General features: G+C 35.7%; 2 protein-coding genes across 2 annotated transcripts; one reads left to right on the top strand and one right to left on the bottom strand.

The window, feature by feature from the left end:
* Positions 1-37,342: 37,342 nt before the first annotated feature.
* Positions 37,343-37,781, bottom strand: LOC101698192 (cytochrome c, somatic). Its single transcript, XM_004863971.3, has one exon. The coding sequence runs from the start codon at positions 37,779-37,781 to the stop codon at positions 37,464-37,466; it is 318 nt and encodes a 105-aa protein (XP_004864028.1). The 3' UTR covers positions 37,343-37,463.
* A 38,822-nt stretch (positions 37,782-76,603) lies between these two features.
* Positions 76,604-241,703, top strand: Mei4 (meiotic double-stranded break formation protein 4). Its single transcript, XM_087207752.1, has 4 exons — positions 76,604-76,844; positions 110,325-110,842; positions 162,900-163,031; positions 241,377-241,703. Exons 1-4 carry the CDS (start codon positions 76,613-76,615, stop codon positions 241,662-241,664), a joined length of 1,170 nt encoding a protein of 389 aa, XP_087063878.1. The 5' UTR covers positions 76,604-76,612; the 3' UTR covers positions 241,665-241,703.
* The last annotated feature ends 46,655 nt before the right edge of the window (positions 241,704-288,358 follow it).

Raw genomic sequence — 288,358 nt, 5'->3', positions numbered from 1 at the left:
AGCACAGTTTATTTTTCTAAAGATTATTTGCTAAATAAATGAGATTAACTTTATTAAAAATGTAATAGTACTTAATGCTGTAAAAATAGCATAAAATATGATTATATTGACTGCTTTTATACCCTTTAAGACAGAAATTTGCCATAAGCTTCAGTTTTATTTAAATTAAGGACAATTTACTTATTGTGACTTCTTTCCTAATAATTGTTCTCTTTTTTCTGAATGTGCATCTAAATTCCCATTGATGCCTTTCTGTATTGTGTAAATAGCACAAGTGTCAATAAGGAATGTTCTAAAAAATTGTGTTGCATATATATAATTCAGGATATATCTAATAAGCATTTAAACTTAAATGAAATGTACTTTGAATTAAAAATTTAAGAATTAGAAAATATACTTCCAAAATTTTCATTTTTAGAATGATTTAAAAGTGAATATAAAGGACTAGATAATAGAGAAAACTAACTTTTATCCTTTTATATATTCATAAGAGACTTATTAAACAATTCATCTTCTTAAGCACCACTAAAATTTACCAGAGCTGTGACCCTGTATTTTGATAGATCAAATTGAAACTTAGAAAACAATTTTCAGAATATAACAAATCCATTTGGAAAGTTTAAATGGCAGCTCTGACTTTGACACAAATGAACATTTAAAATGAAATTGATAGAAATTTGGTTGTTGTCCCGAGTAACTTTTTTTCAATTTTTCAATGTCATTTTAGATTCAGCAAAAATAGTTCCAAAATAGATCAAAAGTTATATTCGCTGAAAATGTCTACTACTTTAAAAGAGAAATAGTGTTCTTCATGGAACGTATTAAAGTTGAGGGGAAAAAGGAGGATGCTAGTAGAATATATTAATATGTGCAATTTTTAACTCCTGCTTAATCTATGTATTAAAATTAATGGTTAATAAAGAAGTTTTTGTGCTCTAAGAAAAATAAAAATAAAAATAAAATAAAATATATTGCAGGATAGAGAATCAATCCTAAAGTGAATCTATACAAAAGTAGATAACCTATTTTTTTGAAAGTAGTTCAAATGTACTTTAGTGGAGAAAAGACAATCTTTTCAACAAATGGTGCGTGAACAATTGGGTACTCCAAGGCAAAAATAAACATTTAATTAGATCTATACTTTATACCATATACTAACATACACACACACACACACACACACACACACACACACACAGAATCAAGATGGATCACAGAATTAAATGTAAGACCTAAAACTATGACATTACCAGAAAAAACATAGAAAGTTTTTCTGAACTTGTGTTAGGCAAATAATTCTTATATGTGATATTAAAGGAATAATTCATAAAAGAACAAATTGATAAATTAGAGTTCATCAAAATCAAAAATTTTCTCGTCCTCAAAAGACACTGAGAAGAGAATGAACAAACAAGGAATAAATGTTCCCAAAGCTTATATCTGATAAAGACTTGTATTCAGAACATTTAAAGAACTCTTAAAACTCAATAAATAAAGCAAACAGCACAATCTTTAAAAATGAGTAAAAGATCATAATAGATATTTCACTACAGAAATAAACATATGAAAAGATGCATGTGAATGAAAAAATACTAGACAGCTCTCTGAATGCCAAAGCTAAAAAAACAAACAAACAAGATTAATCATACCAGGTGATGACAAAGATATGGAAAGATTAGAATGCTCATACTCTCCAGGGGGAAATGTAAAATGGCACAAACTCTTTAGAAAACAATTGGATGGTCTCTTAAATAGTTAAATATATACTCAACATGGATTCACCCATTCTACTTGAAGAGAAAAAGAAATACAAGGGGTGATCAAATATACAATGAAGGCTTAAATTAAAAATTATTTCACTAAAAGAAAGACACATACTATTTTAATTGCTTTCAAAATACTTCCTCTTGATTAGAACTCACAAATCTTGATGACCACACCCATCTTGCCACTTTCTGAAGCAGTTCTGGATATCCTCTTGGTAAATGTCTCTAAGTGGTATGATTTTAAAAATGCAGTGAATGCTGATACCAAGAACAGTCCAGTGAAAAGGCAGGTGTGTAGAAACATTACAGTGTGCGCTCAACTTACCTTAATCACTGGATCTGCCACAGAGCAACATGTGGCTCTTTCCCAAAGTCAAAATGACCATAAAAGTTAAATGTTTTGAATGGGTTTAGAACAAGGAGGCAACAATGGCATCGCAACTAAGGACATGAAAGAGGACTACTGGAACTGATTCAGAAAGTAGGAAGAAGGATGGGGTAATTGTGTTCAAAGCAAGGGCATTTGGAGGGAGATTACTGGTTACATATCTTTTATTGTAATAATTTTTTAATTTAATCATTCATCATATGTTTTGATCATAAACTGTACATATTTATAGAAATATTTATAAAGGAACATAATAGTAGCTTTATTTGTAATAGATCAAATTCAGAAATAATCAGAGGAAGTGTTTTGGACTGAGGGATATGTTTATTGTCAGAACTATGATCATGAATTCATAAAAATATGCATACTTTAAAATCTGTCAGATTTTATATTTATGTATATGCAGTCCATTGTATGTCAATGGTGCCTCAATAATGCTAATTTTTTTAAAAAACAATTTACTTACTTTTGAACTTTATACAGTTCATGAGCTGCATAACTGTTTCGTTTGTGGTCCCATAAGATAATGGAGCTGAAAATTTCCTATTGCCTAGTCACAATGTAGCCATTTTAACACTGTAGAGCAACTCATTGTTCACATATTTGTATTGTTACTAGTGTAAATAAAGTTACTGTGAGACCATTGCAAACAAAGTCTTTGTAAATACAGGGGGGTGGAGGGGACGAAGGGAGGGCAGGGGAATGGGGAAAAAATAAGAATGAAGATACATCATGTAAAGGTACAAGTTCCCAATGATGAATGTAACTGTATTGTATACCTAAAATGTACCAATAAACTTAATGAAAAAAGTATAGTACATAAAATAATGTACAGTACAGAATATTTGATAATTATAATAAGCAAGTTATTTATGTATTTTTTATACTTTTTACCATTATTTTAGAGTATATTCATTCTACTTATTAAAAAACTTTCTATAAAAGGTATGCCATATTATGTCAGCAAGCTCATAAATCTGTTTTTGCATCATTTTCTCTTGTGATTTTCTCTCATGCTGTTTAGTTAATGACCCTTGGAGCAATACACTAGTGCGTGTGTGTGTGCGCGCGTGCGCACAAGCACTCAAGTGTTTGTGTATGTGTTTATGTAGCCTATGTGTACAACAGGCTTTATTATCTTGGTTTGCATTAAATATATGCTATGATAATTGTACAACAAAATTTCCTAATGATGTTATTTCTCAAAATATACCCCAAGATAAAATAATACATGATTGTACAAATAAAATTATATTGAAAGATTTTTTTCTTACAGTTACACTTAATTTTTTTCATTCCATATTATCTTTTTAATATTCTCCCTCTAGATTAATTGGCTATAGCTTATGTGTATAATGTATTGCAATATATTGACCAATTTTGCTGGTGTATATAATACATTCAAGCACCTTTTAGTCTTTGTGTGCCCATGATATTGTCACATATGGATGGATTGTGAAGTGATTAGCACAATCAAGCTAATTACTATATTCATTTGCACATATAATTATCATTTTCCAACACAAATTAACAAATACTATAAAAGTGGTTACCAAGGGCCAGGGGTGAGGGAAAAGGGGAGATGTTGGGTACAAACCTTCAGTTATGAGGTCAATAAATACTTGGATACAATGTATGACATGGCAACTATAGATAATAATAAAGAATTGTGTTATAGAATTTAGCAAATAAGGGCTGGGGATTTAGCTCAGTGTCATCGCGCCTGCCTCACAAGCACAAGGTCCTGAGTTTGATCCCCAGTACCAAAAAAAAATAATAATAAAATAAGGAGGAATTCAGCAAATAAAATATCTCTCAGGTCTTTTTACTACATACATATACATGCACACCCACACATGCACATGCAAATGATTACATACACACCACTCTTAAATGAGTGTTCTTTTACTTACAGATAAATCCTTACTGTTTGATAAAAGGTGCTACATCTATGGAGAACTTTTTCCTAAGTGAAATGAGGAAACAAAAAACAGAAAAGTTGGAACAACACTGATGCAATCACCTTTTAATCTTGTGCACGATGCATTTATTCTTACCTAATTAGACCAGCTACTGTCCCTCTGTTGAGGACCCTACTCTGACTATATAACATCAGGGTCAAAAGAGAAAGAAAAGTCATAGGTTTTTGTTGCAAAACAAAACCCCTGGCTTATTGTTATCAATGCTGAGAAGCAGCAACCTCTTCAAATAGCTCCCCTGAAACAGCCTTAATCTTAGTGGCTGGCAGGAGCTATGAGAGATTTAATGTGCTATTAGTGGAACACGTGGTACCATTCTGAATTACACTTGGTAGAACATTATTAGAACTAAAGTGCCATATTAATGTCTTATGAGGCTGTAAACTTGTTGAAAATGCACCTGAATTCTCTCGGAGGTAAGAAAATGAAGATGTAAGTGAGCCTTGGGCAAGTGTTTAGCTTTGCAGTTTATTTTCTGCTTAACAATAATGGGAGAAGGAGAAGCAAATTCCTATTACTCGTGATTCATGCAGCAATACACTTTCACCTCAGGTGGACAACTTTGGAGTGATGAATCTGTTTGCATCTTTATACCTAGGAGAGAGATTCTTAAGATCTGGACTATGAATAGTAGACAGTGTGAGGCACCAGACCATTTAGAGAAATCCATTAGGTGCAATTTGTTCCAATTAATATGAAAGCCTAGCATTCTCCAAAGCACTTCCTAAGATAAGCAGTAAGTGGATCGATATTTTACAGATTCTGTTGATTAGGTTAACCAGACTATAAGGCATTAGGATGCTCAGTCACTAATTGTTGTGCTGAACAAAGTCTTTCATTTTCCAGTAAAATATGCCTCTTTGGCTTGACTTTTCAAATTCCCACTCTTTTTTTTTGTAGAATATGATCTCTGAACAAAAGTTATTAGTAGATTTTGGTGAAAAAGCTCTATACAAAAACTGGTACTATTGTGATTTAGATCTAGAATGTCCCTCAAAACTCTCATGCACTCATAGGCAAGGTCTGGGGAAGGTTATTGGATCATGAAGGCTCTATACTCATCAGGGGATTTATCCCTGACTGCCACGAGGTGAGCAGATTTCCTCTGCCAGGCCTTCCCACCATGCCTTTTCTGCCTGGAGCTGGCTGACCGGGACTGTAACTCCAGGCCAAAATAAACCTCTCTTCCTTTATGTTGAGGATGTCAGGTATTGTGTTCTGGCAATGAAGAAAGTGACTTGGATGGATGCATCTTGAGACTATAATATTAAGTAAAATAAATCAGACTCATATGATTTAAATATTACATAGTTTCTCCTATATGAAAAATCCAAACTATGAGTAAAGCGCAAAATAAAGATAAATAATTGAAAGTAGGGAGATCTTTTTCAAATGGAAAGAGGACAAAGAAATGGCACAGAAGGAACAGGGAATGAAAAAAAAAAAAAAGAATTGAAGGGGAAAAGTGGCAATGGAGCTTTTCCAACTGGGAAGGAGACCAAGAGTTGTAAGAGACAGGGAGGGATGGGAGTGTAAGGCATATTATGTACATGTACCAACTTCCCATGATAAATGTAACCATTACGGACTGCAAGTACATAACAATAATAAATATAAGAAAAATAATTTTACCATTTGCTAATTCCCTTTACTACCCCGAAGAATAATGAATCAAAATCATTTGCTTCTTAAAAGTTTCTACTGAATGGTTTCGCCGCCTGCTGCGCAAGCACAAGTACCCGAGTTCGATCCCCGGTACCAAAAAAAAAAAGTTTCTACTGAAAATCTAAACACAAGTGTTTGTGTTTTTGTAGTTTTGTATATTGATAACTTTCTAAAATCAAAATACCAAATAACTCAACAAGAACAAATGATTTTGAATATGAGTGAACTTTATAGAATTGTAATAGATTCAAAGAATCAAGCTCTGACAAGTTATAGTCACATATGTAACTATGGAAGAAAAAGAGCTAAATATATCTAGTACTGTATTATGCATATAATAAACACACACATTAACTACTTTGTTTATATATTTTAACACATATTTCTTAAAGATTTCATGTCATGAATCCTGAGAGAACTAGGCATTAATGACATTGAATTTCGGTGAGAGCGAAAAGAATCAGTCTGAAGAGATTTCTCGTCTGCTTACTTCAGACTCCATAGTAAATCTTTGATTTTGTCCATGAATGCTCATTCCCAAGGAAAGTCTCTGATAGTTGTCCATTTGGATAAACAGCAATTGCAGGCTTCCCCAAGGCAATCTTCAAGAGCTATGTTTTATTGTGTTTTGCCTAAGTGTTAGTTTTCTCAAGGGCTGGCACAGAAAGAAACTAAATATTCCTTTTATTCACTTTATTACTTCAGACACATTGTTTACCCATTTATATGCACCTATTAGAAACTATTAAGTATTAAACATAATTAATAGATATCACTTTTAAAATATAGGTAATAGATTTGATATCAGTTGAAATATATTAAGAGAATTGTTTCAGAAAAGAAATAGCCTTCCTAGATCAATCTCCATCAATACAAACTCCTTGTTGTTCAAAACATAAATTCAAATGCACGGCAGGAGACAAAGATAGTGATGCACCATCTTATTGTGTTGCCTTCTTTCCCACCACCTAGCTGTTTTCTCACTTTTTAAAGTACACCCTTGTCTTGTGGAAGCACTTTTTTGGTTACTGACATTGGAAGAGACTTTAGAAATTCATATTGGCATCTTTAATTCACAGAAAAAAACCCTGATCTTATAGAGTTTAAAATGAGAAGGCAAACATCATACTGCAAAGCCCTCCGAATGTATCTCTTCTGCCTCTCACTTCAATAATTTTGTCATACACAATTATCTTGAATTCTCAATAAAATCATTTTCAAAAATCACTTCATATAGTTTTTCATTGATAAAACTTTCATCTGACACTGAAGTTAGATTCTTTTTTAGTCTACATGTTTCACTGACAAATTTCATTGGACAATTTTTCTATTCAAACCATGAATCTAAATTCTGAGAATACTGAATTGAACAAAACATGAAAATCCCTATCTTATTGAAGCATACAGTCTCGATTACACAATAAAATTTCTCATAGTCTAGGTCATCTCTTGCACCTTGGTATTGTGTCTTTGCTCAGGAATGTTTTACACAAGGGTTTATGAAATTCCTAAAAATATTCTTTCAATGACCTGAGCAGCAGTGATTATTCCAGTTTCAAATTAAGAACTGCAATGCAACAAGAAGTGAATATAGCAAGAAAAGCATAGGATAAAAAGTGGTATGATTTTCAATAGTGATAAGCCTAACAGAAGGTAGAGTTCTGACTGATTTACATAAAAATTGATAGGTGTAACTGATATTTAGTCAGCACCCATTTAACAGCTGATCCTGATATTTTGTTTGCTATCAACTGCAAGTACCTAGAACCATGTGTTTTACATAATAATTGCTCAGTAAATATCAGCAAAATTAAAGGAAAGATAATATAAACCACATATTATGTTAAATTCCAGATAATAAAATATTGTCACATTTTGTTAGACGCTCCTAATCTTATGAAAGATCACAGTGTTTCTTAATGCCTTTTATTGGTAAAATATTGTGCTAGGTACTGTGTTGGAGATTTTTAAATATAAAATACATAAGGGAGGGATCTTATTTAAATTCTAGTAAAAATACAATATTGCTATTTTTGTGATAAATATTTTGAAAAATAAGGCTTCAAATCGTTAGCTTCTATTTGGCACTGGGGGAATCAGAAAAATTGTCATTGAAGCAGTGATATTTCAGCTGGATCCATGACTTCAGTTGGACTCTTACTGTCTCTCTGTTCTAATCCTCAGTAGGAAACGTGAAGCTTTTAAGAAACTACAGTCAAATGGAATTGGATTAATAAAAGGCCTTAAAAGGAGAAATTAATGCTTAGATAGTGTTAAAAGTCATTTTTGACCACGTATACAATGATCTTCTTTATCTTAGCAGAATCATTCAAAACAAAGTACAATTCCCCAAACATACATTATTTCCTTTTGAGTTTCCTTGTCTCTGATCACTGTTGTTTCCTCTGCAAAAAAAGACTTCCCCAAATCTCTCTTGTATTAGGTATTCTCAAGAGCATACTTACCTTGATTGCTTGCTAGGAAGATTCACAGAACTCATCAAATAGTCACACTCATGGTTATGATTTGTTATAGCAAAATGATACAGATAAATATCAGTAAAGGTCAAAGTACATGGGGGTGATAATGGAGGAAACAAAGTGTAAGCTTCCAAGAGTCCTTTCCCAGTAGAATACCGAACTCAATTCTTCCAATAAGTTGTGACAAATTCTGTGAATGAGGTCTGATAAGGAAGCTCCTCCAGATTTCAAGTAAGATGTTTACTTACATCTAAGACACTAGTGTTGCTACTCAGATTTCCACTGCTGTAACAAAATACCTGACAAAATCAATTTAAGGAAGTAAAGATTTTTTTCTGATGGTTTCAAAGGTCTCAGTCTGTTTAGCTGATCCCAATGCTGTGGACCTGAAGTAAGGCAGAATATCACAGTGGAAGAGCGTGGCAGTGGAAAGCTGCTCACCTTTTATACAGACCACACAATAAAAACTTTTAAAATTGTGCTATTTTTTCTCACAGCCTACAAAAATGTTTGAAAAGTAAGGCACTACCTTATATGGGTCACTTTTTCACAAGGAAATCCTAGGCATTGTCAGTTGAATTTGGAACAATCTTCAGGAAAAAAAGTCTTGGGTTTTGTAAAAAAACAAAAGTCAAAAAAGTTTTTGCAAACACTGAAAAATAAAGAATGCTATTATTTCTCTAGGCATTGGTTTGTTTTCATCTTGATCTGGGAAGAATTCAAATTATATTCATAAATCATACAGTTGAAATCTTGGGGTATCAAGCTAAGGGAAAAGTCTCACCAATCATGAGATTTGTTTACATAGTACTAATTCCATAGCTGTTCCCTCATGTAGTCTACAACTTCAAGATGACCGAAATTCAAGACTACTCATTTTACACAATTATTTCATTTTTGTTTTTAAGTCTGAGAGATATCTGTCAGAATTATTTAAATCTTATCCTCTCTAAAGGCAAAATAATACTATAAGAGAAACTCTCACTTTTAGAATACTAGAATTTTAAAGGTCAAGCAATCCACCCAAATTATATTATCCAATTTTATCATGGAAAAGGATGCCCCCAGAAATGAAGTGGCTTGCCCAAGGTCAGACAGTTGGCTAAGAGGGAAGCTAGACTTCAATTCTGTATGAACAATTTGTTATATCTGAAACTTTCTTCTCTTTATTATTATTTTTTTCTGGTACCAGGGATCAAATTCAGGACCTTGTACTTGCAAAGCAGGCATGGTGCCACTGAGCTAAATCCCCAGCCCCTATCTTCTGTTTATAAAATCAGTGTCAATTATAAATACGTAATCAAAGGAATTATTAAATATGCATATATAAAAAACCACATTTTAATATTGTGGAAATTTAATTATGAAAAACATCAAGCTACTCTTTATGCATGCTATCAAAATGACAGAGCAGGGTAACAGAATATTAAGAAGTGCAGCTCAAGCCCCATAGCTGTCTGCAGAAGACTTCCTTCCTGCTCCTCTGTTCTCCTCAGGCCTGCAAGTGATTGGACAAAGTCCACATACATTACGGAGGGGAAACTGCTCTACTTAAAATACATCAACTTCAATGTAAATCTTACCCAAAAACACTTCACAGGAATATCCAGAATAATGTTTCAACAAAATTCAGGGCATGGTAGCCCACTAAAATTAACACATTTGAAGTAACCATGATAACCATATTTTAGACATAGGGTAGGTTGAGAAAACTCTTATCTGGTTTGATATGAATAATATTAAACAATGGTCCACTGATCAAATATATCTTTTATACATAAGTGCCCAATTTTCAGGAACATATCCTTGAAATTAAACATTAATATTTTCATAAAATGTTTGAATAATTTATAATGAATATGAACAGAACATATTAAAATAATACTTGGAAACATTCTAAAAATGTTATTTGGCTGTATTATCACGACAAAACAATTTTTTGTTTTCTTCATATATATGTCAAATATATTAATATATATGTATTTTGGTCAGATATACACATATATATTTCAAATCCTTTGTTTTGTGTCATACTAAAGAATTTTAGTATATGTGCTGCCGAAGCAAGCACAAGAATTTTAAATGGAATTGGAGCTCTCTTTCTATAGCACTCCTGCCTTATTTAGTTCCATTTCCTCAAATTTTGATATTTTTAGCACATGAGCATGTATTCTTAAAAATCTCTTATAGAACATTTTAAACCTGATCTGAATATAAAAATATAATATAGACTTCTCTGGAAGTTAATTTTTAATTCATATTAATTTTACTTCTGTAAATGTAATGTAAAATAAATGTAAATCATTTATTTCATTACTGAATATTCCACTTTGTGAATATACCAAAATTGACATTTAAGTTCCTTTCTATTGTTAGTTTAATGCATCTATGAGACTCCTTTTATAGATGTTTTTGTAACTATATACAAAATTTTCTTATAATCTTACTACTTAAAGTATGAGTAGGAATACTGCTGAGGCAAAATACCTGATACCCAAAGTTAAAGGTGGAAAGGTTTATTTTAGCCCACAGTTCTTAGATAGTTGGCTGTCTCTGAGGCTGGGTGGCATGTCAGAGGGGCATCTCAGAAGAGAAACAGTTTATGGTGGGCAGAAGGTAGGAAGGCAGCAAGGCAGCAAAGCAGAGAATTAGTGAAGAAGCAGCAGCAAATACTGACAGCAGCCCTCTTTTTGTCCCTTATATTTTATCCAGGCTATATGCCCTTAGGGCATCCAGGGAGGGCCTTCCCATTATCCACACCCAGAAGTATGCCATACCAATCAGTGGGCTAATTTAGTAATCACACACCCTAGATCCCAGCATCACATGTTTGATCCCAGCCTCACACACTTTAGTCCAGCCACACTGAAAAGCCCCACCTTGGCTACAAGAGACTTTGAGGAGGAGGGGTTCTGGACACAATCCACAATAAATATGATCTGAGAATCCCCTGGAAATGTAGAATCTTGAGCCTCAATTTAAACATATTCAGTCAGAATCTGCACTTGTACAAGATCCACAGGTAATGTGTAATGTGTAATGTACATTCATTTCAAACTTTGCTTTAGGGTAAAAACCAAAGTGGGGTTTCTGAGTATTAGACCAAATAAAACTATGTATTACTATAAATTATATTACTCTGGTTTTTTTATGAAATAACTGTACCTATGTATGGTCTCTTCAACATTTCCATTACTAATTACTAAATTTTAATCTTGATAAATTTATGGGTAGTCATTTAATTAGCATTGTATGATTGTTAGTAAAGTTGAACACCTTATTTTATTGTTATTCTAATATCTTATGGATTTAATTACCTATATTTCTGTTAAGTTCCTTCTGTCTCTCTTACAAACGTAGGAGCTCTTATATGTTCTGATGGTGTTCCTTCATTTGTTATGATATAAATATCTTTCCAAAATTTGTGAGTTTTAAAAAAACATTGCTTACAGGGTGAAGAGGACCCCCCCCCCCCCGCCGGGGGCAGGCACACCCGCTGACAGCTGGGCCGAACAGAACCAGCTGGGCCAAGTGGGGCCGAGCAGTTGCAGGCTGACCGGGACTTGCTTGGTCTGGCTTGTTCCACCAGCTTTCTACTATCCACCAGGAGAGGGTGAGGAGGACCCCCTCCGGCAGGCCCACCAGCTGAGAGCTTGGCCGCATGTGGGCACCTCCAGTAATACACACACACACACACACACACACACACACACGCATGCACACACACCCGGCCTCTGGCCTTTTGGCTATTCAGATACTTGGTTACACAATGCAGAAGCACGGGGGACAAAAGCCATTGTCCTGAGCTCCAGAAGTGAACAACAGAGAGAGTGCCTGTCTCAGGCTCCCTGATGAAAACAAGCCCACTGGAAAAGTGAAGGGAATCTCTGCAATAAAGGCACACCAGACCACTGGTGACTGGTAAGTTGGAGGGATTATCAGGTCCCTTCGGAAACTGGACTTTCTTCAGGGGAAAAGCAGCTGAAACCTGCAGTAGAAACTTGCACAGTGCAACCCTGCAGAAGGACAGGGAGCTCAACTTGGGACTTGCAACCAGAAATGTGACTGAATCTCACAGGTCTGGGACTAACTTAATGAGACTCATTGATTTATAACTGCACACTGCTGCCCACGTTGTCTCTTGTGACAGCAGAGACACACCTTGAAGGAAGCCCTTTATTTTTTAAAGGTGATAGATTAATAACTACCACAAATTGTTATTCTTTAAGAGGTATTTGATGCTATGGTGTTGCTGATTCTATGACTTGGGCTAAGGTGTCGCGATTGATCTAAACAGTTTTCCTTCCTGGTATAATGAAAATGAGATAGCCTCAGAGTCATTAGAGACTCAAAACCTAAAGACCAGCTATATCTGGTAGACACCTCTGAGAAGCAATCATTCCATAAGGGTTTTAAATAGACCAACAAAGATACTTACAATAAACAACTTCATGATATCAACCCAGGAACTAAATCAGGGACAGTACCAAAAACAAAACTGAGAAGGCATTTAAGCAAGTCACAGACCCAGACTTCCACCCCACAAACAGCAATTTCTGGGGGAAATGAGGTGCAAAAGTCTGATAATCAACCAGGTGGACACCCTGAACTGATAGCATAGGAAGTAACAAAACAGATGTATGAGGTTCTAGAAAAATTCAAAGCAGAAATAATCTCCCAGATAACTACAGAGATGGTGAGAAGAGTGAAAGACATGATTAGAGGCTCTAGAACAGAAACTGATAAAAACAAAATAGATGAGCTCAGAAACATACTGGAAGCCAGGAATGCCCAGCATAAGAAAGAAATGGAAACCATGATACAGATTCAAACAGATATTCAGGGGATTAAAAACTCCATTGAAAGCATGCAGAGCAGATTAAGAGAATCTGAAGATAGAATATCAGATATAGAAGACAGGATTGCAGTTAGTGACCATGAAAACAGAGATTTCTTAAAAATAGTAAAGGACCATGAGAAATCAATTGAACAGCTGCTAGATGATGCAAAGAAGAGTAACATAAGACTCATAGGAGTCCATGATAAAAACAGGAGAAAGGACAATTGACATGAAAAACTGTTCACAGAAGTAATAGTAGAAAACTTCCCAGACAGAGGAGGAGAATTGGAAATACAGATAAGCAAGGCATATAGAACTCCATCTAGCCATGATCAAAAAAATCTACACCTAGACATTTAATAGTCAAGATCCCAGAAACCCAACAGAAGAACAAAATCCTACAGGCAGTTACGGAAAAGAAACAAATCACCTGTAAAGGAAAGCCCATCAGAATCATGGCAGACTTCTCAACACAAACCCTCAAATCAAGGAGAGCCTGGAGTGAAGTATTTCAAGCCCTAAAAGAAAATAACTTCCAACCTAGACTGTTGTATCCTGCAAAATTATCTTTCAAAATTGATGGGGAAATTAGATACTTCCATGACAAAGAACACTTGAGAAATTTCATGAACACCAAACCAGCACTCCAAACAATTCTAAGCAATAGAAAAAGGCAACGAAGGTCACAACTCCATAAGACTCAACAGAGGGAAGCCACCAGACAAGGTAAGAAACTAAAGGGAAAGAGGGGAAAAGAAATAAGAGCCAACAAGAGTAAAACATCAGGACAAGGATGAGTCAATATCTCTCAATTATAACTATCAATGTTAATGGCCTCAATTCACCAATCAAAAGAAGTAGACTGACAGAATGGATTAAGAAGCAAAACCCAGCAATATGCGGTATACAAGAAACACACCTAACTCAAAAAGAAATTCATAGACTGAAAGTAAAAGGATGGAAAATGGCTCTTCATGCTACAGGAACCCAGAAAAAAGCAGGGGTAGCAATCTTGTTTGCAGACAAAGTAGATTTCAAACCAAAACTAATTAAGAGCGACAAAGATGGTCATTATATCCTTGTGAAGGGAACAGTCCAAGAGGAAGAGATGACAATCCTAAATATATATGCACCAAATATGAATGCCCCCAACTATACAAAACAAATATTACTGGACATGAAAAACCAAATAAGTACCAATACAGTTGTAGTGTGGAACCTCAGTACCCCACTACCACAAATAGATCATCTAGATAAAAAATTAACAATGAAATTCTAGAACTGAACCAAGCTATTGAACAAATGGACTTAACAGATATTTAGAGTGTTCCACCCCACAAAATCAGAATACACATTCTTTTCAGCTGCACACAGGTCATTCTCCAAAATAGACTACATGCTAGCTCACAGGACATGTCTAAGTCAATGTTAAAGAACTGAAATTACCCCCTGTATATTATCAGACCACAGTGCAATAAAATTGGAGATCAATAACATAAGAAACTGTAAACCTTCCACAAACACTTGGAAATTGAATAACACCCTCCTGAACAACAAATGGGTCACAGAGGAAATTAAAGAAGATATTAGACAGTTTCTACAAGTAAATGATGATGCCAGTACAACATTTAGGAATCTACCAGACACAATGAAAGCAGTTCTATGTGGGAAATTCCTAGCAGTGAATGCCCATATTAGGAAAACAGAGAGAACTCAGATAAATAATCTAATGCAGAACCTCAAACTCCTAGAAAAAGAAGAGAATAACAAACCAAAAGCCTGCACAAGAGAGGAAATTATAAAGATCAGAGCAGAAATCAATGCAATGTAGACTAAGAGAATGATACAAAAAATTAATGGATCAAACAGTTGGTTTTTTGAAAGAATAAATAAAACCAAGAAACCTTTAGCCAACCTTATCAAAAAAAGGAAAGAAATGACTCAAATCCATGCAATTAAGAATGAAAAAGTGGAAGGCACAACAGAACCAGCACAAATCCAAAGGATCATCAATACCTACTTTGAGAACCTGTACTTTAATAAAATGGAAAACACAGAAGAAATGGTCAGATTCCTAGATACATATGAATTGCCGAAGTTAAATGAAGAAGCTATAGAAATTCTAAACACCCCAATTACAATGAGTGAAATTAAAAATGTAATAAAAGATTTACCAACAAAGAAAAGCCCAGGTCCTGATGGCTTCACTGCTGAATTCTGCAAGACATTTAAAGAAGAACTAATGCCATTACTCTTTAAACTCATCAAGGAACTTGAAAGGGAAGCAAGGCTTCCAAACTCATTTCTGGAAGCAAGTGTGACTTTGATTCCAAAACCAGGGAAAGATCCAACCCAAAAAGAGAACGACAGGCCAATCTCCCTAATGAACATAGATGCAAAAATCCTCAACAAGATACTGGCAAACAGAATACAGAGGGTCATCAAGAAGATCATACACCCTCACCAAATAGGATTTATCCCAGGGATGCAAGGATGGTTCAACATACATAAATCAATAAATGTAATACACTATATTAATAGAGTCAAGGACAAAAACAATATGATCATCTCAATAGACGCAGAAAAGGCATTCGACAAAATCCAACACCAATTCATGATAAAAACCCTACAGAAAATTGGAATAGAAGGTCTTTATCTCAACCTGATTAAGGCTATCTATGAAAAACCAGCAGCCAACATCATACTAAATGGTCAATAACTGAAAACTTTCATGCTAAAATCAGGAACAAGACAAGGATGCCTACTATCACCACTCCTGTTCAACATACTTCTGGAAACATTATCCACAGAAATTAGAATATAGAAAGAAATAAAAGGAATAAGTATAGGAAAGGAAGAAGTGAAACTCTCATTATTTGCTGATGATATGATACTTTACATAGAAGACCCAAAAAACTCTACCAAAAGACTTCTGGACTTAATTGACAGATTCAGTAGAGTAGCTGGATATAAGGTCAACACTCAAAAAACAATAGCCTTCTTATACAAAAATAGACTCATTGAGAGAGAAATTAGGGAAAAAATTCCTTTTACAATAACATTCCAAAAAATGAAATATCTAGAAATCAATCTAACAAAGGAATCAAAAGACCTCTATGCTGAAAACTACAGCACCCTGAAAAAGGAGATCAAGGTGGATATAAGAAAATGGAAAGACATCCCTTGTTCCTGGGTAGGAAGAACCAATATAGTGAAAATGGCCATACTTCCAAAACTACTATATAGATTTAATGCAATGCCGATTGAAATTCTAACAATATACTTCACAGAGCTAGAGAAAACAATCCAAAAATTCATTTGGAACCAGAAGAGACCTCAAATAGCAAAAGCAATTCTGGGCAACAGAGACATGGCTGGGGGTATCACAATCCCTAACTTGAAGCTATACTACAAAGCTACTGTGATAAAAACAGCATGGTACTGGCAAAGAAACAGACCCAAGCATCAGTGGAATAGACTCGAAGATGCAAAAACAACTTTAGACATACTTAGCCACCTCATCTTTGACAAAGGAGCCAACCACCCTCATTGGAGGAAAGATAGCCTATTTAATAAATGGTGTTGGAAAAACTGGATTTCAACCTGTCAGAGATTAAAACTAGACCCATACCTATCACCATGCACTAAACTAAAATTGAAGTGGATTAAAGATCTAAATATTAAGACAGAAACACTAAACTTGCTGGAAGACAAGTTAGGTAGAACTCTTGAAGATATTGGCCTAGGAAAAGACTTCATGAACAAAACCTCAGTAGCACGGGAACTAGCAGAAAGAATCAACAACTGGGATTTCATCTCATTGAAAAGCTTCTGCACTGCAAGAGAATCCACCAACAGAGCTAACAGACAACCTACAATCTGGGAAAAAGTTTTTAGCAGCTGTAACTCAGACAAAGGGCTACTATCTCGAATATATAAAGAACTTAAAAAAATCAGACCCCCCAAATTCAAAGACCCAATTCAAACATGGGTATCTGAAATGAACAGACATTTCTCAGACAAAGAAGTAAAAGCAGCAAATAAGCATATGAAAAAATATTCAACATGACTGGTCATTTGAGAGATGCAGATGAAAACAACACAGATTTCTCCTCACCCCAGGAAGAATGGCTGCTATCAGGAAATCAACCAATAACAAATGCTTGTGGGGGTGTGGAGAGAAAGGAACACTTCTCCATTGTTGGTGGGAGTGCACACTGGTGCAACCACTATGGAAATCAGTGTGGAGATACCTCAAAGAACTAGGGCTGGAGTTCCCATTTGACCCAGCTATTTCCCTGCTGGCTATTTTCCCAAAAGAAGTAAAAGAATCATTCCACAGAGATATATGTGTACCCATGTTTACTGCAGCACAGTTTGTAATAGCTAAAGCTTGGAAACAGCCCAGGTGCCCATCAACTGGAAACTGGATAAAGAAGATGTGTTTTTTTTATAAAATGGAGTACTACTCAGCAATAAAGAATGAGAAACTAGAGTCATTTATAGCTAAATGGATGCATATTGAGGCCATACTCTTAAGTGAAATAAATAAGACACACATGTGTAAATACTGAATAGTTTCTCTAGTGTGAGAAACTGAGAATGTAAATAAGGACAAAAAGGATTAATAACTAATAATTGATAATTTGAAATAGGAAAAGGTCCAAAGGTGTAGGGGTCGTGGGAGGGGAAGGGGAAAAGAAAGAATGGAAAGGAAAAATTATGAGAAAAGAAAAAAAATGGAAATGAAGTATGTAAATAGGGAAGGGTTTAGGGGTGAAGGGCTCACAGGTAATGGGGATAAAATAAGAACCAAGATACATCATGTACAGGTACAAGCACCCAAAGATAAATGTAAATGTATTGTATACCTAAAATGTACCAATAAAAGAATTTAAGAGGAAAAAAAACCTTTGTTTATACTTTATGTTTACTTATTTTACAGAAGTTTGTGATGTTAATTTTTTTAAACACCTCAATATTTTCCTGTACTTTTATATCTTCAGAAATCAATATCTTGATGTCTTCCAGAAATTTTAAATTACTGCACCTTATAATTATTTTTTAATATTGTACACCTAAACTAATAAATGGAGGACAGATAGAAAAAAATCTGTTATTTTGAAATGAAGAGAGAATAAGAGTTAGAAAAATATTAATTTGCTAAAATCATATTAATTACTGATTCAGGCAAAAGTGATTTAGGCATCACTGAACAAAAGTTTTATCAGAAAACAGAAGGTTACTGTAGTGTTCAAGTGTCTTGCCACAGATTACTTACTGCTCATAAAAGAAAAAAAGAGGGTCCTTATAGTGGATAAAGCAGGCAATCATCATCATTAACCTCATTTTTTTTGTTTTGCTAATTAAGACTTGCTCTTGCTTTAATATCCTTGAATATATACATAGTTTATCATGACAGTGCTCTGCTGTCCCTAAATAAATACCAATATTCTTTGGAGAATCTCTTCCTACTTGTTATTTAGGTTCACAGTATATATCATATTTCCCCTATTCACTTATCTGTTGATGGACATTTAGATTGATTTCACATCTTGGTGTGTATAGAGTTGCAATAAACATAACAGTGGAGATGTCTCTTCCACATACTCATTTCACTTTCTTTCTGAATGGTATTTCTTTTCTATGTAATACTTCTATTTCTAATTTTTTGCAGGACCTCCATACTGTTTTCTCCCCGCCCCCTTCCTGTGGCTTTATTTTCTGTTCCTGTTTTCTTTTCTTTTTCTAAGTTCAAATAGTCATCTGCAGTGGCCCTCAGCAGGACCAGGACACAGAGGGGGAAGAGGTGTGAACAGGGGAGGGAGCTGAGATGGAAAATGACAAGACATGTGAGAGTTGAGGGTGAGGGAAGGTGGAAGAAAAGAAGGTGGATTTTGCAGCCCAGTGTCAAGACCCAGAAAATAATAATCCAGTGTTCCTCCTCCTTCTTTCCAAGTGGGAGATTTTTTTCTTTCTTTCTCAGAAAATGGTTGACTGTGCGTGTCTTGCTGCTGCGAATTCTCTTGCTTGGCTGCACCACTGTTTTCCTTTGTATTCAAGTGGACAACAGTTGCTGGCGAAGAGCAAATGGAGTGCTCATCCACTAACTGGACCGTGTGCAACCAAGATTGAATGGTGCTTCTACAATCGTCGTGGTGTGGCTTACTTTTATGGCTTGGCAGGGCAAAGGGAGGAACAAGGGATCATGGTCGTTACCTTTTTTTTTTTTTTTTCCCTGAAAACTCCCACCAATTCTTCGATTTTCTGCAAAGGGAATGTCATACTGTTTTCCATAATGGCTATACTAATTTACATTTCCACCAAAGCCAATCAACAGTGCCAAGTAATAACTGAAGGAAATACTTGCAAACTATAAATCTGACAGAAGGTCAATATCCAAACAACTCACTAGCAAACCATCAAATAATCAGGTTAAAATGAGTAAAGGACCTGAATAGATATTTCTCAAAAGAAGACACACAAATGGCCAGCAAACATATTTAAAAATGCTCAGTGTTATTAATCATCAGGGAAATGCAAGTGAATATTGAAAGGAGATATCACCTCACTTCAGTTACAATGGTTATTAAAAAAAAGGGCAAAAGGGCCGGGGATTTAGCTCAGTGGTTCCGGCACCTGCCTCGCAAGCGCAAGGTCCCAAGTTCTATCCCCGGTACAAAAAAAAAGGAAAATTGGGGCCGGGGATTTAGCTCAGTGGTTTTGTTGTCTGCTGCGCAAGGGCAAGGACCCGAGTTCGATCCCCAGTACCAAAAAGCAAAACAAAACAAACAAAAAAAAGGGCAAAAGATCATGAGTGCTGGTGAAGATGCAGAGAAAGAAAATCTAACTCATTTTTTTACTCATGCTTCATTTTACTCTTCTTAAAATTTACTCCATTTATCTTTTTAAACTTAGTTGGCAGCAAAAATTCATTTATATTGTTTTAGGTCTCAAATAAGTCAACAAATTGATAAGACCAAGTTTTTATTCTAAATACTGCTTAATGTTCATATCACAAGGTCAAATATTAATTTCTTATAAAACTTTCTCATAAATCTTAGTTATTCATAAGTAATTTGTGTTGTTTATATATAATGGTTTTGTGTGCTTAACTCTATTGATTGGTTTATATTATTACAATTCGGTATGAAAATATGGTCTTCATAAAATGAATTATGTGAATATGGTTGGGATTCCTTAGTGACCACTGATTTTTTAAATGTTTCAGATGAACTAACTGCTATGTTTTAGATTTAAAATGCCCATGTATTTAGGGGTGGGGCATTTGGAAGTGATCAGGTAATGAGGCGCTATATTCATCAGTGGACTAATCTCTTGATGCTAGCAGGTGGGACCTGGTTGGAGGAAGGACACTGGGGTGTGACCTGAAGGGTGCACTCTTGTCCCCACCCACTCCCTATCTTCCAAGCTGCCATAGCTGACCACCTTTCCTCATCAATCCCTTCTGCCAGGCCTCTTCTGTGTTGGAACCAGCTGACCATGAGACAAGATAAATCTCTCCTCCTTTAAACTGTGGGTGTTGGATATTTTATCCTATCAACAGGAAAGTAACTAATACACTATGAAAAATGTGAATATTTTACTTCAGTTTTGTCCTAAAGAAAGCCAAGTTATGGATAGCTTTTCCTCTGGACAGGCATTTTATTAGGGGAAAATCCAGTGAAATAATTAATCCTTGTTAGATGAGATAAAAAAGACTTAGAATATCAGTTTAAGGATTATACTACTTCAATTAGACTGGATAAAAAGAACTGTTTTCAGACTGACAGCCATCCAGGTGGGGTTCTCAGACTAGGCTTTAAACCCTCATGCACTTTATCACAAAGGCTAATTTCTATCCAGAAGGATAGCATCTTTGTACTCAATGCTATGTTCCAGTTTAGGCTTGTCTTACAATGTACATAGTAAACCCTAGAAAAACTAATTTTAAAAAATTTAGTGTATAATTAATTTGGCCTCACTCTTGTTCTCTTTACATACCTATTTCATATCAATATTGGCTGAGAATGAGGATGAGAAAAAACAATAACTAGACATCAGTCCAGTTGTAGTTTGTTTTGAGCCAAGATTGTCCACAGTGTCTCTTTAGGCAGTGTTCAGTCTCTGATGGGTAAAAGTCCTCCTCTGCGTATTGTTTTCAGATACACTTTTCTTCATAATAACATAATGTGGTAGTTTAAAAATATTTCTGCACACTTTTCAACACTTTTGCCAGCATCAAGATGTAGAGTCTATGGTCTTTCCATCTGAAGAGGAGGCCTTGTCCATTGTGTCGGCAAAAAACCAGAACAATATAAGGAAGATGGTAGCAATGTTGTCTGAATGATTTCTGGGGCTTGACTAGAAAAGCCAATCATTTATCTCAGGACAGCTGCCTTGTGAGGTTTTAGCTCTCAGGTAACAAATCCAATTAGCCCAATACCATCATGTAGACAGCCCTGTGAACAAAGAAACCTTCAAGATGACTCCAGCCACATATGACTGTAACTGCATGAGACTCCACAGAACTGCCTGAATCCAGATTCTTGAGGAAAATCAATAATTGTTATGGCTTTATTTTGGCACGGTTTATTTTGCCTCAATCAATAACCAGAACAGAAAATATGGGGTTAAATGAAAAGAAGTGACAAATGCGTAGTTCTGGATCTACTAAGGAGGGAGGATGCCACTGCTTTGATGCTGTTGCATTGGCGTATATGATCTGGAGTTGCCCGCATTTTCTCCTCCTTACATGATACATATTCTCCCTCTTCTTTCATGTGTCAAACTTGGAGACTGAAAATTTGGATATGGTAGGATTAAATAATTAAAAATGTCCCTTTTCAAGATAATAAGCTGGTATGCTGCAGGGCTACTGTTCTGCTGTATAAACTGACTTGAGTTGTAGACCTTATATGAGCGCTTTCTCGCTTTCTCATGGTAACCCTCCGTATGGAATTCTAATCTCTTTCCAACCGCACTTTTCCTCTGACTCTAGCAAAAGAATTTCAGGGGTAGACTGGTGGAAGGAAGGTCATTACTCAACAAAGCAAAAAGCATGTTTAAATGTTAAGGTATAGCCCTCATTATACAAGTCCTATTTTGCTGGGCCAGAGCAACAAATCTGGAACAACATTAGAGACACCGCTAATCTGTCAGGAAGCTAGTGAATCACTTGCCACAGTAGAGGCCTCAGGCAGTGTCTGTGCTACCTACATCTCTGTGTCTTGATTTTAACTACAATCACAGAGTACTTTTGCTTGATTTCCTTCATACAAATGGAATTCTATAATATGTACTCTTTGGTTTCTTCAATGTAACATTATTTCTGGGAAATTTATTCCTGTTGTTATGCAGCTATGCACTAATTCTATTGTATGCATTCACCATAATATATTTATTCTTTGAAGGTTGATAAACATTTCAGTTGTTTCCAGTTTTGGATTGGGGGATTTTTATGTAAAATATAAATTGCATAAAGTGTACCATTTCAAACTTTTTTGGTACCAGGGATTGAACTCCGGACCTCGCACTTGTGAGGCAGGCAGCAGTATGACTGAACTAAATCCCCAGCCCCATTTTAACCATTTTTAAGTATGGCGTTCAATGGGATTAAGTACATTCACATTATAGCAGAATCATTGTCAATATCCATCTCCAGAATGTTTTCACTTTGTAGAACTCAAACTCCCACCTATTATACCACAACTTCTTTTTCCCGCCTTCTCCTAGGCCCTGGCAGCCATGAAACCATTTTGTCTCTAAATATTTGATTACTCTAGGTATCTCATAGAAATAGAATCATACTTGGCCTTCTGTTATTGCTCACTTCACTGGTTCATCCGTGTTGTATCCTGTGTCAGAATTTCTTTTCTTCTAAAGGTTGAATAACTCAATTGTATATGTACCCCACATTTTGCTTATCCATGCATCTGTTGATGTACACTTGGGTTCCTTCCACCTTTTCACTGTTATGGATAATGATGCAATGAACATGGGTGTGCGACAATCTGTTGGGGACTCTATTTTCAATGTCCTGTGTATGTACCCAGAAGATGCCATCTGGTAATTTTATGTTTAATTATTTGGATGAGCCATTGTAGTATTTTATACAGTGAGTGGGTGCCCCATTTTACTTTCCCACCAACAATACACAAGGGTGCTCATTTCTCCAAATCCTTACCAACATTTGTTATTGTTTGTTTGCTTTTTTATGATAGCCATCCTAGTGAGTACCTCATAGTTTGATTTGAACTTTCACAGTTTTTAATGATGTTGAACACCCTTTCGTGTGCTTACTGCCCTATTTGTATACATTCTTTGGAGAAATATTTGTTCATTCCCCTTGCTACTATTCACCAAGTTGTTTCATTTTTGTTCTTGTTACTGTTGGAAATAAAGACTTTTCAATTTCAACTGTTGTTTATCTAAAAGGGTGGGATTGTTCTCTGCTTATTTCTGTGTGCATAAGAGAATGGCTTTCAATCAAGAGCAATAGTCATGCATGTTTCTTCTCATTTCTGACCTCTGAACATATTTATTTTATTTTATATACAGAAATGTAGTTTTACTTATAATTTTTATATATTTCACATTATGGCTACATATTTGGAACAGAGGAACAACCTTAGACTATAAATTGAAAAAGATGTATTCAATGAGAATTCTTTGATTTTTTTCCGACATATAGTCTAAATATTTTGGAAAATATATTTGTAATCATATAATTATTTACTATAGTCATAAACCCAAAATAGATATAAAGAGCAAAATAAAGGATACATAATAGGAAGTAAGGAGATGATCTTTTGCAAATGGTAAAGGAACCAAGAAACGGAGGGAGAGGGGAAGGAACAGAAAGGAAGAGGGTGAGAGAGGAACTGAGGTATCCTGTATACATGTACTAGCTCTCCATGAAGAATGTGAGTATTGTGTACTGTAAACACGTAATAATAAAAAATAAAAATTGAAGAAAAAAATAAAATGAGGTCTGTAGAATAGGTCCTAAAAAAAAGAAAAAAAATCCAATACATGAATATGAATACAATGCTTTTTAGTAAACATCATCCTATTATTCCAAAGAGATCAGTATCAAAGGACAGCCTAACACTTCTAGTATGAATAATTGTGTTGTCCTATTTTAAAGATCAAAGGCTATAGGCCAGCATTTCGCAACCTTGACATTATTGACATTTTGGATTAGATATTTTTGTTAGAAAGGCTCATCCTATGCATTGTGGGTGTTTAGCAATATCGCTCATCTCAATCCACTAGTTTCTACTAACACTTTCACTCACAGTCATAACAATAAAAAAAATCCTTCTAGATATTACCAGTAAGCCCTAGGGATAAATTTTTCCAAGACTGAGAATAACTGCTTTAGGGATATGAATGCTACTTTAGGATATGATGAACTATAGTAATCCCTCAATAGAAAATGATTTCCCATGGACTATAGGGTACATACATTTAAACCACACAGACTGTGTTCAGATACTAGATACCACTATAACTTTACTCAATCATGTTGCCCTCAGGTTTTTTCTTTTCAATGAATAGGAGTAAAAAGAGGGATAGTAATCCTATGTGGATCTCTATACACATGTACTAAAAGTAGGCTCAAACTAAAGGAAAAACCCAATTAGAGAAAATACTTGGGCAAATCAAATAGGATTTTCTTATCTAAAGGATTAAAAAAAAGTTAGTAAGATGAGAAGACATGGCAGATGTATTAGTTTATTTTGCATTACTCTCATAAAATATTTGAGATGGGCTAACTTCATAGAGGAAAGAGGTTTATTTAAGTCCCAATTTTGGAGGTTCAAGAGTATAGTGCTAATATTCACTCAGCTCTTCTGAGAGCACTCTTAGTTCTGTAACATCATGGTGGGAGCTCATGTGTGAGAAAGAAAACATATCTCAACACAGAAAGCCTACAAGAGTTGCATGGGGCCAGACTCATCTTTTTATAACAATTTTCTTGAGAGAACTATTAAAGGGTTCCAGCAGAACTACTTTAATGTCATCTGAGGGCAGTGCCTTCAATGATTTAAGGATGTCCCAGGTGAGCCCCACCTACCCAAAGTCCACAACATCTCCCAACACCATCATCCTTGGAACCAAGCCTCCAACACATCAAACTTTGGAGGACACTCAAAACATAACATGGCCAAAGCATATCACCAGCAGACAAAGACGGTCATCCAAAGCAGGCAGCAATGCTTTGCCTTGGTGCTAGGGTAGGATATCTCCTACCCTGATGGTAGCAGAACTAAGGAACACTTCACATTTATATCTGATCATACTGTGAGAAAGCAAAGTCACACCAGAACTTTGGGAAACCTAACTATTCCCTTACAGATGCAACTTTATATACATATAGTGTCATCCTACAAATAGTTTTGCCTGAAAGCATGCATGAAATATTATCTAAATATTTTTACTTCTATCAATTCTGCAATGATTTTATAATAAGATCTAATCAAATATGAATGAAATTATTAGTGTTTATTACTAGGCTCCCCAAGCTAACAGAACCTGGTCCAATTAGATTTAAGCAGTGTGGAATTAGAGAAACAGAAATTTGTTCAGAAATCTCTGAGAGCCAGACTAATTGACCTTTGATCACCATATAGCCTATTCTATAGCTGTATTGCTGAGAGGTTTGCTTTAAGGATTAAACATAAGTATAGGGTCAAGGAAAGTTATTGATACATAGATGATCAATTTAAAAAATCATAATGTCATCATCATTAGTATTATAATTGTAGTGCTATGTCACAAAGTATCACAGTATAAATACTTAACATTGAGCTCACTCCTGATAATGGGGCCCCATAATTCTGACTTGGCTGGTAGAAATGATCTTAAAGATCAGAAATTAGGTCTCATGGTAAACTGTAGGTGAGAGTATTTAATGGGTAATTTCTGTTTAACAATCTTTGGGAATATTCAGGAAAGAAATATTTGACATATAAGAAAATTTAGATAGATGTAAGGATTAGAACAAAATAAGACAGAAATAGAAAAATTCTTTAGGCCTTTCCAAAAGGCTTTCAGAAACTCATCTGGTAGTGATTTTTTTAAAAAAATGTTTCTATGGCCACTAAATTTCTTAAAATAGATTTCTAAAAATCTTTTGAGTGGAACTAGTTCAAGAAACTAGGAGATGAGGATTAAGCTTTTCTTTACTCAGCATTTCAGGCCTACAGATTGGGAAACTCAAAGGATGAAGGGCTGTATAAACAGTCACACTTCATTCTTAAATAACTACTGCTATAGTTAAAAGTTATCTGAGCTTGCTTTGTGTAAAGCAGCCTAATGAAAGGGACATGATTGGTTCTAGAGTTAAAAGTACTGTGCATTTACTTTGTATAAACTGCATTAACCATAAGTGATTTACAACTTTTTCCCTAGAAGTTGCTTATAATGTTAAGGAAAACCATTCAGCTTAATCTTCATATATTACTCATAAACTTTAAGATAAGATTTATTATCTTTCCTCTCACTAATAAGTTACAAACTAAAATTAATAATTGTTATAAAATCAGGAGAAAATAATTATTCTTTCTTAGTTATGGTAATGAACTCTCTATATCATAAACTATTTTTATTATAGTATAGGAAAGATTGATATGATTTGCCAATTTATATTCCAAGAACATGGGAGGACAATTGTCTGCCTTATCACAATTAATTATGAATCTACTCATAATGGAACGAATCACTTGGTGCTACACAATGGCTCCCACCACAATGTGAGTCTACAGAGAAATAAAACCACATCATTTGCAAGATGAGTGCACAAGGTAGGGAAGCTGAAGAAGAGAGATGCGGAGAGCCTACGCTGTGTGACCACAGCCTATCACTACACAAAGGTGAGGTGTTCAGCCCTATTCATTTAACATCTCTGTACAGCAAAAGTGTACCCATCGCTAAGGCTAAAATGTATTGTCATCAAATAGATAATCTATTCATTTCATCCCCTTTGCTCTAATTTCATGTTCATCAAGCCACTGTTTGATTACAATCTCATATTCCGGACATCAAGGCAAAAGTGGGAATCCTGCCAGTGTGAGCATTTTAATTCTAGCAATAATCGTAAAACAGTAAATTGAGATTCTGTGTCACAACTATCATCTGAATAACATAGATCTGACCCTAAAATATGTATGGATTCTCAGAAGCTATGCCACACACCTGAGATCTAGTTTCTAATCTGTCATGGATTCACCAAGCCAAATGTCATTTTAAAATGTCCCTGGCTGATGTTAGGTGGTTTTCCTAGGTAACAACAACCTCCCTAACTTCTTCAAAAGTATCTTTTCAGTCTACATAGGAATAAAATATTACGTAAATGGGCATGTAATATTCTGAATTCATAGTAATTTGGCCCCAAGACTGCCATAAAGTCATTTATTCTTCTCTAACCAGGTCACTCTCCCAATCTTAAAGGAAAATATTTTCCATTCTCTTCCTTCTAACAAACAGTATGTTCCAACCCACCAATAGTGTTCCATGATGATCTCTTATATTGCTCAGCAAAACGATAAGGCCAAAGGTATGAGAAATCTTCATCTGTTCATTAATTAATCCCCAATTTTATCTGAATTTGCAAGTACTGCTGGAAAAGAGATCTTCTTTTTCAATCACAGGTGTACACTCTTTCTAAGAGGGTTCAGATATTAAAAGTTCTTAGATTCTATACCAATCTTCACTGTTACAGTTTTTTCTATTGATTATACTGCGTCCCTCAATTACCCTCTGATGCGTCTACTGGGCCTTTGTTATTAGCATCCAAATATGATGTGTCCTAACTCAATGACAATAAAATGATAGATAAAACTCAGTTCTGTCCCCAAATCCCCTATTAAGCTAATATTCTTAAGTCTTGTCTTTCCAATTCAGCTTCTCCAGTTGACCTCATATCCCATTTCTCTCCATTTCCTTTTCCTCAAGTTATGCCTCAATTCCTTCTATCACATTTCTATTAAAATTCCACCTTCTAAAGTCACCATTGACTTCAATGTCATCTCCCTTAGTAAAAACTTTCTGGTTTTCAGTGTGAGGAATGTTTCACCACTTAAAACAATGGACAAAGCTCTAAGAGCCTTTTTTCTTTGTTCTCCTCTTTATTGACTTCCAATTTCAGCCTCCTGTGGTGTTTCTTATCTACTAAGACTTAAAAGCAAACTAAAGGACATGAGTGTAAAAGTCTGAATAACTGAGATCAAAACCTAGCATCAGCAACTGAGTGTAGGTTACAGGTAGAGTCATTCCTGACTTGGGAAACATTAAAGGGGTAATCCTCTCAGGAGTAGGAGGAAAAATGTTCGTGTGTGTGTGTGTGTGTGTGTGTGTGTGTGTGTGTCTGTCTGTCTGTCTTTCTATCTGTCTGTCTACATCTGTATAGTGTATGGTACTGAGGATTAAACGTAAGACATTCTCACTGATGTACACATCAACCACTTTTAAAAAATTTTTTTGAGATAAGTTCTCTCTATATTGTTAAGTCACATAGGCTGGGCTTAAACTTCTGATCCTCCTGCCTCAAGCCTCCCAGATTTCTGGGATGACAGATGTGTGCCACTAAGGAAAGGAACACTAATTTACTATGAATTTTGGATATGGTCATTTTGAGATGCCTATTGAGAAGATTGGTAGGCATGTTGAAAAATACTGGAGTTCAGAATGCAAATGAAGAAAGGTAAGCCTAAGAATTTTGTTTGTAGATAATGTTTGAAACTCTTAAATATCACCCAATTAATGAGTGAATAGTAAAGAGATGCATAGAAGGTACATAGTAATATATATTATGATTATTTGGTATCTAGTCCTGAAAATTCCAAAATACAAGGTTTGATATATGTTGGTGAGAGCCTAAAAATGGATGAGACCATCTAGGGAAAATGTGGACTCTAAAGTTGAAGAGGGCCAGAATCAAATTCTGGACCTGGTACATTTTAAGGGCTGAGGAGAAATGGGGTTCCAGCAAAAGAATTTAAAGAATGCCCAGAGAAATATAGACACATCAAGATGATGGTAAATTGAAAGATAAGAGAAGACTTTGTTGTTATTGTTGTCAAGAAAGAGGGGAAAAGAAGGGGAAAAAGGACAGAAAGAAAGGAAGTATTATTTTGAATTGATTTCTGACTCCCCCCAAAATACGCTGAACTTCTGAGAGTGGGTCGTACCCAATGATATCCTTTTAGGTAACGTCCTTATAAGAAGAAAGCTTAGACAGATACAATGAAAAGACAGCTATATGAAAAAGGAGGCAGAAATTTGAATGATAAAGTGTAAACTAAAGAAATCCATAGATGTCCAGCAACCACCAAGAAGAAGCAAGATGTGACCTTTCTTCAGAAGAAACATGGATCCCCTGACAATGCATTCAAACTTATAGCCTCCAGACCAAGAGATAATAAATTTTGGTTCATGTGAGCATAAAGAAATTAATATAGGGATGGAGGAATCTTGATGTATATTTAAGAAATTCTTACAGTGACTTTCACAATAGATCCACATTAATATAAAATTTCTTTCTCTTTACAGAGAGGAATATAAGATATTATTGAATTTCTTGTAGACAATCAGACTCCTATATTCTCTAGTCATCAACTTGTTGAGACTCGAATCTCTTAATCATGAAATATCTCAGAGGAATGATAGCATGAGTTCCTTGTGTATTTTCTGGGTATTGAACACATTTTATTTTCCTTTAGTACATCATTCATATCATGTTTCATAGACTCTACAAAGACCCATCCTTCTGAAAGTATCCAAGAAGCATTAATGTATGAACTGATTTTACAAAGAATACAAGTATTTATGGTTTCCTTTAAAATTATCTTTCAATTTCCACAATTGGCAAAACTAAAATTAGGAAGATTCACAGAAATGTCTCTGACCAAAATACTCAGACTTATTTTTTATAAATTTACATCAACAATTGTTTTTACAAAGTAGTATGTATTCCAGATTATAAATTAAATGCATGCTCATAAGATGCAATTTGGAAATCTAAGTAAGGATAGGGAAGAAAGTGATGATCAGTAATAATTTCTACCACTAAAATAATCTACTATTAACATTGGAATGTGTATTGTATCTATACATATTTTAAGTCATGTGGTATACTCATTTAGAGCCTTTTTCACTTATAATATTGTGTTGTAAGAATCTCTATTCACCTGGCAAGCATGAGGCCCTGAGTTCGATTCCCAGTACCAAACACAAACAAACAAAAACAACAACAAAAAAAGAATCTCTCTATTTAACAAAATAATGCTAAATCAATTTTAACTGCACAATAAAATTCTATGGTTTAAGGCTTTCACAATTTATTTATTATGTATTGTAAAAATTTTAGGTTTATATTATTTAAAATGCTTTACTGAGCACACATGGACTTTTGAGTACCCCCATATTATTATAATTATTATTTTATATAAGTTCTTGCTATGTTGCACAGGCTGGCTTTTAACTCACAATCCTCCTGTCTCAGTCTTCCAGGTGCTAAGATTATGGGTATGTGCCACCACACCCAACTTGATTATTCTTTTAGATGTAAAATTATGATATCAATAATAATGATGAATTGAAAGATGAACATTTTGACATTGAAATTGAAAAACAAAAGTATGAATGAGTAAATAACATTTTGAGAGCCAAAACAAATGCATGTGTCCTAAAGAATTTTAAGAATCAATGTTGACCATCACCTTTCATTAAAGAATTTCTGCACAGCCAGGGATTTAGCTCAGTGGTTCTGGCACCTGCCTCAAAAGCACAAGGTCCCAAGTTCAACCCCTAGTACCAAAAAAAAAAAAAAAAAAGAATTTCTCCACAAAGAGCTCTCTAAGACCCCTCTATACCCAACCAGAATGGACTTCACATCCATGTGACAAATGAAAAACTACTGTGATTTTCCATTAATTTAGCTAATGTCATTACAAATAGAATGTATCTGGAGCATTACATTTAAATTATGATTGAAATTGACTCTTTTTTTATTACCATAGTAATTCACTCTGGTGAGATGGCTAAATTATTTGTCCAGGAAGAGCTATGGATATGTATACATAGCTAAACTATGGATTTTCATGTCCATCAAGATATGTTTTTAATCATACTTCCTCAGCATATTGCTTTGCAAACAATATCAGTTGTTCAATATAAAGAGGACAGATCACTTCACAGTTTAATTTCTTAAGTGTAAGACAAGTAAAATAATCCTGGGAGGGGAAATGAAAAAATGTGAAAGTAGAGACTTAAAATTATCATGACTAGCATTTCAAACAAATAACTGATTATAATAATTTTAATATTTAGGATTTCCAGGTCTTGCAAATATCATGTATTGTAATATGACATTCTACATTGTTTTATGATCTTTTTTCCACAATTCTTACACTAATATGGAGAGAAAGTGCCAATAAATGTTTTACCTTGATATTCATAAAATATTTATGTGGAAAAAATCACTGAAGCAGTACTGCAGGGATACTACATTCTGAGCTACTATTAATAGTTTGTGTGCAATACTGGAATATCTGACAATTATAGCATATCAAATCCATAATCACTGCTAGAGGGATTGTCAGAATTTTTCCCCTGACAATCTACTACAGTTGACCATAACAGGCTAAATGCATAAGATATCACAGAAGTTACTTCACAGTCCGCTATGCAAATATTTTTAAACAATTTTAGTAACTTGTTTCCAATGTTAAATGATAAAATATATATCTGATCTTTGGAGATTTTACAGAAGATGACAAGTTTAATATGAATTAGAATCCATAAGATAAGAAAATACCTTCTATAGAAATCTTTATTTCTGAAATTGATACACAAACATAAATTGAGTCTATACATTGTACAAAAGTACATCTTTCATTTTTCAAAGAAAAAAATTGAACAAAAAAGTTCTTTTTTAAGGTTTTAAAACTGCCATTTATTGGTTGAAAATAAATCCATTGATAAACTCTTGGTAACACGGAATCCATGTGCTTTTTAAAATGCACTTGATGTACATGACTCCTTGAAATGTTTCCCATTTTGTGTGTGTGCCTTATAACCCAGCATCACCTTCAAATGGGAGGGAGGTTGTCAAGTGGTGAGGGAGTTGATATTATATTGAAAAAGATAAAAAGAGAAAGTCTTACTTGAGTAGCTTTCCATTGATTCACATACTTTTGGAGAGATTAAAAGCACACTGCAGTGTTTATATATTCAAAGTTTATTACCACAAATTGCCTATGTGGTAAGACCCTGTTCATGTGGCCTGGATATTGGTCAAAATCACAGCAATGCTTAATCCAGCCCAGCAGAAATAAATTATTTTTTAATGGTAACATATTTTAAATCTTTTTTGGTGCTTTATAATAAAGCCTTCAGAAACAAATTTAACAAATAGCAATCTGAACTATTCTGATATAAAATATTCTGTCTTAAATTGTGACAAAAAAGAAAAAAGTGAAAGTATTGAGAAAAAACAAAATTGCCTGCTTTTCATTTTTTAAAAAATTTATCTTTTGTAAATTTCTTAATCTCTACTACTCACCTGTTCTTTCTCCGACATCCTCTCACCTGGATGCTTGTTTTTGAGAGTTCACTTTCTAAGATTAAGTTTTTAAAAAGAATCTTTTAAATGGAAGATTGTAATTTTCAGTCATTTGATTTCCTTTAATAACAATTGTACATGGCCCACAGTAAGTCCATCTTTACAGACTTGATCTCAGTTATCATATGAATAAGATTGTTTCTCATTGTCCCCAAATGAAGAAAGAAAGGAAAACCTGATTCCATTCAGTTCCTCTGCTAATCTTCTTATCTTCCCAGCCCATTATTGTTTTTGCCTTCAAGCAAGTAAACCAGGGTAACCCTTGATCATCTATCTGCCCTTCACCTCACTGAGCTAAATGTACTTTTTCCTTCAGGAAACTTCTGAAACTTTTTCCTTATCCATTTCTCCATGAAGCTTTTTCTGGGCCAACTTGACACATAATTTAACGTTACCCTTTTGGCTCTTACAAATTTCTTCTTTCTGTTATATATTTTATAAAACTTTAGTGTGGAAAAAAATCTGTATTTTTTTCATTAATCATTTAATTCATTCTCTCATTCTTTCAGTTTGTATAACACTTTTTTCATGCTTAAATTATTTTAAATTGTATTCAGTCTTATATAATGTCTCAGAGCACTGGCAAAATGTAGACAACTATTCTGCCAGAGTAAAACACCCATAGTCTCTAGTCTAAATGTGAATGAATTTCTTATTTCCAGCTGAAGCCTCCTGAGCTTAGGTTTTGCTGTTCATATTCTGTTATAGTTTGTGTCTCGGTTTGATGTTATGGTTAGATGTCCCCTAAAAGCCTCATGAAGTCTTAGATGGGGCTTTTTTAGAGGTGGCTGAATGGAGGATGTGTGATTGATTCATGGTGCAATGCTCGGTCCCAGGGCACTACGATTAAGGGTGTGAGTGCTACCTGCCCTAGGTAGTCTGGAAAAGATAAAAGGAGCAGAAAGACACTGTTAAGTTCCCTTGTTACTTTTGTTGCCTTCCACTGCAATGAACTGTTGGTGCTTTGCCATGTGCCACCCTGTCTTGGAATCAGCTGATAACAGACTGAAACCTCTACAAACTGTGAGCTAAATAAACCTTTCCCCCTTCAACTTTGGATGTTGGGTATTTTGTCTCAGCAACAAGAGAGAAAAGTAACTAACACACATTCCTGTCTGCATTCTGGTCTTTTGATTTCTGACCAGAATCATCTATCAGGCTTGCTTACAACATTTTCAGGCCTCTCCAGCGCAAATTTCCAAAACTTTCACTACATGACAAAACTGCACTACGTGGTCAGGTATAGTCACAACAGTAACCTCACTTCTGTGGTACCAATTTTCTATATTAGTCAGCTTAACTGTTGCTGCATCCAATACTGGACCTCCATAACTTAAAGGTGGACAGGTTTAATTTGGTTTATAGTTCAAGGGATTCAGTCCATGGTCAGCTCACTCCAAGGCAGAAATGTCATGGCCATAAGCTATGGTGGAACAAAGCTGGTTAGTTTGTGGTGGCCTAGAAGCAGAGTGGGGGAACAGTGCTAGAAAAGAATCAGGGCCAGGAATCAGATGTACTATCCAAGGCTCTGCTCCATGATGTATCCAGAAACACCCAGCAGTATGATTTACTAATCCCCTACATGCTTCCCAGGGGAATCAAGGTGACAATTAACCTTAATCCTCACAAAGTCCTTGTCATGGCCCTGCTTCTGTTTTTGTCTAGTGATCTTTCATAGTCCTGACCATTAATTTGAGCCTGAGAATTTGTCTTCAAATCTGCCTCTCAGTATTTCTGGGTCATAACATAATCAAGTATGTTCTTCGGGTAATTTACAGTCATTCAGAACTTTATGGTGGTCATAACCTGCCTAGAGACTGAAAATAAGAAAAAATAAGAAAATAAGAAAAAAACAGACTGCTTTTGAGTAATACCATTCACTTCTTTGAATAAAGAAGTGAATTTCAATGTAAGAATATAGGCTTTAAAAATATAGGAAGTACTTATACATCAGATCAATGCTAGGAATAAAAGCCATGGGGACTGTAATTTTACATGATTTGGCTTTAAACTTTACCGGAATTTTGTTTTAGATAAAACACATTCTGGAGAGTACTGAGACTGTGGAGTACTATGGGTTCGAGTTTGTCTTTTTTTCTTTCCTTTCATCTACTATGTTTAACAGAGTGCCATATACTAGAAGCATACATATTCAGTATTATGCTTATGTTACATATGTTATGCTCACATCAGTGGGAAAAAAATGAACACAAAGAATTAAGAGATGCTGGTTTTCAGATGTCAATTTAGGGTCACATCTAACTGAACATTAGGAGCTGTTTATACCTAAGAATGTTTTTGGCAAACAGATACATCCACTAAAATTCTGAAAAATTAAATATACTTGTGTTACAAAGAGGCAAGAGACATTTGCCAAAAGAAAAATAACTTGACTTACTTCAAACTTTACTGTGTTTTTCCACTTTGAAATTTCTCTTTTTATGCTTTGCTACAAAGTAGTTAACTCCTTTCCAAGTGTGTTGCATTCCTGGTAATAACTAACATTCAAGGCCTTTGCTTCATGGAACAAAGATGATTCTTCCTTACCTTTCTTGGAGCTGAGCCAGTGGTAATAATGTATTTTGTCTGCAAAGACAAAAACAAATTTCAAAAACATTTAGATAGAGTCATTATTCAAGTCATTTATTATTGAAAATTCAGGAATATTATATTTTCTTAGATTTTAAAAAATTTTCTTCTAGAAATAGCGTTCTGAGATTAATAGTTTCTGAGTTACATTTCCCTTGTATCCTTCACTTCTTTTTCTACTTATAATGGATAAATTTTGTGTAAGCCTTTTCAATGGTACTCAAAAAAGACAAACAAATAGCCAAATAGAATTGATTTAAATGTAATTCTATTCTTTTGCTTATATTCCTATTTTGAAGAGGTAATATTATGTGAAGAAAGTACATTTTCTATTAATTCTTTTGATAAGCTGGTATAAATGTGTGCTAGGAATGGAAACATATAATATTAAAAAGTAGCATATCTACATAGATATTAAACTTACTAAAATGTGTAAAGCGCTTGAATTTGTGCTCTCGTAGAGCTTTTGAAAAACTAAAAATATGAACATAGCAGCAAAGTTATGACTTTATGTTAATGAGAAGCCTAAATACTAACTTCTAGGTTTCTAAGGCTGTGATATTGTTAATCACACGAGAAAACATTATTCATTCCATTTTAATTGATTCTGCAAGTCTTAAAAAGCAATTTACCATGTCCTATTATTTGTTTTTGTTTCCATGTAAATAGATTCTATACATATATGTTTAACGTTTAGAAATTTATTCTCTAAAGTCTATTTTTAGAAGAAGGAATGAATTGAATATACTCATTGATTGATGCTAACCAGGATTCCCTTCCTTCCCTCTGCTGTTAATAAGAACTCTGGGGATCAGTGGTCTTCAAAGGCTAGCAGCACAAAAAGTACATTGAAAGACCTTAAATATAGTACCCCTGATCAACCTCTAAGATTTTTATATAAGAAGCCAAAGACGGGCCCAGGATTTTCTTTTTTGTCAGGTATTCATGGTTTTTCCAACAACACAGGACATTATTGTCATCATCTTTTTACAAATGAGACAATATGAAAACCAGGAAAGATAAGTTAGCACAGCTAATTGTTCACTAGCTAAGACAAGCATGCTGACTGAATTTGGCCTTCTCTGCAAAATTAGACATTGAATAAAAAGTTCAAAGTTCCTGACAAGATAGGAGTTAATATAGGTGTAGTTTTAAAACGTCCTCAAACAGCCTCTCAGATACCCTATCTTTATTCTTTGTTTTTCAGTCTACTCTAGTAACATGGGACCTCATTTTATACTTTAGTTCAATTTAGTAATTATGTATCTACAATGTGAAAGACACCACCTAAATACATAAACTTAATTTGCTTTGTCTTATTATCTTATAATGGAAACATTTTTCTTTGACTATATTTTCTTCTAGTTCACAGCTTAAACAAATGAGAGACTTGGAATTCAGCAAATTTGATATTAAAAATGAATTACAATTTAATCATATTTTATACTTAATGTCTGCATTTTTATTCTGATTCAGTAAATTAATTAACTACTCAGGGTATACAAATGTGTTGAGTTATGAATTTTTTTTTAAGTGTTAAATATTCTTTATTTAGTATTATATATACACCACACTAAAATGCCTTTCAGTAAGTAAAAGGCAGCAGTCTTTAGATACAGGGAATTCTAATTAAATTGGCATAGTCAAGATAAAAAATATAGATGTTCCTTCCTGGTCTTCAAGCACTGTCTTTAAGAAGCTAATAAACAAATTGAAGCAGTAGTCTTGCTTGGTTGTGAGACAGTGAAGGATTTCCCTCGTATTTAAACATACTCACACAACCAGTTATATGTATAAATCTAAATATAAAAAAAACCTCCAGTAGGTTTTGAGATAACATTCTCCATCTTTGTGAAAATTCGAACATTACTAATCAAGTCCAACCATATTTTTAGAAAGGGAAAACAGTGACAGTATTTACTGAACTGGATATTACTACCAAAACTTCCAAAAAAAAAGATACCCACTTAACTATAAGCCAATTTTACTTAAATCAGGACTGTCCAACAAAAATATTCTGTCAGCCACTCATGATCTGAATTCTGGTGTATGAGATCTATTAAATTATGGTACACATAAAAAAGCCATGAGACATTTCTGTTCTATAATAAATAAGGCAGTGACTATTACTCATTAGTAGCTTTTTTGAGGTAAGCTATTAAGTCTGCCCTTTCTCCCTTCTTCTTAATGCCGGTGAAGATCATTTTTGTTCCAGGGATGTACTTCTTGGGATTCTCCAAGTACTCCATCAATGTATCCTCTCCCCAGGTGATGCCTTTGTTCTTGTTGGCATCTGTGTAAGTGAATCCAGCAGCTTGACCTGTCTTCCGCCCAAACAGACCATGGAGATTTGGGCCAGTCTTGTGCTTGCCTCCCTTCTCCACAGTGTGGCACTGGGCACACTTCAGTACAAAACACTTCTTGCTTTTCTCAACATCACCCATTTTTAAATCTGCTTCGGCTTCCGCGTCCGAGGTTCAGCACTCTTTCGTCGTTACCACAGACAAAATCCCAGCTCAGAAGCCAGACGTCCCGCTCTCTACCGAGTTATGAATTTTTAACATTACAATTTTTCTGTTCAGTTATAATATGCTTATGGCAATAAGTTTTGAAGTATGGAACATTTTCACCTTATTTTTCTTGCCTGTTGTTCTGTTCTAAATTTAGAAACAATACCTCAAATCAAAATTTCTGAAATAAGTTTTGCTCATAGATGTAAGAAACATAAACCACAACTGAATGTATTTCTCAGAAAAAAGTTGAATGTAGAATTATAGACAGTTTAAAAATATATATCCCTGGTACATATTATACATTACTGATGTCTTTAATAGATAAGAACTGTAGTCATTCTGTTGGAAGTCTGGAGCATAGCCAAGAAATGAATAAATTATTTTTTAAATAATTATTAACATATTCGACATTTTCCATGTGCCAAATTATTTACTATTGCTTTTAAGGGAATACTCATTTATTTTTACAACAGCACTATTATAGTCATTATCTTATAGATATGAAAACTGAGATTTGGAGTGGTTAAATTTCCAAAGGGACATAAGCAATGAGGGGCAAAAGTGGAAGCATCTGATTCTAGAATCTGCAGTTTTAACCTCAGCGCCGAACAATTTAGTGTAAGGCTACAGGATCTTTTTGATTCTTAAACAACACAAAGGAAAGAATAGTAAACTAGATCGAAGATGTATGTGACTCTAGGTTAAAGTGAGACTGGATTTCAAGAAGGGCTTTCCCATTCCCACAAAGGATTTCTGTCTTATCACTCATGTTCTAAAGACATGTGGGTAAGAATCAGTACAATAAAAAACAAAACAACAGCAAAAAACCAAGTCTTTAATATCACAACTTTCTTCTATCAGTCTCTTCAATAACCACTGGTATTTCTTACTACATTCATAAAAATCTCTAGAGACTCCCTTAACTTTATATAAAGAATAACTACATTTTGTTTCTTCAAAATATTTTAAATGGAAATTAGATGCTTTAAAAGAAAGACTGCCTATCTGGAGTGACAGCTTCAAGTGTTAATATTTCCATACGTTTGATTAGAAAGATGATTTCCTGAACATTCTTACTTTTTAATTTTAAAATACATGCATAAATATTTCAATTAATATTTTCCAGTTTTTACTCCTCTCATCTGCAGGGATCCTGAAGTAAAGCTGTATGAAGGGAACACTGCTCAACTGATACACCGTGTCCCTCCAACCTGGTAAGGATCATCATGAATCTCAGAGGCTCCACTTAATAATAAAAAGAGACACAAAAGCTCTATGAAATGTTGGGGCAGAAACAATTTACAAATGAAGTTTTGCCTCATCCAAATAAGTTTTCATACTGTTGCTGCATCTGTTTCATTAACATGTCCTATAAAGCCAAGAAAAAAATGAAAGAAAGAGATTTGTTGGTAGATAGATTTGAAACCAAAAGCAAGAAAAGGATGAAGACAATATTCTTCTGATGAGCTCACCACCAAAGCAAACACTTACCTCCAGCTGGGATATGAAAATTTGTTTATCTGAAAGAAGCATTAGAGTAAAAAGCACTCCTCAAAAGAGTAATATTTTCAAAAGATAATCAAATAGTGAAATCATTGAGGACAAAGAGCTTTAGTTATCTCAAGATAGAATAACAGACATTCAGTTAACTCATAAAATGAATCATTATTTGTGAACAATAGCTACTGATTTTTTAGCCTAAGGAAAATAATTTAAGACAGGTATTAGAACAAGGAAGAATACTGTAATTTCTGATGAACATAAAAGTGCCCAATGATCCTTTCACAATAAATAATTAGAGATAACATTTCCAGCTGGAAATTGAGTAGTAGGTAAGAAAAATGAAAATTCAGATATCATTAATCTACCAGCACAGCTCAGCTATTTTGATAACATATCAGAAGAATGTAGATTAAAAAATATTTGTTTTCATTTCAAAAAGTCAGCAATTAAAAATTATCAATGAATATACTCTTGGATGTTCAACTAGGTCCACCAGACCCCATGAAGCTGTAATCTGGGCCTGAGCACTTCTCCAAAGCATTGTTCATACTCTTTGCCTAACTTTACTTGTCTTCCAGAGTTCAGTATTAATATCTCTTCTGAAAAAGCCACTTAATATTCCCTCCATATCTAAGTGAGGTATCCATCTGATGTTTCCTATGATACTCACTGATAAAACACAAGCTACACTCTATTCCTTATTCTCCTTTGTGTTCCCAAAGAAACTGAATTGTTTAGAGAACTCACAACTGTTCAATCAGCATTCCAGTAGGGCCATGAAGGAATTAATAATTAATACAAGGTATTCAGTTTTCTCCAAGGACGTATGGCATAACATTTTCATGTTGTAATTCTAGAACCAATTATAATAGTCATGTTTTTCAAATAACACACTAGAAGGTGAATAACAAATTGAATGCATCTAAATTCCACATACAATCAGCATTATATATGTATTGATTTTGTTTTAAACAAAAAAGGGCAATGTAGAGGTTTAGATGAGGATCAAGAGACATCACAACCTTTTCAAAATTTTGTATAGAAAGATACAGTGTAGATGCCCAAGATCTTCTTACACCATTGTGTCCTCAAAATATATATTTTAAAGAGCCATTTTAAAATTATCTAAAGTTCAACTTTTATTTTTCACAGAAGTTTGGGTAATCAATAGTATCATTTCATGTATACACACACACACACACACACACACACACACACACACCCCACACACATGCACACACCATGCAGCCAGAAGGAAGAGAAAGTAAAAAAAAAATAGTTGCAATATATTAAAAAATGTTGTGTACATATTTTTCTGCTTCATTTTCTGTTTGTTAGTTATTTATTTGGGTACAAACCTCAGCCAAACCACCTTAGTTAAGTTTCAAGCCTGGTATGTAAAGACAAACAAGTAATAATAAAATCTGACCTTTACTGATATCTCACTCTTTGTTAAAACTGAATTAAATAGCAGCAGTCAGAGACTGGCTTCATGGACATGTTAGGGTATAGAGGTTAAGTTCATACATTTCCTGGAAACATAGAATAGTGTGGAAATCTTGTTTCCATCATTAACAAACTGAATGTCCCTGGATGAATAGGTCTGAGTGTGTTTCCTCATTGTAAAATAAAGGTAAAAAAACAGTATTTGCCTCATAAAGATTTGTGAGAATTGAGGCAGTCCATGATTACCTTAGTGTGTTCAGTGTTTGCTAGTTGTTATAGTTTATATCTTGATATTCCCTCAAAGCCTCGTGTGCTCATAGATGGGGGTTTGGGGGGTGACTGGATCATAGGGGTGTGATACTCAGCAGTGGACTGACAAGTTTACAGCTAATGGTGATGTTCAGAGGTGAAGTCTAAATGAAGAAAGTGGGCCTCTGGGGATGTGGCCTGGGAGGATATATCTCCCTCCCTCCTTCCTTGATCCTTCTTTCCGCTTCCTATCTGCTATGCCATGAGCCAGTTCTCCTCCGCCATGTCCCTCTGCCATGCCTCCCTTCCTTGCAGTCAGCCACCTATGAACTAAAACCTCTATAAACTATGAGCCAAAATAAAGCTTTCTTCTTTTAAGTTATGGTTGTTAGTTAATTTTTTTCCACAGATCACAGTCAAGAAAGTAACTACAGGTAAGACACTAGTTTTTATGATCATGATTCTCAGTGGTAAAATTTTGCTCTATTACTAGGTTGTGAGATCATGGAAGACAGGGGCATTCTTATTTATGTTTATTGCCTAATAAAATAAATGCTTCGTAAGCTGCCCAATTTAACAAAAAGCCAGTTTTCTCCTGGGTTAGCCTAGATATTATTGATGACATTTCTGTTTTGTAATAAAACATTTCACTACTGTCTTCGCTACTTTATACCTTTTTTAAGCAAATAACTTTTACGTGAAAAAAGCACCATTTTCTAAGACATTCTATTCTGACTATATACTCAGGTCCCATTCAGGTCGTTAGCATTTAAATGTAATGGTTAACAAGAAGAGATGAAAGACCTTAGATACATCTTTGTGCATTTTCAGCTCTCTCAGTTCTTCCCCCACCTCCATTCCCCTGCCCTCCCTTCCAACTCTTCCACCCCTCCCTATTTACAAAGACATTGCTACCATTTTTTCCTTTTCTCTTATTTTTTCCTTTCTCTTTTTTCCTTCTTTTCTTCCCCCTACCCCTCCCATTTTCCCTTCCCCTTCCCCTCTGGACCTTAGTTTAGCCACATACCACATAGTAACTAGACCAGAACATTATTAGAAAAGTAGTTTCTAAAAAGCACAAAATTAAATATTTTAAAATACCAAGAATTCACTCAGGTATTCAGCAAACATGTATTGATTACCTACTATGTATTTTACAAAGGATGAGGGAGATAAAAACCTGTAAAACCTGAGTTATTTTTCAGTATATAATTCTGCAAAATCCATGACAACTCTATTTTTAAAAGTTCAAAGAAAACTATTACCCAGATTAACAGATATTTATGTAAAGTTAGAAGAGAAAGGATGAGTGTTTTTTGTTAAGTCAACTTTGCAGTTTTCTCATAGGATTTTAGTGATTGCACTGTATCTCAATGGTTCTGTAACATTTGTTTTAATTATCAGATTGTACAATATTGAGGGCGATAAGCATGCCTCCACCAGAGTCTGGCATGTAATAGGTGTTCAATCCAATTTGTTTAATGAATGAAGGAATGGAACTGAACTGAACTTCACAAACGCAGCAAAACAAAGCAAGTTTGCTATATATCCCCTGCTTGACTCGAAATTACAGTATCTTTGAGAGATGAACTGTGATAACTGGATTACAGAAGTCTCTCTCAAATAAGAACAACAAACACAGTAAGCCATTCATTTAATGTTCATTAATCTGGAGTTCAAGATAATTCTATCTTGGTTTATTTGAAATTCACCTCTGCAGGATTAATGAAGAATGCTGTATTAAACAAATTACGATAGACTTAAAATCATTGACTTTCTTTAATGGGCCTACAGTTGGAGCCATGATGCTTATTAACATTTTCAAGAAATTTACAAAAACTGATTAGATCCAAGTGGATGTCTTAATAATGGTTCATCTACTTAGTAAAATAAGGCTCAGAGCTGTGCATTCAAAAACACTTGTTCTTTAATCCTACAAACGCCTGTGGCTACATTAGTGCTATGTAGGGCAGATTCAGTCAAAGATCAGGCCTGTAGGGTGCTCTGGGTCAGGGGAATCCCACAGCCACCTGAGAGAAACGCGACTGCTAACGGCAATGAAAATAAATGTGGAAAGTAGGAAAGTGAGAAAAGAAAAGCCACTGTATAATAGTGATTTTTTTTTAAAACAGGAAATAAAGAGTTTAGGCCTGGACAGAGAGTGGTCTGCCTTGGGTTCTGTCTGGCCCTGCACAGGCCCGGAGGCCTCTCTGAGAGGTTGCCAGGACCTTACTGATTTCAGAAAGACTCACTTCCAGGGAAGCCGGTTGGAGAGGAGTTTCCCGCGCAGCCTTCACTGTGAAGAACCAGGCGCTGCTTCCGGCCAGTCGGATGCCTGCACCCTGGACGTCTGAGCGCATGCGCTCCCCCTCCCCCCGCCCGCCCACGCGGGGGCGCCCTCTCTTCTGCGCCGTCTGTTCTGCCCCCTCCTGTACCCTCGTTCTGCTCCCCCCGCCCACCACCTCCCGTGCCCTATTCACCCCAGGCTTGGACCCGAGCTCGCCCCTGCGCGTGTCCTCTCAACTCCGTTAAGGAGATTGCAGCTTCCCTGGACCCTCGGAAGAGGCGCTTGCGTGTGTGGCTTTCTAGGTAGGTGATGTGCACCTGGCTGAGCACCCGCGCAGCCCCTGAGGCGTGGCCCCTGAAAGAAGATCTTTGGCACTGTGAGATCCATCCAGATCAGATGGTCTTCCGGGGCCTCCCTGTCAGAGCTCCAGAGGAGCCATGGGTGCTGGCGAGCAGGAGGATCCTCACCCTGAGACCCACTGCCATGCTAGCCAAGGGCCCACAGGTCGACACACAGGATGGTGCCCCGCCTGGTGACTTCACCCAAGGAGGGGTGAGGAGGCACCCGGCACCATAAGGGCCTGAGGACCAGCGATATAAAAAGGGGGGCAAGGAAGGGGGATATAGGCCAGATGGCAGGTGGGTAATAGGGACAGCTAGGTGTGGAGGAAACCGTGTTTAGGGGGTCCACAGTGTCCAGAGGAGCAGGAAGAAAGCCTGAAAAGTAACGCAGACAGAAGTAGGCCAGGCTTTCAGCAGCATCATAGTCAGGAATTCCTGAGGCACATTTGGGACTTGACTTCCAACAGGAACCTTGGAAAATAAATGTGCAGTTCAGGGCTAACAAAATGTACGTAATAAAAGAAAAAACACCCATGATATAAAATCTGCATGAGCAGGATGTACTTTTCTACAGCAATATTGGTATCGCATTGATTACACACATTGATTCTTTGTCTAGCTTATTTTTCACTTAAAATTGAGGGATTTATAGTATATCATGTGACCACAGGAGACTGAGTGACTTGGCATAGATTTGTGCCTTGTGACTTCACCCAAACCACTATTCCACTTATTTTTATTAGGGAAGACTTACTGCTTCAGAAGGATTTTAGATCAAATGCAATTTAAAGCATATATAATTTTGCTGACTTTCAAGGCAGGACAGTGAACTGCAAGTGACCTAATTCAGATGCAAAATTTAGGAAAGAAGGTCAGATGCACAAATAGTTGATTCTGATTATGAGTTTTTAATTCTTTTTTTTCCATTAATAACTGTTGGAGTAGTGTTATTTGGAATCAAAAACAGTATTTTGGAGACTTTGCTAAAGCTTGAACAATGTTACCTTTTGCTATACTGTATTTCTGCATATATAAGGATATTAGAAGTTCAGTGTGTATTGTGATAAGATCAGAAGGAATATTTTAGCTTTTTAATAGGACATATGTGTATCATGTATACATAAAATTCTTTCATATGAAGATTCTTGAAACCAAAACTCAGAGCTGCAATTTGAGTTAGTTGAATTAGGCCAAATCACTGTGCAGTATTATTGAGGTAAACATACTTATGACTACATGATGAAGAATGGGTTGGAGGGAACTAAGAGGTCAGTTAGAAGTCTGAAGAGGCCTATAGACAAGAGGTGCTAATGGTTTGAAGGAAAAATGGCTACAGTTTTAAATACATTATAGGGAGATAATCAAGAGAATAGTGCCACCTAAATGGGAGCAAAGAATAGAGGAATCTCAGAGTGGGATGCTGCAGAGAGACTTAGAGTGGAGACTTTGCAAATATGTTTTTTGAAACCTTGGTAAAAACGGTTAGATCAGGTCAGGATATTGCAGAGTTCTTTTCTTTTTATTTTCTTACTTAAAGCTGGGAGCAAACTGAGCCTGATTATATATGGAAAGGTAGAAGTCCGTGCAGAGAAAGACATTTAAAGAGCAGAGAGGAGATGGTTGGTAAAAAAGATACAAGAGTTTGGTAGGCAAACTAGTACACTGTTTGGTAGTACAAACTTGGTATATTGTTTATGGTTTATAAGGACTGGATGTTATATTGAAGTACACATCACAGAATGACCACAGCTTTGTTCATGTGCCATAGGAGAATTTAGGACCTATATCATATACTTATCTGTCCATTGTTATATCCATCACCTAATATTTTTATAGTGCTCATCAATGTTAGCTATATGAATTTCTCCTCTGAACACAGTTATAATGGAATTATTTGAGTGTAATTACCACTGAAGGATGTATGTCAGATAAATAATTAAATGAGGAATTATCCAGCTCCAATTGTGATACTGATCTTGAAAGAAGAGTATAGAATGTTAAAGGCACCTAGGTAAGAAGGAGCTGACATGGCCTGAGGGTATCAAGGATGGCATTTTCAAAGATAAAATGTATTTACCTAGCTGATACCTAAGAATGATCTCTCTTGTTAGCAAGTTAACCACAATTCCCTGGTGATGCCATCTCCTACCTTTCTGTTCATTGTTGGGCTCAATCTCCCCTTTCTTGAGCATTTCAAATGTAGTTTGCCAGTGGGTTTGGGTAGTAAGGTGGAAAAACGTTCAGGAACTAAAACTTTGCTAGGATCTTTCTCAAGTCTGTTATTGCTGCATTACAGTTAAATGGGCATTTAATTTTATTCATGCTACATTACTTACCATTAGGTGAAAAAAAGGCTTTGGGGAATGGCAAATCGATGGTCAGCCATAGCCACCACAGACTTAGCCTCTTAACATCTTTTAGAGGAACCACAGCAAACATAAGGCCTGTCACTTCTTGTTAGGAATTTTGGTAACAGCTAATGAAAGCTTTTCTTTTTTCTTTCATTTAAAATTTTAATGTTCTCTAGGTCAAGCGACTGGGGAATAAGCATCCATTCATGTATCAGCAGGGAAGGAAGGTACTATTGCTGCTATGATTTTTGCATTTATACAGCACTAGAGTGTTGGCTAAGTGCTTTTACAATCAGTTTTATTGTTCAGTTTAAAAGATAGCCTAAATCACCTCTGTCAAAATTTGTTTTAAGTGATTCAGAGATCTTTCCTTAAAAATGGGTTTTCTGTGACATAGATGAACTTTCTAATCAATTAAGGTTAGATATAATATAATACAATGTTATTATCTGAAGAGAATAAGCTATTAATAGAAGATACTAGCCTCCTGACACTTTTGTTACCCGCTCTAACAATGAAAGAAAATATAAACAAACAACACAACAGTAGAAATACAACCTTCCTTAAGGTATGGTTTGTAAATAGGGCAACAGGAGGTGTTGTATGAGTGACAGTTTGTGCCTTTTATTATGCAATCCTTAATTAAATTTTTGGCAAATTTTTCTGTATAATGCCAGAGAGTATTTCCAGCTTTTCAGGCCATAGCATTTCTATTGCAACTACTCAACTGACATTCTAGTGCAAAAGCAGTTATAAGTGAATAGGCATGGCTCTTTCAATAGGGCCTGGTTTATAGAAGCTTGACACTCTGATTTGGCCTGTAGGTCATAGCTTACCCTCTAATTTCAGGACCTCTGAGATTCCATAATGAACAGGAGGTGTTACAGATTAAAATGATTGATAGTGGAAAGCTCAATGAGGCCAGTGATGGACTTATGTTGATTGTTTTATCTTCATGACTAGCACAGTTCCTGACAGGAAAGAGTGAAACACATCTCCTGGACAAAGGAATCAGTAGCAAGGGGATCTGATGAAAAATTGCCTAAGATACACTAGACACTTCTGTGTTCAGATTTCTAAGTTCTGTAACAAAACTACCATTTTGGGTAGAGCAGGCACTGCATTTGAGTACTCAGTTCAAAGAACAAATCCAAGGAAGATGTCTGAAGAAAGAAAAAAATAATAGTGAGAAGCATGGGCCTGTGAATCCCCACCAGTAAAAATGCAAACATCCTTTGGAAGGAAAATGATAGAGAGTATATCTCTATCCCTCCCCTAGTCTAGAGACTTCATTGTCTGCCTTCAGTTTTATGTAACTTTGTTCATAACCATTCTATACTATCTTCCTTTTTTCCCTGTGGATACTTTCTAGGTTCCTACCCACCATGCAGGTACCTATGACTCCCAGTCTTAAGGATTGTCACAACACCAATTGGGAGTTCTCTTCTCATTGTAGTCTCTGTCTCTGTCTGTCTCTGTCCTGTCTCTCCCTCTCTCCCTTCCTCATACCCCTTGCCCTCCTTCTCCCCCTTACCTCCTCTCCCAGTTCTAGTAACTGATCTCTCCTCTCCTACCTTTAGGCTTGGGAATAATGAATTAAAGGATGCTCATATCTTATTGCTGATATTACTAGCCCCTAGGTCATTGTGTTACCATGTAAGGTTGCCTACATTGTTCGAAACAGTGTTTTCTTTTTTTCAGTACTAGGGATTGGACCCAGGTCCTTAATACCGAGTGTACCCCCCTTCCTGGTTTTTAAGACAGTACTTCTCTAAGTTGCCCAAGACTGAGCTTGGGTGTGTACCGTTACACCTGGATCAAAGTCTCTTTAATAAACCACTCACATTTCTCAAATTGAGGTATTATTATCTTTTTTGTCTGGACCCCAATTGGAGTAGTAGTCTTTTTAATACTTTTTAAAGATATTTATTATATATTAACAGGGGCTTTTAGTTTTTTCAAAGTCAGTCACTATGGCTTCTACTTCCTAATGTCATAAGATCTCAAAGTGAAAGTAGTCCTGGAAGGTGATTCATTTAAACTCTCTAATCAGAGTCTGAGGGTATTCTACAACATCCCTATCACACCCTATAAAACAATACTTGATTATCTTCCATAATAGGCAGCTCATTAGTACTTAAGCTCACACATCTCCACAGTCCCGTTCATTGGACTTCATGGAACCAGTCTAATTTACATTTCATTCTTCTATTTCTTAGTAAGATTTTCAGGTTACTATCTCTGTCAGTTTAAAAGTGTTGTGTCTAGAACAGGATCTCTTTTTTCATGTGTTGTTTGGTGGTGCTGGATTGAGTGCAGGCATTAGATCTGGTGTGTCCCCCAAAAGTCTCATATGTTTAGAAGGTCATTGGATCATGGAGTGGTGTATTCATGAATCCACTGTTGACAGACAGCTGACTTGCTGTTAGGAAGTGGGGCTTGGTTAGGAACAAGGCAGTGGGGATACAACCTGTAAGAGTATATCTTCTACCCTGGCTCCTTACTTCACTCTGCTTCTTGACTGGAACAGTTTTTGTCTGCCCCAGGTCCTTTGCATCATACTGTTTGGGCCTGACAGCTATGGACTGAAACTTCTGATACAGTGAGCTGTAATAAACCTGTTCTTGTTTAAGTTGTGAGAGTCAGGTATGATGTCTCAGTTACCAGGAAAGTGGGTTTATTAGCCTAACTGTTCCTGACTATGTGGTTTAGAAGCCTTTGGAACTGGTTTTGAGGAGGAGTTTGGAAAGGTTTGGAGATCCAGGTAAAAGAAGCTCTAGAATGCTTTAAACTGAACTTGACAGAAGATTCTGGTAAGAGCTCAGAAGACCAGAATGCTGATAGAAATGCAGACAGTAATGATCAGGCTCAGGAGGTTTCAGCTGGAAACAAGGACTAGGTTGGCAGTTGAACAGGAGACTGTGTATGAGCTGGAAACAAGGACTCAATTGGAAGTTGAACAGGGAACCATGTGTGTTATGTTCTGGCAGAAAATGTGTGTGTTTTGCACATTTTCTGAAACATTGCAGGAGACTAAGATAATTTGGCAAAGAAGACTTAAAGGAAGCTCAATGTTGAGGCTGTGGCATTAATACTGCTGGCTGTTTTTAGCCAGATTTACAATGAGATTCAGGACAAAAACTAATTTTAAAAAGTTTTCCATCTTGCCAGTAATGAAGCACCTCAAAAGTAGGAGCAAAGAGAGTGTGGTTGCTAAAAAGATTAGCACTGAAAAGAAGCCAAGAACTTGTCCTCAGGACAATAGGAAAGATGCTTTAATGGCATCTCAGCAATCAGCAAGACTCTATTGTTCACTGGCTAAAAGATGCAAAAGTGAAAGACTGTTTTACAAAGAGAGGCCCAAGAGTATCCTCCTTGAGAAGGAGCACCAAGGAATTAGCTCCTCAGAATTTGTTCACGATGCCAAACCCCCCAGCCTCTCAGAGACCTCTGCAGACATGAATCACGGAGGTCCACCTACTGCTCCACCTAGTGGCATACTTTGGTGTTATTCATGTGGTACAGGTATTACGGACATCCAGAATACAGGAGTTGTGGGCTCAGTTAGGCTTCTACCCAGATTTCAGAAGGCCTGGGAGACCAGACACTGAGAGCACAATGTGGGTGAAGCTGTGAGAGTGAAGCCAAAAGTGCAGTGGAGAGCCAAGGAAGTAGGAGAAGCTAGGAACTTAGAACTCCTGATAAGGAAAGCCACAGGCAGTGGGCAAAACCATCCCAAGAAAGAGGCCAGGCCAGCTGCAACTGGCAGTGCTGTAGGGTTGGCGTTTCCCGAATCCCTTAAGAGTGCACCAGAACTTGCCCTGGGTACTGCACATGAAACTACAAGATTTAACATTTGCTCTGTTAGGTTTTGGTCTTGCTTTTATTCCATTCCTTTCTATCCCCCTATTTCTCTTTTATAGAATGGGAATGTTTACCCCATCCCATTGTATATCAGCAGTGTTTAACCACGTTGTTGTTGTTGTTGTTGTTGTTATTATTATTATTATTATTTTGTTTTTTGAGGCAAGGTCTTACTAAGTAGTTCAGGTTGGCCTTGAACGCACTATGTAGCCCAGGCTGGCCTTGAATTCACAGAGATCCTCCTGCCTCAGCTTCCTGAGTGCTGGGATTATAGTTGTGTACTGCATGGCTGGCTTTATTTTTATTTTTTTCAGGAGCTCACAGATAAGAGTTTGCCAAGGGTCTCAGAGAAGACTTTGGACTTAGACTTTTCAGCAATGTTGGAACTATTAAAACTTTAGAAACTCTTAGAGCTGGACTAAATACATTTTGCACAAAGACATTGTCATAATTATTTTGGGAGCCATGAGTGGAATGTTATGGTTTATATCTAGTGTATGTCCCCAGAAGCCTTTTGTGTTTCAGACTGATTGGATCATAGTGGTGGTGTATTCATCAGTGGGTTAGTCCAGTGATGACTTCTTATCAGAAGGTGGGGCCTGGTTAGAGGAGAGCCACTGGGAGTATGACCTGGAAGGGTATATTTTCCTCCCTGTCTCTTCCTTTCCCTCTCTGCTTCCTGGTTGCATGGTGTGAGCAGTTTTCCTTCCACCATGTAGTTTCTACATTTGAGGGTGCTAGTCATGGACTGAAACTTCTGAAACTGTGAGCCACAATAAATCTCTCCTGTGGATATTAGGTATTGTGCGTTAGTGATGAGGAAAATGACTAAGACAGGAAGCATGACAACATGCAAAGGTAAACATGAGATGGACCAACATCTCTTCATCCTTTATTTGTAAACATAAGGCAGAATGTGATACTACTTTTTCAGTCTCTGCCTCTGTTGACTTTAAGCATCATACTCATCTGAAAGGTTGTCCCTGATGTCCACTTAACTTTTTTTTTCCCTGCTAATACTAGGGTCATGTCTGTATTTAAAATATTCTATCAAAGGTATGAAATAACAGATATTTTTGGGCTTTCACACTGAGGTTCTTCCCCAGCTGCCCTTTTTTCATTTTTTATTTTGAGACAGGGTATCTCTGCATTACCAACTTGCCAAGGTTCGGCTCAAACTTTTGATCCTCCTTTCTCAGGCTCCATGAGTGCTGAGATTTTAGGTGTGTGCCAGCACATCTGGCTCAAACTGGGATACTTTACCTGGCAATTTCTACTATCCTATTTTTGTTTGGTTTGCCTCAAAAAACCGAGAGTATATTAATCATCCTTTCTTATTTTAGGCAACACTATTTAAAATATTTTGTTGAACTTTAAGTTTCAAATTTAAGTAGTATATGTCAGTAGAGTCCTGGATTTTTAGTGTCTCATTCTGTTCTTTTTTTATTGTCTTTTTCTGAATGTCCACACTGTTTTATGCCCAGTATTATACATTACCACCTTGGAAATATAACAAAATATTTTTAAATATAGTGATTTTTTTTTGGTTGGTGATCAAACTGACTTTGGAAATCATCTGAAGTAGGTTCCTAAGTACACCATTAAGTCAATTTTTGTAATGAAAGTCCAATTTAGCTTATAGCAGGCCTCCTTAATTTTTCCTTCTGATTTACTCAGTGAGTTTATTCCTCATTTTATTTTTGATTAGATTGCTTTCACCATGACAGAGCTCTGGAAAATAAATGCTTTTGGATTAAATGTGTACTACTTCAATATGAATGAATAAAAGAGTAAAAACCATTAGAAAGTAATTTTGATCATTGTAGAGAGAGATTTCACTTTCTTAACCTTAAATCTAATTGTTGGAAAATATATTTCAGAAGCTATTTATTGATTTCTTTTTCTTTATCTTCCTTCTTTTTTCATGACTGTCTCATACAAGATTAAAAAAAACCCTGTACATGTAATTATTTTAATGTTCGCCCACATAGACCTTACAATAGCTAATTATTTATGATCTGTTTCTTTTTATCACTTACAGCAATATTAGGAAAAGCTACTTTCTCTTCTGAACCTTTCTGTACATATCTAAAGTTTTATTGTCCATGCTTTAGTTTGTATTTTATTTATTTTCTTATTTTTCTATCCCCTACCCTTCAGATTAGAAACTTCTGAGAAAAGGAGAATTCTTATCTCTAGTACATGGTACAACCAATCAATGATGTTGAATATTTGCTGATAGATTATAAGTTTCTTATGATAACCTGCCTCTTTTAACAGTATACAAAAACATATGATTCTGAAGAGGTTTTTGCTTTCTAAAAATTTGTTTTACACATATGTGTCCTAAGTAATCTACTAATATAAAAATTTTTAGTGGTAAATAATAAACAGTTTCCTGACCTTTTCCAAAAGATAGCTATTGCATAAGATCACCGAGGAAGGAACTGATTCAAGCTACATGGCTGGGAGCCAGATTCTTAATTATCAATATGCTGACCTCATTTTCATCACTCATTAATAAAATTAAGAAGTAAAGAAACAACTTCAAAGAGTGATTCATGTGCTCTGCCTTATTTTGTACATTTTGAATTTTCCACTAATTTTAGTGCTGATTTCTGACTGGCGCTCATTACTTCATTGACCTGATACTGTAGTCATGCTTCAGCCTTTCCCCACTTGCCCTGTCACTTTTCAATCTGGCAGGAAGCCCTATCATTTAACAAACACCTCTCAGAGCTTCCCGTATTCTTCATGAAAATTTCCAGTATTTAGCCCTGGCTCTCCTTCCAGCCCTTTCTTACTGTCTGTTTTCATAATCCCCTCACTCCTTACTTCTTAGCATACTATTCTTCCTAAAACATCACTTTTATTATTTCACTCATATACTCTGATGGATGTGCTGGTGTCCACTGCAGGAAGTTGAAACATTTCTTATTGACTCTCAGGTCCTCAGCTTCCTTAGCCTATTCCACTTATTTCCTAAAACACCATAATCTTTAGTCAAGGAGATCATGTGTGCTCCCATAAATATCTATGCTGTTATCTGCTGCCTGCTCAGACCACCCCTTTTGAAGTGCTGTTTTGGCCCCTTTTCGCAGCTCTGAGTTCTCACCCTTCAGAACTTCAGGTCTGTCTCACAAGTTCTTCCCCATCCTGTGTGAACCAATCCACATATCTCTTTCCTTGGTCCTTTGTCAGATGTATAGTCAGGTGTGTGTGCAGATGCAGCCTAGGACTGTGTCATAGTCACATACTGCTTTCAAGTGTTTCAAACATGGCAGCGAACATTTACTATGCCCTTATTAGAGTTCATAGGTGTCATGTTTCAGCTTAACTAATTTCATCTCCTCAGCAACTTTGTAAATTAGGCACTATTTGGATTCCCATTTTACAGGTCAGCAAAGAGGCATAGAGAAGTTAGATAATCTCTGTTCAAGATCGTACATGTAGTAAGAGGGAGAGCTATAAATCGTGGATCCTGAAACTATTCCCCATGCAAATCTTCTTTTCAACACATAGTCAAAATATTTTTGGATGGGGATTTTAGAGGTTGATATATATACAGTATTATTCTGCCCTATCTCCATGAGGAGTCTTAAAGGAAAATAAACCTTCCATCTATAAGTGTTTTCAAAGTTAAGATGCCTGCATATCTGTGTGTATGCATGTGTTTGTGCATGTGTGTGGTGTGTGCATTTACTGCTGTGATGCTAGGTTGAGACTCAGAAAGGCAAGAGGCACAGGATGACCACAGTCAAGCACGACGTGACCTCAGTGTTAGCAAGGCTGGTTGTTATTCAGGTTTTATTTATTTTCTACTTCCAGGACTAGGAACTATCCTGTGCAAAGAACATATTCAAAGATAAATATTTAAAACTTAGTTTCATCACTTGCTGTCCCTGAACTTCAGTTCCTTATCTCTAAAGAGTGATACCGAATTCCATGTCACAGAATTACTAAAATGAAGAAATGAATATAAAGTAAATGAATAGTGTCCAGTGCACAGTGTCCATGAAATGTTTGTCAGGTTTCCCTTTGAGGCTCACCAGGCTCTTTGCTCAAGGCAGGCCTAACATCTTTTCTTGTGGTTGCTGATATCTTTCCTGTTGACCACAGGATTTATCCAGGCATGGATTTCCATATAAATAAATTTCTCTAGTTTTGCCTCTCTTCCCTTAAGGACTTCTTCTTCCTGAAGATTTCTGTGATTTCCAGAATCACAGCTTCTTGTGATTTCTTTTATGGAAACTGTTCCACTTCTGTTTTAGGCTGTCTTATGTTCACTATGGTTTGGATAAGATTTGAGTGTGTCCTCCAGGGTTCAGATGTTGAGAGGTGGATCCCTAGTGTGGTAGTCCTGAGAGGTGGGGGGATCGTTAAAAGCTGGGGCCTAGAGGGGAATCCTTCAGTGATTGAGGGAGCTGCTGTTGGTAGGGGTTAAGGTAGCTCTCAAGGAATCCCTGAGCTCTTGTGATAGGGAGTTATTATAAGAGTGAGTTCAACCCTGAACTGGTCTCTGGCTTCTTGTTCTGAAATGTGATCTCTTCCTCTCACAAATATTACTATGTTTTGCTATGGGGACCTCACCAGGGCCTATACCATGTTATTTGGACTCTCATCCCCTAAAACTGTGACCTAAAAAACTTCTTCTCTTTATAAAATTAGCCTGCCTTAGGAATTTCATCATAGTAACAGAAAGCAGATAAATGCACTGTTTCAATATTAGATACTTTATAAAGAAAGTTTTATTTATCCTACAGTGTAAAGGTTTGTCAGCATGACAGTGACATCTGCTCAGCTCTACTGAAAGGCTCATGGGGACTGGCATTACAACAGTGAGCACATGTAAAAAAAAAAGGGGGATTCAGGGGAAGTACCAGATTTGTTTGTAATAGCCCACTCTTGTGGAAAGTAGTTTGGTTCCACCTGACCCACTCTCATGAGATGACATAATTCATTCTTGAAGGTGAAATCCCCATGTCCTTATTACCTTCCAGTAGACCCCTTCTCTTACTGGGTCCACCAAGCTTCCACCTCCAAGCTTTATATCTTCATAGAACAAAGCATATTCAAATCATAGCAACTTTTTTTTTTTTTTTTTGCCGTACTGGGAATTGAACTCAGGACCTTGTGCTTGTGAGGCAGGCACAGTGCCACTGAGCTAAATCCTCAGCCCAAATCGTAGGAACTTCTAATCCTTTATCATCATTTCTGTACAGTACAGTTTAATCTTTCTCCAGGAGCAAAGTGCTGGAAATAACAGAAAATGTGTGCATCTGATGAGCTCAGTCACTCACTAGCAGGGGACTCACAGGACATAGTATTACTACTTTGTGATAAACATCCCATAGTGCTTTGTAAGTATAAAGAGGGAGCAGTTAATGGAGCCAGGTTGAGAAGAAGAAGGAATAAATCTAGGTAACTCACAGAGAGGCATTGAACTTAGCCATGAAAGGTGAGTGGAGAGACTTAAGGAAAGGAAATGAGGGGAGGATGTATCTCTCCATTAGGGGAGCAAGCAGGGGACGAAGTCTCATAAGCACAGAAGCGAGTGGTTTATTAGGAAAGCAGCAAGAGTTCTCCACAGTAGACTATCTCTGGACAAAGGAGAGAAGTGAGGCGAGAAGGGTAGTAGTTGTTTTGGTTCTGAATAGAATGAGTTGCATGACTATAGATCTAGCATAAATGCAATTTTGAAAGGAAAAGTTTTTTGTTGTTTCTCCATTTTGTCAGTTTAAACTCTTGCTGAGAGCTGAACACTCAGCAACATAGTATAATCTTGGGCAGAATTGAGAAAAAAGGTTAAAGATTTGTAACAGATTGTGCTATCCAGATTGGAGGTTTAGCATTGGGTGTAGTTGAAGAGGGATTTTTACCAATACAGATGCTTCAGTGAAAAGAGCCTTAATGTTATGTTTTAAGAAATGGGTAAGAGGAATTTTCCAGAGAGAAACCTTAATTACTTGTTTTAAATTACAGGGTGTGATTTGAGAGAATTCACTTTATATTATTTTGTTTTTCAAGGGTGGACTTGGAATTAATAGAACCTATAGAAAATCTAGAAGGACTTTATAAGAGTTGACTATTCAATAATCAAAATTTCAATATTGTTCATGCTTATGGAGACTGGGCTGTACACACTGATTCCTTCTGATGTCAGACTCTTGGGAGTCTATGGCAGATAGTCAACATAGTTTTGGTGTTAAATACATTTTATTATACTTGAACTATATTAAATCTGGGCCAAAATGCTAATTTATTGTATTCATTTGCCAGCTAATATAGGAAAGGATAGAAGGGAATGGGATTAATATGAGAAAATGGAAAAATAGGAACAAAATCTTTGTAAATAGGGAGGAATGGAGGGGTTGAAGGGAGGGCTGGGCAAGGGTGAAAAATAAGAACCAAGAGGAACTATGTAAAGGTGCAAATTTCCAATGATGAATGTCATTATATTGTATACCTAAAATGTACCAATGATTAGAATGAATAATTGATAATGCGAAATAGGAAGAAAAGGTCCAAAGAGGTAGGGGTAGTTGGAGGGGCAGGGGAGAGGAAAGAAGGGAAAGGAAAAATGATGAGAAATGGAAAAAATGGAAATAAAGTCTTTGTAAATAGGGAAGGGTGGAGGGCATGAAGGGAGGGCTAGGAATGGGGAAAAAATAAGAACCAAGATGCATTATGTAAAGGTACAATTCCCAATGAGAAATGTAATTGTGTTGTATACCTACAATGTACCAATAAAAGAATTTAATAAAAAAAAAAAAAGACTAAAGGCTTTGGAGTCAAATTATATCCATGAAACCATGTGATTTGGGGTACATTTCTCTCTGTATCTTTATGTGCATAGAGATAAAGCAGGTGTAGATAATAACATATGCATCACAAAGAGAAAATCAAATATGATCATGGATACAAATATATATATAATATTTTATCATAAAGATACTGTCTTTGAAAGTAGTTCTTTCCTTTTTTCTTTTTTAAAGTTTTTGTTTACTTTCGCAGTGCTGGGGATTGAACCTGAGTCTTCATATGTGCTAAGCAAAGGCTCTGCTACTGAGCTACAGCCCCAGCCCCAGCTACAAAGTTTTCCTTTTCTTTAATCTATTATAATGTAAGTTCCTGAAAGCATTGAGCACCCCACTGCACATATAAAACATCAAATGATATTATCTGTGTTTTTCTAAAGAGCAAGATTCCTTTTATTTTTCCTAAATGTTTTCTCTATGAAAAATAAATGTCAGTTTATCCAGGATGGTAAAAGAGATGGTAAATTAATCTAAAATTGTTAACCACTCTTCCACCAAGTATAAGCAGCTCCAGATTTCAAACTACAGGTGCAGCTTCTTTGAAAGAGAAAACATGTGTGAGTATGTTTGTGTGTATTCATACACAGGTGCACTTGGGTTCTTATACACACACACACACATAAGGTGCAGAATGTTAGTTATTCTTTCTTATGCTAAAAGACCCTTAATTTTTAGTTATTTTAATTACGAAAGTGCTGATTTTTCTTTCATAGCTTTTAAAGTGGTGCCATAAATGTTTAAAAGATGTGTTTTTGCATATTTCCCAACCACAAAGAATGGTATAATATGAAATGATTAGGCTAAGAGCTGACATTTTTAGATGTTTACTATTGCTGTTATTGTTAGGACCCTCGTGTTGTATTTATCTATGCTAGGGGAGCTTTGGACCCTAAGTAAACAGTAGAAACAGAAGAGGAGAAAGAAGAGTAGGAGGAGGAGGAGAAAGAGAAGGAGGAGGACAGGTGTGAGGAGAGAGAGAGAAAAAGATATACAGTTATATATGTATATTTAATGCTCCTAAATACATGTATCTATATCATAATAGTAACCTTTGTAAGCTCTTACTATGTACCAAGAACTGTGTTCATTCCTCTGTAAGGATTATTTTATTTAATCCTCCCAATAACACTATGAGGTAGCTTCTGCTATTTGCCTCATTTTTCTGGTAAGCAAACAGGCTGGTAGAGGCCAAGTTAATGAAGTCTGTTAAGTGGTGGTGCCTAGATTTTGGGGGTTTTTTTTTTGGGGGGGGAATAGTACTGAGGATCAAATCCAGGACCTCAAAGATGCTAGGCCAAGTACTCTAACACTGAACTATATTCCCACCCTTTTAAGATTTTTATTTTAAGACAAAATCTGGCTAAATTGTCCGGGCTGGCTTGGAATTTGCAATACTTATGCCTCAGCCTAAGTGACTGGAATTATAGGTATGGGCCACCATACCAAGTTGGAGCTTGGATGTTAACCAAGCTGTCAAACTTTATAGCTGGAACTCTTCAATGTTACATGACAATGCCTGGGTGCTTGTAATCACCAACTCAGAATTGGAAGAGACATTGGTCAATTTGTGCAGCCTTCACGTCATTGCTGAAATCTGTCCTCATCTCAGACAGATGACCATTCAGATTTTGCTTGAATAACTTTAGTAATTGAAATTTCATAACTTTAAAAGATGGTACATTCCATTTCTGGGTAGCTTCTATCACTGGATATCTTATTCATCTGTTTATTGGAAATTTGTCTCCCTGTAGTATACACATGTTGGTTATAATTCTGCTTTCTGGAAAAATTACGGAACAGCTTTTTTCCTCCTTCTTTTAGCTGGCAGCCTTTTAAGTCTAAGTCTTCTCTTATTGGCAGCTCCCAGTGCAGGTTGCAGACCCCTCTGTATTGCCATTCACTTTGTGACAGTTTAGTCTAATCGATTGTTTCTGACAAAATGTGATATACAGAACTGAGCATGGCATCAAGGCAGTGGAAGCATCATAAGAACTTTTGGAATGAGTTGTAACACCTGGGTTAAGATTTCAGCACTATTGCCTACCTTGTGATGCTGGGCAAGTGGCAACATAAACCCTCATCTCTAACATAGGGCCTAAAAACTACCCTACTGCATTCTGATAGGGTTAAATAAAATGGTGCTTGGGAAAGTGCCTTATGTATCCCAGCACCTGCTCAGTTCTTTCAACTTCCTACTTCTTGTCCTGCGTTTTCATGTTCTTCAGAATCAGCACAGCTTCCCAATACATCTTTGCTAAAAGTCTCCTTTTCCAACCACACTTTTTAAAATTGGAAACAATCCTTTGCCTTCCCTTTTCATTTTCCTTGTGTTTGTTTTCTCAATTTTTGTCACATCTGAAATGTGTACGTTTTTCTTATTTACTTTGTGACTCCTTCCACTAGATTAAAATAATATGTGCTCAATAATTCATCTGTTCTCATCACTGCTATTTTTCTCAGGACATAGCAGGTGATCAACAAATGTTTTTTAAATACGTCAATGAATTACCATCATATTCACGTTTTAATGCTGTCTGGTCTCCAAAAGTTACCATGAGTATCAGTGTTTTTTAACAGGAGAGAATGGACAACTGGCAAATTTATGAACTGTTCTTTTAATGTTTCAATTGCATATGTGTGTATTGTCTGTTAATTTCCTTGTGCTCCAGGGGGTATTTTCTGAAAAATAGTTATCTATGTCAGAATCCCTGGCATGAAATATTGTAATTCTAAAATGTTAATTAAGATGAAAAAATGAAGTTGTTTTAGTTACTTTTTGAGGCAGAAAACCCAACACCCATAACTTAGAGGAGTAGAGCTTTATTTGGATTGCAGTTTCAGAAGTTTTACTGGTTGGTCTGCTGGCTGCAACCCAGAAACAGAATGGTGGAAGGACCAGTCATGCTGGCCAGGAGGTAGAGAGAGAAAGGAAGAGCCAAGGAGGGAGGAGATAGACCCTTGGAGGTCACACCTCAGGGACCTGTCTAACAAGGCCCCACTTCTAATGGCACGCTCAGTTACTAAACTCATTACTGGATCATCCACACATGCATATAGTGCACCCATGTCACCTTCAAAAAGCCCCACCTCAGAAAGTATGAGGCTTTGAGGTATTGTGCTTGATCTAAGGCATAACATTCCATCCCTGATCCCCAAGAGACTCATGTTGATCCCTCTTTGCCAAACACATTTAGACCACCACTAAGAGTTGCCAGAGTCTTAAGAGTTCCAGCGTTGGTGAAAAGTCCAAGGCCAGAGTCTCCTCAGACATAAGGCAACTCTTAGCTGTGAGCCTCTGTGAAAATCTAAAAGAAATATAAACACTGACCACTCAGATAACACAGGATCAACGTTCCCATTCCAAAAAGAGAAATAAGAGGATAAAAAGGTATTGGACCAAAGCAATACCAAAACCGGTGGGGCAAACATTAAGTGCGTGTACTGTATGACTTCTCCCTCTAGAATTAAAACATTGGGTGTTCATTAATTCATCTGTTCTCACCATTGCTATTTTTCTCAGGACATAACAGGTAATCAACAAATACTTCTTCACTACATTAATGAATCACATGAATGAATACATTAATGAAATAAGGCAAACATTAAGGTGTTCAGCAACCAGGGAAAGTTGTGGTGAGATGTGAACTCTAAATGGCTTGGATGGCCCCACCCATACAGCCTTGCTGGTTACAGCTCTCATGGCTTCTTTCTTGGGGCATCTCCGCTCACTTCCTGTGGCTTTCCTGAGCAAACAATCCACATTCTTGGTATGTCCACCTTCCTGGTGTCTCCACTGCACTTTTGTCTTCACTCTCGTAGCTTCACCCACTGCCCTCTCAGGGGCATACTTCCTGGCTTCTTGGCCTCTTTCAGAAATCTGGATGGAAGTTTCACTGACCTGATAACTCTTACATTATGCATGCTTATAAAACCAGCACCACATAGGTGATGCCAGTGTCTGCTGTGAGCTTGAACAAAAACTAGACCCTCTTGGATCCTGGCTGTAAAGGACTCTGGATGCCTGGATGGTTAAGTACTATGAAACAAATCCTAGCAAATCAATTTGCTAGGTGGCTCATCTGGAGCTGGGTGGCATGAATCTCTCTTCTCAAAACGAAGTCTTTTACTTTTGCATCCTTGAGCCTGGGAAGTTTGGGTGTATGCAAATTGCTGAGATGCCACCAAGACATCTTTCCTGTTGTCCTGAGGCAAAGTATTTAGCTTCTTTTTAATGTTACCTTTTTAGCAAGCATACTCTCCTTGCTCCAACTTTGCAGGTGCTTCATTTCTTGGAAAATTGAAGACTTTTCAAATGGGGATTGTGCTACTGATTCTCAACATAAACCTCACTAATGGCTGCCAGTAGTGTGTATGCTACAGCTTGAATGTTGGGCTGTTTTGAAATTTTCTCTGCCAACTTAATTAGTCTGCCACCCTTAATCTCATTCTCCCTGAAAGTCTCAGAACATGAGCAAAATAGACAAATTGTCTGCCAGAGCGTAACACACGTATCCTCTAGCTCAGATGACATAAGAGTTCTTGTTTCCAACTGAAAACTCCTGAGTCTGGTATTCACCATCTGCAATTTCATCAGCTTCTGATCTTTTGAGCTCTGACCAGAATCTCCCATTGAACATAACTTACAACATTCTAGGGTTTCTCTAGTGAGCATCTCCAAACCTTATCAAATTCTTCTCTTGAATGAGTTGAAACGCTACTGAACTACATGGTTCAGTTGTCACAGAAGTGACCCTATCCTATTGTAATGCAGTAAAATCTGTTATTTCCCCCCTTGTCATTTATGTCGTATATTTTAGTTTAAGAAGTCTTTTATCCTGAGGGAATAAAATTTAATTTAGTGTGAGGCAAGATGGCAGCAACCAAGAGGAAATGGTATGGGGATTGCCAGTTCAGGCAAAGAAGCCAAAAAGAAAAATCTGTCCCATGTATTGTTAAATTTATTCCCAATTATTTTTTGTTGTAATTAAATTGAATTTTGTATAGAGATATAATACATTTTGGCATTGATCTTTTGTCCTAACTCACTCAAAAATTCTAGTAGTTTTAAGATTCCTTAGGTTTTCCATAAGCTACTATGTCTATATTAATAAAAGTAACTTGAATTAAAAGAATTTTACTTCTTTCTTTACAATCTATTTGACATTTTTCTTTCTGTATTCCACTATTATTCCAGGTACAATATTTTATAGAAATAAAAAGTGTGATTGCATTGTTTTGTTCCCAGCTTTCTAGTAAAGCATTAAGTGTTTCATAATTATGACTTTTGTAGATGTTCTTTGTCACAGTAAATACAGTCTCTTCTGATCCTTTTGTGTGTGTGTGTGTGTGTGTTTGTTTGTGTGTGTGGTTCCTTACCAAGAGTGCATTTTAATTAATGGGTTTACATTTTTCAAACTATTTTATGAAAGTATTAAGATGATTACATTATTGTTACTATGTTTAATCACATATATTTAATTAATATGTTTAATGATTTTTGCATGTTTAATTAATCTTGTGTTCTTGAAAAATCTCTCTTTGATGATGAAGATTATTATTTCTATATATGATTGGATTAAATTACTAGAATTTTGTAAATTATTATATTTTGTCTTGTAAAATTTATGTAAATTTTTGTATCTGGGTTTTATATACATATATATCAAATTATAAAAGTTTTAGTGTTTCTTCTTTCTCTATATTTATTAAAAGTGTTAGGGTATGTTCTGTCTTATTGTTTGAATGATTTTGTGTAAATTTGATACAATTTCTTCTTTTTCATTAGCAATTAGCAGTGAAATTATCTGGTGATGGAATCTTATGAGTGTAGCAATATTTTTAATAAAAATTAATTTCTTTAATAGAGGGATATTCAGAAATTTTGTTGGGTTTTTTTTTTTGGTCATCAGTATTGATCAGCATATGTTTGCAGTAAATTTAATTCATTTCATCATAGCTTGTCAAGTTTTTAAAAACACGTTGTTCCTAACATGTATTGTTCCATACACTGTTACCTTATTTCTTTTTAAATGGACGAGATCTATAGAGAAATCTCTTTTATTATTTTTGATATTGGTGTGAGTAGTGTTATTTCTCTTTTTCATTTAAAGCTCTTCCTAGTATTTATCAGTTTTACTAATCTTTTTTTAAAATGAGCTCTTTTAGTTTTCTTAATTGATTTCTATTGCTTTCTGATTTTATCCTTATAATATCCTTTCCTCTGGTCTTAAATTTGCTATTTTTCTAATTTAGCAATTTTTTAAGGTGAAAATTTAGTCTTTCAGTTTAAACTTTTTTTTCTTTTTATCAATTATGGTTTGAAACTATAAATTTTCCTTTACAAACTGTCTTAACTTTGCTCTATTTTTCTGTCATGTTTTTATTATTACTCAATTTGAAACATCTAATAATACTTATGATTTTTTTACCAGTTTTATTTAAGAATGTGCTATTTACTTTTTAGATGTTTCAGGAATTTTCTAGGCATTATGGATTTTTTTTCTAGTATTTAGAGAATATATTGGGTAAACTATTAATCTTTCGAAATTTATTGACAGTTATTTTTTCTCAGTATATGATTTGCTATTTTGAATGTCCTATTGTATTGGTTAGGGTTCTCTAGAGGAGTAGAATCAATAAAATATGTGTGTTTTGTGTATTTATATTTATATAAGGGCATTTATTAGACTGGGTTATAAGATGAGAAGCTCAATAGTCCCGCAATGGTCATCTGCTTACTGGGAAGCATGAGAGGCCAGTGTGGTCAGGACAGTGTGGTCAGTTCTGGAAGCCACAGAACAAAAAGAATCAGGGATGCAGCCCTAGTCCAGAGTTAAAGGCTTGCCAGCTTCCTAGAGAGCCACTAATATGAGTCTCATTGAAGGCCTGAAGAAGCTGGAGTTTGCTGTCTACATGTGATGTCAGCAGCAACAGGCATACTTTATGTGCTTAGGCAAAAGGGGGCTTGCATATACTAGCTGACTTCTTTCTTGTTTTGCAGTGTGTTTCTTCTGGGCTGCAAGTCTATTGGATGATGCTGCCCACAATCAGGGCAGGTCCTGCTCACCCTTTATTTGCTGGCCTATGTAACAGTCATTTCTAGAAACACCTCACTGACACACTCTGACGTGTGCTTTACCAATCTTCTAACATCTCTCAATCCAGTTAAACTGACGGTGATGATTGACCATTACATCCATGTAAACTCAGAAAAGAATATGTATGCATTCTGCATTATAGGGTGTTGTAGTTTATAAATGCCAATTATATCAAGAATTTGGTTGTGTTTTTAAAATCTTCTTTATTATCATAATCATTATCATTTTAATATTTGAGGTCTACTTCTATGAAAGAAGTTTGTTAAAATTTTCATGTATGATATGGATGTCTCTTTTCCCTAAGTACTTTCATTTTTTGCTTGATGTAATTTGAAATTCTGTTATTACTATTACGTGCATGTACATTTAGGAGTTTTAATTTTCCTGATGATTTGATTTTTTTTTTTTTTGGTACTGGGGAACGAACTCAGGACCTTGTGCTTGCAAGGCAGACGGCAGAACCACTGAGCTAAATCCCCGGCCTTTGATTTTTGATCATTATGAAATGTTCCTCTACATCATCTCTGGCAGTATTTCCTTGTCAGAAAGTTTGTTGTGCGTATGTGTGTGTGTGTGTTTGTGTGTGTGTGTGTTACATTTATACAGTCATTGCACATTTATGTTTACTGCTTGAATTTTCAATTCTTTTCTATTATCTGTGTCTCAAAATAGATAATCATCTTAGTTTACATGTTTGTAATTTAGCCCTTTAGGCACAAATCAAATAATTCAAGCAGAACACCTGCATAAATTTTTTTCTGTTAAGACAAATTGTCACATATATGTATAAATTAATATTTTTATTTTCTCTATTTTACTAAGTTTTGTAAGGAGGCAAAACTCAACTCTTGCAATGGCCTTGTAGTAGGTTAAAGGACTAGTAGAGTTAGACACAGAAATCATGATGAGTAAAATATTTAAATTTTCACAGCATGGACTACTGTACTTTGAGAAATTCCTACAATTTTAAAGAAATGATTGTAATTATTACCCTGGATTTGAACTGAAGCATTAATGCTAAGACTAGTTAGTTCCTATTCTTTCATTATTCTACTTATTAGATGAAACAGGATTGAAAAGATCTCTTTCACTGTCAAAAGTTAGCATAATAAAAAGATTCTAAAGATGATGAGAGCACTTCTTGAGTGTCATGAATTTGCTTAGCTTGTTAATCTCAGTTTGGGCAGATATAAATTTTAAGAAATAAAGCAACATTTGCTGGGTAAGTGAAAACTATAATATAGAAAGGTTGACATATTTGATTTAAAAGTAGAACACATTTGTTAGGCTGTAGGGTTGCTGATTCTTTTAAGCTTGAATAATCTATGTTACCAGAGAAAAGGCACTGGTCCCAATGGGAATAAAAGAACTAGATACCAATTCCTGCTCTGAATCCCCTTTTCTGGTGCCATGAGACCTTATGCTGTCTTTTGTTTTACTAGAGGTTACCAAATGTTTGTTGTGTTTTGCAACTTTATTCAGTATTCCTCGGTGGGTCAGGGCTTATGGTGGTATTTAGTGGGGCAAGTGGGTAGGTAACATTGATCCTGTCAATTGATGGGTTCTTGTTGGAGATAAGAAACTTGCAATGTGAAGGTACATTGAGGCTGTTACTGGTTTTGCAGGATCTACAGCCACAGATCCCGGCTGAGTTATGTCCCAGAGCAGGTAGGGCTAGACAGTTGGAGACGAGATTGTGAAGATCAACCCTGGTAATGCTTTACCTACAACAAGAACTATATCGTTGCTCTGTGTTTGTTGTGTGGAGCAAGTTGAGGATTTGAGTTTAAAAGTCTTAAAACTATGAAAGATTATAGAATTGAAGTGCTCAATATTTGTGAAACAATTCCTTTCTTTTAATAGGTTACTTAAAGCTGGTGAGAGTAGAACTTAAATCTATATTTTTAAAATGCAAATGCAAGTAGAAAATAAAGAAGTATTAGAAATACACAGAAAATGGAGCCCTAGAAGAATCCGTGAAGAACTGTCGATTGCGGTCTGCAATTTGTAGTCTCCTTGGTGAGACTTATATGAGTGAAAAAGAGAAGTAGAACAAATTTTCAGAGTTAAAAATGAGCTTTAAAGAAAATGTTCCAGTGGGGTTGCTTATGCTTACTTTAGTTTATTTCTTCTGTATGCACAGAAATAAAGACTAAGGGAATATCCTAGTTACTTACTCTTGGGACAAAATACCCGACATCCACAAGTTAAAGGAAGAGAAATATATTTTGGCTCACAGTATGTAGAGGTTTTTGTCCATAGTCATCTGGCCCCAGGTAGGGCAGCGTGGCAGAGGATAAAAGGTTCCTGGACTGTCAAGCAGGAGGCTCAAGGGAGGAGGAGGTAAACACACCCTTCCAGGCCACACCCCCAGTGACTCACCTCCTCCCACCAGGCTTCACCTCCCAGCATGACACCTAGCTATGAATTCATCACTGGACTAACCCACTGATGCGTATCGCTTCCCCCTGATCCAATCACCTCCCCAAAACTCCACCTATGAGCCCATTAGGCTTTGGTGTGACATATATACCGTAACAGGGGGTATTTCATTATAGTTAGAAAATTACACGGGCTTATTCTTACAAGATCGGTCTCAGCACTCTGGGAGGCTGAGGCAGAAGCATCTCATATTCTGGACCAGCCTGGGTAACACACCAACTCAGTGAGATCCTGTCCCCAAATAAAAAGTGTGGAGATATAGCTCAGTGTGAAGGTTTTAATTCCCAGTACTACAAAGAAAGAAAAACAAAGAAAGGAAAGAAAAAAAAAAAGAAATAAAAACCCCTTTCCTAATGTGTTATTTAGAAAATAGAACTTCTTTGGATAGGGCCATTTGTATTTTCCAAGGTACTCTGCCTCAGTATTTCCCCTCTTTAGTCTTGTTTTCTTTGAAGCTCATGTCCTGGCTCAGCTTGACCCAGCCAGTGGCCTCTCTCTCCCCTAAGAGTGGTGGAACCTCTCTTGGTTGTCCCTTCTGGCTCTTTCTTTGGTTTCAGGCTTCATACTGTAGTCTTCTTCATTTTATGGCATGTAAGTTTTTCCAGGTCTAGAGGGTAGCCTCTTAAAGAATCCAAAACTCTCAGACTCTTTATATATATATATATATATATATATTTTTTTTTTATGGTTTTATCTGAATGCCCTCCCAAAGCCTCATTGGGTTACAGGTGGGGCTTTGGAAAAGTTATTGGATTATGGGGGCACTGTACATATCAGTGGATTAGTCCATAGCTGAGTTTATAGCTAAATGTGCTGTTAGGAGGTAGGGCCTGGTCCAAAGAGGTGAGTTACTGAGAGTGTGGCCTGGAAGCGTGTGTCTCCTTCCTAGGCTCTTCCCTTCACTCCCTGCTTCCTGGCTGCTGTGAGGTGAACAGCTCTCCCTGCCAAACCTTCCTGCCTTGGAGCCAGCTGACTATGAACTGAAACTTCTACAAAGTATAAGCCAAAATAAACCTCTCCTTTCTTAAATTGTAGATGTCAGGTATTGGAGTATTGTGTTTCAGCAACAAGAAATGAGGCTAAGACACTTTGTGAACATATGTTTCTGTGATAAGGATTATGTCTATCACTGTGAAATAACAGTATAACTGGAAACACTGGTAGGTCTTCCAAAATTTTTGCAAAATACATATTACTAGCAGCAATCTATTCCCTTTTCCTTTTATAAATTTACTTAGTAGAAGATAATTGCTGATTGTACTGTCTACATGACTCTTCACCCAAATTAGTAAACTTCTTTTTAAATTTATAAAATATGTGTGATATATTTTTCTCACATGAAATTGTCCCTGAATTCAGAGATAATCCTTTCTATGATAAAACAAACAATGAGGAATCAAAAGCAGAGGTGGAGGCATGAAAAAATAGCGGTAAGTGACTTTTCAGACAAATGCTATTTTTGATTAATTAGCTCTTATAGGAAGAAAATGCTAGTAACCTGTTTAATGGGAATAGAACAGAAAGAAATAAAAAGCCAATATTCTTTTATCTTTACAAGCCTCCTGTCATGCACAGGCTTTCTTCCTGGAAAGCCTTTTAAAGTCCTCTTAATTATTAAAGTAGAGAGATTTGAAATCTTGAGTAACTCCCGATTCTTTTATGTAAAATTTCACGTGATGTTAATCTGCTGAGCACTTCACAGTACAGTATGTGCTGAAACTATAACAATAATTAAGAAATTTGTCAGCTGGATCTAATCCAAAAATTACATGTTAGACCTTGTCCGAACTTTTCTAAAACTAATTATCTCAAAAATCTTTTAATAACTTACTCTTCTGGCATTCCTAGTGTTTTGTTGCCTTCCAGACTGATATTTGATAGGTGCATATTTCTCCATCATGGTTTGTGGATATTTCCTGCTACACACCCTCTGTCTTATCAGTGATTTAAAGAATGCTCATCCAATGTTCTGCAGTTGTTTGCTTACTGGCAAGGGAAGCAAGGGCTTATATGAAATAAAAATATTTCTCCCTTCCAGCTTTCCTTTGACCTAAAACTGTGTAGAAACTAGATGTTAAAATGTCTTAGTCTTGAAGGAGAGAGTGCTTTAGGCTGAGCTTAACACCACAGCCCCAAGTGGTGGGTATAGGCTTTTGAGGTGTCATTCAAAATCAATCTTCATTTCTCCTTCTTTTTCTTCTTTATTTGTTGAAACTCACTTCTATGTGCTCATTTACCTTCCATACACCTGATAATGGAATGATAGCCGAAGTACATGAAATTTGTATAAATATATAAATGATAAAATTGCATGTATTTACAGAATATAAAGTGGCCTTTTGATATATGTATACATTGCGAGATGATTAAATCAAGACAGTTTATATATCCTTAGCTGCATATTAGGTTTTTTGTGATGGGAACTTTTAGGATCTATTGTCTTGGCAATTTTCAATTATTTAATATGTAAATATTAACTCTAAATATAGTGATGTGGCATACATCTCCAGAACTAACTCATCATAAGTGAAATGTAGTTCCTTTTAACTACCATATCCCTGATCCCTGTTCCCCTTGGCAACCTCCATTCTACTCTCTGCTTCTATATGGTAATCTTTATTTGCATTTTTTAAAGGGTTTTACTATAAAAGACACATCGCTGTTAACTGCTCTTCAAACACATTTACTCCATTATTATTGCCACTACCTGAAGCACATCTGGAAATCCCCTTTCATGTCTTTAGTTGCACTGTCATAGCGCTTCAATGTTCTGAACTAATTCAACACATTTACCTTTCATGGTCATTTTGATTTTGGAGAAAGGCTAGAAATTGTATGGTGCCCGATCCAGTGAATACGGTAGGTAAGATAGATAAGGATACACTGTAATTTATATGAGCCTGCCTTTCTTCTGTTGTATGGCAATCGGCAGCAGCATTCACTGTATTTTTTATCACACTTCATAAAGACATTGAAGGTTTTTTATACAGCTCTGATCATTTAGTAAAGATAAAATCATAGAACATATATTACTGGGACAAAGGGAAATAAATATTTTGAAGACTCTGATACATACTTAAGTAAACATTCTCCTAATGGTTATATAATTTAAAATCACCAGCATGCTATAGAAGTGATCTGGGGCTCTTTTTATCACAGAATTGTAATCAGTGATTTTAGAGGGGAACTAAATTTTGGTATCCTAAACTATAATTCAAAAATCAGATTTGGCAGTTCAGGATTAGCTAGTTGATCTCAGTTAAAGTGCAGTAGTGGAAATGCGGGGAGGAGAAGTAGGGCAGATAAAAATTGCAAAAATGATGTTTGTCGAGTAGAGTGCATTGTCTCGAGGAGATTCCAGGATTCAGAGGGAGTTTGACTCTATTTTCCATAGCCCGGTGAAGGACCTTGCTGTGGGAAGCACAGCTCGCGAATACGAAGAAAAAGAAAGCCCATTTGAACTAGGCTGTGCTTTAAAAAGTCTGTTAAAATTTTATGTTTTAAACTACTTAGAATTTAAAGACACTAAATACCTTCCTGGGGAACGTTAAGTGTTCATTTTAATTATTTACTATAATTATTTGAACATAAATTGAATTAACAAAGACTTTCTGGAAGTTACTACTAATCTTTTCTCAATTAAATAGAGAATATGTTTAGGAAGCGGAGTGTTTTCCAGTAGCAACAACCAATTCTCTAATTCTCCAGACACCAAGTGTCCAGCAGCAGTTCAGTTCAATTCCGACACTAACTACCTGAAATTAGCATCAGATTTGCCAGTTCACCGGGCCCAGTTCCAAAAAACTACTTTCAGTTCAGATACCTGTTGCAGGTATTGGAGTTTTAATGTTATCTACAGTCTGTTCATGTTGGCTACAAATTTAGAGGTTCTACAGCCTATCAATCAGGTTTGTTAATTTGTTAGAAAAATTCCTAGAACTCAGAAAAGTGTTGTGCTTATTATTGGTTTACTGTACATGGTGTAACTTAGGAAGAGCTAGGTGGAAGTGTTACTTAGAGCCACCAGTGGAGTGGAGCTCAGGGACCTGCTGTGACCCCTCGGGGTGCACCACCTCCCTATCAGTTTCCTGAGTTTTAATGGAGGTTTTCATCAGATGGGAATGATTCATTATTAACTTCGTTTCTAGTCCCTCTTACCTTACTAGAGTTGGCAGGGTGGGTGTGGGGGGCTCCTAACGTGTAATTGTGAATTATTTCTAGCAATCACTGGCCCTATGGAAGCAGTCTGGGGGCCAGACTGTTAACTGATTAGAACAAAAGAATCCCCTACCACTCGGGCTTCTAAGGAATTTTGGAACTTTGTGTCTGAAAATTGGAAACAAAGACTTACTATATATTTTTTTTGCACAGAAACTCACATTTTCTTCATTTAAATTATAGGGGAAAACATTTTTATCTTGCTAATGGCACTTTGAGGATAAAAATGTTATCTTAATTTGAAAAGGTAAATGTTTATAAACACACACACACACACATCCATAGCAGCAAACAGTTTTTTTTTTTTTGCACATTATTAAATTCTTTTATTGGTACATTGTAGGTATACAACACAATTACATTTCTCATTGAGAATTGTACCTTTACATGATGCATCTTGGTTCTTATTTTTTCCCCATTCCTAGCCCTCCCTTCACCCCCTCCACCCTTCCCTATTTACAAAGACTTTATTTCCATTTTTTCCATTTCTCAGCATTTTTCCTTTCCCTTCTTTCCTTTCCCCTGCCCCTCCAACTACCCCTACCTCTTTGGACCTTTTCTTCCTATTTTGCATTATCAATTATTCATTCTAATCATTGGTACATTTTAGGTATACAATATAATGACATTCATCATTGGAAATTTGCACCTTTACATAATCTCTCTTGGTTCTTATTTTTCACCCTTGCCCAGCCCTCCCTTCAACCCCTCCATTCCTATTTACAAAGATTTTGTTCCTATTTTTCCATTTTTTCATATTAATCCCATTCCCTTCTATCCTTTCCCCTAGCCCTCCCACTTCCTTCCCCTTTGCCCCTTTTCTTCCTATTTCACATTACCTATTATACATTTTAGTCCTTATTTACACTTTCAGTTTCTCACACCAGAGAAACTATTTGGTATTTATACATGTGTGTCCTATTTATTTCACTTGAGAGTATTGCCTCAATGTGCATCCACTTAGCTATAAATGTCTCTAATTTCTCATTTTTTATGGCTGAGTAGTACTCCATTTTATAAAAACCCCACATTTTCTTTATCCAGTCTCCAGTTGATGGGCATTTGGGCTGTTTCCAAGTTTTACCTATCACAAACTGTGCTGCTATGAACAGGGGCACACATATATCACTGTGGTATGATTCTTTTAATTCTTTGGGGAAGATCCCCAGCAGTGGAATAGTGGGGTCAAATGGGACTTCCAGTCCTAGTTTTTTGAGGTATCTCCATACTGATTTCCACAGTGGTACAGCAAACAGTTTTAAAAGCCTGATTCTTTGTGGTTGTAGGTTGTAGATCTGTGTGTTTTCAATATGATTTATAACCTACAAGCTTGTCCTAGGGATCTCTGTTGGCAATCATTTCTACTCATTTGTGATACAGTTCTAATTAATGTTCAAATAAATGACCCTGAGATAGTTTTTGTGATGACTAATATTCAGCATGGTTTTAAGACTATTAACAAATTGCATACAATGCCTTAAATATCAGAACATCTAATCTACTTGCTTAAATCACCTAATTAAATTTCTGTAAGATGACCAGGAGTTTACTGATTTTATTAGCCAGTGAACTTTATCCTCTTGTGTTAATGCACTTTTTTCTAGCTTTCCTGTTTAATCTTAAATTCCTACTATTCATAATTAAAAGTGAGATTCTTTTCTAACCGAAAGACCTTGAAAAGGCTACAGTTTTATTTAGGGTTCAATACTAGCGGACTTCTTGAAAGAGAGTCATCCATTTGTCTGTGGAGTGCATGTAAGTGCTTCTCTGAGAGTGACAAGTGTTGGAGTCCACTGCTCCCATCCCTGACATAGCAGATGGAGGATGCACCAGGCAGTGAAGCTGTTGCTGCAAAAGCTAAAGTGAGTGGAGCTATCAGTCTAATTTCTATATCCATCTTAACAGGATGCAGTCCTTGCTGAATTCAGCAGCTGGGAATGCTTAAAATAATGGCAGCTGTACTTTGATTTTGGAAATCTATGTTCTTTATAAATTATTTGATTACATTTGACACATATTCATTGTAGAAAATTAGAAAATAGAATTTAAAATGAGATAAAATCACCAATAATTTTACAGTTAGTGATAAACTCCATTTACATTATAAGGATGTAGTGACCTTCTTTGTCTCTCTTAATCAGTCTTGGCTTGCAATCCACTTTGTCTGCAAATAGTATAGCTATACCTGTTCTGGCTTCCTGTCACATGGAGTATTCTTTTCCATCCTTTGACTTTTAATCTATGAATTTCTTTTTGGATTTAATGTGTTTCCAGTATGCAGAAAATTGTTGGATCTTGTTTCTTGATCCATTCTGCCAGTTTGTTTCTTTTGATTGGTGAATTGAGCCCATTTACATTGATGGTTATAACTGATATGTATTGGCTTGTCCTTGTCATGTTATTTTCCTGCTGTTGTTTTCTTGTCTTTCTCCTCTGTTTAACTGCTTGCCCTGCATGATGGCTTCTTTCTATTGATGTTCTTGGAGTTGTGGTCTTCACAGTCTCTTCCTAAAATATCCTTCACAGAATTTTGTAGAACTGGTTTAGTGGTCATGAATTTCTTCAGTTGTTCTTTGTATGGAAGTATCTTATTTCTCCATGGAATTTGAAAGATAGTTTTGCAGGGTACATCAATCTGGGTTGGAAGTTGTTTTCTTTCAGAACCTGGAATACTTCACTCCAAGCTCTCCTTGACTTAAGGGTTTGTGTTGAGAAATCTGCTCTGACTCTGATGGGCTTTCCTTTGTAGGTGATTTGTTTCTTTTAACAGCTTTTAATATTCTGCTTTTGTGCTAAATTCCTGGGATCTTGATAATTATATGCCTTGTTGTGGATTTGTTTTGTCATGGCTCATTAGCGTTTGATATGCCTCACCTATTTGGGTGTCAAATTCTTTTTCCATGTTTGGGAAGTTTTCTACCAATACTTCTTTGAACAAGGTTTGTATGACCTTTGCACTATCTCCAACTCTGTCACTGGCCCCAATCAATCTAATATTGTTCATCTTTGCATCATCTTGCAATTATTGGATTGATTTTTCATGGTCCCTGGCCATTTTTAAGATATCTTTCTTTTCATGGTTGTTAACTGCATTCCTGTCTTCTGGTTCACAAATTCTGTCCTCTCCTTCATTTAATATACTGGTTTTACTTTCAGTGAAATTTTTAATCTCCTAGATGTCTGTTTCATGAATTCCATTTCTTTTGTATGTTGAGCATTGATGTTTTCTATCATTTTCTTAATCCCCTCTATTTTTATCTATATCTACTCTAGATTCATTGAGCATGTCTTTCATTTTGATCACCATTTCTTTTTTATCTGAGAGATCATTTTCTCTATAAGCTCAGGTATTTGTTTTCTTATTTCTGTTTCTATCATCCCACAGAAATCAGGTGGGTGACTTCTGATTTCTTCTATCTCATTGTCTCCTGGACTTGTCTTAGGTGGGCTAGAGGTCTGGAATTGCATTTTTCTTCTGTGTTTTGTCGCTTTCTCTTTATTAAATTTTATTTTATTTTCTGTGTTGATGCTTATAAATTCCTGATGGCAGATAGGTTTATCACTAGTACCAAGGCTTCTCTAGGAAATGACTATTCCTCAGAGATGTCTTCTGGGCATATGTGGTTCTTGGTCTTTGTGTCTGTCCCAAGATCCTATTTTCCCAATTTACTAAGAATCAGAAGTTGCTATTTATTTAGCTCAGCACCCAGTCCTTTGGTATTGGACTATGGTGATGGTTGTGATTCTAGACAATTAACAGTGTTGTCATACAAGGGAGAACAACTGATTACAACAGGTAGGACATCCTGGCTAAAGTAGTACAATTAGCAATATCAACAGCCTCAAGCACTGCCTAGAAACTGACAGATTGTGGTAACTATTAATTTGGCACCTCTAACTATAGGAGCAAGATCCAGTGTTATATAAACACAATCGAACATAAAGCAGGAGTTTGTACACAGTAAGTTTCCCCTTTAGTGGGGTGATTTTTCCTTAGGGTGTATTTAAGAGAAATAGGGGGCAAAACAGAGATAGATGAAAGGAGATGTAGTAGAGGCAAGACTGGAAGACAGCAGATGATCATCCAAGGTTTGAGTAACTGGAGAACTGGGCAGGAGGGAAAGCCTGAAGGATAAAGCATAAGAATATTGAAATGAGTCAGAAAGATAAGAGATGATTTTCACCCTCGTGAAAATATCATAACCTCAAGAGAGATAGCTGAGGAAAGAGAGGAGGATGAGCAGAACAAGAAAAACATAAAGGTAAAACCTTAAACCGAAAGAGGAAACAAAAGCAACACAGAAAGAAAAGAAAAATAAAAAATAAAAATAAACACTAAAATTCCTCTGGAGTCCACCGTTCCATGGCAGTGTCCGAGGCAAGTAGTGCCCCAGAATTGTGCTGTGTATCCCCGCCAAGCCTGGGTAGAGTTTGATCTTGTGGGAGCTGGGTGCGGTCTTCAGCCAACAGCTTTTGGATGGCTCTCTCTGGCCCACCCAGGTTTCACTGTGGGCTGTGGTGCCCTCGGGCGGGGCCACCAGGGCTGCTCTCAGTCCCCTGTACAGTTGGCTCCCCTTGGTCTCTCCGTCTTTTCCCAGCCTCCTGTGTTTCACCCCCACTGGCACTTCTCTATCCTGTCCCAACATGCTGGGGTGTGTGTGTGTGTGTATGTGTGTGGTGCTGCTCAGTTCTGCTATAACTTTGATCTCCTCTCCAGGAGATTAATTGCCATTGCTAAAATCCCGCAGACATGTGCATCTTTCTCTGAAGCCGCTGGTTGTAACTCACTTTTTTCAACTGTGTTGTGGTCACAACAACCACTGCAGTCCACCGTATCTTTGTTCCAGTGACTCTCTTCGCACTCCCAGTGGGCTTTGATTCTCAGCAGCAAGACTAGGAGAGGCCCTCTCTCTGCTACTCACAGCTGTGCCATCTTCCCCCTCTCAGAACTTCCTGAGCCTTTCTGAGCTCTGCCTCTGCTCCCAGGCACCTCTGTTGTGGAGGGTCAGGTCTCCTAAATGTAATTTTTTATCTGAATGTTTTTTTTTTATCTGAATGGTTTTGATCTCAGGCTTGTTGAATATGTGCATGTATATATAGGGCCTATAGATTAGAAGTACCTACTGTACTTTTTTGTTTGTTTGTTTGTTTTTTGGTACTGGGGGTCAAACTGGGGACCTTGTACTTGCAAGGCAGGCAGGGGAACCACTGAGCTAAATGCTAAATCCCTGGCCCCCTACTGTGCTTTTAATTATTTGTTAATTGTTTTTTTCATTTAGCACAGTTCATGCACAAAGCCCCCATTGTAATCCAAAAAAGCATGGTGGAAGCCACAAAGAGCTTATACTTCAGCAGAGATAGTGATAGTAAAACAACTAATCCAATGGCCTGTCCTGTAGTCCTCTTAAATACATTCATATTGTAAGACTGTAATACATTGTTGGTTTGGAAAAATATATCCTGGGTGACTTTTGGAAATCTTTGGAAGTACAGAATCAAAGCAGAGTCACAACTTAAATGATGCAGATATTTAAAAGATCGTTCTCAATATAGATCGGAAGGGGTTTATTAAAGGCAGGAAGAATAAGTAAAGGTATACAAAGGAATGCAGAGTTGGGAAGCAGGGACTCAGAGACTTAGCAGAATGGATTGGAGGAAAGGAAGGGCTTACATTTAAATGGATGATTTAATGTAGTGGTTGTGGTTACTCAGTGGGGTCTTTTCACAATATAAAAACCTCAATGCTCCCATACATTTGCTGAATCAGAATTTTAGGTGAATGAGACCAGGCACACATGTATTTTAAAAGCTCCCTCAATGATTCTGATGTGTGTCTCTGGTTAGAAACCACTAAATGAATTACTGTGTACTTTTTCCACTGCAAGAAGTTGTCAAGTCGTCTAAGCTATTTTGAATCTTAATATACTGAATATGCATGTGTATGCATTTTTCTTCTGTATATTCTTCACATGGAGTTTTCAGTTCTTGAGAATTTTTTCCTGTTACTTGGTACCAAGTTGTTTTGTAAACTTATTGATGAGTATTACTCTGCAAAATCAATTTTGAGCAAATGAAATGCACTGCCAAAGTTTAAAGGACTGTCTGTGACTTGTTTTTCTTATTAAACAATAGGAACAAAAGCCAGGATGGATCTTCAAACATGGCATTTGAGAGCTACAAAGCTGGCTTTAGCCTTGGCAATTATCCACTCCAAGCCAGCAGACAGAAGCAGCAGAGAATACACAGAGCACCTTGTAACACTGGTATCTGAGCAGGATTCAAACTGCAGATCAAAAGTTGAAGCCTTGGAAGCTGAAGTTCTGCAGTTGCGTCAAGAAGTTCTTCTGAGTAGGATTTGTTCAGGATTGTGTAAGAATGGTAAGTAGATGAAATCAGTTTTGGTAATATATCAGCCCATTTCATTCCACCTGCACAACTGTTTAAAAATTTATCGTCCAGACAAGAAACAGTTTAGTTTCCCTGACAATTAGACTTCTAGACCTATAAGGATTTTTTTTTTTTACTTCGTCACTCATTAAAAGCTTATTGTCACTATAATAGAGTTACCTTTGGGATGAAGGTAAGAAAATGAAAGTAGTTTGTGTATAAAGCCAGTAATGTTTTAACCTTATTGAAAAAAATTCATTTTAAATTCTCAGTGTTCAACTTTACTATTTTGCTACTTTTTTTTTTTTTTTTTTTGGTACTGGGGATCAAACTCGGGTCCTTGCGCTTGTGAATTTTGCTACTTTTTAATTTTACTTTTGTATGAAAGTATTCACCTTGAAGTCACACACCAAGGACTAGCTCTTCGCCAAGCATGCAGTGGGTGATGAAAACCCCAAATCAGTTCTGAATAGATGCGGTTCTCACCATTAAGTACCTGCCATTCTAGCAGGGAGAACAAACCCATGAATAACCCAGCTATGCTGTTATAATAGAAAGACTGACAAAGCACAGACAAGGAAGCCATTCATTCTGGTTGTTTTCTGGGAAGGTTTCTGAGGTCGGTCCTCAAGGGTCTGTCTGCCTACAGTGGAATGATTGCAGAGGCAAGAGCATGAGCATAGAGAACATAGGAACATGCATGCTCTGTGCTGCAAACTGCCAGCATTACATTTCAGAGTTGCTATGGTACTTTGAGATGTAAGATGTGAGATGTGACAGGGACGAGAGAAAGAGAGGTGATCTAAAACAGGTTCAGGAGAGCTTTCAGTGTCAGCTGTAGTAATATTTGACTGCATTACTTATCACTGAGTTGATCATACCATTATGGTCTCCATTAGCACACTTGTGAGAGTGACAGAGAGTCTGTTTATAACTATACTGGGAAAATGGGCAAACCAGGACTCATTTGAGCAAATTGCACGTTGCATTACTTCATTCATGTGACTCACGAGAGCCATAGAACTTTCTCGAAGTGAGCATTGACACTCACTTTTTGATTGGAACACATAATTCTGGAAGTTTTTTTTTAAAAAAATCATATTATATTAGTTCTCTGCATGAAACTCTTCCCTGGCTTCTAATTTTACTTCAAATTAGATTTAGACTTTAGAGAGTGGCCCAGAATACTGTAGATAATGTCGCTTTTGTTTACCCCTCTGGTGTCATTTCATGTACCCTGCTCATTATAAATGTAGCTCCAACCAGCATAGGCCTTGGACCCCCCCATCCCGTGTATGTGTGTGTGTGTGTGTGTGTGTGTGTGTGTGTGTGAGAGAGAGAGAGAGAGAGAGAGAGAGAGAGAGAGAGAGAGAGAGAGAGGCTTCTTTTCCTACAACTGTTACTTTAAATTCTACCACCTCAATGAAATGTTCCCTAACCACTGTGAACACAGGTCATTATGTCATTCCCCAGTAGTTATTCTTTAGATAAGGACCTTCTGTAGGTTCATTTATGTATTTACTAGGTTACTATCTATCTCCTGAGCTGGGAGTCTTAAGTTCACTAAGGAGAGATCTTTGATTTTCACAGCATTTTTTTACTCAATGCTCAGCTTAAAGGTTGTTATACAGTCTTATCAGTTAGGGTACACTGGAGGAACAGATTTGAAAATCAAAGGCCTGGAGCTCCCTGCAGAGTCTGGTGTGAGTCTGTGTCAGAAAGGCAAAGTGTCTGTGCTAGAAACCTAAAGAATCTGAGCTGGAAGCCTGAAGGAGCTGGAGAGGAATGTACAAAGGCATTGGCAAGGAATGGAACTCCTCTAAAGAAGTGCACAGGGCCTAATTCCTTCTTTCAAACAAGCCTATTGGTTGGTGCCACCCACCTCCAGATTGGGTCATCTATTTTCAGTTTGCAGATTACAAATCATCCAGACACATCCACAGCTGTGCTCCACTAATCCTCTAGGCATTTCTTAATTCATTCAAGTTGATACCATAATTAACTATCACACAAGAAGGTACTCAATAAATACTTGTTGAAAGGAAATAGAGGATGCTAATGTTAAATAGAGGGTGTTTGGCTGTAGTAGTAATTGGAGATAGGAAGAGCAGTTTTAAAAGTTTGTACAGAATTAAACCTCATGCAATGATTTGACTATTCTCACTAAAACTTTATTTTGAGATATTTGGAGGTGGGACCTGTAAGCGGTGATCAGATCATGGGGGCTGTGTCTCCATGAATGGATTAATGGACTCGTGGGTTATCTTGAGAAGGAATATAAAAAGTCGGTTTGGTTCTCTTTGTGGTGTGCATTCCCCTTGTTGTGTGATACTCTTCAGAGTCCCCACCACCAAGATGCTCTTCACCAGATGAAGCCCATGGACTTTGGGCCTCTAGAGCTGTACGATGAATAAATCTTTATAAAGTACCTAGTCTCTGGTATTAGGTGACAGCAACAGAAAACTAACTAAAACAGTCCATATGTAGAATGATGCATTGAACAAGGTCTGTGATAGTGAGAATTTAAAAGATAAACATTTATGAAGAATTTCAGAGTAGACACTTCAGACCTTGTGAATAGGTTTAGAGAGTGATTAGGGAGATGTAGGTATTTAGGATTTTGGTTTCCAGCCCAGTTTATTAAATAGATTATAATACTTTGAATGTAGATAATGAACACAGAAGTAAGCTCACAGAATAAAAGTTTTCTGAGTGGAAGCTAGTCCCTGGAATATACGGGATTATCTAGAAGGAAGACAGAAGTATGATCTGAAAACTCAGGATGAGCAAGCTATCTATAGGTAGAAATTTATTAGGAGTTTTAGGAGTTTTTGACTGTTAAGTAGTAGTTGAAGTTATACCTGTAGTTGAAACTCACAGAGAAAATGAGTTGAGGTGAGTGTGAGGAGTTTGCAGATTACAACATTGTAGGAGTGAGAGAGGAAGAGGAAGCATGATCACCCAGGAATGTGCAGGTGTGGTGCACACATGCTTATGGAAGCTGTAGGGAGCACACTGTCATTATCATGAGAACCTAGTGACCTAAAACATGGGTGTCATTGAACTCTCTAGCCACATTTTGGCCTCTCCACATTTTGGAGTTCTTGGTGATGGTCTCTTTGAGTAGACCCAGTGAATGAATGGCCAGTCTAGTCAGCTCTTCATTTTCTTTCTGTGCAATTATAGAGTTAATATAATGGCAGAAATGTATACATTTCCAGTAACCCTAAGCACTGTCATAAACGACCCTGGCGTTGAACATGTTTACCATTCATGGTCTATTAAAAACCCTGGTGTAGTGTGCATATTACTTGTTTGTAGCATGGATGTGCATAACGCATTGTAAGATAACTTATTTTTTATCTTACCACCTTTACTTATAGTCCTGGTAAGAGAATTTTTCAAACATCATGTAATTAAAATCAGTTTCACTCACAGCAGGATTGCAGATAGAACATTTCAGTGCAGATGTTTGGAAGTAATCTATCTTTCCATCTGTTGGCATAAACTTTAAAAATGAAGAATAAGTGGTTAGATTCAGATAAATGAAGTAACTGTTAAAGGGGAGACTAACATGTGAGAAAAGAGGGTGAGGTATCAGATTGGTAGGAAAATAAAGTAAGAGCATTCTTCTGAGATTTTTATCAAGATTTTCTTGTTTAGGTGAAAAGATAGAGGCTAAGGAAAGCAGGTAATCTTAAAAACATTTTACCTCAGCCTCTTGTTTCCAAAATTGAGCACTGTCACATGATGATATGATGGAACGGTGGTAGCCATTTTGCAACTATGAGGCCATGTTGAAAAATTAATACCAAAGGTGGTAGACCAGAAGGATGAGAAGAGTTTGGATTCTGTTTTTGTTTTTTTTTTTGCACCGGGGATCGAACTTGGGACCTTTCACTTGCGAGGAACCACTGAGCTAAATATCCACTCCAGAGTTTGGATTCTTGTTGACACTGTTGAGTAGCCAAAGCAACTCTAAGATTACCTTGTGAGGAATTTTAAAAGAGGTAGACAATGGATTAAGTCATTGTTACCAGGTATTTTGTTCCTTAGGTCTGAGCACATCATAACTTATATAGTGGGGAAGGGGTAGGGGTCATTAATGAATGAATGAAGGTACTGCTTTCTCTCTCAAGAATCTTCCTAATCCCTGGTGAGAAAATAAAACAGAAAAACTGTGTTCTTTAATCTAGAATAGCCTCCTATTAAAGATGACCTCATAATGTTGGCAAGGATTTTATGTATTTTTGAGCAGGTGGGTAAGGGACACTCGAAACATAGAATCCAGTCAAGAAGGCATGTGGCTGTCCTTACCCTAAATGTAGAAAGGGTATTGAGAATGTGGTGAGTGGGAAAACTGCATAGAACTTCAATGAGCAGAGTTGAGATTAATATTTGAATCTGTGTGTATGTGGCAGGAGGGAGACCAGGAGTATCTGGACAGTTACTATTGTATTTTCAGAGCAATTTGTCATTTACAAGAGGGAAACATACAGATGAAGAGTTAGTTATGTGCTTTTTCCCCTACAATTTTAAGTACTTAATGTCTTCATAAATGATAGATTATTGGATGGGCAAGCAATTGGCTAGGGTGTGAAGATATGAAAAAATAAAACCAAGTTAACTTACTGATTTACACGTTTATTTAGTAAATGTTCATTGAATAGGACACTTGTATAGAATATTTGGGGTGGGAGTAGGGTGCAGTATGTAGGGTAGCAAAGTTAATTATGTTTGAACTTAGCTCTTGAAGACTTTGGGTTCTGGAAATAACTGATCAACCCAGATGCTTTTGGTAATTCCCAGCCCTTTTAGCTAACATCTCTTCAGCTTGTTTCCACAGTCTTTTTCCTGCTTTATATCCCAAGGATTAAGTCTTCAGCGCTCCACTGCCTCCCCAGTTAAGATTCAAGAACAAGTTTTTAGCTAGACTGATAGTAACAAGGGGTGAAACAGGCACTGGACATCCCACCTCTTTGTCCTTCTCGCCCTGTGTTAGACCACATAAGCTTATAGACTTAACTGTGGAGCTTGGCATCTATAAGTTGAGATAGTTACTGTTTCATAGATGCTGGAAAGAACATGGAAAATGAAAATGTACACCTTTCCTTCTCCATTTTCACATAAGTTCTCAGAATATAAATTTTCAAGTATAGTAATGATGGAAATTTGCCTAAAACTGCTGGATTTAAAGCATGCATGGGTAATGTACATAAACATCAGAGACTTTGGCCTTAATTTAATATGCTAATAAAGGCCTTGCAGTAATTTATATACTTTTATAATTATATATTAGACATATTTTACTCCTTTCATAAAAATTGAATTAATCTAATGCTAAAGCCCATCTACATATAAAGAAATTAAAATTAAGTTTAAAAAGGTCCAGAATATCAAAGAGTTTTAATAATGATTTGGCAATCATGTAGAAATGTAAACATCTTATGTAATTATAACAGGACTGGTCTCTGGTAGGAGTGATGTGCAGAGATAAGGAGTTAGACCCTTCCAACAAGGACCGGCACAAGGGGCTGGATCTGGAAGAAGCAACAGACAGAGCTCAGGAACTGGGCTTGTGTATGAGGATTCCACAATACACAGTGTTCCCAGGGAAACTCGCTATGCACCCAAGTCCCTTCCTAGTACAGGACTCTGGATCTGATTGTGTAATACAGTCATCTTCTTTCCAGAAGCTCGGTTCTAGGAGGTCTTGTTGGATGTCCAGAAACACTCCACTTTACAAGGAATTTACTTTGGTGTATTTGCGGAATTTTAATTTCTCTCCTTTCTCAATAGTTTTGCCTAATTTTATATGGGTTAGACTACATGTTTTTATTTTGGCCTTGTCTTATCATAAGTACACTGCATCACTTTAATTGTAAACTTGCCTCTTTCCCGTTTAGATTGCAGCCCAATCTCAAGTATTCTCCTTTACTTTAGGATAAAGTACAAAACCTTTAAACTGGATTACTTTTTTAAGAATTTCATGCTTGCTTATCTCTCCAGCTCAACCTCTTTCCACCATGTCCCTTCAAATTTTACACTGAGAAACACTGAATTTCTTTCACTTACCTGACAACATCTTGTTCTCACTGAACCCCAGGCTTTTATACCTAATATTCCTCTTTGTAGGATATGTTCTCCCCTTCTTTTTTCTCTGGCTTTGTACAATTTTTTTTCTGGTGTAGTTTTAATATCCCTTTTGACTTCGTTTACTACCTCCCTCAACTAAACTAGATTCTCCTACTGTGGGCCCTCATATTATTCTATATTTTTCACAGCAAATATGAGCTAAATTTTGTTTAAGTAATCCTTTTGCTCTGTGGGAACTACACTCCATGTTTGCAACAATTGTCTGTTTTCATCTTTACTATATTCCTGTAGTTAGACAATACCTGTCACAGAGGGGTAGTTGGTGAATATCTGTTGAGCAAATAAGGTTAGATGTGATGTGTTTTGATGGGACAAAATAGCTTTGTTAATTTGCAATTTCTGGAAGTCTACCAAACCCTTGCAGCAAGAGAAATTATGCATAGAGAGCAAGATCCAGTGTCCTATGAAAGGAGACCCACTAAGTTAGCGTAATTTTCCTGTCTTTGAAGTTGTTGTGGATGCATAGAGTAGTTTAATTAGAACAGAAGAAATAAAAATGAAAATACTAGAGCTCTCCTTTCCTATCTATAGAATGGAAGGCCAGTTATTCAAAATAGTTTAGCCTGTAGCTTTGGAGTTTTGTTTGTTTGTTGTTTTATTTGTTTGTTTGTTTTGGTGCTGGGGATTAAATCCAGGGCCTTGTATGTGCTAAACATGTACTCTACTACTGAGCTTCACTTCCAGGTCTGTATCAAGTTTTAATATTGTTCTTACACTTAGAATTATATTTAGTTACAGGTTTCATCTGTATTTTTTAAATACCCTGCTGTTTATCTATTTTTAATCTTAAAATTGTGTTAGAAATCTACATGTGCCATGAGGATTCTGGATCTAATATTTAGGTCCTTGATATCATGAAATTTTGTATTTTAGAGTAAATGTAATAGTCAGTGAATAATCTGCAGGTAGATAGTTCTGGGCTTGATTTTACGGTGGGAAATTGTATAATATCAATTCCATTATCAGAGCAAGAAGGAAGTCAGATAAATGAGTTAAATAGGGCTGGCTTGAGAATACATTTCTGATAAACTTCCAGGTGGTGATGCTGATCCTGCTGGCCTGAGCACTAGGATATGCCTACCAAGAGCTGGGCTTCTTTTTGTTTAATTTCTGCAGTTAGGCTATGAAGGGAAGAAAAATATATACATTTGGTAATTGGGAGAGTACAAGTAGAAAGGTGGCATGTGCCAGTTCTTTGACGGAAAGGACTTTGCAGAGAGAAAAAAAGGGGGAGATACAGGAGAGGATGACACAGGAATCATTGGTGGCTTAGGACCTAAAAATCTGGAAGAGCACAGGGGAAAGGCTGGCCTTGTGCCTAAAGAAGGTGCTTTGCACCTCTTTCTCAGAAGCCTGTGAATGTAGGAGCAGGTGTCCCCTTTTTGGTTTTGCTGAGAATGTCTGGCAGCTCTTCAGGAGTCATCTGTTATAATTTACCTTCTCCAATTCCTCTCCTCATGGTCCTTATTTATAAGTCTCCTGGTCCCATTATTTCTTTCTGGTTTTTTGCAACCGTCTTTGGATTTTCATCCTTGCATTTCTCTTGCTGGTGCTTCAACTTTCGTGTGAGGAACTAGCCCCCTTTCACTTGATCAGGGATAAAGAAATGTGGAAAGCAGAGTCAAGTAATTTATTTATGATTAAATGGATAGTAAATGAAGTAGAGGTTCCTGTAGAATCCTAGAACAGTGTCCTTCTAGTATTAAGGTATTTCTTTAGCTCAGCTGTTGTCAAAGTATGGTCCCCACCAATAGCATCAGCATCATGTGGGAATCTGTTAGAAATAAAACATCAGCTCCCACCCCTTAACGTAATCAGAAACTCCAGGAGTGAGCGGGCCTGGCAGGCCTCCTGAGTGATCCTGACAAACACTGATTTTTATGAATTACTGGTTTAAACAAATGAAAGTGAAATATAGTTCATGAAATATAATTAAAAATATTGACCAGAAAAGGAGTCAGTAGAAACCTAAGCACTTTCTGCTCAAAACATCTAAGGGCAATTAATGGAGAGGTATTTCTAGGCCAGCCTGAGAAAGAGTTCTCAACACCAGTTGATAAAATCTGACCTTCACTCACAGAATTAACATTCATTTAGAGCTTGATCCTTAAAATATACACAAAATAATAAGACTAAAAAGAAATACTCTATACCTCTGTAAATAAATGTTGGCATTTTTGTGTGCAACTAGAGAGCACAAATTTACTTGTAAGTTAAATTTCACACCACACATGTGGAACTGTAAGCAACATACTTTAATACCTTCCAGATCATACCAAGAGCTAAAATAACTAACCTTGAGTGGATTCCTAAATAGAAAGTGCAGACAAAGAATGTGCATCACCAAAACTGGTGCAAAACCAGCAGGGAAGAAAAGTGGTTGGGAATGAATCTGTGTAGAATACACAGGGATCCAGTGTACGTATGATGTTCATTCATTCCCTAGTTTATGTGCTGGTACCCATCACAGACAGGAGAGTTAGTATACTTTTCTTATTCTACAGGAAAGTGGTGGGTTTTGTACTTTATACTTCATTCTCTGGGTTTGGAAAACATTGTTTCCATGAATCTTTGAATCTGGATTTGAATTGCTGGAAGGTGGCTCTGCTGTGGGAAGTGGGTGCTGTGAAGGAGACGTGGGGGTGGAGTGAGCTGCTTTGACCCAGTGACGACTCACTGGTTCAAAACATCAATTGACTTTGTAGTAAAGTATGATACTTTTCCTTGTTTTCAGTCTTTCCGGTTTTCCTTGGAGTTGGGGAGAAATGTTGCTTATGTATCTTTAATACATTCAAGGTATATTTGCCAATTTTCATCCTTTAAAATCCCCTCCCTCAAAAAATGGGTACATCCAGAGAAATCTGGTTTTTGTGCTTTCAAAGCCTAGCTTTAAAAAGTTCTCATGACTTTTTTAAGTTAATAAGTCACAAAAAATAAAAACTAAGTTTCTTTTGTGTCTTCCTGTGGTGTTAGATTCAGTGAGACCTTGTAAGCAGTAGTTTTTCAAAGATGGTTCTTGGTTTGGTCTTAAAAATATTTCTGGCCTTAATTTAAATTATCATCTCTGATTAAACTTCTAATATGAAGCAGCAGAAATTAGTTTCATGAAGTAGGTAAAGCTTTCTATATAAATTGTAAGATATACAAAATGTTGGCCCTGCATCAATTTGGTACATATTACTTGGTGGAACAGTAACTGGTGAAATCTAAAACAATGCTTCTGCTCCTTCTACATACTTTTCACAATACTTAGATTTTTCTAATTTATCAATAAAATAGAATATGAACAAATTAGACATCTTCATCTTGCCCATTCTTATTCTAGTAACAAATACTTTTACCCCATCACTTAGTATAATTTGCCCATTTCTTTCTGTAAAATAATATTTTTGACAGTCTCTTTGACCCAGTTCACACAAATTGAATGGCAGTTTGCCTACTTTAATATATGATTTTGTTAATAATTGATGTTGCTTTTAATAACATCAAGGCTCTTCTGCCTGTGTATTTTTATGAAGAATTTATCTGCATGTGATTAATTTTGTTCTGTGAACCACAAGACGTCTCTTCATGTCTGTGATTTCCAAGCAGGAGCCTGTCTAAAGTAGGCCAAGTCCACACTGGTGGTTGTGCCCAGTGTCTGTGATGCTCTGATGTCTATGGGTCAGAGATACAGGAGGATGCAGGCCTGGAGACTGTACACCTGCGTGACCAGTCCTTTCCGGTCCCTCTGGGATTTCTCTTTGAAGAACTGCCCTTTACATGTGAACCTGGCTGTGGTGGTGAGCATGATGTGGACAAACTGTAAATACACCATCAGCCCAGGCCTTTTGCACCTTCCGGCCTATGTCAGTAGTGAGGAGTTCACGTAAGTATGAAAAAACAATGAGATTTCCAACTTTAATTTTTAAAATTTATTTTTATTTTGTAAAAGACTTTCTGAAAGTCTGCCTCTTCAGTGTTGATGTACATGGGGGTATTCCAGGCTGTGTCTCTCAGCTCTGTCTGTACATTAGAATCTACCTGATGCCAGGTGACAAATTATACACCCGAGACAAATTATATTAGAATCTCTGGGGTTTGGACTAACACAGCTGTTTTGTTTATTTGAGTTTTTACAATCCTTAGGTTTTTCTACAATGCAACTAAGATTGAGACCACTGGTTTAAAGTGACCATTTATGTTGTGTATTCAGTCCAAATGCAGGTATCACCAGTTTTCAGTATTGAAGCCATCTAATTTTGATACTTTTATTGTACTGGAGTATTCTTTGAAGTACTCTGAGGTTCTTTATTAGAAAGAATGGAGCCATCATTCTACTCTTTGCTTCTATGAGTTCAGCACTTTTATATTGCGCATGTCAGTGAGATCATGCATTATTTGTCTTTCAGGGACTCAGGGTAGGGAGATGTTAATCAGAGGACACAAAGTTTCAGTTAGGATGAATCAGTTTTGGAAATCCAAGCTACAACATAATATCTATGAATAATATATATTGTAGTATCTGTTACATAATATCTATTAATAATTATATATTGTATCTGTGAAAATTGCAAGAAAGTAGCACTTAAATGTTCTCACCCAAAAATGCTAAGTCCGTAAGGTGATGAGTATATTTATAGCTTTGACTTAATCACTTCATGGTGTGTACTTACATCAAAACATCATGTATTTTAACCCTCAATATATAAATTTTTTAATTTGTTGTATTTTAATCTGAAAAAATGGAGGACTCTAACATAGATCCTTTGGGGCCATGCAGCTGGTTGTTGATCTGTGTATGCTAAGGAACTTTAATTGTGAGATGTGAATGTATGTATGACACTCGTGAGAGGGGATGGGCTCTGTGGCAGCTGTAGCTCTCTGCGTGGACTTGTAGATATGCTGGTGGCATGGCCAGGCTTATTGTTGGAGTCTTGGTGAGCATTTCAGTCTCCCTTAGGTGAATAATGAGCAACTACACAATTAAAACCAGCAATTATTCAAATCTTTTTATCTTCCTTCAGGGTAGATAGTAATAGTAGACAATTTCCTCCATCCTCAAAAGCACTGTTATAAGACACACCTTTCTCAAGTCGGGGAATAGTTGTATTTTTGTTCTTTCTTCTATATTATTTGTTCCTTTTATTATATAGCTTATTGATCAATTTGCAATATACGTTTGAAGTGAAACTCCTAATGCTGCAGCCATAGTATCTGTGATGCTTGGTTCTTTAATTAGTTACTATTATCTTACTAGAAAATTGTGAGTTAAAATGCCTCTTCAGAAAGGGGCATGTATTATTCCTTCCATTGATTCACATATGTGGCTTCCTGCGTAACCTGACTATAAAATCTTGCTGGCTAAACATTTGACTTTCCTTAGAAACCTTGTAGTAGTTGAGGAGGAGATGCTTTCTATTCTAAGATTCATGACTAAACCTCTAATAAAGAGGATAGTTTATAAACATATAAATCGATTGACCAACACATACAATGACATAGTTTTTAATTAAAATTGCACTAAAATCTGTGGCAGCATTGTCTTAGTTCACAATTTTGTTGTTGTTGTTTGGTACTGGGGACTGAACCCAGAGCCTTCCACACTGTGCTACATCCCAAGCCCTTTTAAATTTTTTCTTGTTCCGTTTTGAGGCCAGATCTCTCCAAATTGCCCCAGCTGGATTTGAATTTGGGATACTTACTTCCCAGAGGGCTGGGATTACTGATTTGTGCCATCATATCCAGCTCTTACTGCACAGGTTCTGGTTTTAAAACTGTTACAAACTAACTTTCTAAGTAATTTTCTGCTGTTAAATTTACTTATATAATTAGGATGTTATCTATTAGGTAGTTCTATAGTATGTAATTTTATCTTCAATAAGGAGAATTTTTGTTACTAGAAGGTAGTAGACATTCAATTCTTGTCATACGAGTATCATAGATTTATACCAGGGGTGATTGGAAAATACAGTCAATGTTTACATTTAAAAATATCTATTATGTAAAAGATACATTCCCATTAATCTCCTAAAAATGCTCCCCCCACTACAAACAAATTTATCTCATCCTTCTTGCTGTTTTCTGGAGCTGTTCTAGAAGTGCTCTTTCGTGAATGTCTTTATGAGGTATCATAAAATATACAGTGAATGCTGCTCCTCAGTGCCATCCAACAGAAAGGCAGGCTCATAAAAAATATTACACTGTGTCTTTATCTACCTCATCCATTGGATCTGGTACCTTGCTAAGTCCAGTTCTTCCTCAAACTCAAAATGACTAGGAAAGATAAATGTTTCGGACAGATTCAAGATATCGAAGTAGCCATGGCAGTGCAACTAAAGACAATCATAGAAAAGAACTTCTAGAACTATTTCAGAAAGTGCCAAGAATGATGGAATAAGAGTGTTTGAAGTAAGGGAGAGTATTTTGAGAGTGATTAATGGCGATGCATTTTTACTGTGGTAAATTTTTTTAGATTTAAACATTCACTGTGTTTTATGCCTTGTGTTTAGATGTCCCCACAAAGCTTGATGCTTTTTCATAAGTGGCTGAATCTAGAATGTGTGATTGATTCACGGTGGGGCTAGGCCCCAGGGCACTAGGATTAATGGCGTGAGTGCTACCCACCCTAAATCTGAATAGGATAAAAGAGGCAAAAGAAACTGCTAAGGTCCCTTGTTAATTCTGCTGTCTTCCGCTGCCAAGAACAGTTGCCCCTCTGCCATCCTGCCTTGGAGCCAGCCAATTGTGGACTGAAACCTCTACGAACTGTAAACCAAATAAAACTGTCCCCCTTTAACTTTGGGTGTCGTGGTATTTTGTCTCAGCAATGAGAGAAGAGTATCTAACACACTTTGTTTTTCAATAATACCTCATATGTTTACCAGAAAGTGTCTGAGAAGTAAACAGAAGTGATGTGATTATAACATCCATTCTAACAAACAATTTGAATAAAGAAAAGTATAGTTTCTAGCACATCATGCTTAGTATGCAACCCTTGAATATACTAATGAAAGATTATCATTAAAGTTTAGCACCCAGTAGGATCTCACTGATTAATTTAAGAGTGAACATGCATAAATAAATTAAGAAAGAACCAACAAAAGGCAAGGAGGTATTATTGGAGCAGAAGGGTTACTAATGACAAATTTTAGAGGCAAGATGCTTACTGGAAAGTGCATATGTTTGGAATTGGGTGAATTTGAGTTGAATTTCAGCTCTAGTAATGTTTAGCTAAAGTCTTTGGGGCAAGTCCATTATCTCTCATGATGCACATTCTCCTCTGAAAAATGAAAATGATAGTGATAAAAATGATGAGAGACAATGGAAGGTTTAATTGGGAATGCCTGGCAGGACATTTCTTTCATGTAGGTAACATATAAACATTTGTTTCCTTGCTTGTTGGCCTTGAGAGTCTGATGGGAATTGCCTTTGATTTCTTAGCAGCAGAAAACCTACGTGTTTTTTTGGGAATTGAAAACTTTATTGTTTAATTCTCTCTTGAAAATATTTGGATCTAGTTGGCTTAGCAGATTATATCAGTGGAAAAAGGATGAACAAATGTTTAAGGGTATTGTGGGAATTTTCTCCTTCTACTAGTGAAATTAAATGAGGAGCACCATTTTCACATCTTGAGCTCTAGTCCAGTAGCAGAAGTTGGAAGATCCTCCATTTGCTGTGTGTTTGGTGGGTTTGATTCTCTTGTGAATCAGCTGTGAAGAAATTCTTTGAAAAATTCACTTGTTATTCTGCTCTGCTATTTTGGGAACTACATTAATGGCACTGGATTTTCATTCTCTATTCCATCTCTATTTGTTATAAAAAGTTCTAATCTTATTTTTATTCTTTTTTTTTCAGATTTCTCAATCACATAGTGTTCGGTATTTTTCCTTTCAACAACGATTTTTGTGTTTCTCTTATAAAACATAATTTCTCCTTCATTGTTTCAGGAAGCCCTCATAATAGGTTCTCTGGCACCCTCTTTTGCCTCCGCAATTTTTCCCAAGACACAGTTAAGATCATGTTTTCAACAGTGAATAGATTTCCATTGTTTAAGAGCAAATTCCGTTCAAAGTCCTCTACATTATAATCAGAACACTTTTACCCTCTGCGTTTCTTCTGCTCAACCTTCCTAGGCTCCTGCCTATATGCACTTGTTTGTGCTCCTTCCTGCAGGAAAGACCTCCCGAGATAGCTCTGTAGTCCTTCAACACTTACTTACACAGTATCAGCTTTTATTAGCTGGTCCTTAGCTAGAACTAATTCCTCTGTTCACTTAGAGCATGTCTCCTATACTTCTGTTTGATAGGCCTTTTTGTGTTGTAGTAGAGTTTGTTGTTGACTTGTTTTTTTCTGATTTCCTTGATAGTAGGAGGACAAGTATTATTTAAACTTTGAGTCCTCTTAGCACTTATTCCAATGCCTTCACATTGTACCACATAACATGGATTTGATGAATTAAGTTGAACATAGTATAAGCTGTGTGAAATCATCTATTTTGGCAAGGCAGCATTTATTTAGTTTGGCTTATCTTCTCTATGAAAATGTGTGTTAATTTCATTTTTAATAGTAAGAGATTACACTTCTCTTTTGATCAAGTTTATTTAATTTCCTAGACCAGTGATTTTTACAGTAAGTAGTAGATGCATGAACAGTAATGCTGAAGCTGTTAAGTACTAGTTTTAAATTCATCCTTGCAGGTTATGAAAACCAGAACCCCTGAATGGGCTTTATTTTCAGAATTATCACATAGTAAAATTGAATGGAAGTGAGCTCTGCTTGGTTAGCACAAAGGCTTCTGCAGAAAATTGATTTTGAACTCTCCTTTTACTGCTCACAAGAGTGTATTTTAATCATAATTGACTGTATGATGATTGACTACTGACTCCTTTTTGGCTGAGCCTTTTTCAGAATTAAGAGTATATTTTGTTTTGTTTCCTAATGCAAGAGAACAGACTGCAAGACCAAGTAAATGAGTTTTGGCCATATCCATTAATGTCTTATGGAGTTGTCATTTGTGGCTTTGCTGGAAGAGCAACTATACTTTTTAAAAATGCTAACTATGGAAATATACGTAACTCTAAACTGCAGTGTATGAATAATCCTGGTCTTTAGTACTAGCTCATAAGTGGTTCAGATGCCGATGTCATAGTCATACTTTGATGGTTTGGATCTAGATGTCCCCAAAGACCATGTTTTGAAGTCTTGGTCACAAGCCTATGGCAATATTGGGGTGCAGTGCTCCCTTTAGCATATAGGGCCTAGTGGAAGGAAGTTAGATAATTGAGAGTATGCCCTTGAAGGCGATAGTAAAACCCTGGACCCTTCCTTTCTGGCTTTGGTTGTTGTTTTTTGTTTTTTTGCTTCCTGGCCACCATGAGGTGAACAGCTTTGCTGAGCCAGGCTCTCCTTGATGTTAAGTTGTATTACACCAAAGGCCTGAAGTGCTGGGTCTAAGGAATCATGGACTGAAAATTCTGAAACCATGAGCCAAAATAAATCTTTCTTATAAACTCGTTTATCTCAGGTATTTTGTCACAGTGACAGAAAGCTGACACACATATGATAAGCTATTATCTCATTTTTGAAATATTTTATTCCATGGTGAAAGTTTAGGCATTTACTTCCTAGATTGATCAGTTAGAGTACTTTCTTGTTTCTGGATTATCTGGCAATTTAAGGGTATTAGTAATATTTTCAAATGATTTTGTGAGTTTTCAGAGAAATTGATGAGATTCCACAATGAAATAATCACTTCAACTTGTCATAAAACTTTTTTGTAATGTCATTATATCACTCATTTAGCAGAAATTGCTGAGCATCTAGCTTATGCCTGGTACCACACTAAGATCAAAGGGCAGAGTAGTATGTCAGATATTGTGCTTTGTTTTTAGATGTTAAAGTCAAAGGCAGAAGTGAGATGGTTACATATAAAAATGGGTTCTTTGGGAGCTCATTGCAGAGGAATTTGGTCTGAGTTGGAAGGTGAAAGGGTTCTTTTAGAGGAGGAATGTTTAAATTTGAATTTGAAGACTGAGCATCAGTCAGGATAGGTGAGTTTTGGAGGGGTAGAAAATGATCTAGAGGGAAGAAAAAACACAAAGGAGATAAATAGACTATAGGATTGTTTTCAACCTTATCTGGAAATGAGAATTATCTGAAGAGCTTGAAGAAAATTCAGCACTTTGAACCTGCCCTGAGAGAGACTGGATATTTGCAAAACTGCTACTGAAGTATTTTAGCAGATGGATGACACACACACAAAAATTGTGATTAAGGTTGCTGGACTCTGGCAAGATACACATTAGTAAAGGTGAAACTGCATGTTCAGACACTGGTTAAGAGGACATTGCAGGAAGATCGCTGAGCATTAAGCAGCAGCATATCAGCCTCTCTGAGATTTGGAATCCAGACATTATAATATAACAACTTGCAGAAGAAAAGAAGAGAGGTTGTGCCCTGGGACCCAGAAAACATTTGGAAGGAGAATTGGAGCTCATAGGGTAAGTGAGGAAGCCATACTTCCAGTGGAATGGCCATGCTTCCAAAACTTATATACAGACTTAATGCAGTCCTAATCAATATACTAACAGCATACCTCACAAGACTAGAGAAGACAATCCTAAAATTCATTTGGAACCAGAAGAAACCTAAAATAGCAAAAGCAACTTTGGGCATCAAAGGCAAGGCAGGGGGCATCACAATCCCTGACTTGAAATTATACTACAAAGCTACTGTGATAAAAATAGCATAGCATTGGAAAACAAAAAAAAAAGTAAAACAGACCTGAGGTTCAGTGTAACAGAATAGAAGATGGAGAAACAACTTCAAACACATTCAGCCAACTTACCTTTAACAAAGGGGCCAAACATCCTCACTGGAAAAAAGATAGCCACTTTAATAAATGGTTCTGGGCAAACTGGCTTTCCATGTGCCAAAGATTATACTTAGACCCATATCTCTCACCATATACTAACCTAAAATCGAAATGGATTAAAAATGTAAATATTAAAGGAGAAACAGTTAATCTGCTGGAAAATAAAATAGATAAAACTCTTGAACACATTGGTGTAGGTTAAAAACTCTATGAACAAAACTCCAAGTATTACAAAGGATTGACAACTGGGATCTCATCATATTACAAAGCTTTTGTACAGCAATAGCAACCAACAGAGTGAAGAGAACGCACAGAATGGGAAAAAAAATTTCACCAGGTATTCCTCAAAGGACTAATATCTAGAATAAAGAACTCAAAAAATCAGACCCCCTCAGATTTAAAGACCCAATCCAAAAATAGATGTTTAAAATGAATACACACTTCTCAGATGAAGAAGTATGCACAATAAATAAACATATGAAAAAATGTTCATCACTGGTCATTTGAGAAATGGAAATTAAAACAACACTGACATTGCTTCTTACTCCAGAAAGAATGGCTGTCATCAAGAAATCAACCAATAACAAATGCTGGGGAGGCTGTGGGCTACAAAGAACCTTCTCCACTGTTGGATTAAGTGTAAACTGGTGCAACCAATATGGAAATCAGTGTGGAGATTCCTCAAAAAACTGAAACTAGAGGTTCCATTTAACTCAGATCTTACCCTTCTTGGTATTTTTCCAAAAGAGTTAAAAGCATCAAGCCACAGTGATATATACATACTCATCTTTGTAGCAGCACAACTTGTAATAGGTAAGTCTTGGAAACAGCCTAGATGCCCATCAACGGAGGAATAGATAAGGAAAATGTGGTTTTTATATACAATAAAGTATTACTCTTCCATAAAGAAGGATTAACTTGGGACATTTTTAGGTAAATGGATGTACCTTGAAACTATACTTTTAAGTGAAATAAATCAGACACACACATGTTTAAGTACCACATTGTTTCTCTTGTGTGAGAAACCAAAAGCACAAATAAGGACCAAAATAGGTGATAGATATTGAGAAGTAGGAAGAAAATGTTGCAGTGGGAAGGGGAAGAAGGGAGAGAGGAGGGAAGGAAAGGAAAAGGAAAAACAGAATAGAAGGAAAAAATGGAAACAAAACTTTTTTAAAGTACGGGGGGAGAAGGGTTGAAAGGAAGGGAAGAGAATGGAGCAAAAAAGAAAAATCAAGATATGTTATGTACAGGTACTAATTCCCTATGGTGAATGTGATCTTTATGTATATCAAAAGTGTACCAATAAAATTAATTTAAAAAACATTTTTAAGGTGAAAGAAGAATGGCAAAAAAAGGACATTGTAATAAGTAGCTTGGATAAGAGTGGTGTTGGTTGGGATGGTGAATCATAGGGAGAATGAAAGTTGGTAAGAAGAAAGAAGAAAAGGCTAATTAGGAAGGAGGAAGTTGTAGGAAGGTAGTTCACATAAAACAAGTGAAGGGAACATTTGAAACACATTAGATGAGAATTCAAGGAAAGTAGAAATTGATTCCATTGAATCAGCTGAGTACGAGGCATTTCTCAATGGAAGCAAGGAAGATCGAGAATTTCATTGAATACCATTGGAAAAATAATTGTGGGCATGTAGTTAGGAAAAGTTTTGAAGAGGAATCCCATGATTGAATCCTGAAGGAAGCACAGAACTATTATAAGCAGGGGTTTACACAACCCAGGAAGGCAAGAAGATTGGTTTGGGTGGCATTTCCACAGTGGAAGGTGTGATTGTTCTTACATAGCTTTCTCTTTATTATTTCAATAATAAGAAGACAATAAAGGGTTATGGACAAGGATGGTGTAAAATGTAGCAGGGATGTGGATTTAGAAGAACACAAGCAACTAAAGACAGCAAAACTTGGTAGGTGAAAATAGAATTCTGAGCTTAAGAAGAGCATGGACTCACATGCCAGTAAGGGGAATGAAAATGTTCCAGAGTTGCACTTTGAAACAAATTAAATTAATGCAATTTATTGAATAACCAACTTCCTGTAGGGAGAGAAACAGAAGAGACTACTCAAAGGGGATTAAAGATTTTGAAGTGGTTTGAAGAGAGAACTTTTTTGCCTAACGTGATAGTATGGATATGTTCTATTGTGTACAGTGTCTAAAAATATTCCACAATTTGACTGGGAAAGGGAATATGTATCTAATGAGGAAACATTCTATAATTTTTTGTTGATATTTGCAAGAACCACTGTCAGTTTTCTCTTGCAGTGAGTGACATCTTCATATAGAAGGGAGAGGAGCTTTAAGATGTGAGTGGTGAATTTGAGCCTTCCAGGATCAGTTTGGGTGAGGGTATATTCCCCTAACCCAGGTTAACAGAATTTACAGGAGCTTCCAGCACCTGGGGGAGACAATAGATAAGTGCATCAAGACTATGAAAGGCACTTACAAGATGACTGGTGGGCATTATGGCTTTTATTGTAATCTTTAACACTTGGGAGTAATTAGTCACCAAATGTAAAGATTAAAGAGATCTCTATGAATGTTTTGTGTATCTTAGAACTGGAAGATTATTTTCTTGGAGAAGCCTAAATTATTTGAAGATGTATGTTGAGCAGTTACCTAGGGATAGACTGAACTGTTAATGGATTCCAAAATAAATAAAAAGGGGGCACTGGAAGGTAGAATTGCCCACTATGATCATATTTTAAGCAGTACTGGCAAAATATAGTTATATTTATCTGAATGTTGTGGGTTTTCCCCCTCTGTATACTAGAAAGCAGTTCCCTTAGTATCCTATTATTGTGATTCTAGTCTTGCAAAGTGACCTTTTTGGTAGCTTTTTTAAAAGGCCCACATTTCATGGACTGATTTTAATATGTCATGTGTAAAAAAATAAAATCCCGAAATCAAAATCGATAAGCCATGAGCCTATATACAGAGGGCTGTAAAAAATGTTCTGATCAGAGTAAGGTCTTCTTCCTAGGGAGGCAGCTCAGATTTGAAGCACCCTGAAGAAGTTTCCCAATTGAGATCTCTTATTTGATCTAAAGATCTATTTGATCTAAATATGGCTACATAGAGGCAAAGCCTAAAATCATGGATTTAAAGTTGCACATTAAATAATAACATGGATATAATTTTAAAAGTGGAATTGAAAGATGAAGGAATTGATAGGTAAATTAAAATTAGAGACTTCTTGTTGCACATTTTTCAGGTGTGATTTGGTAAGCCTACAATTTATGCATGTATTTATGGACTAGAAGATCACAAGCAATTGAAAATTAAAAATATTTTTCAGTTTTTTAGTTATGAATATAATACAGAGGATCTTCTAAAACAACTGAAGTAATCAATAAGAACTTAAATATATCATATTGGCTTAATATTGTGCATGACTATCAAGACAGGAAAACAAGAAAAAGTCTACTTACTGCCTAGTAGGAATTCATGGCCCACTTATGAGAAGCAAGATCTGCTGAAAATGGTCACATATAAAGTAATACATATAATGCATGTAGTCTTGTTACATTTATCCATGCTTCTTCCTTAAGTGATTGATTCATTAAACTCTTCGTTTTCTAGATGTCTGGTGGTATAAAAGACAGAAGTAATATAATTTATAATCCCATGGAGGAGATAGACAATAATAAATGTCAAAGAGCAACAATAATTGGAGTGAGTTAAAAGCTATGAAGATAATTTTAAAAGGTTGAAGAGTGGCATGTCTGGGGATAAGATCAGGCTACAGATTTAGACTGGATGTTCAGGGAGCCTCATCTAAAGGAGGCATTTGTGCTGCATCTTCCACATGGTCCTGAGGCAAGAATGCTCAGTGAACAGAAACAGGCCAGTGTCATGGCAAAGTAGAAAGTGAGGAATAGTGGATTGAGAAGCAGGCCAGGGCCCCGCTGATGTAGGACTTGTTCTAGAAGGTAGGGCCTGTGGTACATGGGGAGCCCTGTGGTGAGCATTAGCTAGGAGTTTTAAAGTTCTTACCCTTGCTGCCTTGTGGAGTGGCTTGTTAGTGGGAGTGGAAACAGACAGCTGGGTAGGAGTCTAAGGCTGTAGTTCATTAGGGATGTGATAATGGATTAGAATAAGGGGATAGGCCAGCTAAAATTTATAAGGCTCTACTCTTGCAAAACACAAAATAAGTGTCAAAATAATCCTTGAAAAGGGAACATCTGTAGCTGAACTTTGAAAAATTAAACAGGGATTGACATGAACATATAGAGAGAAGGTAAGATGAACACTTTGTGAGAGTCACAGAGGGGAGTGGAAACGTCACGAGTGGAGGACAGCCCATATCGCTGCTCTCCAAAGAATAGCATAGTGAAAATAAATTGATATAAGGCAGTGGTTCTCCCATTTGGAATCATTTGCGAAGTTTAACATATACTCATCTTAGATATTCGGACGTGCTTGATATGGGATGGAGGCTCATATTGGGGTCTTTAAAAACCTAAAGCCATTCTCATGTGCAGGGAAGGTTGAAAAGTAAAGAGGTGCTTATCACTTAGAAACGTTGAATTCAGCAAGAAGCAGAACAGACTGAGTGCATAAGTTTGGGAGTAGAGAAGAACAGTGCTTTGGAGACTTCCTCAGTTATCCCTATCCTTTTAATTCAGTATTTGTAGGGAATATGAACAGTCTAGAGAACGTGGAAAAATAAGAGAATCCCCCCTCAAATTGTTTATTTAAAATACAAATTCCTGGAACCTTCCCATCCTGAAATACTGAGTACTAGGAATACCTAATTTTAGCATGGCACTCCATGACATAAATTAGACAAACAATGCACTGCAGTCTCATTGAATCTGATTTTTTAAATAGAAAGGTTGAAGTGTATTGGTAAGAAGGAATGTGTACCTCAGTGACCTAGCTTAGGAGGCTCAAGGGACCATTCCCCTCTAAAGATGCATCCCAGGCGTACTGATGTGAGTAATTGGAATCTTATGGGTAGAGTCCAGGTCAAAGCAATGGCTTCAGTGGCTTGTAGGACACACAGTCAGACAAATTCTGTTAGAAACAGGCTTAGTCAAGCAGAGGTGAGTGATCGATGGAAAGGGGAGTGCTAGATTGTGGACAGAGATGTATCATTTGGCATGCACAGGAATAGGGGTGGACACTGAATTTGTTGCATACCAGACTTCATTAATTTTATTGTGTTTATGGATTCCTCCGAATATTGCTATATCCATACCCACATTGATGGGTACAAGGTAAGCAAGTGGACTCATTGGTTCACTTTGTAGTGGGTTGTATCTTCATGATTTTGGTGTTATTCTGTAGGGCTGTGGTACCAGCATCACAATATCAATGTCTGCCTTCTCCAACCTAACAATTCTTTTTTGTTAGGAAATGGAATTAGGACTATGCTTTTATCTATACCACACGTCTTTGTATATTTCAAAGAAAGATGGTCCTTATCAACTTTTAATTTTGCCTTACAGTTTTTTCCTTTAAAGCAACTATTTTGTTCATTTACTCAGCACTTTTCTATCAGTGTTGGTACAAATAGTATAAAGAATATAGAGATATGAGGTCTGAACCCTGCTGATATGATCACATAAGCTCATGAGAGCAAAATCACCTCATTAAATGTACCCAGTGAGAGTTTATGGTCTGGAGAAAGATACTAGTGTTCAGAGGAGATGGGGAGAGTGATTATTTTGTCTTATGGAGCAGAAGTTTTAGAAGTCTTTTTGGAAGAAGTTACTCATCTTGAAGTATGGACAGGATTTAGATAGCAAATCCTCTACTAGAGGTACTAGAGTATTTTAGGCAAGAAAAAACAATGTAAAGTATAGATACAGGAATCTTCTGGAAAATAGCCTCATTTGATTCTGGTATACAGTGCATGAAGGAGTGTTCTGGAAAATAAGAAGGAAAATAGTGACAGAGCCTGTTAAGAAGATGTGGGATAGCCAGAACAAAATATTATTCTGTTGGCAGTGAAGAGTCTTCAGAAATTTCCCAGCAGGAAAATAGAAGGGAAAATTAAAATTATTGGGAATGTGCTACACCTGTGCCAGGCAGTATGTTTCCCATAGCTATTCCTTTCTAAGAGATGAGGGATATGGTTATTTAGGAAAGTAATTGGACAGGAGACAGGAATATTACTGTTATAGCCCAGGTCTTTTTAAATATAATTACTTTGGCATAGAATTTTTTTTAAAAAGGGTGATATAAAAATGTTTTGATTTGTTGAATAAATATCATTGAGCTCTTACTCAATTTTACATGCTCTGGGATATGGCAGTGAGCAAGAAGTTGATGTCTCTCTTGGAATACATATTCTTGAGGGCAAGGACAAAATATACCAGTAGGAAATAAACACACAATGATAAAGGATACTTGGTGAATTAAAACAAGGTGATGTTACAGAAACTGATCTGGTGGCTTCTTTAGATTGGCTGGTCAGGGAAGCCCTTTCTGTAGAAGTAACAGCTAAAGAGATGCTTGAATCACAACAGGAGTCAGCCCTGAGAAACCTGTGTATGAGGGTGGAAAAGCATTTCACACAGAGAGAATGTTCAGTGCAAAGGAAAACTCTACAATGGGAACAAACATAGTCACTTCAGGAACAAACATAGTCACTTCAAGAACAAAGACTGAGGCAGGACAAGTATTATTTTTCAGTAAGTGGAAGTCAGGGATAAAGTTGAAGTTCATTATCAAGTTTCAAACCTTAGAGACTAAAAAACATAGCAGTGTTATCAGGAAATTGTACCAAATCTAAGTGAAGGCAATTATTTGTTCTAGATATAGGTAATTTCAGGGTCTGAGGTCAATAATGTTGAAATAATAACCAACAAAGAAAGCTAGTGATTTAGAGCTGGGGGTGTAGCTCAGTGGTGGAGGACTTGCCTAGCATGTGTGAGGCTCCAGGTTCAAAATCTAGTACTGAAAATAATTACTTATAAATAATTAAATGACTAAAATGAAGGGGAAATTATAAGATACACACTTGGACATGAGAAAGGGTACCAGAGGAAAGGGGAAGAAAGGGAAAAGGAGATGAAGGATTAGAAAATAATCAAAATATGTGATGTGCATGTACCGCTTCCTCAGAATGAATGTCACTATTCTGTATTACAAATATGCACACACATGCACACACAAACACGAAAGCAGAGGGGAGGGGGAGAGACTGAGTGTGAGAGAGAGAGAGGGAGAGAGAGAGAAAGAGAGACAGAGAGAGAGAGAGAGAGAGAGAGAGAGAGAGAGAGAGAGATCCATCTCCTGATTTGAGTTTTTGAGTGGGTTGAGATTGGAGATGATCTGAAAGCTGTTGGCCAAAGGGAATTTTTTGAGGCTATAGGAAAGATGAGAGGAAAGATGAGTACATCCAGGAACACTGAAGGGGGGGGTGTTATGGTTTAGACCTAAAATGTTCCCCAAAAGTCTCACGTGTTTGGAGTGTGGTTAGGTCATGGGGCCACTGTACTTGCCAGTGCATTCATTCATTGATGAGTTCAGTAGCCTAATGTGCTCTTAAGAGGTGGGGGATTGTTGGAGGCATGAGCCACTGGGAGTGTGACTTAGAAAAGTTTATTCTTGCCCCAGCTCCTTTGCGGGTGAAGAAAGCCACCAGTACAACAATGAGGAAGGCACCTGTTGGGGTGCTAGGGAATGGCATGGGAAAGAAGGAGACAACCAGGAAATTCCAGAGTTTGAGCACCTGAATGAAGCAAGAATTGTGTTCTCCATATTCTAGTGCTGGGAGGACAATCCAGCTATGACAAATCATTCCACTCACTTTAATTTTTATACATTTGATACTGTTGTGTCTTATGTCATATTCAAAGTTAGACTGGTAAATTGCCAGGGTGGGATTAAACTCAGTTCAGCCTTTTTATTTGTCAATATTTTTCAGACATGCTTTGAAAGATGCTAAAATGTGTACTTCTAGAGACAGAAGTCAAACAGTTGATTTCAAATGAAACGCTGTACTTTCAAAGATGAATTGTGATTTTTTAAAATACCATTTTTGGTTTGACCACTAGGTGGCATAAACATTATTTTTATATTTTTCAATGCATCAGTTCATGTGAGTAATTAATACTAGGAAATCATAGCTGGTAGTGACAGATATATATGCCTATGATGACATTTGAGAATATTTGAAATGTTATTTGGTTTCACCATTTACATATAAACATGTATTTTTTCAACAAGTATTCAGATCACCAACCAGCAGTGGACTCACACACATAAATAAACTGTCCTCAATAATCTGTCCTTTTCCGTAGGAAATCCTGATACATCCAGAACTGGTTAATAGGTAGAATAATTGAAGTAAGTGAAGTAAGTACAAAATAGGCCAGACAGTGTTTTGTTGAGTTTGTTTGTTTGTTGTTGTTGTTGCTATTTTTTGTCAGTCTGAGAGAGTAGGGAAGATTTCATGAGGATTTGAAGCAGAATAAGTACGTTCCTGGGTTAGAGTAGAAAAATACACCAGACAGGGGGAACAACTAGTACAAATGCCTATTGTGTGGAATAGTGGGGCATGCTTCAGTGAACTGTAAGTACTTTAATATTTCTTGCATAGCAGTAGGGATGAGGTTGAAGATAAGGCTAGGGGACGCACAATGAGAACGTTTATGCCTCTCACATAAGAAGTTGGAGGACCCTGGTCTGTAATGTCAGGAAACCTTCTGGAAGATTTAACAACAGAGGTCCTGTGATCAAAGTAGTATAGTATTTCAGCAGAATTCGTCCTAGAGGAAGATTGAACTATAGGCAAGAAGATCGCAAGGTGAGCATAATATTGCCTTAACTGGTTCAGACTGAGATGATGATATGAACTACAAGAGGAAGGGACTAGGGAAGACAGATTCAAATTTGTGGATGGTTAATTTATGTATCAATTTTACAGAGCCACGGGTCACTCAGAAATTTGACCAGTATCATTCTGTGTGCAATGTTTCTAAATAAGACCATAGAGATGGGTAGGCTGAATAAATAAGATTGTGTTGCCCTCCCTAATGCAAGTTGGCCTGAGTCAGTTAAAACCCGGAATGGAACAAAACCCCCATCTTTCTTCAAGTAAGGGACAGCTGTGCTCGTGAACACCCCCCCCCCCATGTACACAGACACTGGGGCGGGGCCTATGGTTTTGCTTCTCTGAAGAAAGTTAGTACATGTGCAAAAGGTAGGATCTGTATTTCACTCTATGTAGAGGGTAGAAGGGAAAAACCAGCCAAGGATGATCTTTGGCCTAGGGGCAGGCATGTAATGATGCTAAAATACTTAATTCTGTACAAACCAAGCTTGCGGTTTCATGAAAATCAAAGTACAAAGTCACAAACCAAAAGGTGGAATTGAGGTGAGTTTTTACTGTAAATAAGGTTTCTCCAGTAGGTGAATCTGAAAAGTGGAATGTCCACATGGCCTCTCAGTCCAGATCTTTTTGTGGATGAGCACAGCACTGCTCAGTTGTTTATGGTTTCCTATCACAGGTAGCCCTATGAATTTAAAATGACCAGTCAGAACTCAGCTTTATAACCCAGTTACTCAGAGTGTATGGTTTAAAGGAAACTGGGATTTTAGGAAAAAAATTGATTAAGTTCCTCAAAACTCAGAAGCTTAGTAGGGAGGGGCTACAGCTCCTTTTAGTGGGGAGGGGCTGCGTTCTGTGTTGCCTGAGGAAGTATTTCTTGGTCCAAATTCCCATTTCATCACATATTTAAATTTTTATCAATATGGCTGATCATCCAACTCTATGTCAAGCCCTTCCTTTAGCCAGCTGACTTATTCATAAGCTAACTAAATAAACTAATTTTACAATGATACCACGTGAAATAGACAATATATAAGACTGATATGAGTTGTATATGCAATGCATGAAAATGATTTTTTCTATTTAATAAACATAAAGTTCACAGGCCTTGCAGGGAATGTGGAAAAAGATTCCCTTTAAGCATTTGGATCTGTAGGTCTAATATGATGGGTGAAGTAGGGACTGTAGAAATAGGTGAGAAAAAGCAACAAGAATTAGGGAGCTATAAATATTCTTGAGTGAAGTTTAAAATACCCTTACTCTTGACCCAGTGCCAAGCATTTCTAGGGCTGTATGTGTGACAGAAGGGAACTAGCTTTACTTTGTTGAGCTCCACTATAAAATGGTAAATGCTAAATGAGTTTAAGGTGAAATTAACATCTATAAGAAAATTAAGCAGGGAATAGAAAGTTCATGGTATACAAAGGGACATAATCTGTTGTAGACAGAATCTATAGGGTTTTTTTATAGCTTTTAATGAATGTCTAATTCCATGTACTATATAATTTCACACTTTAGATTTCTCATATATGTATTTAGTAAGAGTAGGTAATGTTTGTTGAGCACTTAATGTGAGTCAAACTGTGCTTGATCAATAGGTGTGTATTTTATCTTTATCAAATCCAGTAAACAGACAGGTAGGTCATATACACTAAGTTGGGAAGATTCTGCATCAGTCAGGCCCCTCAGTCCAATCATAAGTTAAAAGAGAAGCCGCACCTTGCTTCACCTTAGTCCCTCTTGGAAAATCAGAAATTACAGACAGCTGTAGTCACACTTCAGTTTTTTTTCCTGTCCTTTGAGCATAATGCTTTGTTAGTCACACTTTGAGATCTGTGTTGAAAACATAGATCTAATCAAATAAGTAGACTCTGATTGTAACTATGAAAGACTCATTTGAAAGAGTGGAGATATACTACTATCTATTTTCATGCTATATATTACTCTACCAAATATGAGCATTTTAAATGTTGTCTTTATGAATAAATAAATTATGCATGACTATTGTCAGTTCTTATAATCCATTAATAATATCACTTAAAGTATTTAATCCTCTCTAAGAAGTCATTTTTTTCTACCTGTGTTTTTCATATAAGGACATATAGTAAAGTCACACTTGCCTGCCATTATTTATTTTATTATGTAGTGAGTGGTTTCCAGCAGCATAAATGAATGTAGTGTACACTGTAGTCACCAAAACTTTCAACATTGAGAACAGATAGGAGAGGAAGTAAATTGGTTATTGATCACAAGAGGGAGAGATATCATGAGAAAACTTTCTGTTAGTTATTTCTGTGGAACTGTTAGCTCGTTTTCTCTTCTGCTAGTTCTGTTGTTCTTTGAAACACTTTAAGTAACTACTATAATAATCATACTTTCTGTTTAATCTGCCTGCTTGCATATCTATTTAATCTTATCCCTTTAGTCTGTTTGTGAAAGTGTCGGGGTTTGGTGTGAATTGCCAAAGAGCTGATCTTGGCTCATGGTTCCTGGTAAGGATGAGAGCAGACAGGATCTGTAAGAGCCAGCAGCAGGGTACAGCACTAAGTATTGCTCAGAATAAGATTTTTCTTCTACAGGTGGTGTCATTGTTAGCTGATAGGACTGAAGAGGTGAGACACATAACCTATGCTTTCAGGAGCTCATAAATAAGTGAAAAACATAAATAAATCCATAAATCCTGTAATGGGGATTACCGAGGCCTCTTTGCTCTAGTTCAAAGGTGACTGCAGATGGAACTGGAGAAATTGGTCTCACTTGCAGTGTGGCTTTTCGTAGGTCTCTTAATCAAGCAGAGCCTATGTCTCTGAATCAGTCGGGGATCCTAAGAACATACATCAGTCAAATTATTCAATAAACTAATTTGTAAAATTAAGTATGAATATAATTCCTTTATTTAATTTTTTATTTAGAATGCAAAACCGGATCCATATTGTGTAAAGCCTTTTATAGCCCTCTTGTGTGCAGTTGGTAGATTCCTTGGAGCACTGAGAAAAGACCACTCTTTGTGTGTTTTTCTGTAGTGGCATCTCGAATGTCTGCCCTCATGGCACTGTCTTGAGGGTACAGTAATAAAGGAACCAGGGAAAAGAGCAGTCAGTTTTGTATATTCTTTCCCATGCGTGGTTAGAATTATTCCTTTCCAATTTTCATTTGATGAGATGGCATGGAGTGGTTGTGATTTGCCAAAGGCACACCAACAAGGAATGAGGAGAAACCACAAATCAGCCTTTTGCTTATTAATTGGTAACATTCATTTTATGAATCTTCTTTGAAATTACCACCCATGAAGTTTAGCTTACCATGATAGAAATTTGAGTAGGTTAATGAAATTGTTTGTTTTCTTTGTGGAGAGCCATTTAGCTCTCATGAAATAAAACTGTAATTTACTTGAATAATTATAATAGCTACACTCTCCCTTTACTTTTAATGTATGTCTTGAAAAGTCATTTCAGATGTTTATCCTTGTTCATAGAATGTGTTTGCTTAAAATGATCAGATTGTCTAGCTTTTTTATTATAGAAATAGCCAAATGCAGTTAAAATCTTTGCATATAGGTCATTGTTCTGAGTACCACCACGTTTTTGAACTTTTTGAATTATCTCCCTGGACTTGGAATTTAGGTATTGTGATAATAAATAGTAAGCACATAGCTGCATGCTTATAGTGGTTGTAGTAGGCACCTGTTGAATAAATGAGTGCTGTTTCTATCTCATCAATTTCTAATTTTATCGAAGGACAAAAGAGCAATAAATTAGAAAGATTTACCAACTAAATGATGTAAAAGGTAGAAGATGTCCCTTTGCCATTCTTCACAGCCCCTATTTAGCTAATGTCTTCCTGTCTCCATCTTCAAGGAAATGTGACAGCCCGGTAGGATCTCCTTTAGCTTCCTGTGTGCCTGTGGCAGATTTCTGCATCCCTGGGTCTTCTCACCCTCTTCTTCCAGCCACGTTACTAAGCCTTGACTGCTCTCCTACCTTCTCCAGGACCATGTCCCACCTGCCCTTCTTAGTTTCTTCAACATCTCCATTCTCTCCTCCATTGTTTTTCTCAGTCAACTATAATTGTTAAATTTTTCCCAACTTGAGTGAAACTTGTCTGCAGTTACTATCCTTATTCAATTGGAAGAGCTGGCCATTCTTTAACTGTCTTCCCCCTTAACTCTTCAGTACAGTGCTGTCTGTTCTGTTTTCCAGACTGCCTGACTGTCCAAAGCTGCAGCAACTAAGATCACTGATGACTTACTTCCTTTTTCCTTCTCTCTCTTCCTTCCTTCCCTCCTCCACCCATCCATTCTTCTCTTGTCTTGTCTTCTCTTTTTTCCTTTTGTGATACTACATTCCCAGCCTACTTGCCTACCTGCCTGCCTGTCTCAATCTGTCTTTCTGTCTGTCTCTGTCTCTACCTCTGTCCTCCCCCTCGCTCTTTCCTATTTTGAGACAGGGTCTCATTAACTTATTCAGTTGCCAGTCTGGGCTCCAACTTGGTATTCTCCTGCTTCAGCCTCCTACTGTGCTGGAATTTCAGGCATGGGCCAACACACCTGGCAGCTTGGTAATTTTAAAATACATTTTTTCAATGCTTTGTATTGGACTTCCTTACTAGTTGTCATTCCTCTTATAAAACTGTGTCTTTGACTGTCATGTTATAATCTTTATTTTATTCTTATATCTCTTAAACTATTCTTTTCTGCCACTCTCGTGACTGTTCTTTCTCCACTCAGCCCTCCAGCAGTGTTTTACCTTGGGGTCCCTCTTTGATCCTCTGGATTTCTCACTGCCCATATCCTCCCTGAGTGATTAACATTTGCAAAGTCTCAGACCCCACCTATTCAAGATAAGCTCCTAAAATGTATTTTCAGTCTAGACCTTTCTCCATCCTTAGGCTCATGTAGACAGTCTCTCAGAGAATATCACCTCCTTGATCTTCTCTGGTTGCTTCAAAATTTAGATGACTAAACCTGAACCTACAGTCTCTCCTAAACCAGCTCTTCTCCTGTATTTTTACCATTGCAGTTGATAGCACCATCATCTGCCAAGTAGTCTTAAGTCAGAACCAGTGAGTGCATTTAATTGCACATCTATTTCATTGCCCAAATCTAGCCAACCAGCATGCTTCCAGATTGTGTTCCAATACTTTGTGTTCATCTCTGTGGTCATTTGCTTCCTTTATCTTCCACGGAAACTTCTCGGTTCATTTCTCTCATCTGATATTACCACTATAGGCATGATATTCAGTTAATTACTCATGGTTTCATCTTATACTCTTCAAAAAATTTCTTGCTCCTGCAGCCAACAGAATGTTCAATCAAATCAAAATAAGTCCATTTCAACTTTCCTACTTTACACCTTTTCACATTTCATTCCTTCTGGTGGTGACAGAAATATTTCTCATACTCATAGACATATTATGTGCTTTCAAATGCTCACGAATAACTTTTCAGTTGGTTACAATTTTGTTTTCATATTTTAGTGATAATAATTTAAAAATATCTACCATATTTAAGCAGGATGTAGTGGGCATACCTTTAGGGCATGCTGTGAGGCTCACTGTGAGGCAGAGGCAGAAGGATCACAAGTTTGAGCCCAGCCCAGACCACTTAGCATCTTACTGAAACCTTGTCTCACAATAAAAAATAAACAAGGGTCAGGGATATAATGGGTTCAATCTCCAGTACTACCAAACAAAAAACAAAACAAAACAAAGCCTTCTTTCTGAATAGCTGGTAAATTTTTTTTTCCCGTATTGTAGGTTGTCTCTTCACTCTGTTGGTGGTTTCTCTTGCTGTGCAAAAGCTTTTTGATAAGATGAGGTCCCAGTGGGGTCTGGGTTTTATTCATGAAGTCTTTTGACTACTCCTATGTCCTTCGAACATTCTGCCTATTCTCTCTTCCACCAGATTTAGTGTTTCTGTTTTATTATTTAGATCATTTCACTTTTAGGTTAGTGCATGGTGAAAGATAGGGGACTAGCTTCAATCTTTGGCATGTGGAAACCCAGTTTTTCCAGCACCATTTATCTTTCTTCCAGTGAAGGTGTTTGGCTCCTTTGTCAAAGGTAAGCTGGTTGAGTATGTCTGGAGTTGTTTCTGCATCCTCTAGTCTGTTCCACTGATCTTCAGGTCTGTTCTTTTACCAGTACCATGCTGTTTTTAACACCGTAGTTTTGTAGTATAATTGTGATATCCCCTACTTTGCCTTTGTTGCCCAGAATTGCATTTGCTATTCTAGGTCTCTTCTGGTTCCAAATGAATTTTAGGATTGTTTTTTTCTAATTCTGTGAGATATGCTATTGGGACTTTGATTGAGATTGCATTGAATCTGTGTAACAATTTTGGAAGTATGGCCATTTTCACTATATTGGTTCTTCCTATCCAAGAACAAGGGACATCTTTCCATTTTCTGATGTCCTTTTTAATCACCTTTTTCAGAGTACTGTATATTTCAATGTAGAAGTCTTTTACTTCCTTTGTTAGATTGATGGCTGGTATTTCATTTTTTTGGATACTATTATGAAAAGGATTGTTTCTCTAATTTCTCAGCCCATGAATCTGTTATTAGTGTACAGGATGACTATTGATTTTTTACTACTCTGCCATAAAGAAGGATGAGCTTCAGACATTTATAGCTAAATGGATGGACCTTGAGACTGTACTCTAAAGTAAATGGGACACACATGTTTAAATACCATATCGTTTCTCTGGTGTAAGAAACCAAAAGTGGAAATAAGGACTGAAATGTATAATGGATGTTAGGAAATGGGAAGAAAGTGTTCAAATGGGAAGGGGAACAAGGGAGGAGGGAGGGAGAAAGGAAGGGACAAGAAAAAAGTGAAAATAGAAGGAAAAAAATGGAAATAAAGCTTTTGTACATAGGGTTAGGAGGGGGCTTGATGGGAGGAATGGGATAAAATAAAATAAAATTTAATTTAAAAAACTCTGTCACCTATTTATCTTTTGTGTGTTTATGATGGAATGACTGTTGTGGCTGCCCTCCACCCTTTCACACATTTGAAGAACCAACTTATGGCAAAGCTTAATATCAAGATCAGAAAGGAAAGAGTGGAACACTGTAGTTACTAGGTTTACTGTTAACTGCATACACACAGAGAGATAGAGATAGTATTGGTGTGTATTTAGATGAACATATCAGGTGTTTTTGAATGTGTGTGTGCATTCATCCACATGTGTATGTACTTTTTCCCAAAGAGTGTTCATGTTAGTCAAGTTTGAAATTCACTGCACACACTATATGATAAATTCTGAGGTTTTTAATAGATCTTATATGACCTATTATTTTCTGGCCTCTACATATTTCTCTGACTTAATCTCTTACCCTGTCCTTTCGGTGAAAGTGGCTCCCAACCATGTGTGACTCCTCACGTGCAAAAATGCTATCTTTGTCCTTACTGCCTCTTTGATGCACCTTTGATGTATGATGTTTGCCTTTTTCCATTCTCTAACTTTAATTTTGATCTTCTGTCTCTGTTTCATAAGTATATTCAGTATCACCTCTTTCCTCTTCTCAGTTTTTACACTGCTTATTAAATGTTTAACACATCTTTACATGGTCCATTTTCAAGTAAGAGAAAACAATGTGTTGTTTTTATATGAAGAAATTTAAGCTATACAAAAGATAACCCTTCTCTTCCTTTCTGTTTCAGGAACACTGTCTTCCCAGGAACCCAAAAGTTCTGAAAATACATTAACTCAGCTGGCAGATTCTGGGTATGATTTATCAAATGAGTGGGAAACAGAACTTCCAGAGTTATCCCAGCACTTTGTGGAGAGCTGCAACCCCCCACCCTTTCCACCACTGCCTTTTGTGAGAAAAGCCCAGGCCTCCCGAGAAAGTCCTCTGTCTTCTCACATGAAGTTCTTGCAACATCTGCTAGCACTAAAGAACTTGACTGAATCAGGTAGTCTGGTGTTAACTCATGCTGAAAAGGACTCTTCCACCATCTCTGATTCTGTTTCTCAGATGCTTGATGGCCTGATCACATTTTACCGTAATCCCAAACTTCCTTTTTCAAGGTTTTGGACAGAAGCTGTTGAAACTTTGGCAAGACTGATCAGTGATTGTAACTTCTCTAACCATATTGTGAAAACGTGTTCTAAGAAATTGGAAGAATTTGAAAAAACCTTGCTACAGGTTCTTATAGGGAGAAGTCACATAAACCGGGTAAGTAATACATCTCTCCTATCAGTGATATAAGACGTTACTAATTTAAGTAAATGTTCCATTTGGATAATCCTACTGTAGTCCTTTAGCCATGTGGCTTAGAGAGTCTCTGGCCTTGTCAGCAGCTCTTAACTGTTGTGTCTCCGCCTTTGGCTTCTGATTGCTATGATATTTTTCTTTCCATTAGAAAACTCTGCTTCAAGTTTGTACTTAACTACTTTGAATTAATTTCCCTATTTTATTTTTAAGCCATGTTCTTTGATTCTTCTCTTATGTTTTATCTTGCCTTGTTTAATTACTGTTGCTCAAAAGAACCTCAATAGTTTTCAGAAAACTATTAACATTTAAAGTTTCCCAAACTATGACTCTTTTGAGTATTATTTTCCTCACAATGAATTGCCTATATTGTATTGAATTTGGGTTTTTTGGTATTGAATAGCAGATGCTTTAAGGTCAAAAAATATTTTTTTCTTTGTTTGGATTTTTGTGTGTTAGCCAGCTTTCTGCCACTGTGACAAAATGCCTGAGGCAATCAACTTAAAGGAATCAAGATTTATTTTGGCTCATGGTTGCAGAATTTTCAGTCAGTGGTCTCTTGGATCCATTGTGTTGGGCCTGTGGTGAGGCAGTACTTCATGATGGGGAGTGCATTGTGGAGTAAAACTCCTCCCTTCATGTTGATCAAGAAACAGAGTAAGAGACAGGAGGGAATGAGTGACCTGGTATCCACTTTAAGAGCACATCGGCAGTGACCCAAAGTCCTTCACTGGGCCTGTCAACTATAGGTTCCACTTCCTCCCAATATTGCCACAGGCTGGCAGCCAATCCTATAATAATACACAGGAGTTCAAGGAACATTCCAATTCCAAGCCATTACACTTTTTAAATGGCATAATCCTCCACAGACCCTCTCTATGTGTGGATTAATTGAATAAATTGGCTGTGGAACACATTGTGTAAGGCTTTTTTTTTTTTGCCATTCTGCAACATCACTTACAAAGTTTGACTCAGGGATTCTTTTTGAATGAGAAGCATTTAGTCAATCTGAAGCTATTTCATTTTTTGGCTCTGGAGACACAGTGTAGAGTTTCTTTTTCATATTACTTGCTACCTTTTTACTATCCAGGCCTTTGAAAAACTCCAAATGCCTTCACATTCTAGTTCTTTTTAATTTACTACTAAAAATATCAAAGAGGGGCCTGAATGGTCTAAATCATTCAATATATTTTACTGTGGTAAAAAACACCAGACCTTGTTTCTTTGGATACATCTTTAATGTTTGTCCTCAATGCTATAATCTAATGCAGTACAGACTCTATCTAAATTTTCATGACCCTGATAAAATTTGATCTCATGAACTAATTTGTTGCAGCTACACTTGTTCTTTCTGTCTTGGTTAAGGTCTGATTTGATCAATACTTTAGTTTTTTTATTATGATTTTGTCATTTTTGAAAGATACTGAATTTTATGTCTGAGAAACTAGACTTTTCTTGCCGCACACAGTCAATTAGGAATTAAATACTAGCTGGGGATTTAGCTCAGTGGTGCTGCCACCTGCCTCACAAGCGTAAGGTCCCGAGTTCAATCCCCGGCACCAAAACAAAAAAAAAAGAATTAAATACTGGATTTCCCATGTTTATATCTGAGATAATGTCTCAGTCTGTTTTTCTGTTGCTATAACAAAATCCCACAGACAAGATGATTTATAAAGAAAAGAAGCTGTTTACTTTGGCTCACAGTTTTGGAGGCTGGGCAGTACTAGAGCATCACCAGCATCTTCTTGACATCTTCAAGGCCCTTCTTGCTGCCTCATCATATGACAGAGAGTGTCACATGAGACTGAGAAAGAGTTGATAGAGTTGCTAGTGCATGTCTCTCTTTCTTTTCTTATAAGGCCACAAATGCCTTTAGAAAGTCTCCACCCTGAGACCTCATCTAATCCTATTTCTCTCAAAGGCCCCCACCTTTAAACATCATTAACATGAATTTGGAGATTAAGATTCCAACACATGAACTTTTAAAAATGTAATACAAGTAGATATTAATAAAGAAAATATAAAAACAGTTCTATGCAAAAAATAATATTTCCTATCAAAAATAGAGAGTAACAATGGTAAATAGACTGTGTATCATGATCTGAAAAGAATATATTTTCATTTGCTAATCCATCTTTCAACTTATTTCCTAATAATACTGTACCTTTTTTGCATAAAACATATAACACATGAACTTTTAAGGGACACATTGAAATCCTAGCAGATATACAATCTGTACCAGTAAAGTTAGCAAATAATATTCCTTAATCATTTGAATGTATTTTGCTTTCTCCTTTTAAAACTACTTTAAATTGGTTCTGTGTGTCTTGCAACCCTGCAGATACTGGCATTTGTATTCTTCATCGTGGTCACCAGAGGATGCACGTATTTTTTCAGTCTAGTCTTCCTCTCATACAAGGTTTGGAGCTTGATATGACCAACACCCACACAAGAGTAGTTTTGAGAAGTTTGTGAATGTAAGAGACTGGGTCAAAGGAGCTTGTGATGATACAGATGATTCCCCAATGTTTATTTTCCATATCATTTGCCATTGAACCAGCAGTTGCCAAGTATTTGATCAACAGAGATGAACAAGTGAATGGATGGCTATCTGAAAGAGGTCATATAATAAATACAATTCAGAGAAAGTTGAGTTATAAAATTGTTCACCACATTTAGGATGAGGATTAGTAAATGAATTTTACTGGTATTCTCTGTGGAGGTTGTTTTTTTTGTTTTGGGGTTTTCTTGTACTCCCAGAAAAGGCATCAAAGACTAAATCAAAGTTTTGTCATTGTTGTCCCTGTCATCACCGATATTATCTGGATATGTTTATAAATCTTAATTCTTTATTAACAAAACTGGCTAGCATTTGCTATTTGTAAGTGCTACTAAGTCTTTTTAGTGTTTCTCAAATAAAAGCATAGTCTTAAAGAATATTCTGACATGATAGTGTAACTCCTATTACTGCATTTTTAGTGATCCTACCCTTGATACTTTAAAACAAAATCATAGTTTAGAAAAGATTTACTTGTAAGAAACTTGCTTCCATAGACTAGAAGGGTTTAATTAAATTATATTGCTTAAAAAACTTCAGCTATTCTGATGGTTTCATTACAGTGAACTTATGTTTGAACATTGTGATAGAAAATGGTGTTGTATGAATACTTTAATATTCTGTAAAGGGATTACACATTTTTATAATTAATGTGTAGGTTTGACATACAATAAATTTTCAAAAATATTTCCTCAGTAAGTTCAGTAGTAAAATTATTCTGATTATAACTTAGTTTTCTAAAAAACTGATCAGTAACAAGTTGGTAACTTTCAAAATCTTTAGATCACTATTGTAAATATCAGTTGTTGGAGGCTGTATGCATTAAAGAACGTAAGGCTAAAATGGGATGACCTGGGAATTTCTTTGATAATTCCTTAATATTAGCTTGGTAGAAATTATTAATAAGTTTAGGAGAAAAAACATTTGTGCTTTCTCAGGTTTAGATGAATGCTTTTTGCTATTGTAGGTACTTTATATTTAAAAATATATAATTAGGAATTGTTATCTCAATCTTATATCTTTTTTATTTTTTAGAATGACTGTAAATATGGGACAGGAGAAATTAATCTACAGTGACTTTTTTTAATGTGTGCTTAAAACCCCATGCCTTACCAGGGGTCTGCGCAGTTCCTCTAGGGGTCCTGGGAAAAGTCTTCACTTACATTGAGGTTCAGCTTGGTTCTACTTGCCTGATCAGTATGGCACCTTCACCACCAGCCTGTGTACTTTCATGGGGCCAGGATTGCTCACCTTTTAGGTCTTTGTTTGACTGACATCTTGACCTTTTTTATATTACTGACCTCTCCTATACTTTCGGAACTCAAAGTGTATTATTTTTGTGATTGTAAACACTGTGAGCTAATCTTAGCATTGCATTACCGCCTATTAATATTTTCAGGGCATCATATGATATTATGATACTATCAGGATGCTGTCTTATAACAAGACCATAATTATATTTAGCTTTTTAAAGAGTATCTTTTTAATTTTTCTCTGAAAAATGAACTGGTAATATTAAATTAAATATGAAAGTCTTTGTTTTATCATTGCACTTTTGGGCAATTAACATGTGTTGCTAAATCTTAGATATATAATACTATATTGAATTATTTAGAAAACTTTTTCCTTTCATTTCATGTCATTTTGAGCCATTAGAAAACTCTTGAACATTATTAGTTGTGGAACTGAAAAAATTGCCAAGTGAATATTAAATTAAAATCTTTTATTTGTGATCAGCAGAATAATGATCTCCTCAAAGATTTTACAGTGTAATCCCTAAAACCTACGTTATCTTACATGGTGAGGAGCAGAGCCAAAAGTACATGATGATTACTCATCGTGGAGAGTTGGTACATCTTCATAACACATGTTATTTCTTTTTTTTAATCCCCTTCCTCTCTTTCCCCGCTCTCTCCATTTCATGGTCTCCTTGCCTTGTGAAAAAGATCTATATCCCTGTTCCCTATTATCTTTTATTTTGGTCTATATTTTATTTATATTTTGAGTTTCTCATATTTTTTTAGTTTTAGCCATAAATGGATGTTGAAGTTTGTCAAAAGCTTGTACCTATTGAGATAATAATGTGTTTTCCTCTCTTTTTGTTAACACATTGTATCGTGTTGATTGAGTTCTATATATTTAACTATCTTTTAGATAAATTAATTTTACATGATCATGGTGTTGTATCCTTTTAAAGAGGTCTTAAAATTGGTTTGCTTACACTTTATTATACTATATTTACTATACTATACTGTACTTTATTATACTATATTTTTGTATCTCAGTGATCAGAAATACTGCCTGTAGCTTTCTTTTCTGATGGGATTATTCCCTGGTTTTTATACCAAATTAATGCTGGTCTCATAAAACGTTCAGAAATGCTCCTTCTTCTCTTTTTAGGAAATGTTAAAGAAAAGTTGGTATTCTTCTTTCAGTGATTAGTACAATTCACGTGTAAAGTCATCAAGTTCTTAATTGGGATATTTTTGGTGTTTGATTCACTCTTATTGTTTATTATTGGCCTGTCAGAGTTTATGTTTCTTCTTCATTCAGTTTGGTAAGTTTTACATTCCAAGAATTAATCCTTTTGTTCTAGGTTATTGAGTTTTTCAACATGTAATTATTCATAATAGTCTCTTAAGATTGATTTTATGTCTGAGACAGCCCTGTAATGTGCCCTATTTTATTTCTAATTAAGGTTAGGGTTCTTAGTCTAGTTAAGGTTTTGCCAATTTCTTTCTTTGCAGTAATGTACTCTTACATTAATTTTTTTTACCTGTTGTTCTTGTGTTCTGTATTTATTTCTGCTCTAATCTTTATTACTTCCTTTCATCTATAAATTTTGAGTTTAGTTTGTTCTTTTTAGTGGACTTCAATACTTCACTTACAATAATGGATAGAACATTCAGACAGAAAAATCAATAAAGAAACAGCCAATTTAAACAACAGTATAACACAAATGCTTTTAACTGACATATACACAACTTTCCACTCAACAGCAGAAGAATAAACATTGTTCTCAAACACACACAGAATATTTTCCAGAATATATTGTGTTTTAGGGCACAGAGCACTTCTTAATAATTTTAGAAAACTGAAATCATTCAAGGTTCCTTTTCTGACCAAAATGGAATGAAATTACTATTTAATAACAGCAAATTAAATAGAATTCACAAAAATGTAGAAACAAAAAAACATACTTTTAAAGTTACTAAATTTTATATTTGTTCAGAGAAAATCTAAAGAGAATTTAAAAACTATCTCAAGACATGAAAATGAAAGTAAAATTTATCAAAATGTATGGCCTACTGCAAAAAATAATAAGAAAGCTTACAGAGTAAATAGCTACATTGAAAAAGAATAAAGATGTCAAATAAAAAATACTTCTAAATTTTTTAAACAGATTTATAGCTTAAGGCAGAATCTCAAGGATTTATTTATTAAATGTCTAGTTGTTTTGGACACATTAACTTTCTATCTGTAAAATGGAGTTAAGAAATGTGACTACCACCCAGTGCTGCTGAGAATTTTCAAAGGGAAAATGAAATGCTCAACATAATACTTGGTATCATATAATAAATATTTCTTATATTTAATTTTCTCCTTGGGAATGTAACCAGATTCTGTTTTCTTCACTATGTCTGGCATAGTGTAGTCACAGTGCAAAAACAGCACAATGAAGTCTTTTCCTTTCTTTTATTTTCTTTTCCTTTTCCATTTTTTTTTTTTCTTATTGGTGGTCTGGGAATCAAACCCCTGGCCATTCTCAACTGAGCTACGTCTCCAGCCCTTTTTTAATTTTTTATTGAGACTGGGGTCTCAATAAGCTGCCCAACTGGAACTCAAACTTGTAATCCTTCTGCCTCAGCCTCCTTATGGGCTGGGTTTATAACTATGTACTACCATGCCCAACTGCAAGAAAGTCTCTTAAAAATTGAAAATACTGTAATAAGACAATGACAATAAGTGACAAGTCAAATTTCCTATGCTTCTAGTGATGTACCATAAGCCAACTATCTTAGATCCAACTGACCTGACCTGACCTTACTGATGTGCTTCCATCTGTCATAGGTTAGAATATCCCTTGGTATTGCTAAATACCTTTTCATAGCTGTTGCTTCTCAGTAACTGGCAAGCTAATAGGGCTGTTTTAATTATAGAAATCCAAAATTAATGATGTGTTTTATTTTTCACCTACTCTTTGTGCCAGTCCCGTTCTCTAGAGCTATTATTTCACATTTACAGTTGGTGATTTCATCCTAGACTGGCTTTTGACTTGAATCACGATGATTTTTACCTAGATCATCTTAAGGAAGTTTATGGATGAATCTGAAGATATAGTTGATGGGATCAGATATCTTTTTTTTTTTCAACCAATACATATCCCTTAATGGTACCCTCAAATTCATTCATGTCATAATTGTATTGACAACGAAAATATATTGACTTCTTATTTTAATTCTGTCCAAGTAGCAACATTTATTACACATTTCTCAGCTATAATTTAGGGCATCATTTTAGTAGTAACATAGGTTTTCTTTTTCTCCTGTATGGTCATTCCAAAAGGGTTATCCATTACAGTTTTTGTTTCTGTCAAAATGTTCATCAGTTTCTTAAAATTTGCCTCAAAGATTTTTAGTTGTTCTCAGTCTCCTGTATTTTAGAATATTCCTGGGAAAATATAAATGGAGTCTAAAGTTAAGGTTTCATGACCTATTTTTATCATTGTGCAGAGGTGAATTTAAAAAAAAAATTATAGGTTAATTTCCTTGCAGGTTTAGTTTAATTAGGAAAAGAGTGGGAAGTGGAGAATTTTTGAGATAGTGGTCATAGCATATGTTCCTAAAAACAAGATGTATTTTAATACCTGGAAGGAGGCATTGTGCCTAGGTTTAAAAAGAGTGTTATAGCTTGTATCTAGATGTCCACCTAAAGCCTCATGAGCTCACAGATGGGGGTTTTTGAAAGTATGTTGATTAGGGTGTGTGACTGGGATTAAGAATGTGGATAATGGAAGCTCCAACCTGTGTGTAGGTGGCGTTAATAAATAGGCGTATAGCCTAGATAGAATATAAAGAGACAGAAAAAAAGCAGGCTGCTGCTGCTTGCTGCTTCACTGCCTTCTGCCTACAATGCCATGAGCAGGTTTTCCTCTGTGATACCCCTCTGCTGTGCCACTCTGCCTTGGAACCAGCCATCTATGGACTAAAACCTCTACAAACTGTGAGCCAAATAAACCTTTCCTCCTTTAACTTGTGGATGCTGGGTATTTTGTCCCAGAAATAAGAAAAGTAGCTAAGACAGAGAGAAAGAGGACAGAGAGCTGTATAACAATTTCTGAAAAATACAGACTATAGATTTGTAGGTTTTCTACTGTATTAGTTTCCTATGGCTACTGTAACAAATTATCACAAAAGCAATGGCTTAAAACAACAGAAATGATTTTATTCAGTTTAAAGTCCAGAAATGTGAAATAAAAGTATAGACAGGCCCAAACTTTCTTCAGAAGCAAAATGAGAGCATCTTTTCTTGTCTCTTAATGGTTTTCAGGGGCCACTGTGTTTATGACTCTCACTGCTCTAACTTAACCTTCTGTCTAATCTCCTTCTATCTCTCTCTTATGAGAATATTTACAATGCCATTTAGGAACCACTTGTGTAATTCGCGATTAGTTCTTCTTCTCAAAATCATTAACTTGATCATCTTGATCTGCAAAGCTACTTTTTCTAAACATGATGGTATCAGTCACAAGATCCAGGGATTTATTGTGGGTATCTTTAGGAGACAAATTTGTTTTGCCTACTGTACCTATTCAGTGTTTACTTCACTCTCCCCTTTTGACTTACTCAAATATCTGTTCCCTTTTCCACATAACCGTATACTAATTCCCATAGCTTCTTGATCTAAGGCTAATCCTAATCTCATCCCCCTGGAAAAAATAGAAATATAGTGCATTTGAGGAGAAGGAGGCACCAAGAAGCTTCTTCTAGAATTTTGGTAAAATGTCTTTTAATTTTCTGGGAGATGCTGAGGAGCAATTCTCCATCTTTTTCTCTGGCTTCTGTCCTGTAATGATGAAAAGCTGGCACACTAGGAGTTATTGTGCTGCATCTTTATTAGCCAAATAAAGCTGATGAAGCCTAGAGAATCACAGAAAAATCCAAGCCAGAGCTAGGTTAAGTCAACACTGAAGGTAACGAAGTTTCTGGATTTCCAATCATATGAATCAGTACATTTTGTTAGTATTTAAGGTAGTTTGAGTTAGATTTTTTTGTAACTTCAAGCACAGCGCAACTTAACTGGGTAAGACATGGCAAGTAATTTGGGTTTTGTCTGATAAATAATGGGATGCCACTGATTGTTTTAAGTTACAAAACTTCATTTTGTAACAGCATCAGGATAACTGATTAGAGAAGGACAAGAGGGAGAAGCAGGGAAACACTTAAGGCTATGTACCAATTAGGTGAAAGTGGATAGTTACATAGTAGATTTGTATAATTTCAATAGCTATACCTGTCAAAAGTATGTACTGGAAGATGAAGTATATACTGGAACAATTCTCATTCAGGTTGATAGAGGACACACACATAATATGGTGCCTATCCTTATTAAAACAATAGTAATAAAATGTCATGAACATACATAGAAAATAGGAGACCACATAATAGTAGTAAGATTTAAGAAGCAAGAAACCACTTGGTTTGTAAATGCCTTACAAGATCTATGAAAACAGAATCATAAAAGAGAATTTGATAAAGTTGTTAACCATTTAGTTGACACAGTAAAATCTGCCAAAGATTCATAAATTAGCTTTTTATTACCTGTGGATGAAAGAATTGAGGCCAGTTGCTGAAATATAAAATAAGGAGAATTGGTCAGAAGCATGCTTTCAAAACATTAGAACCTTGGAACCTCTCACAGCGGGGGAATCCCCCTCCTACAACCAAAAAAAAAAAAAAAAAGAGAGATTTGTTTTCTGGAAGGTAAAAATAAAATAAATGGCATCTACTTGGGGAAACTAGACAGAGTTGAGGGTGGTGATACCGTATTTTTAATAATGATGATTAAGTAAACATACAGGTTGTTGGTACTTTCCCAACTGTCTTCCCTCATTTGACTTTATAATATTGACAATGAGATTTTTAATTTCAAGACTGCAGACCAGAAGTTTGTGGAAATAGTGGCCATCTGAAGAAGACATACATATACTAGTATCAGATTTCTTAAAAGAAATAGAGCAGTCAGATCACACTTTCTAAACCTTACAATGCAGTAGACCCTTCCACAAAGCAAAAACTTCCAATCATTTTTAGTGCTTGCTCTTAAATATAAATATATAACCCAGGATTGGAAAATTGCTTAGGTAAGAATCTAATAATGAGAATCAGACCTTGAAAACCACATAAAAGAACCGGAATGTAGTGGATTGATTAATGGTCAACCTGTAACAGCCAGCTGAACTGAATCAGCATGGTCTGGGTGTGGAAGATCCACCTGAAGACTAATACCAATAGCCATAAAAAGAGGACTGGAGGGGAAGATCTTGGCTTGTTGATTTGGTAGAAGCTTGCTGCGGATGGTTTCCCTGTTGCAAACTACAATATTCTCATCGGAGGAGGAGCTCAGGGCCTTGTTGTCACTGGGAGTGGCTGCTGTTTTCATCAGGGGAGCTCTGATTTTCACCATGAGCATCACTTCCTGGCTCCAATGTGGATCCCTCAGCTTGGTGACAGAAATCCTTCATCTCACCAGCACAGGTTTTCTGGCTTCCACCACTGGCTTTTGGGCCTTCCAGGCACAGATCCTCAATACAGACAAGCATGACACATTGCCATGGGCTCTGGGCCACTGGCTGGACTAGAGGAGAACATTGCCTTGGACTGTAGGCCTTCAGCTGGACTTGTGTGAGAAACCGCTGGGATCTAGGCTCTCAGTCGAATCCTTTGGGCTTCTAGTGTGTGGTTAATTTCTTGCACTCCTTTGCATTTGACTCTCTGGGTAATTATTTTTTTTCTTAAATTCTTTTATTGGTACATTTTAGATATAAAATAAGTTTACATTTACAATTGGGTGCTTGTACCTGTACATGATGTATCTTGGTTCTTATTTTTTCCCCATTACCTGTGCACCCTTCACCCCCTCCACCCTTCCCTATTTACATAGACTTCATTTGCATTTTTTTTCTTTCCTCATAATTTTTCATTTTGCTTCTTTCCTTTCCCCTTCCTCTCCCACCACCCCTACCCCTTTGGACTTTTCTTCCTATTTCAAATTATCAATTACTTATTTTAATCATTTTAATCCTTATTTGCACTTTCAGTTTCTCACACCAGAGAAACTATTTGGTATTTACACATGTGTGTCCTATTTATTTCACTTAAGAGTATGGCCTCAATGTGCATCCATTTAGCTATAAATGTCTCTAGTTTCTCGTTCTTTATGGCTGAGTAGTACTCCATTTTATAAAAAAAACACATCTTCTTTCCAGTTTCCAGTTGATGGGCACTTGGGCTGTTTCCAAGCTTTTGCTATTACAAACTGTGCCACTATAAATATAGGTGCACATATATTGCTATGGTATGATTCTTTTAATTCTTTTGGGAAGATACCCAGCAGGGGAATAGCTGGGTCCGATGGGACCTCTAGTCCTAGTTCTTTGAGGTATCACCCTACTGATTTCCACAGTGGTTGCGCCAGTGTGCGCTCCCACCAACAATGGAGAAGGGTTCCTTTCTCCCTGCATCCCCACCAGCATCTGTTATTGGTTGATTCTTGATAGCAGCCATTCTTTCTGGGGTGAGGAGAAATCTCAGTGTTGTTTTCATCTGCATCTCTCGAATGACCAGTGATGTTGAACATTTTTTCATATATTGATTTGCAGCTTTTACTTCTTTGTCTGAGAAATGTCTCTTCATTTCAGATGCCCATTTTTGAATTGGGTCTTTGAATGGGGGGGGTTCTGATTTTTTCAGTTCTTTGTATATTCTCGATAGTAGTCCTTTGTCTAAGGCACATCTGCTAAAAAAATTTTCCCACATTGTAGGTTGTCTGTTAGCTCTGTTGGTGGTTTCTCTTGCAGTACAAAAGCTTTTTAAGATGAGATGCCAGTTGTTGATTCTTTGTGCTAGTTCCCATGCTACTGAAGTTTTGTTCATAAAATCTTTTCCTATGCCAATGTTTTCATGAATTCTACCTAACTTATCTTCCAGCAAGTTTAGTGTTTCAGTTTTAATATTTAGATCTTTAATCCATTTTGATTTTAGTTTAGTACATGGTGATAGATATGGGTCTAGTTTAAATCTATGGCAGGTTGAAATCCAGTTTTTCCACCATTTATTAAATAGGCTATCTTTCCTACAATGAGGGTGGTTGGTTCCTTTGTCAAAGATGATGGTTGAGTATGTCTGGAGTTGTTTCTGGATCTTCTAATCTATTCCACTGATCCTTGGGTCTGGTTTTTTTGCCATTATCATGCTGTTTTTATCACAGTAGCTTTGTAGTATAGTTTCAAGTTGGGTTTTGTGATACCCACAGCCATGTCTCTGTTGCTTAGAATTGCTTTTGCTCTTCTAGGTCTCTTCTGGTTCCAAATGAATATTTGGATTGTTTTCTATAGTTCTGTGAAGTGAATTGTTTTTATTATTATTATTATTAAGTAGATTGGTACATTTTAGGTATAAAATATAGTTACATTCATCCTTGGGATCTTGTACCTTTACATGAGTATCTTGGTTCTTTTTTTTCCCCCCCTTCCCCTGCCCTTCCTTCACCCCCTCCACCTTTCCCTATTTGCAAAGACTTTGTTTCCATTTTGTTCCTTTTCTCATATTTTTTCTTTTCCCTTTTTTCCTTTCCCCTACTCCTCCCACTTCCCCTGCTCCTTTAGACCTTTTCTTCCTGTTACACAATATCAATTATACATTTTTAAAATTACAATATCAGATCTAGGAGACATTACTACATATTTTACAGAATTTAAAAGGATATAGAAAGCATATTTCAAAAATCTGTTTTGAAATAAATTTGACACCTTCTAAGAAGTAACTTAGAAGGCAAATTAATGAAACTGACTCTGGAGGAAATATAAAATTTAAATAGCACCTATTAAAGAAAGTATATTCCTAGCTTGAAAACCTACCTATATGACAACAGCAGGCTCATAAACATTTTAACTGATGAATTATATCAAACATTTAAAGCAGAAAAAAGAAGGAACACTTCTTCCCTCATTTGAGGAACTCAACATTGTGCTAATCCTAAAACTGGATAAAGATAATAGAAGAAAAAGGTATGAACATAGAAAGAAATTTGTTTAACAAAAAAAACTCTTAAAAGTCAGATCTGGCAGTATGTAGAAAGTGGTTTTGTTATAGGGATGGCAGAATTGGTTCAGCATTGGAAGATCCACCCCCAAAAGTCATCATTTTAACAGAGGAAAGGAAAAAGCCATGTGATCCTGTCAGTAGTTGGAGAAAAAATATTGGACTAAATTCTACAGCTGTTCATGGTAATAGCTATCAGGAGACTAGAAGTAGAACAGAACCTTCTCAGCAGATAAGCCATGTACTCCATACTTCCAGCAAAAACGCCTTATATGAATGGCGAAGATACAATGCTTTCTCCTTAAGGTGGGGAACAAGGGCAGATATGCCTACTCTTCATCTGTCCATTAAACTTTGAAACATAGGCCCAAACCAAAATAGTCTGGCAATAAAATGACACAATTAGGATAGGATTGGCAAGGTAGAAGTAAAATCTTTATATGTAGATGAAATGATCATCTACAGAGAAAATGTTAATAAATCTCTAGGAGCCCCTAGAACTTGTATTTGAATTTAGCAGGATTAGAAAACACAAGGTATATATAAAAATTCAGGTCTATGTATACTTGCTATAAATGAAGAATTGGATATTGAAATTTAAAAATTATGGAATACAAAGGATCTAGAAAAGTAAAAAGAAAAAGAAAACAGTGTTGGAAGATGTTTAGCACCCAATTTTAAGACTTCTTCTAAAGCTACAGTAATCAAGGCAGTGTTGGTGTAAGGAAAGACATATAGATCATTGGAATAAAACAGAGAATCTAGAAATAGAACCATACATATATGGTCCACTGAGTTTTGAAAGATTAACAATTTATAGAACATAAACTCAATTCAAGAGCAGAGGAAAAGATATAGATTTCAGCAAATGGCACTAGAACACCTGGTGTCCGTATGTAAAACACTAAACTCAACCTTTTATTTCTATACATAAAAATAACTTGAAAGGATCTATGAACCTAAATAGAAAAGCCTAAAAGTATAAAACTTTAAGAAGAAATTATAAGGGAAAATTTATATGAATTTAGGGTAGGCAAGAATTTCCTAGGATATAAAAAATATGATGTATAAAAGAAAATTGATAAATGAGATTCCATCAAAATTTAGAACTTTAAATGACATCGTTAAGAAAATGAAAAGTAGTCCTTAAACAGACCATATTTATAATGCATATAACCTATGACCAGAATATATAAAGAACTCTTATAGCTCATTAATAAACAACCCAATTAAAAAGTAGACACAAGAAGATGATAGATAGTACAGCACACGGAAAGGTGTGTAACACTAGAATCAGAAAAATATTAATCAGTACAATAACAAGATTGAATTATACACTCATTAGGGAGATGAAGTTAAAAGTTTTAAAAGAACAAATGTCAGCTTAGGTGTCAACCAGTTAGAACTTTCCAGTACTGCTAATGTGAATGTAAAATGATAAAACCATTTTGGAAAACAATGTAGAAATTTCTTGTATTACTGTTAAGTACCAACAGTTCTTAAGTTTTTACCTAAGAGGAATGAAAACACATGTTCACAATAGGTTTGTACATACAAGTTGACCATCCCTTATCTGAAATTCCTGGGACCAGGGCTGTTCAGATTTTCATTTAAAATCCACTTGATCTGCAAAGAGGATAGCTACTACTGCTTTTTTTTTCCAGTTCCTGTCACATGGCGTATTGTTTTCCACCTTTTAACTTTCAGTCTATGGGTTTCTTTTTGAATTAAATGTGTTTCTTGTATGCAGCATATTTTTGGATCTTGCTTCTTGATCCATTGTGCCAGTCTATTTCTTTTGATTGGTGAATTGAGACCATTAAAATTTATGGTTATTACCCATACATATTGACATCATTATCATGACTTTTTCTGTTTGTTGAGTTCGCCCCCTTTGCATTTAATTTCTTGTTTCACCCAATGGATTCATTCTGCTGGGGTTCCTGGGGTTGTAATCCTCATTGTCTTTTCCTGGGATATTGTCTAAAATGTTTTAGAGTGCTGGTTTGGTATTCATGAAATTCCTAAGGTGCTGTTTGTCATGAAAGTATCTTATTTCTCCATCAATTTTGAAAGATAATTTTGCAGGGAACATCAGTTTGGGTTGGAGGCTGTTTTCCTTTAGGGCTTGAAATACATCACTCCAAGCTCTTCTTGCTTTGAGGGTTTTCATTGAGAAGTCTGCTGTGATTCTGATGGGCTTTCCTTTGTATGTGATTTGTTTTCCTCTCACTGCTTGTAGAATTTTGTTCTTCTGCTGGGTTTCTGGAATCTTAACTATTATTTGCCTATGTGTAGATTTTTTTTTTTCACAGCTACTTGGACTCCTATATGCCTCCCTTATCTATATGTCAAGTTCTTTTCCCCTTCTTGGGAAATTTTCTGCCATCACTTCTGTGAAGAGTTTTTTTCATGTCATCTGAATTCTCTCCTATTTCTTCATTGACTCCAGTCTGTCTTATGTTGTTCTTCTTTGCATCGTCTAGCAGCTGCTAGATTAATTTCTCGTGGTCCCTTACAATTTTAAAGAAATTTTTCTTTTCCTGTTTGAAAGATAATTTTGCAGGATACAACAGTCTATGTTGGAAGTTGTTTTCTTTTAGGGCTTGAAATACTTCACTCCAGGTTCTTCTTGACTTGAGGGTTTGTGTTGAGAAGTCTGCTGTGATTCTGATGCCCTTTCTTTTGTATGTGATTTGTTTCTTTTCTCTGTCTGTAGGATTTTGTTCTTCTGTTGGGTTTCTAGGATCTTGACTATTATATGTCTAGGTGTAGATTCTTTTTGATCATGGCTAGTTGGAGTTCTGTATGCCTCACTTATCTGTATGTCTAATTCTCTACCTCTGTCTGGAAAGTTTTTCACTATTACTTTTGTGAACCTTTTTTTTAATGTCAATTGTACTTTATCTTGTTTTTTCATGGACTCCTATCAGTCTTATGTTATTCTTCTTTGCATCATCTAGCAGCTGCTGGATTGATTTCTCATGGTCCCTTACTATTTTGAAGAAATCTCTGTTTTCATGGTCATTAACCATAATCCTGTCTTCTATATCTGATATTCTGTTCTTCAGCTTCTCTTAGTCTGTTCGGCATGCTTTCAATGGAGTTTTTAATCTCCTGAATATCTGTTTGAATCTGTTTCATTGATTCCATTTCTTTCTTATGTTGGGCGATTATGGTTTTCATTTATTTCTTATGCTGGGCATTCATGGATTCCAGCATGTTTCTGATCTCATCTATTTTTTTTTAATCTGTTTCTGTTCTAGAGCCTCTAATCATGTCTTTCATTCTGCTTACCATCTCTGTAGTTATCTGGGAAATTATTTCTGCTTTGCATTTTTCTAGGGCCTCATTCATCTGTTTTGTTACTTTCTGTGCTATCAGTTCAGCATGTCCAGGTGGTTTTTTTTTTGATACCAGGGTTCAAACTCGGGTCCTTGCACTTGCAAGGTGGGCAGCAGAACCACTGTGCTAAATCCCCAGCCCCTCCAGGTGGTTGATTATCAGATCTTTCCACCTCATTTCCCCCAGAATTTACTCTTGGTGGGGTGGAAGTCTGAGTTTATGCCTTGCTTAAGTATCTTCTCATTTTTGTTTTGGTACTGTCCTTGGTTTAATTCCTGGGTTGATACTTCGAAATTGCTTATTGTAGGTATCTTTGTTGCTTGTAATTAAAACCCTTATGGAATGATTGCTTCTCAGAGGTGTCTTCCAGACATAGCTGGTATTTAGGTTGTGAGTCTCTAATGACTCTGAGGTTGTCTGATTTTCATTATACTGGGAAGGAAAACTGATTAGATCAATCGCAACACCATAGCCCCAGTGATACAATCAGCAACAGCATAGCATCAAGTACATCTTAGAAAAGGAAAATTTGTGGTAATTATTAATCTATCACCTTTAACTGTGTGAATTAAATCAAAATCAAGGACCAACCCATTATCTGTTTATAGTGAATAAACTCTTCAATATAGCAGCTTTACCCTTTGGATGGGGAGTTAGAAGAAGTTGGGGAGGGGGGATAGATAGGTAGAAGTATAGGGGAAGGTTAGCAGTGAGGCCAGAGGACACAGGTGAGAGAAGGAAAAAGAGAATAAAAGACAAATAAAGAAGAAATCCTAATTAGGGCCAGAACAGGAACAAAAAGGGAGATGAAGAACAGTGTGGGACAGCAATAGAGTGAGTGTGAGAGAGAGAGAGAAAGGAAAGAGAAAAGAAAAAAAGTGCAGAAAAATAAAAATTTGAAAAGAGTAGGGAAAAAAATTAAAAATAAGAACAAAAAACCCCAATAATAATAATAATTTTGAAAATAAATAAAAAATAAAAATTAAAGTGAAGGGCCTCCTTCAGGGTATATCTCTGCTGTCACAGTAGACAACGTGGGCAGCAGTGTGCAGATATAAGTCAGTGAGTCTCAGCAAGCCAGTCACAGACCCTTGGGATTCAGGCAGATTTCTGGCTTCCATGCCCAAGTTGAGCTCCCTGTCCTCCTGCGGGGTTGAACTCTGCAAGGCTCTACTGCAGGTTTCAGCTGCCCTTCCCCTGAAGATAGTCCCGGTTTCTATAGGAGGTGATGATCCCTCAACTTACTAAGCACAGTGGTCTGGTGTCCCCTGTGTCTTTGTAGTGTAGAACAAGGTAGTCGTACAGCCAGGAGCCTGGGGTGGGAGGGGTACTGCAGGTGCCTGTGCAGCTAAGCAGGTCGCAGCCACCATAGGCATGACCAGTGGCGAGGGGTCCTCACCTTCTGGCTGGTTGCTGCTGGGTTGGACGGAGCAGGGCGCCCGGGGACCTCTCTCTCTACAGCAGGCTAAGCGGGTTGCCGCTCCCGTGGGCATCTCTTTGGGTAATTATCATAAAATAACCTTGTAAGTTATGTGTCCTGTATTTAATGTATTCCCTTGCCGAATCCTTCTGACTATAACCCGGAAAATAGGGAGAGATGCAAACAGATTTAAAATATAAAAATTAAAATGGGGCTTTTAATCTTCCTGAGAATGGAAAAGACCTCTTTAAAAAATATAATAATGAAAACATCTGAGTTTAAGGTTTGGAAGATTAATTAATAGGAAAATGTAGGAGCAATATAAAGAAAATTAGAGCTGCACTTATATAGTATATTTAAAAATAGAAATTCTAGAAACAGGGAAAAAAGGAAATCATTAAAGACAATTTCAAAATTTTCTAAAACCGAAAATCCTACATTTCTAGCTTGAAAGCCAATAAGTGCTCAGTACTTGCATGAAAATAGAATTAGGTTAATACTGTGAAATGTCAGAATACTAGAATAAAGAAAATATCCTATATGTTTCAGAGAAAAGAGGTTAAAAAATTTAAAAGCTACAATTCTCAAGTCAAATATCAGGGATACAAATACTTCAGATTTTTCAAAAGCAACAGTGGGAGAATTGAGAATATTGGAGTCTTTCCAAATATTTTTTTAAGAAATTTATTTGCAAAATAGTTTTATCCCTGCTCAAGTGAGTCAAGTTTAAGGTAATTTGCACATATTTTCAGGTATGTTATGTCTCCAAATATATCTGTGTATACCTTTACTCAGAATAATATTTTCCAGTAAAATGAACTAGTAAACCAAGGGAAAAGACATGAGATCGAGGACATTAAAGAGACCAAATATGAGTGTGAATGATGCTGAAAAGAGAACTCAGGACGACACCTGTGCAGTAGGCACCACTTCAAATGAGGACAGTGGAAAAGGTAGAATATTGCCATCTTTGGATCAGGGTTGTATAACTTTAAGACAAAATATGTCTGAACAACTTTAATATAAATAAGATTATGGTAAATAAGTATTGGAGAAACTACAGGGTTTGATTATGGATTTTATATAGGATCAGAGAGAAGTAGACGTCAACGTCAACACTATGCTTGGTTCTAGCTGTTAGCAACTGAATGAAAAATGCTAGATGCCATTTATTAATGAAAGGAGGGCTGACAGAAGGGAAAGGGGCACATTTCCTTTCAGATATATTGAGTTTTATGATCATATAGAACAGGCACAACAAAGCCATTGACATTATCCACCTGAAGCTGAAAGGGGATTATTGGCCTGAAGATAAATTTATTCTTCATAGTATATAAAATTTTCTATTTTTTAAACTACAGGAAAACCAATCACAAACAGAAAGAAAGGATGACCTAGGACTAAGCTCTTAGGAGCTCCACCATTAAATGATCAGGCAGAGATGAAGAAGCCTGAAAAGGAGTTAAACTGGAGGCCTGTGTGGTAGAAGTTAGGGGAGGGCTGTCCTTGCCATGGAAGCCAACAGAGGAGAGGATTGCAAGAAGGGAATGGTCAGCTGTGCTGCATGTTACACAGCGTTCTCATGAGGTGGTGACTGAAAGATGGGAGATCATAAGCCTTTCATATTATTAATATGTTACTGTGATACCAAATAATCTGGTTTTACTGACTTAAAATTGCTAAAGATAGTCTCAAATCTGAGTGTGCTGATGGTCATGTTAACATTTGCTCAAAAGCAGGTTAATTTTCTGGTTTAATGCTGGAAAAGCATTAGGATGTATAATGAATAATAATAGTATTTTGAAATTATATATGAAAATATTTCATTACAATATTTGGGCATAATTTTTGGTGGGGTTCAAACACATGAGAATTTTGATTATCTTTCCTGGTACTAGTGAGTATGTTATGACATTTTTGTCACCGCTTTTTGCTTTTGTTAATACTTTGTGCTTTTCACAAGGATTCATCTTTTATTTTCATCCACCTTCCCAAGTCTGTAGTTCCTTTAACCTCAGCTCTAGTAGTAGCTTTGGGCTCTATGTTCACCCAGTGTCTGTTCTCTGTTTCCTTTACTATAACCCAAGACATCTCTGGGGAGAATATTCACCTTCTTTCTTCCTTTATCTTTGCCATGCTTGCTGTTGTGAGTTTAGGGATACATGCATGGATTGTGTCCCTGTGTGTAAGCTCTGAGGAACCACAGGTCACTGGGATTCAGAATGGAAAGAGAAAGAGAGGTAAATGGTGTGAATGAAGCATAGTTTCAAGCAATTAGAATTTCTATAGAAAGGCAAAAGTCACAGTGTTGTTTAGGATTAAGGAAGGGATGAGAGCAGAGAAGAGAACAAAAGTCCTGAGTCTCTTTTGGCTAGGTACCCTAAAGCAATTAAGTAGAAAAATCTTCATTATCAGCTTGAAACTTCATGTGACTTTAACATAAGGTAAAAATCCCTATCTCTACAAATAACTTCTTCATATGCCAAAAGTTTTAAACGCAGCTTTATTGAATTGCACATACTTAAAATAATAAAGTTTTGTGAATTTTCATCCATTAAATTTTGTTGGAAAGTTTTTTTCAAAGGAGATTAAATACTCATGTGAAACTACTTAGGAGAGTTTACTCAAATATGATTAATATTTGGGCCATATTACATGTAGTCTTTTCATATTTTGATCCTAAACAAAGCTGACAAGAGAATAGTCACAAATGATCTTCAGTGGGTGGGGGCATACAGCTGAGATGGAAATAAGAAAATTGGTCCTCTTCTCTAACTTCACAATTTTTCTATTTATTGTCATACAAAAGGATTGTTGTATGAAGGAATGATTTAACTGGAAGCATAACAATTGCTTGTATATTCTCTACACATAAAAATAACCCATTAAGTGTAAGTTTTGAATAAATAACTTATTAAACATATGTTTAATGAAAAGCCTAACAACTTCAAATTTATAGCAGTCTATATGCAAGTAAATATAATATACACACTAATAGTCTACCATTTAAATTGATGTTATATCTACTTAGAGCTTTTGGATGAAATTCAGGAGGGACCATTATGTTTCTTTGTATATTTAGTTTTTTCTCCCATTCCTTATGTCTGTAGTCCTCAGTTTCTTTTAACCCTCTCATGATCAAGGGAAATGATAGTGGATATTTTGGAAACAGAAGAATCATTGTTTTCATACATATGCCAGTGATAACTATTTGAAAGATGGGTCTCTCTTCCTCTCTATTTCCTAGAAATGAGAAAATTTGATGGATTTAGGCTTATCGGAGAGAAGGAAGTCAACTGAATGAATGTGGATGTAGGTGAGCATATAATACATAGAAATATATGCTTATCCTATGATAGTCATAGACCTCAGGATATAAAAGAATCAAATAGCAAAATAATTAAAAGATCACACCTTTATTATAGTTTATTTTCCAGCTATGTTCAACCTTTTATGGATCTTAATAAAAAACCATGAAAAATATGATAAAATTAACCTTTCTACATGACCACAATAATTTTAGATGCTACAGATTATAGGAAATATAATAATGACATGTACTTCTGTTCTTGGTCTAAACCAAAATAGGCTCAAAAAATCTTTAAAATTTTACACTGTATTCTGAAAATGAGTTATTCTGAAATACACACACACACACACACACACACACACACACACACACACAGCCCCACTTAGCAACCCAAAAGAAAAACTTCTTTTTTCCCCTTTCAGCTGATTTGCTATGGGCACTACTGAAATTTTCAAGTGCTGCAATGAACACTAATCTCTCAGTGTGATGCTTGTGTTTCCTCTAGTTTAAGCTGTAACTGAGGAGACACTGCAAGCTGAGCAGCCACGACATGCTGGCTGGCTCCTTGGCAGCTATTGAGTTGACATAACCTGACTCAGCAACCAAGACAGACTTTTTATGGAAAATGCTATATAAAACTAGATTAGTGTATCACCTTGATCCATTTCAAATCTATGAACAGGAGGTTTCACTTTCCGTGAATTAGTTAAACACCAAGGGAATTAATAGTGAAGAAATACTGTACATTCTTGGATTCAAAAGTGTCAATTAAAGCTGGCAAGACAACAACTCAATTACAAGGGTTATTAAGCTCTTTTAAAATTTGCAGTCTGGAAAGTAACAGCAAATTACTGGATGCTGAGCATTGTTAAATATAAATGTCAAATTAAATTGATTTACTCTTTGTTGGATTTTTCAGAATACCATATTTATTGGCAAAATTTTTCTTTTCATATTCTTTGATAAATGGAAGGAAAGTTACAATCAACCATCTGGGTCCTATTCAGTTACCCATCTAGGCAACCTCTATTAATTTTTCTGTTTCTTCTTTTCACTTTCCAAAGAGTAACTTTTCTAGAGTTTCCAAGAAGTCACTTGCAAAGCATATAGCACTCTCAAAGATTGAGGCCAACTACAAGCTGCTCATGTTCCCTCCTCTCATCCCACTAACTTTTATAACAAGTAACAAACTGGTACCAAAATTCCACCATCAAGTAATATTTGACTAAGATATCAAAGAATTCAGAAATTACTAGGAATTTAGAATGGAAAAGGGAAAAGGTTTTCACTTGCCAGAAAGTCACATAGCCTCTTTGGAACTGCACTTTATCATTTGAAGATGGGTTAGAAGAGGGTAAAATGATGTTTGTGGAGGCACATTGTATATTTTTGAATCTTTATGTAATTATCTTGAATCTTTATGTAATTATTATTAATGGTAAATACAGTTCTATGTGAAGTGAGAGATGATACATGAACTTCAAATTCATCATTTAAATCCTTACAAAGTTTTGTTCCAAAGCATTTACATACATGCCTGCTTGGGGTACATAATTTGGTAAGTAGAGGCATTATCTTTTCCATAGTTGCAGTAAACTCTTGGAAATGGAGAAAGACAAGCAAGAAGAGTAAGAGAGAGGGCATTGAGAAGGGGAAATGGTAGGACACAATCAGTCATTTTACTATTCTTTCCTGCATTCTCATTTGACTATGATATATGTTTCTGTAAAGGAGTTTCATAGACGAGAAAAGTAAGATATGGAGAAGATTATGTATGTCTATGCCACTGGGCATCTGCTAGTTTATTTTTGTGAGATGGTGGGAGAAATTACTGGCATAGAATTTTGAGGGGACAAAACGGGAATAGACTTTTCAATTTACTTTTCTTTATAAGGAGGCCTTGGCTGTAGGTTCAGACTTATATGGAAAATACAGCTTAGAAAAAATAGATAAGGAAAAACTAGAGAATAAAACATGTAGGTAACAGGAAATTGAGCAAGGAGCTGTCATTTTCCCTATCGTAGTCGGATATAGTCTTCAACTTTATTGGTTTACCTAGAATACTCAATCCTCACTGAGATTTCCCAGTAAAATTACCCAGACACTTCCCATCAGATTTATAACATAATCTTGGATGATTTGTGGCACATCAAGTTTAGAGTGAATCCTAGAGAAACTTTTGATTTACAACCTGTTTAATCTTATTTATGCCTTTGACAATCTCTAATTTAACATGTCTAAATGTCTCTTTTGATATTCACTATTTTGTGAAAAAATAGAAGGAATGAAAGAAGTTCATGATGGGAATTATTTGGTTAAACTGTTTCATTCTTTCCTTAAAAAAATAGACCCATGGAAGAAAATTTACTAAGATAAAAAAATGTATTATAGGGAGGAGAAAATTAGGAATATGAAAATTATCCAGACTTTGAGTGACTGCCATGCTGATTGCTGACCCTGAATGAGGTCATTCAAGATTACTTAGTTATAAGTAAACTCTTTCATTAAGAGGGAATCATCTCATTAAGAGAAAATTTTAATTATAGTAGCCTTGACTGTAGAATATACAGAACAATATATATTGAATAAATTATTAATAAATTCCATTAAGGTATACAAGTGGGGATTTCTATGTTAACAAAAGCTCTAAAATCCAATATTTTTTACAAATAGAGGTACTGTATAATATATTGCAATCACTCACATTTTAAAGTAAGAAATTGTCTAAGGACACCAAATATTATTCCTTTTATAGAGTTTTTGTTTGAGGTGTTAGATGATATAATAAGACAAGACAAAAAATAACCCTTAAAAAGAGAGAGGTAAAAAATGTCTGCATTAGCAATTATATGATTAATGTTTATTGTAAATCAAAGAGAATTTAGAAATTATTAAAAGTTTCCAAACTCATATATTTTAAGACATAAAGAGCTTATTAAAATTTGAAGCTGTTTATATCACTAACAGTTGAAGTTAGAAAATTGGATAGGGAAAACTTCCATTATCAATATCAACAAAAAATGTTCAAGAATAATCCTAGAAAACGCAAGTTCTCTGTGGAAGAAAATTAAGAACATTAACAAAAGATGTAAAAGAATTAAATGGGTGAATATTTATGTTTATGACTAGGAAAAACAAAAATAGCAACAGAGGAATCCTATCTGCACAGGAACCTATTGTAAAACATGCGTATTTGAGCTGATGGTGCAGTACGCACTCACCCATATCCTATCCTGAAGAGACCCTACTAGTTAGCTCCAGCCCCTCTCATCTGTGATCTGAGAGCAGTATTCCCCTGCCAGCTACTCCAAGGAAGACACACCTGTGGGGCTCTTGCAGCCAGGCCCTATGAACTTGGTCCCATAATAGATCTTGACATAGCCCTGTAACTCAACTCCAGCCCATCTCATTTAGCTCAAATCTCATCTACCTGTGAGCAGTCTTGCTTACCCAGGAAGATGGAGAAAGATATCCTTGTCTCTGTTACCAGAGGCCTAGTTTCAGACATTGATCTCACCTATCAACCCTGAACAGCCTTGTGACTTCATCCCATACCCTCTCAGTCACAATCTGAGCCCAAGACTGCTTACAAGGAAAACTTCCAGTGACCCTATAGGAGACTTCCCCAGGACACAAAAGATGCCATACTCATGTGTGCACCTGGTATCAGCCCTGAAATTGGCAGATAAAGAAATAGATTTTTGCTACCCTACTGACTGATGTCCTTGAAGTAATTCTGTCTACCTCACCATCAGAATGTATCCATGCTTGCTTGAGCCCCTGATAATAGGTCCAACAACCCTGGATCCCATTGTGGACCCAGAAACAGCCATGTGACCTAGCTCTAACCAAATTTAGCTATGATCATGAAGAGAATTCCATGGATCTAAGAGGACAAGGTCTTTACTGGTAGAAACCAGACTGAAGAAGACTAGAAAAAGAGTTTTCTTCTTCAAACACATAGACAATGCAAGGCTACAGAGGCATTAAAGAATCAGGCAAACATACCACCGAAGAAAATAAAGTTCCAAGCCTCCCAAAAAGGGATCTATGAATTTCCTGAAAATATTTCAAAATAATTATCTTAGGAAGCTAAATGAGAGGCAAGAAACAGCAGAAAGACAACTTCATTAAATTAGGACAACAATGTATGATAAAAATTATAAATTTAATTAAGAATAAAAAAAGAACCAAACAGAAATCGTGGAGCTGAAGAATACACTGAAAAAAGTGAAAATGTCAATAGAGAACACAACGACTGACTCAATTATACAGAAAAATAGTTAGCAAACTCAATGACATATCATTGGGGATTAGCAAATTACAGAGAAAAAAGAAAAAAGTGAAAAAGCATGAAGAAAGCATAATGAATTTATGGAACACAGTAAATTTACATGCAAATTATGGGAATTCTAGAAAGAGAGCAGGAAAGTTATTTAGAGGAATACTGAAAAGGTACCAGAATTAGGAGGAATATGAACATCTAGATTCATGAGGTCAAAAGAATTAAACAAGAGCAAGCTCCCCAAATTATTCCTAGACACATAATTGAATTTTGAAAAATCAAGAACAAAGAGATTCAATCTCTCTCCCTCTTCCTTTCTTCAACCTTCCTTCCTTTCTCCTCCTTTCTTCTCCTCTTCTTCCCTTCTTTCTCTCCAATTCTTTTTTCTATTCCCTTCTTTCTCTCTCCTTCCCCTCTCCCTTCCCCTTCCGACCCCCTTTCTTTGTAGTATTGAGGATTTGTTACTTTTTAATACAGTTTTTACATTTTGAGATAGAGTCTCAATAAGTTTCCCAGGCACTCCAACTTGCAGTCCTTCTACCTCAAACACCTAGAGTGCTGATATTACAGGCATGTGCCACCATGCCTAGATTTTTCTTGATTTTTTTCATTTTTTGGCAAGTGCCAATTTTATACATTTTTCATATAACAACATGATGATTTGAAATACCTATATATTTAGATGATTAAATTGATCTGGATAAATTATGTATTACCTCATGTGCTAAGCATTTTTTGAAGTAAGATTATATAAAATCTAATCTCTAGTAAATTACAAGAATACTTTGAATGTATTTCTCCTGTATAACTAAAATTTTGTTAACTTTGGCCAACATTACCTCCACCATGTTTCCATCCCCAAACCTGAAAACTACCGTTCTACTCTCTATTTCATAGAAGTGATACAATGAAGTATTTGTCTTTCTTATTTCACTTAGTATAATATCTTCTAGCTTGTCCATATTGTTGTAAATGATAGGATTTATTTCTTTTTTAAGGCTAAATAGTATTAAATTATGCATGTGTACCATATTTTCTTTATTCATCCATTGTTAAACACTTACATTGATTCCATACCTTGGCTATTGTTAGTAGTGCTGCAAAAAATATAGAGTGCAGATATCTCTTCAATATATTTTCATTTCCTTTGTATATATACCCAGTAGTAGGAGTGCTGGATCATATTCTACTTCTGTTTTTTACTTTTGGAGGTAATCTCCCTACTATTTTCCAAAGTGGCTGTGCTAATTTACTTTCCAACTATGTGCAGGTTTTCTTCTTTCTTTTCTTTCTTCCAGCACTTGTTTTTGTTTTTTTTCTTTTTTCCATTGATGATGTTTATTGATAATAGCTGTTTCAACAGGTGTGAGCTCTTGATTTGTACTTCCCTGCTTATAAGCAATTTTGAAAGGTCTTCTGTTCCTGTTTACAATTTGTATTTTATATAATATTTGTTGAGGTCTTTTGCCCTTTTTAATATTAGGGGTTTTTTTTAATGCAGTATGGAGCATTGAACCCAAAACTTCTTGCATGCCAGGTAAGTGCTGTACCACTGAGCTTTATCTCCAAGGCTTATGTTATTTGCTTTGTAACTATTGAGTTTTTTGACTTTCTTGCATATTTTGGATGTTGGTCCCATATTATTTCCTTGACTGTGTAAAAGCTTTATAGTTTAATGTAATCCCACTTTGTGCTTCTGTGATCTGTACTTTTTAGCACATATTCCCCCAAATCACTCTCCAAAGTATGATCAAGCTTGTCTCTTGCATTTTTCTTCTAATGGTTTTCCAGTCCCATGTTTTCCATTTAAGTTTTTAGTTTATTTTGAGTTGATTTGTATATACGATGTGATATAAGCATTTAACTTTACTATAATTTTATGTGAACATTCAGTTTTCAAAGAGCCACTTATTGAAGAGATTGTTTTTTCTTCACTGTATCTTTGTTAAATATTCATTGCCCATAAACTGCATGGATTTTTCCCAGAGCTCACTATTAAAGAGATAATCTTGAATGAAACCACAAAAATGACCCATTACATACAAGGGCAATCCATAAAACTATAAGGAGATTTCCCAACAGAAACCTTGTAAATCCAGAACAACTGGAGTTACATATTCAGAATGCTAAAAAACAAAAGAAATAGCAGCCAAGAATACTATGCCAAAAAAGCTGTCCTTCAGAAATGAAAGGATGATGAAAGCATTCCAAAAAGAAATACTGAGGGAATTCATTATTATAAGACTTACCTTATAAGAAATTTTGTTGAGAATTTTTTGAGTTGAAATGAAGGAATACTAAATAATAACATAAAACCATATAAAATTTTAAAATTCACCAGTGAAGTTAAATATATCATCCAATTTAAAATATTATAACACTGTAATGGTGATTTGTAAGTCATTCTAGCATGAAATTTTAAAAGATGAAATTAATAAATTTAATTATAACTACAATAATTTATTAAGGAATATATATTAAAACATATGTATGATAATAGCAAACAATTGTGGAGGCAAGAAAATGTAATTAATATGGGACTGCAGTTAGGGTGTTATCAGATTAAAATAAAATTATAATTAAGATGTTTTATGTCAAAGAAAATACCTCTAGTAGATGAGAGAAAGTCAGTGCACACCACTGCAAATAGCTGATAGAACAAAAGAAAGCAAAAGAGGAAGAAGAGTACAAAAGAACTACAAAAGAGAAAACATTAACAAAGTGGCAATAAGTCATTATCTATCTCTCTAGAGATAAATGACTTAAATTTTCCAATCAAAAGACAGAGAATAGCAGAATCTATAAAATAAACAAGATCCAATTACAAAGCTGTCTACAAATTAATTGCTTCTTTAAAAGCACACAGAATGAAAGTGGTAATGGAAAAAGATATTCCATGCAAATAATAATTAAAAGAAAGCATACTTAAATCATACAAAAAAGATTGTCAAAAACTGTAGCGGTGGACAAATATGTGATTATATAATTACTAGTCTGTTCAAGGGGATATATCAATTATAAACACGGATGCAATCAACATAGAACCACCAAAAAATGTTTCCTTTGACATGCCTACCTACTGCTTTCCTCTACTACTGTCCTTGGCTGTAAGTGGCTCCCATTTATTTGTCTTACCATGATGTTTAGATACTAGCCCCTGAACATCAAGTTAGTGCCCCAGCCTTCCCATAATAAATCCTGTTTTCAGCAGATAGTAATAATATGTCTGTATTAATAAATCTTTAGCTGTATTAGTCCTTACTTTTGCAACTATCACTCCTGTAGAAGATTCATTATCATTAGTGAAAAAGTTGTATTCTAGGAAATAGATTAATAGATTAAAAAATTATCCCAATGCAAAAATTGGGAGCCACACCTATTCCTGGTAATCATAGCTCAAGAGTTAGATGCCTTGTCTCTAAAAAAATCAAGCCTATATTTGATGAAGAAATATTAGCTTACACTTTTAAGACAATCAGTGAATCTCAAATAGGATAAACACTAACAGAAAAACATGTAGACAGAGGACAGTAAAATTATTGAGAGAAAAATCAAGAAGACAAATGTTTAATGGAGCAAAAGAAGACACCATGGTAAGGTAAACATCTGGCTTCTCACCAAAACCAGTTGAGACCAGGAGCCAATGGAGTGATAATTCAAAGTATGAAAACAAAAAAGTTTATATTCAACAGATAAACTTTTTAACATAACAATAAGATGAAAAACATTGCCAGATTTCAAAAGTAGAGGAAATTTATCAGACCTCCCTTTAAAGGAATAGTAAAGGAAATCTTTCAGCCTGAAATTAAATGGCTACACATGGTAATTTGGACTCAACAGAGGAGTGAAGAAAACTGGGAGTGACAAATATGTAAGGACATAGCTTTTTCTTCTATTAATTCCTTTTACAAACCAGATTACTTACAATGAGAATCGCACATATGTACAAGTTCTTTGTTGTTGGGCTTATAACATAAAAATACATGTAACAGCAGTAAAATAAAATGGGAGAAATGGAGCTAATGGAATGGAATAAGTTTGCTTTATTTTACTAACAGCAAATCAATCTAGCCAGTACTGACATGTAGGACATGACGACAAGTTCAAGATTCACATAGTAATGCCCAGTGAAACTATTAAAAACTAACACAAATATAACTAAAAAGGCAAAATGTGAAAATATACATTTCCTTGACACAAACACAGTAGTAAAGGAGGAATGGTGAGCAAAAAAGAGATGAGAAAAATTTAGACCAAAAAGCAAATTCGTACAAGTTCTAGTAACTATACTTAATCAGATACTAATAACTTAACAAATAAAATTTACAAAATCAATTAATAATTAAATACATTAAATGTGAAAAACTGAACTTTCAATTTAAAAGACAGAAGTTGTCTGATTGAGTGAAAGATATGCCACCCATAACTGAGGCACTTTAAATTCAAAGACAAAAATCAGGTTTAAATTAGAAGACTGGGAAAAGGTAAAGGTACAACCTGCAAACAACATAAGACAGATGGAATATGTTTATTATTATCAAGCAAAATGGACTTTAAAGAAAGGTAATAAGACAAAGCCATATAAACTTCATAATGATAAGTATTAATTCATCAAGAAGACAGATTTGCAATGTGTGTCTACTTAGAAACAGAGCAACAAAATGATAGTATTGAAAGAAGTAGTAAAAAACTTAATACTCATCCTCCAATACATAACAGGACAAAAGTAAACAGAAAGAGAGGTCATCAAGTGTCAGATACCCTCAACCAAATCTATTTAATTGACTTATAAGAAGACTCCAGCCAAAGGTAGCAGTATGTACATTCCCTTTAAGTATACCTGGAACATTCATGAAAGTAGACTATATGATACACCATGAAAGTGGTTGCTTCTGTGTTTTCAAAGCAGCACTATTAATAGACCTAAATTAGAAACAGTAAAAATTTATATTAGCTTGTGAATGGATAAACAAATTGTAGTATATTCACATCGTAAAATACTACTGAACAGTTAAAAGGTACAAACTATTTGCAAATGTCATGGCATAAAAATCTTTTAAAAAGTCATGCTTAGTGAAAGACATCAGACACAAAAAATTTCACATTTGTTCTTTTTTATGAAGTTTCTAAAAGAAGGCAAAAGTGACATAACAAAACTAGTGGTTAGGGTAGGGGGTAGGGGGAGTGTAGATCTACTCAGGGTAGGGGGAGTGTAGATCTATTGGTTTTTGACCTTTGTTATTTGTAATTATTATTTTTTTAAAAGTATGATGGTAATGAATTTTATAAAGTAGTCTTTATTATCATTGCTTAAAAGATCCAATATGTGAAGCTTCCTCTTACTGATTTGCCCCAACCTCCTCCTCTACAATCTTAAACTGGTTTATAAAACTCAGCTATAATTAGTTTATGATGTCTCTTATTTTCATTTTTATCAAATTTTTACAAATATCTTAAATATTTTAATGATGTTATTATATTTTTGTCAAAGCGAATTATATTTTAAAATTAAAAATAAGGAGTTATGAGTATACAGAAGACATTTTAGCTCAAAATTCTTTCTTAAAGATTATGAAGGAATTAATAGAGAATATTCAAGTTCATTTATCTTCCAACTTTCATTGTTTTATAATTTTAAATGTATAACTTATATCCTGTTTTTTCCCCAAATATAAAATTATTCAATAGGGATTTATAGACTTTTTAATACCAACTTTTATTCAGAATGATCTTATTTACTTGTTCTTAATGACATCAGTTTGACATAATAATATTGAAATAAAGTCTCTAAGCAATATTCAGAGTTTACTCCTGAATCCTTACCTGTCCTAAATAGAAGTGTCAAGGTGGTAACAATTCCATGTCATATTTATAAGGAATTATATCATAGCTATAACTTTACAAACTAACTTGAAATAGGGACACTAGTTTCTATCATGTTTCTCATATCAAAATTATAAAAATGTAAAGAAAATCTGATTTTTCATGCAGACTTGAGAGAACAAGTTGTCATTCAGGTTTTAGTTCTAGCCTGTGATATTCTGGGAAGAATCTGATAAAAATTGAAAGTACTGCTAAATAGAATGAGTGCTTATTTGCTTTCTAGTACTTTTGATGTTGGTTTTCCTATTTTACTCCAGGAAATTTCTCTATATTTGCTTTTAATAAAAGAATTTAAGCCAAGTTATGAGATGTTCAATTTGTTTATATTCCTATCAGAAATAGTGTAAGTTTGGTGATACTTGAGCATAGCTCTTAGGACATCATCACCAATAATTGGGAATTTTTCATATCTGAACCAGATACTTGACACATTTTGTATTTGTGCTATATTGTCATATAGTAACCAAAACTAAAAATTTCTAAGAAAAGTGTGAATACCCACACACATTTTGGAAAATCTACAGTATACTGAAATACCACTGCCTGGTCAATACAACAGGATTCCACCACAGTGGAATGGAAGCTTATGTGATGATGAAAATATTCTATACCTGGGATGTCTGTGTGAGTACCAAACATTAATGCAACTAGAGTACCAAAATCATGAACAAGCCATTTTCACTCCAGCACTATTGGACTAGTTTTTTAATGAAATTATTAGGAGTGTAGTAACTGAGAACTTAAGTAGAGAAAACAAGAAAACCAAAGAACTAAACTAGTGATAGTTGACTTTTTGAAATGCTGAACAAAGGTTAGTCCTGGAGTATTAATTTTGAGCTTGCAAGGCCCAAGGAAATTATCTAGAATCTATAGGCTATACGTTGTAACATCAGACATAGATAGCAATATTTGATAAAGTGGGTGAAACTACTCAGGCCAAAATCTGTGTTCAGAATGGAAAACAGAATGGAAAACTAGAATCCTTAAATTCTAGTTAAGCTCTCTAGCATGATTTAAGAAAATCTTCTATCCACAGATCACACTGAATCATGCATTTAGGTGACCCCGTTCCCTATTTGTACCTATTTCTTCCTTGGATACTACTTAATTACTAGAGCAGTATACTTATTTCAAGCAAAGAAAGACAAATGTGTTCTGGGAATTTAGAGTTGGAACACAACCCTGAGTTAGCTATTGGTGAACGCTAGAGTTTGGGTTGTGCAGTCTAGGGCTGAACAAAATGTCTGGTTGTGGAAAAGGGTAGAATCTGGCCTTTAGAGAGAATGGAGTGACTGGGGGAGTAGAAACATTACATCATGTAGTTCCCCAGAGGGACAGAGAAACTTGCTGACAAAACAGTGATTAGCCACTGTCAACTTTACATTCCCCATGAGTCTGTCTATTCTCTCTGTACATTTTCTCCCTTTACACATATTTCTCTTTTCTTCCTTTAAAATTCCATTTTTACTGATATATCTTTCATTAACTTGAACTTTCCCTAAGATGGGAGGGATAAGCCATTCCTAGAGTATGCTTAAAATAAAATGGGTTTATTTCTCATTGTTTGTTTGTTTCATTACTGATTCACATCATTTAGAATCATTTGGCTAGCTTTTAAATAGGACTCATTAACCGACAAGTTAAAATATCCAAGTAATGATGTTCAGGTATCTATATCATTTCAAGGGCTTCCCAGATGATTGTGAAATCTGTTTAAGTTTGAGAGGTACTGATCTATGCAGGATAGTTGTCTCATCTTCTAAAACAGGAACCATTGCTCTTTTTATTTAGTAGAGTTTTACTCACATGAATATTTAGAAATGTCATGATTTTGTTACAGTATTCCTCATATATTTTATGGGCAGTGCTAATCACAATCCCAAAAGACAGAACACTATAATCCCCAATGTTAAAATCTGAATGATTGAATTATCTAACATGTCAAAGTCTTACTCTAAAATTCTGAATGCTAAAACCTGGAAACTGTAATTCCTACCAAAAAGAAAAGAAGAGAAAAATTCCTACATAAGAGAGATAGAAAGCCAAATTCTGGAGAAGGGATTAGTGTGTTCTCCGTTGTGTGCAGGATTGTTGTATTATATTTGATGGAAGAAATAGGAACTTCATAAAGCATTGCATGTGTGTGTCTGTGAGGGTGTTTCCAGAGATTCCTGTGTCAGTCACAGTGGACCAGGTGGGGAAGATTGCCCTCAGGGTTGGCACACACCCCCGTGTTGCCCAAGAAGCTGAATTTCTCTGTATCAAAATTTCAAGGTCCCCAGGTTGCAGATGGCATATCATGGAACTTTTCAGTCACCATTGTGGGTTTGATCAATCTTATCAAAAGGCAGTTTTTACCTGTCACAGTATTTCATATAACTGCAAGTATAAAGCTGAGTGCACACAATTACTAACCACAGTAATATGTATTGATACTTTTTAGCTATCTTTATGAGTACAGTTTGTCTGCTCATATAAGTTATACCTGTGTCAATGTCATTAGTGTACCTGAATGTTTTTGCTTGCAAAAATGTGTTTATATTCCTATTTTATTGTGTAAAGTGGAGTATGAAGCTTTCTGTCATGTTTCAGTATTTCTGTAAACCTTAAGGGGAACTGAGGGACAAATTGATTAAGAAACAAAGAGTTGAGGACCTGGGATTTAGCTCAGTGGTTCCAATACCTGCTTCGCAAGTGCAAGGTCCCGAGTTTGATCCCTAGTACCAAAAAAAAAAAAAAAAAAAGAAATAAAGAGTTGATTCGAATTGATCAGAGATACAATGTAGGAGGTGCAAATTTCAGGTAGGATGAAATATGCCCCAGGGTCTTAGATTTCAAACATTTAAAGACAAAACCTTAAATGGGAAGGGGATAACATCGGTATTTTGTCAGAAATATAGATGGACGTATGCAGGGTAGCAGGCTGTGTAAGAAAGGGATTGGGTCATTTAAAAACTACATAGCACAGTTTTTAGAAAGTGAGTGGGGGGAGGACAGAACAAAAATTCATTGGAAAGGAAGAGAGTTAAGGGTAACATGACCTCGGTGACGATTTATAGGTTTGAAATATTTCACTCTCATGAGAATTAGAGTTCTCTTTTGTAGACTATAGGGTGTAACATGTGGCACAGAGTCAAAATTGTATTTTGAAGTAGACATGATGGAACCCAGGTCTCTCTTGTCTTCTCAGCCTATTATGTTGAGGTGCCTCAGTCTGTCTACATAATGTATGTTTGATTTGAACTTTTATATATTTCTCAAATAAATTATCTTTTAAAATGCAAACAATATCTTTTAAAACATTTAAAAATTATTTTTACAGAATTTTTTTGGAATTTTGATTTTTCAGGAATTTAAACTTTTGGAATTTCAGACATTAGGGGTTCTGATGTTTTGTGATTTCAACAATGGGTTAAGGCATTTGGGATTTTGATCCAAATATTTTTTATGGGGCATTAGTTTTGGCCACAAGATTTTATCTATACTTTCAATGTAATTATTTGGTATATGCCACTGAAAAGTAAAACATTCTGAAGTCATATTATGCAGTATGTTGTTTATAGCTTTGGTTATTATGCAAAAGATTATAAAAACTAAATTATTTTATTGAAGAGAAGATACCTGTAGGTTGGAAAGATAGAAGAATAAGTGAAAAGGAGTAAAACTTAGACACAAAAATAAATCACTCCCTTTACCTTCTGTTCAATTGTACAGTAGTGCTTTGGATATGAATGAAATAGTGTTCTGTGAGCTATAACTATTCCTTGCCATACGATTTCCTTATTTTAATTGACTCATTAAAATTTCATGAGCCTTTCATCCCCTCACTTTTGATAATGCTGTGTTCATTTATTTTCAGTTATACATTATTGTATTACATAAAAATGTGTATTTGAAAATTTTTCTCTATAAAATCAGATTTAAAAAATTTTGTTCTGGGCATTATTGCTCAGGCTGTACAGAGGAAATTGAATTTTAAGTTTGTATTTTTATTCCATTTGAATATCAATTAGAACTTTACATTTTTATAACAGGGAAAAAGAGTAAAAGCAGTTATCTACTATTAGTGATTTAAACCAAAAAAATGAATATTTGAAATTAAGTTTCAAACGTCTTGAAGTCTGAAAGCCAAGATCACTGGTCTAAGATACAGATGGGGATAGTATTATATAATTTTTAAGCATATACAGTTCTTACATGGGTGATATATGCTGCTTTCCATTTCTCCTGAGAATAGGAATAGCAAAAAAAAAAATCATTTCATTTTGTAGCATAAGGGACTTACATGAAAATTGTTTTTGGATAACAAAATTTGTAAAGCATTTGACCAGATTGCCAGAAAAGGCTGTAAATCTCTTTCTCCTGAGGTCCCTAAAAATGTAATCATGTCTTCTTTTCTTGGGATATTAAGAATTTATCGTCCTAAGAAAAAAAGGATGAAAGTAATTTGACCTCTCACCATCCTTTTCATCTCCCCTGTTTTAGGCTGCTGTGCCTGAGAGGAAATAGAACCAAAACCTTATAATGATCCTGGAAAAAAAAAAAAAGAAATGTCTTTATGACAAAGCATGCATATAAAATGCATATGAAGCAAGCTGTTAATCTCCCCGAAGTCTTATTTCTGCATATTTATTGCTTTGGACTTTAAAAAAATAGAGCTCAATTTTATCTGTACTGTCCAGTTTTCTTTCCCTAGAAGAAGCACAGTATCTACTCTGAGAGGCTGAAGGAAGTATCAGTGTCCTTGATGCCATACTTACCGGTATCTTGGAGCACCACATATGCCCTTGAATAGTCCCATTCAGTATCAGAAACCCCCATGATGGGTTTTGATCTCCTGCTCAGTGTTACAATGCAAGGTTAAAAGAAAAACTCAAAAGACAGAATTAAAGAGACAAAGAAATGCAGAGCCAGGATAACCAATGCTTGTGCAGCAAGGCTGAACAAGGAAAGGCCTGGAACACACAGAGCTGTTGATATTTATTGGTGACATCTAAGATTGAGTTAAAGGGGCTGCGTAGGAGGATGTGTAGTTGCTATGGACATGTTACTGATGCATGCAAGGCTTGTAAAGGGAAAGAGAAAGCATTCTTGAATTAGGAACAGAACAGATGAAATATAGGTTGTGGTTAATAATTAACCTTGTCTTTAGTAAAAGTTTTAACTCTGGATACAGAATTTGAGTAAGAGTCACTCTGACCTCAGCACATAGGCTTTGGCAAGACTCACTTCTATAAACAAGCCAATTGTGGGGTTAACTCTTTGCAGCCTGCACTGCTTACAGCCTGCTTTGGGCATAATCAATAGGGCATTACCCCTCACATTTCAGAACAGGTTATCAGCGCTAGTGATGGAGGGTATATAAACTTAAAGAATCTGTAACATATAATAAGAGACTTCATAACATCTTATGAACATATCTTTGGGGTGATTTTAACAGTGCCAGGATTCAAGGTGAGTATAGAGTATATGGCACACTTTACCTAGAAAGTGATATTTGCTCTGGTTGTTAGAGTATTAACAAGTGCTCAGTCACGGGTTTCTCTGGGCTTTAGCAGTACAGAAGTAAATATGGAAGAGCTTCCAGAACATGTGTTTGTGCAGGGAATACAGGTAGACAGATGCTTTAAGACAGTATTGATTAAGCACCTTAGATTACTGTTTTAAAGGAAAGTGATTGTTAAGAATTTTAGATTCTATTTTAAGAATTTGATCATTAACATAGATCATAGTTGGAAAACTATGCCACTTGTTTGCCACTCATACCCATTTTTATGTGTTGTCTATGGCAACTTTTGCACTACAGTGATGGAGTTGGGAACTTACAACAGAGACCTATGGCCTCCAAAGACTGATATCTTTAGTATCTGGCCTTTTATAGAAAAAAATTGTCATTACTGCCATAAATAATTTTGTTTCATTTTGTTTTCTCTGGGGAATGATTTGATCAGATTTATGACTTAGTTAACAAGCTTCAACCACACTGAGAGGTCTCTAGTTTCTTGACATATCCTAGTTCTTTGTAAATAGTTGTGCTTCATACAGACTTCATTTAAAGAATGAGTGAATCAGTGAATGAAGAAATAGAATCATTGGGTGTATAGGATGATTTAAGAAGTAAATTCATATTTCAGTGAGAGATAATAAAAACCTGTAATAAGGATAATGACAGGAGGGATAGAGAGCAGGAGATATAAATTAAAATTTTTTTAAGAAATGGAAGTGGCTGGATTTAACTTTGTCATTTTAGTCAGTCATTTATTTGTTTTGCCAATTTATCTTATTTTAAATATTTAATTTCAGAAATCTTAAAATATATATGAAAGTATGTATGAACAATCATAGAATGCAGCCATATTTTCAACAATAAACATTTTCCCATCACATTTTATCTTTAAAATGATATTGGTAAGTATTCTAAAACAAAATGAAGAACTAGTGTAAAAGCAATTATTATTGCTAAGCCTACCAGTTCTTTTATTAAAGATGAAAGAATACGAACAATGTTAGTGCATTTGCCTGTTTCAACTTGAAAGGTGGCTGCAGTAATGTTTTCATAGAGAAATGTGTCATTCTTGCAAGGGAAAAGTATTCCAAAATGCCTAGCCCTAGACGTTCTGATTTTATGGTTCTAGAAAAGTCTTACAATCATGCATTTTGAAAATATCCAGATGTGATTCCAATAGGCACTAAAGGCTACAAACACCTGGTTACTTAAACATCATGGTTCCATGAGACATCTTTTGGGTTTTATACACAAAAGTTAGATGCTAAATTTTTTACCATTACATCCTTTCATGTATGTAATCAATTCTAAGGCTATATACATTTGGACAGGAAAACATGTATAAGCAGCCTATGGCTTTAGGCAGTTTAAAAACAGTGCAGTGATGAATGGACTGAAGGGCGGGCAACAAGGTGATTGAAGATGATGGTGCCAAATGGAGATGCCATTCAAATGAATTGTTGGCTGTACAAGTACAGATGGTATGAGTGTCGGTGTGCGAACTCTCTGAATAAGAAGTACAGAAATGGCTGGGATCAGTTAAGAAGACAGTGTGACATATGAGTAGAATCTGACTGGCTCTGGATCAGTCTGGCATTTTACCATTTGCTAGATGAAAAGGGAGGACTGGTAAAAGATGAAAATCTGGAGAAAAGGTGATTTCAAAGAGGGTGCTTCATCTCTACCAAATGATGTTCTAAAGCTGTCGCTACTTAATGGCTTGGGAAGCAGATTCTGAGAAGAAGCACAATGTGCAGGATACTTATTCTGAATACCTGAGGGATTGACACCTGTGGAAAAGGGTGAATGGAAAGAGAATTAATAGATGGTGAAGTAGAGCATCAATCAGCCCAAAAGTAACATTTTCTGACACCCTGAGATGCACTACAAACCAAGTTTATTCGTCAGAATTGTTCTGAGGTGGGCTAGAAGTCCAGGTCATTGAATTTTAATACTGGGCAGTGTCGGAAGGTGGGCCATCTTGGGAAGGGCCATGGTTTGGGTGAAGGGCTATGGTTTGGGTGAAGGGCTCTCCACAACTGTGGCAGAGTCTGAAGGAGCTACTAGCCCTCCTTGCAGCTGGGTGATGCTGCTTCATGCCTGGGAATCTGGGTGCCACATCACAGGGTCTGCCACAGAGGACAAGTTAGATGGGGAGAGATAAGTGGCATTTATTTCCTTAACATAGTTATTGAACATCTACATTATGTTAGGCAGCAATCCAGTGCTGGTTGAGAAATATACAAAGCAGCTATTGCATATTGTAGAAAGTGCAGTGAACTAATGAGCAGATTTATGGAGAATACAGGGTTGGGATTTACCTAGTTTATTTAAGGAGAGGTCCTTATGACATTTATAATAATAAGTAGTGGAGCAGTTTAAATAGAAACACTGAAATATTTTGAGCAATGAATGCACTAGTTTTGTTTTCAAACATGTGGATTGTGATTTTTTATGTGAAAAGGTGATATATCAATTCCCTTTATTAAAAACCTACTGATTATTAATAACACATTGATCCGGTTCTTTTTCAGTTTTGGAATCCTTTCATTTCCATTCATAAATTTGATTCTCAAGCCTGTAAAACTGACAGGAAAAGTATTATTATTTTCCTTTTCTAAGTATGAAACTGGAGTTCCTGACCATTAGAGTATGCACATATAGTCACATAGGCTGATAGAAGACGATATAGGGCTAAACACCTTGTCTTTTTAGTACCTTTTTTTTTTAACACCTTGTCTTTTGACTCACCTTCTGTAAGTGTTTCATCAAATGAAGTTGACCTAACTGGTTAATGTGAGTGAGAGTTTAAATATAATTTATCAAATTTAAATAACCATAATAGTACATGCGGAGTTATCAAATAGAATAGTGTTTGAGACCTGCTTATAAATTATTCATTGTTTACCTAAAATTCAAATTGATTAGATTTCCTACTTTTTAATTTGCTGAGTCTGGCAGCTCTAGTTGTATGACTCAAAGAGATATTCAGCTTCCTTTATGGTCTGTTCTGAAAGAGAGAGAGAGAGGGAGGGAGAGAGAGGTCCTCTAATTTCATTTGAAGTTGACAACACTAGAAATACAAGACACGCCAAATATAACAACTGTTTTGGTGGGCATACCCAAAGTGAGTTAAAGTGAGCTAAATCTATGCATGCTGAGCAAGTCTGCTTGCACATATTGCCCACTATCAGATGTGGAATCTCATTAATGTCCACTCATTCTTCTCAGGTGAGAAGAGACATGACCTGATATTTTAATGAGTGTAGAAGTTATCTGGCAGGTGGTTCAGTATTTTCTGGTGCCAGACAGCAAAAATTTAATACTTGAATGTATCTTCAAATCTTCCACCAGGTTACCTGTCGGGGACTCTGGAAGCCCAGCTCTGGCCTCGGGATAGTAAATGTTCGGGAGTACACGGGACTAGGAATAATTTGTCCCAGTTTCCCAGGATTAGACACTGAACTCTAGGCCAGCTGCTTTCCAAAGGAGGCATTTTTAAGACTATGTTATTACAAGCACAATTGTTCATGAGCTTCACAGAAGGTGAACAGTGTTCTACTTTGACCTCAGAATAAAAGTTAAAGGCAATGTAGTCAATAATTTGACAAGCATTTTTAAAACATCCACATTAATCTTAAAGTGCAATAAAGCCCTAGGCTTTTATTTTCATAATATGAGAAGTAATTAATGCTTAACTTGAAGAGACTTTTTATTTGGCTAAAGTCTTGATGTTAAAGTGAAAATACAAGTCACAGACCCCCTAAATTCCTAATAATCAAAGGTTAATATAAATATATCACAAAGAATATTAGAAAGTATCCACAAATAAGTTGCATTTTTTCATGTGTGAAAGCAACATTATGTATTTTGTGTGTTGTAAATGAGTCCTTTTTCTGTTGTAAGAATCCATGGTCTATCTCCAAATTAATGCATTTGAATATATCTTCTTGATTAGGTCTCTTGCTGTGTGCAAGAAGAGAAGTAAAAAAAATCTATCTACTTAAAATCAGTGCTGATTATATTGAAATTGATTGCATGATTGGATATTCAAATGTATTTAATTAAAGTTTAGTAGTTCTCTAATTTTCTTTTAACAATTGATTAAAGTTGTGTAAATAGACATCACACACATCATTCCATTGTTTATAGATATATTTCCAATATTAGAAAACAAATTTGTTTAAAGGTACACATTTTATTTAGTAGTTTGGCATGTAGTTAAAAATACAAACTCCATTACCAGATTGTCCAGTAATCTGAATCTGAATGGAGGTTTCATTGTTTATTTGCTTTATGACCTTGAGGAAGTCCTTCACCTCTTTGAACTTCAGTCTCTAATCTTCTAAAAAGAGAACAACTCTCACTACTTCATAAACTGATTATGTGGATTAAAAACAAAGTTAATCTGGAGAGTTTTTAGAATGCAGTCTAGCATGATGAACGCCTACGTTTGGCTGTTAGTCATAAAATTTTTATAAGATTTATAACTTCTAAAGAGAATGAGATAATTTCAAAATGGTACATAAAATAACACTTGAAATAAACCACTGAGAAGTAAATCTCAATATATTTTAGCACTTAGATAAATAACTAGAAGCTGTATTTATCAAAAATGAGTATGAAATATTCCTAAAAAAGGGTTTATATGCAGCTAGTTAAAGGCATGTTACAGTTAGCTATTTTTGTTGTTGTTGTTATTGCTGCTAGTTTCAGACATTCACAGTAATTGTGTTTTTATGTTCATACTTGGTATCTAACATCTTCTGGAAGGCACCTAATATATTCCTGTAATAAACTCATGAATCTGAGGAATCCTAAGAAATTTGTCTAGAAATACGTACTATTCTTGTTTAAATAATGGCACTTATGTAATGATAATGAAGAACCATTTTCTCTGAAGTTATAAGTCAAAAATGCATGGCTTGTAACTTTTTTTTTTCCCTGTTTTTTGTTTCACTTTTTTCCTTGCTTTTGGGGGAAGTTAATATTGGTGAAGGATTTTTGAAAAGTTCAACATTAAAATATATGCTAAAAGCTGTTCTGAACTCATATGAAGAGCCTTTTCTTGATGAGGCCACTGAGAAATATTTCCTGTATTCCTTATTGAAACTTTGCATATGCAAAGATTTCAGTATTTATTTTGATTACATAACTCATATTGCTTACAGATTATTAATATATTTATTTAGGGTGAGGATAAAAGGAGTAGAAGATGTAGAGGCTTTGAAAGAGAAAATAAAGGGATAGAATAAACTGTATACATTGTATATTAATAAACTAAAATAATATAGAGTAAAGTATATATAGGATTATTCATAGGAAATTTTCTCCAACTCCCTGTCATTTGTATTTCCTGGGAGCCAGAAAAAACAAGAAATAACCCCATTCTTGATGTAAGTTATCTAGAAGTAATATAAAGTTTGATTCCCTGGAGGTGGAGGCATGAGAAGTGAAGTAAACAGTGTATTAAAATATCTAGGAAAAGGAACTAGGTTAGTTCAGCAGTTAATATTGTTTAAAAATTATATTGTTTACAGTTATGTCCCTATAGCAGAGAATAACAATACATATTACTATGTGTGTGTGAAGTGGAAAAGGGAAAATTGAAGTTATTGAGATGGAGACACCACAAGTAACAGAAATGTTAAGAACATAAAGGCATATGTTCAGTTGTTGCTCTAGAACATTTGGAAATCAAGAGAAAAACAGACCAACCTTCTACATGTACAGAACAAAAAGAACTGCTTAGTCTATAATGTCAATAAAAATGTCTATAGTGTCAAAAAATGTCAAAATAAAAAGAACCTTTTTGTGTTAATAAAAACATCTTGGTGATGAAATATTAGCCCCATATGTCAAGTGTTCAACAGAAGTGACTTACAGGTATTAGGGAGATGCCCTAAAGGGCTCTGTGCCATGCTGTGCACAATAAGGGCACACTCAGAAATTAGGTTTGGCCTCTGATGGACAGTAAATCTGCCTTAGCTCAATAGAAATCAACACACAGACCAAAGGAAAGTGAAGACCCAGATGAAGTGAAACCAAATAAACTAAAGCCCTGCAAGTCAGAGGAAATCATTTCCATGGCAGCCTCCTGACGCAGAGTCCCTGGGCCAGTCTTCTGCTGAGTATCTTCGCACAGTGTGCAAGACGCTGACTCCACACTGACTTTGCTGCATCCTTAATGCATAAAAGCAGTTATCAATACTTAAGACAAGTAAACATCACCTTCTCATCCTATAATCACTATCAGTTTTTCTTTTATTTTCTCATTTGCAAAAGGATGAGGGACACAATACAGGGAATGCCGATTAAAAGATAAGTGGATATTTGGAAATAGGTAGACCTTTTGCTAGCTCTAATTCTTTCTCCAGGACTTCCTTTCTCTTCAAGGTGGGAAAAGGACAATGGACAATGTAGGGGAAGAAATTTGATGCCAAGAAAGTTCTATATTCAGGACTCACCTCTGTGGTGCAGAAACCCAAGCCCCTTGTGAGGAAATATTACTTCAGTTTGGAAAGTAATACCACTATCTTCCTGAAATTTGATGGAAAATCTTGTGATTAGTCTTGGAATATAAGGTGGTTTCTGAAAAATGCTGACTAATACAATGAAATCTGCAACTTCAAGGCAGAAGTAGAGACATATTTGAAAAAAACTTAAGGAAAAAAGAGGCTTGTCTGGAAAATACAAAACATCATCAAAATTGTCCCACAAATTCAGTGAACTTTTATAAAACACAAAGCATTTCTGAGGATTTTGGGCATCAGCTGCCTTTTAGGAGAAAAACAGGAGAAAGGAACAAATCTTACCCTTACTGGAAACAGAATTAGACTGCGTAGTAAAAGAAATAGATAAATAACAAAATGTCAAAAAAAGTCAAGATCACATCACTGTAAGACAAACACCAGTTAAACAGCTCTCCATAATAGCAGCATAGTTCCTCCACTCTAATTCACCTTTCAGCAATATAAATTATCTTAATTCCCTAATCAATGACACAGACTGACAAATTGGATCAAACAACAAAACCCAACTTTATGATGTGCTGTGTAAAAGAGATACATTTCATACAAAAAGACATTCATAGACTAAAAATCAAAGGGTAGATAACAGTATTTCATAAAACAAGAGTCTGAAAGCAAGCAGCAGTAGCTATACTATTTTCAAGTGAACTTCAAGCCAAAATTGATCAGAAAAGTGAAAGAACATCACTAAATATTGGCTAAGGCAATAATTCAACAATTTTGAATTGAATGCCAGCATTCCCAGTGTCATACAACAAACACTACTGGGTATAAAATTCAGATAACCATCAACACAATCATAGTGGGGGACTTCAGTACCCCAGTATTACAAATACCCAATCAACTTATAAAAAATTAAAGAAATATGAGAGTTGAACCATACCTTCAAACAAATGGACTTAATAGATATTTTAGAGTGTTCTAACCAGCAATAATAGAATAAACATTCTTCTCAGCAGGATAAGGAACTTTCTCCAAAATAGATCACATACTAGGCAATAAAGTATGCTGAAAACAATACTAAATAACTGAAATTATCCCATCCATATTATCAGATCATAGTGCAGTGAAAGTAGAAATCAAACAGGAAAGAAACTACAAAAATTATGCAAACAGATGGAGATTAAACAGTATATCCTTGGACAATTAGTTGGTTATAGAAGAAATCAAGGAAAGAGTTAAAAAACCTCTAGAATCAAACAATAACACCTGTAACAATAACACCAATAACAGAACACATATGGGACACAATGAAAGCAGTCCTAAGACGGTAGCTTATAGCTGTGAATGCCCATATTAGTAAGACAGGGAAAATTCTATTAAATAACCTAATTTTTCAACTAACTATCCTAGAAAAACAAGAGTAATCCAAATCCAATTCTAGTACAAGAAAAGAAATCATAAAATCAGTAGAAATTTTTGAAAGTGAGACTACAATGAATTGAAGAGCTGGGGTTCTTTGGAAGAATAAACAATATAGACATACTCTTAGCCAAACTTAGCAGAACAAGGAAAGAAAAGACCCAATCACTGCAATTAAAAACAACAAGAGCAAATTCACAACAAGTACTGCCAAAATTTACAAGATTATCACTAACTGCTTAGAAAACCTATACTGCAATGAATTGAGCATCTAAAAGCAATGGATAGATTACTAGACACATGAATTACTAAAAGTGAACAGGAAGATAGAAAAACCCTGAGCATAGGGGCCGGGGATTTAGCTCAGTGGTTTCGCCGCCTGCTGCACAAGCTCAAGGACCCGAGTTCGATCCCCGGTACCAAAAAAAAAAAAAGAAAAAAAAACCCTGAGCAATCCAGTAACAGGCAATGAATTTGAGGTGGTAATGAAAATCTCACAAAGCAAGACATGACCAGGACATGATGAATTTACTGCTGAATTCTCTTAGGACTTCAGGGAAGACCTAATTCCAATACTTCTGAAAGTCTTTAATCAAATTGAAAGGGAAAGATTATTGCCACATGTATTCCTGAAAGTTAGCATTACATTGATTCAAAAGCTAGACAAAGACTCAACTGAAAATGAGAACTACAGGCCAATCTCCCTCATAAACATAGATACAAAAATTATTGACAAGATACTGGCAAATAGAATGCAACACATCATTATAAAGATTATGTATCATAACCGAGTATGTTTCATCCAAAGGATTCATGATGGTTCAATATGCACAATCAATAAATGTAATACATCACATAAACAGAAACAATGACAAAAATCACATGATCATCTGAATAGATGCCCCCCCAAAAAAGCCTTTGAGAAAATCCAACATCCATTCATGATAAAAATCCCTGAAGGGAATACATATAGAACAACCTTACCTCAACCTGATAAATGCAAGTTTTGAAAAAATCTACTGCCAACATTATATTAAATAGAGTAAACCTGAAAGCTTTCTCTCCAAAATCAGGAGCAAGACAAGGATGTCCACTATCATCAATCTGGTTTAATTTAATCAAGATACAGACATAAAAGGGACATACATAAGAGAGAAAGAATTCAAACTATATTTTCAGATAACATAATCCTTTAAAAGAAGCCTTAAAAATTCACCGAAAGACTCCTCAAACTAACAATTGAGCGATATAACAGGATGCAATATCAACACATATATCAATAGCATTCATGTATACTAATAACCCACTGAGAAGGAAATTAGCAAAACAATACCATTCACAATAGCTTAAAGAAAAATTAAATGCCTAGGAATTAAGCTAACGAAGGAAGTGAAAGATTTCTATAACAAAAGGTATAGTACTCTGAAAAATATGATCAAAGAAGAAATCTTAAAATGGAAAGGTACACCTTTTCTGTATAGGCAGAACCAACATTATCAAAATGGCCTAACTACAAAAAATATATATATATATATATATATATATATATATATACACATATATATACACACATATATATATATACATACATATATATGATGCAGTCTCAATCCAAATTCCAACTGCATTCCTCACAAAACTAGAAAAATCAATCCTCAAATTTATATTGAAACAGAGGGGACTCCAAATAGCAAAAGCAATCTTGGAAGACCAGAGAAATGCAGGAGGTGTTGTGAACCCATTTTTCAATTTATATTATAAAGCTACAGTGATAAAAACAGCATGATGCTAGTATAAGAATAGACATGCAGCTCAATGGAACAGAATAGCAGATTAAAAAACAACCCCAGGTACATTCAGTCATCTGGTCATTGACAAAATTGCCAAGAACATACCCTGGACAAAGAATGGCCTCTTCAACATACAGTGCTGGGAAAATTGGCTATGCACATGCAAAATATTGAATCTATATCCATATCTATTACTATGTACTAAATTAAAATCAAATGGATCAAAGACCTGTATATTAAAAGAGAAATAATTAATCTGCTGGAAGATTAAATTGGTAAAGTTCTTGAAGACATTGGCATAGGTAAGGATTTTTTTAACAAACCTCCTCAGTTGCACAGAAATAATATCAGGAATCAACAAATGGGAATATATCAAATTGAAAAGCTTCAGTACTATAAAGGAAACAACCAGTAGAAGGAAGAGACAAAGTAAATGGGAAAAATATTTACCATTTACTCCTTGGTAAAAGGACTAATATATAGAATATGTAAAGAAGTTAAAATAATTAGACCCCCAAAATAAAAGACCCAATCAAAAATGGGCCATTGAAATGTATAGATACTTCTCAGAAGAAGTAAAAATGGCTCTTAAACACATGAAAACATGCTCAATGTTATTCACTAGGCGAGAGATCCAAATTAAACCAGTGCTGAGATTCCAACTTACTCCTGAAAGAATGGCTATTATCAAGAAATCAAATAATAACAAATTTTGGTGAGGCTGTGGGGAAAATAAAACCCTTCTATACTATTGGGAGAAATGGAAACTAGTAAACCTCTATGGAAACCAGTGTTTTAGTTACTTCCTTATTGCTGACACAAAATACCCAACACCTAAACTTAAAGGAGGAAAGGTTTATTGTAGTTTGCATTTGGTAGAGATTTGACTTCATACTTGGCTGGCTCCAAGGCAGAGTGGCATGGCAGAGGAGTGTCATAGAGGAGAAACAGTTTGTGGTAGGCAGAAGGCAGCAAAGAAGCAGCAAGCAATAGTAGCAGCCCTCTTTCTGTTCCTTATATTCTGTCCACCCAGGGTGGGCCGCCTTAATGCTAGCATCATACTATGCATCATCCCAGCATCACATTCTTAATCCCAGCATCACATTCTTAATCCCAGCATCACACACTCTAGATCACCACCTTTGAAAAGCCCAACGTATGACCCTGTGAGGCTTTGGGGGGACATCTAGATACAAGCCGCAACAACCAATATGGAGATTTCTCAAAAAAATTAAAGTAGAAATTCCATTGGAGACAGCTATTTTCCTCCTATGTATATTTCCAAAAGATTTAAAGTCATCATGCTACATTGATACATGCATACCTATATTTATAGCAGCAGAACTCATAATAGCTGAATCTTGGATGCAGCCTATGTATATCTGTCAACAGAAGAATTTATTTAAAAATATGATATAAATATACAATGGAGTTCTACTCAACCATAAAACATGATAAATTTGTGTCGTTCATAGGAAAACTAATTCACATTGAAACCATAGTGTTAAGTAAAATAAATCAGACACAAGCAAAACACAAAGTATAAATCATTTAAAGAACAGAAGAAAAAATGGATAACAGAAAACTGGATAATAGAAACTTTACAGATGGAAAGGGCAACTAGAGATTGATGGGGGAGAGGAAAGTCAAGTGGAATAAAAAGACTCAAGTTTTGTTATGGATATTTACCAACTCCACCCAATGAACATAATACTATGTGTGCCAAACATTTAGCAATAAACAGAAAGAAAACAGAAAAAGAGAAAATTCTATGTTCAAAGGAAAATGAAATCTGTGAGCTGTATCCAAATCAATGTGCCCCTAAATTTCAGATCTGTTCCTGTGTCATGACATATTTTTAAAAATATGGTTTTTTAATTTATAATACAGGATACCTATTTTTTTATTTTGCTAAGTAAAATAGTGTCTCCTTACAGGAAAACACACTGTTGAACATGCTGAAGGCCTGAATGTTTTATCAAGCTTGTAGGACTGCCCTTTTTATAATAACCCACACATACCTGGGCCCAACTTCTATCATGTCCTCTTGCTTTCATAGAAGTAGGCTGACTGTATGATTTATCATTAGACAAAATAATTTCAAAATGCACCTTACACTCAAACATATACTCATTTTAACAAATGGTTTGAAAATGAACACCCGTGAAACCAAAACCCCCAATACATGAAATAAAACATAGGCAGCATCACTCTCCCATGCCAATCCTGACTTTCTTTCCAGGGATCAATATTTTTTACTTTTAGATTATAACTTTTCTTTTTAAAATTAGTTACACAATCTATTTGTGTGTTTTTAAAGAACATAGTTTAGCTTTGTGTTTAAGCATTTTATAACTAAAAATATTATATTTTTAATAACTTTGCTCAATGTTATATTGATTAAGATGAATGTATATCTGCTAAGACCTGATCACATTATTTAGTGAAAATGTAATTCATAATCTATCCGGTATTAATTGTTGAATTTCTGGATGACATTGACTGCGTGTGTGTGTGTGTGTGTGTGTGTGTGTGTGTGTATGTGTGTTGTACTTGTTGGTTTTTTTGACTCTACGTATTTTTGTTGCCAGAATTTTACTTGTAGCTCAATTCTACAATTATGCATTGGTCATATATGGTACAACTGCAAAAAAAAAAAAATAGAATAAAGTTAAATGAGGTGTGTGAGTGTCTTTACTTGTACTGAACTGATTCAAAACATTTACTTCTCATAGTCATTTTAAATTTGAGGAAGAGCCAGAAATCACCCAGTGCCAGATTCAGTGAATGAAATTGAGAAAGACACACCAAAATCTTTTTAGGAGCCTGGTTTTTCAGCAGCAGAAGTCACTTTACTATAATTTTGATCACACCTTCTAAAGACTCTGAGCTTTATTCTCCACTGAGCTTTATGTTCAGCCTCCAAATGAACAGTTAGATCAAAGCACCTTTGAGGAGGCTGAGTTTTGAAGAACAACTCTCTAAACCACAGGGACACCAAGATAGCTGCTGCTTCTGCCACGGTTGAGAACCTGTATAATTAAGACAGCCACTGAACCAGCTGCTGAATGAGCCAGAATTGTGTCCCCTCTGTCACCTTCGCCACAATCTGTACCAACAAAACATACAACTATACCTATTTCTCGTCCTCTGTGATGTACTTCTAAATCTATGGCTCAAGTGAGTCCTTCAGATTCAAGAACTCAGCCTATATCCAGAATCCTAACTGCAAGGGAATCTGGGAAAAATTATTTCTAGCTCTCTAACTTCTGAAATGCAGGATGATGTGATAAAAAAAGGTTGACATGCAGGTTGAGTACTTCCACAATTTCAACTATATTAACCTGTTTTTCCAGCCCTGGCCTTCATGTCAGCTTCTCTAAAAAATTTACACTGTGTTTATGAAACAGTAGGAGTTCATTATAATTAAAGGAAGCACAGAAACCATTTTATAATAATATTCACAGAATTTGAAACCATGTTAAGTGTTACACAGTATTTGCTCTTTATCAACTTCAGTCATTTGGGCTACCTCATAACTATACTATGGAACAGTTCTTTATGATGAAATTTTATTTTCTTTTCAGCATTATTCTTTAATAGAATTGTATTAAATCTAGAGAAGTAAATTAATTTGCAGTATTTGTTATGGTTTAGATCTAATGTCCTGCAAAAGTCGTGTGTTTAGAATCGGCACTTTTGGAAGGTGATTGGATCACTAGGTGCTTTACTCACCAGTTGGTCAAATCCATTGATGAGTTCAAGGCAAAATGTGCTATCAGAAGATGGAGCTTGGGCTGAGGAGGTGGGTCACTGGGGTCATGACATGGAAGGGTGTATCTCCTGGGCTGATCCCTTCTCTCTGGGCTTCCTATCTGCCATGGGGTGAGCAGCTTTCTTCTGCTATCCCCTTGTGCCATGACATTTCTATCTTGAAGCCAGTCGATTGTGGACTGAGCTCACTAAAACCATGAGCCAAAACAAACTTCTACTTTAAGTTCCAGATGTCAGGTATTTTGTCCCAGCAATGGGAAAGTGACTAATATAGTATTTAGCTTTTTAAGGGTCAATAAATTAAATCTATATCATATACCCTGTAATGCTTCTATATTATAATCTAAAGTTATAATAACATTTCACTTATTGAAGACTTACTAGACACCTGGCACTATTTTAAGCATTTTTGTTATCTATCCTAATATGAACAAAACATCTACTAATCACTATCACGATTGCTACTTTGTGGATGTGGAAGCTAAGACATAAAATGTTAAGTTGCTAGTACTCGCTCCTAAGTAGTGAGGTTAGGATTTGCATCAGACAGTTGTAGGTGCTGAGAACCTAAACCATTGCTACCATCATCACTTTACTACCACTCTCCAAAGTCTTTTATTTTGTCTATTAACTTTTTCTTCTCTTTAACTTACTGCCTAAAGAATTACATACTGAGAAAATTGGTAAGTACACAATTAAAGCATCAGTAAATAACCATCAGAACTCTTCTAGAGCTAAGAGAACACTTTTAAGTACAAATGTGAAAATCTGAAATCTAGTAAGTGGTACTTATGAAGAGTGTAAATCTTAACCAATTATATTAATAAGAAATAATGATAAATATCTATGATTTCTTGTGTTAATTACTTGATGTGTTTTCAGCATGAAGTTGATTTAGGATTCTATTAAGGGCTAATTATGCATTTCCCGTTTGTAATGGATATTCGTCCTTCCTCTATAATCCATTCACTTTCTTATTGTCTTTTATTAACTTTTGAAATTAATGTGTACTATTAAACTATATACTTTTAAATTGCACATGTTAGGTATTTTGTTCCAGCAATAGGAAAATGAATACAATGGCTAGAATTTGATTACTACATGTAGAAATATCTACATGTAAGTGTTCATCCTAAAGGACAAAGGAGGAGCATTTCCTAGTCTCACCTGGCATTATTTATTTAGCTTTGAAAGCAATGTGTCCTTAATATCATTTTAAGCTCATACAGAGCAATGATAAAATATATGAGCATTACATGGTTTTGAGATTCTTCTAGAAGCCTCCTTTCTCCTAGCTATTTTAAAGGATAGGTTAAATGAAATTATGGCCATGAGTTTTGCTTTCCTTAATGTGATTAATAATCAAATGGCCTTACTCCTTATGAGGTATAGTTTATTGTGTCCCACTTCCTTTTGAATTTATTTAATCATGAGTCCTTTTGTTACCTCTACATGAAAACTCAGTGGCTCACTTTTTTCCTCATTGCTAAAAAGCAACCTGGTTTTGACTTGTGGTAAATATCTTCTCCCTTGCCTTCTATGGGTAGGGGTGGGACTCAGAACCCATAGCTCTTTCCAAAGATATCTGCAGACTTCTGCTTTCACCTTTTTGTATCTTTCAGGTCTTGTGTAAGTGCTTAAGTGTCTTCTTACAGTATTATCTTCATAACTCATTCTGCATATAGTCTATCATCTAAACTATTATATTATCTTTTGATATTTCAACCAAAAAATCCATTTTAGCAACCTGTTATACATGTCAAAATTTAACTGCTATATAAAATCTTAATACCATTTTTGTTATAATTTCCCTATTTCACAACTTGGCTTAGGACTGACCCAGAATTATGTTGACAGTTAAGTGTTAGGAAATATACATTAAATACACTTTGACTTGACTTGATGGAAAATAGAAACTTACTCATTTTCATCTTTAGTTTCAGGAGCAGCATTATGTCTCTCATAATCTGGTAACCCTAGGAAGTTGCAGCTTGTTGAGAAAGTCTATTATATCTCTACTTCTATCAGAAATAAACTGCTTTGTTGACGAGCTGAGAGCCATCGATCAGGTACATAACCCTTGAAACTGTAACTCTTATTTATAGTTAATATAACTACAGTATATTATTTTCTTTCCCTTTCTTCCTTCTCTTCCCACAAGGCTAATATTTGCCAGGCTGATGCTATATCTCTAATTTATGTGAAACCTACTGTTGCCTGCTTAATTACAGTAGTTTTCAAAACAAAGTCATGTTGTCATCTTTACTTGTGTATGTGTGCCTAAAGTCCCAGTGGTGCCATCGAAGGAGTGTTTAGAGGAATGGCCTTAAATCTCTCCAGTCAGACAGTATGTTCCCAATACAAAGACATGAGAGAAAAATGAACTGGATAGGATCCTAAATGGAGAATAGCTTCTGATCAGTGGTTCTCATGTCCAATTGTTGTAGAAAATTATCTGGCTAACTTTTAAATATTCTATTGCCAAGCCACGCACTAATCAAGTTAAATACTAGCTCTGGGGTGAAATAGCAGGCATTTGTATTGACAAATCCCTCCAAGGGATTCCCATGTTTCTAGGTCACATAATAGCCCTTTTATCTGTACATGCATTATATTGCAATTTTGAAAAATGTATAGAAGAAATGTAAATAATTCTCATGCTTTGATATTGACACAAGTTTAACTTTGTCAACTCATTTATTCTTAGCATCTGTGTGATAAAATTAAAAAGCACAATTCAGAGAAATCAGAGGGTTGGAAATACTTTGGCAAAGAGAAAGAAATTTAATAAGAAAAAATATACATGCATATGATTTTCAATAGCTTTTATCTAAGTGCTCCCATGTAAGCTTCTCTGTTTAAAGCCATAGTTTAAAACTATTAATAATCTAATTGAATTCACTGTATGACATGGTATGTCATCTAGTCAGCAATTGTTCAAATGATTAGTAGTTGCTAGCATTTCTTACGAGCTATGATAGAGTCACAGCCCTCAAGGAGAGATAAAGAAGTTGTATTGACTAATTGAAAAATAACATAATGTTGAAGGAAATGTATGGTGCTGTTTGTGGGAAGCCCAAGGTCAAGGAACTGATTATAGTAGGCTCTAAGTTCCCTCAAGAAATCTTCATGGAAAATTATTTGAATTGAAGTTGAGGATACAGAATGCAGATGCATTGGGATATTACATAACAGGAGATGTGCTGGGATTCTGAGGGAACAAGATGTGATCTTTATAGCTAATAAAATGAAGTAATGTGTAGGGAACAGGGAAAGGGGACTTTACTAGAACCTCTGCAGTTAAGTCCTAGTCTCTTGCGAGCCACGGCAGCACAAGGTGAATTACAGGAAAGGTGGAAAAATGAGACTGAGAAGAAGCTGAGCTTTGAGTCTGATCAGTGCTGCTCTGGGCAGCAAAGACAAAGCCCCCAGTTTACCGCACCTTTTATTCAGTACTCAGAACATCGGGAGAAACAAATGTAACAAATGACTTGCAGAGAGTTCAGTACATCCCCGTAAACAAGATGGTTACAGTCCAAGGACAACGAGGACCTAAGTAGATGTTTTTTCCTCCCAGGTTGTTTTCAGCTCCCAGGATGTTTCTTGTCCTGGAGAATCACAGCATCACCGGATCATTGAGGTTTCAGTTGTGGCCGGAGGCCAAAATGCAATTATGTCTCAGAATTCCATAGCTGGGCTGTAGGGAGGAGAACTAGGCTAACCAAATGATTTTTCCCTAAAATTATGTAGCATTGCTCCCGACAGTAATGGGAACAAAAATTTAACTGAATTATCTGTATGGATAATAACAAAAAGCACAGAAAAGAAAACATTAGTTAATATGATATTCTAATTTGACTTTCACAATAGCAGCACAAAGTATTTACACTCCTTACCTAGTTTACTGATAGAGAAAACAAATCTTAGAATTGTTAAGCAACTTGACTAATATTGAAGGAAGAATATGTGCTAAAGTCACAACTCAAATCTAGGTATTCTGAGTATTAAGTCACTGTAAAATAATACTACAAAAATTACAACAATGGTACAACAATAACAAGTAGCTTTTATCAGATTTATGTGTTCATTGCTTTGTATGAATTGTCCCAATCAATCCTTTTAGCACCCTTCAAGATGTTAGTACTGGCTAAAGATGAGAAAACTAAAAGCCAATATTCTTATTTATAAACAGAAGAATACTCTGTAGCCAATTTAAGCAGTAAAGGATTCATGACTAGTTATGGAATTGTTGGAAGGGCGATAAAAAGAGACTCCAGGCTGCACTTTCACGAATTAGGTTACTGTAAGGATTGCTAACTTTACCATCATTTTTAATTACACTTGAAAAAAATTGTTTATATGATACTGAAGATTAAATTTTCCTAATATCTTCAAAAACATGTATTTTGTACTTCTGTGTTTTATCAAATGATTAAAATTAAATTCTTTATAATTCCTTTTAGAGTGACAGAAGTTTCTCATCATGATTGTCATCTTATGGCATAATAATCACCTTAGTTTTCTATTTATTTTAAAATAACTTTTAAAAAGGAGCTCCTATAGCATTTCATACTGTGCTGATAGAATTTTCATTGGTACATTTTAGGTATACAATATAATGACATTCATCATTGGAAATTTGCACCTTTACATAGTCTCTCTTGGTTCTTATTTTTCACCCTTGCCCAGCCCTCCCTTCAACCCCTCTGTTCCTCCCTATTTAAAAAGATTTTGTTTTCATTTTTCCATTTTTTCAAATTAATTCCATTCCCTTCTTTCCTTTCCCCTACCCCTCCCACTTCCTTCCCCTTTGCCTCTTTTCTTCCTATTTCACATTACCTATTATACCTTTTAGTCCTTATTTACACTTTCAGTTTCTCACACCAGAGAAACTATTTGGTATTTATACATGTGTGTCCTATTTATTTCACTTAAGAGTATCACTTCAATGTGCATCCATTTAGCTATAAATGTCTCTAATTTCTCATTTTTTATGGCTGAGTAATACTCCATTTTATTAAAAAACACATTTTCTTTATCCAGTATCCTATTGATGGGCATTTGGGCTGTTTCCAAGTTTTAGCTATCACAAACTGTGTTGCTATGAACATGAGTACACATATATCACTGTGGTATGATTCTTTTAATTCTTTGGGGAAGATCCCCAGCAGTGGAATAGCAGGGTCAAATGGGACTTCCAGTCCTAGTTCTTTGAGGTATCTCCATACTGATTTCCACAGTGGTTGCACCAGTCTACACACCCACCAGCAGTGGAGCAGGGTTCCTCTTTCCTCACAGCCCTGCCAGCATTTGTTACTGGTTGATTTCATGATAGCAACCATTCTTTCTGGAGTGAAGTGGAATCTCAGTGTTGTTTTCATTTGCATCTCTCGAATGACGAGTGATGTTGAACATTTTTTCATGTATTTATTTGCTATTTCTACTTCTTTGTGTGAGAAATGTCTGTTCATTTCAGGTGCCCATTTTTGGATTGGGTATTTCAATTTGGGAGGTCTGATCTTTTTAAGTTCTTTATAGATTTGAGATAGTAGACCTTTGTCTGAGGAAGAGCAGGTGAAGATTTTTTCCCACATTGTGGGTTGTCTCTTCACACTGCTGGTGGTTTCTCTTTCTGAGCAGAAACTTTTTAATAAGAAGAGATCCCAGTTGTTGATTGTTTGTGCTAGTTCACAGGCAACTGAGGTTTTGTTCATAAAATCTTTTCCTACACTGATGTCTTCTAGAGTTCTACCTAACCTCTGTTTCAACTGGTTCAGAGTTTCTATTTTAATATTTAGATCTTTAATCCATTTTGATTTTACTTTAGTGGATGGTGAGAGATATAGGTCTAGTTTTAATCTTTGGCAAGTTGAAGCCCAATTTTTCCAACACCATTTATTAAAGAGGCTATCTTTCCTCCAGTGAGGGTGTTTGGCTCCTTTATCAAAGATGAGGTGGCTGAATGTGTCTGGTGTTGTTTCTGCATCTTCTAATCTGTTCTAATGGTCCTCAGATCTCTTTCTTTCCTAGTACCATGCTCTTTTTATCACAGTAGCTTTCAAGTAGAGTTGCAGGTCGGGGATTGTGATACCCCTGCTATGTCTCTGTTACCTAGAATTGCTTTTGCTATTCTGAGTCTCTTCTTGTTCCAAATGAATTTTTGGATTGTTTTCTCAAGGTCCATGAAGTATGCTGCTGGGATCTCAATTGGAATTGCATTGAATATATGTAACAGCTTTGGAAGTATGGCCATTTTCACTATATTAATCCTTCCTACTCAGGAGCAGGGGTGTCTGTCCATTTTCTGATGCCATCTTCGATCTCTCTTTTCAGAGTGCTGTAGTTTTCAAAGAAGAGGTCTTTGATTTCTTTCATTAGGTTGATTCCTAGGTATTTCAGTTTTTTTGATGCTATTGTGAAAGGAATTATTTGTCCTATTTCTCTCTCAGTGAGTCTGTCATTGGTGTAGAGGAAAGCTATTGATTTTTGTGTGTTGACCTTGTAACCAGCTACTTGACTGAATTTGATTATTAAGTCTAGAAGACTTTTGGTGGAGTTCTTGGGGTCTTCTATACAGAGTATCATGTCATCTGCAAATAATGACAATTGGACTTCTTCATTTCCTATCTTTATTCCTTTTATTTCTTTCTCCTGTCTAATTGCCGTGGCTAATGTTTCCAAAACTATATTGAACAAGAGTGGTAATAGTGGACTTCCTTGTTTTGTTCCTGATTTTAGTGTGAAGGATTTCAGTTTTTGACCATTTAGTATGATATTGGCTGTTGGTTTTCCATAGATGGCTTTTATTAGGTTGAGGTAGAGACCATCTATTCCAATTTTTTGTAGGGTTTTTAACATAAATGCATGTTGGATTTTGTTAAATGCATTTTCTGTGTCTATGGAGATAATCATATGGGTTTTGTCCTTGGCTCTATTGATATAGTGTATTATATTGATTGATTTGCGTATGGTGAACCATCCCTGCCTCCCTGGGATATATCCCACTTGATCAGGTGTATGATCTTCTTGATGATCTTCTGCATTCTATTTGCTAGTATCTTATTCAACATTTTTGCATCTATGTCCATTAGTGAGATTGGCCTATGCAACTCCTTTTCGGTTGGGTCTTTCCCTGCTTTGGGGGTCAAGGTGATGCTTGCTTCCAGGAAGGAAATTGGGAGTATTGCTTCCCTTTCAATTTCATTGAAGAGTTTAAACAGTAGTGGCAGCAGTTCCTCTCTAAATGTCCTGTGGAATTCATCAGTGAAGCCAACAGGACCCTGGCTTTTCTTAGTTGATAAGTTTTTAATTATGTTTTCAATTTCATTGGTTGATATTGGGTTGTTCAGAATTTTTAGGTCTTCTTCGTTCAACTTTGGTAATCTATATGTATCTAGGAATCTGTCCATTTCTTCTGTGTTTTCCATCTTATTGGTGTATAGTTTCTGGAAGTAAGTATTGATGGTCCTCTGGATTTCTGCTGTGTCCATTGTAATTTCATCCTTTTCATTCCTAATTGCATGGATTTGGGCCTTTTCTTTCCTTTTTCTCTTAAGGTTGGCTAAGGGATTGTCAATTTTGTTGAATCTTTTGAAGAACCAACTCTTGGCTTCTTTGATTTTTTGTATCATTCTCTTAGTCTCCATTGCATTCATTTCTGCTTTTTTCTTTATAATTTGCTCCCTTGTATGACCTTTGGGTTTGTCCTGCTCTTCTTTTCTTTTAAGCTTGAGGTTCAGCATCAGGTTGTTTAATTTGGCTCGTTCTGTTTTCCTAACATGCATATTCACTGCTATGAATTTCCATTGTAAGACTGCTTTTATTGAGTCCCATAGATTCTGATATGTTGTATTGTCATTGTCATTTAATTGAAGGAACTGTCTGATTTCTTCTTTAATTTCCTCTGTGACCCATTGGTTATTCAGAAATGTGTTGTTCTATTTCCACATGTTTATGAAATTTTTCAAGTTTCTTTTGCTATGGATCTCCAATTTCATCCCACAATGGTCTAATAATATACAGGGGATAACTTCAATTCATTTGCACTTACTTAAACATGTTCTATATGTGAGTATGTGGTTTATTTTGGAGAATGACCCAAGTGCAGCTGAGAAGAATGTGTATTCTGATTTTGTGGGGTGGAAGACTCTGTAAACATCTGTTAAGTTCATTTGTTCAAGAGTTCAATTGAGTTCTAGTATTTCATTACTTATTTTTTGACTAGTTGATGTATCTATTTGTGACAGTGGGCTGTTGAAGTCCCCCACTACAATTGTATTAGTGCATATATGACTTTTCATGTCCAATAGTATTTGTTTTATATAGTTGGGTGCACTAGTGTTTGGTGCCTAGATATTTATGATTGTCATCTCTTCCTCTTGGATTGTTCCCTTTACAAGGATGTAGTGTCCTTCATCTCTCTTAATCAGTGTTGGTTTGAAATCTACTTGATCTGCAAAGAGGATAGCTACTCCTGCTTTTTTTTCGGGTTTCTGTTGCATGGAGTATTGTTTTCCACTCTTTAACTTTCAGTCTATGAGTGTCCTTTTGAATGAAGTGTGTTTCTTGTATGCAGCATATTGTTGGCTTTTGCTTCTTGACCCATTCTGCCAGTCTATTTCTTTTGATTGGTGAATTGAGACCATTAACATTGACAGTTATAACTGAAACGTATTAACTTGTCATTGCCATGACTTTTTCTTTTTGTTGGGTTCTCCCCCTTTACATTTAATTTCTTGTCTTGCTGGATGAGTTCATTCTGCTTTGCTTCCTGGGGTTGTGATCCTCAATGTCTGTTCCTAGGATATTGTGTAAAATTTTTTGTAGTGCTGGTTTATATTCAAGAAGTTCCTAAGGTGCTCTTTGTCCTGAAAGTATCTTATTTCTCCATCCATTCTGAAAGATAGTTTTGCAGGGTACATCAATCTGGGTTGGAGGCTGTTTTCTTTTAGGGCTTGGAATATGTCACTCCAAGCTCTTCTTGCTTTGATGGTTTGTGTTGAGAAGTCTCCTGTGATTCTGATGGGCTTTCCTTTGTATGTGACTTGTTTCTTTTCTCTCACTGCTTGTAGAACTTTGTTCTTCTCTTGAGTTTCTAGAATCTTAACAATTATATGCCTATGTGTAGATTTCTTTTGATCAAGGCTATTTGGAGTCCTATATGCCTCACTTATCTGTATGTCAAGTTCTTTTCCCCTGCTTGATAAGTTTTCTGCCATTACTTCTGTGAAGAGTTTTTTATGTCATCTTCACTCTCTCTTCTTTCTTCATTGACTTCAGTCAGTCTTATGTCTTTTGCATTGTCTTTTGCATTGTCTAGCAGCTGCTGGATTGATTTCTTGTTTTCCCTTATAATTTTGAAACAATTTTTCTTTTCCTGATCATTAATTGCAATCTTATCTTCTCTATCTGAAATTCTGTCCTCACATTGGCTCATTCTGCTGTGTTGACTTTCAATGGAGATTCTCATGTCCTGGAAATCTATTTGCATCTGTTTTATGGATTCCATTTTTTTCTTATGTTGTGATTCCATCATGTTCCTGAGCTCCTCTCTAGATTTATTAATCATGTCTTGCACTAGGGCCACAATTTCTCCTGTCATCTGAGAAATTATTTCTGATTTCATTTTTTCCAGATCCCCTTTTGTTGCCAGTTCAGTGGGTCCAGGTGGTTGAGTATCAGTGTTCCATCTCATTTCCCTTTGGGGTTACTGTAAGTGATGTGGAAGTCTGGTTTTGAGACTTATTTATGTGTTTTCTCATTTTGACTCGAGGGGGCAGGGGGCGTGCTGTTGGCGCTTGTGTGGCTCACCTCCTCTGAGCTGGGATAGGTGGGACAGGGGCCATGAGCAGTGGTAAGGATGGTGGCCCGGAAGCCACTTCCTCTGGGCTGGGAGGGGTGGTTGGGATGGTTGCCAGGAAGCCCCTTCCTCTGGACCAGGAGCAGTGGGATGGTGGCTCAGAAACCCCTACCTCTGGGCTGGAAGCAGCAGGATGGGTGCCAGCCAGGAAGCCCTTTCCTTTGGTCCGGGAGCGGCAGGACAGATGGTGGTCCAAAAGCCCTTTCCTCTGGGCCGGGAATGATGGGGGCAGTGTGGTATTTAAAATCCTCCTAACTCACCCTCCCAGGGTGCTGAGATTATGCCATGCAACACCCAGCTCAGGCATCTCTTTTGATGGTAATTCCATTTCCTGTGAATATATACCCAGTAGTGTGTTTGCTATATCATATGATAGGTCTATTTGCAGTTTTCTGAGGAACATCCATACATTTTTCCATAATGGCTGTACATATTTACATTCTCACCAACAATGGATAAAAACATCCCTTTCTCTGTTTTGTTTTTGCCTTGCCAGGGATCAAACCCATGGCCTTGTGTCTGCTAGGCAAGCACTTCACTCAAGGTCCCCTTTGTCCATGTCCTCACTAGCCCTTGTCATTTTGGACTTTTTGCTTATAGCCACTCTAACTTGTGTGAGTTGGTATCTTATAGTGGTTTTGAATTGTGTTTGGCTGATAATTAGTGATACTGAGAGTTATGGTTTGTGTCTGGATGTCCCTCCAAAGCCTTATGCAGTCATTGAGCTTTTTCAGAGGTGGCTGAATCTAGAGTGTGTGATCCTGGGATTAATGTGTATGATTACTAAATCAGTCCACTGATTGGTTTGACACTGCCCTAATTTGGGTAGTCTGGATAAGATAAAAGGGGCAGAAAGAAGCCGTTCAGGTTCCCTTGTTGCTTTTGCTACCATGTGGGTGCCATGAACTGTGACGCCCCTCTGTCATATGCCATTCTACCTTGAATCCAGCTGGCTATGGACTGAAACCTCTACAAAATGTGAGCTAAATAAATGCTTTCCCCTTTAACTTTGGGTATCAGCTATTTTGTCTCAGCAATGAAAGAATTGTAACTAAGACAGAATTTGGTACCAGAGAAGTGGGGTTGTTGCTGTGACATTGTCTGACTATGTGGCTCAAGAGCCTTTGGAACTGGCTTGTGGGAGGGGAAGAGTCAGGAAAGATTGGGAGGTGCTGGCTGAAAAAGTAGAGCTGAAACACATTAGGCTATACTGTATGGGAGATTCCAGTCAGAGCTCAGTAGCCCAGAAAGCCAGTAAAGACCAAGTTCAAGTGGTTTCTGCTGGAAGAAGGACTGTATTGGCTGCTAGACTCCAGAGAATGTGTGTTATGCATTGGCAAAAAGTTTGTCTGCATTTTGTTCGTGTCCTGAGACTGTGCCTGAGTCTGAGATTAAGGATGACAGACTAATTAATCTGGCAGAAGAAATTTCAAGGCAGTCTAATGTTGAGATGGTGGCATAGCTGTTGTTGGGGGCTTTCAGCCATATGTATGTTGAGAATTAAGACCAAAGAGCCCAGAAGAATGATTTAAAACATTTTGAGTTTGGTCAGAAAGGAAGCTTCAGTAAAGCTGTGGTCTACAGAGATAGAGCAGAGGAGATCTGATTGCTGAGAAGGAACAGAAGAATTGAAAGATGGCCTAAGGGCATCACAAATAGCAGCAGGACTACAGCCTTTGCAGTCTCAGACTTACAAAAGTGAAAGACTTTGCTTTGAGAAGAGAGCCCAAGCACCATGTTCCAGAATGGAGGCAGCCTAGGGAAGCTGTTCCTCGGGATTTGGTTCATAGGCACTGGACCTCTACAGCCAAGACAAAAGGAAGCCTGACTGCTTTTCTAGCTGGCTGCAGACCTTGGCATCACCCATGTGATCCTGGTTTTAGGCACATACAGAATGCAAGAGTTGTCAGGTCAGGAAAGCTTTCAACCAAATTTCAGAAAAAGGCCTGAGAGTCCAGGCAGTATATTCCTGAGAGGGTAGTGTGTGAAGCTAGAAGTGCAGTTGATACTCCAGAAGTTTGGAGAAGCCAGGAGCATAGATTATCTGAGGAAATCTACAAGGAGGGAGCAGAACCAGCTCAAGAGAGAAGCTGTGGGAGCTACAACTACCAGAAGTGCCATAGGTGCAGAGCCACTCAAGCCTTTTGGAGTTCACAGCTTGCCACAGATTGCTGGGGATGCTGGAAGTGGAACTGTGGGATTTAATGTTGGCCCTGATGTATTTTTTTCTTGCTTTGTTCCTATTCTTTTGTATCCCCCTGTTTGTAACTTTTGGAAGGGAAATGTCTATCTTGTTCCATTGAATGTTGGAAGTGTTTACCTTTCTTTTCATTTGTACAGGGGCTTGCAGCTAGGAGTTTTCCTTAAATCGCAGAGGAGACTTTGGACTTGAACTTTTTAGCAATGCTGAGACTATTAGGACTTTGGCAACTCTCAGAAACGGTCTAAATGCACTTTGAATAAAGAGATGTGCTTGAGTCTTTGGGGGCCTGGGGCAGAATGTTATGGTTTGTGTCTAGATGTCCCCCCAAAGTCCCATGTGGTCCTAGGGCTTTTTCAGAGGTGGCTGAATCTAGAGTGTGTGAAGCTGTTAAGGTCCCTTGTTGCTTTTGCTACTGTGTGGGCACCATGAACTGTTTCTCTTCAGTGCTGCTCCTCTGCCATGTGCCACTCTGCCTTGGAGCCAGCTGATTATGGGCTGAAACCTCCACTAACTATGAGCTAAACAAACCCTCTTCCCTTTAACTTTGGGTGTCCAGTATTTTTGTCTTAGCAACAAGAGAAAAGTAACTAAGACATTGAGCATTATTCATGTACTTTTGGATATGAATTATTTGAGAAATTCCTATTCACCTTTTTAGCCAATTTTAATTGAATTCTCTTTATAAAGTTAAATTTTGGTAGTTCCTTAATAACAAGAACAACAAAACATATATAAATACATGAAAATTAAACACATTCATAAATGATCAATATACAATTGAAGAAATTAAAAGAAACATGAATAAATGCCTTGATAAAATGAAAACACAGCATATCAACTATCTGTGGGATACAGCAAAAGCAATATTAAAGAGAGACATTTATAGTTATAAATGCATACATGTTAAAAAAAAGTTTTCAAGTGAACAACCTAACAGTTTACCTTAAGGACTGAGAAGAACAAGAACAAACCAAACCTCAAATTAGTCGAAGGAGAGAAAGAGTAAAGAATAAAACACATACACAAAAGCTTGACGAAGCAAACTTGATGTTTAACAAGACAAACAAATTTGACCAACCTTCAGTTAGACTAAAGGAAGCGTTACAACAGATACCACAGAGGTACAAAAGATCTTAACAAACTATGAAAAAGCATATGCTAATATACTGGAAAACCTAGTCAAAATAGGTAAGTTCAACCTCAAAATTAAATTGATAATCAACAGAAAATTCAAACGTATCAGTAACAAGATTGAAGCAGTAATTAAGTTTCCCACCAAGAAAATAAAGTTCAGGGCTGGGAATTTAGCTCACTGGCACCGCACCAGCCTTGCAAGCACAAGGTCCTGTTTGATCCCCTGTACCCAAAAAGCAAAGAAAGAAAAGAAAGTTCAGGTCCTCATGGATTTACATCGGAATTCTATAAAACATTTAGAGAAGAACCATTTCAATTTTTCTTAAACAACTCCAAAAAAATCGAAAAGGAAGGAACTCTTTTGTTCATAAAATTTTTATTAAGTTCATAGGCTTCTCTAATGAATACATATTATGTCATTTCCAAAAAATTAACCTTTATGAGCTGACCAACTAAGCTGTATTACAGTTTGACAAAGCTGGTTTATCAATAAATTTTATTCATTTTAACCAAAGTAATATGTTTTATTTGTTCTAGCATGGTGACATGGAAAAAGAAGCATGCACATTTAGTTTGCATTTTATAAATATTAAAGAAACTCAGTTCCAGTCTGCACCCCATTAAAACAAAAAATGTAACCCTACCTCATTCATCAACTATTTTGTGAGCAAACTCATGATTGGGTTGTCAGAGAGAATCCCATCAATCAGAGAAGTGAAGTTTTACTAAAGTTTCAAAGTTACAGGAAATCAAAAGGTTTGGATTGAGCACAAAACGACGTGGTCTTTCTGTGTTTTCTCATATTCTTGGATTTCATATGGAAATGTTTCTGGCCCAGAGTAAGGTCTCTAAGTGAAATTTTAGGAGATTTCTCACACAGAAGGATGCTTTGTTAACATCTCCATTTTATTATCTAGAGAATTTTGCAGCCTATTTAACCATATTCAAGGAATCATGTCTCAGAGTTTGTATTAATTTACAATAAGTAATTTTTTTTCACTCAGAGCTTTCTGTGAAGGACATTAAGTAGATAAGCTTTCCTCTTAACCACACATACCAAGAGGTCCAGTTAACAAAGAAAGCAGCAAGGTCATCACCCTCATTCCACAACCTGTGTCAAGCTACTATGACCTCAGTGCAACAGGGAAGTTGTTTATAGAACTGAGTCAGTTTAGAGAGAAAATTTTTTTATTAAGGAGAATTTAATTGTTGACATAGTAAATAGGTTTATTTCCCTCAAAAAATCTGTAAAATTTAGAATAAAGTACAGATTAATGATAAAATAAGTACAATGAACTACATACCAATAGGAAAAAGCATAAAAACTCTAAATACAAAAATGAGCTTAAGAATATAAAAAACTATTTGATAGAAGAGGAACCCCAAAAGGCAAGTTAGCATGAAAGTGGCTGGATGTGATGGTGCACACCTGTAATCCCAGGATGCAGAGTCTGAAGCAGGAGGATTGCCATGAGTTCAAGGCCAGCCTGGGCTATGTAGTGAGGCCCTGTCTCAAAAAAAAAAAAAAAGCATGAATGATATTAAGCCTCAGTGGCACAGGGAAAATGCAAATTACAGAAACAATAAATTGTTTTATAGTAAGTATACTGACACAGTATTCCTAAAAAATAATTTGACATCAGATACTTCCGCTTTTGTGGAGATACGGAATTTGTCTCCTACTAAAATGAAAGATGCATATCCTCTAAGATACAGCATCTACACTCTACAGAGGAGACCTGTACAAGGATGCTTAGATCTTTTTAATAGCATAAAATTGGAAATAGATAAGTGTTTTAAAATATGATGAGTTGTGGTATATAAAAACATGAATATTCTATAGTAGTTAGAATAAATAAATTATGTCTTTGTGTATTAAAATTGATAGATTGTTAAAGCATAATGTTGAGTAAAAGGGGAGGATGAACTATCCAAAAAAGATAAATACTGTATATGCAAAATAATTTTTACATGCACTTGATATTTCTAGTGTATATATACTTTTAAAATTAATTTTACAACCACAAAATCTAAACTAATATTGTATGATAAATTATGAATGTGTTTAAATTTATATATTATATGTACTCAAGCAGTGTTTTTTGCACATACTAAAAATGAAAGCTCTCTTTGGATAACACAAGTATATTGATTTAAAATAAAACTTTAATTTTTAATTACTTCTTACCTCAAATGTTTTTTTCCTTAGATACAGTACATACCTTTATCTAATCAGCATGGTTTTTGGGTATAGTAGCTATGCTATTAAAAATGAATAGTGCTTTTAGAATATTGATAAGGATGAATGAAGTCTGAATTGAGAGTATTATATGTATATTCATATTAAATACTTAAGAGACCTAATGTTTACAAAGTAGATGTACTTTCTTCATGAAATTACATTTTAAAAATTGGAAGCAAAGCATATTCACAGATGAAAACTCAAGGGCTCAGCTATCTACCTCAGAAAGTATTTTTCCTTTTGTTTTTCTGTTTTCCTTAGTAAGTAAAATAAAAACTAAACAATTCATTAATAGAAATAGAACACGCAGATAAAACATTCTGAATCTGGAACAAGCTTATACACACTTTTACTCACATAAAGTAAACTTAATTTTCTATATCAAGGGAAAATGTAGCATTTTTAAGAAGTTAAAGAAAAAATAATCATAGTTCTGAACAACAAAAAGATGACCTATTTCAGCTGAGAAAGGAACCATGTTTTCTGAAAATGTGCATATTTTAATAATATCTAAGATCTAGGAAACTTGGCTCAGTCAGCAGTTCATCAGGGAGAAAAGAAGTAGGTGCTCAAATGGACAAAATAAAGATCAAGGGCCCTTGGCCTGATTTTTTTTCCTGGTTTATTTTGGTTTATTTAGCAAGAATCTAAGAAAAATTCTTGATAATGAGCTCTAGTTTATCACATTTATGCCTTTTCTCCCTTACCTATGGTTTTGAAGAAAATAATTATGAAACACAGCTTAAAATTCCCCAAAATCATGTTTTTGATTGACCTAAAAATTTCCATATTGCTGAATGCATTTTAAAACTGTGTATTTAGAAATACTTCCAGCTATGAGCTCAACTGGCAATCACAAAGGTAAAAATTACCCAGGGCATTTGTCACTTCCAAGGTAGAGATACCTCCATGGCCAACCTCAATCATATGACTAAGAGCATGAGCTTTGGAATCAGATGCTAGTTAAAAGTAGCATAACCTCTGAAGTAGCTGACAAATCAAACCTGAAGGCCCTAGGGTGAGCTATAAACCTAAATTATTTTGTATAGCAACACAGAAATAGAGGAACATGTTAAATTAACCAAAAGGATGTAACTGGCTGTACAGGAAAAACAATTTATTTTCTTTTACAAATGCAATTCATTTTCCAGAACAAATGCATGGCATTATGAGAAGAAGAGGGAGGAAAACTAAGAGGAAGAATGAGCATGTTTGAAAAGAGCCTAAAGCTGACCATGGTGGTGCACCCGAGGCAGGAGGACTGGTGTGAATTCAAGGCCAGCCTGGGCTACATAGTGAGACCTTGTCTAAAAAAACTAAAAGGCAAAAACAACAAACCACAACAAAATAATTCTATTTTTTAAAACAGAGCCTAAAGATATTGGGTTAGCAGTTTGTTTCTGTGACAAGATACCTGAGAAAAACAATTTAAAAGAAGAAATATTTATTTTGGCTCATGGTTTCAGTCTGTGATGGACTTGCTCCATTTCTTTTAAGCCTGCGATGAGATAGAAATTTCTTTTGGGAAGGATGTGGTAGAGGAAATCTGCTCATGTCAGGGCAGCCAGTAAGCAGAAGGAGGTTTATGAGACAAGACACCGCCCATCCCCAAGGATGTACTCATATCCTACTCCCTTCAGGTAGGCCTCTCCTCTGGAAAGCTCATTCAGCTATGAACTTATGAATGAATTAATCCTTGGATGAGTTTAGTACCCCCATCTGGCTTTTTAGCTGGGTTTTTTTTTGGTATACTTTGAATGGAAACATGACAGAAACGTCAACTGACACCCAGATGAATTATGGTCTGTGAACCAATCTAGTTTGTGGCCTGATTCTGTAAAGAAAATTTTATTGGAATTTTCCCTGCCTATGCATTACACATTATTTGTAGATAATGCACTACAATAGAGTTTAGTAGTTACAACAGAGACTATACACCTTGGAAAACATCATTTTTATATTTGGCTCTGAATTTAACAGACTTGTCAGTGCTGGCTATGTATAAATCTTATTTGTATACTGATTTGAATGAACCAGAAACTATAAACAAAAAGACAATTGGAAAAATATAAATACTATATATGAAGATACTAAAAATTGTCATTTTAAAACATAATATGGTAATATATAATAGACTCTTTTAGGATATACATACATAAGGATTAAGTGACAATAATAATCATTTCAAGCCTTAGTTTTTCTTGTGATGCAAACCATATTTGGATTTAGTAAACTTGATACAAGTGCCCAATTGCTGTTTGTTCCTATAGTTATAACTGTTCAACACAACATAAATCTTAAAAAACCCTTCTGAGATTAGCAGATTGTAAAGATGAGTGATATTAGAACCACCTTCAGGAACAAGTTGTCAAGTATTATGTAAAACAGATCTGAATAAACAAAGATTTTTGGTTTACTCTGTATAGGTAGGTTTATGATATTCAACATTCCTTCACTATAAATATTAGACACATATTTAAGAAACACATTGAAGAGTAGCAGATTAATCTGATTGTAATATCTGAATTTCTTTGCTTGTTCATGGCGCTGAGCATTTGAAGGAGGTTGAAAGATTTGTAATGGGTGGCCAGAAAATAAATTTTGCTTGATTCATACTTTTGCCTTTCCAGAAGGAATAAAACTTTCAATTCTTACATACAAACTATAATTTAGGGTACTGGATGAGACAGAATAAGGTCCTCTAGGCTATCTTTCTCATTGATTACAATTTTTAAATTTTGGAACAAAACAAAAATCAATTACCCAAGGACTCTGAAATGTAAATAAATAACAGCAGACAGAATGCATTACCCATTCTACCCATCCCAGTTAGCTCCCATCTTTCATACAAGAACAGCCCCAGAAAGGAACTCTACAGTGCTTGAGAACAGCAAAAAGTTTTGACAGAAATATATGTTTATGGCCAGAGAGCTTGGAATGGGGCTTTTAAAAGCTAGATACTGTGGCAGTACTCCTGGACAATTCTAGTTTTTTGTTGTTGGTTTTCTGTTTCTGTTTTTATGTTTTTGTTCTCTCTCCCGTCCCTACGATGAGTGGTTACGATCAGGTAGCTGAAGTAGGAGCACGAATTGTTACAGCTCTGAGAGACACTCATTCTCTCTGGGAGGAAGAAGTGGGGAAAGAGACCCCTAGAAGCAGGAGCAGTGGGAAAGCCCTGGAAAAGAGAAAGCTGGAGAAGGTTTCTTTGCTATATACATGAGCAACGGAGTTTCCAGGCTGACTACTGGCCTGTGTGAGATAAATTCCAAAGAACACAGCAAAATCTTTGAGAACTGAATTATGATATAAACCACTGCACAAAACCCGGACAAATTCCAGAGTGGAACACACATGGGACAGATTGAAACTGCCATGAAGACCCTGAAAACTCAGAATTAGTACTTTGAACTTAATCATTTTGATTATCTGGTAAAACAACAACAGCAACAACAAAAGTCAACATTCTCTGAAAAAAAAAAATAGTAGGGCCCAAAGTCTCAAAGTGTAATATAAAGTACCTAAAGTATGATCCAAAATTACTCAATATACACAATTAGGTAAAATCAGGAAAATGTTGATCCGGTTCTTGAAATGGCAATCATCAATTATTGGAGACCATCACTGAGATAATTCATATGTTAAAATTATGAAACAAAGACTTTAATAACCATATTTTTACCATATTCCGGGAGGTAAACATAAATATTCTTGAAGACAATGAAAAGATAGAACTTCTGAGTAGAGAAATAGGAATGTATATATTTACTTTGTTTTTGCTGTGTATATATATTTATATATGCACCTACACTTATGCACACCTGTGTACATCATTTAAACATGTATGTATTTTAAAATGGTAAACTTTAGAACTGAAAGATGCATCTGAAAAAAAAAAAACATTCATTAGATGGACCCAAAATTAGAATAGAGATGACAGAGAAGGAGGTTAGTGGCTTTTGAGATAAAGAGAGAAGGGGATGTGAAAGGAAGAGAGGGGAATGAGAAAAAAAGGAAAAGCAAGATATATCATGTACAGGTACAAAATCCCCTATGATGAATGTTATCATTATGTATGTCTAAAATAAAAAGTAAAAAAAATAGGTCAATTAAAATTATCTAATTTTAAAGAGAAAATAATGAAGTCCTAGGACCTGTGAAACAATTTGAAGCTGTATATAACATTCGTATCACTGGTGTATCTAAGGAAAGGAGAAAGAGATTTCTGTCAGAGTATATTTGAAAATAACAGCTTAGAACTTCACAAATTTAGAGAAAGCTATAAATTTTTTCGGTGAACCATAAATGCAATAGTGGTAGAAATTTTCACCCAGGCACATCATTATCAACTTGTAGAAAACTGAAGATAATTCTTTCTCTTTTTAAAGAAGCCAGAGAAAAATGGCACATTACAAATAGAAGTGCACATTTCAAACAACTGTGCATTTCACACCAGACATCAGGTGGCTCCAAGATTGTGGAACATTAAGTTCTGTATCCAGTAAAAATACCTTCAAAATTAAAGACATGTGCATCAGATGAAGGGAAACTAAGAGAACTTTCTCTTACTCAGAGGACCTCCTGGGAAAGAAGTACCAAAGGCACATCTTCAGACTAGAGTGATTTTGATCCCCAGAACAAACTACTATGCTATGTAAAGACTCTTGACAAAAAATTAAATCGGTAGCTTAAACAGTAGTATTTAAATAATTCAAAAGTATATATATATATATACAGTTATTAATCCAAAGAAAGTTGTATTCATTTTATTATTATTATCAGCAAAAAAAATCTCTGAACAAAGATTATCAGTAGGAGTAAAGAAGGGTATCAAAATGACAAAGGTCTCCATTCACCAAGAAGGTACAATCTTAAATGTTCATGTTCAAGATAAATGCTTGTAACTTCATAGCACAATGAACAAAAACTGATAAAACTACAAGGAGGAGGATTGGGTAAATCCACAGTTGTTCTTAAAAGATTTGAATGTATCTTTCTCAGTAATTAATAATACAATTAGACTGAAAATCAACAAAATTTTGGACAGACTGAACAAAGTTCTCAGCTAGCTTTACCTAAGTATCATTTCCCAAACAGTCCACAGCAGTAGAGGTAGAAATGGAACAGGAGCTGAGATAAATCTTATACTGCACCACAGAATAGATCTTAAAATTTAAAAAATTGAAATCACATGTCTGATGTTCTTTAACAATCTGAGAATTTAAATAGAAATTAAGAGTATTTACAAAGGATATTTATAGCACCTTCACACATCAAACTATTTAGAAATGAAACACTTGTATATAACTCTTGGCTCAAAGGTAAAGTTTTAAGGAAAACTAGAAAAAATGTAAGCTGTAGGAAAATATGACATGTCAGAATTTGTAACATAAGTAGTAAGGAAATATAAATCATCAGATGTTTTTGATAGGGTTGAAGAGAGTCTTGAATCCAAATGTAAGAAATTAGAGAAGAAACAGAAAATTAAGCTCAAACCACACAATAGGAAGAAAATACTAAATATAAGATCAGGAATCTTTGATATTAAAGAGAATAAAGCAATAGAAACAGATTAAAAACTAAAGTGGCTTTATTTTTGGTTTTATGTTTGGGATGATATGGGGAGATAAAAAATATTGATATTACTATGTAAAGAGTATGTTAGTATAGATATTAAAATAATAATGGACTACTATGAACATCTCTGTTGCCATAAGCTCAACAAATTAAATTAAATGGACCAATTCTTAGAAAATTGCAAACTACCAAATCTCCTTTAGGAAGAAATAGAAAGCTTCAGTAGTTTCACATCCATTAAGGAAATGGAATTCACAGTTTAAAACCAACAGAGAAAACTAGGCCTAAAAGACTGTTCTGGCAAATTCTACCAAACACTTATGGAAGAAATTTTACCACTTCTACATTGCCTTTTCCAAAATATAGAAGAAGAGGGAGCATTCAGCAACTCTGCTTAAAAAAAACTGAAGGAAGCAGAAACATTTATTGCTGTCTCAAAGTGTACTCATAGATGATGTTGAATGAGTGGTTGCAGTCCAGAAGCATTCTCCAAATTGTGCTATTCCTGAGTCCTCTGGGAAAAGCATGGAAAGACTTAGGTTAGGAAAGCTGCTCCTACAGTCCTTTTGACCCAGACTAATCTTTCACATATTTTCTATATGATTTTATGGGTACTTATTATTAATTATTTTGAAACTAATTTTTTCCCCTCAGAAAAGCTGGAAAGGATACTGAATCCATCTAATATTGAATATGTCCAAACTTTTTTTTTTATTAAATTCTTTTATTGGTACATTGTAGGTATACAACACAATTACATTTCTCATTGGGAATTGGACCTTTACATAATCCATCTTGGTTCTTATTTTTTCCCCCATTCCTAGCCCTCCCTTCACACCCTCCATCCTTCCCTATTTACAAAGACTTTATTTCCATTTTTTCCATTTCTCATCATTTTTCCTTTCCCTTCTTTCCTTTCCCCTGCCCCTCCCACTACCCCTATCCCTTTGGACCTTTTCTTCCTATTTCACATTATCGATTATTCATTCTAATCATTAGGTATACAATATAATGACATTCATCATTGGAAATTTGCACCTTCACATAGTCTCTCTTGGTTCTTATTTTTCACCCTTGCCCAGCCCTCTCTTCAACCCCTCCAGTCCTCCCTATTTACAAAGATTTTGTTCCTATTTTTCCATTTTCTCATATTAATCCCATTCCCTTCTATCCTTTCCCCTAGCCCTCCCACTTCTTTCCCCTTTGCCTCTTTTCTTCCTATTTCACATTACCTATTATACATTTAGTCCTTATTTACACTTTCAGTTTCTCACACCAGAGAAACTATTTGGTATTTATTCATGTGTGTCCTATTTTTTTCACTTAAGAGGATCACCTCAATGTGCATCCGTTTAGCGATAAATGTCTCTAATTTCTCATTTTTATGGCTGAGTAGTACTCCATTTTATTTAAAAAAAGCACATTTTCTTTATCCAGTCTCCAGTTGATGGGCATTTGGGCTGTTTCCAAGTTTTAGCTATTACAAACTGTGCTGCTATGAACATGGGCACACAGATATCACTGTGGTATGATTCTTTTAATTCTTTGGAGGAGAACCCCAGCAGTGGAATAGCGGGGTCAAATGGGACTTCCAGTCCTAGTTCTTTGAGGTATCTCCATACTGATTTCCACAGTGGTTGCACCAGTCTACACTCCCACCAGCAGTGGAACAGGGTTCCTCTTTCCTCACAGCCCTGCCAGCATTTGTTATTGGTTGATTTCATGATAGCAGCCATTCTTTCTGGAGTGAAGTGGAATCTCAGCGTTGTTTTCATTTGCATCTCTCGAATGACCAATGATGTTGAACATTTTTTCATGTATTTATTTGCTATTTCTACTTCTTTGTGTGAGAAATGTCTGTTCATTTCAGATGCCCATTTTTGGATTGGGTCTTTCAATTTGGGAGGTCTGATCTTTTTAAATTCTTTATAGATTCTCGATAGTAGACCTTTGTCTGAGGAAGAGCAGGTGAAGATATTTTTCCCCACATTGTGGGTTGTCTCTTCACACTGCTGGTGGTTTCTCTTGCTGTGCAGAATCCTTTTAATAAGAAGAGATCCCACTTGTTGATTGTTTATGCTAGTTCACGGGCAACTGAGGTTTTGTTCATAAAATCTTTTCCTACACTGATGTCTTCAAGAGTTCTACCTAACCTCTGTTCCAACTGGTTCACCAATTCTTTTTTACTATTTAGATCTTTAATCCATTTCATTTTAGTTTAGTGCAGGTAGAGAGATATAGGTCTAGTTTTAATCTTTGGCAAGTTGAAACCCAATTGTTCAAACACTATTAAAGAGGCTATCTTTCCTCCAGTGAGGGTGTTTGGCTCCTTTATCAAAGATGAGGCGGCTGAGTGTGTCTGGCATTGTTTCTGTATCTTCTAATCTGTTCCACTGGTCCTCAGGTCTGTCTCTTTGCCAGTACCATGCTGTTTTTCATCACAGTAGCTTTGTAGTAGTGTTGCAGGTTCGGGATTGCAATACTCCCTACCATGTCTCTGTAACCTAGAATTGCTTTTGCTATTCTGGGTCTCTTCTTGTTCCAAATGAATTTTTGGATTGTTTTCTCAAGGTCCATGAAGTATGCTGCTGGGATCTCAACTGGAATTGCATTAAATCAATATAGCAGTTTTGGAAGTATGGCCATTTTCACTCTATTAATCCTTCCTACCCAGGAGCAGGGGATGTCTGTCCATTTTCTGATATCATCTTCAATCTCTCTTTTCAGAGTGACATTGTTTTCAGAGAAGAGGTCTTTGATTTCTTTCATTAGGATGATTCCTAGGTATTTCAGTTTTTTGGATGCTATTGTGAAAGGAATTATTTGCCCTATTTCTCTCTCAGTGAGTCTGTCATTGGTGTAGAGGAAAGCTATTGATTTTTGTGTGTTGACCTTGTAAGCAGCTACTTGACTGAATTTGGTTATTAAGTCTAGAAGACTTTTGGTGGAGTTCTTGGGGTCTTCTATATAGAGTATCATGTCATCTGCAAATAATGACAATTTGAATTCTTCATTTCCTATCTTTATTCCTTTTATTTCTGTCTCTTGTCTAATTGCCGTAGCTAATGTTTCCAGAACTATATTGAACAAGAGTGGTGACAGTGGACATCCTTGTCTTGTTTCTAGTTTTAGTGTGAAGGGTTTCAGTTTCTGACCATTGAGTATGATATTGGCTGTTGGTTTTTCATAGATGGCTTCTATCAGTTTGAGGTAGAGACAATCTATTCCAATTTTTTTGTAGGGTTTTTATCATAAATGCATGTTGGATTTTGTCAAATGCTTTTTCTGCATCTATGGAGATAATCATATGGTTTTTGTCCTTGGCTCTATTGATACAGTGTATTACATTGATTGATTTTCATATATTGAACCATCCGTGCATCCCTTGGATGAATCCCACTTGATCAGGATGTATGATCTTCTTGATGATCTTCTGCATTCTGTTTGCCATTATCTTATTAAGGATTTTTGCATCTATGTTCATTAGTGAGATTGGCCTATAGTTCTCTTTTTCAGTTGTGTCTTTCTCTGCTTTGGGGATCAAGGTGATGCTTGCTTCCAGGAATGAATTTGGGAGTATTGCTTCCCTTTCAATTTCATTGAAGAGTTTAAACAGTAGTGGCAGCAGTTCCTCTCTAAGTGTTTTGTAGAATTCAGCAGTGAAGCCATCAGGGCCCGGGCTTTTCTTAGTTGATAAGTTTTTAATTACATTTTCAATTTCATTGATTGATATTGGGTTGTTCAGAATTTTTAGGTCTTCTTCATTCAACTTTGGTAATTCATATGTATCTAGGAATCTGTCCATTTCTTCTGTGTTGTCCATCTTATTGGTGTATAGTTTCTGGAAGTAGGTATTGATGATCCTCTGGATTTCTGCTGGGTCTGTTGTCATTTCACCCTTTTCATTCCTAATTGCATGGATTTGGGCCTTTTCTTTCCTTTTTTCTGACAAGGTTGGCTAAAGCTTTGTCAACTCTGTTGATTCTTTTGAAGAACCAACTCTTGGCTTCATTGATTTTTTTATATCATTCTCTTAGTCTCCATTGCATTGATTTCTGCTTTATTCTTTATAATTTGCTCCCTTGTATGAGCTGTGGGGTTGTCCTGCTCTTCTTCTTCTAGAAGCTTGAGGTTCAGCATCAGGTTATTTAATTGGGCTCATTCTGTTTTCCTAATATGCGTATTCACTGCTATGAATTTCCCTCGTAAGACTGCTTTCATTGTGTTCCATAGATTCCGATATGTTGTATTGTCACTGTCATTTAATTGAAGGAACTGTCTGATTTCTTCTTTAATTTCCTCTGTGACCCATTGGTTATTCAGAAGCATGTTGTTCAATTTCCACGTGTTTATGAAATTTTTCCAGTTTCTTTTGCTGTGGATCTCCAATTTCATCACACTATGGTCTGATAATATACAGGGGATAACTTCAATTCCTTTGCACTTACTTAAACATGTTCTGTGTGTGAGTATGTGGTCTATTTTGGAGAATGACCCATGTGCAGCTGAGAAGAATGTGTATTCTGATTTTGTGGGGTGAAAGACTCTGTAAACATCTGTTAAGTTCATTTGTTCAGGAGTTCATCTGAGTTCTAGTATTTCATTACTTATTTTTTGTCTAGTTGATCTATCTATTTGTGACAGTGGGGTGTTGAAGTTCCCCACTACAATTGTATTAGTGCATATATGACTTTTCATGTCCGTTAGTATTTGTTTTATATAGTTGGGCGCACTAGTGTTTGGTGCATAGATATTTATGATTGTCATCTCTTCCTCTTGGATTGGTCCCTTTACAAGGATGTAGTGTCCTTCGTCTCTCTTGATCAGTGTTGGTTTGAAATCTACTTGATCTGCAAAGAGGATAGCTACTCCTGCTTTTTTTCAGGTTCCTGTTGCATGGAGTATTGTTTTCCACCCTTTAACTTTCAGTCTATGAGTGTCCTTTTGAATGAAGTGTGTTTCTTGGATGCAGCATATTGTTGGATTTTGCTTCTTGACCCATTCTGCCAGTCTATTTCTTTTGATTGGTGAATTGAGACCATTAACATTGATGGTTTTAACTGAAACGTATTGACTTGTCATTGCCATGACTTTTTCTTTTTGTTGGGTTCTCCCTCTTTACATTTAATTTCTTGTCATGCCAGATGGGTTCATTCTGCTTTGCTTCCTGGGGTTGTGATCCTCAATGTCTGTTCCTAGAATATTGTGTAAAATTGTTTGGAGTGCTGGTTTGGTATTCAAGAAGTACCTAAGGTGCTCTTTGTCATGAAAGTATCTTATTTCTCCATCCATTTTGAAAGATAGTTTTGCAGGGTACATCAATCTGGGTTGGAGGCTGTTTTCTTTTAGGGCTTGGAATATGTCACTGCAAGCTCTTCTTGCCTTGATGGTTTGTGTTGAGAAGTCTCCTGTGATTCTGATGGGCTTTCCTTTGTATGTGACTTGTTTCTTTTCTTTGACTGCTTGTATAACTTTGTTCTTCTGTTGTGTTTCTGGAATCTTAACAATTATATGCCTATGTGTAGATTTTTTTTGATCAAGGCTATTTGGAGTCCTATATGCCTCACTTATCTGTATGTTCAGCTCTTTTCCCTGCTTGGGAATTTTTCTGCCATTATTTCTGTGAAGAGATTTTTTATTTCATCTCCACTCTCTCCTGTTTCTTCATTGATTCCAATCAGTCTTATGTTATTCTTCTTTGCATCATCTAGCAGCTGCTGGATTGATTTCTCATGTTCCCTTATAATTTTGAAGCAATTTTTCTTTTCCTGGTCACTCATTGCAATCTTATCTTCTCTTTTTGAAATTCTGTCCTCACATTGGCTCATTCTGCTGTGTAGACTTTCAATGGAGTTTTTCATGTCCTGGAAATCTATTTGCATCTGTTTTATGGATTCCATTTGTTTCTTATGTTGGGATTCCATCATGTTCCTCAGCTCTTGTCTAGATTTTTTAATCATTTCTTGCACTAGGGGCACAATTTCTCCTGTTATCTGAGAAATTATTTTTGATTTCATTTTTTCCAGATCCCCTTTTATTGCCAGTTCAGTGGGTCCAGGTGGTTGAGTATCAGGGTGTTCCCTCTCATTTCCCTTTGGGGTTGCTGCAGGTGATCTGGAAGTCTGGTTTTGAGACTTATTTACATATTTTCTCATTTCGACGGGTGGGGCGCTGTTAGCACCTGCACAGATTACCTCCTCTGAGCTGGGCGTGGTGGGACAGGGGCCGGGAGCAGCAATAAGGATGGTGGCTCAAAAGCCCTTTCCTGTTGGCTGGGAGCAGCGGGAGGGATGGTGGCTGGGAAGCCCCTTCGTCTGGACCAGGAGCAGTGGGATGGCAGCTCAGAAGCCTCTACCTCTGGGCTGGGACCAGTGGGGCTCAGTACCTTGGTCTGGTGGTCTGGTGTCCTTTGTGTCTTTGTAGTGTGGAACCAGGTGGCTGCCTGTCTGCAGTATGGTGATTCGTTGTCTTCCGCGGGACTTGGACCTCGGTAGGGCGTGGGCAGACCTGCCTGTCTGCAGAGGAGTGATTCGGCGTCTTCCTCGGGTCTGAAAGTGTCCAAATTTTAAGGATCAGTTTGGTAGAAAGTCTCAAAGTAACAAGGAAGAACTAAAAGCAATAGATAAATAAATGAAAACAGCTAGTTATCTTTGAGATATATTAGACCTTTTTTTCTCTTTTCAAGGCTGAATTTAACAGAATTTACTATCATAAATTTGTGGTATAGTGTGATATTGATTTTTAAAAATTGCTTAGTCTTTTATAAACTTGTTTAACTTTTGGTCACTGTTTTACCTTATGGCTGAAAAGCATGTAGATAGTGACTGTTTAAATGCTACCATGGTATTTCTGTGAAGCATAGCTTTCCTTTAAGGTGATTTTGCTAAGAATTAACACTAGATAAATAACAGGATTTAAAGTTTTTTCTCTAAAAGTGAAATTTAGACAAATGTCGATTCAAAATACTATTTCTTAAGATCTTCTCTAGTAACATATTTGCATTAAATGTTTGCTAATTTTACCCTTTTCTATTTCAACTCAAAGCCATAATCCTGTTGAGAAAAAACAAAGACAAAGCTGTCAAAATGTTAGTACACATATTTCTTTACACCTATTAAAGAAAAATGGGTTCAAGACAATCATTTGAACCAGTAGCTAATTCATATTCAAGGATATAATCAATGTATCACAAATAAAAGACCAGAATGATTATCACTAAAGACCATACATCATGGTACATTTTTATGGACTCTACATTCTAATTTCTAAAAGCCATTTCTCAAAAAGGTATGATATTGCAATTTAAAACATGAGAACAAGGGACCAGGGATTTAGCTCAGTGGTTCCAGCACCTGCCTTGCAAGCACAAGGTCCTGAGTTGGATCCCTGGTACCAAAAAAATTAATAAATAAACAAAACAAAAGAACAAGTTATTTGTTCTTTCTGAAAATAATGTACCAACATTCTTAAATAATCATAATTTATTCATGAATTGATCATGGATGAAAACAGATATAATTACATTAGTAAAATATGTGGGAAGAGAATGCTGCCACTTGGAATCCCTACTGAAATCCCTGAGTTCTAGTGCTGCTCCTGCAGCTAAGTAGTTCCATGGCTTTGAAAAACATGTTGCATTTAACCTAATTTTAAAACAAATACTGATGTTACTTCATAGTTAAGGGTAGGTAATTTTAATCTTCTGTGAGTTCAATCAGATTTCACAGTGACAGCCAATCCTGCATGTGTTATATGGGACCTCTTCAACAGAATGCATAGCATTAGGACTGACAGGTTTTCCACAGAGGGACTTATGAATTGTCCTTAGGTGTAGTAAAATTCCTTTCTCTATTCCTTTTTGGCTGTAGTACTCAGGTTTAGTGCTTTTCAGTTGACCCCAAATGGGATCCTGCACTGTTGGCAGTAGTGCTTTGATGAGTCCATGAGATAATGCTAAACAAGTGTTCTAAGTATGGACGATTTTAGAGTCTTTGCTACATCTCACCCTACATATAGCATTAGTGCCTCTCAGTCCCCTCCACATTGTTTGGCAAGTCCAGGAGAATTTATTTTAGTCCATAGCTTGTGTTTCTAGATCCACCATTGCAGTTTCTTTAGTGAATAACTGAAGGACTGTGTGGTGAGGAAATCATTTTCCCCGGGAACCTTTATCACCCAGAAGGGTCCTGTGCTTTACTATGAGTTAAAGGAAGTGAGGGAAGATTAGCAAATGTATTTATTTTGGTGAATGAATAGAAAAATGTGTTTAAATGAAAGAACAAGTAGTGCTTTTTCTGAAAGTTCTAAAATGATGCATGAAGTCACTTTCATTCTGAAAACACAGTTGTGGAGAAACCAGGTGCATAGTCACTGTCTGTGTAAATCTGTCTCACATTAATTCAAGAGCAGTTTTGAGTAAGTACAGAAAATAAAGCCAATTATTCTCTCTGTATTTGACTAGCCTAACAATGAAATACCAATTAAAATTGATTAATTCTTCTTTTCCATAAGTATGAAGATAATACTGTTGCAGTTTTAATGACTGTCATGATGAGGCATATCAGTCACTGAAAAGAAGTCATCAGAAACATTTTAGTGTCATGGCAAAATTCCAAAGGTATTTCAGTAACATACCTATTCCAGATTGTTTTTCTTTTGCTCTCAGTGTTGAATAAAAGTATATTAATTCTGAATAATTTTCTGATGCAATTAAGACCTAATGTCTTTTCTGAAGATTTCTCTAATCACTGTAGACCAGAGCAACCGTTTCCTGCCTACTCCCATCTTTGTGTTATATACATTAACACATTGTATTAGAAAAATAAAATATATTGTATACATTTGTTTCTTTGAAAGAACTGAGATTAGCAAAAATGTCTTGCCCATTGTTCTGTTTTTGTCTCACCTATGAACAGCAACAAATATGTTAATAGCACATGGTGTTTATTTTAAATAAAATGGTAGCAATCCACATCAGCAATTCTTACTGACACTGAAGCACACAAGATTAGTTTACTAATCACACTAACAGTGTGATTCATTCGGAATTTAAAAAGGAAAAGAAGAAAGAGAAAAACATTGGAAGCTAGTGTCTCTTCAACAACTTATGTTTCTTTATGCAGGAATCCTTTGATTCTAAAAAGATTTATTTAGGGCAAAATACAAATTTAAAGTTCTTTCTATTTTTATGAGAATATAGGAGATAGCCATGGTGCATATATTATTCATTAACAAAGTATTTATTGAAGGAATAGAAAGTAACTAACAGGTATTATGTTAGAGAGGAGTTCTGGATGGTGTTGGGGTACCAAGTGACAAGTTCAGTGAATACAAAAAAGAAATAGGAAGAAGAAAAGCTGCATTCAAAGTGTAATATTTTAAAGCACTTCTAGTTGTCAATATGGAGTAGGTGTGAAGTTCTTTGTAAATGACCAGGCCAAGAAGGGGTTCATGGGGGGCTTTAGGTCACTCGATATGACAGCAGCACAAATGGAAGAGGCACCTGAGAGTCAAGTCCCTGACACTTTGATCAGAGCCCATAAGTGATAGGCACATTGCATATATCTCAATAAGTGAATGAAAATTAATTATGAAAATTCTTTGAAGGAGACAAAGAAGCACTTTAGGAATGCATCATTAAGCCCTGCTATGGACCACAGGCTCATTCTGCTGGGACCTCTGGGAAGGCAGGTTTGGTGGCTGTGATGTGCCATACCAGATTTCTGTTATGTAGTCCTATGCCCTTCCTAACTAGATTGGCACCGTTTCAAAAGCTCCTTTCTCAAGGAAACTCTGGAGCTGCCAAAACAGGGCACAGCCAAGAGTGCACAGTCAAGGAGGAAAAAGGCAGTCTCATCTCTACTTGTGATTTGCAGTGCTAATAAAATGCTATAATACTTCCATTCTCCATTACTGGCCATGTTATTCTGAATATGACCTGTAGCTTCCTGTTTAACTAAATTGTTAAGCATTATTACCAATCTAGTGATGTTTACTGAGCTTTCACTGTTAAGTGAGTATGCTGCTCAGTGTCCCAGGATAAGGAACATGGGTTCCTTGCCTGATTAGCTGTGAGAAGAAATGCTTGCTGTAGTATGGAAACCAAAGTAGATCACCAGTAATTATTTTGAATGATCACACACGCGCGCGCGCGCACACACACACACAATTATTGATGAAACAGATCTGGATATTATTTAACATACTCAGATTTGTATATAAAGAGAATGTTAGTATTTTAATGTAGAAACTAAGTTTAAAAGGATTTAGATGAAAAGCAAGTTTTCAGAGAATGGCTATAAACCCAGCAACCATAAATGTGCCACTCACGGAAAGTGTTGCAGGCCAGCTAACAGCATTGAAGACACAGCCTGGCACCTGGCATGTGCGGGGAGCCTGGGCTGGGTCCTCACTGCGTTCTTTTTCCTCTGGGCAAAAGCACACACCATCCTTTTGCTAATGACTTTCTTGGAGATTTCAATTTTAACTTTAAGCTGTGGTTTATGGCTTTATATGTAGGTATTAGTTTCATTGGGGGTATATTTTCTTTTTTGTACGTTTTTGTGTGTGTTAATTTAATCATACAAATATTCATTTACACAGTAAGGAAAACTTCATCTTCATCTCCTCCTAGACACCATGAGGCTCCACCACAAGCACCCACCAGCTAGCTTGCCACACATACCGCTGTCCAGGTGGAAGGGGCAGCACTGCCATGCCCGCACGCAACAACGGGACGAAGGGAAGGAAGGAAGGTGACACTTGGCAGGTGGGGTGGGATCAGCTGTGCCTGAGCCCTAGAAACCCTGCCTGGCTCTCCTGCTGGGGCTCAGACTGAATTTGGGGAGGGGTTCATTCTCTCACCCACTTCCCACCTGGGCAGCCTTCAGGCCACCAGCCTGCTCAGTGAGTTCTCTCTGGGCAAGACGTGCCTTTGACAGGTGTAGGCTACAGCCAGTCCTTGCTAGGAGAGAGAAACTGTTTCTTACAGGAAAATGCCCCAAATTCAACCATCCCACAGCAAAAAGAAAACTGGCATGCACACATGCACATACATCCACACACATCCACACACACACAACCCACACTCCATGCACACAGACAGGATCTTCCCTGGACTGCATTCCTCCATCTCCCAACTTGATATAGGCCCTGTCACCCAAGGACGGTGCCTGCCTCACCTCCAGGGTGCCAGATGCTGGGGGTTCTGCCCAGAGGCGACCTGCTGCACGTGAGCATTCTGGGGAGCAGGGACTACTGGGGCTCAGAGGTGGCCTCTACCAGTCCACTAGACAGAGGAGGAAGGGGCGCCAGGCACTACTCAGACCTTACAAGGGAGAAAGAATTAACGGTGCCAACTCCCTCCTCCAGCCCCGGCGAAGCCATTGGTCAAAGCTTGCGCCTGCTCTGGCCCCCTGCAGCAACACCTCTCCACGGATGTGCAGAGATATCTCCGGGAAGGAAACACAGTACCTGGTACCTGGGATGCTGGGTGAGGCTGCCTACAAGTAAGAGGAACAGGAAGACTCTGGCAGGTCCAGCCTGAAGGTCTGGCAGCAAGGGCCATTGAAGCCCTTGCTGGGAACCCAGGTTAGGGCTCCAGTGTGGGGCAGACAGGGAAGACAGGAAAGTGGGGTGGGAAGCTGCCCAGGATTCTGCCAGGGGCAGCTGGAGATGCACTGCTTCAAGGCTAGCAAGCAGAAGAGAGGCCACATGTGCATTCCAAGTGGCAGTGTCCTAGGGGATTGGCAACAGCAGCAGCAGCAAAATGGGCCTAAAGGGACTTTGAAACAAAAAGCCACCCTGAGACCCATGGTGCAGCACCCAGAAAGCTCCCCTTGGCTCTGCTAGGAATGGGGTACTGTGTGCATGGAAAATAGGTGCTCCAGGGAAGCCCCAGTCCAGCCCCAGCCGCAGGCCCTACTCCGTAGCAATTTCCATTCTTGTCCAAGGCTTCTGGAGCGAACTAAGTTTATTCCCCTTTTGTTTTTTGGGAGTGGAGAAGTGAAGGGGGAATTCATACAAGGTTCTCACCTACAATCAAACATTTAAAAACAGTCTCAGAGGAGATGAGGAGGAACACACCACACATCTTTTGGAACTCAGACACCAAAACAGACAGGCAGCCCCTCACCCACACCCAGGCTACAGGACCCGTGCAGCCCCTCATCCCCTGGTCACCCTGCTTTTCTCACCCACCCACCCCCAGTGCAGATTGGGGTGTGGTCACAGGCAGGGGCCCCTGGACCACACCTCATTGGGGGTATATTTTCTTGAAAGTGCTTAGATGAGTTCAAAGAATGCAAATAAGGAAAAAATGAGAATTTAAAAGAAATTTCTGAAGAAAGTCCTCTGTTTGCACACCCTTGGTGATTATAGAGCTGTAGTATGTACTGTGGAGTAGACTAGCAATTTGGTGGTGCTTGGAATGTCATAGCAATAATTTCATATGATTTTTCTCTAACCGTTCAAGAAAAACACTTTGGTTCAGATAGTGCATGTTTATTCTGAGAGCATAACGCTTTCAGAAGGAATTCCTATTTTATACAATATTAAATTAACATTTGAGTGTTTCCATGAACCTTTATTTCAAGTGGCAGATTGATTTTAAACTCTTATTGATGAACACATCTAATATTAAAGTATACAAGCAGTGGCAGAATTTGGTAAAAAGAAGTAATTTTATTTCCACTTTCATCTTAGATATATACAAAATGGTTAAGCATGTGCATGGATAACTATATTATATATTCTATTTCAGTTAGTCTCCAAAGGACTAGTAAACTGAATCACCTATGGAAATTGCAAACAAGGATTTGAAAGGGAAAAACAATGACAGTTGTTAAAAAGATAGGTGTTATTATAACTGTGTAGTATCTGATTAGTCCTTTAATGGCTTAGAAATATACTCCAATTCAAATGCAGCTAGCTTATTTATTTGCAAATGGGCCTAGGAAATCATTTTAAAAATGATTGAACAGTAAAGCCCTATACCTAAGTGGGCTAGATAAGGGATTCAAATATTAGTAAAGTTTCATTTCAATTTTAACTAACTTCTATCCTTAACATGACTATTATACTGCTTTATCTCTCTTTTAGAAATAAATATGCCTTTTGAACATAATAGCCTTGTTCTGTAGATTAAAATTTCTTTTTATCAGGAAGTTAAGCATCACCCACTCTATATCAGAAATCTCACAGATTCTTGGGGCATGGCAAGTGTTAAAAATAAAGGAACACTCAAGCAAAAGCAGCAAACCTGGGAAAAACTATGGCATCCTAAGGACAGCATTCTTGCCTAAAATATTCATACTTAAAAACAAAAAGAAAGCTTTCAAGCTAGCAACCTTTTCATAATAAACTAGTACAAATAGATTCACTTTAGAAACAAGTTCAGTTTACTTTATGATATATGTGTCTTAGTTTTTAACTCAAACTAGCAAGTATATTTGTTAGTGCTTCTTGTTTGCAATATTGTATGTAGATATTTGAGATTCACAAGTCAGAACCACTCACTGTGGTCAAGAAATCAAAAAGTTCTTTGCTATTTGCATTCATAATTGGTGTTACTAGTTATTTTGAAGATTCGTGTGAGTTACTTGATTTAATCTTTTGTGTTTATTTGTAGCAGAAAAGTAAATGTTACTCATAAGTCAACTAATTCATTCATAGTGTTATCTATAAACCGTATGTATTGCCTTGACAATTTTATATGATTTGATTCCTTTTCAGTCATGTAAAACATAAGTAAATGAAAAACTTTAACAAAATGACAATAAAGTATTTTCTAAATATCCATGCTTGACCTATGGGACAAGAAGAGAAGTGAATTCTTCTGTGTGCTGGAGATTATTTCTATGGTCTGAATGTTTGTGTCCCCCTAATCTGATTCTATATCATAAGTGATATAAAAAGTAAGGCCTTTGGAGAGGTGACTAATTCATGAGGGTGGGGCCCTCAAGAATGGGATTAGTGCTGTCATAAAAAGTTTTGGGGGAGCTTGTTTGCCCTTTCTACCATGTGAGGTCTTGGCTCTTTGGTACCCCTGTAAGTACTGCTCCCTAATTATACAGTAAATCTTCTGATGCCTTGATCTTGGGCTTCCGAGCCTCCAAAACTATGAGAAGTAAGTTTCTATTGTTTATAACCTACTCAGTTAATGGTATTTTGTTACAGAAGCCTGAACAGACTTAACACACCAATTAGACAAGTTTTCAGTGGACTTGCAATCTTCCCTAGCAGTGAATTATGTATTGACAGCATAGAACCAATAGACTTCAAATAATTGTTGCCCGCAGTGTAAGAGATTAGGCTATCATGGGGAATTCCAGATGGAGAGTATTCAGGAAGCTTTTTTGTCCTCCAGGTAGGAATGTGTATCTTGTTCACCTCCAGGTCTTCAATACCTCATGGGGAATGGACAATAAATATAGGGAAATTTTTGCCCTATATTGTAAGCTTTGAAGTACTTGGCTTATATTTGTTTTATAATTAGCATAATGTATACATAGTTCTTAGTTCTTCCTGTATACAAGCTAAAAAAAAACTTTAAAGAGTTAATAGAATATGGAGATAGCAAATGGGAAAGAATTACATATATAAGGCAAAACATAAACAAAAATGAGAAACACCAGATATGTTTTTTCTTAGCATTAGCTGATCTGCAGCCTTAGGAATAAACTTCTCATATTCTGATATCTCAAAATCCATTGGATTCACTTATATTTTGAATGGATCTATAGCCATAAATTGGCGTTGGCTCTCTAACTTATGTGAACTTTCCAAATGCTTGACATATTTCATTACATAATATAAAAATTATTTTTCTTAATATTGCCATTGATCTCATCAGAAAGGTCTCTGTATATTATGAAATAATCAAGTGCACTCTGATGGTTACTAGTTTTTCAAACCTCTAATTTTTGCTTCAAAGCTTGAAGTTATCAGAAAAAAATGTGGTAATTGGTTTTCTTTAAAGTGACAGTCTTATTTCATTCATAACTCTCTGTTATTCTTTCTAGAAAAAGTGGTATTTCATGCAAAACAAAGTTAGTTTGCCTTGCAGCCCAATCACCCAAGTTGTTTTTCTGGTGAAAAACATCACATGTAAGCATTTGACATGAGTGCTTTATATGTGCTTCCTATTGCATTACATAGATTATTAAAAATGATGCATATTGAAGAATTATATTTAATCAAATTAATAATTTTTACTGGTCCAAAAAGTGCATTCTTTAAACCACTATATTTATTCCTTGTTTATTTTTATCTGTACTGCTTGCTATTTGATGAAGGAAACAGCTAACTTATGTACTTTGGTACCCTTGCTTTGACTTGGTGCTAAGGTACCCATAGTTTTACCCACCATTGCTTATGCATAATTAGTGAAAATGTTTACCCAGTGAAAGGTAAATAATTTCTAAGGTTTACTTTGACTGTTTTGACCTCACAGGTGCCCTAAAAGGGTCTTAGATACTCACCACATTGTGAATCATGCTTTGAGAATTTCCTATATGTCTGAGTTGCTGTAATAAAATGCCATAAACCAAGTGGCTTTTCAATAACAAACACTGTAATGTCAGCACCAAGCATGGCTGAGACAGAAGAATGGCAGCTTTGAATCCGGCCTGGGCAACATAGCGAGATCTTGTCTCAAAAAATAAAAGGTTAAAGGGGATATACCTCAGTGGTAGAAGGCCACTGTGTTCAGTCTCTAGTACTGGAATGAGTGAATGAATGAATGATGAATAATGAATAGCATACATTTACTTCTCATTCTTCTGGAGACATGGAAAACAAAGATTAAGATGCTGATAGTTTTGTCTTGGTTCAGAAGTGACACCTTCTCATGGTGTATGTACACACATGATGGAGGAAGAACAAGCTTGGAATGTTTTATATGGACACTAATTCCATTCTTCGGGACCCATCCTCGTGAATTAGTTACCTGTCAAAAGTCCTTGCCTCCTAATGCTATTCTATTCATGTTTACATTTTAACTAATTGTGGGGGAAGTCAGGCATTCAGACACTAGCATTATGTATAGGAAAAGTGATCCATAAAGCCAAAAACGTGTTAATGCCAGAAAAATATTAGTTTTAAGACCTAGAACGTTGTCCTTTAGACCACTAAAATTCATAGAATCATAAAACATCAAGGAGAAGTAAATGTACTCTAGACTGATCCCTAAATTTTACTAAAGAAAGGCCAAATCCCATAGACACGGTAACTTGTCCATGGTAGTTGATTTTTTTCTTTTTTCCAGTACCAGAGATCGAACTCAGGACCTTGCACTTGCAAGGCAGGCACAGTGACACTGAGCTAAATCCCTGGCCAGATTTTTAACAACAGCAAAAGCAAAAGTGCTGTTCTACCTCTGCACCTTAAGGGATTGTGGCTTTTGCAAAAGATTTTTGATATCTCTGACACTCAGTTCTCCTGTTACATCAAATGTGACAACATCTACACTATATAATTTAAAGAGCTATGAAAATCATATGAAACAACATGCAATACAGGGCTTTGAAACTCCAGGAAAGATCAAGGTGTGGAGAAATCTTGTTTTCTGTGAAAATGCTAATGTTCTGTCTCATATGGAGAAGTTAAATCCAGAGCAGCATGGCCTGAGGCCTTTCATGTGTTTCATGATGAGTATATCAGAACATACATGGGAATGTTAGAAGAATAGGAAATGAGATGATGAGAGGCTAAGAAAGTAAAATCTAAATGATAAAACTGCTCCTATTTTGGAGAGGACCTCTTTTTGATGACTCATTCTTTTATATATATATATATATATTTTTTTTTTATTGGTACATTTTAGGTATAAAATACATTTACATTTATCATTGGGTGCTTGTACCAGAACATGATGTATCTTAATTCTTATTTTTTTCCCCATTCCCTGTCCACCCTTCCCTATTTACATGGATTTTGATTCCATTTTCTTTCTCATAATTTTTCTTTTCCCTTTTTCCCTTTCCCCTTCCCCTCCTGCCATCCCCAAACCCTTGGACCTTTTCCTATTTCAAATTATCAATTATTCATTTTAATCGTTTTCATCCTTATTTACACTTTCAATTTTTCACACTAGAGAAACTATTCGGTATTTACACGTGTGTCCTATTTATTTCACTTAGGAGTATGGCCTCAATGTGCATCCATTTAGGTATAAATGTCTCTAGTTTCTCATTCTTTATGGCTGAATAGTACTCCATTTTATTAAAAAAACCACATCTTCTTTATCCAGTTTCCAGTTGATGGGCACTTGGGCTGTTTCCAAGCTTTAGCTATTACAAACTGTGCTGCTATAAACATAGGTGCACATGTATTGCTGTGGTATGATTCTTTTAATTCTTTGGGGAAGATTCCCAGTAGGGGAATAGCTGAGTCAAATGGGACCTGTAGTCCTAGTTCTTTGAGGTATCTCCATACAGAATAGAAGGTCTTTATGTCAATCTGATTAAGGCTATCTATGAAAAACCAACAGCCAACATCATACTAAATGGTCAAAAACTGAAAACTTTCACACTAAAATCAGGAACAAGACAAGGATGCCCACTATCACTACTCCTGTTGAATATTGTTCTGGAAACATTAGCCATAGCAATTAGATAAGAGAAAGAAATAAAAAGAATAATGATAGGAAAGGAAGAAGTGAAACTGTCATTATTTGCTGATGATATGATACTTTACATAGAAGATCCAAAAAAACTCAGTCAAAAGTCTTCTAGACCTAATTGACAGATTCTGTAGAGTAGCTGGATACAAGGTCAACACTCAAAAAACAATAGCCTTCTTATAGGCAAATAGCAGACCCATTGAGAGAAAAATTTGGGAAATAATTCCTTTTACAATAGCATCTAAAAAAATGAAATATCTAGGAATCAACCTAACAAGGGAAGCAAAAGACCTTTACACTGATGACTCATTCTTCAAAGACTTACACCATATTCTATTGGAGTATCTGAGCAGTAAGCTATTCTGATTAATTGAATTTCTTGTTTAACTAAGTTCAACATAACCCAGTATTGTCTACACAGTTATGAATCTTAGAGGGTACAATGCTTGTGAATGTTCCTACTGGAGTATATGTGAACTGAAGGCTATACTAATAGTAAGTCAATGTGACCATGAGTTTCTTTTAAAAAGTAAATCGTGCTTTTCCTTTTTCTTATGTTTATTTTTGTCCTGAAAACACAGGAGAGAGAGGAGGAGGGATAGAGGGTATTAAAGCATTTGTAATTTGACTTTTTATTGAGAATTTACTCAATTAAATATTTGCCATTAAACGTATCCCTTACAGCTTGAAACTGGGTATGATGATGCCACCAGCCTTGTTCTTTTTGTTTAAGATTGCTTTGGTTCTTATGGGATTTTGTGTTTCCCTATGAAATTTAACATCGATTTTCCTGGTTCTGTGAAAAATGTCAGTATTATGATAGGGATTGCATTAAATCTGTAGTTCACTTTTGGAAATATGGCCATTTTAACAATATTATTTTTGCCAGTTCATGAACCTGGGAGGTCTCACTCTCTTCTAATGTCTTCTTCAATTTTTTTCTTCAGTTTTCTTAAGTTTTCACTGCAGAGATATTTCACTTCCTTTGTTAAATTGATCCATAATTTTGAAACCTATTACGAATGGACTTACTTTCCTGAATTTTTCAGCTAATTTGTTATTCTTGTATAGAAAAACTATCAATTTTTAATGTTAATTTTATGTCCTGCTGGTTTGCTAAATTCATTTATCAAATCTAAAAGTCGTTTGGTGGACTTTTAAGGTCTTCTTAATGTAGGAGCATATTATCTGCAAGCAAGGATAATCTGACTTCTTTCCTGTGTATATCCCATTTATTTCTTTATCTTGGTTAATTGCATTTTAAAAATCAACCTTTACTTCCTTTAAAATTCTAAGAGCTTTTGGGCTTTTATGAGTGCTTCTTGTGTGTTTGAACTATGTTGATGCCTGAGAAAATTACTGTGTCTGAACATTGCAAATTCTGTAAAGGATATGCTGTGGTTTCTATGTTATAATTAAAGAAATGAAAAAACTATTTATCATTATACTGTTAACACTCAGGTCTATCAGATCCTAAAATACGGCTTTTATGACTTTATACTTTTTGGTCTGTTTTGAAATTTTCTTTGTCATATGACACATGAATGCTGCTTTCTTGTTTTTGCCTTGCTTTTATAATATTCTGTGGCTATTTTAAAAAAATTATTCTGTATTAAATAACAGTTTCTATGTATTTTGATTATCTAGTCATATGTATTACTTGTTGGCTTATTATTGTCTTCATAAATTATTGCCTTAGCGATATTAAATTATTTTAATATTATTATGGCCATATCTGCTGCTAGCACTTTTAAAAAATTTGTTTCAATTTGCTCATTTATTCATTGCTTATAGCTATTTATTTATTTTTTTATTAAATTCTTTTATTGGTACATTGTAGGTATACAACACAATTGCATTTCTCATTGGGAACTTGTACCTTTACATGATGCATCTTGGTTCTTATTTTTTCCCCATTCCTAGCCCTCCCTTCACACCCTCCACCCTTTCCTATTTACAAGGACTTTATTTCCATTTTTTCCATTTCTCATCATTTTTTCTTTCCTTTCTTTCCTTTCCCCTGCCCCTCCCATTACCCCTACCTCTTTGGACCTTTTCTTCCTATTTCACATTATCGATTATTCATTCTAATCATTGGTACATTTTAGGTATACAATATAATGACATTCATCATTGGAAATTTGCACCTTTACATAGTCTCTCTTGGTTCTTATTTTTCACCCTTGCCCAGCCCTCCCTTCAACCTCTCCATTCCACCCTATTTACAAAGATTTTGTTTCTATTTTTCCATTTTTTCATATTAATCCCATTCCCTTCTGTCTTTTCCCCTAGCCCTCCCACTTCCTTCCCCTTTGCCCTTTTTCTTCCTATTTCACATTACCTATTATACATTTAGTCCTTATTTACACTTTGAGTTTCTCACACCAGAGAAACTATTCGGTATTTACACATGTGTGTCTTATTTATTTCACTTAAGAGTATCGCCTCAATGTGCATCCACTTAGCTATAAATGTCTCTAATTTCTCATTTTTTATGGCTGAGAAGTACTACATTTTATAAAAAACCCCACATTTTCTTTATCCAGTCTCCAGTTGATGGGCATTTGGGCTGTTTCCAAGTTTTAGCTATTACAAACTGTGTTGCTATGAACATGGGTGCACATATATCACTGTGGTATGATTCTTTTAATTCTTTGGGGAAGATACCCAGCAGTGGAAAAACGCAGTCAAATGGGACTTCCAGTCCTAGATCTTTGAGGTATCTCCATACTGATTTCCACAGTGGTTGCACCAGTCTACACTCCCACCAGCAGTGGAGCAGAGTTCTTCTTTCCCCACAGCCCTGCCAGCATTTATTATTGGTTGATTTCATGATAGCAGCCATTCTTTCTGGAGTGAAGTGGAATCTCAGTGTTGTTTTCATTTGCATCTCTCAAATGACCAGTGAGGTTGAACACTTTTTCATGTATTTATTTGCTATTTCTATTTCTTTGTGTGAGAAATGTCTGTTCATTTCAGATGCCCATTTTTGGATTGGGTCTTTCAATTTGGGAGGCCTGATCTTTTTCAGTTCTTTATAGATTTGAGATAGTAGACCTTTGTCTGAGGAAGAGCAGGTGAAGATTTTTTCCCACATTGTGGGTTGTCTCTTCACACTGCTGGTGGTTTCTCTTGCTGTGCAGAAGCCTTTTAATAAGAAGAGATCCTACTTGTTGATTGTTTATCCTAGTTCACGGGCAACTGAGGTTTTGTTCATAAAATCTTTTCCTACACCAATGTCTTCAAGGGTTCTACCTAACCTCTGTTCCAACTGGTTCAGAGTTTCTATTTTAATATTTAGATCTTTAATCCATTTTGATTTTAGTTTAGTGCATGGTGAGAGATACAGGTCTAGTTTTAATCTTTGGCAAGTTGAAGCCCAATTTTTCCAGCACTATTTATTAAAGAGGCTATCTTTCCTCCAGTGAGGGTGTTTGGCTCCTTTATTGAAGATGAGATGGCTGAGTGTGTCTGGCATTGTTTCTGCATCTTCTAATCTGTTCCACTGGTCCTCAGGTCTGTCTCTTTGCCAGTACCATGCTGTTTTTTATCACAGTAGCTTTGTAGTAGTGTTGCAGGTTCGGGATTGCAATACTCCCTACCATGTCTCTGTAACCTAGAATTGCTTTTGCTATTCTGGGTCTCTTCTTGTTCCAAATGAATTTTTGGATTGTTTTCTCAAGGTCCATGAAGTATGCTGCTGGGATCTCAATTGGAATTGCATTAAATCTATATAGCAGTTTTGGAAGTATGGCCATTTTCACTCTATTAATCCTTCCTACCCAGGAGCAGGGGATGTCTGTCCATTTTCTGATATCATCTTCAATCTCTCTTTTCAGAGTGACATTGTTTTCAGAGAAGAGGTCTTTGATGTCTTTTGTTAGGGTGATTCCTAGGTATTTCAGTTTTTTGGATGGTATTGTGAAAGGAGTTATTTGCCCTATTTCTCTCTCAGTGAGTCTGTCATTGGTGTAGAGGAAAGCTATTTTTTTGTGTGTGTTGACCTTGTAAGCAGCTACTTGACTGAATTTGGTTATTAAGTCTAGAAGACTTTTGGTGGAGTTCTTGGGGTCTTCTATATAGAGTATCATGTCATCTGCAAATAATTACAATTGGACTTCATTTCCTATCTTTATTCCTTTTATTTCTTTCTCTTGTCTAATTGCCATAGCTAATGTTTCCAGAACTATATTGAACAAGAGTGGTGATAGTGGACATCCTCGTCTTGTTTCTGGTTTTAGTGTGAAGGGTTTCAGTTTCTGACCATTGAGTATGATATTGGCTGTTGGTTTTTCATAGATGGCTTCTATCAGTTTGAGGTAGAGATAATCTATTCCAATTTTTTGTAGGGTTTTTATCATAAATGCATGTTGGATTTTGTCAAATGCTTTTTCTGCATCTATGGAGATAATCATATGGTTTTTGTCCTTGGCTCTATTGATACAGTGTATTACATTGATTGATTTTCATATATTGAACCATCCCTGCATGCCTTGGGGGAATCCCACTTGATCAGGATGTATGATCTTCTTGATGATCTTCTCTATTCTGTTTGCCAGTATTTTATTAAGGATTTTTGCATCTATGTTCATTAGTGAGATTGGCCTATAGTTCTCTTTTTCAGTTGTGTCTTTCTGTGCTTTGGGGATCAAGGTGATGCTTGCTTCCAGGAATGAATTTGGGAGTATTGCTTCCCTTTCAATTTCATTGAAGAGTTTAAACAGTAGTGGCAGCAGTTCCTCTCTAAATGTCCTGTAGAATTCAGCAGTGAAGCCATCAGGGTCCGGGCTTTTCTTAGTTGATAAGTTTTTAATTACATTTCCAATTTCGTTGGTTGAAACTGGGTTGTTCAGAATTTTTAGGTCTTCTTCATTCAACTTTGGTAATTCATATGTATCTAGGAATCTGTCCATTTCTTCTGTGTTGTCCATCTTATTGGTGTATAGCTTCTGGAAGTAGGCATTGATGATCCTCTGGATTTATGCTGGGTCTGTTGTCATTTCACCCTTTTCATTCCTAATTGCATGGATTTGGGCCTTTTCTTTCCTTTTTCTCTTAGGGTTGGCTAAGGGATTGTCAATTTTGTTGAATCTTTTGAAGAACCAACTCTTGATTTCATTGATTTTTTGTATCATTCTCTTAGTCTCCATTGCATTGATTTCTCCTCTGATCTTTATAATTTCCTCCCTTGTATGACCTTTGGGGTTGTCCTGCTCTTCTTCTTCTAGAAGCTTGAGGTTCAGCATCAGGTTGTTTAATTGGGCTCATTCTGTGTTCCTAATATGCGTATTCACTGCTATGAATTTCCCTCTTAAGACTGCTTTCATTGTGTTCCATAGATTCCGATATGTTGTATTGTCATTGTCATTTAATTGAAGGAACTGTCTGATTTCTTCTTTAATTTCCTCTGTGACCCATTGGTTATTCAGAAGTGTGTTGTTCTATTTCCACATGTTTATGAAATTTTTCCAGTTTCTTTTCCCATGGATTTCCAATTTCATTGCACTATAGTCTGATAATATACAGGGAATAACTTCAATTCCTTTGCACTTACTTAAACATGTTCTATGTGTGAGTATGTGGTCTATTTTGAAGAATGACCCATGTGCAGCTGAGTAGAATGTGTATTCTGATTTTGTGGGGTGGAAGACTCTGTAAACATCTGTTAAGTTCATTTGTTCAAGAGTTCGATTGAGTTCTAGTATTTCATTACTTATTTTTTGTCTAGTAGATCTATCTATTTGTGACAGTGGGGTGCTGAGGTCCCCTACTACAATTGTATTATTGCATATATGACTTTTGATGTCCATTAGCATTTGTTTTATATAGTTGGGTGCACTAGTGTTTGGTGCATAGATATTTATAATTGTCATCTGTTCCTGTTGGGTTGTTCCCTTTACAAGGATGTAGTGTCCTTCTTCATCTGTCTTAATCAGTGTTGATTTGAAATCTACTTGATCTGCAAAGAGGATAGGTGCTCCTGCTTTTTTTCGGGTTCCTGTTGCATGGAGTATTGTTTTCCACCCTTTAACTTTCAGTCTATGAGTTTCCTTTTGAATGAAGTGTGTTTCTTGGATGCAGCATATTGTTGGATTTTGCTTCTTGACCCATTCTGCCAGTCTATTTCTTTTGATTGGTGAATTGAGACCATTAACATTGATGGTTATAACTGAAACGTATTGACTTGTCATTGCCATGACTTTTTCTTTTTGTTGGGTTCTCCCTCTTTACATTTAATTTCTTGTCATGCCAGATGGGTTCATTCTCCTTTGCTTCCTGGGGTTGTGATCTTCAATGTCTGTTCCTAGGATGTTGTGTAAAATTCTTTGGAGTGCTTGTTTGGTATTCATGAAGTCCCTAAGGTGCTCTTTGTCATGAAAGTATCTTATTGCTCCATCCATTTTGAAAGACAGTTTTGCAGGGTACATCAATCTGGGTTGGAGGCTGTTTTTCTTTAGAGCTTGGAATATGTCACTGCAAGCTCTTCTTGCCTTGATGGTTTGTGTTGAGAAGTCTGCTGTGATTCTGATGGGCTTTCCTTTGTATGTGATTTGTTTCTTTTCTCTCACTGCTTGTAGAACTTTGTTCTTCTGTTGTGTTTCTGGAATCTTAACAATTATATGCCTATGTGTAGATTTTTTTTGATCAAGGCTATTTGGAGTCCTATATGCCTCACTTATCCTTATGTCAAGCTCTTTTCTCCTGCTTGGGATGTTTTCTGCCATTATTTCTGTGAAGAGATTTTTTTATGTCATCTCCACTCTGTCCTGTTTCTTCATTGATTCCAATCAGTCTTATGTTATTCTTCTTTGCATCATCTAGCAGCTGCTGGATTGATTTCTCATGTTCCCTTATAATTTTGAAGCAATTTTTCTTTTCCTGGTCACTCATTGCAATCTTGTCTTCTATATCTGAAATTCTGTCCTCACATTGGCTCATTCTTCTGTGTAGACTTTCAGTGGAGTTTTTCATGTCCTGGAAATCTATTTGCATCTGTTTTATGGATTCCATCTTTTTCTTATGTTGGGATTCCATCATGTTCCTCAGCTCTTGTCTAGATTTATTAATCATGTCTTGCACTAGGGGCACAATTTCTCCTGTTATCTGAGAAATTATTTCTGATTTCATTTTTTCCAGATCCCCTTTTATTGCCAGTTCAGTGGGTCCAGGTGGTTGAGTATCAGAGTGTTCCATCTCATTTCCCTTTGGGGTTGCTGTAGGTGATCTGAAAGTCTGGTTTTGAGACTTATTTACGTGTTTTCTCATTTCAATGAGTGGGGGACTGTTAGCGCCTGTACAGATTACCTCCTCTGAGCTGGGAGAGGTGGGACAGGGGCCAGGAGCAGCGGTAGGGATGGTGGCCCAAAAGCCCTTTCCTGTGGCCTGGGAGCAGTGGGAAGGATGTTGGCTGGGAAGCCCCTTCCTCTGGACCAGGAACAGTGGGATGGTGGCCTGGAAGCCCCTTCCTCTGGGCCAGGAGTGGTGGGAGGGATGGTGGCCAGGAAGCCCCTTCCTCTGGGCCAGGAGCGGCAGGACAGAAGGTGGCCCAAAAGCCCTTTCCTCTGGGCTGGGGGCAGTGGGAGGGATGGTGACCGGGAAGCCCCTACCTCTGGGCCGGGAGCAGTTAGTCTCAGTACCTTGGTCTGGTGGTCTGGTGTCCTCTGTGTCTTTGTAGTGTTGAACCGGGTGGCTGCCTGTCTGTAGCGGGTTGATTTGGTGTCTTCCCCATGACTCGGGCCCTCCATAGGGCGTGGGCAGACCTGCCTGTCTGCAGTGGGCTGATTCGGCGTGTTCCGCACAACTGGGGACCTCAGTAAGGCATGGGCAGACCTGCCTGTCTGCAGTGGGTGATTTGGCATCTTCCGTGCAACTCGGAACCTTGGTAGGGCGTGTGCAGACTTGCCTGTCTGAAGTGGGCTCTATAGCTGTTGTTGATTGTGGAAGAGTATAATTTTTTCAACCTGAAACAACCTTTAAAATAATGGTTTTCATCTTGACTTCTGTTTTTTCTCTTATATAGCCATGCTTACTTGGGTTTTATTAGCATTTGCCTATTTTATCTGTGATTCACCCATTTATTTTATTTTTCTGTGGTAAAGTGAAATACAACATTATGTAAGTCACCAAAAACATATTGGAGGATATGAAGTTTTAATCTCCTTGGTACTAATATTCTGTGCTGGGAGTAGATCCTAAAGAAGAAGAATGAAATAATCACAAGTTTACAGGCTGAGGATTTAGCTCAGTGGTTTGGGCATCTGCCTTGCGAGTGCAAGTTCCTGAGTTCAACCCCCAGTATCAAAAAACAATAATAATAGTCACAAATTTTGATAAGCCTTTTGGAGGAAGCCGTTTAAATCAAGTCAAATAACTTGTTTAGTGACATGTTATCTTCTAGTTTATATTTTCTCCTCTTGTCATCTTTTATTGTTCCTGTTTACTCTGGTAATTTACTATTGTTTTCCCCTTCTTGTCACTTTTATTGGAAGAGGAAATTTCCCTTTTAATAGTACAACATAATACATTCTATTGATATGTTATTAAAATACAATTTTTTTGAGTCAGTGCCTGGTGTTCAGTTGTATTTCATTTAGACAAGAAAAGGACCTAAGCACTGTAATCGTGTCCACATGCTTACATCCTGATCAGAACCCACCATTCTGTGTCACTTTAGGTTTTATTTCTATATTGTAGTACTTTTTGTATTTTATGTTAATAATTCTTTGAAACTCTGCATTGTGTTAGTCTCCTTGCAAACTATGATTTTAGTTTGGTGGCTTGTATATGTGAATGGGTTTTTTTTGTGTGTGTGTATATCTGAACATGTTTTCTGCATTCCATTTTATATCTATAGATTTTTTTTCTTCTGGAATCCATATTTTTTATTTTTCTAAGTACACCCCTCAGAAATTTATTCAGAGCTGAGGAGTGGAATTTTCAGATTAGGTACTAATACTTTTAAATATCTATATATTTCATAAATCCTAAAAAGTTTTATATTTTTAATCTTTCAGAACAAAGTTAATTCTTTTGGTAATAAATAATTTCTCAAAAGAATTATAGAAAAAGATTTTTTTAAGTATACATCTAATTTAATTTTATTTGCTACTCAGTAAATAGTTGAATAAGTTTTTACTTATCAATATGTTGGGAAAAGAGCATTGTTCAAAGGAATGAACCTTGGCCTTCATCACATTGAATCTTATCTATTGCTTTAATATGAATTCTTCAGTCACACAGCTCCTAACTTGAAAGATTTCTGATTATTTGCTAAAAGTAACAATTTAACCACCCTGTGCCAATTTGCCACCTACTCTTTCCCTGTTGAAGCAAAGCAGGTGTGCGAGTTGTGATGAAATGCTCTCTGTGAGTTACCTAATAGTATCTGTATTTGTGCCCTCTAACCTTATCATTTTTTTGTTATTGTGGCCACTTTAACAATGTTATCCATGTCTGGTGCAAAGTTTATTAGTTTAAACTCCATCAAGTTCCTTTTTCACAGTCTGCAGAGTCAGTCTTTTTCATCCTCATGAAATAATATTGTTAATGTTATTCAGCAGTGGTGAATACATTTTTTCATTTTTGAAATGCAAAATTTGTTCTGAAGAAGCCTTGTTTTTAGCCACATTTATTGAGGGAACCCCATGCATAGTGATATTCAAGACACTGCTATTGAGATGTAGTCTGATATTAGTAAATTACAAAAGAAACATCAGCCTTTGTATGTATTTTTTATAATTCACGTGATAAAATAATGTCATATTTTAAAGTTTATAAACATCTAAAATTATGAAAGGAATCACATTCAAATATAATTTTACTCATATCTACTGAGTGAATTAATGCTTCTACATCAAATTTAAAATTACTTCAGTTATCAAATCACAAGTTGTTTAGAAATTTTTATTATATTAATTGTAAAGAAGTGTTTTGGATAAAAAAACAATATGACTGATTTTCATTGGCACATTGTTTCTGAACAAAAGATTTGGACTTTTAACCATCAAGGGACATAAAGAGAAAATTTTCCACCTCATAAATTTCTTAGTCTCAATTAGTATCAATTAAGTTTAATTAATTAATTATTGACTAGTTTTAATTAATGCTTTAATGTCATAAGCATGTACAATTTGACTAAAGCATGTTAAATAAGTTGTATTTTATTAATATTATTTCAAAAATAATCTTACTGAAAATGTCCATACATTAATTTTTTATGTTGCTAAATAAGTTTCAAATTATTTTGGTGTAATATAAAAATTTTTGAAGTTTTAAGAAATATGAATTTTAAGGTGGCCTTTCAGGGACTGCAGTTAGGAGGCATGTGTTATAAGTTAGGCCTCAGGAAGATGTAATATCCTTGACCAGCGAGTAGGATTTGTCTATAAAATAGTTTTTTGTTTTTAATATCCTTTTCAGTGAAGTTATTTTTGTAAGTTTATGTACAGTTTAAGTAGGATGAATTTTGAAATTCATGTAATTCCCTTTAATCTGATATTTTGAATTTTAAACACTTCTAACTAGAAAATAAGAGAACTTAGGAAGGAAGGACTTTTTATTGTAACTACTGATGCAAATCAAATGATAGACAAAGAAGTCTGTTGATTTTCTGTTGAGCTACTGATTTCATGTATTGAAAGATTCATGTGAGCTGTAAGTCTCAGACAAGGCTTTGGTGATAACACCATTGGATACACTTTTGGTCCATACATATCATTATGTTTTAAACATGCCATTGTTCAAAAGCTAGGTGCAAACCGTGTAAACACTGGGAAGTGATCATGTTTGACATCTGTCCCATTTGATCTCAGTGCATTACTAAAATCATGTAGTTTTAATAATTATTTATTTATTTATTTATTAAGTTTATTGGTACATTTTAGGTATACAATACAGTTTTATTTATCTTTGGGATCTTGTACCTTTACATGATGTATCTTGGTTCTTATTTTTTCCCCATTCCCCTTCCCTCCCTTCACCCCCTTCACCCTTCCCTATTTACAAAGACTTTGTTTCCATTTTTTCCTTTTCTCATGTTTTTTTCTTTTCCCTTCTTTCCTTTCCCCTACCCCTCCCACTTCCTCTACTCCTTTAGACCTTGTCTTCCTATTTCAGTTATCAATTATACATTTCAATCCTTATTTACACTTTTAGTTTTTCACACCAGAGATACTATTTGGTATTTACACGTTTGTCCTATTTATTTCACTTAAGAGTATATTACAAAATAACTACATCTTACAATTTCCAAACTCCCTTTCATATCTCTCTATGATACATGTTTTCTAAAATAACTGTAAAAATCTGTGAAATGGAATATGAACAAAATCAAAGGGAGATTTGGTAGCAGTTGCTGTGTGTACCTCTGTTACTTAGCTGGTTTATTTATTTATTTTGCCTTTTTAAAAATTTTTGGTACTGGGGATTGAACTTGGGTCCTTGTGCTTGCACAGCAGGTGGCGAAACCACTGAGCTAAATCCCCAGCCCTTAGCTGGTTTATGATTCAAGTGGAAATGGAGACATAATGTTGTTTGGAAAGACTCAGCAAGCATTCTGGTCAGAGTACTTTATGAGAAAACCTTCTGTTCATACTCAGATAAATGTTAACAGGGATCATAAAGATGGATTGAATGCTATAAAATGATCTTATTTAATTAAGAAGCATATTTTCATTTTTAATAAGCCACATCTCTCATCCTAAGCTCAGAGATTCTGACAATGCCTTTATTGCATTTTAGAGCACTCTATTAAACCACTTATAAAGTTCTTAAGTGTGTTCCTCACATTTCTGCCTCAGGGTGTTTTCCCTTACTCTTTGTGCAAATGTGTTCCTTCAAATCTTATCATGTTTAGTTGCTTGTTGTCTCTCCCACCATTGCTCAGATAACAGCACCAGCTGCTCAGATGCAGTTATTCCAGCATAGTGTCTGATGCAGAATTCCTCCCTGCCTCCTCAACCTCAAAGAAACTTACCTGTAATTATCTGTTCTTTATAATAATGATCACTTCAATGTTGGCCTCTCCCCACTATAAGGTAATCTCCATTTGTATATCTTGTTCTATGTGCCTTTTTTTCATTAAGTTTATTGGTATATTTTAAGTATACAACAGTTACATTCATCACTGGGAACTTGTACCTTTACATGATATATCTTGATTCTTATTTTTTCCCCACTCCCCTGCCCTCCCTTCATCCTTCCACCTCTCCCTATTTACAAAGACTTTGTTTCCATTTTTCCTTTTCTCATATTTTTTCCTTTCTCTTCTTTCCTTTCCCCTACCTATCCCACTTCCCCTACCCTTTTAGACCTTTTCTTCCTATTTCACATTATCAGTTATACATTTTGATCCTTATTTACACTTTCAGTTCCTCACACCAGAGAAAGGATTCAGTAATTTACACATGTGTCTCCTATTTATTTCACTTAAGAGTATTTTTGGTCCTTATTTACACTTTCAGTTTCTCACACTAGTGAAACTATTTGGCATTTGCACATGTGTCCTATTTATTTCACTTAAGAGTATCACCTCAATGGGCATCCATTTAGCTATAAATGTCTAAATAAGGACTAAAAGGTATATATATATATATATATATATATATATATATATATACCTAAAATGTACCAATAAAATTAATTTTTAAAAAGAGTATTTTTGATTGGTTGCAGTAGATTACGTAAAGAAATTATCTACCTCATAATACTTGATTAATTTGCCTGTGAAACTCTCAAGGCCTGGTTCTTTCATTGAAAGATTAGGAGTTGTTGTTGTTGTTGTTGTTGTTGTTGTCATCGTCGTTTAAAACAGCAGTTTTTAGGGCCTGGGATTTAGCTCAGTGGTTCCGCCACCTGCTGTACAAGCACAAGGACACAAGTTCGATCCCCGGTACCAAAAATAAAAAATAAAATAAAACAGCAGTTTTTCATGGTTTTGGACTCTTAAACTACATCAAATGTCCATATGCATTGTATTTTCCTCTAAAAATCAAGTATTTAAATCAAGTATTCCTCCAAAAAAAGTTCTCGTATACATTTTTATTATTCATTTCTTACATATGCTTTCTTTTTCTAAATCTTAGATATGTGTGTTTTCAGAGAGGCTGCATGAAAAATCAGACAAATTTGGGTTCTGAAGTCAAGCATACATGAGTTCAAAATCTGACACAAGAACTTTGTGATTTAATGAACTTATTAAAATCTATTAACTTCTCTAACACCAAACTTCCTTATCTGACTAATGAGCATTATTTGAGTATTTATTATAAGGCTTTGTTGTTAGGATAAAATTATATAGTGAATGTAAGGTGCTTTGCCCTGTGCCTGCCACACAGTAAATACTGCAGATCAGTCCTTATGTTATTTTCTTACTAGAAGAATTAATGTTACTAATTATCATTTTGTAATTGTATCAGATGGTTGTTTGTCATTATTATTGTGCACACCTTAGAAAGGTCTACTGCAAAAATCTGGATGAGAGTGCTTTTTGCACCTTACATTCCAGTGGAGAAAACCACAAAAAATGAGGATACATACAAATAATGTCAGTAAATGCTATGAAGAAAAATCACAGTGTGGAGATGGAACACTATGGGGCTGTATCATTAGAGAAGTTGATCAGTTTTGGGCAAAATTATATTCTCCTCAAATTCATATGTTGAATGGGTAAATCCTAGAACAACAAAGTGTGACAGTACTTGAAGGTAAGATCTTTAAACAAGTGACTAAGTTAAAAAAGTCCCTTAGAGTAGGCACTAATCCAGCCTGACTGGTGTCCTTCTAAGTAAATTTGGAAACAGGAACAAATGCCAGGGAAATAGGGACACAAAGACCATGTGCACAGACCAGGTGTCACTTTCTTCCTCACTGAGACACAATACTCAATGTCCAAAATTTAAGGGAGAAGTAATATTTTAGCTCACACTTTTGGTCCAGGGACAGCTGGATCCAAGGCAGAAACAACATGGTAGAAGAGCTTGGGATGGAGGAAAAGCTGATGCTCCTGTCATGGCAGCTTGGAAGCAGTGAGAGAAAGGAGGAGCCAGGGAGGTAGATATAAGCTTCCAGGTCATGCCCCCAATGACCTGCCAGCTCCACTTCCTAACAGTAATCAGCTATGAACTCAGCAGTTGACTACTCCACTTATGAGTATGTTGTCCCCATAATTCAATCCCCTTTCAAACACAGGACAAGGGCAGCTCTCTCCAAGCCAAAGGAAGAGGCCTCTGAGGTAACCAGTGTTGTAGGAACCTGGATTGTGGACTTCCAGACATCAGAACTGTGACAATATAAATTTGTGTTATTTAAGCCACCCTGTCTGGTATTACCCATTGGTGTTTGATTATAGCATCCCTAGCACACTAATAGAGAGTTTGGGGGGTGACCTGAGTGCCTGCCAACTCTCTACCATTTCTGGACATTCCTACTCATCAGAGTTGTGGACGACAGGATGGGCAGACAGGGCACTGCCTATGGGAGGCATCTCTGGACTCTCTGTTCACACACAGCAGAAAGCAAAGGGCAAGGACTGCAGTGTGAACCTGAGAGACAGGGAGAAGAACAGATGGGAGGAAGAGAGGCAGAAAAGACACAGATGAACTTATCTCCTTCACATGTAAATATTTCAATGCTGTTTCTTCAGTCCACATTGAGGATGTCAAGGAGAATAAACAAAATAACCGTCAGTTGTATTGCTGAATATCACTTCCAAAAGCTGTATGTCCAAACTGTAAAGTTAATTAGGTCTGTCTTTCATTTAACTTTCTATAATTCTGGAATGAATTTTAAAGGCATTGAACAGAAAATGTTTGGGACAGTATTAGGAGAAAACAGATAATTACATGCCATTCACACTGCTTACAAATATGACTGTTCAGAGCCAGTAAAACTGTAATCACCCTGTGAGAGAAACCAGGATATGGGGTTTTCAGCAGGTAACTGCATTATTAAAAGTTTATTTTTTTAAGCAGGAAATGTATGTAGTTTCCAATTGCAGCTCATATCTTGAATTTGTGATAAATACTTGCTCTTGTACTGCTTTCTGGTGATAAATTATTGAAACTACTTCTTCCTTCCAGAGTAACTGCTGCAGTATGACTGTTTTATAGTAAATACCAATGTAAGTTTGGTTTGAGGGAGATGACCTAAGTGAATTTTGTGTTTTTGACAAATACTAATAATTTATGTTTTTAGATTTCTTTATTAACAATGCTGCTTCCAGTACTTACAATATTTGAATACTTAGCACCATGGGTTGGATTTTTTTTTAACATTCAGAGTATCATGTTGGTTTTGATCATCATAGAATTTCACAGCTGGAGGTGGCTTAGAGGATTTAAGTATTTCACAGCCAATTCCTCGAATAAAAAATGAGTCAGATCTCCAGGGAAAGGGAGGGCACTTTCAAGACCACGGAGAAAATTGCAAAGCAAAGAAAAAGACAGGAATCTTTTGACTTTTTATGTTCTTTCCTCCTGTTGAAAATAGATGTCCGTTTTAAAAAGATACTTGAAAAATTATAGTCACGCAGTAGAATAAACTCATTTTAAATTCAACCTTACTTTGTAACTCTAAATACAGAAAACCTGACATACAAATAGAAAGTTGTTTTCTCAAGGAATGTTAATATAGAAAGTGGAAATGTATCTTTTGTGAGTCATGAAGAAGGGGGGAGGTAGGCAGGACACTGCCTGTTTTCAGTCTGCTTGCTTTTAAAGATGAAGGTCCTAGCCTGAGTGTGCTCCTGTACCTGGCCATGCAGTGCACCTCATGCCATGCTGTCTGCAGGAAGTTCTCCCCCTGCTTCCCTTCACAAAAATGCTCCTCCTCAGGCTCTCTGCTCTACTGGTCACCTTGTCACAGGAAGCCCCCATTTCCTGTGGTAACCCATTTCTGTATTCCATTTGTTTACTTCATAGCACTCCTCACTCTGATTGTATGTTTAGGTATTTACTTCTTTTTTTTCTATAGTATAAACTACTATAAGGCACATTTTTCTTTTTTTAAGTTCGCTCTCACACAAGCCCTGCGTTAGGGAAATGTTACATGAATGTGTGGTTTTTTGAGTAAATGACCATGTAACCAATGCAAAGGAAGAATTTGTGATCAAAATGTGACTTAACAATGGCTTTAGCTTTTTTGCTATGTTTCATGTGACTGTAAAACATGTAGACTCTTCAAGACACATTGTAAGGGCACAAAATTGTAAAACAAACTTTGAAAAATATATGCAAGTTAAACAGAGTTGTCAGGGAGGTATGGGACTATAAAGGTCAGAAATTCAGATATCTTGGAAAGGAATTTTTATTTTAATTAATAAATGTGCATTATTACTATTGCATATTGTTTTGCATTAAAGTAAATCCCTTCATGTGTTTATTTGAAAATTGGAATAATCTTAAGAATTTCAGTGAAATGCCTATTTCATGTAGGATGCATATCACATATCATTTAGCCTGTACCACTCAACCTGGACACTTTGAACAAATTCTAGTCTGTGACATTTACCAAACCACAGTACTCTAGAGATTATTTAGTTGAAATCTTCAAAGAAACTGTAATCCAAAAGGATTAAGAGGTGCATCTACTTCAGATCCTTTTTTTCTGGAATGATTCAAATCAGTACATAACTGACCACTCTGAGATCACACCACCAGATAGTGAAATTTAGGACAAGAGGCACCACATGATTCAGAGCAGTGGAGACTTAGTGAGTGAGGATCTTAGGACTGTTGTGACCTGTCTCAGCCACACTGGGTCTTTATCTGTAAGACAAACTGCCCCTCCTGATTTAAAGGAGAATTTGTATGTCAAGTACCTAGCACAGTACCCAGCCACAACTGTTATTCAATAAATATTAGTTTCCTCTTCCTTTCCTTAATTGTGCCCTCTCCTCATATAATGTCCAGTAACAGGAAACTCACAATATTGCTACCAAAATGATCTATATATTGATCAGTCATTAAGATTGTAAATCGTATTAATTTAGAAAAATATGAGGCAAGATAGCAGAACAACTCCAATGACAAAATGTTTCATGCAGTGTTTCCTAAATTAGGAACACAAATAGAAAAATTGTGAAAGAGGGAAGGAAAGAAGGAAGAAAAAAATATTCATAATTAAAATTTAAAATATCAGGGTCATGGCCATTAATATAAAGACTTGAATCTCTTGTAGATACACCTTTGTGAAACAGCCACTAATTTAAGGCTAAAGATAGACTGTGAAACATTTAAGAAAAATAGAGTTTTAAAATCTATACTGGCTGAAATGTTAGAAATGTCCACTCTTGAATTTACTTATTTCCTGTAAACATATATAATCTATATTTTTGTCTGACACAAATAAATATAATCATACTGAATTCCTAATGCTACTAGCTGCAAAAAGGATTATGTGTGTGCATGTGCATTATTTTCATTTTTTATTCTTAATCTCTTAGGATCCTTCCAACTTGTATTGAGATGAGCCCATTAACAGATGGCATTGCTCAAATTTCCATGGCTGAATATTTCAGAATATTTCAGAAGTTAATCCTTTAACAGTTGAGCTGCCAACTTTCAGAAGGCAGGAAAATTATGCCTTTTTGCCCACATTCCAGTTGTCTGACAGGAGAAGATTTCTTCACACAACTTTTTGTGGATTACATATGTATCCAAATAAATGGCTAGAGATTCAAACTTAAGCAGCCTTCTTAAACATTAATGTTCAGAAATGTCATCTCAGGCCACTTGCAAAATGAGTACTTTAGAATGATCAGTTGCTGTGGCTGATGGCACCACCGTTACACGTTGTTCTCCGAATAGTTTTCTTTTGGGGAGAATAAAAATGCTGTGATCCAGAAACCACTCAACCACAATTTTGGAAAACTCACTGAGTAAAGAGGCCTAGAAGAGATATGAGAATGACTTTCTTTAATAATTTTTACTGAGTCATACAAACAACAAAATCCTTGAATGAATGCAGAAACTCATCTTGGAAAAGATAATTCACAGCAGGACACTTAACTACTATACACCATAGAATAGAGATGACCAAATTGTAATAGGTTGAACCAGATGGAAATAAATAAAAAATATTTAATGATGCTCAGTTTTTTATAATTAAAATTTAATACTGAATTTTAGTAACAAATGTATCAAACAATTAATTTACAGCGATTGGTTCTAAAAGACTTGTTTGCTCTATGCACTGTGATTATTGGTGGCAGCATTGCTGTGTCTCTGAGGAAGCCTTGATCCTCTTGGGCTTCTGAATGCATTTTTCCATTTGAGCCAAAGAAAAGAAATATTAAATATATAACTTTGTGATCTGAACTCCTGACCCCTTTTAATGGCAAATAAAAGTGAATTTGTAATATAATATTGGTGACTATCAGTATTCCAAACAAACGATAAAGAAATAGTCATAAAACTCCTGATGAATACTACAAATAATTTGAAATAAATTTTAGGTAAAATGCATAATGAATAAATAAAAGGTGAGCTCCTAAGTCTTTATAAAAATTAAGCATAATATAAAATTATGGAAACACTACCAAAACTTTAGCAGTTATTTTAGAAGTTCATTTCTTTATGTAATCTCAGAACTCAGGAGGCTGAGGCAGGAGGATTGCTGAAAATTCTAGTCCAGCCTGGGCTAAATAATGAGTTCAGGGCCAGCCAGAACTACATAGTGAGACTCTGTCTCAAAAAAAAAAAGTTAATTTCATAAAACTAATAGCAATTAGCAATCTGAATTTGAAGAATGTAAAATCCTAAATCATAAATCGCCGCTTTGTTTTATACTGTATGTTTTAATTTAAAATGATTTAAAGATATATGTTCAGAAATTTATTGTTCTTTTTGTTGTTGTTTCTTTTCTTTTTTAAATGAGCCATTTTAAAAGTGAATTTTATGCCCTGGTGCAGCAATTATATGTATAATATTAGGCGGAACAATGTGGAATTTATTTGAGTAGTTCATCAAACTATTGAATCAGAAAATCAGATGTGATTTCACATAATGTACCAAGTTTAGGACTTGATATTGTAGAAATTAGCTGATACTCCAGCTTTCTCTGTAGAGTATGTATGTTATGGCAACTGCAGACAGCACTGAAGGGGAAAATCACTTGAAATTTCCTGAGAAATGTTTTATCTGCTCTAAAATTGTTAACTTTAAAAATCAGAATCCATTTTATCTATTGAAACTAAGAAAGCAAACTGTTAAGGAGATCAGATATTTCTTTGCTATGACAAGGGCATAACAACCACCCAAACATGAGTAATCTAGAAAAATAAATTAACAAAAACAGTATTTTTAGTTTCCTTTGAATTTAAAAGAAAAAGCATATAGACAGAATTTCCTTGCATCAAATGATTAAATATATTAAACAAAATATGACAATGTTTTCTGTTTATATGCTGTGAATATTTTTTAAAGTTTGAGTATCAACTGTCTTTTAGTTTCTAAAACTGAGTCAGTTATTTAGAATTTTAAAATGATGGAATCCTCTCATACCATATATGGAGAAAATTCCATGCCCACCAACCCACTTAAACCAATATAATACAGGGCTTAATTTCTACCATATTAGAAATTAGTTATAAGTGATTTGTTCTGGCTCCACATCCAGATTTTAGATATTTTGTGAGACTATGCATAAGACTGAATTTAGAACTTGTAGGTCACATATACCTCATCTTTCTTTTCATAGCTGTGAAGTGACAAAGAGCACAGTTTTTTCTCTCTGTGGTAAGACTGACAAATCCTTCTGTACAATGGCCCATTGCTGGTTAAAAGACTTAATGTAGCCCAGTACCCTCTACAGTCTAGAAGTCCATTGCTGCTTTGAAGGTTGACTGGGGTGGTGTCTTATGGTGAGGAAATGCTGTGCTAGGAGCAACATGCCAGTGTCTACAAGACCAGAGCTGCGTAGGTTCTGCATTCCCGAGAGCCTTTCTTGAGTATTTGTGGCTTTCACATTCTATCCTCAGAATCCATATTAGTACCTAAAGTATGGAACAAACTCAGAACACTGGGAATAGGAACTGTTAGATGTGCTTAAAGAAGCTACCCCAAGATAAGGGTTGAGCAGCTATGCTTTAGAAGGATGTAGATTTTATTAGTGATGAAAACTAGAAGTGTCACTGTAAACAGTACAACAAGCAGACAGAAATAACGTGAACAAGCAGAGCTCTCAGAAAACTCTGCATTTTCCCATCATAGTATGTAATGCAATTGGCGTGATACAGTGTTTGCAGTTACTCGACTTTACTCATTTAATGTCTGTCTCCACTGCTAGAGTATAAGCCTATGATGATATCTATATTTGTGTCTCTTGGTGACATTATTGTAGGTATTTAAAAATCACTTATATGACTTTGTATTTATGCCATTATTTACACATAGTTACTGTGTTTTTATTATAAATTTCAATGGAAAATGAATAAGGAGAACATTTCATCTTTCCTAAAATCTTATGCTAACCATAAAAGTATGAACAAAAAGAATAAAATGTCACTTTTTTCCTTACTCTGATGGAATCTGCAAAGAACTTAGCACAGTGTTCTTGACCTCCCGAGTGAGAGTTATGACACTCCTCACTCCAGAACCAGACTGCCTGCAGAGGACTGCAACTGTCTTTTTGAAACACAAGGAAAATTCTTGAAAGCTTCCTAATGAATTACTCTTCAACAAAACTTGGAGAACTGGGCAGGAATTTTCCTTTATGACTTACTCATCTTTACCTCACTCTTTTTTTTTTTTTTTGGTACCAGGGATTGAACTCAGGTCCTTGCCCTTGCGCAGCAGGCAGCGAAACCACTGAGCTAAATCCCGGCATGACTTACTCATCTTAACAAAGTGATTCTTTAGCATAGTACTAGATCTTAAATTTTAAAAGTTCTCCATGTAGGAAAGGAGACAGATTTTATATAGTCTTTAATTAAAATGTACAATGCAGCCATAGTAGTGATTTATTATTTCTTTGAAATAAATGTTTGACTGATGCCAGGTACATATATATGGCCCAATATTTTCTTTTAACATTTGAAAGTAACAGATTTTTTGGGGGGAAGGAAGCTCCCCCACCGCCATCCCAAGCTCCTAGGGCAGAGAAGCTGAGCCGGTCCCAGAACCCGGGAGGAAGCTCCCCCACCACCATCCCAAGCTCCTAGGGCAGAGAAGGTGAGCCACACATGTGCCAGAAGCACCCCCTCCCACCCCATGGAAAAGAGAAGACACTTAAACAAGCCTCAAAAACAGACTTCTGGATCACCTACAGCAACCCCAAAGGGAAATGAGATGGAACAATCTGATACTCAACCACCTGGACTCTCTGAACTGGCAACAAAAGAGGATCTGGGAAAAATGAAATCAGAAACAATTATTCAGATAACAACAAAGATTTTGCTCATGGTGCAAGACATGATTAATAAATCTAGAGAGGACGTAGATAAAAAATAGAGGATCTGAGGAACATGATGGAATCCCAACATAGGAAACAAATGGAATCCATAAAACAGATACAGATTTCCAGGACATGAAAAACTCCATCAAAAGTCTGCACAGCAGAATGAACCAATGTGAGGATAGAATCTCAGATAGAGAAGAAAAGATTGAAATTAGTGACCAAGGAAAAGAAAAATTGCTTTAAAATTGTAAAAGAACACGAGAAATCAATCCAGCAGCTGCTAGACGATGCAAAGAAGAATAACATAAGACTGATTGGAGTCAATGAAGAAACAGGAGAGAGTGCAGATGACATAAAAAACTGTTCACAGAAGTGATGGCAGAAAAATTCCCAAGGAGGAGAAAAGAACTTGACATACAGATAAGTGAGGCATATAGAACTCCAGCTAGCCTTGATCAAAAAAAATCTACACATAGGCATATAATAGTTAGGATTCCAGAAACCCAACAGAAGAACAAAGTTCTACAAGCAGTGAGAGAAAAGAAACAAATCACATACAAAGGAAAGCCCATCAGAATCACACCAGACTTCTCAATGCAAACCCTCAAGGCGAGAAGAGCTAGGAGTGATGTTTTTCAAGCCCTAAAGGAAAATAGCCTCCAACCCAGATTGATGTACCCTGCAAAACTATCTTTCAAAATTGATGGAGAAATAAGATACTTTCATGATAAAGAGCACCTCAGGAACTTCATGAATACCAAACCAGCACTCCAACGAATTTTAGACAATACCCCAGGAAAAGACAATGAGGATCACAACCCCAGGAAAACCAGCAGAATGAATCCATTGGGCATGACAAATTAAATGCAAAGGGGGAGAATCCAACAAAAAGAAAAAGTCATGACAAGGCTTATAAAACTTTTGACTTCATCTCCCTAATGAGTGTATAATTCAATCTTATTATTGTACTGATTAGTATTTTTCTGATTCTAGAGTTGCACACCTTTCCTTGTGCTGGCTATTTATCATCTTCTTATGTCTACTTTTTAATTGGGTTGTCTATTAATGAGCTCTAAGAATTCTTTATATATTCTGGTCATAGGTTATATGCATTGTAAATATGGTCTGTTTAAGGACTACTTTTCATCTTAACGTCATTTAAAGTTCTAAATTTTGATGGAATCTCATTTTCAATTTTTTTCTTTTATACGTCATGTCTTTTGTATACTAGGTAGTCCTTGCCTACCCTGAATTCATGAATATTTTCCCTTATAATTTCTTCTTAAAGTTTTATACTTTTAAGCTTTCTTATTTAGGTTCATAGATCACTTCAAGTTATTTTCATGTATGGAAATAAAGGGTTGAGGTTAATTTTTTATATACGGATATCAGGTGTTCTAGTGCCATTTGCTGAAAACACTGTCTCTTCCTCGGCTCTTGAATTGAGTTTATATTCTATAAAATGCTAATGTTAAATAATCTTTCAAAACTCAGTGGACCATATATGTGTGGTTCTATTTCTAGATTCTCTGTTTTATTCCAATGATCTATATGTCTTTCTTTACACCAACACTGCCTTGATTACTGTAGCTTTAGAAGAAGTCTTAAAATTGGGTGCTAAACATCTTCCAACACTGTTTTTGTTTTTGTTTTTGGCTTTTCTGGGTCCTTTGTACTCCTACATAACTTTTAAATTTCAATATTCAGTTCTTCATTTATAGCAAGTATACACAGACCTGAATTTTTATATATACCTGTGTTTTCTAATCCTGCTAAATTCAAGTACAAGTTCTAGGGGCTCCTAGAGATTTCTTAGTATTTTCTCTGGAGATGATCATTTCATCTACATATAAAGATTTTGCTTCTGCCATGCCAATCCTATCCTAGTTGTGTCATTTTATTGCTGGAGTATTTTGGTTTAGACCTATGTTTCAAAGTCTAATGGACAGATGAAGAGTAGGCTTATATCCCCTTGTTCCCCACTTTAGGGAGAAAGCATTGTATCGTCTCCATTCATAGAAGGACTTTTTTTTGAAGTATGTAGTACATGTCTTTGATCTGTTGAGAAGGTTCTGTTCTACTTCTAGTCTCCTGATAGCTTTTACCATGAACAGCTGTAGAATTTAGTCCAATATTTTTTCTCCAGCTAGTGACAGGATCATATGGCTTTTTCCTTTCCTCTGTTAAAATGATGATTTTGGGGGGTGGATCTTCCAATGCTGAACCAACACTGCCATCCCTATAACAAAACCACCTTCTACATCCTGCCAGATCTGACTTCTAATAGTTTATTTTGTTAAACAAATTTCTATCTATGTTCATACTTTTTTCTTCTATTATCTTTATCCAGTTTTAGGATTAGCACAATGTTGAGTTCCTCAAATGAGGGGAGAAGTGTTCCTTCTTTTTTCTGCTTTAATTGTTTGATATAATTTATCAGTTAAAGTGTGTACGAGCCTGCTGTTGTCATATAAGTAGGTTTTCAAGCTAGGAATATACTTTCATTAATAGGTGCTATTCAAATTTTATATTTCCTCCAGAGTTAGTTTCATTAATTTGTCTTCCAAGGTACTTCTTAGAAGATGTCAAATTTATTTCAAAACAAATTTTTGAAATATGCTTTCTATATCCTTTCAAATTCTGTAAAATCTGTGGTAATGTCTCCTAGATCTTGATATTGTAATTTAAAAAATGTATAATTGATATTGTGTAACAGGAAGAAAAGGTCTAAAGGAGCAGGGGAAGTGGGAGAGGTAGGGGAAAGGAAAGAAGGGAAAAGAAAAAAACATAAGAAAAGGAAAAAAATGGAAACAAAGTCTTTGTAAATAGGGAAGGGTGGAGAGGGTGAAGGGAGGGCATGGGAAAGGGGAAAAAATAAGAACCAAGATACTCATGTAATGGTACAAGACCCCAGTGATGAATGTAACTGTATTTGATACCTAAAATGTACCAATAAACTTAATGGGGGGAAAAAAAAAGAAAGTAACAGGTTTTTTTTTCTAGTGATTACTATTTAACTCTCTTAAACGATGTAGGCCATTTTTATCATGTTAATCTTATTAATGTATTCTGTAGAATACTAATTTTCAATAAACAAACAAAAAGTATTCTCTGACCTTTCCAATTTGGTTTGAGTTTCCAAGAATTACAGTATCCACTCCTTTCCATATTCTCCAGCCACAGGATTCTTTTTTGGAATCACCTTCTAGGTCTAATATTTAGCAAAACACACTCTAGATAAAGTACACTACTTTAAAAATTTTTTATGTAAAATCATTGTGTATGAAAGTTGAAGTCTTTTCTGTATAACTACTTTTACGTGATTCATGTAATATTTTAAATTACTGCCTAAGTCAAATTCATGGAAAAGCATGAATTCAATCACATAGTTACTTGGATTTTTTCATATAAAGAGCTCTTTGTCACTGAATACATAGCTTGATTTTAGTAGGAGAAGCACAGGTTGGGCTACATAGAATTGGTCCTAATGTACTGGCTGTCTCACCATTCCTTGCACTTTGGTTAGTTGTAAGCATCACTGTTTTAATCATGTTATGTTAGATTTATATCCTCGGAGAAACATTCATTAATATAGAGCTCCTTTTCCATTCTAAGACCCAGAAATTTTCATGTCTGAGGTTTGTAGGTTTTTTCTGCCTTTTCCTTTGCTTTCAGTTCTCACTTCTATTAATTTCCTTCAGCAGCTTTTCCTTCTCTGCCCTTCTCGCCCTCAGAATTAGCTTCTCATGCGAGTTGGCAGGATATGAATGAGGATCCACTGACCTCTGAGGAGGCAAATGTGCAGTCTGCCAGAAATTGTTCTTCAGGAGCCATTTCACTGTCTCAGGATCTGCAAGATTCCTAGGTGCTTAACATTTGGAAGCTAGAAATCCAAATATGTGGAGTTTTATTGCACATGAGTGGAGTACTTAACAAGAAACTGCATTTCCTTACATATGAAACATAGATTTTTTTTTAAAAGCTTTTGAATAAAATGTTTAATTTTTATTGCTTAACCCACTTTCTAGGAGTATTTGGAGGGATTTTGTTGTACTATTAAATACATTATTTAATGTTTTTAATCTCATTGTTGTATTATATCCAGGCAATATATTTTTGTGTTTGAATTTGAGTAAAGATGTATCTCTTTCTAGTGTTAGCAGAATAATTTAGTTTCTAAGTAAAGGTAAAACTTATTGGAATTTCAGTAAAATTAACCAAAATTATATTTATATGTGATCAATATTTATTTTAAATATCTTTTTAATATAAACTAATGGTAGTCAACTCACTGGGAACTTTTTTCCTGAAATAAGTGTTTATAATGTCCAAATTCATACAGTATTGATTAAGTAAAATTAATTTATTTGTCTTATAAATATGGGCATCTCATAATATGAGATTTTAGTTTTGCTACATACATCTGAAAAGATGAAATAAATTGTTTAATATGTGGATTAGTATATGCACCCTAGGTTCTATATGCTTTGTTTTCAGTGTATTTAAGACAAAGTTTGAATGTCCCAAAATGTGTTTTCCTTATAAACTTTTCAGGGTTTAATTTCCAGAACAATAGCATTTAGAATTTGTGATTACACTGAGTACACGCTTTACATTTCTTGACTATGTCATTCAGCAGCAGTTCTGCCACAGTAACACCTTGTACCTAATCATTTTACAATATTTATCATATTTTATTGTGATTATTTATATGAATAATTGTAGTATGAATTGTGAGGTTTAAAGAGTATGAAGGCATAATTCATTGCCTTGTAATCTATCCCAGTGTTGTGCTTATGTTAATGCTTAGACCTAACATATCTCTCTAAAGTCTCGTTTGCTCAGAAATGGGGCTTTTGGAAGGTGATTGGATCATGGGGGTGTTATTCTCATCAGTTAGTCACTTATGAGTTTATAGCTGAATGTGCATTTAGGGAGGTGAGGACTTCTTAGAGGCAAGTCTCTGGAGACTTGATCTACAAGGATGTGTTCTTTTCCCTAGCTTCTCTCTTTTCTCTCCGCTTTCTGGCTGCCATGAGGTGACCAGCTTTCCTGTGACATGCCACCATGCCATTTCTGTTTTGAAGCCAGTTAACCATAGACTGAATCCCCTGAACCATGAGCTGAAATAAACCTTCCTTCCTATAAGTTGTGAGTATGGGATATTTTGTCCCAGCAGTGGGACGGTGGCTAATATGTCTTGACAATAGCTACTGAGGAAATGTTATTTGTCAGAATGAACTAATATAAGTATCATTGGGCCTATGTTCTCCCATTCTATACTCTCACTCTATACTGCTTTTTCTTTAGCAATTATGGATTCTACTGCAACAAATCTTACTCTTGCCTTTTGTCTGGTTGACCAAATCTGGATGCTGACTTGGATCGTTCCTGTTTAGATTCCTAAAAATGAATAAGGTTATAATTCTCATCAGCCACTAACACAAGAAAGATTTCCTAGGGAAAGATTTTTCCTAGATTTCCTGTGACAGATAAGTTCCCCAACAGTTTCACAATGAAAATAGTTAACTATAAAAATTTATAGCCTTTTGTATTACATATGAACTTTTTCTTTTAAAAGTCCCTGCAGTATATCTTCAGGCAACAAAATTATAGTTAAACATGGTGAAATATTTCATGAAAGGTAGTAAAAATCAGACTTACTGGTGTATTTCTTAAAATAAAAATCATTTAAATGGAAGGTAACAAAGCAGTTGGAATGTTGTTAAACAATGTCATAGGGTTGAAGTAGAAATGCTTTCCCTTTATGCAAATATTATTTTTAATACTGTATTTCCTTATTCTTAAAAGTAAGTTGCTAAAATTTATAAACTTATACATTTAAAATGATTTTACTTTATTTCAATTGTACTAAAAATGATAAAAGAGAAGGGTGTTGTAGTCGATAGTATTAAAAAAATAGAAAAACAAAATGAAACATGGATTTTGGTAGGCACACATAGTTTGTTTTTCCTTTCGGTTTCCCACCCTTCCCATATGTAGTTCAGTTTAACTTAACCTTTGACATCAAGTTCTGATGAATTTATTTCATTGAATTAGTGGTGATACATGCTATAAGTAGGAAGAAAACAGAATGTTCGCCTTTGTTTTCTGTGAATCCACCACTGTTCACTTGGCCTTTGGGAGATACTTAGTAACTAACCTGAATGAAGTCATCCAAATTTTGTTTTCAAGTTTCAAACAAAATTATGGGAAAGGATTCAGTCACTAATGGATTTACTCATTAATGATGGGCTTTGCCTCCAGTGTTCTTAAAAATATGCACTTATTGTTTGCTTTAAAAAATTTTTTCAGAGCTTAGCTGAGCAACTCCTGTGAGAGAATTTTAGCCTGTGGCTTTTGGCCTGGCTGGCCAATCAGTGATGCTAATCCAACAAATCTTGCTCTTGGCTTTGTATGGTCAAATTTTGATGCTTTCTTGGATCATTTCTATTTAGATTTCTAAAAGAGAATGTTTTGTGTTGATTTTACCCCCACTGGATGTTTACACATGTGTTTTCCATCAATAATGGCCAAATAGGTATCTCTGGCTAATGTGTAGCAGATATTTCACAAGCTCTCATTTCTTTTTCTCAAGCCCTATCTTAATTATATCGTAAGAATGGCTTAACTATGTGAAATAGTGCATTGTCTCCCACAAATATTGCTTTAGTGCATCCTCTTGTCTGCTTCTGTGTGTCAGGCAAATTAGCATCAAAATTTGAAGTGACCATAGTTCTCATGAACCCAACACACTTTAAGACTTTGTTAATGAATAAAATTGATTTGGCTCTTCAGTGCACACACCAACTCAGTCTGCTTCCATTGCCTTAGAGAAGGATGAGATGTTAAGGATTATGCTAAACGAATTGTTTCAGAGATTGATCACACCTCTTACTACCTCTTTAAGCTCTGTGCCTCTACCTTGCTCACCAGGCAGAGACAGATGCTCCCCTAGTAGTAGCCAAACAGACATTTATACTTTGCTGAAAATAAAAATTGTTAAGCCATATCTCTTGAGGAATTCTGCCATGAATCCAGGCTACAGGATCTCCATTCACAGCTAACTTCATTTTCTGTCCTTTAACATCTTTTTCCATCAAATGACTCACTTCCTTTGAGAGTTCCTGTATGAATTCTGTGGCATGCACTCTGAAGTACCATTATTTACTTCCTTTATACATACAGGCTGAGCATCACTAATGCAAAAATACAAAATACAAAAATCTCCCAAAACATTTTGAGCACCAGCATGGCACACTAAGTAAAAAATTTTGTAAACTGACTTTATGTAACAGGTTGCAGTCAGAACAAAGGCACACTAAAAATATTATATTCAATTGCTTTCATACTATTATTTACATTCATGTAAATGAATTCCATGTTTAGGCTTTCATCCCATCCTGATGATATCTCATTATGTACATGCAGGTATTCCAGAATCAGTTAAAAAAAGGCTGAAATCTGAAATATTTCTGGCCCTAAGTACTTTGCATAAAGGATTCTTAACCTATACTAGGAGCATTCTTGGGCAAGTATCCTGCCATATTTATCTTTATATTCCCGGCAACCACCATAGGCACATTAGGATGCCCACTAAATATTTCTGATAGGACAGAAGAGGAAGAAGGAGAAGAAAAAGGCACAGAGATAAATAAATTTTTAAGATGCTAAGTACTCCTACCTGAGTTATTCCTTAGAAAATCTGGCTGTTTCTATTCCAGTTCCTATGTCTTGTTCTTCACATAATAGTTTTTAAATCAATAACAGAATCATCTGGTTTGTATTGTTTTGTCAAGAGCTACCATGGTCCAAACCAGACTAATAAATGATCCAATTTTTTCTTAAACATACTTCAAAGAGATTTCCAACCTTAGACTATTGTAATATTATAGTATAAAATAAGTCCCTGTGAGTAGTGTTGATAGCCCCATAATTAGGGCACAGTGGAAAAGCAGGGAAATGCTTTTTAAAGGTGACTCGGGAGATCTGTGAGAACAGAGAAGTGTAACATCCATGTATTAGGAACTCCTTAATCTATGTGAAGAGATCTGAGAATTAAAATTGAGGTGACATCTCTCTTAATATCATATCCACCAATCTTCTTAATCCACTGACCAAGAAAGCAATAAATGAGAGTCAAGCCATGGGATATTTCTCTAGAGAAATGTGCAAATATAAAAATGTAAAGTACTAAGGATTTAATCTATGATGTTATTGGGTTAGGAAGCAAAAGGCTGCCTTACTGAGAGATTTAAAACTCTTTTTTACTAACATCTTTAGAATAGACTTGAACAAGTTTATCCATTTCCCTTTAATCATATAACTAGAAAATATAATTTGAAAAATAAAAGAAATCAATCTGGCTACTTAAATTATTTTAGTGGTTGGAGGTAGAAAGAGTAGAACCCTTTTGAATGGACCCTTTTGCAGTTGTTTATATCCCATGTGAATCCATTTTATACCTTCCCCAGGGCTTTCCTGTATCAGAAAGTCCTTAAAAGAATCATCTCACGTTTAGGTTCCTTAGTACAGTACTACCCTTATGTGCATAAAAGGAATTCTCTGCTAGATAACTCTGTAAGTTTTATGTGCTCAGATCATTTTTATACCTCTCCAGATGAGCAATACAAAGTGAAAAGCTTTCAGTAATTGACCTATGTGTAGTACTTCACTAATACTGGCAGCTTTCCTCTAGGTGTAACATACTATAAGGTTGGAGACTCTCATATATTTCACATTTGGTAAAAACATAATAATTATAATAACATAATGTTTATTTGAGAATTTGCACCTCTGTGTTGTGTTTTGAATATGTAATCTAATCTTCGCAGCATTTCACTGAAGGAGCTGTTACTCTTTCCAAGTTCAGATGAGGAAAATGAGGTTTGAGAAAGTTAAATGACTCACCCAGATCACATGCCTAGTAAATGACTGAGCGGGGATTTCATAAGTAATGAACATGTGTTAGACTGAAAGTATTTCTTTACAAATAGCATTGCTCAATAAGACTCATTTTATCAAAGCTCTCAAGCAGTAAGGGCCTCTCCCTCATAAATTCCCATGGAAGGTCCTAGTCCATATTTTTGTCAGACAAATATAAAACATATTCTCCCTCCTGTGATTCTTATTCAAATTTCTCTTTGACTATAGGTCATCTTTTTCAGTCTACTCATTTTGCTATTACTTGATTATAAATATTCCACCTTAAAAAATAAATTTCAATCCAGGTGTGGTGACATATACCTGTAATCAGCATTCTGGAGGGTGAAGCAGGAGGATGGAGAGTTGAAGATCAACCTGGGCTACATAGCAAGCCAAAATATCAAGATATGAAATGTTAGTAGTTTTAATAATTTAGAAACTTTCATCTAAGTTACTCCACAAATTAGAAAAGATCACCTTAGAACTCCTCTCAGGAGTCCGCATTTTAGGTCACTAAGTATACTGTTATTCCTCTAAAGCCAAAACAGATTAATATCCATTCTTCTTTGCTTTGCATTTTGATCAAAAGATGAGTCACCAATCTCTGTCCCTCATCCCCTTTTGCCCTGTCTCACAATTCATCACTGGGAAATCTCCCAATTCACTTCACCCTGCTCTGGCCAGAGCTTTGAAGTGCCTGAGACCGGGCCCAGCACCCAGGTGTGGAAGAGAAAAGGATATGATATGGCCTTTGGAGGATACATAGTCTAAATCAGTGCGTGCTGCTGTGGTCATCACAGGCTCATTGATTTCATGTATTTAAAAGTCTGTGTGTAGTTCTTCTTCTGTGTCCTGAGCACTGTCATCCACATGGTCAGAAACCACATCGCGCTGGCCTTACTAAGCCCATGGTTACTCCTCAGTTCTTTCAGTGCTGTCTTCTGTGCTCTGAAAGCGCCAAGCTGCTTAGCAAGTGGCTCAGAGAAAGTTACCTTCGCACACTTAGAATCCTTGACTGAAGTCTATTCCTTTTGCTGCCTTCTGCTAACTAAAACAGGATAACATTAAAAGTCAGGGATATGTTTCCCACTTAATTATCATGATGACTGCTGACCTTTTCCTTGAAGCACTGTGTTGAATTCATTCTTTTAGGAGACAACTAATTTGAGTTGTATCTTACTTACTTCTTCTGTTCAGATAAATCTGGTCCATGAGATACTGAGCTAATGGTATATGATATTCAGTGAACATTTAATTTAAATTTTTGGTTATGAGGCTATACTTTTTGACTTAATTTTCTGCTCTGTAACTTCCTAATTTTTTTCTTCACCTCTTGCTTTTGTAGCAATAAGAAAAATGTTAGGTCATGTATTTACTCCTTCTATAGCAGCTTGGTTATTTCTGAACATGCCAAACTGCACCTCTGTACACCCTTTCTCAGTCCACATAAATTATCAAATCATTGAATTTATTGATCTGTTATATTTTCATATTTTATAACATTAAATGTAAACATCCAAACTAAAAACTAAACTTCAACAGTACCTTTTATTCCATGCTTTGCTGCCAAAGAATTTATTTTGTCCTTTTAGCTATCTCTATCTTTCCAATCTCAGACACAGGAGAAGGCAGCAACTTTTAAAGGGTAAGAAATAGTTAAACGTTCCATCTCTGCCTAGATGAAATCCCAAGGTTCCAATTTTAGAAGACCTAAGTGGAAGAAGGGAACCCAGACATAGTATAGGAGGATACAGCATCCCACATGGGTATATTGGGCTAGCCAGTGCCCTCAGGAATCTGGCCCTGCCTGTCCCTCGGGCCTCCATCTTCCAGCTCACAGGATAGCTGTCCTGTCTTCAGCCATTGCCTCCCTATTTTCAGGCAAGAACAGGATGAAGGGAAAAGGGCAAAAGGTACATTCCAATTAATTGGCTTTCCCAGAAGCCTCTCCAATTTGCTTATACTTCCACCTCTGAACTACAGTTAGCTCAAAGAAGGCTGGAGAATATAAATTTATAGTAGACCCATTCTTAGGACAAAACTGTGGCTCTGTTGATATGGAAGAAGGAAAATTTGATATGGCTTAAGCAGTTTGCACTGTCTCCTTCAAGGTTAAGTCTCCACAAAAATTTTCAAGTTAACATTCACCTAATTCCAGCCACAACAATATTTAGGACAAGGTCTAGCCTGAACTGAAGAATTTATGTTTTGAAGTATAATTTAACAGCATGTAAAGAGCAGTTAACATTTTTCACCATTTAAGAAATATTTGGATACTTTGACTTTCTCAAGCTCAGCTCAAGAATAGAATTAAACTTAATGTTTGAATTTTGAATATGCTCCATAAAAATATCTAGTGGTTTTCTAGTAGGAAGCTATTTCCTCATATAAAAGTTCCCGTTATGTAGAAGGGGATATAAAAAGAAGCTATCAGGCTATATAAGCTCCTTTCATGGCTCCTTCAAACTGAAAGACATAGATAAGCTGACAACATTGTATCATGGATAATTGGAAAATAAATGTTTAAGTTTAAAAAATTATTAGAGGGAAAGACACACTGTCATTAGTCACACTAAAAATACCCCCCCCACACACACACACACTTGAACACACATCCCATTCTTGACACTTTCTGAAACAGTTCTGGAAGTTCTTTCTCCTGAGTGTCTTTACAAGGTGTGAAACAAAATACATTAGTGTTTCTGTCTAGTGCCATCTAATGGAAAGGTAGGCTCATAAAAACATTACAGTGTCTCCTTATCCACCGTATTCAGCGGATCTGGCACCATGAGATTTCTAGTTCTTCCCCAATCTCAAAATGACCATAAAATGTAAATGTTTTGAAACTGCTCAGGACATGGAAGAAGCTAGGACAGCCCAAATAAAGACAGTCTAGAAAGAGGGTTTCCAGAACTGCTTCAGAAAATGGCAAGATGGATAGGATTAGTGTGCTCAAGTCAAGGGAAAGTATTTTGAGGGTAATTAATTACAGTGTGCCTTTTACTGTAATAGAACTTTTAATTTAAACTGACACCAAAATTTTCAGTCACCACTTGGACACACCCATCCTGTCAGGGTTCATTGAATTCTCTGGTAGAGTGCTCAGATGAAACACCTAGGTACTTTCCAAGTGAGTCTGTTCCACCTGTATTGGTTACTTTCTGACACAGACGTGACTAAATCCAGTCTGATAGTGAAGGTATAAACATTACAACAAAATATGGCAGAAGAATTATCAGTCATCTTCCCAACACCATTAATTTAAATTTTATTCTGTTATGGCACTAAATGAGAGAGTAATCCTGGTGTGGCAGCACACACCTGTAATCCTAGTACTCTGAGCAATTTAGCGAGACCTTGTATCAAATTTTTTTAAAAAATGGGCTGGGGGGATAGCTCAATGGAAAGGCCCCTGTTTTCAATCTTCAGTACAGAAAGAAAAGAAAGACGGAAAGGACAGGAGAAAGACAGAGAGAGAAAAGGATTGAGGGGGGGGAAGGAAGGAAGGGAGGGAGGGAAGGAGGGAGGGAGGGATGGAATGATTAACAGAGCAGGCAGCTGCCAGCATGTTGGGATTTAGGAAGGACAGGACAGATCTCCCCCACAGACAGCCCATGTAGTCATGTTGCTAGGGAGAATGAATAGCTAATGCATCCTGTTCCTAAAGAATGAAGCTAGTTTCACATTAATATTCTGTGAGCTATTTAATATCTTGAAGCAAAACGTTTCTCTAGTTATTTATGAGAACAGACATTTTAGCATAGGTGAAACCCAAGACAGAACTTAAATCCTAATATGAAAAAAGACAAAGGGCAGAAGAACAGAGAAACAGGACAGGACACTAGAGACCCAACCTACCTGGAAGCAGAGCTAAACATGCTCAAAGTGGGATTCTCAAAGCAGACAGCAAGATGCCAGGATACTCTGCCTGCTGTATTCCCTTCCCCTGAAATTAACTTGGATCTTCTGCCCTTTATCATGAAGAAAACATACCTTTATTCTGTACTTGTTGCAATTTGGGAGTTCTTTACTGCTTATGAAACTTTATTATATTTAAGAATCGTGGTCAACTTAGAAATTAAATAGCTAAATAGCTTTGAAAAGAGTAATCATCTGCCTCATAAAATTCTAATGCAATTTAAGGGTCCTATAAAGTAAGTGACAGAATATAACTAATATTATGGGTAAAGGAGAGCCCTAGGATTATTTGTACCACTCCTGCCTAGTACTGTAGTCCAAATGTAATTAAAGCTTTAAAGTGAAGGAAATGGTCTGGCCTTTTTGATATAGAATTTATATGTAAACACTTACCTAATTTTTGTTAAATTATAAGTAGATAGTGCTGTTTATAGCAGTAGTGTAGAATTTTTAAAGAGGAATTATCTATTGTCTGATAAAAGAATTTAGTCTGTTGTGGTCTTCAGTGAGCAAGTTTAAAATCTTTAAGTATTGCTAACATGATCAGGCTAAAAAAATTCTGCAAATGTTTTGTTTGTAAGAAAAATATTTGAAAAGTAATTTTAGTTTTGAAAAATGTCACTATGATTCTCCTTCAGATAGTTACCAAGATGTCACAACAGTAGCATCTCTTAAACTGTGATTTCTGTTCAAAACAACAAATATTGATTGAGAATCCTGAAGGGCACAGATATTGTTTTAGTCTCTATAGAAAATGTAGTGACAGGAATACACGTGCTTCCTATAGCATCTAAAAGGCATAACAGGCAATTTAAAAAGTATGCAACCAGCTAGAATATGAGGCAGAACAGTGAAAAGCTATAGAGTGATGGGGATTGAGGAAATCTCAGTGGATACATGCCATCCCTGATGCACACTGGAGGCTGATCTGGATGTTGGTAAGTCACCTACTCTGCATCACCTAAGGAAATGTAGTCATGCTTGGGAGGAATGTGGATATAATGCAGTTAGACAACTTGTACTTTTTTTTCATTTTGCCACTACCCTTTACATTGTGATAAAAAGGAGACAGTAGAGATTTGAAAGAACCTAGTCTACAATTTATCAGGCAACTTGCACCTCTCCATTATCTTTTATAATTGAAAAATAACTACTGCATTGATTTGTGGCATACAAAATAATGTTTTGATATAGATTCATGTATATATACATTGAGAAGGGCTAAAATAATCCAGATATCATATGCATTACATCTGTATCATTTCTTGTGAGAATGTTTATAAACTACTCTCTTAATGAATTTCAGATATATATTACTATTAACTGTGTCTACTATGATGCAAAATAGATGTCTTATACTTATTGTTGTCTAAGTGAAATGCTGTTTCCTTTATCCAAAATATCCCCCCAGTCTTCCTATTTCCCAGCTGCTCATAACCGGTGATTTACTCCTTGACTGTGTTGTCAGCTCTATGAGATTCCACGTATAAGTAAGACATACAGTATTTGTCTGTGTGCCTGGCTTATTTCGCTTAACATAATGTATATCAGGTTCATTCATGTTATCTCAGATGAAAGGATGTCCTTTTTAAGGCTACACTATAGTCCTTTATATACGACATTTTCTGCCTCAATCCAACTATTGTTGGACACATACATTGATTGCTTTTCTTGCATTCTCTTTCATAGCTCTTATGAATGTGATTGTTCTCTTCATTATTTTTCCAGCTATTGTGTAGAAATACTACTGATGTTTGCATGTTGATTTTGTGTTCTGTAAATTTAATGAATTAATTTATTCCAAGAGTTTTTCATGTAAGTTTTTAGATTATTCTTTATGTAATATTTGTTCTTCAGAAACAATTTAACTTCTTTTCCAATGTGTATACCTTTTATATTTCTTTTCTTGATTAATTGCTTTACCTCTCCCTTTCATTACTCTGTTAAATATGAGTGCCAAGATTGGGCATCCTTTTCTAGTTGCTAATCTTAGAGAAGCTTTCACTGTTCACAATTGATTATGTTGTTTCGTTTGCCTTGTCATATGTGGCCTTTATTATGTTAACTTACATTCATTCTACATCTAATTCATTGAAAGATTTTTTTCATGAAAGGATATTACATTTTATTGAATTCCTTTTCTGCACCAATTTAAATGATCATATTTTTCCTTCATTTTTTAATGTAGTGTATCATATGTATTAAATTTTAGATGTTGGGCCATCGTGGCATTGCAGGAATAAATAGCTCTGGTAAATGATGGTGTATGATCTTTCTAATATGTGTTAAATTTGATTTGCTAATAGTTTGTTGCATGCTTTGCAACTCTGTTCATCAAGGTTACTGGCCTGTAATGTTCTTTTCTTAGAGAGCTCTTGTGTGACTTTGTTCTCAGGCAATGTTCACCTCATAAAATTTCAAATTAATTTAAAAGTATTTTAAAGTATTCTGTTTTCTTTATTTGTTGGCAGAGTTCAAGAGGATTGGTATTTGTTCTTTAAATTTTTAGTAAAATTCAAGAATGAAGGCATAAGTTTCTGTCATGTTCTTTGATGGGATTCTTTTTATTCCTGATTCTTCTTATTTATTATTGGCCTACTCAGATTTTTCATTTTTTAAGCTTTATAGGTCTTATGTATCCAGGAGTTTATCTGTTTCTTCTAGACTGTGTAATCTTTTGTTGTATACATGCATGGTAGTCTCTTGTGATCCCTTATATTTATATAGAATTAAACATAATATTTTGACATTCATTTGTAAATTTATCTGTTTTCTCTCTTTTTTTGGCCTACCTTAGGCATATATATATATACACAAATATATATATACATATACATATATATACATATATGTACATATATATGTATATATATATATATATCTTAGTTTCATTGATTTTTAATTTTTTGTACCAGTTTCACTTATGTTTGCTCTGATATTGATTACTCCCTTTTTCCAACTTTGCCCTTTGTTTATTCCTTTTCTATAGCTTGGAGGTACGAAGTTAGGTTGTTTATTCAACCTTTCTCCTTTTTGATGTAATAATTTATTCCTATGCTACATCCCATAAATTTTAACATACTATGTTTCCATTTATTTGTCTCAAGATATACTTTTTCTTTTTTTTTCAGATTTCTAGTTCAGGAAAATGTTAGTTTTAATGTGCTTGTGAATTTTCAAAAGCCTTCCTTTTATTGATTTTTATTTCATGCCATTGTGGTTGGAAAAGGTACTTTATTATGTGAGTTTATTCTTCTTAAAATTGTTACAACCAGTTATGGGCTAACATGATCTCTCTCCAGAGAATGTTCTGTGTGTGCTCTAGAGGAATACTCTGCTGCTGCTGCTGGATCTAATGTTCCATGTATGTCTTATAGGTCCATTTAATCTAAAGTATATTTAAAATCCCACGTTTTTATTTTTTGTCTGAATGATCTATACATTGTTGAAAGCAGGATATTGAAATCTCCCACTATTATTGTATTATAGTCTGTCTTTCTCCTAGGATCTTTTAATATTCAGTTTACATGTTTATGTAGATGTCCCCTTGGTGAGTGCATATATTCTTACTATTGCTATATTGTTTTGATTAATTGACTTTTATCATTATATAATGGCCTTCTTTGTCTCATTTTACACGATTTTATTTAAAACCTATTTTGTCTGATTTAAGTATAGCTGCCCTGTCTATCTTCTGATTACCCTTTGCATAGAATATCTTTCTCTTTACTTTAGGTTTAAGTGTGTTCTGAAAGGCAAAATCATTCTCTTGAAGATAACACTCAGTTCTTGTTTTGCTTTTGTCCATTCAGTCACTCTCTGGATTGGATAATTGAATCCACTTAGATTCAACATAATTGTTGATAGATAGGGACTTAGTACTCCACTTTGTTGTTTTCTGGTTGTTTTGCATATACTCTGTTGCTTTCTTTTGCCATCTTTTATATGATTAGATATTCTTCTCCAGTAATATGTTTTATTTTTATATTTTGTATCTACTATAAATTTTTGCTGTATGATTACCCTGAAGCTTATAACTACCAGTAACTTATCTTTCACTAAAAAATATGTCCACTTTTATTGCACTTTCTACATTTTATATTTGTTTGTTTGTTTGTTTTTTGGTACCAGGGATCGAACTCGTGTCCTTGCGCTTGTGTAGCATGCAGTGAAACCACTGAGCTAAATCCCTGGCCCTACATTTTATATTCTTGGTGTCATCATTTATATCTTTTTATAAAATTGTGACTCCTTTAGCAAATTATTATAGCTATTATTATATATTAATATAATGTAACTAAATTAATGTTTTCCCTTTAATCTTCATACTAAAGATTTTATTTCATGCCACATTTTCAGTATTAGAGTATTCTGAATTTGACTGTGTATATTTTTACCAGTGAGTTTTATATTTTCATATGTTTTCATGTTACTAGGTAGCATCCTTTTCTTTAAACTTAAAATATTCCCTTTAGCATTTATTGTAAAGTAATTCTGATGGTGATAATCTCTTTTGGATTTTGTCTCTTTGTGAATGTCTTTATCTGTCCTTCAGAGGACAGTTTTCAAAAATAAAGTATTATTCTTAAGTTGGCTTTTTTCCCAGCAGTTTGAACATATTGTCTCCTGACTGATAAAGATTCTGCTCAGCAATCCACTGGTAGCCTGATGACCCTTCCTTATGCTTCTTTTTCTGGTGCTTTCAGAATCTTTTCTATGTCTTTTATTTTGGACCATTTCATTATAGTATGTTTTCTTGTAGCTTTGATTGAATTAAATGAGAATAAAGACCTTGTATCTCCTGTATATAGATATTTTTATCTTTCCTTAGATTTGGAAATTTTTCATCTAATATATGTTTAAACAAGCTTTCTTTCCAAATGTATTTTCCTTTTTCACCCCTATAATTAGAATATTGGTTCTTTTGATGCTGTCCCATAAATCATGTACACTTTATTTTCATTACTTCTTTATTTGTATATTTTCATGTAATAGATTATTTTCTTTTGCTTGATGAATTCTGGGTTTACATTATCAATTGCATTTTTCATTTCATTTCATTTATTTCTCAGCTCCATAATTTTGATTTGCTTTTTTAAAAAATTTCAATTTATCTGTTACATTTTTCATTTTCTTTATTTACTAAATTCTTGAATTCATTGAACTGTTTCTCAGAATTTTCCTAAACTTCTCTGAACTTTCTTAGATTATTTTAAATTATTTGTCATAAGTTGGTGTATCTGTATTTCTTTTGAGCCAGTTACTGGAAAATAATTATGTTTCTTACAGTCATCCATATTCTTGGTTTTTCACATTTCTTGTTGACTTATGTTGTTGTCTGTTCATTTGTTAGTGAAGTCATCTCTTCCAGACTTGACAGGCTAGCTTTGGTGTGGAAAACCATTCTCTTTGTGACGGGAGGTAGTGGTGTGCTTGCTGGGTGGGATAGTAGCTCTACCACCAGTGAGAGCTCAGTTCTCACTGCCACGTAAGTGGGCTGTGGTGCTTCTGTACAGCTCCTGTCAAAAGAGGCTGGTTCTGATGAATACTGTGGAGATACTTAGCAACCAACACTGTGGATGTCTGTTGTGAGTTTTAATGGTGATGTCTACTGTGGTTCTCCCAGTCGCTTTCTCTCTCTCCTACTAGGGAGAATTTATATCTGAGGTATCCCTTTAGGAATTAGGTTCTGCTTGCAGTGTGTCTTGCAGTGGTCATGGGACTGGAGTCTGATGAGTGGAGCACAGGGAACATGAGGAAGGACTGGGGACTTGGACAGCAACGGGACTAGTTTTGGGGACTCAGGTACACTCGCTGCTGCATTAGTGACAATACACAAGACACAGGTGCTCATGAAATGGGAAGCTGAGAATGGAGCACAGCTGTGCTCAGAGGTACAGATTCCAGGGTCAGGACGGGGGGCCCAGCCTCTGTCATATCTGAGCTGGTGTCCAGGTCACAAATGCACTCAGAGAGACTGTGGCCCTGGGGCCAGGTTGGGGAAACTCTCTTATGTGGCAGTGGCTGTGTGTGAGGCGTGGAGTGAGCACTGAAGCCATTTAGTCCATGTCTGGATGGGGGGCACACACAGAGGGGCTGCAGCTTAGGGGCAAAACATACATGGGCTTGAAAGACTGGTGTCTCACTACTGAAAAGATGACAATGACCAGTGCTTCTTGAGGGGCATACAGCCACCTCTCAGAGAGCCACGTCTCATTTTTTTGTTAAAGAAAAAGTTTGCTAATTTTTAATTATCCATACATATTTGCATTTATTGGGCCACCTTTTTAAAGAGTAAATTCCTCTGACTCTAAAAGAATGTTCTTTCATTTATGTATTATTAAAATGGATAGATTTGGTAAATGTTTTCAATGCATTTCTGTGTTTTTTCCAGTGATGATACCTTTTTAATGAACTTGAACAAAATATATAAGAAAAAAAGTCCCCGGTTATGATGTGTAGAATTGTTCTAACTAGTGTACCTTGTAGAAGCCCGGTTTCCTGCCTGTAAAATGGTGATAAGCATTCTTCTTACCTCATAAGCCTTCTGATATATTTTTAATTATTAAGTAAATAATAAAGCCAGCTTCTGTTTTTATACTGATAGTAATATTCTCTCATGTTATACTTTCCATTGTCCATTTTTGGGCCTTTCTTGTACTTGCCTTACATCTAGCCCTCTAGACCAATTGTCTAGAGGCACATCTGTGCTTCTCTTCCTGTACATGTATTTAATTCCACACAGTTTAATGCTGCTCCATTTTGATTTGTGTAGACTCAGGACAAGACCACATTTCATCACATATAGATCTTAATTCTATCTGCTCTAGGGCTGAATTTTATATCCAAACATATCCCTAAAATCCTATATATTATCTATATATTATCATTAGCAAGAGTATCAACAGAATTTTTTTGGCAAAATAATAAATTCAACACTCAACATTTTTCATATATTCTCAGATTCATTGGAGTAATGAATTATAGGCTGTATATTCCTCATTCAGTATGCTTGGGACCAGAAATATTTCAGATTTTGGGACTTTTCTGAATTTTCAGATATCTGGACACTTAGAATGAGATATCTTATGAATACAACCCAAGTTACATAAAATTCACACTTATTTCATATACATTTATACACACAGACTGAAAGTGCACCTGCATTTTTACTGCAACCTGTCCCATGAGGTCAGATGTGGAACTTTCTTCTTCTGTACCATGTTGACACTCAGCAATTTTGGATCTTGAAACATTTTGGATTTTGGATGTTCAGTTTAAGGATGCTTAATGTATCCTGAAGCTAGACTTCAAGCAAAAGATTTTAAGTTTTATAAACCATCAAGAAAATAAATACATTCATCATGATTGTAAAGTCCTTAAAGAAAATTTTCTTCTTTCTTCTCTCCTTGAATCAAAGGGACAGGAAGAGAGATGTTCAGCAAAACAGATATTGTTATTTTGTCTGAAAGTTTAATCTTACTCTTTGACATCTTACTGAGCTAATAATCTGCACCCATATTTTTCCTGTATTTTTTATTTATAGGTGCAAGCCAGTTATGATGTGGCACGCTATGAAAATGTTTTCTCCTTATTGTGGGTTTTGGAACAGCTTCTTCTAAAGGAAAACAAAGAAGACCACACTTCTGGTACAGGGCATGATGACCAAGAAATCAAGAAATATCTTCAGAAGCATGATGAAGCTATCTTTCAGCTTTCTGATACATTTCCATTATTTACTTTTTATTTATGGAGACTAGGCATTCTACTAAACTCAGCAGAGACAGAAACTGCTGAAAATAACTCACTTTCTCAGAATTTTACCAAATGTTAGAAGATCTCATACTTAAATTTTTTTCAAAAATATTTTTAAGCGAGCATTGTTAATTGATCTCTAAATATAATCATTAAATCAATTTTTTGGTTAGTCTTAAATTGTGTACAAAACATTATGAGTCATTTTTCTATATAAAAGCCAGTTTCAGTTCGGAATTCCCTCCTTATTCTGATGTAATTGTACCTTTCAAAGTGTGATTCAACATAGCGAAGCTCTATTCATTAAAACATTATAACACATATTTCAATTGTGAAAAATTTCCATGTAATAGATGATAAATGGTAACAAAGGTTTTAAAGTTTTATCAGCACAAAATGTTTAAAATAAATGGTTGCAAATCCAAATTTTAAAACATTTTCTTACATAACTGCACTTAGATCATTGTCATCTTAGGAGATATTAGATGGAGAAAAGTTTTTAATATTTAGAAACCTAGCTGGGGATTTAGCTCAGTGGTTTCAGTGCCTGCCTTGCAAGCACAAGGTTCTGAGTTTGATCGCCAGTACAAAAAAAAAAAAAAATTGGAAACTTAATGGATTTACTTTTATATAACCAATTTATTTGTCAGGTCTTTGTTTAAAGTATTCAGTGTTCGTTTTTCAACAAAGATTTGTTCTGATTCTGTTGATTAAATATGTTCTAATATCCCTAACATTGTTAAGGTGTAGTATAATTAAATCATTTGGAATACTCTTGTAAAGTTCTAACACTTTACAGGAATTCACTTCATACTTATTAAAAGTAGTAGTTACTCCCAATTACACAATTTCATTGACTTAATTTTAATTGTTAAAACTATAATATACTTAACGAGCACAATTTCACACTTTTCAATGGCCAATTTAAGATATAACAAATGTAAATTTGCCTTATAACCAAGTGTGTTATTGTTTTATAAGTTAATTATCATCCTTAAATGCCATGATAGTGAAAAAAACCCCTGCTGATCCCTTCTACAATATATATAAAATTAAATCATCTGTCACAGTTATCTTTGAATTTATTTATTGCTTTCTTTAAAAGATACAATCTTGGGTTGGGTACATAGCTCAGTAGTAGAGCACACACTTAGCACACACCACCAAAAGAAAAACAAAACCTTTTTTATAATCTGATAGTCAGTGTATATCAGCTATTGCTTCATAACCAATAACAACCATAAATAAAAAGTGTATAATAAAATAATACAATAATAAAAACTTATTTCTGGATACATACAAGTCACTTGAGGATTAGCTGACTTGCACTGGACTGTGTTGGAAAGCTCTGCTCAAACTGCAAATCACACCATGTTGACTTCTTGCTACAAGTCAGGCTTTTGTCTCCCAAATATGCTTATTCTAGGACCCAGACTGATGGTGAAATGGCTATTCCGGGAAGCTTTTCTTATGGTACCTACAGCTGAACAAGACAAAAGGGCTGAGCTGAGCAATGTCCCACTGTTGCTTCCACCCACACATTAGGCATAGTCCATCAAATAATCAGACTGCTCAAAAAGACACAGGAAACAGTCCATATGGACAGGGAGAACTTACAAAGTTTCATGGCAAAGAGCATGACTAGAGAGGAAGATTAGAGGACAATAATGTACTCTACCACAAGGATGTGTTGAACGAAAGAAGGGCATTCCACTTTTTAGATTAGGAGGGATTTTTCTGTTTGATTCCTACAAATATCTCTAAAAGCTTCTACAGATCGCTTCAATTGATAACATTACATAAAATGAACTCATGAGTGCACCATCTTCTCTCTTTCCTGATGATGAAACAAGATTGGTAAATATATATTGACAAGCATCACCAAGACCCTTTATCTACTGCCACCAGCCAGAATAATGATCAGATACAACATTTTTGTCACTAGAACAAATTTCTTAATTCCAATATACAAGGTCTGAAAATTAGGCCAGGAAAGTTATTTATTATGGAAGATGCAAGATTTTGAGATAATTATAAATGTACAAATTGGAATAACAATTAGTTTCTATTTGGTTTTCTTTTAATGTAAAAACGTTATTCAATCCCTTCCATTATCTTTTGTTTTAGTCTGTCAGTTAACTGCAGTAAATTTAGTAATTGAGATCTAAATCTGTTAGTGAAAAAGATAAAATGAAACATATGCATACATGTGTTTCAAATCAGTGAATGAATGACTTAGATTGTAATGGTAATTAATATTGTAACATTTCTTTTTGATTAATTTCTAACTTTGGAATTAAGATTTGGAGATAAAAATAATGCCAGAAGTAGAAATTAAGAAAGATTGAAACTAGATATATTACAGGATGGGAAATAGAGGAGAAATATAGAATAATACTAAAATGGGCAAAATAATAAAAGTGATAATTGCTAACATTACTATATTTAATACAAGATAATAATGGCTATATGATTAATAAGTGTATTATGTAAGATATATTTACGTATAAGAAGTTTATATGTAATAAAATATATAGTATATGAATAAATAATAATGTACATACATGTCAAAATAACTGGTAAGCATTGAATAAGCATTTTTCATATTAAATCATTTAGTTCTCCCTACAACCTTATGAAATACGTACATTTATTATATCCATTTACAGATGAAGAACTGAGACAAAAGAATGTCAAACAATTTGCTCAAGTTCACACAACCAGGAAGTAGCCAAGTCGAATTCTATCCTTTTGGGAATTTTGTCTTCCTAGCCCACACTCCTCCTAGACTACCCTGCTTGTTAAGTGCAGATTGTCTTGACACTCCATGCCCCTTCAACAAATAGTTTATTTGCAGTTGTCTTTGAAGCTTTAAGTACTGTTGACTGTTAATCGTATGGCACAGAAGTTGAAATTACTGGCTTATTATTAGTTTATTTAAATATCTTCAAACCTCCAGAACAGCTCATCTTATCTACCACTGTTTGCAGGAACTTCTGTCTTTTCTGAGTTGTAGCATCTTGCTAATCAAGCCTCTAGCCAAGTTATAGATATTTTTCAAACAATAATCTTCTAAAAGATTCGATGTTCCCTCCAAAGGGAGTATGTGAACTATATAGGTGCAAAGCTCATTGAAATAGGGGGTGAAAACAAATACAATTATTTTGTACTTGGATATATAAATAGATGTAGTTGTTTTGTAGAAGCTACTGTACTTTTAAATGATATTTGTTGATTTCTTATAACTAAGAAACATGTTCTTTTTTTTTTTTTTGGTTTTGATAACAGGGATTGAACTCAGGACCCTGCACTTGCGAGGCAGGAGGCAGAACCACTGAGCTAAATCCCCAGCCCCATAAACATATGTTCTTAAAGAGACAAAGGGAAAAGCAATCATATTCTTAAATTTTAATGTACACTGGTAGAATTTTCTAAAGTCCACATTGTGTGAAAAAATATTGATAATTATTTTCATTTCTTTTTAAAATATTAGACATCAAATTTTGGTGCATGCCAATTATTTCCACAAATTTAAAAAAGTGCTAAGCTTTATCTTTTCTCAAATTTCTGAAAGTTTTCTTATGACAATATACAAATGAACTATATCAATATTTGCTGAGATAATTTTGGAAATGTTTACCAAATCATAAAAAAAACATTATTACTGAAAGTAAATTCCTTCTTGTCCACTTACCAGATTAGACAATACTAAATTTATTTGGGCAATGAATAAGCTGCTTATAAGAATTTTCTAAATATAAGAGCACAGTGCTATTGACAAAAAATTGTTGTATGAACTGACTTCTTTTTTTTCAAATAGTCCTCAGTTTTCCATTTAAAAAAGAGGAGTTTTTAGGATCTATTACTAACAGGCAAAGTTTATAAGAAGAAAATCTTTCAGCTTTTAATATATCAAAATACTTGAGTTTAATAATACATTTATACTCTGAATTCATAATATTTTGTAATATTTTCCTTTGATGTATTAACATAAATTTTACTACAGCTGCTTTCAATGGTTGGTGAACTTTTGTTCTGTTTCCATCAGTATCTCGAAGTATTCTGCAGTCAGTCCCCTGAGGTAGCAATATTAACAGGTAATTGAATTAGCTTTGCCTGTCTCTGACCTGCATAGAAACTGTGGTTCTCAGATGTGATCTCCAAACCAGCAGGACCAGCAGCTGTTGGGAACCTGTAAGATATGCAAATGCAAGCCTCCACTACAAACCCACTATGTAATCAGAAACACTTATGTTGCACAAGCCAAGCAATCTGTTTTGTCAGATCCTCCATGTGATTCTGATGCTACCAATGGTACACTCATCATTTTTGCCAAAGAGGAAGATTATGCACATGTAAAACTTCAGAAAGCAGTTATTTAATCACTTCAATTACTTAACTGAATTTTTTAACTTACTCTGAGTATGCCTTAAAAATTTTAGGAAGAAATTTACCAATTATTCACTGAAGTAAAAATTAATAAATATATCAATATGATGTATTAATAGCCCTTTTTAAATTAGCATATTTATAGTTAGATTTGGGGTCTTTTTCTAAAATATAAAATGATTCCCTATGGATAATATTTTAAATTATAATCTGGGTTTAACAGTATAAGCCAATTATAGCTATTTGCATTTGTGCTGGTATAGAGTAGTGAACATACAGAGAGATTTAGTTACTTTACCTTTAGCTTGAGATATTGGATACCTCACGTAACATCAGGTTCTTCTTACTCTAGGAGATTTTTATGGATATGATAAGTATAATTTGGTTATAAACATATCATTTTGTTGCTCAACCCTAAAGATAAAATTATAGCTCTCCAACATCTTCTGGAGCATGGTGAAATGTAACTAAATAATAAATGATGCTTAATTCAATTCTACCACTCGGTGGCTTCACCATGTTGTGAGATGCAGAGTTGCCTAAGGACTGTGCCCCTGACACATGAGGAGGGATAGAACAGTCTCTGTTGTTAGCTTGAACAACTTAACTACCAATTTGGCAAATGATTATTCGTTTCAGGAACACTAGAAATGCCAGACAAACATCAGGGAGAAGGATATACTTCTTATTTCTCACTCAAATTTAATATTCATTTTGTTGAAATAAACTCTGACATCTGGGGGCAGCCTCCCTCCTTACATTTTCCCTTGGTTAGGGAAGCTGCTCTCTAAAGCAGTGGCAGCACCAGTGGTGCCTTTTCACCCTGCCATGCATGGAGGACTCAGAGATGGCCCAGCCCTGCAGGACAGTGCCAGAGCCCCACCACTTTCTGAGAGTCACCACTGGCCTTTGCAGTGTGGGACCTGTCCCCTTCTCCTCCACCCATGACCAAGAAGTGGAGTTTAGAACTACTGGAAAAACCTCTTATCTCTCAAGTTGATAAAATCTGGAAAGGAACAAGAGACTGGGCTGAGAGGATGCAGCCATTCTACTTATAAAACAAAACAATAGAGCTGAAAGCAACTGTAGAAATGAGAGAATATCTCCATATTGATACTATTTCCAAGTGAAAGTGTAAAAATATAAAATTTCTAAGGCTCTTTTGATCTTGGCTCACATAGTAAATTCATTTTACGTAGAAAGTCTTGCACACATATGCCATAAACTGTGTGCCTTTGCACCACCACTTTATTAAGGCAAATAGTGAGATACCCTTGGTATGGGCTTGGCACTACACAAGGTCCTTATATTATGACTTGACTTAATCCTTCAAACAATCATATGAGTTGTTAGTAGTTTTTTGCCCCTGCATGAATGAGAATGCAAAGTGCAGAGCACTTGGGTAATTTGTGCAGAATTAGGAAAAGAATCAGAGTTAGAATTCAATTAGGCATGAAACAACCGAGTCAACATGTCTGCACTGTCACTTAGCTGCCATGATCCTAGTTCAGAAGTAGAGACTCAGTGTAAACAAGGAAGTTACCCTGACAGGAAAACTCCAGTTTGTGATCCTTAAAATGGTCTTTTGGAATATGCAGCATGTGATTGTGATAATTATAGTGGTAGAAAATTTATACTCTATTAAGTAAAAATAGATGATTGACATATTCCTTTTGGAAGAATGAAAGCAAGTACAGTCAAGATGCCATGGATTTTCTTGATGGCATTTATTCAAATGAAATAGATATCAATTCTATTCCAGTATCTGATTTTTTAATAAGTCAGTATGAGTAACACTTTCTGAAGATAAAAAAAGTTAATCTTTCAAAGTGCAGGGATCAAGATCAGATATGCGTACATGGATTAAAGTTAATTTGTAAATCTTAAGCACAAAAATAAATATTGTATTTGAAACATAGTTTCAAAAATAATGGTTCAGAAATCATGCATTTTTGTCAGTATAAAGAAAAATATCTCCATTTCATGATTAGAATTGACTGGTATGATCCTATTGACAGTGATTGATATTTTTAAGCCATCTTATGAAGTAAGAAAATGCCTGCATAACTCTCTCAATAGTACTGTACTCTTATATTTAGAAAATTCTTATAAGCAGCTTATTAATTGCCCAAATAAATTTAGTATTGACTAATCTGGTAAGTGGACAAGAAGGAATTTACTTTCAGTAATAATAAAAGGTTTTTTCATTATTTGGTAAACATTTCCAAAATTATCTCAGCAAATATTGATATAGTTCAATTTGTATATTGTTATAAGAAAATTCACTTCCAATTAAGGTAAGTCTCCTTTCTTGGACTCAATAACTAAATACAGATGTGCACATCCAGAAATGTAACCATTGCATTTTCTTGTGTAGCTGTCTTATTTCTAGATGCTGATTCCTAGATACAAAAAGAGCTGAGATATGGAAAGTGTTTTTCCTTCAGGGAAAAATACTGTTCTAAATTGTGAGTACTTTTAAATAACATAACAGCACAAGTTACATTAGATTCATCATGGATAAAGCTGAATTTCTATCCTGAATGAGAGATGAACCTCATCTCCATGTGTAAAATGATTTCTCTGTTAAGACATTCTATTTTCTAGTTATCTCTGCAAAATAACTTTTGTGTCTGAACTTATTTGTAGTATATAAACAGTCAATAGAAACTTCAAAGATTTTTCGCACTCGACAACTGCCACTTCTTCTTATATTGGTCACTAAAGAACAGCTCTACATCAAGAGTCTTATGGCAATCCATGACAAAAATGTCACTTATTTCTCTTTTTTTAGTACTGTTTTGAGAAAAGAATGCTTGAGATTCTGTATATTCCTCAGACATCACAGAAAAAAGGACATGGGATTTTCCTACTGGGTTTATATAATTTTGACTGACTAATGAATAAGTGAATTAATAACAGTGTTTTACTTTCATTTATTATATCTCATGATGTGCAATTGTTTCTAAGGGGGAAGGACCAGGCACCAATGCAGCACAATACTGATGGATCCACTATTCTTCCCATTTGAAGCCATATTGGGGGCACACACACCTATTTCTTTTCAGCTCAACAGAATGAAGAGTTATCAAAACAGGGAAAAGTACCAATTTATAAAAATAAGGAGTAAGAAATAAGGATTCAGTCTACTTTTGCTTCACTTTCCATGGTCACTATTTTCCATGTACAGATAGGCCCTTTCCTTGTCATTGATACTTCTTCTGACACTGCAAAGGATGGCCCATAGCAAATTTTAATGTGTCTCCATAGGGATTATATGTGAACATATCTTACCTATATTTTCTCCTTGAGAATGAAGAATAGAATAAATGTGATCAATTATGGCAGAAAGATGCTAGGATTTATGGACAGTGTGAAGGACTATCATCAAATCAGGCTGCTACTCAGAGAGAATATGGAAAATCCATTAGAATGTCAAAAAGCATGTATCATAGAGACCATGTTTATAAGCTGAGTACACTGTGGAGCAGGCAGTTAACGTAAGAACTAGCCTGGATCCCTGCTTCTGGAAGATGCAAGATGATTTGACCACCAATTTCATTTTTGGAAATAAAAATACTAGCATTCTAGCAATTATGAAAATAATTAAGTGACTACTGATAATGCAAAAAAAGTTATTGCAATATAGAAAACAGTAAATCTAAGAAGCAAAAATAAATGTTAATAAACAAGAAGTAATATTATTATGAATACAAAGGTCCTCCCTTAAAATTGTTCTTTATAATAAAGTAAACATTTAAAATATTTCCAGATATAATTGACTTTTATCCATCTACTTGTAGCATCATATACCTAGTAAATATTGGCTTATAAATATCAGTGTAATACTTAATTTAAAATTAAAATCATTTACTACTCAATGAGAAAAGAAAGTGAAAACATCATGATAAAATGAGCTTCTCTTAACAAAATGAGCTTCTTAAAGTAAAATCAGGGCATTTATAAGTAATGTTTCTACATTTCTTGTTTACTTTTGGAATCTTTAGAATCCAAAATATGTTTCTTTAAAAAGGCCATTGAAGAAGAAAACTTCTATTGATCCTTATTTTAGTTTACTTTTAACTTGTGACAAATCCTGACAAATATTTGAAGCAAATATAAATAGATATTCTATGGTGTAGTAATAGCCTCTGTAAATATATACCCAGAGGAAATCTCTGTATCTGTACAAGAACAAACATTTATTAATTTAAAAATGTTCCATCACTGTTTCTAATAGCAAAATCTTAAATGTTCATAAATTAGCGCTGAGTAAATTATGTGATCTCCACCAGATGGAATACTATTGAACAGTTAAAAAGAATTTTGGTATCTATTATCCAGCCTCCCTTTATCTCCTTGCTCTTCAGTATGATGGCAACTCCAAGTTGTCAGAAGGCAGGGAAATGTATTACCCAAGCAAAACCATATATATATAAGACATGTAAGTTATGTCTACGACAAAGTAAAAATTTTAGTTTGGATTCATGAGTAGTTATTTCAGTATAAAATAGGTCAAGAAATAAAGAATGGAAATGAGGGAGAGAGAGAGAGGGGAAGACTACAAATGGACTAACAGTAAGAGCGAATCATGGATCTTGATTAATCTAGTTCTGTGAATATACAGATGAAAAACATACAAAAGCAACAGAACCAATGTGAAAATATCTCTGTATAGAAAGGGATAATTTCATTTAATAAGTTACAATTCTGTAACTTTTGCAACTGTACATTATGCTAAGTTTGATTTGTACTAAGTTCCATAGGCCTGATTTATTAATTCATACTGAGAAATAGCAGCTCAGGTACTTTATGACTCAGGGTCACTAAATGAGTTAAAAGGTTGCACAACCATTCTAATCCTATATTACCCTAAGTGAGCAAAGGATTTATTTGAGTCTGTAAGAAGGTAAGACTAACTTCTATCAGAATTTCAAGTAGGAGTTAATTGGGATAAATAAATATATCCTTAATATAGAATAAATGCAAAGTTTGTTATGAAGTGGTTTTATTAATCAAATTATAATTCTCTTATAACTTCTATTATAAATTAGATTGGGCTTTCTCTTTGTGGGAAAATATTAAGCCAATATGCAATCATATAATATTTGAAAAGTTAAATCTTTTATCATTTTATATATAAAATTCATTAACTTGCTCATAAATAATTCATATATTTTCTAAATACTAACAATAAAAGTTTCTACTTTTGCTGCTCAAAAAATGTGAAATATAAGATACATTATAAATAGTATAAACAGAAATACTCAGATGACAACTACACCCTTTGACAACTACAGCAAATTTAACTTAATATCCAAAGATTATTCTACTCTCCTTTTTTAACCTAATAACTATATAAACTACTTTGTAGACATTGTAATCCTATTTTATAGTGTTTTAGATAATAAAAAATATCATTTACAAGTAACATACTGATGTGCTTAGCACTAATCTACCACTGGAAAGTAAAATCTCAACATGTTTTCAGGAACAGTTTGTTTTCTTTGCAATCATCTAAGGCTAAATGCTGGTTGATTAGTCTTTTATAGTCAATTGATGGTTGTATCTATTTGCCTAAGGCTCTGTTAGAACAGAAATGCTATTTGTTGATCATATCAAGATGCTGGGTATTGCTTGTATAGGTATATGTTATAACCTGTGTGATACAGCTATGTATTTGTAATTTCTTGAAGAAGTATGCCTTCTCTCTCCAGTTAATTCAGGTATCACTGATAAGATGGCAAGGTAAGATTCCTAAGTGAATAGGATTTACAGTGACAGTTTTATATTTACAGTGACACCTCAGTTCACGAACTTATTTTGTTTCATAGTTTTGGGAAACATGGCTGCGTTTACATTTTCCACCTGATGTGATGTTCACAAACAAAGCAAATTTTTGCCAAAGGCTTCTGTTTGTGCATTGAATTGTTCACAAACAGAAGCATTCATGAGCAGAGGTATCACTGTATGTTGTGAGAAATGTTTATTAGTGATTTCTCTACATTGTTCAGAATTCATAAAGAATAATTATCAAAACCAAGATATTTTCAAGTCTTTGCCTTTATCCTGAGTACTTTTTTTCCTTGCATACACACAGTTCTTGAGTGTTTTATGCACTCGATTATAATGGGTACATTGCAGTGAAAACAATCCCCCATTAGTACTTTTTTATTTTATTAAAAATAACCCAAGATTTCATAACAAAACAATAACAGAATAGCAATATTTAGCACTCTGTGTATCATTATCTTCAAAGTAGTTACTCACAGACAGAAAAGAAACAGATAATAGCATCAAGGCTTCTTTTCAATGAACTAAGAGAAATTAGTAGTATAAATGAAACAAATTAGAGTATATATTAAAATATTTTTATACAGTGCAATCCCCCATTAGTATTGATCATTTCTTCCTTATTTCACATTGTAGCCCCTATTGATTTTTATCTCACTGTATTCATGTTTACACTTGCTAAAAAAGACAGTGCCAGATGTCCTGTGGATGCTATTCTGATCAGTGATTTGCCTTCTACTTCGTAAATCCACATGATGAAGAGCACTGGAGAAAAATCCCATAGGAAACCTAATTGTGCACTTATGGATCCATTGTTAGCAGTTTCAAATTAGCTTCAACACTCAACTGTTTTGGTTTTTTTTTTTATTTTTCTTATGACTTTACTCTCATTTCTTTGAGAAATTTCTCAAACCACCTCTTCTTTCTTCAGGCTTCTGAGTTTTCATTTCCTTTTACTCTCAGAAGATGACTAAGGTCCATATTGTCTTGGTTCTTTTTTTCTGGCTATAGCAAAATAGCACAGACTAGGTGATTTATACTGAGCACAAAATTCATTTGGCTTATGGTTCTGGAGACTGGAAAGTCAATGGTCAAGGGCTGCATCTGGTGAGGATCTTCTTGCTGTGTCACAACATGGCAGAGGTGTCATAGCACAGCATTGGTAAGAGAGATTAAGAGAAGGATGACAAAAACACTATGTTCACAGTGACCCTCCTGTGATTATAGCCTCAACCCATTCCTGAAGATGAAGGCTTCATATCCTAGGTACCTCTTAAAGGACTCATTTTTCAACATGATTATATTGGGAATTACATTTCACACATAAGAATGTTGGGAAATGCATGCAAACCATACCATACTACCCCTAGCCCCAAGATTTATGTTCTTTTCACATGCAGAATGTTTGCATTCTATCCCAATAGCCTCAAAGTCTTAACTTGTTCCTTCATCGACTCAATAGTTCAAAAGTCCAGAGCTTCATCTAAATTATGTGTGGCTGAAACTCAAGGCATGCTTTCCCTTGAGGAAAATTCCCCTTCAGCTTTGAGTCTCTGAAATTAAACAAGTTGCCTACTTTCAAACTACTATGGCAGAACAGGCATAGGATAGACATTCCTATTCCAAAAAGAAAAAATAGTCAAGAAAAGGGTAACTGGACCCAAGTAATTAAAAACCCAAAAGGGAAAACAATTTTAATCAAAATTACAGAGCATCCTGGGCACACTGGTGAGAGTTGGGCTATAGAAGTTTCAGATGGGACCAGGGATTTAGCTCAGTAGTTTAGCCACCTGCCGCTCAAGCACGAGGACCCGAGTTCGATCCCCAGTACCAAAAAAAAAGAGATGTTTCAGATGGCCCCACCCTAAGCTTTGCTTCCATCTGGAAGCTCTCAGTATTTGCAGTCTTGTGCCAGCACCTCTTTCAGGCTAGACTTCCACACTGGTAGCCCTTGCTTCTAGAGCCTAGGTCTTTCCCCAATTCATGGCTCCACTAGGCCATGGAGACTGTCTGTAGTGGCTCTGACCCTGTGACAAGCTTCTCTCTGGGCTCTCAGGCTGTGACATCCTTTGAGATCAATGTGGAGGCCACAATAGCCCCACAGCACTTGTGTTCTGTTTGCCTTCAGGATTAGCAAAACAAGGATATTGATAAGCTCTATAGCTTGTGCCTTCCAGAGGAGTGATTCGAGACACACCTTGGCCCATCTGGGTCATGTTTGGGATATCTGAGGGCCACTGCACTGGATTTGGGAGAGTTCTGAGATAGAAATCAGTGAACTCTGATGTCCACAGGCACTTTTCTGGAAACCTTACCCTCAAAGTTCTAGCTTGCCTTAAAGATCACTGAAATGCCTTCAAGGTCACTCTCCCATTGTTTTGAATAAAAGCTGGCTTTCACTGCTAATCTTTTTATCCAATCATTTCTTGGCCACATTCTTAGTATTCTCTAATAAGAATGCTTTTTAAAAAAATATTTTACATGGCCAACCTAGGAGTTTTCCAAATATTTTTGTTCTGTTTTCTTTTAATTATAAATTCTATCCTTAAATTATTTCTGTCCTCTCTCATGTTATTGTAAGTGGTTAGAAGAGATCAGGCAATATCTTGAGTATTTTGCTTAAATATTTCTTCTGCCACATATCCTAGTCCATCATTCTTAAATTCCACTTTCCACAAAAGTGTAGGACCCAGACGTAATTGTATCAAGTTCTTTGAAACCATACAATAAGGATGACGTTTACTCTATTTTCCAATACCATGTTCTTCATTTTCATATGACCTTTCATCAGAATGTCCCTTACTGTCCATGGGTCTATAAAAACTCATAATCACTAAGAAGACTAGGTTCTGCTTAAAACTCGTGTCTTCTCTGGACCCTCTCCAGAACTGACCTTCATGCTCTGTTCATGGCGGTCCAGGTTTGTCCTACCTGCTCCTGCAGATGCCTTCAGCCTCTTCCCATTACCCAGCTCCAAAGCTGCTTCCACATTTTCAGGTATTTGTTACAGCAACAGTCCTTACTCTTGATACCAATTTTCTTCTCGGTCCATTTTATGCTGTTATAATAAAATACCACTGGCTGGGTTACTATAAACAGAAATTCATTATCTCATGGGTCTGGCAGCTCCAAGTCTAAGACTGAGGGACTGAGACTATTGAGGTCTTTCTTAATTAAAAAACATGGTAGAGAACACCACATGGGCAAGAGAGAGCAAGAGATAATCGAACTCACTTTTATTTTAAAAAAACTCCCTTGATAATAAACCCACTCCTGTGATAACATTAACCCCTCATGAGAGCAGAACCCTTGTGATATAATCACTCCTTTAGAGGTCTCACATCTCAATACTGTTGTGCTCTACATAGAAAATAGAATGAACAGGACTTTCTTAACTTCCTACTACAAAATATAAACCTGCCTACCATCTGCATCTATTTTCTCCTTTTTACCTTTTCTATGGTAAGAAAGATTTTAGTGAAGGTGCCTGTGTTTTGGATCATATTTCCTCTGTGTTGAAAGGAAATATGACTTACCTGCTTCTTTAACCTATCCCCACTTTTCACACCACAAACAAATGAAAAGCCTAGCTAAGCCCCACGTCTTCTTCCAGCTAGCATTCTATTTCTTTATTTTTCATCACAGTAAATTGTTGTCTGCTGCATTTATTATTTTTCTAGGATCCCCATTCTCCTTAATTCTCAGGATGATAAATAGTAGCTCTGTGATAGTTTTCCATGATAATAAAATGAGGAAATCAAGTAAATAGAGACAAGTAAATAAAGTAAATAAAGACAACTATATTCAGCAGTTACTCTTTCAAGATCATTGAACAGATTGACTGCTTTTTTCATGTCATTCTCTTACTTTTGGATTGCCTATCCATATTATTTGGATTGATTCCTTCCTTCTCTGATACCCCCTTATCATTCTCTGTTAACTTCACCTACTCAACTTGATGATGCAATGTGACATTCCTCTGGAGTCTGTTCTCAGGTCTTCTTTAGGCTCACAGATTATTTTTCCATATGAAATAATTCATTCGTGTGGCTTTTAGGCCCTTAATTTTGCTGTATGGATCAGATCACCTAGTTGCAAACATTGTACACAAACTAGCTTAAGCAAGAAAATAATTTATTCTGAACACTAGAAAGGTTAAAAATAAACAGTCAAATATCTAGGTTGCATAGCTAAACCTTAAAGTAATTTTCACACTCAGAAAGTGTGAAATAGTAGAGTCACCTCTCCACCACTATGCTGCCTCCAGAGCAGGCTTCTCGTATTTCTCACTTATGATTCTAAGTTTTCCATAGTTGTGTATAACTGTAGGAACTTTGGTTATATATCTATCCTTATGTTGCCCTCCTAGGAGCACTGGCACCACATCATGTTGCTTCTCCCCTCACATTGAAGAAAATTCTATTTTTGAATAAAAATATCTATAGCCTGAACCATGTAAATATTTTAACCTTTACATCCAAAAGGTATTTCAGTAAATCACTCAAATATTAAAACTGAGGTTTTAAATAACATCTCTTTGAAAATTATTTTCAGTGTTTAATATGAGTGATAATTTTTCACTAAGAAACATTCTGTTGCTTTAGTGGATTCCAACAATATAATCTTTTTATAAAACAATCTAAATAATGAACTAAAAAATTTTTATATCTATTAAATTAAGTGCAAATGTTGACATACAATTCATTTGTGAAATATAGGAGAGGATTTTAAAAAAACTTTTCAAAGAATAATTTATGACTATTCCAGGATGTTTAGTCTCTAATCAATAAATCATGAGCCAGTGGGGTGTTTCATCATGAGCAATATGTCTGGGACAGATAGAGGCAATTTGGCAGGTTCCACAGGTGATTTCTAAAATGAATCCAAATTCTCCTCTTCTACCTTCCATCAAAATTGCTTTGAAGGGTGCATGGGAGCTGTCATAATGCATTCTCCCATTCTTTGTTGAAGAATCTTGAAAACTACTATAAAAATGCAAATGTGAGGGCATTAACAGATTTTCTTTTGAAGCAATTTGGATATCATTCAGAGAAATAACAACCATTTGCAGTAAATAGGAAGGAGGAGGATTTAAGACTCAGTTTCAGGAGACATGTTGCACATTTTAAAGCAGTGGCTTTGATGTAGTTAAAGTATGACCTACAGTGAGTTTGCTTCTATATGAAGAAATTTTTAGCAGACGTAACATGTACAAGTGAAAGTCACAAATTACTTGAATCTTTATCGTGAAGATCAGAATGTATGTGCCATCATTGCCTAAACCAAAGATCCTTCAAACAATTTTCTCTGAGCATAGACGTTTGTAATTTGTCAGTCTCTAGGTACTGTGTTTATAATCTGAAAGCTCTTGAAAATGTCTCTTCTAGTGAAAGAAAGGTGGGCAGTCTCATTAGTACCTCAGTTTTGCTTATGGCAGTTCACATCCAGGGAACATTTGCTTTAGGTTTCTGTGGGGAGTCACTGGATATGTTTTCTTGTGCTGAGGAGACACGAACTCTTGCAGAGACATGACATCTGCCTCACCATCTATTTTCACCATAAGTCTTTGACATTTTCACATCTGGGGCCATGATGATCCTGCAGAAACCACTCCTCCTAGGGCTAGAGGAGCAAAGGACTTCCTACAAGCAAAGCATACCTTTCATATGCAAAGCAAGCAAGCCAGACCCCCATAGCCCACCCATCCTTTTTATGTATCTTCTCCAGGCTTTCTCACTATGGGAAGTTTTCTACCTACTCTAATCCCTCTCCCCTTAAACCAGGTACCAAGTACCAGGGACAGCGCCTGTACCCCAGAGCCTGCTGAAATTACTCAAATCCACTAATCATAATCCCGCTGCCTCTTTATTGCCCACTCCTTTGGAAACCATAACGCATTGTCCATGTTTTCCCAGCTCCTTCTTCCTTTTGATTTATTCTGATACCTTCTTGTGTGCCCTCCTCCCACCCACGGCCATGTTCATGTGCCATATACCCGCTCTGTTTGGGATATTTGGGTTTAACAAATACTGATTTCATCATAACTAAATAATAAAACCTTCACTTTCAAACAATGGGTTTCTACAATATTCCCAGAGAGAGGAATGATTATTCTTTTGGCCAGAATAGGCATTTCCTTTCTGGGTGTTTTGAAAGCTGTCAACAAATTTTCAAAATCAAAAATACCTTCATCTAATACCCTCAAATTTACACTTACACCTATCATTCTTTTCACTTACCTGAAATATTTTAATAAATTTAGGTGCACTTGATACAGAAAGACTACACATGTTGATGTGTATAATTTGACAAATTTGGACATGTGTCAACATCCATGATACCATAACCACTGTCACAAAAGTAGATGTATCTAATACTTCCAAAAGCTATGCTACATTTCTTTGATCTCACTTTATTTGTTTTGTTTTGTGGTAGCTACACTTAAAATGAGATCAACTCTTTTAAATTATGAAGTGTATAATACTGCATTGCTAACTACAGGCACTATGTTGTACAGCATATTTTTAATGAAAACAGATAAAAATATTTTAAAATAAAACACTGAGGGACTTGATCAACAGTAGAAACTTCCAAACAGTCCACATCAAGAAAAACAACATTTTTTCTCAATAAAGATCTGAGAATCAAAATGAGGTGATAAAAAACAAACAAACATAAAAACCTTGTCAATGCAGATATAACGTTATCATGAAATTCAACTAAAGAAACCAAAAACCTTTGGCAGTATAGGTTCATACTGGATTTAGTTGTGTTAAAAATTTAGCTTCACACATGTCAATTAAATCAGGTAACAAATTCTATGCTACTTTTATAATTTAACTGATGAAGGAATCAACTTATTTTTATTAAGACATTTGTACATTTTTATGATGTACAGTATAATGATCCAGTCAGTACATGTATGTATTGTAATCTGTAATAATCAAGTCAGAGTCATAAGTGCTTCTCAACTGTTTCTGTGTGTTGGGAACTTTCATACTTTTCTAGTAGAAATATATCATAAAATGTTATAGATAGAAGTTATCCAATTGTGTTATATAAAACCATAACTAATTCTTCCTACCTTTGCTTTGGTGTCCCTTATCTAATTTCTTTTCAATTTCCTTTCTTCTGGTAACCACTGTTTCATTCCATTCTATGAAATCAATGTTTTAGTTTCTATAAACGAGTGAGAACATCTGGTTTTTGTCTTTCTATGTGTAATTTATTTCACTTCATAATGGCCTCCACCTCTATTATGTTGCTCCAAATAACAGGATTTTGCCTTTTGTATGGGTGAGTAATGTTCCTTTGTGTATATATAGCCACTGTTTTATGCATTCATACCTGGATGGACATCTTGGTTGATTCTGTTTCTTAGGCATTACGAATAGAACTGCCGTAAACATGGACATGCAGGCATACATCTTTGATATCATGATCTCATTTCCTTTGGATATAAATCCACTTGCATTTCTGACATGGATTTGGTAGATCTCAGCCTAGAGGTGCCTTGTCTAGGGTGAAAGCTAGAAATGGGTGGGCAGACAGGGACAGCACGGCATCCTGTGGCACTCTCAGATTCCAGGAATATTTATCCTATAGTAGTATCCATCTCCACTAGAGCATAGATATTGGGATGAGGGTCCTGTCCTTTTGCTCTTCATTCTGTAGTCGCATAAAGCACAGGAAATAGTGCCTGACTTATGTCGACCACAGAAGTATGTGCTGTTAATAGAATAAACCAAAGGCAGTATAGTGGGTGCTTGATATGCAGCTAGGTATGAGTAACTATTCCTGTTCTTTAGGAACTCCAAGTAAGAGTGTTGCAGAACAAATATTTTAATTAGTCCCATAGCTGTAACACACAAGAAAATCTAGGTTGTTGGAAGAAAATAAGGAGATTTGAACCAAAGCAGGGTTGCTGGTGACTCTTAGAGTTCCAAAGGCTCAGAGGAAATGGCACATCTTTCAGAGCACACGGCTTCTCTCTGTTCACTGAAGGATGCCACAGACACGCATCCATCACAGGATGTGTGGGCCTTCCAATGAGTCCACTACCTTCCATTTTAAACCCTCACAGCAGTCAAAAATTCAGATGCACACATGAAAGCTACTCTTTTTACAAAACTTCTGTAGCATTTCCCCAAATAATGTATCTGATTCATTTAATATAAAATTAGAAAAATTAAAACTCCTACTTTAATCATCATTTACTGAGCTCCTAAATGAGTGTCAGGCACCTTGCTTGGAGCTGGGAGGGGTAAGAGATTAAAGGGAACCTGATCTCATGCCAGCAGGAGAGAAGAGGACTAACTGCTTCTGTTCATGTGGAAAGACAAAAAGGATTCATTCCTTACAACTACTTAATTAATATGAGCTTATTAAGATTAAATGCAAATTCTTCAGGGCAATAGTTGCCAACAATAAGAACATGAGGAGGAAGCAGTGATTATTTAAAACACAGCTGAATCTTACATAGAAATCTCTCTTGGTTTTCCCTTTGCCCAGGCTGGAAGAGCTCCTCTGCCCTATCTGACTTGCCTAGCCTTACCTTACTTCCCTTTTAGAAAACATAGTGCAGCTTGTGGCCAAGCTTTCGCTCACTTTTACATAAACATGCTTTTAGAGGCTGAAACAAATGTGACTGTTTTCAATGTGAAAATTTCTGAGTAGAATTTATCTGTAATCCTAATATAACAGAAATGTCTATAATGATCAGTATTTAATATTTTTTTCTTGTGCTAAATTTCAAAGCATGAAAAAAAACAAAGCAGAAGACCACATTCTGAACAAAAATCTTGTTTCTCTCTGGATCTTTTTGCTGTCTTTTTTGTTGTGAGAGCAGCAAACTTTGCAGCAACCAGTTGAATCCTGATCTTGGTGTGCTCCTGGGGAAAGGTCTTCCAGACAGGCCAAAGGTGTGACATCACCTGAGCAGGGATGACCTTCAAGATGGTGGGGCCCTGCTGGGGATCCTTTTCCAGAATTCTCTCAATAAACATCAATCTGAACTTTGCTGACTGTGTGCTCAGGATCCTCCTTCTTCAACAGGATGTAGGAGGTCAGCATTGTCATATTTAGAGGATAGGGAAAGAATCCCTTACCCCAAACCTTGTGCCCTTCGCACTTGGATGAAAAGTGAGCATCTGATCAACAGAGCCCAAGTTTCTCATTGTAATCCACAATGACACATTATTGCTTATGTTTTGTTTTCCATTTCTGTCCTCTACTTCAATCACAATATCATAATGGAATGTTGACAACATGGTCACCACCTTCTTGTCACACCCTTTCAATGCTATAAGTTCATAGAACTGGCTTTGGAGGTAAGGTTAGGAGAGTCATCTGAAAGCTTTCTCAAGGTAAATATTGCAGCCTCAAAAACCACCAGCAAATGTTCTTGAAACAACCTAGAAATGATTACCTTTTGAGCATACCTAAATGTTTAATTTCCCCCAAGCACACACACAGTATTGGATAGCTATCATTTACATGTGCATCTTTTGTGAAATTCCATTTCTCTCCTTCTCTACTAATCAAATTCATATTTATTATTTTAACATCCTACTCATGTTGCCTCACTGAGTGATTTCCTTAATTCCCCTGTTTGCTAATCATTCAACTTGCTCATACATGAATTTGTACTTTGGGAAGCCATTTAGCTAGTATTAGATACTGGGAATGCAAAAGTAAACAAAACAGAAGGGAAAAAATTTCCTTGCTGTCAGGAATTTTCAGTTTGAGGAGTGGATGTGTGCAATGTGTGTACATGTGCTATGCAAACCTTGCTTTATTTCTTACTATCATTCTCTAGCAAATGCCTAGTGATATAGAAAAATGCTTACTCAATAAATATATATTGGAGAAAAGAAGGCAGGAAAGGAAGGGAGGAATGAAGAGAAGCAGAGAGGGAAGAAAAAGGACTGAACAAGTATACAATATGATTTAGTGAAAAACTCATATAAGAAGTATGTCTCTTCTGAGAGATGGGAGAAAAGGAAAGAAGTAACTATCTCTGTCTAATTTTACTGGGTAGAACTCTGCTTTTACAGAAAGTCAAGGTCATCAAACAGATGGCTTATTATTGGGGCTGAGTAAAATGAAATAATTCTCTCATCTGAAATCAGTTTTATTTGAGAGAAAATTTTCACTTTCATAGATGTACTTGAAGTTGGCATGAAAATAAGAACATGTTGAATTTGAATCAATTTCTCCGATTCCTTATGTTTTCTGTTAACTGTTAGTCAAAGGTTCTTCTACTGTATTTGGCAAAATAAAACTAAAGAATAATCTTTAATTTATAAATACAATGAATAATCACCCAAGAAGCACTTATAACAAGACTGTGTTTGGGACTTTATTAAAAGACCTTAATTCAATACTTGTAACAAATTTAGCATTTGAACAACAAATCAAGGCATCCTGTAGCAAAATCAGTAAAACTGGGCGAGTATCCCTGTGTATTGGTTTGACCATGTAGTAAAATTTAAAAAGAATTAAACTATGTAGTTCACCTTGCCTAGAAAAATAGAAAGGATGTCCTGATGAGCTATTCCAGATGGCTGTAATGTCTTTCAGAAATTGGGGCTAAAAACATAGTCACACTCAGGAATAAGCTTAAAGTCCCCATTCACACAGATGTCTGAGCCTGTCACAGACATCAGGATAATTGCTTGGAACATCCTTAGTTCCTGACCCCACATGATAGCTTCATGTTTACAGAATTTGTGGGATCTGTTTTAATCCTAGGGTATTCACTGGCAAATGGGAATTCCATTTTTTATTCATTTAGATGAAAAACATTGGAGATTTTAATGATTCCTGTCACCACCACCTTTATAATATATCCAGAATCTTCCTCCTTCTCACTTGTCATAGTCACTCTCCTGGATTACTACTAAGGCTGTCTATCTCCCTGTTCTAACTCAGAGCTCCCTTTACAGCTACAGGGGTGGCTTATGTTAAAAAAAAATAAGCCCAACCAGATCTTTTTCTCTTCAAATCTCATAATTGTTTTCCACCAAAGTAAAAGATAAAGTTAACAGAATGGAAACCCTATGTGATGTGTGCCTACTCTGCCATTACCTTTCAGAGTTCATGTCCTATGACTTCCTTCTCTATCTACCCTGCACCAGGCATATTGACCTTTTTTTCCTGGATCTAACACAAACCAACCACACTCGTGGATTAGGACTTTTGGACTTCCTGTTTATTCTTTCTGTGCGCTTGTCTCCAGTAAAGTGCATAGCTGAGTTCTTCAGTTCCAGAATTTTGTTGAAACGTCACCCTACTCGGTGGGGCCATGTTCTCTGCTAAAGTTACAAAACTGTACCACACATATCTATTTCCTTTCTCCTCTATATTTTTCTTCCTTGGACTTATCCTAACAACATAAACTGTATATATTACATAGATATCTTACTTCTCTTTTCCTCCACTAAAACAGAAACTCCAAGAGACTAAGAATTTGGTCTGTCTTCCCTGCTAGATCCCTTCACAATAAAAGTGTATGGCTAGGCCGGGGACTTAGCTCAGTGGCTTCACCGCCTGCTGTGCAAGCGCAATGACCCGAGCTTGATCCCTGGTACCACACACACACACACACACACACACACACACACAGCACATGGGTAAGGATTTAATAGATATTTATTGAACTAATCAATTAATCTATTTATTATCATGGATTTTTCCTACTTAATACATTTAATTTATAAGTAACAATCAACAAAAGCTTAATTTGGGGCTTTGGCCAGAGACAATATTTGTGATAATCTGTGACCGTTTTGCTTAAATCATGAAGTTGAAAATAAGCATATAACCAGAATATGGAAGCTGAAATTTACTACCGATAGCACCAAACATAATATATGGCCAGATTACTAAACCTGGAGGCCTGTGTTGTGTTTTATTGTGATTTTGTGGAACGCCAGAAGCAGAACAGCACGCTCAGCCAACGGGAGAACTGAATTTCATTCCCCCATCTCTATACCTGTGTGTTCAACAGTAGGCTGAAGCTTGGAGCACGTTTCTTCATCTCAAGTGATAGAGTCAAACTAGCTCACCTCTTAAGGTCTTTTCCTAAGTGCTGTTATAATGACTCCTTTCAGTAAAGATTTTTGCACTCAGGAATACAACTGACATACAGAAATTGCAATATTGAAGAGTTTACTCTAGGATACTGGGTATTAATAGAATTTTTAAAATAATGAATAAATGACTCGAGAAAAGATGGAACAAGACCTAAGGATGCTAGTATCAATTGTCTACAGACCTTTCACTTGATCTCTGTTGTGTGAAGCTGGTGCAGTGGTGCACACTTGTACTACCAGTTCTACTAGAGGCTGAGGCAGGAGTATCACAAGATCAAGCACAGCAGCCTGGGCAACTTATTGACTTAGCAAGACCCTTTCTCAAAATAAAATTAAAAAATTCAAAAGAGGTTTTGGGAGATAGCTCAATATGGAGGCCCTGGCTTAAATCCCCAGTACAGAAAAACAAAAACAAAATCAATGATACCTCAACATGCAAGTCCCAAGCTCCATAGTCTTTAATTCCCATTATTGAAGGAAAATATTACTAAATGTGAATCAGATGCCCTTCTTGGTCCAACTGAATATTGCTAGAGAACTCAGGTAATGGGACAAAACTATGGCTCCTATGGACCTTCCATTATGGTTAGGTAGACTAATCTCAGAGAAAAGGATGAAGAAAGATTCCTCGGAGGTGACTACTAAAGCCCTGAATCCCAATAGATCTAAAGTAGCAGGATTTTGCCATTAGGGACAGTTATGATTTCACAAAATGAAGATCATTCTAGTCAGGTAATATATGTTTGAGTTTTTAACCATCAATATAAGGGTCAATAATTCTTGCTAGAATTCATATGGCAAGTTAGTTGTTAACATAATTGATCTTAGATCTTCAAAATTATATCTGTTTAGTTAATATTAATCTCAGTAACTTTACAATTAAATTTTATAAATCACATAAGTCATTTTATATGTTCTGTCCCTACCTCTGTATAACCTAGACCTCATATTAAATAAAATCCCATTCCAGTCCCTCTGAGCTCCTGGACTAACAAAAATAAAATTCTCTAGGCACAAGAAAATAGCTTTAACTTATTTTATATTTTTTCTTATTATGTCACAACAGTATTTCTTTGTAACTATTTTAAGGTGAATTGTGAGAATATAATTCATTTTCAATCCTCTTTGCCTCACTATCCACCATTGTCTAAAAGTTTTATTCTAAGGTTGAAATTAAAAATAATCAAAATTTATTTCTCAGTGTGTACATACATATATACACACATAACTGAATGCTTCTTTGCCCTCACCTTAAATCTGATAGAAGCAGGTATAGTAAGTTGAAGCTGTCATTTGACATCTTAAAACTGTTATCCACTATTTTAGGATCTATTTCTTTACCTTTTCCTACAGAGTTTGCCCAGATCACATGGTTCTTTGTGGATTTTGGAGCAGATTGTGAATTTCTGGAGAACTGTGCATCCTTGCCAATCTCCTGCCAAATGAAGTTTAATTTGCAAATAAAGACAGGAGGAAGTCAGACAAGGCTATTTCGAGAGGAATATTTCTATTCTGAAATCCCAGAATTAGAATTTTTGGAGCCTCTGAAGACTGAGTCCTTATTCTCATTTCTAAATTTCTTCTACTGATTTTTCCCCCATATAATGTTGATAGAAATGAAATTGCTCCCAGCTTTTGAGAAAATTTTAATCTTCACTTGATAGCTTAAATGTAAGGTAACTTTTCCCATTCCCTTTGCTTTACTTCCATTTGACAAACTCTGGGCAGACTTTAAACCAGGATCCATTATAACTAAATGTCACAGTAATAAGATCAAAATGGGCCTTTCACGGAGGCCTGCCATTCCTTGATACTTACTGCTCAGTAATGCCTTCTCTTATCCCCAGTAAGTTTAATAAAAATTTAAGTAGTCTCTTCACAACAGAGGTCTTCAAGAAACTAGAAAAATTTCCAGTAGAGGTTTAGTGGAAATGTGGAATTATATCAGAATATAAACTGAACACCAATAGACAATCACAGCCTCAAAAAATATTAAAATGTTAATACACTGAGAATTTTTGACAAAGGAATAATTAATAATAATAAATGTTTCTTTAATAGTTAATATTTTGTGCAAATATTGTGCTTTCACTTTTTCACGAGATTTGCGTTACAAGAATTCCCTATGGAAGTTACAAAAGTAATGAAAAGCTGGAAAGACTTCTAAGAGGTAAGGTACAATGCATTCATTGTAGCTCAGAAAGAACTTGAAGGGTTGATTTATTTTCATACATGTGGAGAACTGTTCTAGTATGGCAATGGCCAGCTGTGCTTCATTGCCAGAAAGGACAAACTTAAAGACAATGGATTAAAATTCCAATTAGCACATGGGAACAATATTGGTTTGATGGCACATACTTGTAATATTAGCACTCTGGTAGGCTGAAGCAGGAGGATCATAAGTTTGAACCCAGTCTAGGTAACAAGAAAGAAAGGAAGGAAGGAAGGAAGGAAAGAAGGAAGACATGCCTAATTTGTAAGGCAATGAATGATTCACAGGTCTAAATTTACATTAGTTCACCTGCGAGTTTTACAAAGTACTGTTTCCCAGAAAAGTTAAATCAACTTGAGTGTTGATATATTTGAGAAGCTCCTGAGGTACTTTTATTATACAGTGGAGGGCAAGAATCGCTGGTGTGAGGAAATATATTTCATGAGAGCATATGAAGAATTCAGCAGATAACTTATGGACATGACTTTCTCTAAAGATATTTGTATCCAAAATTCTATGGGAGGTATTCACATTTTTTTCCTATTTTTGTGATTTTGGCAAGTTTTACATTGCCAACACCCTGGCTGGGCCCCAGAAGACACTGCCTTATTCCTACCTCCAGCTGTGTCCTTTCTCTTTGGTAGTGAACTAGAATTCCCAAAAGTAAAAACAGGACAGTAAGAGTTAATTAAAAGAGCATAAAGCGACATATATCAGCGAAACCAAAAATGCTATTATGTAGTAAACAAGTTAATTTCCCAAGCCAATACCAGAGAACCCACTGCCTTAAACATCACTCCAGTTCTCTAACACAAACACATATTGCAAGCATCTAAGTTTTCATTTGCTTTCACTCAATCTATCCCCATGTGGCAACTGGATAGTGTGGTCACACAGGCATTGCTTCTTTTCTTGCTTTATATCTATCTGGTTAAATCCAGATAAAAATTTTGCATTCTGTAATTTACAGAGGAGAAGAAAGAATAGGAGGAGGAGGATAAAAGGCCCTACTTCTTTTATTAATGGTATGTGTTAGCTACTTTATGTAGTCTTTTGTCTAAATATTAAATATTAATATGATCTTTAAAATTACCATGAATCTTGAGGATTTAATTCCAGACAATGAAAAATAGTTTGGAGTGATGAATAACTTTCCCAATGATGAACAGATACAAGAACCAGATGAAATCCATATGCAATCCTATCCCACATCACAGATAGTGCTCATTTCACTCTTTTGGCTTTCCTTTTGAAGTCCTATTTCTGAGCAAAAGGACTCATATCTCCTCAGAATCACCACAAATTCAGGGCATATCAACCTCCCAGAAGCCCATGAGAATGACACTAGTCATAAGTATGCAATGACAATTCCCAAAGGCCTATCTTTCCTCAGCAATTTAGTCCATAAATTACATACCTGGTAGGTAAACTCTGTTTCTTCTCCAGTCCAGTTGCAATAATTTTAATAACAGTGATTTCAACTGATAACCAGAGAATAATCATTATTATTACTCTAAGCCATATATGCAAATCAATAAATTTAATCTTTACAATGTTATATCCACTAAGCAATGTAATTATCTTCTTTTTATACATGACGAAACTAAGACAGATACAAGTACCAAAGGCTGTATAACCAAAAATTTACAAAATAAAAATGTAGTCTAGCCAACAACAACTATAATGCACAAGGTAACAAAAACATTAGTGTGATAAGAATTGCAAATGTCAGTCAAAAGGTATTCCCTAACACTTGTAATCTGCCTGTCTGTGGAAGGAATGATCTTGATAATTTGAGCTAGAAGATGAATTATCTTGAAGTTTCAGGAGAGAGTCTTGGATACAAGTTTGGAATATAAAAGGAGTGAATGAATAAATACTTTATTAAACTAAATATGAGAATCCCCTTTAAAATGATTTAAGGAATGGAAACCAAGATTGCAATATTTTTGTACTACATTTGTATCTTTTCAATTGGATATGGCTTAAATTGATTTCTTTGTTCTGTGTTTAATGAGTTAAAATTAGACTGAACTGTTGTTCACTTTTAATTTTGAAAATGAATTATAACTTCAGCCACATAGAAGACAAGCTAGCTCTTCAGATGTTTGAAAACAGACTTAATATTTAAAATAGGCAAAAACAACTGGGATCTCATCTTATTAAAAAGTTTCTGCAGTGCAAGAGAAACCACCAACAGAGCTAAGAGACAGCCTACAGTGTGGGAAGAAATATTTAGCAGCTGTACCTCAGACAGAGGACTACTATCTAGAATATATGAAGAATTTTAAAAAATCAGACCTCCCAAATTAAAAAGCCCAATTTAAAAATGGGTATCTGAAATGAACAGATATTTCTCAGACAAAGAAGTAAAAGCAGCAAATAAACATGAAAAAATGTTCAACATCACTGGTCATTCGAGAGATGCAGATGAAAACAACACTGAGATTCCACCTCATGCCAGAAAGAATGGCTGCTATCAAGAAATTAGCCAATAAAAAATGTTGGCGGGGTTGTGGGAGAAAAGGAACCCTTCTCCATTATTGGTGGGAGTGTAAACTGCTCCAACCACTGTAGGAATCAGTATGGAGATACCTCAAAGAACTAGGACTAGAGGTCCCATTTGACTCAGCTATTCCTCTACTGGGGATCTTCCCAAAAGAATTAAAAGAATCAAACCACAGAGATATTTGCTTACCCGTGTTTATAGTGGCACAATTTCTAATAGCTAAAGCTTGGAAACAGCCCAAGTGCCCATCAACTGGAGACTGGATAAAGAAAATGTGTTTTGTTTTTTTTTTATAAAATGGAGTACTACTCAGCCATAAAGAATGAGAAACTAGAGACATTTATAGCTAAATGGATCCACACTGAGGCCATACTCTTAAGTGAAATAAACAGGACACACATGTGTAAATACCGAATAGTTTCTCTGATGTGAGAAACTGAATGTGTAAATAAGGATTAAAATGAATAAATGATTATTTGAAATAGGAAGAAAAGGTCCAAAGGGGTAGGGGAAATGGGACGGGTAGAGAAAAGAAAAGAAGGAAAAGGAAAAAATATGACAAAAGGAAAAAATGGAAACAAAGTCTTTGTAAATAGGAAATGGTGGAGGGGGTGAAGGGAGGTCGGGGAATGGGGAAAAAAATATGAACCAAGATACATCACGTAAAGGTACAAGTTCCCAGAGATAAATGTAAGTATATTGTATACCTAAAATGAACCAATAAAAGAATTTAACAAAAAATAAAATAAAATAGGAAAAAAATGAGTACTAGTTTTTTTCTCAGTCTTATTATAGTATAAATTGTCAGGATTGGGGAGGAGAGGATAGGATTATGAGTAGAAAGAGAAAAGTAGTTTCTTTGAAAAAAATAAATTCATACTATCATTTTTAGGAATTACTGTATGTAATATCCCCCTCACCAGAGGCCAGGGGTAAAGAGATGGATGGGGAATGGTAAGATATTGGTCAAAAGATACAAAGTTTCTTTTAGACTAGTGGGATAAGTTTTAGTGATCTATTTGTTATGATTTAGTTTAAAAAATCCCCCCAAACTTCGTGGTTTTGGAAGTGATTGGGTCATGGAGGCAAGTGTACTTATCAGTGGATGAGTTTACTGCTGAATGTGTTATCAGGAGATGAAACCTTTTCTGAAGATGTGGCTCACTTGGTGCCTGAGCTGGAAGGGTTTATCTACCTCCTCACCTCTTCCTTTTTCTCTGCTTCCTGATTGTCATGGGGTTGAACACCTTTTCCTCTGCCCTGTCCCTCTGTCATCTCATTTCTGCCTTGGAGTTAGTTTACCATGGATTACAACTGTAACCCAAAATAAACTTTTGCTCTTTTAAGTTGTAGGGTATTTTGTTCTACCAAAGAAAAAGTAACTAAGACACTATCACACTGTATTTTGACCACATTTAATTATAGTACTGTGTATATTTCAAAATTGCTAAAACAGGTTTTTAACATTTTAACAACCATTTCCTCTCAAAAATAAGAGAGAGAAATTGGTGAGGTGATGTATATGTTAATAAGCTTAATTGAATCATTCTGTGCATAAATAAACCAAACCATCACATCAAACCCCATAAACATATACAGTTATTATTAATTTAAAAAGTTAATATTTTTTTAAAACAACTCTAATTATTTTGATTCTTTGAGAACTGCTTTCCATTCAATACTTTACAGGCAGATAATTAGTGTAAACAGGTTTCTCCTATGATGATTTATTTTTGTTAGGAAAGCAGTGTCATTTCAGTTAATGTATATCAGCAATATACAAATCATTTTCCCCCTTGCTGCACTTCAGAGTCACTAAAAAGATAGCAAAACATTGCAAGTAGAAATTGAGATCTAAATGTATAATAGGTAATGTGAAATAGGAAGAAAAGGGGGAAAGGGGAAGAAAGTGGGAAGGCTAGAGAAAAGGATAGAAGGGAATGGGATTAATATGAGAAAATGGAAAAATAGGAACAAAATCTTTGTAAATAGGGAGGAATGGAGGGGTTGAAGGGAGAGGTGGGCAACGGTGAAAAATAAGAACCAAGAGAGATTATGTAAAGGTGCAAATTTCCAATGATGAATGTCATTATATTGTATACCTAAAATGTACCAATGATTAGAATGAATAATCGAAAATGTAAAATAGGAAGAAAAGGTCCAAAGGGGTAGGGGTAGTGGGAGGGGCAGGGGAAAGGAAAGAAGGGAAAGGAAAAATGATGAGAAATGGAAAAAATGGAAATAAAGTCTTTGTAAATAGGGAAGGGTGGAGGGCGTGAAGCGAGGGCTAGGAATGGGGAAAAAATGAGAACCAAGATGCATTATATAAAGGTACAATTCCCAATGAGAAATGTAATTGTGTTGTATACCTACAATGTACCAATAAAACAATTTAATAAAAAAATAAAAAAATAAAAAAATAAAATCAATGTAAAAAAAAAATTGAGATTTAATTGGAAGACTGCAGAAAAATCAAACTTGCCTACAACTGATCATAATAATAGAAGAACTCCAGTGTGATAAAAATAGATCACAGCTGAAAAAGCTGGAAGCCACAGGCTCTCCCAAAGGAGGAATACAGAGGGAAGCTCACAGTCAAGAGGAAAGACAAAAACAAGGACATAAAATGAATTTGAAGCCTCTAGCTTCCATAATTACAAAAAAACATTAAACACAGTCCAATTCCTAGTCAGATTACCATAAATTCCTGCACTAAATGACTACTTAACTCATTTCTGACACTGGCCTGACTTTCAACATCAACAACAAAAAATCAAGCATGCTAAAATACAAGGAAAATGATACTCTGAGAAAAAGGGAATCATCAGGATTTGATAACTATATTACAGGGATTTTGAAATTATATAATAGTGATTTTAAAAGAACTATGATTAATATGAATTTAAAAAGAAAAAGTAGATGTCATAGAGGAATAAGGCAATATACAGAAACATAATAATTACAGGTAAACCTGGAAATTAATATTTAGAAATTCAAATTTACATTTTAATTCTAAAATATTTACAATGATTCTAAAATATTTAATTCTAAATTCTAGAATTGAAAATTACAGTAACAGAAATGAAGAATATCTTCAAGAGACTTGACAGGACTGAGTAAGGATTCTGCAAACTAGAAGTAGATCCATAAAAGTTCACAAATTACAATGCAGAGAAAGAAAGAATTTAAAAAGGAAGCAAATAAGGACTGGACATCAAAAATTGTGGGACAATATGAATTGGTGTAACATACACCAAATCAAAATGCCTGGGACTTTTCCAAATTTATTTCAGGTACCACATTATAAGTCCAGAAAGTTCAGAGAACACTAAGCATTATTTTTGAAAAGTTAATATTTAAGCATTTCATATTCAAACTGCAATAAGCAAGGTATAAAGAAATTTCTTAGAAAAGAAACAATGGAAACAAAACCCTAAATTATAGAAAAATAATCACTACAAATAAATTTCATTAGAAATGAAAAAGAGATCAGCACTACTGATAATATGGAAATACTACAAAATCTCTTTTCTTGGAAGTTGACAGTTCAGATGAAAAAAACAATTCCTTCAAAAATAAAAATTACTAAAATCCACAGAAGGAGAAATAGATGACCTGAATAACTATATACTTATTATAGAAATTTAAAGCCTCTTAAAATGGAATTACCAGGCTCATATATTTCATTAGTAAATTCTCACAAGTATTTAAGGAGGAAATAATGTCAAATCACTACAACTTTTTCCAGGAAATAGATCAGAGAGAACACTTTCTAATTTATTCTCTGCCTGAATACATACGTAAACCAAATGTAAATATTATAAAGAAAACTGCAAAACAATTATCTTATGAACAAGAATGCCCAAATCTCCAGAAAAATTTCAATGAATAGAATCCCACAATATAGAAAACATAATACACCAGGCACATATGAAATTTATTACAGGTGTCTAAGATTAGTTACAATGAGTAATCAGAATAAGATTTTTTAAAAAAATTCACAATAACACCCAAAAAATGAAACACTTTGGTGTAAATGTACCAACATAAGCATAAAATCTGTGTTCAGAAAACTACAAAATACTCATAAAAAAACCAAGAATCTCTAAGTAGTTGGAGAGATATGTCATGTTCTTTAATTGGAAGGTTCATTATTCTTAAAATATTGACTCTTCCCAGATTCACTTACTTACTCAACACAATCACAATCAAAATTCAAGCAACCTATATTATAGATACCAAAAAATTGATTCTAAAATGTATATAGGGTTACCCTTCAAAGACTCTAGAAGGATGAAAACAAAATCTGGAAGACTCATACTACCTAATTTTTAAATCTTATTATAAAATTACACTGATCAAGAATGTGAAAAGATGGAAGGGGTAGAGCATCCTTCTCATTATGAGAGTGGAAGATTGGAGAAAAGCAATAGAAGTCTAGAATGATAAAAAGGATCTGGGCTAGAGTCTAACTTAGGTAAGATTCTAGATTATAGCTAGAGACAGCAGTATGAACTTATGTGAAGTTTATTAAAATATTTCTAGATATATGTAATATAAAGTGTGTATATATGATATATTATATAATGTATATATATTATATATATATATATATATTTCCTTACTCTGTCAGCTGAGAGTACCTAGAAATACTGACACTACTGTAGCAAGGAACATAAATGGAATATAAATCTTGAATTGTAATACTACGCTCAAATAAAAGAAAGCAAAGATACTTAGAGACAGTGTTAAATTTACAGATGAGTCAGGAGATATGCAAAATGCTCTTGCAGCATCTCATAGCACTATAAAGCAAAGAAGGGCTAAAAATCAAGACAAAACCACTTAATGGCCCAAAGGGATATAACAGATAACTGAAAAAATTCCCAATGGTCAAAGTTAGAACAATTTTAGCAACAAAAAATAAATTTCCATTAAAAAATAATATAAAATATAAAATAAATATATGTAAGTTCACACTGATGTAAATTATTGAATAAATAAAGTGAAGCAGTAGATGAATCTCATAATAGAAAAATTCCAAATAACGTACATTTCTATTCCCTACTCAAGAAGATGGAACACAATTCTCTCTTAAGAGAAGAATAAATAGTAATTTCCTTCCAAGAATGCAACACAGAAAGAGAGGTAGGGGCAAAGCATAACTTCATGGTGAAGAGATCTGATCAGCATTCCCTCAGCCAGGGATTCAAGTGTAACATTAACAGCAAACAAGTCATGTTAGCATGACAATAAGTCATGTTGATATACAGTGATGAGAACAGTGTTATACTTTTGTGGTTCTTTGTTACCTCGAAATGAAAAAAACTAGAGGGCCCGGGAATTTAGCTCAGTGCTTCTACCACTTGCCTCGCAAGCACAAGGACCTGAGTTTGATCCCTGGTACCAAAAGAAAAAAAGAAAAAGAAAGAAATGAAAAAAACTTGCAGTGTAGCAATGTTAGAAAAAAACAAAACAAAACTGGTAAATCAAGTCAAGAGCCATCACAACTAAATGCAAGTTGATATTCACAGGTCCCAGAATTTAAAAATTACATATGATAAAAACTAAATAAATCTGAATAATGTATGAAGTTTAGTTAATAATGGGATAATGACATTGTTCATTAGCTGACACAAATTAAACATTATATAATGTAAGTTGTTAATACACGGAAACCTGGATGTGTTATACATAGGAACACTACCCTTTGTAACTTCTCTATGCATCTAAAACAATTCTGAAATTTAAAAAGTATTTTTAAAAAAGTAAGCATACTATAAAGTGTATATTTCCTCCTTTAACTTAATTTATAGGAGTTTTACTGAATCTGTAAGTTGCTCTGTGTAATATGGACTTTTTAACAATATTGATTTTCCAGTCTATGTACATGTTTTTCCATTTTTTTATGTCTTCCTCAATTTCTTTCATCAGTATTTTATAGTTTAAATTAGGGAAATCTTTCACCTCTTTGCATAAATTTATTCCTAGGGATTTTATTTTTTTGTAACTATTTTGAATGGGATTGATTTTTTGATTTGTCTTTCAGATAATTTTATTTTTGTATGTTGATTTTGTATCCTGCAATTTTGTCAAATTATTTCTTAGTTTTAATAGGTTTTTTATGTCATTTTGGGGGTTTCTACATAGAAGAGCATATCTTCTGCAATGATGACTTGATTTATATTTTCCAATTTGGTTACACATTATTATTTTCTCTTGCCATATTGCTCTACTTAGTACTATTTTGAATAAAAATGGTGGAAATGGTCATCCTGTCTTGTCCCAGATCTGAGAAAGTTAACAGTTTTTCCTCATTTGCTATAGTTAGCTCATGGCTTATTATACAATCCTTTATAATTTTTAGGTATATTCCTTCTATACCTAATCTGTTCAGCATTTTTATTATGAAGAGATGTTGAATTTTACCTAAAGACTTTTATACCTCTATTAAGATAATAATATAATTTCTGTCCTTCATTCTGTTGGTGTAGTGCACTACATGTATCAATTTGCATGTGTTGTACCATCTTTGCATCCCTCTGATGAATCTCACTTGATCATAATGAATAGTTTTTTTTTTAATGTGCTATTGTAATATGCTTGCTAGCATTTCACTGGGAATTTTTTTCATCAATGTTTACCAAGAATACTAACCTGTAGCTTTCTTTGTTGTGGTGGTTTTGTGTGGTTTGTGGGTTGTAGTAACTGGCCTCATAAAATGTGTTTGAAAGAGCATTGTCATCTTTAATTTTTTGGAGTAATTTAAGAATTGTTATTAGTTCTTTATTAAATGTTTGGTGGAACTCAGCAGTGAAGATGTCTGGTCCTAGTCTGTCTTTGTTAAGCAGCTTTTTATTATTGACTCAGCCTTATTACTTATTAGCCTATTCAGGTTTTTTAATGCTTGGTAATTAAATCTTTAAAAGTATATGTGTACAGAAATTTGCTCATTTCCTGTAGGCTATCAAAATCTTTGATATATAGTTGTTCATAATAATCTTTAATGATCTCTTGTATATCTGAAGTGTCAGATATAGTGTCTTCCTTTTTTATCTCTAATTTCAATTGAGTTTTCTCTTTCTGTTAGTCTAGCCAAGGTCTGCCAATTTTGTTTATATGTTCAGAGAACTAGCTCTCTGTTTCACTAACTTTTGCTGCTCTATTTTTATAATTTCTTTGCTTCTACTAATTTGGGGTTTAGTTTTTTCTTGTTTTTTTGCAGTTCCTTGAGATGCAGTAATAGTTCACTTTTTGGAGATCTTTCTGCTTTTTTAAAATATATATATTTATTGGTACATTTTAGGTATAAAATACAATTACATTTATCATTGGGTGTTTGTACCAGAACATGATGTATCTTAGTTTTTATTTTTTCTCCCATTACCTGTGCACCCTTCACCCCCTCCACCCTGCCCTATTTACACAGAGTTTGATTCCGTTTTTTTTTCCTCATAATTTTTTTCTTCCCCTTCTTCCATTTTCCCTTTCCCTTCCACCATCCCCAAACCCTTGGACCTTTTCTTGTTTCAAATTATCAATTATTCATTTTAATCATTTTCATCCTTATTTACACTTTTAATTTCTCACAGAGAAACTATTTGGTATTTACACGTGTGTGTCCTATTTATTTCACTTAAGAGTATGGCCTCAATATGCATCCATTTAGCTATAAATGTCTCTAGTTTCTCATTCTTTATGGCTGAGTAGTACTCCATTTTATAAAAAAAAAAACCCACATCTTCTTTATCCAGTTTCCAGTCAATGGACACTTGGGCTGTTTCCAAGCTTTAGCTATTACAAACTGTGCCACTATAAACATAGGTGCACATATATCACTGTGGTATGATTCTTTTATTTCTTTGGGGAAGATTCCCAGTAGGGGAACAGCTGGGTCAAATGGGACCTGCAGCCCTAGTTCTTTGAGGTATCTCCATACTGATTTATACAGTGGTTGCACAAATCTACATTCCCACCAACAATGGAGAAGGGATGCTTTCTCTCCACACCTCAACCAGCATTTGTTATTGGTTGATTTCTTGAGAGCAGCCATTCTTTCTGGGGTGAGGTGGAATCTCAGTGTTGTTTTCATCTGCATCTCTCAAATGACCAGTGATGTTGACCATTTTTTCATATATTTAGTTGCTGTTTTTACTTCTTTGTCTGAGAAATGTCTGTTCATTTCAGATGCCCATTTTTGACTTGGGTCTTTGAATTTGGGAGGTCTGGTTTTTTTCAGTTCTTTATATATTCTTGATAGTAGACCTTTGTCTGAGCTATAGCTGCTAAATATTTCTTCCCACATTGTAGGTTGTCTCTTAGCTCTGTTGGTAGTTTCTCTTGCAGTGCAGAAGCTTTTTAATAAGATGAGATTCCAGTTGTTGATTTTTCGTGCTAGCTCCCGTGCTACTGAAGATTTGTTCATAAAGTCTTTTCCTATGCCAATGTCATCAAGAGTTCTACCTAACTTATTTTCCAGCAAGTTTAGTGTTTTTGACTTCATATTTATATCTTTAATCCACTTCAATCTTAGTTAAGTGCTTGGTGATAGGTATGGGTCTAGTTTTAATCTCTGACAGGTTGAAATCCAGTTTTTTCAACACCATTTATTAAATAGGCTATCTTTCCTCCAATGAGGGGGGTTGGCTCCTTTGTCAAAGATGAGGTGACTGAGTAGGTCTGGAGTTGTTTCTGTATCTTCTAATCTATTCCACTGATCTTCGGGTCTGTTTCTTTGCCAGTACTGTGCTGTTTTTATCACAGTAGCTTTGTAGTATAGTTTCAAATTGGGGATTATGATGCCCACAGACATGTCTCTGTTGCCTAGAATTGCTTTTTGTTTCTTCTGTTTCCAAATGAATATTGGGATTGTTTTCTCTAGTTCTGTGAAGTATTTTGTTGGAATTTCAATCAGCATTGTATTGAATCTATATAGTAGTTTTGGAAGTATGGCCATTTTCACTATATTGGTTCTTCCTACCCAGGAACAAGGGATATCTTTCCATTTTCTTATATCCTCTTCAATCTCCTTCTTCAGAGTGCTGTAGTTGTCAGTGTAGAGGTCGTTTGCTTCCTTTGTTAGGTTGATTCCTAGATATTTCATTTTTTTAGATGCCATTGTAAAAGGAATTATTTCCTGAATTTCTCTCTCAATGGGTCTGCTATTTGCGTGTAAGAAGGCTTTTGTTTTTTTAATATTAACCTTGTATCCAGCTACTCTACTGAATCTGTCAATTAGGTCTAGAAGACGTTTGACTGAGTTTTTTGGGTCTTCTATGTAAAGTATCATATCATCAGCAAATAATGACAGTTTCACTTCTTCCTTTCCTATCTTTATTCCTTTTATTTCTTTCTCTTTTCTAACTGCTATAGCTAATGTTTCCAGAACAATATTGAAACAGGAGTGGTGATAGTGGGCATCCTTGTCTTGTTCCTGATTTTAGTGTGAAAGTTTTCCGTTTTTGACCATTTACTATGATGTTGGCTGTTGGTTTTTTATAGATAGCCTTAATCAGATTGAGATAAAGACCTCCTATTCCAATTTTCTGTAGTGTTTTTATCATGAATGGGTGTTGGATTTTGTCAAATGCTTTTTCTGCATCTATTGAGATTATCATGTGGTTTTTGTCCTTGACACTGTTAATATAGTGTATTACATTTATTGATTTACGGATATTGAACCATCTTTGCATCCCTGGGATAAATCAGACTTGGTCTGGGTGTATGATCTTCTTGATGACCCTCTGTATTCTGTTTGCCAGTATCTCGTTGAGGATTTTTGCATCTATGTTCATTAGGGAGATTGGTCTGTAGTTCTCTTTTTGGGTTGGGTCTTTCCCTGGTTTCGGAATCAAAGTAACTCTTGCTTCAAGGAATGAATTTGGAAGCCTTGTTTCCCTTTCAATTGCCTTGATGAGTTTAAAGCGTAATGGCATTAGTTCTTCTTTAAATGCCTTGTAAAATTCAGCAGTGAAACCATCAGGACGTGGGCTTTTCTTTGCTGGTAAGTTTTTTATTACATTTTCAATTTCACTCATTGTTATGGGGTGTTTAGAATTTCTATATCTTCTTCATTTAATTTTGGCAATTTTTATATATCTAGGAATCTGTCCATTTCTTCCGTGTTTTCCATTTTATTAGAGTACAGGTTCTCAAAGTAGGTATTGATGATTCTCTGGATTTCTGCTGGATTTGTTATGGTTTCACCTTTTTCATTCTTAATTGCATGGATTCGAGCCTTTTCTTTCCTTTTTTGATAAGGTTGGCTAAAGTTTTATTGATTTTATTTATTCTTTAAAAAACCAAGTCTTTGATTCATTGATTTTTTGTATCATTCTTTTAGTCTCCATTGCATTGATTTCTGCTTGGGTCTTTATAATTTCCTTTCTTGTACAAGCTTTGGGTTTGTTATGCTCTTCTTTTTGTAGGAGCTTGAGTTTCTGCATTAAGTTATTTAGCTGAGTTCTCTCTGTTTTCTTTATATGGGCATTCACTGCTATGAATTTCCCACATAGAACTGCTTTCATTGTGTCCCACAGACTCCTCTGTATTGTATTAGCATTTTCATTTACTTGTAGAAACTGTCTAATTTCTTCTTTAATTTCCTCTGTGACCCATTGGTTGTTCAGGAGAGTGTTGTTCAATTTCCATGTGTTTGTGGGAGTTTTGTGGTGTCTTATATTATTGATCTCCAATTATATTGCACTGTGGTCTGATAATATACAGGGGATAACTTGAATTCTTTTACATTTACTTAGATATGTCCTACGAGTTAGCATGTGATCTATTTTGGAGAATGACCTGTGTGCAGCTGAAAAGAATGTGTATTCTGATTTTGTGGGGTGGAACACTCTGTAAACATCTATTAAGGCCATTTGTTCATTAGCTTCGTTTAGTTCTAGAATTTCATTGTTAATTTTTTTTCTAGTTGATCTGTCTATTTGTGATAGAGGGATGTTGAGGTCCCCCACTATCATTGTAGTATTGCTTATTTAGTTTTTCATGTTCATTAATATTTTTTTGTATAGTTGGGGGCATTCGTATTTGGTGCATATATATTTAGGGTTTTCATCTCTTCCTCTTGGATTGTTCCTTTCACAAGGATGTAGTGACCACCTTTGTCTCTCTTAATTAGTTTTGGTTTGAAATCTACTTTGTCTGCAAATAAGATTGCTACGCCTGTTTTTTTTCTGGGTTCCTGTCACATGGAGAACTGTTTTCCATCCTTTTACTTTCAGTCTATGGATTTCCTTTTGAGTTAGGTCTGTTTCTTGTATATAGCATATTGCTGGGTTTTGCTTCTTAATCCATTCTGCCAGTCTATTTCTTTTGATTGGTGAATTGAGGCCATTAACATTGATAGGTATAATTGACAGATATTGACTCATCCTTGTCATGATGTTTTACCCTTGTTGGCTCTTTTATTTCTTATTTTCTCCCCTTTAGCTTTAGTGTCTTACCTTGCATGTTGCCTTCTCTCGCTGGGCCTCATGGAGCTGTGATCTTCATTGTCTTTTTCTAGGATATTGCTTAAAATTGTTTGGAGTGCTGGTTTGGTGTTCATGAAATTTCTCAGGTCTTCTTTGTCATGGAAGTATCTAATTTCCCCATCAATTTTGAAAGATAATTTTGCAGGATACAACAGTCTAGATTTGAAGTTATTTTCTTTTAGGGTTTGAAATACTTCACTCCAGGCTCTCCTTGATTTGAGGGTTTGTGTTGAGAAGTCTGCTATGATTATGATGGGCTTTCTTTTACAGGTGATTTGTTTCTTTTCTCTAACTGCCTGCAGAATTTTGTTTTTTCTGTTGGGTTTCTGGGATCTTGACTATTATATGTCTAGGTGTAGATTTTTTTTGGTCATGACTGGATGAAGTTCTATATGCCTCACTTATCTGTATGTCCAATTCTCTACCACTGTCTGGGAAGTTATCTACTATTACTTCTGTGAACAGTTTTTTTAATGTCCATTGTACTTTCTCCTGTTTTTTCATGGACTCCTATGTGTCTTATGTTATTCTTCTTTACATCCTCTAGGAGCTGTTGGATTGATTTCTCATTGTCCCTTACTATTTTGAAGAAATCTCTGTTTCCATGGTCCTTAACCACAATCCTGTCTTCTATATCTGATATTCTGTCTTCAGATTCTCTTAGTCTGCTCTGCATGTTTTCAATGGAGTTTTTAATCACCTGAATATCTGTTTGAATCTGTTTCATTGATTCCATTTCTTTCTTATGTTGGGTGATCATGTTTTCCATTTTTTTCTTATGCTGGGCATTCATGGCTTCTAGCATGTTTCTGATCTCATCTATTTTCTTATCTGTTTCTGCTCTAGAGCTTCTAATCATGTCTTTCACTCTGCTCACCATGTCTGTATTTATCTGGGAGATTATTTCTGTTTTGAAATTTTATAGAGCCTCATGCATCTGCTTTGTTACTTCCTGTGCTATCAGTTCAGGGTGTCCAAGTGGTTGCTTATCAGACTTTTCCACCTCACTTCCCCCAGAGTTTCCTTTTTGTGGTGTGGAAGCCTGAATTTGGCCTTGCTTAAGTGTCTTCTCATTTTTGTTTTTGGTACTGTCCTTGATTTAATTCCTGGGTTGATATTTCAAGATTGCTTAATGTAGGTATCTTTGTTGCTTGTGTTTAAAACCCTTGTGGAATGATTGCTTTTCAGAAGTGTCTTCCGGTTATAGCTTGTGTTTGGGTTTTGAGACTCTAATGACTCTGAAGCTATTATATTTTTCTTATACCAGGAAGGAAAACTAATTAGATCAATCACAACATGTTAGCCCAAATGACATAGTCAGCAATACCATAGCATCAAGCACAGGTTAGAAAACGACAATTTGTGGTAGTTATTAATCTATCACTTTTAACTATGCAAGTTAAATTAAAACCAAGGACCAACCCAACATAAGTTTATAATGAATAAACTCTTCAATATAGCATCTTTCCCATTTGGGGTGGGGAGTTAAAAGGAGTTGGGGAGGGAGGGACAGGTAGAAAGAACAGGTAAGATTAGTGGTGAGACCAGAAGACACAGAAAGCTCACACAAACTCTAAGAAGTTGTTAAAGGCAAGAGAAAATGGCAGAATGAAAGAACAAAGATGTGAATAGAATCACCTAACAGCAACAGGGAGGCTAGATACCAAATTTACTTTCCTTTAAACCTAATGATAATCAAGAGAAGGAAAAAGAGAAGAAAAGAACTGTAAGAGAGTAATCCGAATTCAGTGCACAAAGGAACAAATGGAGAGATGAGGAGCACTGTGGGACAGTGAGAGAATGAGTGAGAGAGAAAGAAAAGATAAAAGAAAGAAAAGTAAAACTTTGAAGAGTAGAAAAAATGTAAAAATTAAGAATTAAAAATAAGAAAAAAATTTTTTTTCTTTTTTGCAAATAGCAATAGAAATTATGCGCCTCATTCAGGGTATGTCTCTGCTGTCACAGTAGGCAATGTAGGAATCCCTGTGCATACACAAGTCAATGAGTCTCAGCAAGCCAGCAGCAGACCAAGTACAGCGGTCTGATGTGCCTTTATTGTAGAGGTTCTCTTTACTTTTCTGCTGAGCTTCAGTTTTCTTCGAGGAGCCTGAGAAGTCCTCTTTCTGTTACTAACTTCTGCTCTATCTTGTGGCTCTCAGGACAAGGATCTTTATAATCTCCTGTGCCTCTGAAATGTGGGACCAGGTAGCGGAAAAGCCAGAAGGTAGGCGGCGCCTGGGGGGGGGGGGGCAGGGGACTGCGCGGTTGGAGGCTAAGTGGACCTCACTGTGCTGTGGTCGTGGCCCGGGACTGCCCCAGGACCTTCAAGCTGCTTGTCTTGTGTCCTCTTTCTGCTTTTTGATGTAGGAGTTGATTGCTATAAACTTCCTTCTTAATACTGCTTTTGTTGTGTTCCACAAGTTTTGATGTTATAGATTTTCACTAGTTTCGATAATTATTTTAAATTTCCTTCTTCAGTTCCTTTTAATTTATTGGTTGTTCAAAAGCAACCTGTATAATTTCCATTAAATAATTTATTTTTTAAAATTTTCTTGATTCTGACTTCCAATTAATTGCATTTAAGTCAGAAAAGATATTTGATAAGACACAAAATTTTAAAAATCATTATGATTTGTTTTATGGCCTATGATTTGTTATCCCGGAGAATGTTCCCTCTACTGAGTAGAAGATCTATTCTGCAGTTGTTGGATGAAAGGTCCCATAGATGGCTGTTAAATCCATTTGTTCTAGGGTACAATTTAACTTAGCTATTTCTTGGACTCTACTTTCTGTCTGAATTTTATGTCCACTGCTGAAAGTGAGTCCTTTACTATTGTTGTATTGGAGTCTATCTCTCAAAGTCTATTAATACTTGGTTTATATATTTTTTTACTTGATCTTTTATTCAGATGTAATGACCCTCCTAGTCTCTTTTTATTAATTTTTATTTAATGCCTGTTTTGCCTGCTATAAGTATGACTGATTACCCCTGCTTTATTTTGGACTCCATTGCATGAAATATCTTATTCTATCCCTCCACTTTCAGTCTATGTGTGTCCTTAGAGTTGAAGTGAGTTTCTTGTGTGCAATATATAATTGGGTCTTGGTTTTGATCCAGTCAATCACTTTGTTTTTTAATTGGAGTATTTAGTATATTTTCATTCAATGTAATTATCTATAGGTAAGGTTTTATCATAGGCATTTTGTAACTTGTTTCCTATTTTTAGTATAGCCCCTTCTTTTTTTTTTCCTCACTTTCTTACAGTCTTCCTTTATGACTAAGTGATTTACTTTAGTGGTGTGTTTTGATTCTTTCCTTATTAGTTTTGGTTTGTCATGTGGTTTTTGCTTTGTGGTTACCTTGAGTCTTTCAAAAGATCTTTTAACTATAACAATCTATTTTGAAAAGATAACAACTTACCATGGTTGTAAATATAAGGAAAAAATAGGGGAAAATTGATTAATAAAGTCTACACTTGCACTCCATTCTTCAACACCTTTTGAATATCTAATTTTCCATTTTATATCTTACTATATTGCCTACCTGTTGACATGTTAAGTCATTACTATTTTAAATATTTCACTTTTTAGTCTTCATACTAAAGGTATAAATAATTTACATACCATGTGTACAATAGTAGAACATTCTAGATTCAACTGCTTTATTACTCTTGTTGCCATACCTGTTGATGTGATTTTTCATTACTTACTAATGTCTCTTTTATCATTTTAATTAATTCTCTTTAGCATTTCTTGCAGAACAGGTCTGGTGAAGATATATCCTCTCATATTTTTATGTCTGACATTGTCTTTACCTCACCTCCATTTCTCAAGGAAAGCTTCATTGAATTTACTTGGTTAACACATTGGTTTTCCTTCAGTGCTATGAAAAATCTCGTTAGTCTTTTCTGGCTTATAAGGTTTGTGCTAAGAAGTTTGCTATGATGCAAATTGGAAGCCTGTCATATGTTGTTGCTTGTTACTTTTTGTTGTAGTCAGGGCTTGCAAGGGAAATAGATTTAATACAGGACACATAATTTATAGGATTATTTTATAATATTCACCCAAAAAGTCAAATGCAGAGTGGTGCAAGAGATCTAGCCTTGAACTAGAGACTCAGAGAATCCAGCCACCTGCCTGGATCCCACAACAATGACCTGAACAAGTCCAGCTGAAGGCCTAGAGTCCAAGGCACTGTCTCATGCTTGACCATATGGAGGTTCTGCACCAGGAAGGTCCAAAGGGCAGTGGTGGACGTTAGAAAGCCTGTGCCAGTGGGTGAAGGATTTGTGCCACCAGGCTGAGGGATCCACACTGGAGCCAGGAAGTGACGCTCACGGCAGAGATCAGAGCTCCCCTGACAAAACAGCAGCCATACCCAGCAACAGCGAGGACCCCAGCTCCTCCTACAATGAGAAAACAGCCAAGTTTGCAACAGGAAAATTACCTGCAAGCTTTTCTAAGAAAATCAACAGCCAATGATCTTCCCCTCCAGTTCTCTTTTAATCCCATTGGCAACAATCCGCAGGTGGATCTTCTAGGTCTTTTCAGCAGGTGGGTCTTCTAGGCCCAAACCATGCTGATTCAGTTCAGCTGGGCATTGCAAGTTGACCATTCATCAGTCCACCACATTTTTCTTTTGCTACCTTGAGCATCTTCTCTTCTCTTTCACTATTGAAAGCTTTATTATATGCTTTGGGGGTAAATGTGGTTGAATTAAATCTGATTGATGACCTTTGACCTTCCTGCACCTAGATATTATATCCATTTCTAGGCTTTGGAAATTTACTATGATGATCTCTTTGAAACTAAACCGTCTACTGTTAGTATTTGTAAGTCCCCTTTGGACCCCCAATAACTTCAATATTTGCTCTTTTAATGCCATCACAAAATTCCTGTAGGTTTTCACCATTTTTCTTGATTTGTTGTTGTTTCTTCTCCACTGTATATTTTCAAATAATCTTTCTTTAAGCTCACTGATTTTATCTATTCTATCTTATTTGTTTTTCTTTGGATGTATCACATTTTTAATTTTGCTTAGTACATTTTTCAGTTCAAGAATTTGTTTAATTTTTGAAAATTTCTTCCATCTCTACATTAAGCTGCTCTGTTAGTGTTGCATGTTTTGTTTGTGTTTTCTTAACTTTTTAAATTTCCTTAAAACAGACGTTTTAAATTCTTTATCTGAGAGTTCAACCACACTGGTTATTATCTGGCACCTCATTTTAGGCTGTCAGGTTAGGCCATGGTTTCTTGAAATCTCTTAATATTTGATGTGCTACATTGTCTGGGAATTGAAGGATTAGGTGTTTTCCCCAGTCTTCATGATCATGCTTGGTTTATGGTTGTCTACCCAGGAATTCCAAGCAGTCCTTTTATTTTCTCTGAGCCTATTGTCACTTTGGCTACTTCAGCATTAGATGGTTTGGTAAATTTGGGTTTTCCATGGGTTTGCTGTTGGTATGTTGTCATTATTTCAGCACTAGATGACAATACAAGCCCAGGTTTTCCCTAAATCCCCAGTTAATATGTTAGCATGTTAGTAGATCATCCAAAAGAGTACCTAAAATGATTAATCTAGCTCCTGGACTGCTCTTCTGGGCTGGAGTAGTCCCAAATGTTTTAGCCACAGTCACAAATCCACAGTTAAGTACTGAGAGATTCAGCCTAGCTCTGGGTAGAATTACCATGAAGAGACCAGCCCTAGGTTCATATACTGTTCTTGTTGCCACGGATACTGCATAGCTATGTCACACTCTGAGGCTACATCCTGACAAGACCAGCACAGACCTGGAGTAGGACCAAGCCCACCCTTTTACAGGTTGCCTGATACAAAGGTGGACTTGGGGCCCAAAAGAACTACATCCACCCACAGATGATGCTGGCCCTAATGAAAATCCCAGAGCCTGGGGCTACCTATCTCTGCTGTCCCAGAGTTGTTCCAGAGGCTCCATATAGTCAGTAACCTGGGACCCAGTGCTGAATTGACTGTGGTATCACCTGGCCCTTGGCCACCAGGGCTAAAGATATGCTGAGTTATACATTCCTGAGTCTCACTGTTGTAGGGACCTGCATTGTTGGACACTAGGCTGGAGTCCTCAGCAGATTATGCACGTCTCTACAGTTATGTCTCTAGACACAGGATGAAACTCAGGTCCAACTCACTGGTGTGCAGGACGTCACCTGATGTTTGGATAAGTCTAGGGTTCCATCTGGGTTTAGAGGCCTTTGGTCTCTATAAGGAGCTAGATCTCACTATAGCAGGCCTGGGAATGAGCTGTAAGACAGAGTCCTATGGTAGCTTTGATGTTTTATTCCTAAAGGTGGAATCTTGCACCTCCCTCTGCTGCCTGAGGTTGGGGAAAAAGTGGTAGAAGTAGTCATGTGACTAAGGCAACGAGGCAGACCAAATGAAGGGCTAAAATTTGTCCAGCATCTCCCTCCGCAAATAAGTTTGAAAAGTTTTTCACACACCAACCTATCTTCCTAAGAGCTAAGAAAGCAAGTGAGAGATCATAGTGCCTTGATTTATCATCATAATCATCAAAATGCATTGAAAAAAAGGCATGAAAGAGTTGCCTGCATCATCTCCTCCCTCAAATCCAAACAGCATGGAGACAGGTGCTTCCTGCTTGGGAAAAGAAAAAGGAATAAGTTCAGGCCTTAGACTTGATACTTAGAACCAGCACAACACTGTTAAGCCCAGTGTTGGGCAGAGCCCCATGACCTTTACTCTCAGCCAATGCCTCTAGTCCAAGGCACTGGAACTGCCTTAGCTGGCTGACTGCTTCTCCTTGCCACTAAGCAACCTTGATAGAAAGAGAGTTGCTTGAGAGCACTGGCAAAAGCTTCAGGGAAATGGTGGTTTCCATGAGCGAGATCACTCAGTCTCCAAACCACTGAAGCAGTTCTTAAAGTTGTCCGTGCTATCTGATTGGTCCAAACTGGGTTACATGGCACTCCCATGAGGCAAGCAGAAAACAAAATCACCTATTCCCAGAGTAAGGACCTCAGGCACAGGTAAGTGATGGTGCAGTGATAGCAGTGATTCTCAATTCTTTATATGCATTGAATCAAATTGAAGACCTTGTTTAAACTGTATATACTAATTCAGTAAGTCAAGAGTGGGGTCAGAAATCCTATACCTCAAAGTGCCAGGTTGCAGTGATGCTGCTGCCTTAGGAATCATACTTTGAAAATCATTACTAGTTAGTAAAGGAGGCCAGGGAGAACAGTGACAAAAAACAGACAGCAATTCAATCACTCATATAGATTAAGAACTGCATTATTGAAATTTTAGAGACTCACCCTTGATAAAAATTTAAATTTTAAACGAACACAAGATCAGTCCTTCAAAAGTCTGCATATAACAAAGGAACTCTTAAAGATGGTTACAATGTAAGGTAAAGAGAGACCAGCATGATCTCTGTACTTGCACTGAGGAATCTGCTATTCATATAAACATTATAGTTTATGAAATGTTCTACATGATATTATCAGATAAAATCCACTGTAGCTGAAAATGTATTTTCATGTAGAAAATGTAGCTCTCATTTATCTCTATATATTGCTGTATCTTACTAGATAATATTTATAATATATAGTAGTTCTAATTCTACTGAAATAACTCCCCATCAAATACAAATATAAAATAAAAATTTCCAGATCACAAACAATTGCCTTATTTTAATCATAGCTTATAAAAATGTTCTCATATACAATACAATTTAAATGCTTAGTTTACTACCAAATGATTTACAGTTAGGAAGTAGAGGAGGGTTTTAAGGGTGCAGAGTCAGAGCGCCCCCCTGTGGCTATTGTGTCTGGGTTGTTCGCATCAACTAGGTTATTAGTTAAAGGAGCCCTTTAAGTGGATGACCGCATGATTAGATGCAATGAATTTCTCAGTCATTGCCAAAACTGTTGAACAACTACCTCAGAAAAACATAATGTGAAATCGTAAGTCTATGTTATTCCTTCTGATTGGAAAAAAACTGGAAAGTCAGTTGAAATGCAATTGTTTTGATCTACATTAAGCTTGCTACCTTGTCAAGAAAGAAAGAAATCACAAGGAAATGAGTTAACATAGAATTTCATTTTTAGAAATACGTAGAATGTGATCTGGGGACAGAATGAATTCAATCAGTTGAATTCTATATCTGGGTCATTGATAGTTGTTTGATGTTACATAAACAAATATACTTATATTTCAAATAATAAATGTATATGCTAATTGAGTCTTTTAAGAAGTGAATTGGTATTTATAAAAGCATAACAGTCCAGAAA

This window comes from Heterocephalus glaber, unplaced genomic scaffold (genome assembly GCF_053883595.1).
Source record: "Heterocephalus glaber isolate CG9 unplaced genomic scaffold, H.glaber_assembly_v1.0 deba00000818, whole genome shotgun sequence".
Classification (NCBI taxonomy): Eukaryota; Metazoa; Chordata; class Mammalia; order Rodentia; family Bathyergidae; genus Heterocephalus; species Heterocephalus glaber.
This window is presented reverse-complemented; position numbering and strand designations above follow the sequence as displayed.

Bases quoted from the DNA above. Each gene is read 5' to 3' on its own strand.
- LOC101698192 (XM_004863971.3), bottom strand. From the start codon at position 37,781: ATGGGTGATGTTGAGAAAAGCAAGAAGTGTTTTGTACTGAAGTGTGCC.
- Mei4 (XM_087207752.1), top strand. From the start codon at position 76,613: ATGGATCTTCAAACATGGCATTTGAGAGCTACAAAGCTGGCTTTAGCC. The intron at 76,845-110,324 runs GTAAGTAGATGA...TTTCTGTTTCAG, and splicing joins TTCAGGATTGTGTAAGAATG to GAACACTGTCTTCCCAGGAA. The intron at 163,032-241,376 runs GTACATAACCCT...TTTTATTTATAG, and splicing joins AGCTGAGAGCCATCGATCAG to GTGCAAGCCAGTTATGATGT.